Here is a 288,358-nt window from a genome sequence, read left to right on the forward strand (position 1 = left end):
TTGTTTAAAGAGTGGGGAAAACTTTTTTCCCCCTAGATTTGGCGAATAGCGGGATAAATTCGAAGAACTCCATCCCACCCCCGCACGCGCGCCCCCCATTCTTTCCAGACGGAGCGGTTGCAAATCCCAGGCTGAGTCCGCCCTGGGAGCCTTAGGGCACCTTCCTCTTTGCTCTGCGTGTGTGTGTGTGTGTGTGTGTGTGTGTGTGTGTGTGTGTGTGTCTAGCTCTCGCTCTTTCCCTCAGTCTGTGCCTCTGTGTATGTGTGAGTGTGTGTGTGACAGAGAGAGAGAGAGAGAGCGCGAGAGGAGAGAGAGAGCGAGAAAGAGAGAGAGAGAGAGCAAGAGAGCGAGCTGTGAGCTGTGCTGCCGCCGCCGCTGCCCTTTGATCCCGACATTAGTGTTAGGGGCTCGGAGACACAGAGCGCGGCCATAGACACCGCCGCACCGGCACTCATTTATTTATACCTCCCATCACACACGCGAGCATAGGACACACACACACTCACACCTATTAGATCCGTTTCCATTGAAGAATATTACGCTCGGGGACAAGCCAGGTGCACGACCAAAAAATTAAAAAAAAAAAAAAAAGGAAAAAAAAGAAAGGAAAGAAAAGAAGAGAACCCCTCATCTGGCTCCAGGAAACCAGCTTCAGCCCATTGCACACACCGGAGAGAAGGGGTTTCCCCCTGCCCGCCCGCCCGCCCCCCAACTACCTCCCCGCTCCTGCCAGTGTCTGCCTCTCTGCCCCCACGGGGGTTTATTTGATCTCACATTAACCAAGGAGGAGAATGTGAGAAAAGGGGGAAAATGCCCAGGAGGAAGCAGGAGCAGCCCAAGCGCCTTCCCTCACGTAAGTCATCCCTTCTCCACCTCCTCTCGTGCCATTTTCTCGCCCTCCCTCTCCTCTTTCCCCTCCGCAGCCTCCTCCGTTGTTTTCTGCATTAGTTTAGGGTTACAGAGGTGAAACTGACAAAGACACAGCCCGGGTTACTCCTCGTTTAGGTCTATGCTGAGGCAGCCATGTTGGTGATGATCAGCCCCGTGCCCTTTCTATTCTCTCTCTCTTTTTCTTTCTTTCTCTCACCCCCCCCCCCTCTTTTTTTCCTTGAGATCGGGCTTTTTTTCCTTTCCCCTCCCCCTCCCCCTCCTCACTCCGGGTTGCTGGGGGGAGGGGGCAAGAGAGGGGAGGAGGGGAGTAGTGTGGATGCCGGGTTTTTTTCTTTTTTTTAATCGGGGGGGGGGTTGGTGGGAGAGGTTGGAATCTTTAAAAAAAAAAAAATCCTTGTGGATCCCAGTGCCTGAGGGTGCGGGGGTCGGGGCGTGCGGAGGGCTGGGGGCCGTGACATGGCGTTTGGGGGTGTCGGGGCGAGGGCGCGCGGCCGCCCGCCGGCTACAGGATCCAGGGAGAGGTCCGTCTCCGGCTAAAGGTTGCGCCGGGGTTGGTCGGCCCCGGAGCCGCCGGCGGCAGCGGCGGCGGCGGCGGCAGGAGCAGGAGGAGGCGGAGGTGGAGGAGGCGGCGGCGGAGGAGGGGAGTCGGGGGCGGGCGAGGCGGGAGCGGCTGGGGAGGGTGTGGGGGCACCGCACACAAACACACCGGTACACACGCGCCGCCGGGCGGCTGCTCCCGCCGCGCCGGGGCGAGGGGGCGCGCCGGGGCGCGGGGGGCGCGGGGCGGCCGGGCGGGGGGCGAGGCCGGGCAGCGGCGGGCGGATGTGGGGTGCGGGAGCTGCGCCGAGGCGGAGGCAGGAGGCAGGGCGGCTCGCGGCGCGCGAGGTCCCTGCAGAGCCGAGGGGAGGGAGGAGCAGGGCTCCTGGCCGCAATAAAATGCGGGGTCAGTCGGAGCAGACGGAGCCAGGCGAGACTCGGGCTCTCAGACCCCCCTCCCCGGCGAGCCTGAGCAGAGTCCAGGACTAAAGTGCATCACAACCCTCCCCGGCTGCAGCCACACACACCAACTGGAGACACACACCCGCCGGCACGGCCCGGTCCCCTTCCCCTCCTCCACCCGCGCCCCCGGTCCCTCTCCGCCCTCCCTCCGGCTTTTCTTTGCTAGACTCTTAACTTTTCCCCCACTCCCTCTCCAGCTCCCGCCCCCCCCCACCCCAATCTTTCTCCGCTTTGAGTGTTCCGAGATGCTGCTAAAGCTAAAAGTGAAGGAGAAAGAAGCAACTAAAAATATCCCCCGGGGCCGCCCGGCTCCTTGAATGCAGGGAGGAGGGGGCAGGGGAGAAGGCGTGGGGCGGGGTGACGGGGAGGAGGGGACGCCGGAGGCGCCGGAGGGAGGGGTCGGGGGAGACCGAGGGTCAATTTCTTCTCTCTCCCCCCGCACTGCTCCCCTCTCCCGGCGGTTTGGCGCTGCTTGGAGCCCGATCCTGCAAAACCCGGGCTGGGGGCGGGAGCGGAGCCGGAGCGCCCGCCCGCCTGGGTGTCAGGCCGACGTGGTCGGTCACCTGAAGTTCACGGAGGGTGGGGGAAGGGTTAAGGTTATGGTGTCTCGGGCTCGGGTTGTGTGTGAGCTTGTGCGTTTCCGCTGCAGACAGGCAGCTCGATCGATCTCCCCCTCGCGAAATATCTGCGGCGGTGCCTGCCCGGGGGGACGGGCAGGGGGCGCGGGCTGCTCGGGCCGAGCGCCCCCGCCGCTCCGTGTCACCCGGGCCGCGGCCGGAGTGGCGAGCAAGGGCACTTGCAGGCAGCCCGCTCCGCAAACATTCCTCTTTCTTTCCCCTTCCCGGTACGCCGGAGTCGACGCACAGGGCTTGGGTTGTGCTTTTTTCCCCTTCCTTTAAAAAAAAAAAAAAAAATGCCCCTGTGCAGTCCTTTCTTCGCCTGCCCGCTAGAGGTTCTGAGGATAATATCACATATGTAATATATATGCACATAAAATCACTCGCAGGCGGCTGCGTGTGTAGGGAAATTTTGCGCGAGGGAAGAGAAGGCGGCGGAGTCGGGGAGGGCGAGTTGGGAGGCTCCGCGCTGCGATTCACAGAAAACTCGCAGCAGTTGGTGGAAGAGTGTGTGCGTGCACATGGCCGGTCGGCCAGTTCCCAGCTCTTTTCGGGGGCGTGTGGCGGGGGAGGGAGAAGAGGCAGGAATCCTGGGGGGGGGGGGTCGGGGGAGGCTTGCCCTGCTCGGACAAAATGGGCTTCAGTGTTCTCTGCGAACTTGCCCTTAGATGGCAACTTTGGGAGCTGATGAGCTTGTGTGCGAAAACCAGGACGGTGAGGTTATTTGGTCATTTTCCTTTCTTCTCTTCTCCCCCCCTGCTTAAAAAAAAAAAAAATGTTGGCGGGGTTAGAGGGAGGGTAGGAGAGGAGAAGGGATTTATCTGTTTTCGGCTCTGACGGAGATGGAACGCCTTCCCTCCCGTTGTGTGTAGCGCATTCGGGCAGCTGCAGCCTGCCCTGCTGGTGACCTTGACCCTGACCTCGTGCGACTACCCTCTCCGTCTGAGAGGAAATTCAGGCTCCATTTTAGCTCCTATGCCTGGTGGGCCTCTCCTGCTTGCTGGTGCCTGGTGATTAAGTTATATTTTAAGAGTGGACTCTCCCACCCTGTTCTCTAATTGAATACGGTTATCCACTCAACTTAAAAAAAAAACAAAAAAAAAAAAATCAACTCCTTCTAGTCACATAAAGCCACTTTTAGTGAAGTAAGAAGCAATTACCTTTTTGGAAACACCGTAAATGTCCCTGTAGTTTTTAAAGGGAAGCCTAATTTGCAAAGCTTTTCCACTTACCTTTTTGTGGATGTGTGCTGCCTGTTCTAAGCATGGTTTACACATGTTTTGTAAGCAATTTGCATTTGGACTAAGGAATTTCTGGGCAAATGGTGTATTTTGCAATTCAGACACTGTAACCCAAGGCTTCCTAAGTGCTGAGTGAGTCTTAAAGAAACTTGCAGTGGTGGGGAGATATAATAAATATTGACTTTGATAAAATTAGTGTTAATTCATATTTAATGTAGAATATAACTGTAGTCTTAAGACTTCATTGTAATGCTAAATTCTTTATTTGTTTATTTATATGAGGGGAGGATTTTGCCTTAACCTGGAGAACTTTTTTGTACAGAGTTAAAATATAGTAACTCTGGGACTGATAGAAGTCATCTCAGGGTTTTAAGAAGTTATACAGTGGCACATTTTAACCTTGACCCTGAAAGAAAGGAGCGATGTGTAGAATTTAGGGGGGAGGGTCGTTAGAGGGGGAATGTGATGGGGAAGTTTGCTTTTGAAGCCAAACACAGAAGTGGCTAATAGACACTATTAATATAGCTTTAAGAATCTAGAGAACCTGTAAACACACATTTAAAATTAGAAGTAGAATACAAATTAGAATACAAAAAAGAAATTGGTGAAAACTGAATCTATACAAACTTCAAAGTGCTTTCTACTTTCCCTTAGGCCCGCCCCCTCGCCTCAGCCCCCTCATCAACCACTGCTACTAATAGACTTCATGTGCAGAACCTATTTTTCTGTTATTAGATATACTACTAGCCAGGCATGGTGTGGATTGACAAGGTCTCCCACTCTACAGCACAGACACCAGGGAACCTGGAAGCTCCACCCTCAAGTAGATTAGTCCTGGAAATCCAGACTAGCACTTGGTACTATCTGATACCGAGTCTGGGGTGCGTCTCAGCCCCTGGCACGGAGTTCCAGCAATTCCCCAGGCTGGGCTTTGGCCTGCTAAGGTTTCCTAGCTCCTTCTGTTCAACTAGACACCCATGGGACTGTTCAGAACCGAATTAGCCTTGGGGATGGGTGAGCCATTAACCTGACACTACTAACCTAAGCGTTAGATTTCTGATTTAAAATGCTACATAGTCATTTTCTCCTGAGCCTCAGAAGTAAGAGTGTGTGTGTGTGTGTGTGTGTGTGTGTGTGTGTGTGTGTGTGTTTGTTTTTGTTTCTGTTATATGCGCCTCATACATATGCAGAAAAAAAAAAAAAATAGCCTGTCCTATACAGTTGAGTGGTGATTCTACTGGCCACAAATCAAAAACAAGTTCTGCACTAGCTTTTGGAGGTGACCTCCAGCAAAGGGTGTTAAACCTAAACTATTTTTGAGAAGTGGCTTTAAAAATTATTACTCAAAATAAAGCCTTTATTTCTTGGCCTAGAGCAATATTACCATTTGGGTTTAAATATGATTCTGCTGCTCTTGATGGCTCTTTTATAAAAGTTCTTTTCACCAGCAGGGTCCAATACCATGTTCAAAAAAAAAGTCCTAGAGATCCTCTGAAGCATACCATGTGCTTATCTGTAGCAGAATCCCAAACTGCATACCTTAAAAATGTTTGTCGGTCTAAGAAAGAGGAAGAGGGGGAAAGTGATACTGTGACTGTTTGCCAGGCCTGGGGCTCAGCACTTTCTAAACATCACTACATTTGGGATCACTAACTGAGGAGGGAAACGGTCAGGAAGGGCTTTCTCTTGTGTTTGTTACATCTGTAAATCCTTTTACCATTGGCGCCATCAGCACTTTTAAGATTTCCTCATTAGCTTCAACTTACCCATGAACATGTATGAGTTCAGATCCTATTATATTTATCATTGGAAATCTGCCTGATGCTTATTCCCAGGGGGGAGCACAAAGGAAAAGTTAATGGAACAGTTGTTTTGTTATTCTAGTATTTTCATTGTTTACTCAGTTGTGGGTCAAGACGTTATTGTGTTCTTCATTAACAAAACTTTAAAAATCATCTCTTGCTTTCTAGTAAATGTGGGAAGCAAAATGACAGGAAAGCAGCAGAAGCCCTTATATTTATATTTTTCCATGTCTTTTTATGTCTATTGGAAGAGAAGGGGTAGAAGGTTTAACTCTTTCCCCTACTTGGTCTTACTATATTTTTCAGTGACGAGGCACTTCCTCCTGACTGTGACAGGAACCGCAGGGAAAAATTTTGAGTCTGAAGCAATAAAATATTTCACTCCTCGTGTCAGGCAGAGCTAATGATTCTGAAGTACCACACAGCAGGCTAGGTTGATGCTGGGCAGTAATGTTCATCTGTTCTCCTAAAGGAAATCCGTGTATTCCCGATATAGCAAGTAGGGTACACTGAACTTTCTTGTTAAAATAAGGAAGACAGTTCAAAATCACATTCCTTCGAATGCTTCAAAATAGTTTCAAGTAAAAAAAAATTGATTTTTAATTTATCTGTGTGCTGCCATCTTGGTCTGGAGATGCCACAGCTGGTGTGAGTTGACAAGTCCTCAAGCACAAAGTGTTAATAAATCACGCTAGAGCAGTATAAATTGGACAGCCGTCGGCCAGGGTCAGAGCTGGCTGCGCAGTTGAGTTTTTAGAGCCTTTGAATGGCCTCTATTAGGAGAGGTCCAAAGGAGGTGTGGAAAATCTCTGTCTTGCGAGGCTTATAAAATTAGGTGGACAAAGGCTGCGGAAACACCCAAGGGACAGTGTTGTGTTGGTGGAGCAACCCGGCAGGCTTCTCTTGGGGTCAAAAGGTGGCTTAAAATACAAGGAGTCCTATTAATGTCAAGAGGTTCTCGTAGGGAAGACTGGGTTTGTTGAATCGTGTGCTGCTCGGCTGGGTTGGTAAACCAGTTTATTTAGTAATCCCGGTAGTTTGAGTTCAGACGGGGTCAGCGTGAATCAGTTTGACAAAAGAGAAAAACTCACCCAGTGTCACTCACCCCGGTCACTTGCGTGCAGAGTGGTGTCCTTGGACGCAAAGAGGACAAGGTGTGAAGGAGTGGTGGTGAAGCCCACCCGGCCACTGTGTGTAACAAGGCTCCCTCGGTTTCTGTGACTGGTCGGCAGTGCCATCTGTGAAAGCACAGTCCTGAGAGTAGGTTAATGTATCCTTTCCCCTTCCTGGTGGGGAGTTGCCTGGTCTCTCTTCCATTCTTCTTTTTTGAAGTTAAGTACCCGCTGGAGCATTAGGACAGGAGGACGGAAAAACAAACACAACAGGCTGGAGCTGATATCTGCATTCTGAGTGATGTATTAGTAATTTTCTATAATTTAATCAGACTGATCGCAGAACGAGATAATGATGGTATGACCTAAAAAATAGGACATTTGGGGGCGTTCAAGGCTTTCTAGCATAAGGTTTTACTAGACCATGGGCTTTGTGGTGAAGGAATAGATTCTAAGTTTTCTCTTATCGGAAAGAAATTCAGACCAGGCCTAGTTCTGGTAAGACGTGTGGGGTTTTTTTTTGTTTTGTTTTGTTTTGTTTTGTTTCTATCAGCTTTTTATTACTACTGTATTTTGGCTTAGTTAAGATACTCTAGAATCACGTTTTTTAGATAGAGATTATAAATGAACATGCTGTGTCCTGTTTTTGATGCATTCTCTTCTGTTCCCTACTTTGCTAGGTGCAGCTCAGTAATTCACACCATTGAGGGCCAAGTGTACAAAATACTTTATGCTTCATGGTAGCTGAAGTGTCTTCTGTCATATTTTACAAGAAACTAATGTGCAAAGTACAGACCCTAGAAATAGCCAGGAATACTCGCTAGGCTGAAGTTGCCAGCTGCTTTCTCTCTTCTGCTCCGGGGCAAGTTCTGTGTTTCTGTCCTCTGTCTGTAAATTACATTTTTTATGATATCAGAGAATAGTGTATGACTAGGTGCTGAAGCAGGGGCCTCTCAGATGACTCTCATCATTCCCCAAGGACCCACCTTTGGGATAGAATTGCTGTAGTTACAAGGTAGTTTCATAAATTAAAATCAGACTTGGGCTTGATACTAATCTTTAGCTGCATGGGTGCATATTCCTGTTTATTTTATAAAAGTCAGCTTCACTGCCATGTATACACACACATAGAGGCTGCACTGTAGCTAATTTTATAAAATGTACAGTGATACACGCCCACGGTCTGAGATCAGCATGTGGCCTTTAGCAACTCTGCTTTTCACAGACTGACCCAGGGTTATATTAAATACAGCAGATTCTGTGTGCCTAAAAAGGATATTGTTTCCAGCCGTCCATTCCCTTCTTATTAAAAAACAACCTCCACCACTGAAGTTCTGTCTCTAGAGTTCTTAAGTGACTAAGGCTTGGGTATTCATTGCTTCTGTTTTTGAGAAAGTCCAAATTCAGCCAGGTTGTGTCTATCAGCAACGAAGAAATGCGTGGACCTTCTCTGAAGCTTGAGCCTGAAAAAGGAAACCCTAAAATAATCTTTCTCTCTCTTTCTCTCCCTCTCTCTCTCTTTCTCTGTCTTTCTTGTAATTCCAGCACAGGTCACACAAGTGGTTAGACCCCATTAGAAATGTGGGCTGGAGAAAAAAAGGCAAGGAGTGAGAGACCAGAGGATCTCAGGGTGGGTTGTTTTGAGTACTCTGAAGAAGTTGGCCTTCAAAGGGGACCAGAGAAGACCAGGGGAAAATGAACTTTTATGGGATTGACCAGCAGCACTCTGCTTATCTGAGCTTTCAAGACAAGCTACTGTACTTGTGGAAGGGTGCTGGATTTTTCTAACGTTCTATAGTGCTCGTTTCTTAAGTTGTCTGGCAGGATATTGGAAAAAGCTTTTGTTGCTTTTTGTAATGACAGGGAGAACATATCATGTGACTTTGTCCTCTTTTCACTATGTCTACCGTATATGGTACAACTTAAGTGAAAACAGAACACACGTGCTTCAAGTTCATGGTGGTTAAATGTACAGGCTCTGGCACCAGGCTGTTCAGAACCCAGCTCTGGCACTGACTTGCTGTGTGACCTCAGGGACATTACTTAACTTCCCCGTCTTTGGTTTCTTCATCTCTCAATAGTGATGAGAGTTCCTCTATCATAGAGTTCTTGTAAGGTTTGACTGATAAATATCAGTATCGATATTGATAAATATCAGTAATATATGCACGCACGAATCCATGCCTAGTTAGTGCCTGCTGCATAGAAAGAGCACAAGAAATATCAGCTCTTATTATGTATATGAAATAAGTTTCCATTTGCTTAGATTGTGATTAGACTACAGGCGTTTCTGACCCAGGACTTTTTGGTGATTTCTGTGTTTAAAAAATTTTTTTTCCGTATCTCTCATCAGAGTGATGAGTAATAATGTGATATGGTAAAATTCTTTTATCAGGCTGTTAAAATAGGCTTGACTAATATTGTTTCATAGGCGAACAATATTACACTAGACTTTTACTGTAGGAACATGTTCGGTGTGTGTGATTTGACCTGAATTACATCTAAACTGTGTAATAATCATATGAATTATGACTGGGTTTTACTGTGAAGTAAGGACAATAAATCCATGCTCACAGACTTATAGTGAGATTCAAATGGGAAAATAGGTATTTAATAAATGTTTATTTATTCACTTATTCAACAGTCAGTCCACTGATTAAAATTACCCAGGGGAAATTTATATTGGTTTTTCCATGTGTTATTTAGGTAGTTTAAATTTTGCACCAAAGAAGGAAAGTCAGGGTCTGTTGTTTTTAATTGCAGAGAACCAGGCCAACAGAACACATTAAATTAATTTTAAATGAAGAATTCAGGTGTGTGTGTGTGTGTGCGTGTGTGTGTGTGTGTGTGTGGTGTGTGGGAGATAGATCATATCAGAGGTTACAAGCTAGTGGCCTACCGATGTGTTTTGCCCCACACAGTATGTTTAAAAACTTGAGACAGCATTTGGAAATGGGTGGTTTCACATAAAAATCCAAATTTCTAGCTTCTTTTGAAAACTTGGAAGAGCCAGCAGCACGGGGCCCACCTCCCCACATGGCAGCAATCTGCTACAGTCGGTGGCGGCTGTCTCCCTTCCCCGGGCATGTGCTCGACAGTCTGCCACGGTTCCTACCACTCTGCTGCCGTGTCCCCGTCTGCATGTACACCTGCCCACCTCCCTCATGTATATTCCTGCCCGGCCCCTGCAGGCCTTTGGATTAGAAACCGTCCTACATTCTTCAACATTCAGTGATCTTTTAATTCATCGTTGAGGCTAAAGTATTGTAAGCCACATTCTATGGCAGTAGTAAGAAGCAGTATAGGGTGGGGATTAAGATCCTGGTCCCAGGGATGCATGAGATCCGTCCTGGCTGCACCACATTTTAGCCTTGACCTTGGCAAGTTACTGCAGTCTCTGCCTGTTTTCACATCTGTAAAATGGGGGAACATTGTAGGTCCTATGGGAACTGAGTTCACACAAGTTGGTATTTAGATTCGTGTCTGGCACAGAGTATATGCACGATACATGCTGGCCATGTTAATAGACAAGAGGTGTAAATTCATTTCAACTAAGGATCCCAGTAAGATGGCTCTAACTGTGCTTTGTAATCAGTCAAAGACAACTACTGCTGCCTCTAAGTTTCTGATCACCATTAGCCAACACTGAGTGGTTCTCAACACTGGCTGCGTGTTAGAATCACCTGGGAGATTAAAAAATTGCAAACACCCCCAGCAATTTAAATTTGATGGCTCAGAATGGAACCTGGGCATGGACGTTCTTAAAAAGTTCTCTGACCGATTTGAATGGATAGCCAGTGTTGAACTTACCAGAACTCCCACTCTGGGTGGATGCCATTTCAGCCAAAAATAAAGACATGTTGAGCCTAGCAGCTTATTAACAATAATTTGTTTGACTTTTAAAACCCTGGAAATAGCTCATGGACCTGAGTAATTGACTTCACTCCTCCAGGTTGAAGTCAGAGAGAGGCTCGGGGAGGAACCTGCACTAGGCAGGAGACAAGGACTCCAGTCTTCTCTGTCCACTGTCCCCCTACGGTCACCGGGGTTTCTCACTAGCTTTGTGACTTCGGGCAAGTCACTGAACCTCTCTGGGCTTACCTCGCACCATCTTGTAAAATGGATAATAGTAGATCACCCACGCTTCCTATTTATGTTATATCTTATTGTTCACAAAGCATTTTCACTGATATCATCTGCCTACAAGCAAACAGGAAAGACTCCTCCCACCAGTTGGACAGAAGTAGAAACAGAGCCATGGAGAGGGAGAAACTAGCTTGAGGTCACCTGTGTCTGCACTATCAAGGGCTGGACCATCTACTGGTCTTCTGAGGCCCACTGCGTCTCTGAGGACTTCAAAACCTTCCTGGGGCCCTACACAGGAAGGACATGCCTTTGCCACCTGCACTTCCATTCAGGGACCTTCCTCTACAGGTGCCGATGGAGCACGTCGCTCTGTGATTCGTGAGAACTTGTGCCACCGATAGTATTTCTTTCCTCAAAGATTTAGGCTAAGCTGAGGGTAAGAGAATGAGAGTCACATGCCGTGACACTTTCTGGGGTCTGAATTACGTGCTCCATATGGAGAACACTGCTTTCGTGTAATGGCCTAGAATTATAGTTGTCTTCTAATCTGTGCTTGTTTGGCCCTACTTGTTAACCCAACAGTCCTCTCTACAGCATGAAACACAGCTGTATTTGGAAGGAAACAAAGTGTGGGACACCCTCTGCTTCAGGAAATATTCCTGAAATGTGCTGCATGATTTCTCCCTTCTAGGGGGAAGCAAACCTCAAATGATAATTTACTGCATTTTAATCTGAACTAAGAAAGAGGGGAATTAAATTATAGCGAGCTGTTTTCTGACACTGATAAGGAGAGAAATTTCATGATCGAGAAGTGGGGTTGGGTTGGCTGGACCACTAGATCACATTTAGAGAGAACTGCTCTGCACCAAAGGCTACTTGAATACTTGCGGAGAGGTGAGGAAATATATACAAAAGAAAATACAGAAGTACCGTATAAGTCTTTGAAACGTGACTTAAGTGTACTTCATCAGACTGGAGCCATAGAAATCACAGATATGAATGAATTCTGCTTATTAATTTATTTTTTAAAGTCTATATTGGCTTTTAATGACAAACGCAGTGCCGGCTCAGTGTAAATAATTAAAACTATGTAGAAATATTCAAAGTAAAGCATGAAAGTCCCCTTTCCCAACTTTCACCCCCAGAGATAACCACTATTAATAGATAACAAGCAAAAAGATAATAAGGAACACTTAAAATTCAGCCTTCATTCGAAAAATGGATGCATTTCAGCAGAGTTGGCTGAGTTAATTCAAGTACTGAATTCAGAACAAGGGTGGCAACACTGGTCTTGTAAACTGATTAGATCACATCTGTAAATTGAATGCCAAATTGAGTGCCCCAATTTAAAGGGGGAAATTGATAAACTACTCACCAGAAGGGAGGCAACTAGAGTCTAGGTTCTTGAATTCATCGTATAAGGAATTAATTATTGAGACAATTGGGAGTGCTTAATTTGAAGCTAAGAGTGAAGTTAGATAACAATCATGCCTGGTGACTACACTCAAATATATAAAGTTCTGTCAAGCGATAAAGGGAGTGAACTTACTCTGAATTGTCATTCATCTTAAATTCTTAGTTTGGGTCTGCTGATACTTCTTTAATTGATTGGTTGGTTGATTGACTGATTGATTGATTCATTCATTCATTCAAGCAGCAGTAACTGAGTGCTTCTGTGCCAGGGAGTAGGGATCAGTGGAGTTGAATAGAGCATGGTCCCTGCTTGCAAGGATCTCAGAGCCAAGTGGGCACAGAAAGAGATGAAACAAATAATTAAAATTCGGCTTGAAAAGTATTTTCATAGATTTATGAAATGCTGACCAGAAAACAGAGACTAGGACCAAGAGGATAGAAGTTGTAGGGAAGATCACTGATTTTTAAAGATAAGGGCCTGTTGAATAAATACAACTGCGCAAAAATGAAAGATCTTGTGTTTACCAAGAAGCTCGTTCAACCACCTGGCAGGGGTGGTTTTCAAAGGACTTCAGGTAAAGAGGAGTGGGATGGGAGGAGACAACGCTGACTTACATTGAAATCATTTAATATTATGAAAAAGAATTCTCTAAAGCAAATGCTGCTTTGTTTGGTTTCTGTCGTGAAGTGGGAGATCTGTTCCTACCACGGAGCAAAACCTCCCTCGGTATGCTGAATTGAAAGTCTTTTGGGAATAAGGAAGGACATATGTCAACACACATGGTGTCACATTAGAGCAGTGAGGGCATGGTCCGCTGAGAGTTGTAGTCCCTACTGGGTGCTCATTCATTAAGAAAAAGTTTTGAGCATTTATGTGACTTGTAGAAATTGTACAGATTGCAGCCCTTGTGGACAGTTCTTTGAAATGTTGACACAAAACAAGCACAGAGGATAAGCACAAATCAATATGCTAACAAGTGCAAGACAATATAATATGAATTAGAAGTGTAAATGTTCGAGGAAACCCAGTGGGAGTGATGGGTAAGATTCCTGAAGAGGAGTGACACTTAAAACATCCTTAAGGAAGGGATGCATTTAGATCTTGAGAAAAGAGGAGAGAACATTCTAAGCAGAAGAAATGACATTAGCCAAAAGAGGGTGAAATAAGCCAAAAGTATGTGGGAGACACTAAGAAGTTGAATCAAAAGGGTTATATTGGTGATGTAAGGATAGGAGGCAGGAAAAATGTAGTAGGAGCTGGTCCAGATGATAAGAGATTAGGATTACTAAATTTTGTAGTTTGGATACAATACAAAATCAGCTGTGAAATGTAGTAGTTTCTTTCACTGTGATGACAAGTGACATGGGAGCTGGTGGCCTGAAGGAGCAAAAATGGCCTTTTTTATGCAGGGAGGGCTGTTGAAAAACCGAAGATCCATGGATGGCACAGATGCTGCTTTGAAGTTGTCTCTGGAAGAGCCTGCCGGTGATGGGCTTCTCTGGGGCCAGTGCTGGAGGCCCTCAACCAGGGCTCACCCCATGCCTCTTGCCCCTTCCTCACCTCTTTGGTTTTCTTTGGCAAAGAAAGCTCTAATGCAGTGCTTCCCTTTCAAAGCTGTAAAGTAGTGCTGTTTACAAAAAGTAACACATCGAACATTTATACACAGAGATAAGAAAGGATAGTGGTAAAATGAACACCTGTAAACCTACTGCCCAATCTAACACGTTTCAACCCTATCAGACTTCTAACGTGCCCTTCGCCTGCTACCTGTCCCCATTATCCTGAGTTTTCTGCTTATCGTACCCCTAGCTTTACCCTGTTTGGTTTTGCATGTATTCTGCACCTTGGTTTTCCACTCAACGGTGATCTTTGTGAGATTTATCCACACTGATGCTTGTAGTTGTAGTGAGTTCATTTTCACTGCTCTCTAATGTTATACTGCAGAACCATACTATAAGGGGTGTATGGTTTGTTTCTACTTCTTGCTATTATGGACCGTGCTGCTGTGAACATGCATGCACATATCACTTTGTCTTGAGGGACTGTCAAGTTCATAGCGTAAGATATGGATTTTCCAAAATTTTAATTCTTGCTGGCAAGCTTGAATTTTATCATTGGCTACAAATACTGTCAGTTTTTCCTTAAAGTATCAGCCTTACTTCATTTCCAAGAAATAGTGTGCCAGGTACCCCAATTTTTTTTAAGTTTATTTATTTATTTTGAGAGAGAGGAGAGAGACAGTGTGTGCCCAAGTGGGGGAGGGGCAGAGAGAGAGGGAGAGAGAGAGAATCCGAAGCAGGCTCTGTGTCGTCAGTGCAGAGCCTGACGCAGGGCTGGAATGCACGAACCATGAGATCATGACCTGAACCTAAGTTGGACGCCCAACTGACTGAGCCGCTTGGCGCCCCTGGATACCCAAATTTGAATGACCATAGTTTGTCAGTTACGCTTTCAGTCAAAAGTGATGTTCCATGAAAAAAGTGGCTGGTTCACCTCTCAACTAAATCACAGATTTACTTTTCCTTGAGATAGCCATCACACTTTAGTGATGGCAGAAGTGCTTCATGGACACATTTCATTACATATCATATTCAAAAGGTGTTTCCTCAGGGGTCAGTCTTTAAGAAAATTAATAATCTTTGCTGCTGCTTCATCAAAGACATTCTTGGGTGAAATGGACCTGGTTATTTTGGGGTGTGTGTGTGTATGTTTTACTGTGAGTGTGTGGCAGTGAAGAATACAATGATTCCTAGTGTGGCTTGGTGTTACTGCCTTGATTGGAGCTAAGGAGCCAGAATTTTACCCATCATTGCTTTTGTATCATCATTGCAAATGTCAATAGAGTGAAAAGGGCAAATAACATCTTATGAATTCTTATGAAAACAATTTTGATCTTGAGGACCCTTGAAAGGGTCTCAGAGACCACTAGGGGCCCACAGACCACACTTGAGAACCACTGTCTAAGCTGTCTGCATAGAAATGGGAATGCAGGTGTCGGCGTTCGTGTTTCTTCAGCTTTACGTGAGAATGTTATACTGCAGCACTGCGTGAATATTTGCACTGAAGAACCCAAAAGACAGAGAGCCCTGAAGACAGGGAAGTATTCTCAGCTTCTCTGAGATTTCTCTGAGGTATCTTTGAAGTCTCTTGCTCTGTCTGCAAATAGGAATGAAAATAATGTACTTTGCTCTATAATATATCTGTTTGTTTTAAAATGAAAGTAAAGCTTTCGATACACTTTGCAGTTAGTACTTTTCTTCCTCACGCAGATGTAGGTGCCACGGGCCGGCATGACTTAGGTGGACCGTGCTTTGCTGCGGACAAGAGATGGTCAAGGCTTTTGGGCTTGGGAAACTGGGAGTGTTTCTGGGCTTCTTGTGTTCTCTGCCTGGACTGCTGTCCTCACCAACCATTAACCCCCTTGCCCAAGACAGAAGCTTGAGTGTGATCCTAGATGCCATGCTCTTCCTCTCCTCCCGCATCAAACTGATCACCAAGCCTCTTGACTCTCTTGTAGATATATCTCTGGAGTTCATCATGGCCACTCCCTGCCACTGCTGTACCATACACTCTCATTTTCTCCTGTAAGGATTCACAACTTTTTTATTTATTTTTGCCTCAATGTCATATCCTCATCCCCCTACCCTGGCCTCTGTGTAGCCCAGTATCCACACTGCTACCACAGTAGGCTTTCTAAAACACTCGTGGATTTATTGAGGATCTTTTAGACATCCCAGACATCCCCTAACTGGATAAAGTTTGCTCTTCTTAGTAAAGTATGGAAGATGCTTCATCATCTGTGCCCCCTTTCTCCTGCCCTGCTGTATACCCCTTGTTTCATTCATACTGAATTATCTATATGACAGACTACCATGCTTGTATTTCCTTATTTTGGCAGATTCGTTCCCCCTATTTCTGGATGTCTTGAACCCATCAGATTAACCTTCTGCTTATCAATTAGCACTTAGCACTCAGCTCTCAGGGAGGCCTTTCCAGCCTCCCCTACTATTGTTCCTTCCACCTACTGGGAGGAATTAGGGAACCTCCACTGGTTCCCACTGGTCTCTCATAATACCTCCCATGCCACACTGTAATTGCTTATTCCTCTATGTCCTTAACGCTGTGAGCTTTTTAAGGGCATGGCCTATTCCGTATTCATTTTTGTACATTCTTGCACATCGCAGTACCTGGTGTAAGTGGTCAGATATGGTTGAATAAATGAACAAATGAATGAAATTAAGAACGGGTCACAGAATCAAATAAATAGGAGGTGTTTCATAAAGATTCTTGCATGAATGAATGAATGAGTTGAATGAATGAGGTTAAGAGTGAGTCACAGAATCAAAGGATTTTAGAGGTAGAAAGGACCATGGAGAACATCTCCTGCTGTCATCCTTTCTCAGCAATGAGACAATGATTTGGCTAACGTGTACAGCTGGGCTGGGTAGGAGGTGATGAACAGTGCCACAGACATTCACATGGATGCGGCCTAGAGAAGCCTGGGGAGAGTCATGTGCTTCCGGAGGAGACTTGCCGAGAAGAGCAGAGGCCACGGCCTACACCACAGGGGGATACCACAGACGAAGTGCAAAGAGAACTTTTGTGGTTGGAAGTCTGTGGCACATTCCAGACTGTAGAGTCTCCCCTCAGCTATTGGCTGTTGCTCTCTCTCTGTCCTCAAACTGTGCCAAGACTGTAAGATTTTCCTGATGACTGGGCATATTCTACATCTGGATTCCATGGTCATAACAACCAGAAGTTTCCTGTCCTCTTTGGTTGAGGTGATTATGATATAGAGCTGGGTAGCAATATCAACAATTTTGAGGTGAGCCCTACCATCTAAAATACAGTGTTCTCTCATCTGAGATTTCTAGGTGTCTGGGAGGGAGGGCGAGGGGACACTATTATTCACTGAGTGCTAATTCTGTGCCAGGTGCCTTACTTACGTAATTCTAACTTCCCTTCACAGTAGCCTCATGGCGATGATAGGTATCAGTATCTTATTCTATAAACAAGAGAATAGGCCTGTGCATGTCAGGTGGGTCTATTAGGAAGCAGAGTGGGAGTGTCTGGAGTCTAAGCTTGTGCCCTTTCTGTTTTGTCCTGCTGCTTCAGGTTCTAGAAATGGTTTCTTTTGCTCTGCAAAACCTATTATGGCCTTATTGTATTCATTTGGTCAATCCTTGAAGTTGCATTTATTTTATGTACTTAAAAGGAAGAGAATCTGTAGCTTTCTAGCTTAACGTTCTCTGCACCTTGCAGGCGACAAATCCTTCGCTATTACCATACTTTACAGATGAGGGATCGAGTGATGGGAGGCAGAACGTTCCATGTCTGTCTGGTTCATCTCCATATTCCTAACACCCGCACCAGGAGTTCATATTCAGTGGGCTCTCGAATTTTTGTTAACTAAACATGAGTCATATAGCTGGTAAGTTCCAAATTCAGATGGGAACCCAGGTCCCTGAGTCTGTACTCAGAGCTCTTTCCCCTGCGAAACCATTCTGCTTTTCCCAGACCCCTAATCTGTGGGACTCGGGAACCCTCTGATAGACCTGTCTGGTGGATTTCCACAGCTCTAAATACATACGTACGGGTAGTCTCTTAGAGTATGATCTCATTCTTGTTCTTGTTTCTCTTCCTTTAAATATCTCAAGACAGGGTTTTAAAGGACCTGACACTTCCCAATCAAATGACTTGAAAAGGATCAATTATCCAATGTTGGATTCATAGAGAATTAACACCAGAAGGATTCTTGAGATCATTTGGTACCGTATTTTCGAAACTTAAAAAAAAAAAAAAAATAGTGGAACCCTTGTCTTTAGGGAGAGCTCCAGTGTATAGACAAGATCAATGCCAGGTTGTGCGGCTTAAGTGTGTGCTAAGGTAGGAGGTAAGCTGGAGTCCTTGGGCTCCTTGAGGGTATGGTTTATAAATCACTGATCTGTTCTTGCCCCTCATTTTGTAGTGAGGAAACCGAGGTACAGACATGCTCAGTGACTCACAGAGGTGGCTGGATTAAGATGATGATGAAGCGTGTTGTCATATATCTGAATTTCCGATATCATTTTAAGCACCATTCTACTTTCATTATAAAGAAAAAGTAAATCACCTATACTTTAGAGCAGGAGTCAGCAAACTGTGGCCTGTTTTTGTGCAGCCCCTTGAGCTAAGAATGGTCTTGCATTTTTAAACAATTGTTAAAAAAAAAACAAAGCAACAGCAACAACAAAAGCAAAGAACATGGGATGAAGACCATAGGTGCCCCATAAAGCCTAAAGTATTTGCTGTCTGTCTGTTCACAGAAGAAGATTGCGGAACCTGCTTTACTGGAGTCACTGCTGCTGATATTAACATGGAAATACCAGAAGAATTTGGCTTTCTCTAAATAACTTCAAAACATGTAGATTTAAAACAAAGCCTGATTAGTTGAGCTTATTTACGTCAAAAAGCGTTTCAAACTTGTATTCCTCAAATGAACTTCTTTAAATTGCTCAATACATTTTCATCCTTCTTTTCAAACACCAGATTTTGGGGGAGGATAGGCCAGTTAACTAGGTTCTTGTAATACATGGGAAACATTACCCCTAGAGGGCTGCCTACAGTTGTAAGTTCTAGAAGATGGAAAGGAAGCAGTGTGCATATTTGAACACAAAATCAGGGCGTCTTCTAGACTCCCCCCCAAAAGGTTAAGAACGAGAGGAAGCAGAGTGTGAATAATGTCAGTCACTCCTGGTCACTTTGGGGCCATACGTATGCATGCCAGAGGGATATTTCTTGTTTTGAGCCTTACCTTGGAGTTGAGCCTTCCTTTGAAGCAGTCGTCAGTAGAGCAGGTTTCCTAATGTCATCCTTACCACTTGATGCATTTCCAGAAGCATCTGAGCTTTGTTGGGAAGTGGAATGAATGTTTTCCTCCGTGGAGCATTGCTCGTAGTGAATAGACAGCTAGAAGGCAGTGACAGGTCTTTTGAGTGAAAGACCTAGGAAAGGTTTCTCAGCGAAACAAACCCCAAAGTGGGCATGCCTGTGGAAAGCTCCCACCTCCCGGATCCTTCAAAGACAATTAAGTGGATGAAACCACAGGACCCCGTTGTTGAGGCGATGTTAACCTAGCTACAGGCTCTCCTGGCCCTTGGGATTGCCCTAGTTGGTTGGGTGGTTGTGGTATTTGTTGTTTTCATGGTCTTTGGCCAGATCATTGACTTATGTGTGTTCCAGAAGGTGGCCAAGGAAAATAAAAGAATAAATAAGAATACATTTGGCCGCTTGGTAGCATCCGTGGCACAAAACCTGGTCGGAATAAAGGTTAAAATTCTTGGCCTAAATCCGTATTTAAAGTTAACTTTGAGTTAGGGGTTGTCCTTCTAATCGGTGTCATGGATTCTTGTGCATAATAAAAAAAACCATTCTCTCACAATTCATTGCACCCATATTCCTTTTTTTTTTAAGTTTATTTATTTATTTTGAGAGAGCATGCGCATATGAGCAGGGGCAGAGCGAGAGAGAGGGGGAGAGAGCATCTTGCGCTGTCAGCACAGAGCCCGACGTGAGCTCAAACCCACGAACAGTGAGATCATAACCTGAGCTGATATCCAGAGTCTGACACTTACCCGTCTGAGCCATCCAGGTGCCCATGCACCAACATTCTTTCATGAAAATGTGGGGGATTGGGATCTGTCTTCTCTGCAGCTTTTATTTTATATGTATTTAAGCACTAAATAAAAGCAATTTCATTTGCTCTCCTCTCCTTTGGTAAATCTCTTCTCCCCAAACGCCCATTTTCTTCCTGTATAGACATACATTTTTAGTAAATAAAGGACTTACTGTGTGAAATTTTCTTTGGGCAGTCAGAATGATTATGAGCATAATATGTTTCATTACAAGGTACGTGATGTCAGTGCTTGGTAAATGTGCCGGGGAAGAAATGTATCATTTTATGTATAAGCTGAGATTTCAATAAGTAGCCATTTATCTCTCTATAGAGTGCTGTTCCTAGACGACAGAGTGCATTATTATGTTATTAGGGCTTTTTTTGGTAGTTAAGTTCTTTTTTGATCTATTAAGAATTTCCCGGTGATTTCAGTAGTTTGGTAATATATCGTTCATCTCATAACAGGTATTGGTAATGTTGGGATGAAAACATTTATACAAGAGGAAATAAAAGTCAAGGAAGCAGATAATCGACCGATTTATCAGCCTTAACAGACAATTTTTCTGATAATGCCATGGTAGCCATGGTAAATTTACTTCTGATTGCTTGAGGGGACAGATTCTATATGCTTTCTGTAACATGGAGGTGCAGGAAAGGGTGAAGGAGCAAGTTATCAATCCGTGGACTAACCAGAAGTGTTTTGGTGTGTAGATTGGCTTTGTGGTCAGTGGATTCATGCTGTATTTTGGACTATCCCTTTCTTATTAATTTGCTACAACATATGCGGCCACGAGTGTATTTTTTTGTTTGGAGATTGTGAAGTAGCTCTAGTAATAGAAGACTTCTCTTGCTTAACGTCTTTCTCAGAATCTTTCATTTGAACAAAATTTGGTTAAAATTCAGAGGTAGGTAAAAATAGCTTAATAGTCGGCTCCCAGTCCTTCCAGCCTGGGAGGACATCGCACGGCACAGCAGCATGGTCCGTTCTGTGATAACCAGGTTGTGCAAAAACTACAGCACTAAGCTAGGCTCCGGTTCAGAATCCAGAGGTGAACCAATCCAGAAAAAGTCTCAGGCCTTCGTTCAGACGTACATGTATCAGTTTTCTGGGGCCTCCGTAACAGAGTATCACAAACTGGATGGCTTGAACAACAGAAATTTATTGCCGCACTGTTCTGGAGGCCAGAAGTCCCAGATCACGGTGTCGGCCGGCAGAGACACAATGAAGACACAAGGAAGGGTCTGTTCCAGATGTCTGTCCCTGCTTGTGGTAGGTAGTTCCTTGGCTGTGAGAGGGTCACTCTAGTCTTCACATGGTATTCACGCCTGTAGGCGTGTCTGTCTCTGTGTCTGGATTTCCCCTTTCTATAAGGACACCAGTCATATTGGATGAGGGTCCACAATAATGACCTCATCTTAACTGGTTCATCTGCGAAGACCCTATTTCCAAATAAGGTCACATTCACAGGTATTGGGGGTTGGACTCCAACATCTTTGGGTGGGGGACACAATTCAACCCATGACACCAGATTTTCATCCTTAGTTTGCACAGTTTTATTAAGCTGGATGGGAGACAAAAAGCCACAAATTTAGAAAGAAGGAACTCGTGTCTGAGTGTGTATGCTTTTGAAATCCCATCAAAATAAAACTTAAAATGCAGGAGTGCCTGGGTGGCTCAGTTGGCTGAGTATCTGACTCTGGATTTTGGCTCAGGTCATGACCCCAGGGTTGTCAAATGTATGAATGAGAAAGAAGAATGCGCTTAACAATCAGAAAGGCAGCACTTTTCAGTACTGGAAATGAGAACGATTTTCAGAATTACAAATGACAATCCTATCATTTGGAGGGGTCCACCCTGAGCATGGAGCCTGGTTGAAATTCTCTCTTTCTCGCCCTGCCCCCTTCCCCTACTTGTGCGCTTTCTCTAAATAAAAAATTAATAATTAATTAAAATAAATAAATAAAGGGGTGCTTGGGTGGCTCCATTGGTTAAGCGTCTGACTCTTCATTGTGGCTCAGATCATGATCTCACAGCTCATGAGTTTGAGCCCATATCAAGCTCTGTGCTGACAGTGTGGAGCCTGCTTCTGCTTGGGATTCTGTCTCTGTCTCCCACTGTCTCTGCCCCTCCTTTGTTTTGCTCTCTGTGTCTCGAAAATAAACTTAAAAATAAGTAAATAAATAGAAATACCCCTACTTTAAAAAAAATTTTTTTTAAATGAAACTTAAAATATTGATTACTTGAAGTTACTGTAGTTTTTGCTTACCTGAAAAATTACTTTTTGTCAAACAACTCGCACTCTATTAGATTTCCTGAAGGTTTGGGTTTGAACCTTGCTTTGTCACCCACTAAGTGGGTATATTGGGTAAGCCATTAACCTTTGGAGCCTTGGTTTCCTGGTCTGTAAAATGAAGAGACTATGGTCCACCACATGAAATCATGGGAAGAATTTGCTGATGAATACTGACGCATCTAATAAAGTACCCGGCATATTTTTAGTGTTTTATGCATGATTGTTCATTCATTCAACAACTGTTTGTTGGGAGGCTGCTGTGTTCCAGGTCTTGTTCTAGAGTTCATTCATTCACTTAATGATGATTATGCCGTGATTTAGTAGAGCACTGGCCTTTGGAGTGAGACATCTGAGCTCAGGTCCTGTCTATGTTAGCAAATCAAGTATGGGACCACAGACTAATCACTGGCCCTTTCTAGGCCTCTGCCTAGAGACTAGCCATATGGACTAAATCGCCAAGGCTTTACCATCTCTAAAGTCATTCAGACAACAAATTCAAAATCAGCAAATAGAGTTATAGTTCTTGGTCTCCTACAGATCCATTGTGCAGTCTGAGAAAGTTACCCTCTGTGATTTAGCTTTTCTGTCTGAAGTGCGGGTAATAGGATTAGTACTGTCTATTTTCCGACGGTAATGATCGTAACAATGATAGCCGCCCTTTACTGAGCTCTTGACACTGTGCTAGATACTTTTCATACATCCTTGCTTCTCCAGAGCAGCTGGGAACACAGAGAATCGATGTTCCTCGGTGGTTTGTGAAGCACAGCCCTGCAGTATTTAGTAAGAACAAGTACAGCTCTAGGACAGAGTAGAATGTGGAATTCCCTTGAAATGTTAAGCGAAGAGTCCAAGAAATCTGGGACTTTCTGGAGGGGGCTTCGGCTGCGGCCCCGAGTTACCTTGGGATGCCGTGCTCGTTTCTTGGCCACTAGGGAGACTGGTGCGAAAGTTTGCAAAACACTCTCTTTTCCCTATTTCATGTTTGACTCACATCAGAAAAACAGGATTATCATTTGTAATTTTGAAAATTGTTCTCATTTCCAGTACTGATAAGTGCTGCCTTTCTGATTGTTAAGCGCATCCTCTTTCTCATTCATACATTTGACAGACAATAGCTGAACACCTGCTCCGTGCCATTCTAAGTGCTGAGCACATAGCAAAGAAAACGAAGTCCTCTCTCTCATGGAGCTTCTCTTCTAATAAACAGTGATGCTTTGAGGGGAGACCCGAGGAAGTAAAGGAGTCAGCCGTGTGGCTATTTGGGGGGAATTTTGCTCTTTATTTATTATTTATTAGCAAGGCAGAGTAGTAGGGGATGAGGTCTGAAGGATACGGATTATGGAGGCCCTGAGGGCAAGGGAAGGGTTTTGGATTTTATTCCGAGAAACATGAGAAGCCATTTTGGAGGCTTCTGGGATGGGGGTAATGGAGTGTGACATATATTTTTAAAAGCTTACTCCGGCTGCTGGCTGAGCACAGCGGGGCAAGAATCGGAAGTGAGGAGACCAGCTGGAAGACTACTGCCACAGTCCAGGCCAAGGACGGCAGTGTTGTATACCAGGGTGGGAATGGTAGACGTGGTAAAAAGTGGCAAGATTTGGGATGTATATGGAAGGTGGGACCAGTGGAATCTACAAATGAGTTCGATGAGGACTTGAGAGACAGGGAAGCGTCAAGGCAAGCTGCGGGGGTTTTGGTCTAAGCAATCTTAGGGAGGAGTTGCCATTCATGTTGTGACGGGCAGTTTGATGGTCACCGGAAGGTCTGGCACCTTTATATGAAAATCCTGAAAGCAGCTCCCCTACCGTTTGCAGCTCCCTTTGCAGATAAAGAGCGGTGCGTTCCTTTGTGTTACCTTTGTTTTACTCGCGGACATCTGCAACTATAATTTAAAACCACCCCTGTGTGCACAATGTTCGTCTTGACCCAGAGGGCCTCTCCGTGCCATCTCAGTCTGCCGACTCTTGTCCTCTCCAGACTTCCTCCCATTTCCCAGTGCCCTGGCAGCACCTCTTCCCCAGCTGGACTGGTGACAGGAGTCTGTCTGGTCGTCTTCGCCACCCTGGCCGTTTTAAATAACTCGCAGTTCTTAAATTTTCTCCCTGGCCATGCTGACAGCGGTTGGGTACCCTGGGCATCGGTGTTTTGATAACCGTGATCTCTGAGGCTTTGTCCCCCGGGGCCGATTGCCGGCCCCTGCGTTTCACTCGCACTGTGGCCTCGGAACCCTGAACCCCAGAGTGCTCCCTCAGTGCCGGGCACACCTGGTGTGGGGCATGTGCTAAGGCGTTTAGGCTACAAAGGGACAGTGTAAAAATTGGCAGGTAAAACTGGCCTACATGAGGATATGTTTTATGCTTAAAATCATAAAATTGGTTCATAACAGCCTGATGTGCAGCATACTGAACCTTTATTAAACATTATAGGGGTCATCGTTTTTGTCTTCCTGGTGTCTCTTCCCTCTCCTTTCTTCTGTGACCCGCATTAAGTCAGTTGTAGAACCCCCGCCCTCTGGCTTCAGTGGTAAGTCTGGAGAAGGGAATAGGACCTCCAACAGGCTGATGAGAGGGGAAAGACCTTTCTCTGGTGGTAAGTCATTGAGAGGGAAAACCCAGAACCTGTGTGGCCAATTGGCAGCCTCCAGGGAAAGGTGGCCTGAGAGGACAAGGCTAGCCTCTGAGGAGAGATGAGAAGCAGTGAGAGAGTGCCCCGATAGTGCACTGCCCTCCTCTCAGATGCCCGGCTCCCCTGTGCCCCTCTGTGTGTTTGGGTAAGGGACTGGGAATCGCACCTGTCACTTCTTGCGGTCCTGGTTGTCACTACAACCACAGGTGCCCTGGTACCCCTACTAGGATCAGGGCATCCAGCAGGAATACAGAAATGACTCACCTGTGGCCCTGCCTCAGGCATTTATAATCTAATGGTTTGATTTCAAAACCAGTGGGTGTGGTAAGAAAATTGGTAAAATCTGCCCTTTCACAAATCAATAGATGGTCAGTTTTTAAAATGTGAAGAATGCAGAAAAAAAAAAAATTATTAGGTTTTAGTCACCTGAATGTTAGCAAACCCTCCTATACATGAATTTCCAGTGTCATCTGTTAAAATCATCTTCATTCCTTCAAGGTCCATTTCCAAAGCCATGTGCACCACTGGAATTAATTTATGCACAAACAACTCTTGCTCGGTTGCTCTGTGATAACACCGGGCTTTGTGCTTCGTATACTTGTGTAACCCTCACTCCCTGTCGACTGCAGCAGTTGGGCAAGACACTGTTGCGTCTTTGAAACTCTCTGTTGCAGAGAACAGCTCCCCGAACATAGTAAATGCTCAGTAAATATTTGTTAAATTAAGTCACTCATCAGCATTGGTTTTGCTAATAACTCCTGTATACAGCTCCTTAAACCTTACAAACCACTTTTGTATAAAATTGCATGGAAAAATTGGTTGTCTAATACTAGATAATTGCAAGTGATTATTACTAATAGGGTGATATTACTAATAGAGATGTGTGACCTTAGAATTAAGTATAGGGGTGCCTGGGTGGCTCAGTCAGTTAAGCATCTGATTCTTGATTGCAGTTCGGGTCATGATCCCACGGTTCCTGAGTTCCATCCCCCTGTCAAGCCCCACGTCAAGCCCCAAGTAGGGCTCTGTGCTGCTGACGGTGCGGAGCCTGCTTGAGATTCTCTTTCTTTCCCTTTCTCTGCCCTCTCGTACTCTCTCTCTCTCTCTCTCTCTCTCTCTCTCAAGAATAAATAATCTTTTAAAAAATTAAGTGTAAATATTTAGCTATAAATGTATGCTAGCTGGAAAGGAAGAACACTGGGAAGATTTTTAGATGCAAATGAGCCAGAGGGTTAGTTAGTAGGTACTAGGTGAAGACACCTGTTGTCACAAGAAGAAGGTGTTGATACGGGAGGACTCACCATGAGTCCTAAGAGATGAAACTTTGTTCTTTTCAAAACCTGCTGGTTAGATTCATGTGGAGCCACTGATGGGATGAGTTGTGGGTAGATTAAGAAATGGGGCTTTTAGATCTCCATCTCCGCTTACTTTTTTAAAAAAAAAATTTTTTTTTTCAACGTTTATTTATTTTTGGGACAGAGAGAGACAGAGCATGAACGGGGGAGGGGCAGAGAGAGAGGGAGACACAGAATCGGAAACAGGCTCCAGGCTCTGAGCCATCAGCCCAGAGCCCGACGCGGGGCTCGAACTCACGGACCGCGAGATGGTGACCTGGCTGAAGTCGGACGCTTAACCGACTGCGCCACCCAGGCGCCCCTCCGCTTACTTTAACCACAGCCAAAAGGCATAAAAATTAATAGGCATCTCTTTCTCGCATTCTTTTTTCTCTTTTCGCTCCCTATCTTTCTGATCGAGGATCTTCTGAGTTGAGTATTTGTCCAATTAAATGCATCTGATTAAAACTGTCAAACTGAAAAGGAAGTGAGTTGGAAAAAAACGCAGCCAGAGTCGCAGATATCGAGTTACCGGTTTTCTGCTTGAGAACTGAATTATAAATAAATGTGTTAGGTAGTGGAATTTTGTTTTGTTTTCCCCAAAGGAGAAATATTCACCACATGGAAACAAAATTTATTCAGCATATTTTCGTTCCGTAATTGTACCACTTCTATTCTTAATTCTTTGAGTTGATGATTTAAAGTGAAAAACACAAAAACAGACTGTTGTGTAAAATTGACAGGAATGAGTGTGAACCTGGCTGTCAGAGACATAGGTTGTTGTAAAATTAGCAATGGAAATAGCTTCCTATTCTGGAGGTTAAAAATAATGTATTTACAAGGAAGTTATTTACATTGGCCGTTTAGAGGCTTCCCCTGGGAGCCTTAGTTAGGAAAGCTGTGAAATCCACAGTCCATGTGCTCAGGAAGCGTTTCCGGGACCGCAGCATGTGGGGTGCTCAGAGATTACGTGCCATGATTCTGTGCTCCTGACGGACAGGAAAATGAAGCTGTCTCGCTGCCCAGGGGCTTCTCGAATTGTGAAAGAGAGTCAAAAGTCAAGCCTGGCTTGTTGTAAAGTTTGTGGTGTCCAACAAGTTAATCCCCTAGATTGCCAGAATGCTTTGTTTTGAGCTTCTCCAATGAGAATCTTTTCTCATAATGTGGTGTGAAAGGTGCTACGGGCTCCTGCACACCCCGCCGAAGGGGAGCTCCCCGTAACTGGACCGATGCAGCCTTCAAGGACATCTCCTGGATGAATTCAGATGTGAAATACAGAGCAGCCCAGCAGGGGGAGGAGAATTAATATTTGTGGGAGAAAATCCTTGTTGCTGCTGTTTTGAGCTGAAAGCATATTTGTTTGAGCGGCTTATGATTTTTCTCCAACCTCTGCAGGTCTCCACTTCTCTTGCATTCATGTCTCTGAAAGCTTCCCCCACTTTCTGCTTGACCTCAGGTGATGCCAGAATAATTTCAAAAATGTTTCTTTTCGGGTTTCTGGTCTGGCTCCTCCTAGGCTATGTGCGTTGAAATTATTTGGTGATTTATTACTTGAATAGTCTCAATTTTAGTAGCAGCATCTTCAGAAAAGTGATGAATAGAGTATTGCGAGTTAAAAAATACTCTACATATCCGAGTTTTCTTGCAGTCGGGAAGAGAGTGTATCTAGGTGGTCACGTCCGCAAAGAACCGGGAATGGGTTGGTTGAGAAACAACCAGCTATTTTAGAGGCTGCAAAATGGTCCGTTTAAGAGATGCTTGGTTTGCTTGTTGGGCGCTTATGTTTTGGCAAGGTTGGGAAAGTTTCTCTAAACGTAGATATCAACTGTTTGTATCATTCAAGAATGTTCGGATATCCTGATCACTGCTTGGTAGGATTAGAGCCTGAATGGACAGCTTTAGTTTTGTTTTTGTTTTTTTTAATCTTTTTAAAATGTTTTTATTTATTTTTGGAGAGAGAGACCGAGCGTGAGCAGGGGAGGAGCAGAGAGAGAGGGAGACATAGAATTTGAAGCAGGCTCCAGGCTCTAAGCTGTCAGCACAGAGCCCGATGTGGGGCTCAAACTCAAAAACTGTGAGATCACGACCTAAGCCGAAGTCGGACGCTTAGTCTGCTGAGCCACCCAGGCGCCCCAGGACAGCTTTCGTTTTTGATGCACTCACCAGCCTCAGCACATTTGGAGGGGGACTAGTCTTGCTCACTGAGGGTGTGGAGGGGATAGGAAATAAAGCTATGCCTTTGGGGCTTTGCCAGTATAAGTGCTGAATTCTAGAGGCGGTTGAATCAGCTTTTCATCACCAACAAAGAAGTTGCCTGGAAGGAATGGAGAGATTAGAATATGGGAATAATGGATACTTACCTCTGAATGGTTTATCCTAAGATAAGGAGTGACTACTGTCCTTATCTATGAGAATTCTCTTGCTGATTTCTGTTTCTAGAGCATGGAGGCATGGATGACCAGGAGTAGGAGGGCAGCAGTTTCTGACAACTAGAAGTTGCCATTCAGAGGGCATCTGGCAGGCGGTGCATTGGGGCTTTGCGGAGAAGCACTGGGCCAGTTGTTGTGTGATTTGGGTTCTTGGTTCTGGCATTAACAGTAGGTAGTTAGGTGCTTTTGATCCCACCAGGATATTCCCTCAGAATATTTAATAGTCTCAGTAAAATGACGAGCTGGGACATGTGGTTATGGATTTTTGTGGTTCTCAAAACCCTGCTTTCAGGCACCTTGTTAACTGACACCACATTGGTTCTGGACCAGTCTTGACTATCTGGAGCTACTCTAGTGTGACAAAAATATCATCTGAAAGTACTCACTTTTGAATCATTTGTTTTCCTACGTTCTTTCAGTGAGCATCAATAAAGATCAGAGAAGAAATTCTTTGAGATACTCAACTGTTCTTATTGTAGTGATTCTTTTACTTCTCTTACTATTTACAGGATCGTTCCCATGTGATTTTTCTGAAGGATACGATATTTAAACTGAAATCAAGCAAGGTGGCTTACCAAAGGAACACAAAATTAGCCCTCTCGTTGAAATGGATGTTGACTACTTGATGTTTGGTAAAAAAAAAAAAAAAAAAAAAAGCATCTCTTGGAGAAGCCAGTGGGGAGATGAGTAGTTTAGGGTTGTGCTGGTTTCAGCAAAGATGAAAAATGTTGAAATGGAGTGGGAAGAAGGAAATGTGGCAAATCACAAGGAACCAGACTGTTTTTAACAGAGAAAATTCAATTTTATCTGCCTTTTTTTCAGCAAATTCCATTTGATATTTTACATTTTCTTGATAATTTAATAAAGAATCTCAGGAAGGAGTCATGGAACTTTAGCTTAGTGAAAGAGAATTTGTCATTTGTGACATTTCTTCTCTAAATAGCATGGGAAGATCAATGTATCAGCTTGTAGCTCATGCATTACTAGTTCAGCTACTTCTATTCAGAAAAGAGACACCATATCATATAGCAAAACTTGGCACAATGGGAAATTTTAGCTCAATTCCTAAACATTCATTGAACTCCGCTGGGGTCCGGGCATCGTGTTAGGCACAGTGGGGGATGTGTGGATGATAGAACATGATCCCTGCCTTCAAGAAACACCACCGCTTACTTTTTAGAAGATAAGTCTATAGTAGATAATTTAGAGTGATGTAAAATCAGTGTAAACAGAACATGGGAACGTTGGCTCTGCATTCAAAAGATGCACGGAACGTTGCTGCTTCTCACCGCAGGCAGTCACCTTGAGCTGAGCTACTGTCATCCCTCACCTGGGTTCCAGCCTCCTGGCTGGTCTCCCTGCTTCCACCCTGTGTCTGTAGCCTCTTTTCCACACAGCAGCCAGAACAGCCCTTTGGAAATGTAAGTCACATCAGGGGTGCCTGGGTGGCTCAGTTAGTTAAGTGTCTGACTCGAACCTACTTCATGATCTCGCCATTCCCAAGTTCGAGCCCCACGTCGGGCCCTGTGCTGACAGCTCAGAGCCTGGAGCCTGCTTCAGATTCTGTGTCTCCCTCTCTCTGCCCCTTCCCGCCCCCCTCAAAAATAAATAAACATTTAAAAAATTTAAAAAAGAAAATGTAAGCCATATCATATCAAAGCCCTCTGGTAGTTCCCAATGTCACCAGATGCAAAAGACCTTTCCACAGTTTACAGTGTTCTGCAGGTCTGCATAGCCTCACTGGTTCACAGCACACACCCATCCTCGCTCTCTCCCCTCCCTCTCTTTCTCTGATGTTACTCTCTGACTTCCTCTCCTTCTGCTCTGACCCCTACTCACCGCACTCTACCCACACTAGCCTCCTCGCTGGGCCACGGACACGTGCTTCCACGTCAGGGCCTTTACAGTGACTCCCTCTGCATGGAACGCTCTCCCAGAGGGAGCTAAATGAACAACTGCTCATTTCTTACAAGTCTTTGCTCAAATGTCACCACCTCAGTGAGGCCCCATATGCCCATCCTATTTAAGATTGCAACTTCCCTCCTACCTGTTATCCCCCCCATCCTCCTTGTCCTGCTTTGTATCTTCTCCCGTAGCACTTCCCAACCTCCGGCTTACTGTATGACTTACTAGTTTTTAAATTTTGTGTGCCATCTATCTTCCTCTCCTGGGATATGAAGCTCCACGAAGGCAGGATTTTCGTTCAGTGTGGTTCAGTCTGGCTCAGTCTAGAATGATCTAGAACAACGCCTGGCATGCCACAGATACTCCACAATTGTTTGTTGGATAAGTGAATGAATGAGAAAGGAGAGAGTAATTCTGAGAGTTCCGGGGAGAATCACAAGGAAGAAACTTTTGAGCCGGCAGGCGAAGGATAGATAGTCAGGTTTTCTGAGGAAAGACATTCCTGATGGAAGGAATATCTTGAGCAAAGGTAGAACAATGACAGAGCTCATGGGTGCTCTTGGAATGGCTGGGTGTCCCAACGGAGCGGTGCTTTGTGGGCAGTCAGTGTGGTAGTGGTGGAAAGAAAAATTAATGGACGGAAAATAATTAAAGGAGACTCTTAGTGGAGTGAGGAGAGAAATTCTTAATCATTGCCTGTGATAAGATGGCAGGCATGTTGGTAATCGGAATCCAGGGCTCTCAAAGAAGTAACACGCATAACATGGGAAATGCTGTCACTTTAAGAAATCAGTAATGTGAGCAGTGTTTGCGAATGAGATCTGATTTTTATATAGTTCTTGCCTGTTTGCAAATCACAGTCACATGCTTATGGTGATTTAAGCTTCATAACAATTGGATGCAGTTGTAATATCTAACAGGCAGGTAGTATTTACATCGTTGGATGAACTTTTCAAAAAAAGTCAGTTGCCTCTTCTATCAAACCAGCTAAGCGACTTGCCTGAGGTCATGGAATCAGAAAGTGGGGAAGCGGCTTCCCACTGTCCTGTGCCTCACAGACAACATTTTCCCACCCTGCCAGGCTGCCTCTCTAATTCTGATGCGACACTAAAGATATCATGCCCGTTTCTTTTTTCTTTTCTTTTCTTTTTTTTTTTTTTTTAACAAGGGAACGTGTTTCTTTCCATTTCCCCCACCACTGAGAATAGCAGTCTCTTCATGCAGTTCCTTCTCTCCCAGATCCATTTTTCTCTCTCCCTCTTTTCCATTTCAATTTGTCTGGAATAATTATAGAAAGATGAATATGTTTCGTAGGTGGGTGTGTTTTTACCTTTGCCTGTTTAGTATTTTACCTTCTCTCAGAAGGCTTCTGCCAAGACTGTCTGACTCAGCACCTGACATTCTGGTAAGGTTGCTGCTGTCTCTCTTGTGGTTCTTGGGGCGAGGGGAAGAGGAAGCATGTCAACAACTCCGTTTGAATGTCTTCAGACTTGCTTGTTGCCCACTGGGGAGTAAACTTGATCTTCTTAATTCCCCCAGATGTTAGTAGGCTGGAAGAGGCGGAGGGAGAACTCAGTGAAGGAGAGCACTGGTATGGAAACTCTTCAGAGACTCCGTCAGAAGCATCCTATGGAGAAGTCCAGGAGAACTATAAGCTGTCTCTGGAGGACCGGATCCAAGAGCAGTCCACTTCCCCTGACACCTCCTTGGGAAGTGCCACTCCCAGCAGTCACACGTTGGAGCTGGTGGGACTTGACGGTGAGGTCCTGAGAGACTCACTGCAATGTCAAGATCACCTCTCCCCTGGCGTGTCTTCTTTGTGTGAGGATGACCCCCCAGGCTCCACTAAGCCCTTGAGCAGCAACCTGAGGCGGCTGCTGGAGGCTGGCTCCCTCAAACTCGATGCCACCGCCACGGCCAATGGCAGGGTGGAGTCCCCAGTGAACGTGGGCTCGAATCTCTCCTTTTCCCCACCGTCCCACCATGCCCAGCAGCTCAGTGTTCTTGCCAGGAAGTTGGCTGAGAAGCAGGAACAGAATGACCAATACGCTCCAAGTAACCGTTTTATATGGAATCAAGGTAAGTGGTTGTCAAACTCAACCACCACCTGCGGCTTGTCTCCGGATTCAGCCATCCTCAAACTGAAAGCCGCAGCCAATGCCGTTCTGCAGGACAAATCTCTCACCAGGACTGAGGAGACCATGCGATTTGAGTCCTTTTCCTCCCCTTTTAGCTCCCAGTCTGCCAGTTCCACGCTGGCAGCGTTATCCAAGAAAGTCAGTGAGAGAAGCCTGACTCCCGGTCAGGAACACCCACCCCCGGCCAGCTCTTTCCTTTCCCTGGCTTCCATGACCTCCTCGGCGGCCCTTCTGAAAGAGGTAGCAGCAAGGGCTGCTGGGAGTCTTCTGGCTGAGAAATCATCACTGGTGCCTGAGGACCCTCTACCGCCACCGCCTTCAGAGAAGAAGCAAGAGAAAGTAACCCCACCACCCCCGCCACCGCCTCCACCGCCTCCGCCACCACCACCACAGTCCTTGGAATTATTGTTACTCCCAGTTCCTAAGGGAAGAGTTTCTAAACCCTCCAGCTCAGGTATGGGGTCTTTTATTTCAATCATCGTGTACGTTTCTTTCTTTCTTTCCTTTTCCTTCTTTCTTTCTTTCTTTCTTTCTTTCTTTCTTTCTTTCGACCGTAAATTGCAATGTCTTCTTCATTGCTTTATTCGGAAGGGGTCCCCATCTGATCCGAGGCAGGAATAAGAAAGCAGGAGCACAAGAAAATACTTTAAGCAAGCAGCGTAGTATTCTTTCATGTATGTGTTACACAAAGACTTCACAAATAGCTTCATTTTTGAAAGGTAATGAATAATCTTGGAGACGTACAGTACTCCTCCCTTTCATATAAATGATCTTTTTTTTTTTCTTCTTACCAAGTGCAGGCTAGGTCCATACAAGACATATTTAATGGGAGAAGATCAAAGCAGCTTTGTCATGGAGTGCATGGCATCACTGAACATAGGGGGATAAAAAAAAACCCCACAAAAACCCGCTGCTTTTGATACAGTGGACAAGGGAGAGCCCACCTTCCTGCTACTTCCCATCACAAATGGACTTCTGTATACAGTAACTACTCTGCCCTAATTTATCACACTGTATACTTTTATGTTAGCATTTTTATTATTTGTGTGTGTGTGTGTGTGTGTGTGTGTGTGTGTGTGTAATTTAAACCTTTCCCACTTACCCTGTTCTTCTGTAATTTCTTGCCATAGAAGAACCCTAAAGAATATTGTCATTCAGACATAATCAAAGCATTTCCTGCAGATGCTTTTTTTTTTTAAATTCAAATCCAATCAGATTCTGAAGGCATGTGCATGTGGAAAATTTGAATCATAAGTTTTTCTTGGGAGAACAGTGTTTCCAAAGGAGAAGTCGTTGTCTTGTGGAGCCCTGACATTCACAAGTGACTCGTCTGAGGGAGAAAGTTAGTCACTTGAGTTCTCACGGTGGAAGCATCCCATCTTGTGCTGGGTTGTTTTTAAATTGTGCGTATGGTAAATTCACGGTCCCGGGATGGAGTTTCAGATGTCTCCCGAGGATATCCTGTCAGATTGGAACAGGAAGTAGACTATGTGTGCCCTCGTCAGTGTAAACACTGCTGTTGTGTATGTCTAGCCAGCTTTGATTATTTGCAGCCACATTGATGAATGGCAAATAATTGAATGGTCGCTGCTAACATTGGTTTGATGCACTTCAGACAAATTTCCATTTAAATTGCTGAGTGAGCTCTATGCACTAATTCTAATTGTTTTAAAACTTGTGTAAACAGCAGAATAGAACTAAGGAAATGGATACCTGGAACTTTTATGACTCTAAGTGATCCAAACCAGTCACTCCAGAGTTTCTGAAGGGTCCATAAAATCCTGAAATGTTTATCCATTCCGAGTTTCATTTCTCCTCACTTTTTACCTGCCATCTGGTGAAATGGCTAAAATTAGGAAACCAGGAGAAGAGCAAAGGGAGCTGGGTAATCTTGCAATGGAGAAAATCACCCCTCATTTATAGAAATTTCATTTAGGGGAGCAGCAGGAAGAAAGGCATGGCTGTATATAAAATGTAGTTTTATAGGGGCGCCTGGGTGGCTCAATCGGTTAAGTGTCCGACTTCAGCTCAGGTCACGATCTCATGGCTTGTAAGGCCCCGTGTAGGGCTCTGTGCTGACGGCTCGGAGGCTGGAGCCTGCTTCGGAATCCGTGTCTCCCTCTCTCTCCACCCCTCCCTTCGATTCTGTGTCTCCCTCTCTCTCACCCCCTCCCCCACTTGCACTCTGTCTCTCTCTCAAAATAAATAAACGTTAACAAAATTTTTTTAAATGTAGTTTTATAAATATTCTCTGTATCTGGTTACTGAATGAATGCACTTATGGTATTTACACTACAAATTCATATGGACTTCAGTTACTTAGAAAAGCTTATATAAAATTAATAATAAATGTTAGTTGACTGGAGACTCAGAAAGAGGTAACTGATAAAATTGTGTCTCCTGAAGGCACGTTGTGGCCGTTTTGTCATTGTAAAACGTCTTGAGTTAGCTAGCAACAGTGGTGAAGTATCATTTTTTTTCACTCCAGGGCTTAGATGCATGTAAAGATGTGAAAGAGGTCATGAACTTCCAGTGCACGGTAGACTTTCTGCCTGTTTGGTTGTAGGATACATACCCAAAGGAAAAGATAGGTTCCCTTCATGGTTTAAATGCGTTTAATTCATGAAACCATCGCAACGAGCTTCTCAGCAGAATTTAACACGGAGATCTAGAAACAATCATTTTCTTTTCTTTTCTTATTACTGGATTTCTTCTATTGCTAAAACACTTACTCTTTTAATCAATTCATGTTCAAAATGACCAAACTGAGAGAGGAGAGAGAGGAAATTCTTGGATTGTGTCTCTGCAACCCCCTCCTGGTTGACTGGTACCCAAGTCACCTGTTCTCCACGTGCGTCTGTGCACAAGCCGTGAGTTGGTGAAACAGTTCCATTGACCAATAACTGTAGGAAAAAATCACCCATTTTGTAAAACTCACACAAGAGGAAAGATTGCTGTGAAGACAAACACGAGGGCTCTTGAAATGGCCCCTTGAAAAATGTTTGGTGTGCCCATCCTAAATTTGAGTTCTTTTTCTTGCTCCCTGGGTTGCAAACAGGAGGAAGGGTGCCTGTGTGCCCCTCTCAGTTAAAGCGATGTCATCACTTCGTGGCATGCTAACTAGATTATGGGTTAAGGAGGAGCGGATAGACTATTTAATTCTGTTATTTACCTTCATATCACAGAGAGATGATTTGGTTGCTGTTACAGATTTTTTAATCTTAGAAGTGGAAAGAAAGATGGGTCTTTTCCATCCAGTCCCCCACCCCTTCTACACTCTATAGTGTGGGCTTCAGGGCGACCCGGGGCTAGATTCAGATGTAACTTGGACATACCAAGAAAGCATTTAGGAGAATGTGGTGAGGGCTGTCACCCATGTTCCTAAGCATCTCTCATTATTATTTTTTTCCTTTAGCTTAGAAAGAAATCTTCATTTAATTCAAAATGAATAGTATGGCTGGTTTCTTGCACCAAAGAAAGAAAATTATCTGTTGCCCAATAATTTAAATACACAAACAATAACCCACAAAAAAAAAATCCATAAAAATAACTACAGCACCATCCTGATTTCAATCAGGGCTCACGTTTTAAAGCTGTTTCCCAAAAATGTTGCAAAAAGGGCACATAAAGTTGATTCTAGAGTTACAAAGAGATATGTGCTAGAAAAGCCAATCCTGTATTGAGTAATTTAGACCCCAGCATTTCTTCGACCTTCTTTAGGTCAAGGGAAGTCCAAACCATGGGGGGAAAAAAAAGTGTCTTTTAGGTCTGACCTTATTCCTCTTTTTTGAACAGGATTCAGTTGTTGCCAGGTCATGGTGTATTTCATTCCTTAAAGAGTCCACCGCTCAGTAGCCTTTCCCCCCTGCTAGAGAGACGTGACACTTGAGGAGGGAGGTTTCTTTCATGTGACCCTGTGCCCCAGCACATGCTGCACTGTTCCTCTGAAAAGAGACACGGGAGAGAGAAGATTATGTCCGTTTGCTCTCAAGATAAATGTCACACATTGACTCAATTCTCTTTGAAGCTACTGTTTGTTGCCTCTCAGAATAAAATAGATGCTTTTTATTTTAAAGACAAAGTTTCTTGTAAATGGCCAGCAAGAGTCCCAGGATGCCAGGCTCCCAGTTAAAAGAAATAACAAGGAGAGTTTCAGAGAGAGGGTCTCCAGAACATCTTATTTCATGGAGTAAAATTTAAATGTGCTGAGAAGCAAGCTGGTCTTCTACAACTGAAGGCTCAGAATATTTCCTGGGTCCATAGATAGAGGTTTTCTGGATCCTGTTTTCTTTCATATTTACGTGATGCTATTAAAATTATTGCAAAGGCATAGAAAGGCCAGAGTGTAAGGTAACCTCTTCCTCTACACCCATTAGGACCATGGCTATTCTAACCGTAATCCGGCAATGATCACAAGGCAGGAACTTGTTTAGAAAATTCACTTTTTAATCAAGATTCAGAACTATCTGTCACTGACCTCAATTATATTTCCTCAGTGATTTAAATATAGACTGCCTCTAGTCTATCCAGATATCTAAAACTTCTTAGTTTTATTGAATACTTCGCAATCATTAAAATATGCATTAATAATTATCAGTGTCAAAGACAACAGATAAACCTGGTGATATCCATTGCCAACATAGTTTTTTATACCCTGAAATAGCATTTGAGAGACATGTCCATGAAATCCTATGAAAATATATTAATTCCATGTATATTGTTAGGAAGGAGGATGGGTCATCCTACTCAGATGTGCAGTAAGTTAGGAGGCCTCAGTGGGGACAGCCATAAAGGTCATGCATACCCAGGGTCACCTGGCATCCTGAACCCCTTTGATGTATATGGTAAGGTGCATATGGGAAGTATGCAGACACTACCTGCAAACTACTTGCACATTAGCTCCATTTTCTGCAAGTTGCCACATAAGATGTACCAAAAGAAAGTTTGATTTCAGCGCCTACGAAACAGTTACATTTGTTTTAAAATTCATTCCTTGAGGGGCACCTGGGTGGCTCAGTTGGTTAAGCTTCCTGATTTTTGATTTCCGCTCAGGTCACGATCTCACAGTTCAGGAGATCAAGCCCTCCATCAGGCTCTGTGCTGGTAGCATGGAGCCTGCTTGGGATTCTCTCTCTCCTTCTCTCTCCGCCCCTCCCCTGCTCCTGCTCACTCTCTCTCTCTCTCTCTCAAAATAAATAAATAAACACTAAAAAAAATTCCTACCTTAAGTTAAAGCACGTAAGTTAATAAAAACCTCCATGAATCCCCCCCCCCCCCCAATGAAGTGTTGTTGCTTTGTGGATTTATGTGTAGACAACTTGGTAGGTCACCAAACTGGAAGTGAAGATATCGGCTCTGATCTCAACACTGCCACTAACTAGCACAGGGATTATAAGCACACACCTCTGTTCAGCTTCCTCGTCTATATAAACTGAGCTAGTTGGGAATTATCTCCAAGATTCCTTCCTGTGTTAAAATGCCTTGCTTTTCCTTTTTTATTCTTTAACCCTATCAACTCAAAACAAATATAATTTTTTTGAAGTAAATATGTTGCTTCTTAAAATTCACCATCAAACCTCCCACAAGATTGCCTCTGTAGATCTTGTCCATTGTAAATAGTTTAAACGCTTACCATTGTATCTTATCAATGTGTAGTCATACTGTATGCGTTTTGAATATCAGCGCCTCCAAATTCATTTTGGAAATAGGTAAGATGTAAGTACTTGCACATCTCTCCACACCCATTCATCTGGCACATGTATTAGTGTGCTATGTGAAAAGCATGTACTCTTGGGCTGACACTGCTGCCTTTGGGACTTGCTGGCAGCTTCCTGTACCTTTTTCTTCCATTCCCAGCACTCATTTCACTTTTTGATACTCTCTTGACCCAGCCCTTTCCAATTACTCTCATTACAATCCAACACACATTTATTGAATTGCACATAGTACCTAGCACTGTTGGGTGCTGGAGACACACAGGGAAAGACCTCTAGCCTCACCCCAGCCAATTCCCCCTCCTCCCCTTCCTCCCCTTCTGTATTTTCCACCTCTCTCTTTTCCCTGCCAAGCTGAATTTGGCCATCAGAGTTCTGCCTGGGCTGAGCTGGACCCTACCTGTGTAGCACAGTGGACTCCTGTTCCTTTGTTTTCTCCTGGCTCCTGTGACAAAGTGCCATTCTGGGCCAGGCCCCGGGCTATGTATTTATGTGATGTCAGTTGTTTAAATTTACATCTGCTCTCCTGGTGAGTGTCCTGCTTTAGAGGGTACGACTAGAACTTATGGTCACTGCTATTGCAACAGCTACTACCAGTAGCTTCCGTTTACTGTGTGACGGGAGAACTGCACACATTTATTATCTCTCTTCTTCCAATAATACTAATGCCTGTAAAGAGAATGTGTTTTCTCCAAAGAAGCAAATCAGCAGCTATCCATGCCACTGGGTTATTAGCATTTGGTGGGATCTAGTTTTGCTTGTTGGTGATACTAACTAGCTAGTGATATGTTTGGGGGGAATTGTTTCCCAGACGGTTGTAAACTATGTAAAATAATGAATGTTTCAAGCCTATTGCCTTAAGAATATGTGGTTCAGTCTAAGGAAGTGGTCATATTTCCTTAGGCTCTAAATTCGAGTGAAATTTATAGCCTTGAAAATAGTTTGTCATACAAACTGGAATATATCCTTGTTTCCTCCCTTCTCCAAAGTAGTTAACAACATTGTTTACACATGGAGGGCATCCTATTAAAATATCAAAAAATTTCTAATAAACAAAAATGCAGATGTTACCAGGGGAGATTAATGGCCAATTTGGAAAATAGATCATTGTGTTATGGTTACTTTTATCATTTGGCTTCTGTCTTCTTCCTTTCCTGCCATGATCAGTTAAAAATTTCAAAGTTATAATAATGTAGCTATTTGACCACATATCTTGCCATTAGTTTCTCTTCATTATGAGTATTCTAATTTTTTTCCCAGTCAATCCAAGGACACCCTAATTTGTACACAATTCGTGTGTCTTTTGGTATTAATTAAAACTAAGGAAGCATAGCTCCAAAATAAAATAGATTTATAGGAAATGCTAATATCAAGGTTTCATGTAGTGTGCTCTATAATACACACTAGGGGACCCGGGGTGGGCGGGGGGGGCATAAGAAAAAATAAGAAAGATATTGGTCACATTAAGCAAAACAAGATGCCCAGGGGACGCTGGTGATGTTCCTTTGGTCAGTTAATGCCTTTTTATTGCCTTCGTGTGATGTGCCAAGAAACCTCAGGTCAGTAGAGGACATCTCCGTTTTTCTCTCCTCTCCCAGGCAATTCTGTAACATTAGGCAGTTTAGGGTTGAGACACTGGGAAATGCTTCTGGAAAATAGGGATTAGTGGCAGCCTATTTGTGTGTTTCTTTCTTGTTACTTCGATATTCTTACAACCCCAAATAGACATCATTATCATTTTTCCCCCTCTGGTTGATGACAGTAATCTCACCTAGAGGCCTGATTCAGTCCTTCCTCTCAAATCTATTGTTCAATGTGCAGTCTTCATGATCAAGATACCCGAATGGAAGAAATGACAATGGAGAATAGAAAATGAGAGGCCAGATTAGGGATGGGACTCCAGGTCAGCAGAGGCAATCAACAAAAAACAGCAGGAAAGCTACAGTCAGATTAATAAGAAAGTGTGTTTATAGGCCTCTACAAAGTGTGCTTGTCCTAGGACGAAAGGGAACGCTCAATCCCACTCCATCCTCCAATCAGAAAAGAGAGTAGTCGTGACAGAAACATCACCAGTAGGATTTCTAGACCGGAAGGTATATTTTTCAATAGGAGTTTCTTTTTTCAGGTTGTTTGGTTAGGGTAACCAGTATTACTTATTATACCGGCAATAGTAAAACAGTGTGTTTGGAATATCCTCACTGTATTCCAGAACCTTTCTGGTTCCATCCATTATAAGCGGTCCTTTGCATATAGTCAATTGACTCAATGAATAAATAATAAGATGATTTTAAAGTTTACACATGAGAATATAGCCTCTTAAAATTATAAAAGTAACGTGTGCATTAGAAAATTCAACGTGTATGGAAGAATATAAAATAAAAACAAAAGTTTCCCTCCCCGACCCCTTCCTTTTAATCCACAGTTCTTCACAGGTGACTGCTTAATGGTTTCTTGGGTATGCTTCCGGACAATTTTCATACTAATAAAAGGATATCGTTTTCTGTCATTTGTGCGTCCCGTTCTTCCTACCCCCTCTCTTTATTTTGCTCAGGCATTTAAAAGCAAATCCCAGACCTCATATCCATTTGCCTGTAAATATTACCATATACATTATCTCCAACAGAGAGGAACTTTGGAAAAATAATAGCCACCGTAACTATTATCACGTCTAACGGGATCAATGATTGTTTCATGATTTTATGGAATGCCTGGGCTATAATCAGTATTCCCTCAGTTATCTCAAAAGTGTCTTTTTATAATTGTTTTGTTCAAGTCAGGATTGAAATCACCCTCACACTTCATATTTGTTTAATATGCCTCCATAACCGTGTCCCTTTTCCAAGCGCTGTTCGCTTGAAGAGACGCATTCGTCCTATAGAATTTCTCACATTCTGGCTTTGGCTCATTCTGTCCCCTGGGTGTGTGTGTGTGTTTAACGTGTTTTTGTTATTTTAATCACCTATATTTCTGATAAACTTGTAGTTATATAGAGGCTCGATTAAACTTTTTATAGGTATAATTGATAGATGGCTTATCAGAAGGCACATAGTGTCCCCTTTTTAGCGGTGAAGCTTAATGAATGGCTTTAAGTGCTGTCAGCTAGACTCATTCTCTATAACGTTTCCTTTCAACCTTTTACCTTGCTGTATTAGCAATTGATTCCCAGGTATCGTAAAACAAAAGTGGAATCAGCCTCGACATACAGTTTCATATCTTGCTTGCATATCTTGCTTGCATATCTACCAACTCTAATATCTTGGACATATTTCTGTATCAGCATCTATAGATCTGGTTCATTTTTTAAAATGGCTCCATATATGAGCGTATTGCTTTATGAGTGTATTAGTCTTATTTAATCCATTTGGAAAAACATTTTTTTAATTTTTAATGTTTACTTATTTTTGCGAGAGAGAGTGTGAGAGTGCAGGGGAGGGGCAAACTGAGAGAGAGAGAGGGGATTGGGAGACACAGAATCCGAAGCAGGCTCCAGGCTCTGAGCTGTCAGCAGAGAGCTCGACGTGGGGCTGGAACTCACAGACTGAGAGATCATGACCTGAACCAAAGTCGGACGCTTAACTGACTGAGCCATCCAGGCGCCCTGGAAATATTTCTGATCCCTCATGATTAAGAAAGGAAAGTCTGAGTCTTCAGCTCTACTTGTTTGTGTTTATTCTGTCTCCAAATTGCAGACGTGAGCGTGACACTGAGCAGTGTAGCTGCATAGTGTCACAAAGAGACCCTTTCCTGAGGGGATGGAGGAGAGAGTTAGCTTAGCTTTCCTTGGAGGGAAGTAGTTGGTTTGTTTGCGTTCCTGAAAAATGGAAGCATTCGCGACTGCCTCGTTGTAGCTCTTCCCAAAGTGGGTTGTGGGGCCCAGTTCAGAGAAGGCAGTGCATCTTGTTAGTGGCAACCAGAGGGACAGAAACGGGTGGGGGAAAAGCCCTGACCTTAAGACCCCCTGATGGCTAAATTGGCAGTAGCATTTGCTCCAGACATGACTAACTAGCCACGTCCGCGGTAGGATCCTAAAATTTGTCGCCATAGGAGTTTGGTGTGTGAGGCTTATGATGGCTCTTTGGTTTTCAGTGTGGTGCAGTGCGTCTTTCCCTGTCTTTATTTCTTGCTGTTTTCTAAGTTTAGGAATTCAGATACGGCCTCAAATCCGGAGGTTTCCTTCGGGAAACAAAGCCCCCGAAGTCAAGCTTCTCTGGGCTGAACGAGGACAGGCCAGGCAGAGCCCCTTTGCAGATGCCTTCCTAAGTGTGAGATGGCCTTTGAAAGTAAGACTTTCCCACGGCAGCATGATCAAATTTTGAAAAATGGAAGCCACATGGAATTAATGAGATGGATGTGGGTTTCTACTGGGAGAAAAGCAGTAATAAAACTTCTTCATGGAGAAAGCCTTGGAATTGCCCAGGAAAAATACCGGATCATTATTAGTGTTCTTTATATAGCAGTGCATGTGAGTTAGTGCTGGATGCAATGTACCTTTGAATTTTCCTCAATTTTTTCTTTCTTTCTCCCTCTTCCAAGCCTCAGAAGAGGAAAGCGGGAAACCTTTCCAGTGTCCGATATGTGGTTTGGTTATAAAAAGGAAGAGTTACTGGAAGCGGCACATGGTGATCCACACAGGTTTAAAAAGTCACCAGTGTCCGCTCTGTCCATTCCGGTGTGCTCGCAAGGACAATCTCAAATCCCACATGAAGGTAAGGCAGCTGCGGATGAGCCTCACGGACAGGGAGGCACAGCCAGAGCTCTTGCACACGGTCCAGTGCAGGAGGCTCCTGGGAGAGGGGCCGCTGGTGGAGCCTGTGGCGTTCAGTGCTCCTCGTCTTGAGGTAGCTGGTGGCGCAAATGAAGCACGCTCGAAAGGGTCTCCTTGTGACAGTCTGCCCGTTCGTTTTACAACCAAGAACGTAAAACCAAACAGAAGCTCCAGTATCCAAATAATAGACATGATGTAGAGCCGTCCTTTCCTATTGGGGAGAAGCAGCCTACCTTGGCCTTGCGTGGCAATACATGTCTGGGGCGCCGGGAGGAAGACTTAGGGAAGAGCAAAGGGCAGGGAAGACCAGTATGGGACGACGGGCTGCTGGACCTGCGCCCCAGAGGCAACTGCCCCTCTTCTGCTTTTGCTTTGCTCTCCAGCGTACAAACTCACAGGAACACCCAGAGACGCCTTATAGGAAGTGTGAGAACCTTCAGAGAAGCCTGGGCTTTAACTTTTGCCCTCTGTGAGGCTTGGGGTGGGGGCGGGAGTGGGGGCGCGTATCTGACAGGACTGAGTCCTCCTGAAGCTCTCAGTGTTTGTGCTGTCCTAATTCCCAGGATCACACTTACCAAACATATAAGGACATTGTTTTCAATGTCTTTTTAAAAACGGCTGGGGAGTTTGCACTGGTAATAAGCATATAAGAGATTTGTCTAGACTCTGTATTTCACTCGTACATGAGATGGAGAAAACTTAGTCATCTAGATAGCTTTCTGGCAGACCCCATTACTAATAAAGGTTTCCCCTGAAATTCAAGGAAGAAAATCACAAGATCAAAAGAGCATGGGCTTTTGAATTTGATAGACCTGAATTTACATCTTATTGTGAAACTTACTAGCTAAAGGCCTTGAGCAAATGAATGTCAGGCTCTCAATTTTCTCATCTGTTCAATGAGAATGATATTGTTTATCTGGAAGAGTTCTTGTTAGTATTTAAGGAGATAATATTAGCAAAGTATCTGACACAGAAATGTTCAATAGTGGTTATTTAATTTCAGTAAACACCTTCATTTTTCCACTGATATTTTCAATATGGTTTGGCCGTTGACATTGTGAAGTTTTTACTTTCCTGCCATAAGAAGTATTGTGCATGTACGTAATTAAGATATTTGCTTTTTTTCAAAGCCATGTAGTCTAATCCTTCTGAATAGATCAGTGATCACCGTTTATAATTGTAGCTCTAAAAAAAATGTGATCGGACAGAACGTCTCCTAATTTTAGGAAATAGCTCAGAAGATTAAAAAAAAAATTAAATCCATGATGTAATTTGTTTTCTATCATTTGCCTTTTTCTCCTGAGAGTAGCATGCCCTTCATCTTCAGAATCCATTTAACCAGGAGTTCTGGTTGGTTGGATTTAACTGAGCCTACTTAGTTTTTCCTTTCACCCTCCTCATCCTCTATCACCTCTTCCCAAAATAAAATCTCGTATTTTACACCTGCAAAGTGGGTTTCATTAGCAGGCCGAGACTTCCAAAGAAATGCCTTTAAAACTAAAATTTGTTTTCCTTACTATGTCCTACGCTGTGTTTAGAAATCAGGTCTGACAAATTTAAAGCTTCAGTGAGCAGAAAACTTGCATCTAGCCTGACACCTTGTAAGCTTGGTTTCAGCTCAGGGTCACATAAAACAACCTATTTATAAACCCATGGGGGAAAAAAAAAAAAAAAGCTGGGTTTTCAATAGCAGGAACTACTGACCCTGAAGCTACAGGGAGATGAGTTGGGTGCCTTGATGATACAGACGGTCGGCCATGACAGTGTTACAGATGAGAGCCGCGAGGGCTTTGCGGGTCGCGGGGTCTCAGAATGCTTTCAGAACAAATCAATAACCAGTACAATAAAGCAGTTGTGTGAAATTACTACTTTATTCAAACTCATGGTGTCCTAACCTGTTGAGCTACGACTCCAGCTTTTGATAAGGGATGTGTGAGAAGGGCTCATGCAAGTTTAATTTTATCAAATGGTGTACTGTTTCTTTTCTCTGTTCTCCACCTCGCATATGGGCCATTTTCTTTCTTTAATTAAAGAATTCATGGTTTTGTTTGGATTCAACATACTTTAGAGAGATTTTGTAAGTATAGTCCACACAGGAATATGATGGCGGTGGTCTTGTGAATGGATAGCTTCTGCTTCTGCTGCATTCACCAGAGACTACAAATATGAATAGATTTTCTAAAACGAGTTCGGCCTGTGAAGTGGGGCAGTGTCACCTGTAGATTAAGATCTCAAGCTGTGTGCGGTCAGAAAGACCTTAGTTAGAATCTCAGTTCCACGACTTTAGTAGCTGTGAGACTTTGGGTGAATCATTTAACCTCTCCCAGCCTTTGTTTCCATTCATGGAGATAATCATCCAGTCTATCTCCTGGAGTCGTTATAAGGGTTAAATGAGATAATGGGCATAAAGCAACTTAATACAATGCCCGGCATGGAGAACACTCAGTAAATGTAGCCAACCTGGTCATTATTATCCAAAAGTTGTCTGATTTAGTGTTTACATTTGGAAATAGGTTAATGATGTGGTATAAAGAATTTACTCTAAATTTTATTGCCTTTTTTTTTGTGATATATCTTTAATGCTGAGAATTTAGAAAAAAAAACTGGTAAACAACAAGAATATAAAATTGACCCTCACTCCCATCACACAGAAATCACCACTATTGTTATTCTAACATACATCCTTCTATAATGATGACATAGATTTATTTAAGACAAATTGGGATTCTCCTTTATTTGTTCAATAAGGACTGTATTTACCGTGTTCCTACCGGGTGCTGGGCACTGTACATTTTTTTGAAAACCTGCCTTTCCTCCTTCGTAGATCTCGCAAATGTTTTTATGGGCAGCTGAGGAAGGAGCTTGTAAATGCCTCCAGCTTCCTCAGGGTTATCTTAGATTTCCATTAAGTCTTTTACAACTTTCCTGGATGAGTGAGCATAGGGGAATTAAATGTGAAATTCGTAAGCTAAGATTGAACAGAAAAGGTGAGGACTGCTAAAATAAAGAACACTGATGAAGTAATGGTAAGAGACTGGACAAGGGTCAGAGCGCTGAGCTCTGCCGGTCTCAGGCCTGCCATTTAAGGAGCTGTGATTCCCAAGGATGCCCCTTCCCTGTCTGGCCTGGTCCCCTAAGGGGGTGGAGCAGATGTTTGCCAAAGTTTTCCTTATGTCCATCCGACCGCCACCAGGAGATGGACCTAATGATGTAACAGTGCCTTCTATTCCCAGCCCTTAGGTGCCCCGTGCAAAATGACCAGTCAGTAAGGACGTCTCTTACGTGGCCTGGAAGGAATGATATGCTTTAGACAAGCATTTCTTCACGTTAGCAGACTTGGAGGGATTTTAAAGCCAGTGTTAGGCTAAAGAGATTACAGTTATAACAGAAAGTGCTTTTCTGTCAGGACAGAAGGGAAGAAACCACAGCTGGAAGGTAGAGAGAATACTTCTCTCGAAGGCCAAATGCGACATACAGCCCCTTTGGGAAGGTGTAGCTCAAATAAAACGATAAGTGCGAAAGTCAACACCTCGGCCACTGTTTTTCCTTTAAACCGACACTGATTTTTCCACAACTAAATATAGCAAGGCCAGGATCTGGTGGAAGAGAAGCCACGTAAAATACTTGAGCACAGACTCTTTTCAGTCCAGGGCTCCCTTTCGCCTTGAGGACTTGGGCTCTCTCTCTCTGTCCTTTTCCTTCTTCCAGAAGCTGCTTCCAGAGCTCCTGTTCTTGGATTAGCTCCTCTACTCTCCCGGGTCAATAGATGTAAGGACACTTCTGAAACGGAATCTGCCCCACCGCTCTGCTCCCAGGAAAGCATTCAGCCCCGTGACCTTTACCACCTGGTTCCTGGGCACGCCTTTGGCAGCATCTGCCAGGGTCCTGTGGGGCTGTGCCCGAACCCCCCCCAGGGTGCCTGGTCCTGTGTGAATTAGGTGGACGATTCTGTGAGAAAGCAAATGAAATGATCAGCTCCAGAGTGAGATCTCTTTGTTGTGACAGAACAGAGAGAGGTGATGTTAACGACCAGGGACAAACGGGTACCTACCCCCAGCCCCTCCCAACCTGGCAGAGCGGAGGCATTTTAACAAGCAAGGCCTTGCTGCAACTGAATTTAAGTTTATATGGTTATTTCTGAGAAATTTATGCTTTGGGGGACCCAGAACCTCTTCGACTGTTTTTTTCAAAAAGCCACAGTGGGGTGCTGTAGCGACAGGATCTCACCATTAACTTTTAATTTCTTTGCTTTTGTTGGTCACTTAACATTATTTAAAAGTATGTTTTGGCTGGTGAATAATGCTCTTGGATTGCATTCAGAATGCATAAACAGCTGTAGTAAAACTTGCTCTTTTGGAAAGGAAGCCTATGCAGAGGGTCCAGGTAGTGCAGTGAATTAACAAACTAGCCTTTAACCTTTGTTAGACCTGGGTTCAAATCCCGTTTAGGTCACCACTGGAAGATGAGGAGTCAGTTCTGTTTTGGTTTTGAAATCCCGATCACTTGTTTGTCCAGATCCCACAACTCCCCCAAATCATTTGGCCCAAATCTACACAATTGGCAGTTTCTACACAAGGGAGGGGCAGTCCTGAAATAGCAGGGTGTAGCAGGTCAGCCCTGAAGTACATTGGCAGAGCTGAATGGGGAAGTTACACGCTTATGAGCACCTGCCAGCTCGAAGCCTGGCTCAGGCCAGTGCAATGATTTCCTCACTTTCTCAAGCACTACATTTTGGTAGGGACAGGAAGAGAAAAGTTTCGTACAATTTCTACAGGTATTGTGCGTGCGAGACTGGAACTGGATTTAAAAGTCTGCATTCTTCATTGCCCACATCAGAATCTGGAGCCTGATAGAACCACGTTTGGAGACCCTGGTTTCACCTTGCTGAGAATACCTGGGGGAGATCAGACCTTGGTTTTTCTCCCACTCTGCTGTGCTTTCTTCATATGTAATTTTGCTTAAGCCACTTACACAGGGGTCTCAGTCTCCCTGTCTATGAAACGGGAATACTCCGGAGACGTCATTTTCCACATTCTTAATTACCCAGAGAAGCATTTTGAAAATTGAAATTGTGTTTGCAAAACATAACTAATTCTCTGAGTGACAATGATTGGGTACACGCAACTTATTATTGTGAGAGGAATTGCTTGACAGGTTGCCTCTTTTGACCCCCAGCTGGTAATTATGTAAGTTCGAATTCTGCTGGGTTTATATTTTCTCCAAAGACCAACCGAGATGAGATGACTAAATTATTTGGAGGATTCTACTAAACACAGCCTCCATTGGCAGACAGCATCCTCAGTTGTGAGTGTGGCTCTAATAATGGACTTTTAACCTACGTGGATCTGCTTTATGTTTAGGGACGGACCTCATTACTTGGGGCACAGTAACAAACCTCTCCTCTGATGATTTTATTTCCTGGGCCAGCCCTGGTACTGTGAGGAAATTGCGGACGAATAGTCCGGATGTACGACGAGGCATTTTCCGTAAGCACATGGTGGACAGCTCATTCTTCTTGCTTCTCCGTCAGGTTCATCAGCACCAGGACCGGGGAGAGACCTTTCAGTGCCAGCTATGCCCTTTTACCTCCTCACGCCACTTCAGCCTGAAACTCCACATGCGTTGCCATCAGCATTTCCTGAGGACAGAAGCCAAGGTGAAGGAGGAGATCCCAGACCCAGATGTCAAGGGATCTCCCCACCTCAGTGACAGTGCCTGCCTGGGGCAGCAAAGGGAAGGAGGAGGGACAGAGCTAGTGGGGACCATGATGACGTCCAACACTCCAGAGAGGACTAGCCAGGGTGGGGCTGGCGTCTCGCCTTTGCTGGTGAAGGAGGAACCCAAGGAAGATAACGGCCTGCCAACCTCCTTTACTCTGAATGCTGCCGACAGGCCGGCCAACCACACAAAGCTGAAAGACCCCTCCGAGTATGTGGCCAACAGTGCGTCAGCATTGTTCAGCCAGGACATCTCTGTTAAGATGGCGTCTGATTTTCTCATGAAGCTGTCAGGTACTTGAATAGGGTTGTATTCTCTCTCTCTCTCTCTTTCTCTCTCTCTCTCTCTCTCTCTCTCTCTCTCTCTCTCTCTCTCCCAGGATTCTCATCTGTAAAAATAAGCTGGTAGTACTAGGTGATTTCAAGAGCCCTTTGAATTCTGCTAGTTTGCACCTTCATGAATTTTCTCCTTGACTTTTTTTTTTTTTTTCCCAGTCCTTTGGAAGTAGGCATCTCTGTGGTTTGGGTCTAGAAACAACAGGTCTTGTTGATTTCCTTCTGGTTTTTTCCCCTTTATGGGTTCTTGTTATGGGGGGCAGGACACATGGTGAGCCAAATTGGTGACAGTTCTTTGTGTGACCTTGGGCCATATTTAACTTGTTTCTGCGTTTGGTTCTTTTAAAGTGCTTGTATGGAACATCTCTCAGTTTGCACTATTCAGTTTCTTTATTGCCTTAATTTGAAAGAGTTTTAAAGGACATATAAAGTCTCTGGATATACACACAGACTACTGTCGGGACTTACAGTTTTAAAATTTGAGCAAATGATAAAAATTACCTTTACGTAATTTTCTCCGCTGGAAAAATGTTTGTTGTAATAAAATACGCCTTACGTGAAATTTACCATTTTAACCATTGTTAAGTGTATAGTTTTTTGGCACCAAGTACATTCCTGTTGTGTAACCATCACCACCGTCCATCTCCAGAACATTTCATCATCCCACATGGAAACCTTGTACCCATTAAACAATAGTTCCCCGTTGCACCCTCCCCACAGCCCCTGGAAACGGCTATTCCACTTTCTGCCTCTATGAATTTAACTACTTTAGGTGCCTCATGTAAAGTGAAATTAAAAAAAAAAACTTAAAAAAAAATATTCTTTCTCACCTGCCCCATTGCCTTTTGGAAAGAAGATGAAGTAGGTTATCAATATTTATTATTAATTGACATCACATTCATTGTCAGCTTATACATGACTTTTTTGTTTTTGTTTTTGTCCTTTTTTCCCCCCAATTTCTTTGGTTAAGTTGTGGAGTTGAATAGGGGGTGTGGCAATATTGAGGGAGCACTATTTTTCCTGACTGTTTGGAAATGATAAAACACGATGTGGGATTGTGCTTCTACTGGTTACATTTTTAAAAGTATGATTTTAAATTGTAAAAGAGATGTGCAGGGTGGGGAAAGGTCGGCTGAGAGTTGGTTCTGTCTTTCAGTGAAGATGGCAGTCCCCACGATGATTTCCAAATGCCATTTCAGCTCTTTGGAGATTGACAATACCCTTTTAAATGGAGAATAATTGGTCACCGCCTTCCTTTAAATGGACTGTGAGTCGCATTTCACTAAATGTCATTGCCAGGTGAAATAGAGGTTTAGTTTTGCCCGCTCAGAAGTCCCTTTGCTCAGTGACACTTCAGTCAGGGCTCTCGGAACGTCCCCAGCACCCCAGATCTTTGCCCCTCAGGAGCGTGCAATACTAGTTGGTAGTCATGGGGAAAAGCAGGGGACGGAAATGAGGCATCAGAAATGACCAGGAATGACCAACAGTGAGGCACGCCAGCCCGCCTACGGGCAGCCAGGGGTGGGGAGTCCTCGGCTGGAAATGGTCAGGCCACCCGGAGCCAAGTGCATCTGTCCATGGCCTTGAAGAACAGGGGACTCTCTCTTCCTCTCTACCCCTCTGCTGCCTTCTCCCTCTTCTGCCCCAATCTAGGGGAAAATGTGCTTGCAGAGTCTTTGAGTTTTATATTTAAACATTTTGAAAATGTGGGGGAATGCATGCTTATAGTTTTCCTTTTGCTGTTGATCCTTCAGGCTTTGCCTCTGGTGGTGGTGGGGAGGTCACCGGTTCTTCTTTGATGGTCTCTGCCACCAATATTATAGCAAAAGGGGCTCCTTTTCTGGGCTCCTCCAGTGCACTCCTAAGGGAAAGAATGCAAATGGCATTTTCACTTAGCAGGGTTTCAACATGGGACATTTCCTTCCTCAACAGCCAGGGGGATACTAGGTAGGGGTGAGTAGCTCTTAGTACCGGGGTTACTGCCTTTACTCCAGGACTGCAGGAAGTTTTTAAATCTGGAGGAGGGGGAGAGGTGGTGAAGGAAGGACTGGTCTTTGGATAAAACGCTGGTGTATAATCCACTACTCCCGCTGGGCTCAGGCTGTAATTAGCTCCAGACCCAGTCTCAGGGAGCATAAGATACAGCCTGCTGAGAGCCAGCACTGCAAACAAGAAAGACTCCAGAGAAGCCAGTCAGTGGGTTGGGGGTGAAAGACCCTCCCTGCACTAAAGCCTTACACTGTGATCTGTTTTCTCAGTTATTGATGGTACTTGTTTACAGTTTGGCAGTCAGAGTATTTACTGACTGATCAATTGGCATAAGGAAACAGATAACAAATGCACACTATTTATGCAAAAGGCCCATGCAGTTATTTTATGGTGGCTTACTAGAGGTCCTGAAACCTGACTTGTATGCACTGTTACCTAGCAACCTGTTACAAAGTCACCGGGGAGTGAGATGCATCGGTAATTTTTTTTGTGTGTGCATATTTGGATGTAAATGTAAACTTGGTGACTGTGGCAGTGCAGCCCGCAGGAGGAGAAGATACGTTAAAAGCAAAGGAATACATTTTCTGGAGGGATTTGTTTTTTCTTTAATTCCACTAACTCTCTGGTTGGTTGGGCCGTATAATTGATAGCTGCTGTCACTGTGGTGCTCTACCTGGCTGCGTCTGTGAATATGATCCTGGGACCAAAAGGCCAGATCCCAGGGAGCTGTGGCTGAGTTTCTAGCTCTCGCCATCGTCAGATGTCGTGCAGTGGTGGTCAGTATGAGGCCTTGTCCCTTGGTGTCATAACGGCGCCATTGTTCTTGCGACGAATTTTGAGCTGGGCTCTGTGCGTGCACCTGCTGGGACTGTAGGGTGCAGCTGTTTGTGGGCACCGAGTCCGCGAGTCTCTGTGCCAGCCACATCACAGCAGAACTGGAGCACAGTGACAAATTCAAGCGTGTACATACCTACTTGTTTCCCAAAGAGAGATGGAAAACACTTGATTCTTTCTTGCTTGGTTATTAAGGGAAGTCTTTCTTGCTCCTTCAACTAAAACTAAGCATAAAGATGACTTCATGGAACCCAGAGGGATTAAAAATCGCTGGTAGAATGCTGTTTTAAACAGACTCTAAATCCTTCTCCCACCCCACCTCTGTTTTGAGGTTTCCCAGTATATGTGATTGTGAAATCAAACCCCTTCTCCGATCTATCAACAATTCCTCTGCCTGAGCCCACATTTAACATTCCATAGTCCTACAAGATTAATGTGGCTCCCTAGAACCGAGCCTTCCAGGCTCAGCACTGGAATTGATTCAGAGAAGAGGATAGGGAAGCCCCCGCTGCTTTCTGGGCTGATGGAAAAAATCATTTTGTAAACTTCGCTCAGGGTTTCAGCCTCAGAGGTAGGCTGAGGGCTACAGCCCTACATATTTGCATAGATCTTTCTTGGGAGCCAGAGGCATCGGCAGGTCGCGGACCATCAGAGCAAGTGGGCTAGTGGTCGCGTGACTGGGATGTGCTGGGAGAGGTGCTCACCCAACCACGGAGTGCCTCAGTTCCTGCTGCTCCTGGGACCTCTTTTCCCTAACTAGCAGCAGTTCTAAACTAGCTGCACATTGTATGTACCTGGGGGAGTTTCTCAAAAATGCCAGGGCCCAGCCCCACTCCCAGAAGTTATGGTTTAATTGGTCTAGCAAAGGGCCTAGTCATTGGTGTTGTCTTTAGGATCTTCAGATGAGACAGTGGCTCAGCCGGTTAAGCGTCTGACTTTGGCTCAGGTCAGAATCTCACGGGTCGTGACTTTGATCCCCGAGTTGGGCTCTGCGCTGACAGTGCGGAGCCTGCTTAGGATTCTCTCTCTCCTTCTCTCTCTGCCCCTCCCCTACTTGTGCTCTCTTTCTCTCTCAAAATAAGTAAATAAACTTTTAAAAAATAAAAAATAAAATCCTCAAATGACTCTAATGTGCAGCCAGGACTGAGGCCCTGTTGACCTGGAATGTGAACTTGGTACCTGAGAAAGTTTTTTCAGTACACCTTCATTTTGTGGGGTTTTTAGTGTTTTTTGTTGCTGTTGGTGGTGGTGGTGGTGTTTGTTTCAAGTAAAGCTCTCTCCCCTTACTTTCTATCGCAGACCACTCAAAGGGGCCTGGTGGTGCAAGAAGGGTCTGGGGCACTCACCACAGGTCAATGTTGACATGAATGAGAGGCCTGGGTAAGTCATGTCTGTTGAGCCCCTTGTTTTTCCTTGTGGGGCCTCATGACAGGGGAGTGAAAAGAAGCATTTTAGTGTTCTCCAGTTGGAAACAGAAAGTCTCGAGACTCCTCTAGAACATCAAAGAGCTGGGAGTGTCATCCTTAGAGGCCTGATTAACAGTTGCTTGCAATAGTCTTTGCATCATTTCTCTTCCTCAGAGCTATACTCTTCAAGATACAAAATTTAATTCTAACTCTCCATTTGTAACCAAGCAGTTGACAGAAACTTGGCATCTCCGGTCGCGGGCTGGGAATATCTTTTTGTCGCTGGTTTTCCAAAATAAAAGATACAAGTCATTTCAACTATTTTTAATTTGGAAAACTGGCAAAAAGAATTTTTTTTTATACTGTCTCCCACATTATATTAATTTTATAAAATTGAGTCTGAAATAATTCTAACTCGGCAGAGATGGCATTTTTAAAGCAGGGACTTACAAATGGGTACAGGCCGAATTGTTTCTGGTTTATTAGGAGCTCAGCGGTTACAACAGCAAAGGCTTTCTTGTATAAATACAGGTGATTTGGTGAATGTGTTTGTGTCCTATCTTGCCGTTTCCTGCAGGCCTTTGTTCTTTCTGCTTCTGTCTCTTTCACACAACTGGATGCATCTGCCCTCACAATACAGTTAGTCTGTAAATGGCAGCTGCCCTATCCTGCGATGCCTTTGTTTGTGCTGCTGGAGAAGGAGGGGTGGGAGATACCCAGTAAACCAGGTGGTCCTTATCTCCTGGTGGCTCTGATTGGCTTTCTATAAAACATCTTTACCAATGAGCCTTCTTGCAAGTAACTGCTGTCCTTGTGCCTGTCATGCCCTAAGACTTCAGCGCCAGTAGCCAGGGGCTCCCGCTCCCCATCCCTGAACGTGCTTTCTCCAGTGGGTTTATTTTTAACAACCTTCCTTTATGCCCTCAGTTTGGCCCTTTTTATTTTATTTCATTTTATTGTTTTAAGATTTTTTTTTTTTAAGTAATCTCTACGTAGACCCAACGTGGGGCTCGAACTTACAACCCGGAGATCAAGAATCACATACCCCACCGACTGAGCCAACCAGGCGCCCTGACCTTACTTTTTTTTTTTTTTTATATTTTTATTTTTTTTTTATTATTAAAAAAAAATTTTTTTTTAACGTTTATTTATTTTTGAGACAGAGAGAGACAGAGCATGAACGGGGGAGGGGCAGAGAGAGAGGGAGACACAGAATCGGAAGCAGGCTCCAGGCTCTGAGCCATCAGCCCAGAGCCCGACGGGGGGCTCGAACTCACGGACCGCGAGATCGTGACTTGAGCTGAAGTCGGACGCTTAACCGACTGAGCCACCCAGGCGCCCCTGACCTTACTTTTTAACCCTGCCCTGCTTTTCTCATGATGAGCACTCACTGATCATGTGACTGAAATTCTTGGTGTCGGAAGCTGCATTTAGGACCTTATCGGTGCAGGCAGCCTGAATGCCCTTTTGAAATCCTGGATTTTTTTTTTTTTGACCCCAGTGGTGATTCATATATATGAGAGAGAGTGTGTCTCCTGTTTTTCAATGACTTGCCACTCCATGAGACAAGGACTGATCTGAGTCACAAAAAGAGCAGGTAGCCTTATAAGAAAGGGGGCCTGGAGTTATACACACATGTACAGAAATGTCTGCGGAGATTTTGTGACGTCTACTCATTGTTTCTTATTTTTCCTCAGCGATCACTCAGGTAGTGCTTACTCTGTGCCATTTAACTTATTTGATCTTCATAACAACTCTGTAGGTAGATAGTATTTGTATTCCCATTTTACAGATGAAAACTGAGAAACAGATTAAGAGACTTGCCCAAGTTGACACTCCCAATAAGTGACGGAACTGGTTCCAGCATTCGCTCCCCAAGGCTGCCTATACCCCAAATCACAAAGTAAGGAGGCAGCACAATCAAACTTGGCTGTGTTCTTTGACCTTGTTTGCTGTCTCAGAGTTAAGAGTCCCCAGCAGGGAGCCATTCTCTGAATGCTGTATGTTAGACCCCATTGGAAGTTGCATTAATTCTTTTAGGCTTTTCAGGAATTACTTAGTGCAAATAGTAAAAACAGTAAGGCCAACTAATATTTCCGTAGGACTTTACAGTGCATGGCGTGTTTCCAAATACATTGTCTCGTGACAAGCATGTAGACAAAGAGCAAGACTCAACGAGATTAACTGTAAAAGGGTCATGACTGGAATCCAGATCTTTCTTTCCTCACTGTGTTGGATGGAGTATACCTAATTCTAGAATTGCCCTGAGAATAATTTTTTATCTTGATAGATCCTTGGGAAAATGTATCAAAGTCTGTGTTTCTGCAAACCTGAATCCAAGTCATTTTCTTCCTTTCTTCAGAAGTACGTTTTCTTCTACTTGTTATTGTTCATTACTATTGTTTCTATTTCTACTACTATTTTCATATTACTAATCAAATGCGTCTACAGTGAGTGGGGCACTGTGCCAATGGCTTCATGCAATTTCTCATTTAACCCTCTTGAAAGCATAGAGGGTCAATATCACTAAACCTATTTTATAGATGAGGAAGTTGAGGCTTAAAAGGTTTTAGCTACAAGGGAGAGAGCAAAGATTCAGCTCTGCCTAACTGCAAAGCCTTGGCTCATGACCACTTAATTAGCTATTACCTAATTTTTTTTCTCAGTTGAGCGAACTGTCTTTTGACCTCCGTCTGCTTCGCTGTTTATTTTCCTTGGCTTCAAACCATGGCATCATTTCTAATGCATGCTAATTCAGTCACTAATCTGGTTAAATTTTTTGTGTCTTCAAAATATATCTATAATCCATCCCTCTGCGTGCAGCGTCTCCTGGCCATCAGCTCACACCTAGCCAGCTTGCCCCTTTAGCTGCCCTCCCTGGTGCCTTCTCCACCCCAGCTGCCCCCCTCTAGGCCCTCCAGTGACATTCTAACAGACTCTTCTTCTAATACCTCTTGCATCAGGTTATGCCCCTGGCTGACATCTTTCTACAGAGTAACAGTATCTTCACTCCTGTCTGGAAAAATGTTGACAGTCCTCACCAGCTCATACATAACACGCCTCTCACTACCGTCTCTCTGCTTTCACTCATGTTGTTCCAGGGGTCTGGTAATTTGAACTGTGGCGTTCCATAGATCTTCCCCCTCGTTAAGTAAAATGGGGGAGGGGCAGAATAAGAATTTTCAAAAAAGAATAATTTTGTTCTTAAAACTAAGTTAACTATTTTAATGCACCTCTGACACGCAGTGGTTCTGCATCTTTGTAGAGAATTTCTAGCAATGTTGGGGCCCAGTCCTGTGATGCTCGCCCCTACTGTGTGGCCTATGCAAATGCTGGCCATCCTTCAAAGAATATTTTGGTTCCCCCTTCTTCAGTAGAGCCTTTTCCTGTTATTCTGGTCTTTACTGCCAACCGTCCCACCCCCTGTGAATTCCAGTGATATTTAGAGTCTTTATCGCTCAGGTTGGTGGTGGTATTATTTGCGTAGTTCATTCTATTGCTTGTGTATCATTAGTCTTGCCTCTTGAACTGTTTCAAGTTGCTGTGGTTTGTGTTGGGGTGGGAGGAAGGGAACAGATAATGTTTCTTTTGTAACATCTTTATCTTTGTACCATCCACGATGCATTTCATGATGGATTATAGGAAAGATATTCCATTAGTCACATCCTAGAAGTCAGGTTTTCTGAGGCTGTGATATTACTTCACTTAAAAAAGGTTTGCAAATTCACAATCAGCCCCATAGTGCTAGAAGAAAGAAGATGGAGCAGAGGGGGGTCTGCGGAGAGGAGGCAGCTGTTCAAAGGGAGCCTTGAAGACTGTGAGTCCCTTGGTGTGGTCTCGAGTCCCGTGTTCCAGGCCCTCAGCTTGTAAGGCCAAGTCTGAGAACTGGAGTGTCTCACACAGTTAGTTCAGTACCAAACTACTCCACAGTTTGGCAGCTCAAACTAATAGCCATTTACTTAGCTTAGGGTTTTGTGAATTGGCAATTTGGACATGGTTTGAGCAGGGTGCTTCTTTGGGTCTCTCGAGGCTGACCCATCCATCTAAAGTCCGTGGCCACATGGGCTGGGGGAGGGCTGGTCTAGCATAGCCTCAGCTAGGATGAATTCTCCCTGTTCCTCAGAGTCTCTCACCCTTCAGTGGGCTAGCCCAGGCTCGTTCACACGGCAGCCGGGCGTGGTTCCAAAGGAGAGAGTGGAAGTGCACAAGGCCTTTGGAGGCTAGGCTAGGAACTGGCCCAACCTCACTTCCACCACCTTCTGTTGACCAAGGCATGTCACAGCTCCAGCCCAGATTCAGGGAGTGGGAGAATGGACTCCACCTCTTGATGGGAGGAGCTGCAAAGTCCCATTCCAAGGGGGTGGGGCTTCAGGGAGGGAATCCTTATGGCCTCTTTTTTTTTTTTTTAAAGTAAGCTCTGCATCACGACCCCAAGATCAGGAGTCGCATGGACCCCAAGATCAAGAGTCACATGCTCTACCGACTGAGCCAGCCGGGCGCCCCTCCATTATGGCCATTTTATAGTCTACCACAGCCTAGAGTTCTTCAAACTCTCTGGGTGTTCCACAATGACAAAAATCATTTAACAACTGTTGTGTAAACCAGAATGTCAGCATGGTAATTTAAAATGACAAGTATAACAATCAAGAGGAGATGTCATTTGGGGCAGATGGTCACCAACTTCCCTGAAAAGTGTTGGAAACATATTATCCAATCTTTAGGTTTTCTTTTTCAAGTCTCAAGTCACTTCATGCTGTTCATACATACAAATCACTTCACTGCTGTTCATACATTTCATTCTTTGTACGTGTTAATAGAATAAATTTAAAATGCAGCTTTCTTTCACATCGACTCGTGCCTTGATTGGTTCTTCAGGACTTGTCCTTCCTGCTCTCGACATGGGAGATACCCTGTCTGTTAAGCAGATTACTACAGATAGCTACTTTTGCTCATGATGTGTTGATTTTGCTAGTTTAGTTCATGGAGGAAAACCTTATTTATTTATTTTACAGTTCTTGAGGCACCGCTCGTTGTTCTTACCCTTGACCCTGCCCCGGAGGCTGCTTTGTTTCCCTTTTGTCACTGTGTGTGTACTGTGGTCGTAGCTGTCATAGGGGACCTGTGTGGTCTTGCTTTGAGGACACTGATACAGAAATAAAGATGAGCCCAGGTGGGGATTAATGAGAAATAGGAGACGGTTAAAACTTCGCTAAACACTAATTATAAAACTACTTAAGGCAAATTAAGTAGTTTTTCTTATTAGAGAGCAACATTTAAAAATATTTAGCTAATGTCTCAAACATTCTATTTGAATATAATATGCTTAGCATCTAAAAGCCATGCTCCACTATAATTAATTATTATTGAACTAAATCTTGGCCTTCCTTATAATTTTAGAAGGCAGTTTATTTTTTTCCTCACCTAAAGTGCATCAGGTTGTCAAATAATCCCAGGTCCTGCCAGATCATATGTACTCACATATACTGCCAAGGGGACTTGGGTAGTTATTTGTAATATGGGGGGTTGAGCTCTGATTCTGGTTCTGTCATTAATGATCTGTGTGCTTTTCAACAGGTCATATCATTCTCTGAGCCTGTGTTTACTTATCATGAAACAAAGGAAGCGGAAACAGTAATGGTTTTCACTTCATTTTTTAAAGAATAAACTCATTTTTTTCAAACAGAATCTGAAGTGCAGACTCAATATGTAAAACACACAGAATGTGTGTGTTTTTAATATAACTTTATTTTTTAAGTTCACATTTCTTGTATGTATTTATTCAAACAGTCCAGCAACCAGAGCCAAGTTGCTGCGTGATAAGCACACAACATGCAATTAATGTTACGGTCGAGAGAGGCCGTGTACCAGCGTGAGCCCCTAGGACATTTCTGAATTTATTTTGCCGATTGCACTTTCAAGAAACACCACTTACACAGGGATGCTGTGGCCAATGAGAGTAGATGTGTAACAATTCGCCTTGTAATCTCAAGATGCCTTTAATTAAATTTATTCAGCTGCTTGAAAAAAGAGTATAATAGTGAAAAGTTTTTGCTTGCAAGTTGACAACATTTAAGCAACCACCCTCGTTCCTTATCATAAGACCAGAAGCATTTAACACTTTCTCTATGCAGTAAAGCCACTTGTGATTCAATAGTAACCACTTCAGCTTTGCTCCATGGACTGTTATTTGGAAATTTATTTAATCTCTCTAGTCTCAGATTCCTCAGCTGCAAAATGGGACAGTAGTACGGTTGCTGTGAAGAGCCAATAAATTATTTCAAATAAACTAACACTTAGCATACTTCCTGGTCCACTTTAAGTGCTTTGTAAATGATAGACTAGATATATCTGTGTATCTGCACTTGTCTGTCTGTCGGCCACGATCGGAAGCTTCACCAAAGTAGATACACTTGAACCCACCCTGGCATTTAATTTAAGGTAGTGGTTCTCAACCAGAGGTGTGCATGGGGGACAGCTGGCAGTGAGTTTTTGTTTGCATGACGGGGTAGTGCTGTTGGCATCTAGTGGGTAGAGGCCTTAGATGCGGCTAAACATCTTACAGCGTACAGGACAGCCCTCTGCGGCAAATTTACCCTACCCAGAATGTCAGTGGTGCTGAGGGTGAGAAAGCCTGATGATGTAAGGCAGGCACATAGACTCCAGGAGGATCACAACTGTACAGTTTTACATGGACATACATGCGCAGGCCTGGATTTTTTGAAAGATCAGTGCAGAGCCAGTCTCCTCCTTATTAATGATGTATTCCTAGAGCTCTGCCACTCCTGTAATAATGGGAGGCAATGCGTTACAAGTGATACGAAACTCAATTAACTTGTCAACACAAGTAAAAATTAGGGGTCTCCATTACAACACAGATGACTGTGCACATTTCTAAATTAAGTTTTAAATTAGTTTAAAGAATCTTAAAAACTTAAATTTGAAACAAACATTTGTTGGGACCCTTGAAGCTTATCCTAGGATTCCTTGGAACACTGTTTGAAAACCACCAAACTGTGGCCCCTTCCAAGTCCAAGAGCCTGGCTGTGCTGAAGGGTGAGGTAGTAAATAAAATCCTTCATGGCCTACCTTTTTCATGTAGCATTTCAGCATTCACAAAATTGCTAGATTCTTTAAAAAGAATTTTTTTTCTATGTTTATTATTTATCTTTGGGAGAGAGGGAAAGAGAGAGAGAGACAGACAGAGCACAAGAGGGGGAGAAGCAGAGAGAGACAGAGGAACACACAGGATCCGAAGCAGGCTCCAGGCTCTGAGCTGTCAGCACAGAGCCCAACACAGGGCTGGAACCCAAGAACTGTGAGATCGTGACTTGAGCCCAAGTCAGACGCTTAACCCACCGAGTCACCCAGGGGCCCCCCACAATTGCCAGATTCTGAGCTGAAAGAGAGTCCTGTCTTATTAAATGCAGGGAAAGTGTCATCTTCTTCCTTCCCCGGAGGGAATGGACAAAACAGAAGAGCAGCGGCCATGGTGCAGTCCATTCTTCCTCTTCCACCTTCTTAGATCTTGACAAAATTTCTTCCTGCAGAAAGGGACGTTTCCTTCCCTTACCTCTAGATCATGTCCCACCTTTCCCTTATAATTAACAAAGCCTAGTTCACTCCACATCTCTTATTTCCAAAGCTCATAGTCCAACCCCTGGTAGTATCCCTCTCAGAAGCGCTTGGAGGGAAAGGAGAGAGCTTGGGTGCATTTTCGGCCAGAAACCTTGAAGCCTAGTGTCTCTGTGATTTGGAAAGTTTGGTTTATTAACCTCTTGGGCTCTTAGTTCCCTCACTTATAAAATAAGGGTAGTAATAATATCTACCTCCTGTGATTGATGGAAGCACCAATTTTTGTTAACTTTTCAAATGCTAGGTGTGTGCATTATTATTACGGACATTTATAGAATTGTCCTGGGGGAGTTGGGGCACTTAGAAGGGATCTCAGCGTGAACTGATCACCCTTTGCTATAAAGAGGGATATATATATGTGTGTGTGTGTGTATTTTTTTTTAATCTTTGCCTATTATAATTGGAAGTTTGGGATAATTTTATCCCAGTGGCTTTCCTATTCATTTCCCATATGAATCTTTATCTTACATCCTTTTTAAATCCTCAAAAAGCTGATTTATTTCCTTTAAATGGCAGCCCAGCTCTATTTGAGTGTGTGAACTTACAGATACACATAATTTATAATCAAAGTAGCTCAGGTCCTAAAATGTTGGGAACAGAGTCCTCTTGATTATGGGGCTTCCTCACTGCATTAAAAGTGGAGTATCTGGAAACTTTAAGATACATAAACAGAAGTCAGGGTAAAGGCTGTGAAAGTCTTTTACGAATTTAGTTCCATATGCACACAGATTTTTGTGTTGGGAAGAATGAAGTAAAGACGAGGCAGTGAATTGTAAATTGTTCCTTTTTTCATAGCAGTTTCCCCAAACAACAAAAAAAAGAAAACATCTTTAATTCTACCTTTTTCTGTAGAAAGAGAATGGGTCTTTTTTAAAGTAAGATAAAAAAACAAAAGCAAGATAATAAAAAACTATGGCAATTATTCAGTCAGATTAATTTTAAAATGTAAGCTTTATGTACTATTTTTAGTATAAATATTTCTGGTAATTAAAAGATAAGAGGGTAGGGGCACCTAGGTGGCTCAGTTGGTCAAGCGTCAGACTTCAGCTCAGGTCATGATCTTGCAGTTTGTGAGTTCGAGCCCTGCGTCAGGTTCTGTGATGACAGCTCAGAGCCTGGAGCCTGCTTCAGATTCTGTCTCTCTCTCTCTCTCTCTCTCTCTCTCTGCCCTTCCCCTGCTCGTGCTCTGTTTCTCTCTCTGTCTCTAAAAAATAAATAAACAAAAAAAAGTTTTTTTTAATAAGAGGGTAGCCTTCATATTTCTATTTTACATCTGTTTGGGAAATTAAGTTGGGAAATTACAAGTGTTTGGGAAATTAAAACTTGGGCAAATGAGTGTTTCCCACATTGTTTTTGTGTGTGTGATCTGTTAACTATATTTACATTTCCCCAGAAAGTTACTAGTTTTATGTCATTCTTGACATTGTCAGAATGAAAACCATGTATGAAATGTCTGCACATTTATAATCCAGCAACATATCAGCTTGCCTATTGTCTTTTTAAGTGTCTTACTGAAGTTCTGTTAAATCTGAGTTGTACTAACAATGCTAATTTTTTTCTGAATTCTTATGTATGTATGCATGTATCGTAACTAATAACTTCTAGAAGCTGGTTATATCTTCAGAGAGTGTCAGCTTAAGGTTGCTCTCTCTAGAAATTGGGATTTTGCTTCTAGGGCTTCGATAGTTTCTCTTTCCTAACCTCACCTTAGAACTTTAAAAAGTTTTAAAATAAAAGATACAGAACATTTTTAAAAGTACATAACTTTGTATATTATTCCTTCCTTCCCAAAGAATCACAATTTTAGACTTAATAGACAAAACACCACTTAATTATTCTGTTGTGACTAACTAGGATACTTTTGGAAAAGGATTTTATGAAGGGTTCTGGAAGAAAGGAATAGGGCCAGAGAGGGTTTAGGAGATGGCTAGCAAACCCTTCCCACCCCCTTCACCAAAAGTGGTTGAAAGGAGAGAAGTATGCTAAATAAACAAAGTCCTCTTAGGAGGCACCCTCCTGGTTGAGGTCAGAAATACATGAGGATTGCTTTAGAGACCATCATTGTTCTCTTTGGTTTAGATTCTGATGGCATTGTCCCCAAAGGGTCAAATTTTGTTTTATCTTATTTTATTTTATTTTATTTTATTTTATTTTATTTTATTTTATTTATTTTATTTTATTTATTTTTTTAAAGTAATCTCTATGCCCAACGTGGGGCTCAAACTCACAACCCTGAGATCAAGAGTCACATGCTCTACTGTCTGAGCCAGCCAGGTGCCCCAAAGGGCCAGATTTGGACCTCTTTTCTTGAAATTTTTCTGGACTCCTCCTTTAGTAATGCCAGAGTCCAAGTGAATGATTACTCACAGATACCTCAGTAAGTGCTATGGTGTAGATAGCAAAGCTTTTATCTCTAGGTCTTTTTCCCAGTCTAATGATCAGATCCAAGGAAAGCACTTCCGATATTTTGGGATTCTTAGTTTTTGTTTTCCACAGGTAATAGTGAAGCACCATCAGATGTCACTAATTTGTAGCTACCATATTTTATTAATTCCACAAATACATATTGAGCGCCTCATATGTGCCAGGCACTCTTCTAGGCACTCAAGATACATCAATGTTAAGGTCATTGCTTTCTTGAAGCCTACCCTTGAGTTAGGGAAACAGACCATAATGGTTAATATAATAAATAAAAACAAAATTATACGGTATGTGATTAGTCTGCTTGGGCTGCCATACCAAAATATCAAAGACTGGTGACTTGAACAAAAGAAACTTATCTCTCACAGTTCTGGAGGCTGGAGGTCTGATGAAGGTGCTGGCAGGTGTGGTTTCTTCTGAGGCTACCCTTTTTGGCTTGAAGATGTCCACCTTCTTGCTGTGTCCTCCCATGATCTTCCTTCTGTGTGCGTGCCTCCCTGGTGTCTCTTCTTATGGGACATCAATCATATTGGGTTAGGGCCCCACCCTGATGCCCTCTTATAACTTTGATTATTTCCCTGTCTCCAAGTACAGCCACATGTGGGTTAGAGCTTCAACATAAGAACTGGTGGGGGTGGGTACAATTAAATCCTTAACAATAAGTTATCAAGTGGTAAGTATTTTGGGGAAAAAAAGAAGAAGATTAGAGTAAGGTAAGAGAGACTGGGTGTACTATGGGGTGGGAATTGCAATTCTGAATAGGATACTCAGGGTAGACTTCATTGAGAAGGTGGTACTTGAAGGTCAAATTACATTCACGTGTTGTTTATAGTACAGGGACCCGAAGTGGAGGAGTGGTGAGGTGGAGGTAGGTAAGGGTGGAGGTCGATAAGGAACCTAGGGTGGGCAGCTCGTAGAACTAGGTTCCAGTGCCAGCTGTGCATCTTTCTGGTGGTAACACTTCCAAATGTCACGTTAGCCTTCCAAGGTCCAGTTTCTAAATACGCTGATCTGTGTAAACTTGTGATTCCAGAATGTATATCCTTAGAGGGAACAAGGGAGAAAGGACTTTATGGTTGTGTATAGGCTAGGGTAGGTGGTGGGCAACAAGTCAAAAGCTTTGTGGATTTATCTTCATCTTCTTTTGTGTTAAGCGGGAATGGGCTTTTGGCTCATCTAATAAGTGTTACTAAGAAGTGTATATTAGGAAGAGATCTTCTTTCTCAAAAGACCGACACATCTAAAATAACCAACCTAAAGGTCCTACTGCATGGCCCATTAAAGGGGAGCAAGATGCCCGGGAAAGTGGCCAGTGGTGGAAGAGGATGCTTGTCTTCCTTCTTGGTCTTTCCCAGGGAGTGAGCAGCTCAGTTGGGGAAGGCTTGTTATGGTGTAGCCAAGCCACAGAATCCATCCCATAATAGACCAGTTAGCTCTGCCCTGACCGCACACTCCACACCAACCACCCATGCTAAAAATGGAAAAAAGGACATTAGTGGAAAAACTGGTGAAATCTGAATAAAATCTGGAGTTTAGATCATAGTAATGTGAATTTCTTAGTTCTGACGAATGCACCATGGTTATGTAAGATATGAGCATCGGGGAATGCTGGGCGAAGAATATATGGGAACTCCGTGAACCATCTTGCAACTTCTCTGTGAATCCAAAATTATTTCAAGATAAAAGCATTTCTTTTAAAAAATGCCCATTGTGAGGGGCGCCTGGCTGGCTCAGTCAGTGAAGCGTGTGACTCTTGATCTCGGGGTTGTGAGTTTGAGCCCCACGTTAGATGTGGAGGTTACTTAAAAATAAAATCCTTTAAAAAACAAATGCCCATCGTGGGCTTAGAAATGACTTGAACCACAGATGCGGATTTATTCACCATGACTGGAAAACAGTTCCAAGTGCGTGCCCCAGTGTTCGAGGGTCAGGAACGTCAGTTTATAATAAGGCAAGAGTGGGATATCTCTACTTTGAGCTTTTCTCTGGCAAATTCGTCACCTTCCCACCCCACCCCAGGTTTCGGCTTTGGGGACTGCCTCTGACTCATGTTTCTATTGAATATTTTCTGGCAGGATAATTGCCTGAAAGCATTATTTTATAATAGGATTAAGTGGGAAGAATGCTTATAGGTCAGGGAGGCAGCAGCATATACAGGAAAGAAGACATTTGGGGAAACCAGAGAGAAAATGACCACTTTGTAGAGGCAGCACTTCTTCAACCATGATGGGTTCCAAAGATGCAGAAGCCCACACTCTTCAGAGTCCTGTGCTCGTGGAGCGTGTTGTATTTTTTTCTGCCCAGGTCCCATCCTATTTTGATCGGGTTGTGGTCCCTCTTGCTGTTGGCACACTGATTGTGCATTCCATATCTCATTAAGTCCGGGGGCAGCTAAGAGGGGGAGTGGCCTTTTGTATATGTATATATACAATACCTTTCTTCTTCTGACAGCTGCAAATCAGAAGGAGCCCATGAATCTTAATTTTAAAGTGAAAGAGGAGCCGAAGGAAGAAGAGGCCTTAAATGCCGCTTTGCCTCGGTCCAGCTATGTGTTCAGCCCGGAATCTGAAGTGTCAGCCCCAAGCATCGCTGAGGACACCCTTAAGCCCCAGGAGGGGAAGGGGAACGTGCTAAGGCCGGATATGTCAGTCAAAGCAGCGTCCGAACTTCTCATGAAACTATCAGGTACTTGGTTTATTCTAAAATATTCACATTCTGCTCATTTCGTTTGAAGTCAGCTGGGCTCCTTCCTGCATGGGTTGTAATTAGCCTAATGGTGGCAACATCACATTATTGAGGTGAATTCAGGAGTGACTGGATGACTTGGCTCACGTTCCTGTGTCGTGTGTACGAGTCTGTTTGCGGACGTTAACTGTGTACCTGTCTTGTGAAATACAGCCTTCTTTTCCTGGAAGTTGTTGGAAGACACTGTTGCTTTCTAAGATGATGCAGGTCATAATCTTAAGTGGGTTCTAATGACGTTCAAAGCACTTCTGCTAATTGGTCAAAATATCTATTCTTTCTTAATAGAGGACCTTTCTTTCTGTGTGTATTTATACTGTATTCGTTAAGAACCATTAAAAATATTTTTCTTAATAAGCAGTTGAGATGGCACTTGAAGTAATTACCAATAGAGTGGCAATAAGAGATTTTATGAAGAGAAAATTTCATAATGGAATATTATAATAATTAATCTAAGTTCTTGGGATGAATGAATAATATTTTAATCATATCTAAGTGTAATCCCAGCCTGTCAGCGGTAGGAGAAATGGGTTATAATTTGAAATTCATGTATTTTGGGTTCTTTTCCATGCAGTCTCCCATATGTGCCTTCAAAACAGGTAAAAATTTAGGGCCTTCTGAACTCAAAAGTATGACTTTCAGAGCATGGAAAGAAAAGTTACATCAATAATAATACTTACCAAGTCATATCCCAGCCTCAGTTCACTAAAGGTGATTTTTAGAAACTACATTCAAAATGTTAATATGAATCAAAAGCCCTTTCAGTTTGTAACTTGCTGTGCTTGGAGGATGAAAGCAGGAAATACATTAGGGATATTCGTTCCTGGTAATTTCATCAGCAATTCTGACTGTGTTTCTGGTTGACCAGTAGGTTGGGAAGTAAGAAATTAATAGTGATTTACTTAGAGCCATTATATCAGAACAGTTGAAATTCCTGTATTTGCCAGTTGGTGGGGTTAAGAATTCTTTCCTTTGATGTTAATTTAGAACACACTGGAACTTCAGGGGAATATGATTTATTATAGATAAAGCATAAGACATTTATTACATCCTTATTATAGCCCCGTTTTTCTAAACTTCACAGTGATGGTTCAGCTTCTTTTTAGCAGATGGGAGGTCTAGCAAGATTGTGCTGATTGCCGAAAGCTGAAAGTTTAAAAAAATGGTGTTCAGGCCAACATATTTTCATATATTTGAGCCCTCCTTCCTGTGTCGAAAAGTCTCAGTGACAGAGTATAATGTCTGTTGTTTTTCCAGTCAATTCAAAGGGATCACACAGCTCTCTGATTCTTCTTGTGTAGCATAGGCTTTCATATGGCAGTGACCCTCTATCAGCAGTAACTCCTGTTGGTAGGATCCTAGTGTATACTATTTCTGTTTCAGAGTTTGTTATGCAACCAGTATTGTGAGCAGGGAGAGCTGGGGTGGCACCAAAAGATAATATGCAATGAGATTTTAGGAAACTTTTTTTTTTTTAAAGTAGGCTCCATGCCCAGTGTGGAGGTCAGGGCTCAAATTCATGACCCTGAGATCAAGACCTGAGCTGAGATCAAGAGTCAGATGCTTAACTGACTGAGCCACCCAGGTGTCCTGTGAAAAGATGTTCTTTAAGGAAGACATTTTATCCTGACCCTTTGAACAGATGTGATTTGAGACACTCAAGTATGAAATCATTTCCTAGATAATAATGATATCTCTCAAATAGAATATGGTCATACAGCCTTGCACATTTACTGATATTTGTAGACAACAGTGACCCTTCTAAATGTTTATGTTGACTTACATTGAGTACATGTGCTATTCAACAACAGTTGAATGTTATGACACAGTCGTACTTCCAAAGGGCATCTGCCCTGCTTCCTAGCGTGGAAGTGAAAACTTGTTCGAACGACTAACATAACTCTTTTTTTGTCCTGAAAAAATTCCCCAACATTTTTTTTGCAGGAGACTTAGGTCAAAAGGATATGCATCACAGCCCCTATCTTCTAGATGGTTATGATCTAGTAGAGGCAGACCAGGGCAGTGGCTTCCATTCCACAAGCATTTTGCACTTAGAACTCCACACATCTACCCTCTAGCAGATTATGATCAGGTAAACTGTGAAGAAGTTTCCAAGTTAGTCCTAAAACAAGACATGTAACTTAAAAACAAGCTTCTTCCATTCCTAAGCCACAGGGTAAAGAGGACTCACTCTTTATTGGGTTTAAAGTGGATATTAGAGTTTCTAATCATGGATGAAGCAGTGCTTTTGGAAGGATGTTAGGGAAAAACTTCCTATGCTCTCTCTCCTCAAGATGTAATTTTAGCAATTTCAGGATTCATACACTGAAAGACATCCAAGTAAAGGACTTGTTGGTGTCTTCAAATCCCCTTTCTCATGATAGTTCCCGTCCCTCTATGGACAAGAGGTCTTGCTCTTGTCCATACATGGGTGTCCTTGCACACATGCAGGTTAGTCAAGGCTGCATTAGGTTCACCTGGGTTGATACCCACAAAGCCCTTCTGCAGGCGTTCTCATGAACAGGAGTCCCTATTGCTTCCTGCCTTGCTGATTTTCATTTACAGTCTTCTGTGGCATGGAGAAAAATCCTTTCGGCCAGGAAGAGTTGGGTGAGAAAATATGCCCCATGCATTAGTATACATTTTTTTTTTCCTTCTTCCAGATTTGAGAAGATGTGGAATACAAGGATTTTTCTTCTGTGTTGCTTATTTCCTTGAGATTAGAAGCTGTGGTCTGTAGTGCAGGCACTCTTAGTCTTTTCACTGAATTAATACGAGGAAAACTGGTCAACAATTTTGGCTGCCTCATTTCCAGTTTTAAATTAATTTATGTTGACTCCTCAGTGATGGATGTTGGGCACAGGGCCTAGTGAAATATCATGTGAAACTTTCCTGTGTGGAGAAATTTCTGTAGGTATATTGTTTTCCAAATTGACATTTACGTTTTATGGGAAAAACACAGATGAGGTAGAGGCTAGGCTAAATTTTTCATTAACTGTGTGTTTGGGAAAATCTGAGTTTTCTTCCTTCCTGCGGCTCAAGTTCTGCTTCCAGTTGTTAATTGGGAAGTCAAGTGCCTGACAGCTGGGCCAAGTAAATTGATTACCATAAAGAAAGCAACCCACTCTAAGGAAACTGCTGGATGTCTGTGACTACCTGTTGTTATGTGACACAAGGCAGCCAAAACAATCAGACTTTTTTGCTAAGGCGCATAGTTGCCAAAGATAATTCCCAGAAGTCTTGATTTAAGGAGGCCAAAATCCTAAGTTCAATACAGAGGATGTGTAACATTAGACAAAGAGAATCCTGTCACTATTGAACCCTGGTTTTGCAACGTCTAGTGACCTCACAAACTTACGGAACAGATGTGTTGCTGCAGATGAGATGCAGTGTTGAAGGCAACACAAAACTTTATCTGTTTTGTCTCTGTTGTGCGGTGAGAGAAGTAGCTGGACACACAGAGATAAAGAAATGCCCCTTCTCCTTTCGGGGAGCCGCATGCTTTGCATGGGAATAAATACATCAAATGTAACATATTTGTAGATGAACCTAGAAGTAGCGGGTTAAGAATGCAATCTCAAAAATAGGAATTCCACCAAAATAAAAGTTGAAGTTATTTCAGAAACATTAATGAAAAACTAAACACTTAAATTTATCTACCATGGTAAATACAACCTAATATTAGACCTTAATTTGAAACACATCTATAGGTTTTCTTATTTCTTTGCTCAAGGAAAGAAACTGAATTGATTTATATTCATTTGTGATTTATATTTATTTATCCCGGTCTAGTCTTAGAGAGAACAATAAATTACAATTGCCTTTCTAGAGAAATCCAAGCAGGCCCTAGATTTGAAATACATAATGGTGTAGGATTCAGGGAATCTCCTGAGTAAGATAGGGCTTCAGCTATGAAATATTAATTTATTTTCTTATTTATTTATTTATTTATTTATTATATTTTTTTAAAGTAGTCTCTATCCCCAGCATGGGGCTCGAACTCACGACCCCAAGATCAAGAGTTGCATGCTACCGACTGAGGAAGCCAGGTGTCCCGTAGCTATGAAATATTTAGAAGCAGGTGAACTTGGGGGCGATGAAGTTTCAGAAGAGTTTAATCTCTGGGGTGAACTGAAACAGAGAGGAAAGAGACCCCCAAATTGACTTTATTAACAGTTTTAATTAAGGCCTTTTTGGTTGTACATAATACTCTTCAGCCGGTTTAGGCAAGCCAGGGGAGTTTAACAGAAGATGCAGGTTTGGGGTAAACTTATGGAACCCCAGGGGAGGGATGCAGAAAGGCGTGTCCCTCACTGAAGCCAGAGTCTGGAGGACCATGTGGAAACCAGAAAGCTCTCGTTCTCTACCTCATCCCTGCTTTTCTGTGCAATGCAGATGGGCTTTTTCGATTACCCAGTTCACATGGTGGAAAATGGCAATTTCTTGCAGCTTTCTGAGTTTGCCTTTTATTCAAAAGAGGAGCCAGACAGAAATTTCTTAGTCCCAATTCCAAATTCCAGCTGATTGCCCCAGCTCCAAGTGGGATCCACCAGTGGAAACTTCTGTCACTAGGGATAAGGTCACATTGGGCAGACATGGCTGCGGTCTTATAGGATGGCTGTGAGGGAGAAGAATCCCCAGAAATGCGTCTTGGGTGGGCAAGAATGGGGGTGGCATGAAACCAGGAAGATAAACAATATGTGTGAACCACAAAAGTTTGAGGAGCAGATTATGGTAATTGCTGTTATTTAAATATTGAATGTAAATGCGTTTTGGCCTTTGGATGACTTTTACCTTTCTTTTCTGGTAGAGTCTTGGGGAAGACCCGCCCAGCCAGGACTCTGCCTAGCCAGCCTCAACTCTGTATGTGCTGTGGCATTGCTTCTCAAAGAGTGGTCCCCAGACTGGCAGAATCAGCATGGGTGGGGGAGGATAGGGAAATGTTCGAAATACAAATTCTTGAACTCTACTCTGGACCTTGTTCAGACTCTGAAGTTGGAGGCCCAGCTCTCTGTGTTTTTGCAAGCCCTCCAAGTGAACCTGACAGCTAAGTTTTGAGAAACCCTGTGCCGAGGAAATGGTCAATGAGAGAAATAAATTTTGTCCATCTGAGTAACATGCCTACGTTAAGGCTGACAGGGAGCAAAGCTCTATTAAATGTACATTTTATTTTTTAAAAAGAGCATCTTCAGTAGAGGTTCTTTTTAACTTATTATGAAATAATGGCATCTGGGAACCTTTCTGTAGAAGGACACATGTACTTAATAAATCAAGATAGTGTTGGTTGTGAGCCTCAGATTAATCCTGCTTTTTTCAGTGTTCTTTGTTGTTAATTTTCATGATTATTCTTGGGCAATGTTGGCTTTTGTGCAGTTGAATGGTTTTTAGTATAGTCACAGAGTTTTGCATCTGTCACCACAGTTAGTTATAGAACATTTTCATCACCTTGAAAAGAACTATCCATTAGCAGTCAGTCCTCAACCATCCCCATACCACTGCCAACCCTAGACAATCACTAATCTGCTCTTTGTCTTTATAGATTTGCCTATTCTGTACATTTCACATGAATGAAAACATACAATATACGGTCTTTTGTAACTGACTTCTTTCACTTAGCGTAACGTTTTTAAGGTTCATCTTTGTTGCTCATCTATAGTACTTTATTCCTTTTTATGGCTGAATAATATTCCATTGAATATTATTGGAATAAATACATCAATAATTAATATTAATTTTCTATGTGGTATAAAATAGATATAATACCACATTTTGTTTATCGAGTCATCTATTGATGAAAGTTTGGGTTGTTGCCCAACTTTTGGCTGCTGTAATCGCTTATGTCCAAGTTTTTTTTTGAACTCATATTTAGTTTCTCTTGGGCGTATACCTAGGAGTGGACTGCTGAATCCAATGGTAACTCCATATACAACACTTTGAGGAACTGTCAAACTATTTGCCAAAGCAGCTGCACCTTTTGACATTCAGCAATGTATGAGAGTTCTAATTTTTCTACATCTTTGCCAAAACCTATTATTACCTGTCTTTTTTATTATAGCTGTCATACTGGGTATGCACTAGTATTCCACTGTGGTTTTGATTTGTGTTTCCTGATGACTTAAGATGCTGGGGATATTTTCACATGCTTATTGGCCATTTTGTGTATCTTCTTTGGAGAAACGTCTGTTCGAGTCCTTTTCCTGCTTTTTGAGTTATTTGTCTTTTTAGTCTTGAGTTGTAAAAGTTCCTTAGCAATTCTGGATATAAGCCCCTGATCAGGTACCTGATTGGCAAATATGTTCTCCCATTCTGCTGACTGTCTTTCCATTTTCTTAATGGCATTATTTGTAGCTCAAAAGGTTTTAATTTTGATATAGTCCAGGTTCACTGTTTTTTCTTTTGTTGCTTGTGAGCACCGTCATGTTTTCTGTAATTCCAAAAGTTAAGTGAAAATGCAGAATAGTTTAGTATTAAAATGAAAGCCTGTCCTTGCTTATATGAGCACAGCATTTAATTTTCAGATATAAAGCCTATGAAAGCTAATTTATTTAACACAGACCTCCCTAGTGCAGTTGACCTGTCTGATTTCTGCATTTGCCATAGCATTCTATGATTCAGCTGATGGCAAAGGGTATTTGTATGTCAGCTTCTGAAATGACTTACAATGAATGTGACTAGTAATGGGGCTTACAACTAATGGCTAGATCACTGTCCTCATGCCATATATATCCTAAGCAACTCTTGGTATATGCATGTATATGTATATGCATACATATATGTGTACATATATGTATCTGTATACGTATATATGTATGTACACACACGTACACAGAAAACCCATAACTGGGGAGTTCTATCTTTTTTTTCTAAGTTTATTTATTTTGAGAGAGACAGTGCAAGCAGGGAGGGGCAGAGAAAGGGAGAGACAGAATCCCAAGAAGGCTCCATGTTATCTGCACAGAGCCTGATGTGGGGCTTGAACTCACAAACTGTGAGATCATGACCTGAACCAAAATCAAGAGTTGGAGACTTAACCAACTAAGCCACCCAGGCACCCCAGGAGTTAAATCTTAAATAAGGAATTAGACTCTTTTTTTAGTACTTGAAAACTCAGTGAGAATTGAAGGTATTTGGAGTGTGAAAACTATGTCTTATACAAACAGGGAATAGATCACTTTAATAAGATAAAAATGTGGCATGTTTATATACCAAAGAGAATCATTTTCTTGAAGGTCTAGGTCTTGTTAAACTCAATGGAGGTACAGTGGTGTTATTTACCTGACTGTTCAGGCAGACAGAGTAGCAACTTGCCATGTGCAGTTCTGGAAGCACCATCCTTTTCTCAGCAAGAAGAAAGAACTTGCTTCGAACAGATTCTCCCACCGTAACTGGCTTACCCTCATTCTTTGACTAGTATGCACCCTTCTATTCATTTTGTAATTTCACACACAGCTTACAGGTCTTGGAGGGACACACCTGAATGGCTGTTGCTGCTCTGCTCCCCGCCTTAATGCAGGAGCTTTTCCGGTTCACACCCCCAGGGCCAGAGCCTCTGGGAACTCCTTTTCCCCTTAGAGCCCTCACCCCTCTGCTCACCCTTTTGCTTTCTTGACCCAGCTTCCTCCGCCTCCCACACTGAGGCCTGGGACTCAGAAGGACTGGACTCAAAAGGGCTCTTGTTTTATTGTCATTTCCCTGTTGCATAGCTGCATATATTAACATAGCCACGAAAATTTGTATTGGCGTGCGTTTCCAGAAGCCAGGCAAGAACTCTGAAAGGAATTTTATAGGCTCCACCTTCATTATAGATTCCTTTTCTGTTTGGCTGAACTGGGGGAGGCAAGGGTTTGATCACAGCTGTAAGGGGTGAGGGTAGGGCTGTAGGATGGCGGGTGGGGGGGGGTGGAGTACAGGCAGGGTAGGATGAAGTGTGGAGGGGTTCCAGGTCTTCCTTTAATAATACAGAGCAAAAGAATGAAGAATGCCACCTAGAAAATGTGTTTGCAGCTGGAATAGTGTGCCCTCCTCGTTCCTGTGTTGTTTTCTGTGTTCTGGTATAAGTGACTGCAGGTATAACGCGAACCGTGGCAAAGAGAGGCCACTAATAAGTACTATTCAGTGGTGACAGCTCTAAGAAGCTTCATTTTCGGAGGGATCCCACTGCAGTGTGGACGCAAATATTTGAGTAACGAGTCAAACATTCTATTCCATTTTTCACACAGAGGACAAATTTCCCTGCCCGGTAGAAGGCGTGCCCTATCAGTGCATTAGGATCTCCTCTACCGCCCTAGTTTTCGTGGTCCTCAAAAAGGTCTCGGCCTTTTTGGCTACATGTTACCACAGTTACAGTCTTGTGAGGAAGAGCATGGCCACCATTTCCCTCAACGAGAGATCTAAAACATTCTCATTCCACAGGGGTTTTTCTCCTCATCGCCTTATTAACCTTTCACCTTTAACTTATTCACGTGTATAATTAAACCCCAATGGGTTCTGTGCTCATCTGGGTACAAACAGGTATCACAGATCTACCGCTGAAGAAGGAAATCCTTTCTCCACTGTCAAGTAGCCTGTCCGCAGCTCAGTGGCCCATCACCCACTGAGCAGGGGCTCAAGCGGGTGATAGTGCCTGGGTCACTCAGTGCATAAGCTCCAGAAGGTAGCCACAACCTGAGAGCAATGGGACATGTTTCCGTTGGGTAGGGGAGTGTCCATATTGGACCAAGAATGGGAAAGTAATGAAGCAAACTGTTCTCCCTTATGGCTTCTATTCTTCTTCTTTTTTTAAGTTTTATTTATTTATTTTTGAGAGAGAAAGAGAACATGATCAGAAAGAGGGAGAGAGAGAACCCCAAGTGGGCTCCATGCTGTCAGCTTGGGGCCCGATGCAGGGTTCGAACTCAGGAACCATGAGATCATGACCTGAGCCTAAATCAAGGGTCACGCGCTTAACTGACTGAGCCACCCAGGTGCCTCTGTTCCTCTTAAATAAATAAATAAATAAATAAATAAAGTTCTAAATTAAAAAATTTTTAACACACAGTGTTATGTTAATTTTAGGTATACAAAATAATGATTCAGTAATAATATAGATGACTCAGTGCTCATCAAGATAAGTGTACTCTTAATCTTTTTAATCTATTTCACCCATACCCCCATCCACCACACCTCTGGCTAGCATCAATTTGTTCTCTGTATTAAAGAGTCTGGTTTTTTGTTTGTCTCTTTTTTTCTTTGTTTATTCGTTTGTTTCTTAAATTCCACATATGAGTAAAATCATATGGTATTTGTCTTTTTCTTACTGACTTATTTCACTTAGCATAATACCCCTGGGTCTATTCATGCTGTTAGAAATGACAAGATCTCCGTCCTTTTTATGGCTGAGTAATATTCTGTTGCATAAATATAGACCACATCTTTTTTATCCCTTCATCTATAGATAGACACTTGGGTTGCTTCCATATCTGAGCTATTGTAAATAACATAGAGGTGCATATATATTTTTGAATTAGTGTTTTTATTTTCTTTGAGTAAATATCCAGTGGTAGAATTACTGGATCATATGGTAATTCTGTTTTTAATTTTTTCAGGAAACTCCGTGCTCTTTTGCACAGTGTCTGCACCAGTGTCTGCATTCCTACCAACTGTGTAAGAGGGTTCTTTTTTCTCCAAATCCTCTACAAAATCTGTTGTTTCTTGTTCATATTAGCCATTTTGACTGAAGGTGCTATCTCATGGTGGTTTTGACTTGCATTTCACTGATGATGGGTGATGTTGAGCATCTTTTCATGTGTCTATTGGCTGTCTGTATGTCTTCTTTGGAAAAATATTCATGTCTTCTGCCCAGTTTTAACTGGATTATTAATTTTGACGGTGTTGAGTTATATAAGTTCTTTACATATTTCAGTTATTAACTCCTTATTGGATATATTATTTGCAAATATCTTCTCCCATTCAGTAGATTGCCTTTTCGTTTTGTTGAGGTTTTCTTTGCTTGTGCAAAAGCGTTTTATTTTGGTATAGTCCAAATAGTTTACTTTTGCTTTTGTTTCCCTTACTTGAGCAGACATATCTAGAAAAATGTTTCTATGGCCAATGTTAGAGAAATTACTCCTATGTCTTCTTCTAGGATTTTTATGGTTTCACGTCTCATATTTAGGTCTTTAATCCATTTCAAGTTTAATTTTGTGTATGCTATAAGAAAGTGATTCAGTGTCATTCTTTTGCGTGTAGCTGTCCAGTTTTCTCAACACCATTTATTGAAGAGACTGTCTTTTTCCCATTACATATTCTTGCCTCCTTTGTTGTAGAGTAATTGACCATACAAGCATGGGTTGATTTGGGGGCTTTCTATTCTGTTCTATTGATCTATGTGTGTATTTTTTGTGCCACTATCATACTGTTTTGATTACTACAGCTTTGTAGTATAACTTAAAATCTGGGATTGTGATACTTTCAGCTTTGTTCCTCTGTCTCAGTATTGCTTGGTCTATTCAGGGTCTTTTATGGTCCCATACACATCTTAGTATTATTTGTTCTAGTCTGCGAAAAGTAGTGTTGGTATTTTGATAAGGATTACCTTAAATCTGTAGATTGCTTTGGGTAGTATGGGCATTTTAACAATATTGCTTCTTCTAATCCATGAGCATGGACCATGTTTCCATTTGTTTCTGTCATCTTTAATTTCATGAATGTTTTATAGTTTTTGGAGTACAGGTCTTTCACCTTCTTGATTATGTTTATTCCTAGGTATTTTATTATTTTCAGTGCAGTTGTAAATATGATTGTTTTCTTAATTTCTCTTTCTGCTACTTCATTATTAGTGTATAAAAATACAATGGATTTCTGTATGTTAATTTTGTATCTTGTGACCTTACTGAATTCATTTATCAGTTCTAGTAGTTTTTAGGTGGAGTCTTTAGAGTTTGCTATTTAGAGTGTCATATCATCTGCAAATAGTGAAAGTTCTACCTCTTCCTTACTGATTTCTATGTCTTCTTTTCTTTTTCTTGTCTGATTGCTGTGACTAGGACTTCTAATACTATGTTGAATAAAAGTGGTGAGAGTGGATATCTCACTCTTATTGCTGATCTTAGAGGAAAAATTCTCAGTTTTTCACCATTGAGTAGTATAATGTTAGCTGTGTTTTTTTTTTTATATATGACCTTTATTATGTTGAGATATGCTCCCTCTAAACCTGCTTTATATTTAGAGCTTTTATCACAAGTAGGTGTTGTACTTTGTCAAATGCTTTTTCTGTATCTATTGAGATGATCATATGGTGTTTATCCTTTCTCTTGTTAATGTGATATATCATGTTGATTACTTTGCAAATATTGAACCACGCTTGCATCCTTGAAATAAATTCCACTTGATCATGGTAAAGGGTTTTTTGAATGTATTGTTGGATTTGGTTTGCTAATACTTTTTGAAGATTTTTGCATCTATGTTCATCAAAGGTATTAGCTTATAGTTATATTTTTGTAGTGTCCTTAGGTAAATGATGGTCTTGTAGAAAGAATTTGGTAGCTTTCCTTCCTCTTCTATATTTTGGAATAGTTTGAGATCAGTAGGTATTAACTCTTATTTAAATGTTTGATAGAATTCACCTGTGAAGCCATCTTATCCTGGACTTCTGTTTGTTGGAAGTTTTTTGATTACTGATTTAGTTTCATTGGTAGTAATTGGTCTTTTCAAATTTTCTATTTCTTCCTGAACCCGTTTTAGAAGGTTTTATGTTTCTAGGAATTTATCCATTTCTTCTAGGTTATCTAATTTGTTGACATATGATTTTTCCTAATATTCTCTTATATCCTTTGTATTTCTGTGGTGTCATTTACTATTTCTCCTTCATTTCTGATTTCATGTGAGTCTTCTTTCTTTCTTGGTGAGTCTGGCTAAAAGTTTGTCAATTTTGTTTATCTTTTCAAAGAACCAGCTCCTGGTTTCATTAATCTATTCTATTCTATTCTTTTGTTTTGTTTTTAGTTTCTATTTCATTTATTTCTCCTCTAATCTTTATTATTTCCTTCCTTCTACTCACTTTAGGCTTGCTTTGTTTCTACTTCTCCCTAATGGCCTCTATTATTCTTATGTGAAGACAAAGGATTAAAAAGTGGCATTTTTGCTTTATCCAAATATGAGGACCAGTGACATTCTTTCTGAAGGGATCTTGGTCTCCCCTCCTCATAATTCTATTTACTGAACCCATGTATCTATTTTCCCCAAATCTAAACCATCCTGAGTTGGTGCTGTGAGTTGATTTACTTCCTATTTTCTAAATATGGGATAGCAGCTGGATTCAAGCACATTTCCTGGTTTCCTGTGACTTGCCATATGCTTGGATCACTTATCTCCACAGCTGGAGAAATGGGGGAGAAGTGATAGAATATACTTGTGACCCACCACATTTCATCTTAGGTCCAAAATCAGGCAGTGAGGGTCATTGTTTAAAGAATGATTTATGAACTCATTTCCTTACTTCCTACTACTATCATCCTTATCCCCCTAAACCCACCTAAACATATACACACACCTCCCTATTGTTGCTAGTAAAAATTCTTCTTAGTGTTTGGGGGTGGGGGTATTATTCATGGAGATATCATACTGGAGGAGTCCTGTGGTCCACATACATGTAGCCAAAGGTACACTTAATGGCCCCTCTGGTCGAGAGGGAGAGAGGCTCTCAGCAGAGGCAAAGGATTAATGAGAATGAAAGGTGAAGTTGCAGTGATTTGTGGGACTTATTTTGAGAGTGGAATCAGCATGCCTCACTGTGCAGTTGAATATTGGTGGTAGTCGTCACTTAGAATTCATCAGTGCTTACGTATTAGCTCACATACTGGATAATATGTAGAAAATATCTTTTTCTCTTCACTTCGTTTGAAAGAGCTGTGGAAAAATAAAGAAGAAAACTGGGGAGTGGGAGGATAATTTAACGGAGACAGATGGTGGTCTCCTTCGGTTCCTTGTGCTAAAGCCTTTGTGCCCTGTTTATCCCATTTTAATGCTGTTGAAAATATTTTCTCCTAACACATTGTTTATGTTAGAAAGCTCTTCCTATCCGACCCTTTTTCGGCTTTCTGGGAGACACCCAGAGCTACAGTGTTCATCCTGTGTGTAACAGTGAGTGGTCAAGAAAAAAACAAACAAACAAACAGTGAATGGTTAAGTATTGGGGCCTCATTCACAGTTTAGGTGTTCCCTCCCCTTCCTCCTCCTGCCACCAGTTGGCTGTTTTGGTGCTCTTCAGCACCTGCACTGGAGAGGACACAGGAGCAGAGAGAGGAAAGGAAATTAAAATGAGTCATTTATTGCTACATATAAGTAACTTTGATTTAAAAAAAAAACATTTGGAAAAGAAGGTTGAAACACAGCCAGAATACGTTGTGAGGATACCCAGGCACTTACGTCTCCAAGAATTATGGGGAGTTAAGAGCCCAGAGGAACCATTTTCCAACATCACATGGTCCCACCCATGGCTCAAGGATCTCCACAAGCATAGTACTAGGGACAGTGCCCTATCAAAAGCAAAGCCTCATTTATCATTGGCTATGAAGGATTTGGTTCCTGGCACAAGTATGTAAAGATGTCTTAGGGGTTTAAATGAACCCTATTCTTGAGTTCTTAGCCTTTCCATTTTTTCTTTATGGTCTTTTGTCTTTCTTATTTTTTTGTTTTTGTATTATATGTATTATGTATTATTCTTTCTTTTTTTTTTAAACTTTTTTTTTTCAACGTTTTTATTTATTTTTTTGGGGACAGAGAGAGACAGCATGAACGGGGGAGGGGCAGAGAGAGAGGGAGACACAGAATCGGAAACAGGCTCCAGGCTCCGAGCCATCAGCCCAGAGCCTGACGCGGGGCTCGAGCTCACGGACCGCGAGATCGTGACCTGGCTGAAGTCGGACACTTAACCGACTGCGCCACCCAGGCGCCCCTGTATTATTCTTTCTTATTATTTTGTTTTCTTTCACTTATTCATTCAACATTGAGCTCCTATTATTTTCTAAGCCCTGCTTTAGGTACTAGGGACACAAAGGGAAATAAGACCGTGCCCTCTCCTGCATGGGTCCTACATTCTTTTTCCACCCCGTCTATAGCTGCCCATATCTCACTCTAGTTAGTTATTGCCTGGGTTCTACCTCTGTTGTTATGTGATGTTCTGCTCTGCATCATGTTTACCAGCCCTTCCCTGGCTGCTGGAAGCATCAACCAATGGAAGAGAAATAGTCAGGACTTCTCAACAGAGATAACTTGGGACGTGATTCAGTAATATTTAGCACCACCCAAGGAAAACATTTTAAACTTGTCTGCATATACTCATACCCTGTTATCATCTTTTAATGGAAAATACTTAAAGTTTAGTAAAACTCAGTTACTGAAATAAAACTCTTCATGTGCTCCTTCCTCTCTCTGAGTATTAGGGACTCTCTCTGTCCTTCTCCCTCCTCTTTGTGCATAAAGCAGTGGTCAACCGATCACCTAACAGAGATGGACCTCACTTTTTGGTTATTTTTTTTTAAGTTTATTTATTTTTTTTGAGAGAGAGAAAGTGAATGGACAGGCGGGGGAGGGCAGAGAGGGAGGGAGAGAGAGAATCCCAAGCAGGCTTCCCACTGTCAGCACAGAGCCTGATGTGGGGTTCCAACTCACAAACCTTGAGATCATGACCTGAGCTGGAATCAAGAGTCAGGCCGTTGACCGACTGGGCCACCCAGGAGCCCTGCTTTTTGGTTATTTTTATGTCAGCAAGAATTTAACTGAATCTTTCAGGGATTCTGCTTAAAACCTATGCATTCATCCCCTCCCACCCCCAACTAGCATTCATGTTCATTGAGGATATATAAAGGCCAATTAATCACAGCAGATGAGGTGGACAGGGCTTAGATTTATTAAATGGCAAAGGATAATAATGTTAAATAGATTTAACGTTAGATCAGATACTTTAATTGACCCTTTTTCTCTCCTTTCTTTCTTTTTTCTTTCTTTCTTTCTTTTTTAATGGGAGACAGGCGAAGTATATGCTGGACATTAGATGAAAAATAGGTTAATTTTTAAAAAATGAGATCATTTGGAATGTTACCAAATGGCAGACATACAGTTTAAATGCGCCTCTTTAGCTAATTTCTAGTGAAATCATCAAATGAAAAGAAAACACGATGATTGGGAGAGGTTTTACATTAACACCAGGACACTCGGGGGTCAAAAGATAATGACTGAGCCACCCTACATCATCTGCTGGTTGGAGAAGAGCCCCCGGTGACCAAAGCGTTTTAATGCTTGATTGTCATTGGACACAAGTGAAATTGAATGCAGAATTTGTTTAGCGTGATGGACGTGTTCTGACTTGTGATCGTCTTCTGCACGTCCAAAGGACCTCCTTTTCATCACGTGAGCCTCCTGTGTCAGCTAACACTAGGTAACATCATACTCAGAATAGAGTTTAAATTTGTGCTACGATGGTGGTCCCAGTTTTGTGGCCAGTCTGAAAACACCAGTAAATGCCCAGCTGAGATATCCCAGGCAAGGACCTGTTGCATTGCTTGCTGGCACAGAGGATGTGAAGACAAGTTTAAAAGTCGACTGAAGGATAAAGCATCAAGTACTTTGCTTTAATAGAAAATAAGGTTTCTTGGACCCCTGAAAGAGAACTTCCAGGTCTCACTAACTCTTCAGCCTTTAAAGTTCAAGTTCCATTTTTTAGGACATATTTGTTCTTGCAGACTCAGATGGAACACCTGGTGTTCCTCATTGTATGTTTTTATTTTTGTTTAATTTTCATTTCTTCTAATGTTTGTTTACTTTTGAGAGAGAGACAGAGCATGAGCAGTGGAGGGGCAGAGAGAGGGAGACACAGAATCCAGAGTAGGCTCAGGCTCTGAGCTCTCAGCACAGAGCCTGATGCCGGGCTCGAACTCACAAACCATGAGATCATGACCTGAGCCGAAGTCGGACACTTAACCAACTAAGCCATCCAGTTGCCTCCCTCATTTTATGTTTTTAAAAATTTGGTTCTAAGTTGACCCCCTGCTTACCTCTGTCTAGTGAACTGTGAATTCTAGTGTACATAGCCAAATCATCAGATGTCTGTGTACCCTCCTTCCTGGATGGCCATGTACAGCATGTACAGCACTGCTAGAGGAGAAACACTAGGTGATTTATAGTTTTGGTGAGCCAATTCCAAAGGCCAATTCTGATAAAATATCTTTGATAAAATATCTTTGAAATTGTTTTGGGAATCAAAAACTGTGTGTATGTGTGTGTGTGTGTATGTGTGTGTGTGTGTACTAGAAGTCATGTGGGGCTCCTCTGTTGGGAAATACTGTTTTTGAATTTTTTTTTTCAACGTTTATTTATTTTTGGGACAGAGAGAGACAGAGCATGAACGGGGGAGGGGCAGAGAGAGAGGGAGACACAGAATCGGAAACAGGCTCCAGGCTCTGAGCCATCAGCCCAGAGCCTGACGCGGGGCTCGAACTCACGGAGCGCGAGATCGTGACCTGGCTGAAGTCGGATGCTTAACCGACTGCGCCACCCAGGCGCCCCGGGAAATACTGTTTTTGAAGGTCCTCGTATATTACTAGAAGAACTAGAGAGAAATCTGCTGCATCACGGTATTCTTTCATGGAGAGCATTTCCTCTCATTTTCCCCAGGAGCAGATGAGCTGTGTGCCCACAGGGAGAGTAGGAAGCTGATGTGAGAGAGAGCCTGTGTTCCCTCTCTCTGGGGTGTGGCAGCATCCATGGAAAATCCTCAGCCTTAGATTTCGTTACTCAGAGCAGGAATGGGGAGCTTTTCTGCTGAGGCCCACCGTACTCTACGCGTGGTGGAAATGAGCCAAGGGCCACACCGTAGAGAAAAACGAAACTTAATATAAAACTTCCCAGGGAGAAGCATATACCAATCCAGTCCCCTAAAGAGCAGCAAATTGTGTCAGGATGCGTGTGCTTGTGTTCCGAGTGATGGCTACTTCAGAAGGACAGGGTGGGCTAAGAAAGAGGAAAGGAAGAATAGCATTCAGCATCTAAGACTCGGGTTCTTAATATCCATACGGAGAATGGAGCTAAGTTTATCTCCATTTCGCTGGAGACCCAGCCCCAGTCTTAGGGTGAGGGAATGGCCGCCGGGCTGAGGCTGGCCTCACTCCCACATTGCTTCTCTCCGAGGAGAAAGAGTCTGACAGATAGTGTCAGACTTCTGTGGAATAGCATTTCCATTTCTGCCTCCACCCTCACCGCTGCTCGAGCAGGCCTGGGGCTCGGTCCTTCCCCGAGCAACCCAGGAAACCCAGCCCAGCTCTCCATCCCTTTTTGATTTGGGCAAGGGCAAAGTCAAGCAAGAGAAAGCAAAGGCAGAAAGCGGCCGCCTTTATCAGATGCCGGTGGTGCCAGGCCCCGCGATGGGACGTTACCATGTGATCTCACTTCTTGTTCCCAGTTGTTCATGTCACTTCACCTGGTCCTTTTGACCTGCAATGTTGTTCACAGGGTGTTAATAATAAAACCACCGTCTATGGGGATCAGGTTTCATACCCGGACGGTGTGTTTGTGACCAACAAGAACCCCGTATCTTTGCGGACGGCAAGATGGAGATGAAAGATTTTTAACTTATCTAATTGACAGGGATAGCCCTCTCAAAAGTGTACTGTTTCCGCCTGGCATACATAGTTGGTGTTGCTCCTTAAGCTTCTTGTTATTCTAAAATGCTAGCTGGGGATCGTGATGGTGAACCGCCTGGAGAGTGAAACGCCTGTGTCCATTTTTGTTGTCTGTTTCAGCGCCGTGGCCAGTGTTCCATCCTTTCACACTTTTTTGAGGTCATTGCATGTGTGAGTGTCTGTGTAGGACTGAGGAGTCAAGAGACAGAGGATAGCATCGCATACCTCCTGTGTGCTGTGCTTCAGGTGACACGTGTGACGGATAATACATGAAGCACATCGAATGTGCCAGGGCCGGGGCAATGTCTTGGGGATGGAAGACAAGTGGGAATCTAGCTCTCCCCTGCCAGGTTGGCCCAGAGGGGACACGCGTGTGTGAGTAATCATTGCAGCGCACTACAGGATTTGCAGGGGCCGTACAATCTAGAGATAGGATAGAGCGGAGAGAGAGCGTAGCTCGACCAAGATAAAGGAATGCTGCTCACAGAGGGGACACCTGAATACAGGTCACCCTTGAACTACACAAGCTCGATTGTGCAGGCTCACTTCCATGTGGGTCCACATCTACAGGGATTTTTGCGATAAATACAGTACAATGCTGTAAATGTCTTTTCCTTATGATTTTCTAACATTTTCTTTTCTCTAGCTTACTTTATTGCAAGAATACTGTTTAAGATGGATATGGCATACAAAACTGTGTTAATCAACTATTTATGTTATCATTAAGGCTTCCGGTTAACAGCAGGCTGCTAGTAGTTAAGTTTTGGGGGAGTCAAAAGTTTCACGTGGGGGCTCCTGGGTGGCTCAGTCGGTTAAGCGTCCGACTTTGGCTCAGGTCATGATCTCACGACTGGTGGGTTCAAGCCCTGTGTCCAGCTCTGTGCTGACAGCTCAGATCCTGGAGCCTGCTTCGGATTCTGTATCTCCCTCTCTCTCTCTCTCTGCCCCTTCCCTACTTGTACTCTGTCTCTCTCTTAAAAATAAAGAAAGAAAGAAAAAGAAAAAAAAAGTTACATGTGAATTTTCTTTTTTTTTTCTTTTTATTAAATGTTTATTTTTGAGAGAGAGAGAGAGAGTATGAGCAGGGGAAAGGCAGAGAAGGAGACACAGAATCCGAGGCAGGCTCCAGGCTCTGAGACGTCAGCACAGAGCTGGACGCAGGGCTCGAACTCACAAACCACGAGATCGTGACCTCAGCCAAAGTTGGACCTTTAACCGCCTGAGCCACCCGGGCGCCCCTACATGTGAACTTACACCTGCAGGAGGAGGAGTTGTTCAGAGGCCAAGTGTACTTTTGAAATCTGAATAGGATGTGATCGGGGCATTTTAGAAGGGAATAGGGTGAGGAACAGCATGGCACGTTCAGGCAACTGGAATATTTCAGCATCACAGGAGCACGAAGGCACGTGGAGGTGTGCTGAGGGATGCTGCAGGGAGTGTGGGGCTGGGGCTTTAGAGGGGATGGAACTAAGGGGAGGAATGATCTAAGGGTGCAGGAACCCCAGGGCAAGAATGCGGCGGCTGGCCGGAAGCTCAAGGCTCTCATGAAGGTGCCCGGGTGCCTCACTCCTTCTCTCTGGGTTTCCATGAACACACCATGCTGGGCCACTCCCTTTCCCCCTCCTCTTTTTTTTTTTTTTTTAATTATTTATTTTTGAGAGAGAGAGATTGTATGCGCATGAACACACAGGAGAAGGGGAGGGCCAGAGAGAGAGAATCCCAAGGAGGCTCTGCTCTGTCAGTGCCTGTTGTGGAGCTCGAACTCACAAACCATGAGATCATGACCTGACCTGAAGTCAGATGCTTAACCAACTGAGCCACCCAGGTGCCCCCTCCTCCTCTTTTCCTCATTCTTTCTTCCTCCTCCTAAAAGTAGAGGTAACAGTTCTTCCCCATCCGCTTCTCTCCACTCACCTTCCTTTGGATCTCCCCAAGTCCTCTGGAGTCAGATGACTGCTGGTCTGTGTGTCACTTGTCACTTTTCTGCCCACAGCCATCCCGACCTCCACTTCCTGGTTAAGTACTTAGGCAAAACAGAACTGAAAGTTCCCTTCCGTATTTCTCCCCAACTCAACTTTTCTATGTTCCTACTCCTGTTGGTAGCGTCTTCCAAATCTCAAGGCTTAGAAATCATAGAATTATTTTTTTAATCACGCTCCCCCTCATCCGGGCCACGTTTAAACTTTCCTTGTAATTTCTCTCACATTGGTCTCTTCATTCTTTATTCAGACTCCTAGCCAGTCGCCTCCAGCTCCTCCCCATTCAACCTCTAGAGTATCCTGTGAATCTCTTCTGTCCCTGTGACCTTTAGTTGAGGCCCTCATCCTCTCCTTGCTTGGATTACCACCATAAGCTCCTAACAACTGCCTTCATTGCCACTTCCTCCCAGGCCTTCCAAGTGCCACTGCCAGGTTGGCCTTCTGCAGTGCAATCCGATCGTGCTCCTCCTCTGTGCAAACCTCCCAAAGGCTGGCTCCTCCCTGCCCCCTCTCCCTAAGGCTTCCGGGCCCCCACCTAAGATTCTGCATGCTGTCCCTACCTACCTCTCCGGTTTTATTTCTCTGGAATATAATGTGACCCTTTTTGTTAAACGGTTGTTCAGGGAAGGATTTGGCTTCAGCACCAAAGTTTCAGCATGAAGGACTTTAAAGGAAGGGAGGGAGGAAGGGAGGGAAAGAGGGGGAAGGGAAGAGAGAGAGGGAGGGAGGGGGAGGGAAGGAGGAAAGAAGGGGGAAAGGGAGGGGAGAAGGAAGGAGGGAGGGGTAGGCAGGGGGAGAGAGAGAGAGGAAGGGAGGGAGGGAAGAGAGGGGAGGGAAAGAAGGGAGGAAGGAAGGAAACTCTTACCCTGGAGCCAGACAATAGAACAGTGGTTACAAGAGGTTGGGGGGGAAGAAGGGATGGGGAGTTAGTGTTTAATGGGTAGAACTTCATTACGGAAGGTGAAAAATTCTAGAGATGGGTGGTTGGTGATGGCTGCACAACAGTGTGAATGTACTTAAACTGTACACTTAAAAATGACTAAAATGGTAAATTTTATGTTAGGTGTATTTTAACACACACACACGCCTCTTGGACCTCTTGGCCAAACTGAAGGTGTAAAAGTGAGAGGCAATTGAAGACGGGGGTGAGGGAATCTTGGAGACAACTGTGCTATGATCCCCTCACTGCAGGGTGGTGGGGATGAGGGAAGAGGGACTGGCCTCACCCCAACTCTAGAGAGCACAGCTTAAGGGGCGCCCACTGGGGCATTTGTCCTGTTTTCCTCAGGAGGGGAGCCTAGCACACTGGGGTCTGACGTCTGCCTGGGAAATCTAGAAGGTGGGAAATGGAGAGCTGCCTTGGGGGCTGCGTGCATGAGCGCCGAGAGCCACTGCAGTACTGTGTGGGGTCTGAGCTTGCTCAGTTTGTAGGATCAAGTAAAGAGGGAGGTGTTAAATGTGGCTCCAGGGTAGACCATTTTCCTGTGGGACGGATGGCATGGGTGTTGTCTTATATGGCTTCCAGTGGGGCTGCCTAGATGATTGGTGGTTGGCAGATTCCTGGGTCGGTGGAGGGAATAAGGGACCCCAGACAAGAGGGAGTTCAGCCAGGTAAAGGGAACTACAGGGGAAAGATCACCTCGAAGTTAAAGGTCTCTGAAGAGGGGCGCCTGGGTGGCTCGGTCCGTTAAGTGTCCGACTCTTGATTTTGGCTCAGGTCACGATCTCTCCGTTGTGAGATAAAGCCCCAAGTGGGGCTCTGTGCTGACAGCTTGGGTTGGATTCTGTCTCTCCCTCTCCCCCACTTACTCTCTCTCTCTCAAAATAAATAAATAAACATTAAAAAAAAAAAAAAAGATCTCTGAAGATCCCATGCTTGAATCCCATGAGAGAAATGCCTGCTGGCCTTAACAGGGTGAAACCATTCTAGAACAGGCTAGCAAAGACCTTTCCCTCCTCTGTCCCCCGCTTCTTCCCCCGCCTTCTCCAGCTCTTTTCTAGGGTCTGAAAGGGCCACTAGTGTGCTGGGGAGAAGGCAACAAGAAAGGGAGAAGAAGCAGATCCTTTCCTCCCAAAAGGCTACCTGTCGACACTTCCAGGGAAGGGCAGGGACTCACCTTCCCAGAAGGTGGAACTGTGGACTAACACGTGGGATTGGGCCTTCTGGATTCTGAATCAGGACCATTTTGCTGCTCAAAGGACCATAAGGCTTTGAATTGTCTAAGAATTACCAGGTTATGGGCCGGCCTGAGTTTTCTCACCCAGGGACAGGAGAGGAGCTCTTTCTACAGGGCAGTTTTAAAGAGACAGTGGAAGACAGGAACAGAGTTGCTTTTATGTTTCTATTCTATGCTATGAGTCTGGCTTCTTCAAGGTGCCAGTTCCACCTCTCCATGCTGGCCCCCCAGCCAAACCAGAAAACATGACATTCCTTGAACACTCCAGGTAGAGTACAATTCTGCCTTTGTGCTGCGGTTCCCCGTGGTCCTTAACTCCTCTTCCCACTGTATTTTATTTTTACCTCTTTTATTAGAGGGCTGTTTATACTTGTCTGATCATTCATTTAGACTAAAAGTGCTTGAGGGCCAGAACTGTGTCTTCTTTGCCTCTGTATCCCACATAGCCTCTATCATAGTACTCAGTATGCAGTGGACATTTAAAAAATGGCGGAAACAGCCACACGATGGATGAATGACATAATCCCGTTCGATAATTACTAACATGTACTGTTTGTGAAAGCAAAAAAGACAATATTATTGCGTTGTCATTGCTTTTTCCCCTCTGCCAAGCAGAGTTTAAATAGGACTTACCTAATTTGAAACCTACTTCTCCTATGCTACCAGGCATACACAGTGTTCTAAATACTCTTTTTTTTTTAATGTTTATTTATTTTTGAGAGAGAAAGAGACAGAGCACGGGGGGGGGGGGGGGGGAGGGTCAGAGAGAGAGAGGGAGACACAGAATCCGAGCAGGCTCCAGGCTCTGAGCTGTCAGCACAGAGCCCCACATGGGGCTCGAACTCACAAACTGTGACATGGGGACCTGAGCCCAAGTCGGGTGCTTAACCAACTGAGCCACCCAGGCGCCTCTCTAAATACTCTTGAAGAGGAAATAATCACCTTTATATGGGCATATGTTGTCATTTTTTTGTTTTTAAAATTTTAAGTAAAGGACAAAATATCTATATTTATCATAGAAAAATTACAAGATACAAATGAGCATTGCAATAAACAGTCACCTTCAACCCACGTCCCACATATAACCTACTGTTAATACTCTTGTCTTTCCTCTTTTTCCATGTGCCAATTTCTTTCTTGGAATAGCAGAATAAGTCACTTGGGGTAAAATTAGTATTTGTCCTATTATTTTAGGAAGACATTCTAGAAGGATTTATAATGCACATGGAGAAGGAAGATGATGGGAATGAGTAAACCCTGGATGGGTAGGCATGTTTCTGGGTGTGGGAGTCCAAGCAAAGAGTGAAATGATTAATTCAACAATTGTTTTGTCAGGATGCCCTAGGCAAAGGGAAGAGAGAGGACCGGTGGGGATCTCTAGCTGACTTGGGATCTGTCCCCAAGTCAGCCTGCCTTCTGCCTCCTACGCTAGCCTGTCCAGGCACCAGCTTGAGATGGGATTAGTATGTGAGGGAGCCTAAGCTATAACTTAAGAGCAGTTTTTCTTTCTTACTTGCCTCGGGTGCAGATTAAATTTGGGGGAAGGGGCTAAACGTCAAAGTGTCGCAAAAACTTTATAGCAGCGGTTTTCGGTTCGGGTGATTTTGCCCCCTCCCCGCAGAGGATATTGGCAACGTCTGGAGTTATTCGTGGTTCTCACACCTGGAGGATGGGTAGTACTGGTATCCAGTGGGTAGAAACCAGGGATGTTGCTAATCATCTTAGAATGCACAGCACAGCCTCCCCAAATGAGAAGTATCTGGCCCCAAATGTCATCAGTGCTGAGGTTGAGAAACCCTGCTTTAACAACAACAACAACAAAACCATTTGGCAATAATGCTATTTCATGGAAGAGCAAGAAGCACCAAGATATTTCTTATATTATGCCTCACTTGCCCCCTGAGATGTCAGTTTGAAAACTCTTCTCTGTGAGTCTCGAGTCTATCAGGTAGATTAAAAATGTAAAGGTTTTTTTTTTTTTTTATCAGTAATCAGCATTTTGTGCAGTTTTGAAAGGTCAAGAGTTATCATAAGAAAGGGCAGACAACACTTCACGTAAATCATACTTGAAATTATCCCAAGTAGCTTTCAAAACCTGATACCATTCAAGTCCGTGGTTCACCTAGCCACGGGATTTTTAACCCAGGGACAACGCTGGGGAAAGGGGATGGGAGAAGATAAAGAGCTACTTTCTAGCTTTGCTCTTTATATCATTGAGGTTCCTTTTAAAAATTAAGTGAATCCTTTGCTGGCATGTTTTGTGTTTGTCCTCAAGCCTTGGAATGACTTGCAGGGTTCGGAGACATCACTACCTACCTGTGACACTGACCCCACTGTTTGTTTCCCAAATATTTAGTACTCTGAGGGAACACAAAGAGGGAAACGTGTGTTGTGACGGCACCTATGAGTGAGGTAGCTAGGTAGCTAGAGGTCACGGTGGCCGTCAGGTCACCAAATCCCTAAGGGGTGGCCAGGGGGTAGAGTCAGCACTCCAGAAAGAGGCAGATGGACTACAAGTCAAGGCAGAGAAGCTAGGTGTGTAACTTTGAAAGCTTAATCTTTTCTTTTCTTTTCTTTTCTTTTCTTTTCTTTTCTTTTCTTTTCTTTTCTTTTCTTTTCTTTTCTTTTCTTTTCTTTTCTTTTCCTTGCCATGACTGAATCGATGAACTTGGTTTTTATGAGTTTCACAGATGTACCGAGAAACAGCAGCTTGGCAAGAATAGGGAAAGGGGGGAGGGATCTAAATTAAATATAACAGTTGCTCGCAATTTAGTTGCTGACAAAAACACAAGTCATTTTCCCTGAAAAGCATGTGTAGTATGTCAAGGGGAAAAAAGAACAATTAGCACACTTCTTATGTAAGCTTTTATTGACAACACTACATTAACTGTAATCATTTAATTAGAAATGCTCTTCTGTCTTCTTTCCTACAACTCAATAAACTGTGCATGTACTTGGCTCTCACTTTTCTCCTGCTTTGTAAGGAAAGCATAGTTTTCTCTAACCACCCCAGCTCACAGCAATGACCTTGGCTTGTGTCTACATGACTCCACTTTCTCGTCTTGCTAAGGTCAGGGCGCCACAGCAGAATTCCATAGACTGGGTGGCTTATAAATGACAAAAATTTCTTTCTCACAGATCTGGAGGCTGGGAAGTCCAAAATCAAGGAGTTCAAGTATTTGCTGTCTGGGAGCTCTCTGGGGTCTTTTTTATAAGAGCACTTATCCATTCGTGAGGGCTCCACTCTCATGACTAATCACCTCGCAAAGGCCTCGCTTCCAGATTCATATTGGGGATGAGGTTTCAATATATTAATTCGGGGGTGGAGTGGGGCACATTTTCAGTCCAAAGCACTGTCTCTGTTTTCACATGCCCTTTTCCACTGTGTCTTGTCCTCCTCTATAAGGACACTTATCACTGGATTTAGGGCCTCCCTGGATGATCTAGAACAATCTCATCTTGAGATCTTTAACTTAATCATATCTGCAAATACATTTTTTCCAAATAAGGTGGCATTCACAACTTCCCAAGATTAGGATGTAGACATATTTTGAGGGGCCACTATTTGCTATCTATCTGTCTCCTCTTTTTTTTTCTCCCAGAATGCTGAGTACGCTGTAGTTACTAGTAAATGCTTATTGATTTGAAAGTGTGCTCATTTTAAAGTGACCCAAATTAATGGTCTGATTGCCTGCACACTTTGTTTCAAAGATGCTGTCATTAGCTCTAAGGACTGCATGGACATAAAGACACTCTGACTTTACAAGGCGAATATATGTTTCGGACTAAAGATCAAACATCTAATAGTCACACCTAAAGCAACAACAGTCAGTAAATTGAACCATTATTATAACCTGTAAGATTGCTATTTTTCTCAGCGTCGATCCTTGGGCTACAATTAACTTCCTAGGTGGTCTTGAGGATTACTAGCTCCCAGCAAGGTATAAATGTCTCAGTTGAATCGACCCTATTTACCCTTTATTAATTTAGATGCCCTAGAAGAGAGAGAAGAAAAATTGGGCAGAGCTTTAAAGATAGAGGGAGACAATCGTAGTATTAATATGCTTGCTTTTATTTGATTTGCTGAAATTGCGTAAGTTCTAAAACAAGGGCAGGCATTCACCATGTTCTCCTTAGTTCTGCAAGCGGCGTGGCAGAGAGGATGGAGTGCATGGGGGGAGTGGTCAGGAGACCCTGGGCACGGAACCCGAGTGCTGGATCTGGAGACCCAGGCCTGGTTCTGCTGCCGCTGCTGTGGCCTTGGGCAAGTCACTTCATTTCTCTGGGTTTCCGCTCAGAAAACCTTTTCAGGGAACCAGGTGGGCTGGACGGAGTCGTTTTTGAAACTGTGTTTCTTCTGAGCTGTGGTGCTCTTCTAACCTGCTCCCAGACGCAATCCTCATGGTTCTCTCTGTGATGAGAAACTGGATTTGGTTCAGAATTTTAAAACCGTGGTGTTCTTGTTTCTCCTCGTCCACCTGCTTGCAGCGGAAAGCTACAAGGAAACTCAGATGGTGAAGATTAAAGAGGAGCCCATGGAGGTTGACATCCAGGACTCGCATGTCTCGGTATCACCCAGCCGGAATGTTGGCTATAGCACTTTAATCGGGCGAGAGAAAACCGAACCCTTACAGAAGATGCCAGAGGGCAGAGTGCCCCCAGAGAGAAACCTCTTCAGTCAGGATATCTCTGTGAAGATGGCTTCCGAGCTTCTCTTTCAACTGTCAGGTATATTTCTGTGCAGAAAAATGTCAATAATTGGGAATAATTGGAAGGAAAGCCACTCTAACAAAGCAAAAAAACACCTGCATTATAGATTTGTCAGACAAAAATCAATTTTGTTACTTTAACACCCATGCTGCCACTCAAACTAACGGTTAATAAAACGTTGCCAAGTAGAACTCCTGCCAAACTTTCAGTTAATAAATAGTTAAGAATCATTTGAAATTAGAACTCTATTCAATTCTGTGCAAATGATCCCTGTTGTCTAGGCGAAACATCTCACCTCTAATTTTGCTTAGGCAGTTGATCTGATTAGCAGCCTTTTTTTTTTCTCCCCTAACGTTCAAAAGATAAACTTCGATTTACTCCAACAGTGACTGAATTACCATGAATTCCAAATTAGTGTGGTTTGAATTAAGGAGATTGTACTGTTTCTAGCCAAAAGAAAAAAAAAATCAAGGAAAAGGAAAAGATGAAAATATGAGGACTCTTTCCAGCTATCGCCTTATAGAGCATTTTCTGTAAACCAATGTTTCTACTTTGAATACTTGGAGTTTACAGGTGTAGGAATTACCAGCTCTGATAGAACAGACAAGGGTCCTATTTGTTTCCTTTGTTAACTCTTTCAGGCTGCATACTGTTTGTCCTTAACAAATTTAATATGCTGTTATTATTTGGACATGATTGAGATTGAAGATACCTACACATACAGGATTCAGATTTGTAAGAAATACACATACCTTGTCGATAGTCAAGCATTGGCTTACATATGGAAGTTCATGCATCAGTAAAGTTTGTTACTAATGTTTGATAAACTCTGTTTGTTATGGATAACATATTCAAAACACCATGAGATGCCTCATTATTTAAGCATTCACTTGTTTTCCCTGCTAAGAAAAGTATCGGGGAAGAGAAAAGAAGCTGCTAGAATCTGCATGCCATCATGATAGTTCACCTTCTTGTTAGCCTGGTAACACACCCCAGTGCTTGAAACTATCAGTTGGTCCTGAAAATGGTGACCTCCCAGTTCTCGAACAAGGATTGTATCCGTGCAAAGTTCTGCAGTAACAGAAATAGTTAATTCTGTAAACTTAACGGGACACACAGATCTCTGCAAGCTCCCAAAAGCTCCAAATCATGCAAGATGCATTTTTTTTTAAAGCAGGCTGAAAGTGTATCTAAAAACAATGTAACTTTGGGGGCGCATGGGTGGCTCAGTCCATTAAGCACCCGACTTTGGGCTCAGGTCACGATCTCACAGTTCATGAGTGCGAGCCCCACATCGGGCTCTGTGCTGACAGCTCAGGGCCTGGAGCCTGCTTCGGATTCTGTGTCTCCCCCTCTCTGTGCCCCTCCTGTGCTCGTGCTCTGCCTCTCAAAACTAAATAAACGTTTAGTTTATTTATTTATTTAGTTTTGAAAATTACTTAGCAGTTAAAATTTGCACAAGTGAGGCCAGTGTGGTTCTTTTCAGAAAGTCTCTGTCTCTAACAGTACATTATCACTGTCTACTATCAGCGAAAAACTTTCTGTGGAAGAGTTCTCACCCTAGCACTGTCACTTACTGCCTGGGTGACCTCAGGCAAATCTCAGAGCCTCGATTTCCTGCTCTCTGAAAGCATACTGCCTCTGAATCCAAATTCACCCCCCCCCCCCCCCCCCCCCCGTCGTTGTTCAGCGGACAGAAAGCAACTGTCCGCACCCAGGTATGCATGCCGTAGCTTCAGACCAGTGTTACAAAGTATTGGACAGATGTTGTAAACCTTTCGTTTTCCCAAATATCTGGGAACTCCCTACGATCTGGAGTTTTTTGCTTGCCCTGCCATGGAAATCTGAAACCCTTGCAGAGTTGGCCAGGTTTTCTCCGCATACTTGAGCCATTGAGAGCTGTGACAGGGCAGAATCCTCACATTTGAACTGGATCGGGAAGGCCGGAGTTCAACTTTTGTGTTCTTGAAAGCTAATTAAATAATTTCTGACAGCTGGTAGATACAGACCTCAAGACAGAGTAAGGGAGGGTGTACCTCTGCTTGGCTAATGATATTTTTTGTCCCTCGTGACATTTATCAGAATAAGCGCTTGATGACTGCAGAGCCCAGAGGTCTTGTGGCTGTTTTTATATCCCCTCTCACAAAGGGGCCCGACAATATGGAATGCTTAAAGGTTGTCATCAAAGTCAGAAGCGGAACACTTGCAACCACTGCAGTTTTCGTGCTGAATCAGAGGAAAGCAGAAATTTTCAGCTGGGGAAAGATACAGTAGAAATAGCTGTTTTTGTGCACATCTCTGTCTGTGTATATGTACTTATTAAGGCCTCATTAAAATCTGACAACACACTTAAAATTTGTTAGTAACTGTTTCCCTTTGATTGGTTTTTACTAAAATATTTTTGCGGAGGCTCTCTATATGCTTTTCATGATTGTCTTTGTGAGTAAGACAGGGAGGGTTTGCATACTTACAAAAGAAAACTGCAAGAGGGAAAAAGAAACGCTAAGGGAGTTTCTGCTTAAGCCTTAGAAGATACAAATTGAGTAAGAACGACCTGAAAGGTGTATGTTTCATTCTTTCTCCTTACAGAAAAAGTGAGCAAAGAGAACAATCACACAAAAGAAAACACCATTCGGACGACCACCAGGTAGGTCATTTTATGTGGGGGGTCCCCTCAGAGCGCCCTCTGTGTGGGGCCATCAGGCTCCAATCACGTGTTGCACATTGGTCCCCAAGCTGTTTTCTCCCACGGGGTTCAAAGGAGTCATGCCCTTTGCCACCAGTTTGTGTTAAAAATTTGACGGAAACAACACAGAAAGGAAGGACACCAAGGGGGAGGACCACTAATATTTATCAAACATCTAAGAGCTGGTACTTGGCTGGAGAATTTTTCATATGTTCCCCTTTCTTATTCCTCACAGTAGTTTTGTGAAGTAGAGAATATTCTCCTCTTTGCAGAAGTTTCTTGACTTGGGAGTTTAAACGGGCCGTGCAGCTGTAATTGGGAGTCGGGTCTGTATCTCAGGCCTCCCCCGCTCAGTCGGTAGACCAAGGTTTTACTGCAGCTGTGCTCCTGAGTAGCTCGGCAGCTGGGGACTGATAATTTGTCACCAAGGATATCACAGCATTGTGAGGAGGGCAAAACAATTTAAAGCAGAAGAAAATGCTTGAAAAGGCGGCAGGAAAGCCATTATTGCTAACAGCTGAACATGAGGAAGCTTTCCATTTGCCAAAGGCAGTTTGAGGAGGTCAGCCAGTGGCGCTGCTCCTCCCCATCCATTTGCCATAGGAAAGGTAGGGGGCCAGCCAGTGGCGCTGCCCCTCCCTGGCCTGGAAGGCCGTCCAGACCTGAACGGTTCTGCGCAAGCTCCAACAAGTGCACACCCCACCCCTGCGGAAAAAGGAAACCTTGGGGGGGGGGGGGGTGGAATGCGACCTCTAGCTTTGAAGGACCATTCCCCACCCCCACCCCAGGCCACCCCCCAGCTTCTGAGTTAGCCCAACATGCAGGCTTTACCGAATGGAATAGGAACAGAGACTACGACGACGTGTCAGCTACCAAGAAGGCTTTAAATGAAGGAACCTTGCTTTCCTGAGCAAACTTAGCAAATTCTTCCTAATGGGAACAGTTGACCGGTTTTGTCTTTTTAATTCTTGCAATGAAAGATAAATATGCTTTTCTTTTTGAGGCGGTATGAACTGACCGTGGAGTTTCATCAGGCACCTGGACGGTGCTCATTTGAACCTTAACCCGAGTTGTTGTTGTTTTTTTTTTCTTTTTAATTCTATGAATTGGAATTTAGAAATATCAAATATCAAACAGTAATTAAAACAGAGCAAGCTGGCCTCGCGCAAAGTTCACGGCGCATTAGGGAAGGGAAACCTGCCGTAACAGACCAGAACAGTGGTGCTGGCCTTGTCTCTCTGCATAAGTACGCGGGTGGAAAACGGGGCTCGCGATCTTGTCTGCGCATTGTTTTGGGAAATGGGTCTGGGGGCTGGGAGGGCTATTTGTCAATAAGTTAGTTGCTCAAACAGGAAATGTAAGCCGCTGCAGATTCCAGTCGACCTTCTGCATGTATTCTGAAGACCATTTAGAAAGTGTTGCGTCCATGGGTGTAAACACGTGAAATCGTCCCGCTTGGGAGATACAGAAAGACAGCAGACGAAAAATAATAAATGTTAATTTTAATTTGCAGTCCTAGGTGTCTTGAAGTGTCATGAATCTAGGTTTCCTAGAAGCAGAGCCTGAGATAGGGATCTGGGAACGGGTTTTATTGAGGGAGTGCGCTCAGAGGACCATGCTGGGCCGTGAAGGGGCAGGAGAGGGAAGGGGAGGTTGTGGAACGAGGACGCGGTTTTCACCGGATTCCAGCTTCAGCTCGATCCCACAGAGAATTCTGGAGCATGAATTGCACCACAGGGTAAAGCCTGCCTGGAGGCAAGGGGGCCGACTCTTTGGACCACCGCCCCTCGCCATACTATTCACTAGCTTCAGCAAGTCAACCCTTGCTGCCTCCAGCCAGGGTTGAGTAGCCTCCTAGTTGCAGGGGCTCCAATGGCGAAGGCAGTTCTCTCACTCGCTGTTAGCAACCAGCACCGCCAGCCGCTTGCGGATGAGTGCGGTAATGCAGGAAAGGAGCTGTGGGCAGGACCCAACAGCACCCCCTGTGGTGGTTTTCTGGTGCATCTTTAGGATAACCTAGTATTTATACAACAGAAAGGCGTGCTGCGAAGCCATGTTATTTTATGCTTTTCAGGTGTTCTCTGGGAAGAGTAAAAGGAGGTTTGAACCAGTCCCAAATGAGTGAAATGCGTCTCATAGTCTACATTTCCTTGGCTGGAGCTAGAGCATAATTATAGGATAGAAGAAAAAATCTTTTTTAGCCATTTGGCAAAAATGAAGCAATCCTTAAATTCTTCTCTTGCTGGGAGCTTATGAGTAAGAAGAAATCCAAATGAGATCTTTTGCCCAAAGCAAAGTAGGGGGCTTGCTGTGAGCCCCTGACATGGTATAGTGTTCAGAAACCAGTGTCACAGAATTCTTGGTTTATTCTTCTATAGAATCCTTGGTGTGTTTTTATTTTTCCATTTGAGTAGGAACTTGTTCAATTAGCCTCTCCTCAAATAGATCTCTTTCTTACCTTCTCACCTCATTACTTCAGGCGGAACAGAATCAAGTGGCTTTGTGCCAAGAAATCCTCTTTAACTTCAGTTAACTGATAACAGGGATGGGGGGAAAATGCCAACTACCTCTCTTCTTTTTTGATTCCTGTTTTAGAAGGAGCTCTTATTTTGCATGCACAAGGTCAGCTCATGGGGGTTTTGTTTTAAGGTATGATTTGCGATACTTTTCAAAAAAGATTGATATCAAGCCTCAAAATGTCCTTATCCCCAGATATTTAGGTAGTAGTTAGTGGGATCTTCTATATTTTCCAGAAGAAGCTCACTGTCCAGAACATGGCTCCTGATTGCAGTCAAGATCAGAATCTGCCATGTTTGAGGGTTGCTAGGTACATTGAAGATAGTTTAACTGAGATCAATTCTTCCAAATGCCAGGGGTGCTTGAGTCCCCTCCACTCAGTGAGATCTCCTCCTGCCCCTAACGTCTGGATATCCAGGGGGCCGAGGGCAGATGTGCAGTACTGAAGACAGAAGCTGATTCTCTCCCTGTCCTGTACAAATCCCTAACTCTGTGCACAGTTGTTTGTCATTTTTGGTCTTGACTCTCATTCCAACTGCAGGAACTAAGAAAAAGTGCAGCAGCCTAGAAAGACACATTGTAACTCAGCATTCCAACATGTGCTTACCAAGGTGCCGATATCCGTGCCTGGGCATGAAGCTTGTGGATGCATGTGCAGCCCACTGTCCTCCATGGCGCTGACAGTTACACCTCCCTCCTCATCAGATCCTTTCCATTGGCAGTTCTGCTGATTGTTAATACTCTATTATAAGATGGGCAGATACGGAGAGAGAAAACGATGTTAGCATTCCTTGTTAGCAATTTTTTGAAACCAGGTTTAGGTGAAGCTAAAGGTTGAAACTAATAACTAGCAAGTTTCTGAATCATTGGCTTTCTACCTCATTTTTAAAAAAAACTCTTTCAATGGAAAATGTCAAACATATACAAAAGTGGGGAATGTGACCATCACTCAGTTTGAACAGTTATCATCTCATGACCTATGTTGACAGGGCCCCTCCTTTTGTTCTCCATCCCCCTAAATTATTTTCAAGCAAATCCCAGACATCATTTTAAGGACTTGTTTGAAAATGCCTTTTTTTTTCATCCCAAGAACTGAGACTCAGCTACTTAAATAATATCATCTTCCCCAAAGTAAAAAACAATCTACCAAAGTGCCATGTGGCCAGGCAAAGAAATCAATCTACTTAACAGCTGGAATGATTGGATCGTGTGGTCCCACTCACCAACGCCTTGGCCTTAACCTTTCCACCCTTGTCTGTGCCCTCCTAGGGGCCCCTTCACCGAATCAGTCCTTTAGTTGGAACTTCGCTGTAAATGCTAAAACAGCAGTTCTTTTTGCCTGTTTAACCTCAGAGTCCAGCAAATTCAATCTAAGGGTAAAGAAGGCTGTGTGTCTCCTTTGAGATAGTGTGTGGACTGAGTGTTCTTAATGCCATTCTACCTGATGAATGAGATGAGGAGACAGTCCGGCCAGACCCAGGAGAACAGAAGGACTGAACACTTAAGAGACTAATAAAATCCTGATTTTTCTATTTCCTTTCCTAGCACAAGCCTAGATTCTGCAGGGAATAGATAACCAGCTAATATGTATCATTTGTTGATGAAAATATATGAGGCATGGTATCATAACCAGATCCCAAAGTTTAATGGAATAAAAAGAAGATCTACATCTTCTGACATGGACCATCACCCAGCCAGATGCTGGATAAGATCGAAAGAGGAAAATGGAACCCTAGAGTAAGAATCAGATAGCTCCTGGCAGGTGAATTGGATATGCTCAATGTTGTGTAACATCAGGAACGTCAAACAATGGCTGCCAAGAACCCTCTCTTGGTTATTTGTTCTCCCTTTTACCCATTAATAATTCAGTGTCCTCGGGGATATAAGATTGCAGGCCTTAAGAAAAACTTCTCACACCTGGTTTGCTTTATTCCAAAAGCAAGGAAGCATTTGCCCGAATTGTCCTTTTCTCCACTATAAGACAAAAAGCAGAAGTGGGAAAATCAGAGAAAGGTAGGCTCCTATCCTGCTGTGCCAACCAACATTTAATTTGCCCAATTTTCAGAACTTGAAATGTGGGCTATTTGTTATGATTTAGATAATGGCTCTTACAGTGCTTACTAAAAGACATATGCACTTGGAGGTATCCAATATAGAATTTTCCTGTGTGATGGTTTGAATACATGTCCTTAAATATTTATGATTCAGTAATAGAAATTGCACACATTTAGAAAAGCATGACGTGCTGCCTCAATTTATATAGTTTCCTCTTTTCATTTTTTGGAAGGCAAAAGAGAATAATGCTCTATTACCTTAAAAAGTAAAAGATTACTCACAAAGAATACCAGATTAGACAAAAACGATTAAGAAAAAAAAAACAAGAAAGAGAGCAAATGAAATTGGTGATTGTTGAGTAGCTCTCCACATAGTCTCATTACCCATTAAATTTTAGGACTTTAAAATTAAATGCATTGAGATTCCATTTCTAAAAAAAACGGAAATTGCTACTAATTTCATGGAGTCCCTTCAGTTAAGATATTCACTGCTTTTTTTTGGTGAAGTCAAGGCTCTTGGTGGGCCATATGGTGCCACTGCGAATTTTAAGACACCCTTCCTGAAGATACTGCCATCTGCTGGAATATTGTCACAATAAATACATAAATCTCTGGTATCTGTGGAGGTGTGTGGTGCCTTTGTGCAGTGCACAACCTGCACCACTGTCTGCAGCTGCTCTGACACAACTGTTGACCTAAGTGTCTTTTCACTGGTAATACATCCTTTTCAACTTATGTTTGAGTTTTTATTTTTCAAAGAAATTAAAACTCATTCCTGAGAATAGTAGGATATATATATAATCGCAACGGCCTGAAATTGTTGCTGCCACTTGGACTTTTTCCTTATTTGACCAAACCTTTCTTAGTACTTTTATCTATTCCTACACTCCATTGTCCTGTAAGCATCGCCTCTGCCATTTTTCTTTCCATCTGTGATGTCTATATTGAACTGTTATAGTTGAAACAATACACTTCCAGAACCGTTTGGTATTGTGTTACTCTGAAGAGACAGGTTTAAATCTCCTTTTGAGGATCTGAAGAGGGCTGTGCCTTTTCCTCATTTCCCACGAGCTCTGCCATCTTTATTTCTCCTGCCTTGCAACAGTGTTCGTTGTTGTTTGTATAACTCAGAATGGCCAGGGATGAAGCATACATTTGTAACTCTCTGTAAGTAGACATCTAGCTTTCTCTCTTAGCCACCTTTGACAAATTAAGCAGGGGTGACATGACCAAAAGGTATATGCGACTCAGGTGCTAGTTCAATCCCATTGTTCTCTTCTGGGATTTTCTCTTGAGTGTGTCTCCACAGTTTTTACTAGAAATATATCAGCTTTGCAAGGGTTGACCTCTAGTTTGGGGGTGAGAAGCCCTCTTAGATGATGCAACAGGCCAGGAAGCATCCATATCGCACTGGCGTTACCTACAGCATCCACAGGACAGAGTCTTGCATCACTGCAGGGAAGACTGCGTTCATCTAGTCTCCGCTCACCTCAGCAGAAAGCCCCTTGTCCTTGTTGATGCTCAGAGTCAGGTTCCTGTGGGAGATCCAGGTCCCTCACAAGCTGACATTTTGCAGATCCGGATATGCAGGTTCATTTCCTTGGCCTGCGGTTGGCTCTGGCTCCCGGGGTCTGGCCTCCCCGCCACAGCGGCCCTCCACAAGGCCTGGCATTGTGCTTCTCATCCTGAGAAGTTTCCTGGCTCCAGAGTGGATGAATGCTCACAGCACCAGCAGGAATTGTTCCTGAAAACGTGGTGTTAGGTTGTACAGATTGGCCTGCCTCTGAGACAACCCTAAATAGAAGGCATTTGTGCTTTTGCAAGAAGAAAATAAAAACATCGCCAATATCTACTTCTTTGTAAGATGCTCTGTTTTTCTTCTGTATTTTCAACAGCCTCTCTATTCCATAGCATTTGGCCCTTCTCCAGCTGGAGTTGACTGATACTGGTGGAATCATAATTTACATACAGTTGTCCCCGCCTATGTCTTAAAACTGCCTTCAATCAGGGGTGCCTGGGTGGCTTAGTCGGTTGAGCGTCCAACTTCGGCTCAGGTCATGATCTCACGGTTTGTGAGTTCGAGCTCCGCGTCAGGCTCTGTGCTGACAGCTCAGAGCCTGGAGCCTGCTTCGGATTCTGGGTCTCCCTCTCTCTCTGCCCCTCCCCCGCTTGCTCGCTCTCTCTCTCTCTCTCTCTCTCTCTCAAAAATGTTTATTTTTTTAAATAAACATTAAAAAATATTTTAAAAATAACTTATTTCTAGAGAATATTGGAGAGCATAAAGAAGAAAAAACCAATCATTTATAATCAATCCTGCTGCTTAGAGACAGGCACTGCTAAGTTGGTCGTTCTTCTTCTGGCTGAAGTTTTCGTCCATTTATATACACATACTTTCCTATAAAAATTGGATCTTACTATATGTACAGTTTTGCAGGTTTCTCTTTCCACCCAGCAGTATATTAAGAACTTCTTTCTGTGTCAGTAAACATAACTCAATATTATTCTTTTAATGTTTACGTAGTATTCAGTGTTTGCATGTGTCATAATTTATTTCATCAGCCCCCTGTTATTAGATATCAAGGGTTTGGTTTTGTTTTGTTTTCCCAAGTTGTTGCTAATATAAACAATCTGGGGATAAATTGACTCAAAAAGGCACTCAGTTTTCAGCCTTTTGCATGAATTGTCTAATTGACTTTCCAAAAAGTTGAATCTACAATTCTACCAGATGCTAACGAGAGAGAGAGAGAGAGAGAGAATATTTTAAAGGTCTTCTGCTTTATCATTAATTTTTTTTAACAGTTGGGAGGTTAAAATTATATTTTATAGTTAAAATCTTTGTATTGATTGATTCTTAATGATGTCAAGCATTTTCTTCATGGAGAGGCATTTGTATTCATTCTTTTGTATATTTTCTCTTATTGTCATTTATTATTCTGTTTGGTGGTTTGGGTTGGAATTTTTGTTTGGTTGTTATTGATTTTTTTATTATGAAAAATTTCAAAACAGAACAGAAGGATAATGAAATAAACCACCATATTCCTATCACCCACTGAAAAAACATTTGTCACACTTTAGTTCGCAACCCTTTTCTATACTTTAAGATCACATATACTTTTAAAAAACCCTATACTTTAAAATCACATCCCAGACATCATAGCATTCAGTTGCAGACTCTTTAATATAGATCTCTGAAAAGATAAGGATATTTTCGACAATATCATTGTACACCATACAGAATTAACAACACATTTGATTGTGTTTTAATTGCTGAGAAAGTTCTATTTGATCGGTGCCAGCTGAGTATGCAGTCATGTCAGTGGGGCAGGAGGAGAAAGAGGACATTTTAGCTTTCTCGACAACTCTGAAAATTAAAGATGAAAATCTGGGGCTTATACGAGCAGTATAATGACCTTGGTTCTCATCTGCCCACAAGCCCCCTTTAGAAACCCACTGAGTCTGCAGTGCAAGCCTCAGTTTGTAGACAAATGTCCTGGCTGATGCCTGCCGATGGGTAGCAATTAATTCACGCTTTATTCACCACAATCCTGTCTCAGAAAATGTGTGCACCCAAGGTGATCGATGACTGGGTTTCCAGGCCTGCCCGCTGGGGTCATCAGTGGTCTTCTCTGTTGTGTCCACTCCCAAGCTTGAATAGGGAACTTGCTGTTTCAGATGGTCAGAGTTGTCTTCAGGTCCAAGGCTTGCAATCATTTTTACTCTTGGGCACTCTTCTCCATCCCTATGTTCAAATTCTTTTATTAAAATAAATAGATACATACATAAAATCATTCAAGAATAGGGCATCCTTATTTCTCTGGTGTTGCAAAGAGAAGGACAGTGTTCATGAACACCATTGAAGCTGTTTTCATTCATTATAGATGATTATCTTTTTAACTGACTGCTAGAATGTTCATAGGAAAATTGGCACCGACTGGTATACCTAAAATATCTGGGCCCGTTTCAGAAGAAACAGCTAATCTCTCATCCAAAGAGAAACTGAGGGCCGAAGCTGGAAGTTTGGGCCCACATACAGTCCAACACGACATATAGTGATTGCTATACCTTAGCAAAATGACCTTACCAGCATTTTTACAAAGTGCTAAAAATTCTTTGACAAGGATCTGTGGAACTGAGTATTTAACATATTTCCAATGCAATCATTTATAAATGTTACAAAACACATAGATATGTAAGTATATAAAAATATTTTAAGTATCTATTATTCTATTATAAACTATTGACAAAGAAAGTAATCAAGGCCAGTAATATTTGAGATAAAAAGAAACACTTCCTACAAATTCACACGTTCATCATGAAAATTAAGTTGGAAATGAAATAATGTTACTTGACCTTTTATAAAAAATGAGATATCTCATTTTTTAAAAATGAGATTATCTCACCCAGCCACCGCCTGGGTGGCTCAGTCGGTTAAGCGGCCGACTTCGGCTCAGGTCGCGATCTCGCGGTCCTTGAGTTCGAGCCCCGCGTCGGGCTCTGTGCTGATGGCTCAGAGCCTGGAGCCCGTTTCCGATTCTGTGTCTCCCTCTCTCTCTGCCCCTCCCCCGTTCATGCTCTGTCTCTCTCTGTCTCAAAAATAAATAAACGTTAAAAAAATTTTTTTTTAAAAATGAGGTATCAAAAATAAAGCGTGGTGATGTTTTGTTGTTCGGTCGTGAGCATATTTTCATGCAAGCAAGCGGCTCCAGCTTCTCAGAAAGTTTCTCGTGACCTTAAGGTACTTGGGGAAATGTTGAGAAGATTTAGTTATAACCAACCCAAATAGTTCCCCTATTCCTTATCTTCGAATAAGCCCATCTTTTGTGTTTGATGTGTTGGAAAAGCTTAACAAAAACAGCCCTCTTTGCTCTTTGGCAACGACTGTATTCTGTCAGTCCTTTGGCAAGTCCTGGACTTGGTCAGCCCCGTCCAGGTTTTGTTGCAAGAAAACATTTCCGACTTGTCGTCCTTTCCCTTAGTGTCATTATGTCTGCGTGGAGACTCCATGCGGACGTTACCTGTATCCATTTCAATCTGTCACGTGTCTCATATGCCACATGGTCAGAGAGTCCTTGAACTACAGCAAGGTTTATTCTCGGAATCACTGTTCTGTTGCCTACTTTTTCTTAAGGCATGGAAGATTTTCTCAACCACTGCTTCCTGTGCACTTCAAGATGTTAATACAGCGTGTCACCCTGAGGGTGTGTCCCAAGGTCTAAGTGATTCAGAGGTCAGAGTTTTAAAAGTATCAGTACAATGGTTTTAGGTAAATATATGGAATTTCAGCCCTTTAAAAAAAAACATGCTATATTAGAACAGAAAACTAGGATTTTACGGACTTGAATTAATAACGGGGGCTGAGGGGCGCCTGGGTGGTGCAGTCGGTTAAGCGTCCGACTTCAGCCAGGTCACGATCTCGCGGTCCGTGAGTTCGAGGCCCGCGTCGGGCTCTGGGCTGATGGCTCAGAGCCTGGAGCCTGTTTCCGATTCTGTGTCTCCCTCTCTCTCTGCCCCTCCCCCGTTCATGCTCTGTCTCTCTCTGTCCCAAAAATAAATAAACGTTGAAAAAAAATGTTTAAAAAAAAAATAAAAAATAAAAAAAAAAATAACGGGGGCTGAGCAGAGATTGAGGCAAGCCCCGTACACAGGGCCTTCTGATGAGGTGGCCGAGGGGCTGGGGTCCGCTAGGGATCAGGTAGCAGCCACAGAGAGCAAACGTTGACCACCACAGAACTTTTCCACTCCTTTTGCAATATATTATAACTTCTCAGAAATATCTGAGTCAGATCATCTATTCTTAAGATTTCCTTAAAATAAAACAAAACAAAACAAAAATTAACCCGGAATCTTTAGGACATATTTTATGCAGCTCTTGGAAAAATTCCTGAAGCCCTGTTATGCAGTATGATACATAGCTGAATAGATAATCAAGTGCTTTTACTTGAAAATGCACCATCTTTTTTTTTTTAATTTTTTATTCATTAAAGAAAAGTTTGCAAATGTGCAAAGGAAGTCAGAATGTCACTTCAGGATGATTTGTCTGAAACTCTTACCTTCATAGAATTTCCTTCTACCCTGAAGTATACAGATCTTTACTGGTTCTGAGTAAAAACTCATTACAGATCAAAGTCTCTCTTCCTTGTTTAATCTTTCTTTTCTGTTTGCCATTCCCAAGTTCAGTCCTAAGAGTTATTATTGTCCTTGAGAAGGAAAAAAAAATTTCTTCTGTGTTGGTCCTTTAAAATAATTGTGTCATTATTTATTTTTTTAATTTTTATTTTTTTAATATAATTTATTGTCAAGTTAGCTAACATATAGTGTATATACAGTGTGCTCTTGGCTTCAGAGTAGATTCCCATGATTAATCACTTACATACAACACTCAGTGCTCATCCCAACAGGTGCCCTCCTCAATGACCATCACCCATTTTCCCCTCTCCCCCACATCCCTCCCATCAATCCTCAGTTTGTTCCCTGTTTTTAAGAGGCTTTTATGGTTTGCCTCCCTCTCTGAAACTGTTTTTTCCCCTTCCCTTCCCCCATGGTCTTCTGTTAAGTTCCTCAAGTTCCACATATGAATGAAAACATATGTATCTGTCTTTCTCTGACTGACTTATTTCACTCAGCATAATACCCTCCAGTTCCATCCATGTTGTTGCAAATGGCAGGATTTCATTCTTTCTCATTGCCAAGTAGTATTCCATTGTATATATAAATTACATCTTCTTTATCCATTCATTCATCCATTGATAAACATTTGGGCTCTTTCCATAATTTGGCTATTATTGAAAGTGTTGCTGTAAACATTGGGGTCCACGTGCCCCTATGCATCAGCACTCCTGTATCCCTTGGGCAAATTCCTAGCAGTGCTATTGCTGGGTCGTAGGATAGGTCTATTTTTAATTTTTTGAGGAACCTCCACACTGTTTTCCAGAGCAGTGGCACCAGTTTGCATTCCCACCAATTGTGTCATTATTTAAAAGTACTTCTTCCAACATCCTCTTCTATGCTGTGTCCACCTTCTTTTTCTCTTCCTCTTTGCTTTATTCTGCTGTTGTCATCAACACGAGAATTCCCGTAACGTTTTGGTTTCAATGCTGGTGCCCAGGGAGGGGTGGTTTGTAAGTAGACCGGCCTTCTGTTCTGCATGAGGCACAGCTCCCTGCTGGCACACTCAGATGTTAAAGGTGGAAATGTTTGTGCCACAATCCGCACTTAGCAAAATGTATCACTATTTACGGCCATAATCTTTTATGAACTCTTTTATTATTTATTGTAAATCTTGCCTTCCTCAGCCCCGCGCTGTTGACCCTACAAGGCCATGCCGTCTGATGCCTGGATTGGTCCAGTCACGGTGACAGCAGTGCCCCTTCGTAATTTAGACCTTAGATTTTCTACCAGAGAAAAGTAAAAAGACACATTAGATGTTCATTTCACTTTTACCCACAAGAGAAACTTGAATAGGTAAACGTTTTGTTTTTTCTAAGTAGCAAAAGGCAAGAAAAGTAACGGGGAGTTTACACCAACAGCTTCCAGATGCTGCTTCTGAACATTTATCCGCAATAAGGAAGGCTTCCAGGTAGACTTTGTCCAGGGCCAGAGGAGATGTGCTGTGGCAGGTGGGGATTTCATTATATGAGGACAGGTGATGATCTCCTCTCCTATTAGCTGTTAGTTTCAGCCTCCTCCATTACCAGCTTTTCACCAAAAATATCAACCAGAAATAAATCACTTTGTTGACAGTGTTTCCCTTTTTCCACCTCTTTAGCTCACTTTCTGATGGAGAGGCTTTTTCATAGTGAAATGACTAAAATTCGGGCAGCTGGGGAGTCAGGAAGTGAGAGCCATGCAGCAGTCACAAGCCGGCTGCTTTTCTGGAAGAACTGGGAACCGACTAAGTGACTAGTTGAAGGATGGTACAAATGTGCTCAAGTTGTTGAGCACATCGGCAAGTCCGTATTTCGTTTGCTGCTCTCCTCCCTGGGGAGACGCAGACCCAGCTCATCCTGTGTCAGGCACGTCCTGGCACTCCCCTGTCCACCACCTTCTCCCACCAGTGGCCATCACTGTGGTGTGAACGCAGGGCCGGCCCTGTCCACCGCAAAGCTGGGCCTCTGCCGAGAGTGGATGTGCTTCTGCACTTTACAAATGCATGAGGCATGGGAGAAGAAAAGGAGCTTCAGGAATACCATCTCGACATTCTGAAAAGGACATTGCTTGGTGCGAAGGTGCAGGTGCAGTGTCTTCTGTCCTCAGATCATGGGCAGAGTTGAAGATGGCTAATGTCATTGGAGATGTAACCCCGTTAATCAAGCACATGCTATGTAAGGCATCCTGCAAGTTTGGTTTTTCCTGCTCCTCTTCCTGAAACATAGCTGCCAATCTAGGTGGCTGGAAGATTAATATACAAATGTCTGTGTAACCATGGTGCCACCGTGAGCTTCAGATCTGTGCTGAAATAGAGGCTTGTGAACACCTGATGGCCTCGTTACTCTTCCCTCTTCACTTAGGCTTAATCACAGAGATGAGCTTGCCCTCAAAACCAGTAGGTGCAGATGGAGGGGGAATAATTAGGATTGCAAGTTGACAGGCCTCTGGGTTGCAGAAGTTTTAGGAAATTGGGGCATATCTTAACTTCTAGGGGGAGGTAAAGACTAAATCATTTTCACGTGCTGTGTTTCTCAGGTGAAAAAGTCTTCCTTCAGTTACCTGGGATCCTGCATACTGAAATCCTGCTCCCAACCCCCCTTCGGCCCTCCTTCCTGTATCCCATCCTTTTGCTCTGTTCGTTCCAAGGAGGATCTGCGGTTCTGTACCGCCCCTGAGCTGCCTGGATGTTAAGGGATCACAGGAGGGAGGCAGTGTAGCTTAGTGGGTAAGAGTGCAGACTGGGATGCCAGCCTGCCTGTATTCAAATCTGAGCTCAGCTCACGGCACGGACAATCACTTCCTTTCTCTGTGCCCCAGTCTCTGCATTCCTTATGGATAATAATACGGTAGCCAACCAGTACGGCCCTTGTGAGGACTAACCTGAAGTTAATATACACAAAGTACTTTAGAACAGTGAGTAGCGATGTATGTATGGGTTGCTACTTTTTTTGAGCATGTACTGTGTACTAAGAACATTAACATGAAATACCTTACTTAACCCTTGCAGCACCCTTACAAAGAAGGTATTTTGAAACCTTTTTCCAGTGATGAAACTGAGGCTAGAGAGTCTGTTGACCGGCAGTCACTTAACTATTAAATGGCCAGTACGGACTGGAGACTCAGATTGTTGCAGACGGTGTGCTAAACCACCGCGCTCCCCGCCTCCAGGGGACGCCTCCCAATGCAGAGCACTGCAGCTGCACGTTTGGCCTGAGACTGATGCCCTGTTAACCTAATATCGTCTCTTTCTAGAGAAGACCTCACATTAGGCTCATGCTGCCTTGGCTTGTGAAGGGTTCTTCATTGAGTCCTTGCCCCGTAACATTGCTTGTCCTTTGTTGCCTTTTTAGTATGCAGCATGACTCCTTCTCCCTGAGAAGAAACCTCTTCTGTGTTGTGCAGGATAAAGCTGCATCCAGGGTAGAAAATTATTTGGAATGTTGTTTCCCTCGGTGATTATCTCCCTTTCAACTCAATTTCTTCTGAGTGGCTTGGTGATAACTGGGCTTCACTCCTCACATCGGTGGAGATCTGCGATGCAGAGGTAGCCCATTTCCAGTATTTAGCAAAATCTAGGAGCCTGTTCCTGGCACATACAGTGGCAGCCTCGTCCTGGTTCACCTGGAAACCTGAGGGTTGGTTTTAAACGTACCTTGGGGTGCCTGGGTGGCTCAGTAGGTTAAGCATCCGACGCTTAGTTTTTTAGTGCGGGTCATGATCTCGTGGTTCATGAGTTTGAGCCCCACATCGAACTTGGGATTCTCTCTCTCTCCCTGTCTCTCTGCCCATCCCGTGCTCGTGTGCACACCTCTCTCTCTAAATAAATAAATAAATAAATAAACTTAAAAAAATAAATGTACCTATAGTCTTTACCTGCCCTATCTCTTAAACCATTATTCGGTCTCACGTGTCACTGCTGGTTTGCCGCATTGGCCACCGGTGTCACGATGTCTCCTGTGGACCGCTACTCTGGCCACCTGTCTTGTCTTCTGCAAGCCCAACTGCTTTGTTAAAACACAGCAGGACTTCCCACTGCTGTTGGGACAAAGTCAGGATCCCTACATGCAGTGTGCCTTCCTTCCCCAGGCTTTAGCCTCATGTGCCTCCTCGATGCGCCTTCCAGCAGCTCTGTAGATGGGCTGTGTTCTCTGTGCAGGGGACACTTTCCCCATTTTCCCACAGCCCTACCCTCCCTTCAGGTCTCTACTCAGTTAGCCAGGCTAGCCCCCACAACCTCCCCCCCTCCCCCGTAACACTGTACCCTCCCTTCCACAGCATTAGACTCCATTACAGTTCCCTTTCATGTACCCACACAGGTCTTTGCACTCCCTGAGATTTGGAGTCATGGCTGGTTTTGCTGACCATTGTGTTCCCAAGGCCTGGCACGTTGTAGGCACTCACTAGACAGCTGCTGGCAGATCGAGGGAATGGGGGAAGTACCCACCATGTCTCTGTGGCAAGAAGGGTGACATTTTGAGATACCCATTAGGGAGCCCTTTTTGAGATTCTTGATGTCCTCAGAGGAAGTCTCCACATTTCAGACCAAACAGTTTGTGGGTTTCTCCGAACTCTCAGATTTTAAGGGAATTGCTACCTCCAGAGTCACAGTAATATGCAGACCCATTGCCTGACCTTTAACCCTGTGCCTGGGGACCAGCTCCTGGTGTCTCCCTTGTGAACTGTCCGCTCAGACACAAGAATAGCACTGCCACCTTTGTATGGAAGCTCCAGCACTACCCAGGTGGGAGTGGAGAAATCTTAATACTCTGGGTTTGACCAACAATCCTCCAAGGTGTCTCTGTCCTTAAAAGCCCTTTGATTGTTAACCGCGTCCTTCACCGAAGAGTTGGAAATTAACCTAGTCACCCAGAAGTCAAAAAGACTCTTCAAAATCAGAGTGACTTTTTCTTCGTTCATTTTATACAAGAAAACTCTACACTTTCTGTCAACTTGTAGGTTGGCTCATTTATGCTCCTATTTGAGTTAGGCAAAGATGCAAATAAAGAATAACTCACATTTATTGAGCACTTAGTGTTTACCAGGCACTACAGAAGCATATTCTCCAGACCATCTTATTCAGTCCTGACAGCTTCTCTGTGAGGTGTGGATGCTGTGATCACCCCACTTTATACGCAAGAAACGGAGGCTCGGAGAAGCTCAATAATACGTGTAAGGTCACACAGCCGAAGTGGTGAGGCTGGGATTTGAACTCAGAGCTGCCTACCTTTGAGCACGTGCTGTTGGCCACCTTACTGCATCGCCTTATCCTTTCAAGTATTCTGTATCACTTGCAGGTTATGAGCTGTTTGGCATAAAACAACGTTTCCCCATTTCCCATCACCTACTAGCCTATAGCGGGTTCACTCTTTAAGCCCCTTTAAATTGTTTTATGTTTAAGATATAACTAAAAAGCATGCCATACAAAGTTGCGTTAAATCTGGCCTGACAGTCATATCAAATAATTGTGAACTAATATATGTTTTACTTCATGTACTTACAAGAAGTATGTCTTCCGTCTTTATCTTAATATTTCCTTTTACTATTTAATGACAGTAACCATAGCCTTGAGGCATGTTTAGAAAAGCAACACTAGTCATGGCAGTCCTAGTCTCGCCTGCCCTCACATCTTTTCCTTCCCCTGATTTGCAGGGGTGTTTTTAATTTTTTTTTTTAATGTTTATTATTTTCTTTTTTTTTTTTTTTTAATTTTTTTTTTCAACGTTTATTTATTTTTGGGACAGAGAGAGACAGAGCATGAACGGGGGAGGGGCAGAGAGAGAGGGAGACACAGAATCGGAAACAGGCTCCAGGCTCTGAGCCGTCAGCCCAGAGCCCGACGCGGGGCTTGAACTCACCGGTCACGAGATCGTGACCTGGCTGAAGTCGGACGCTTAACCGACTGCGCCACCCAGGCGCCCCTGTTTATTATTTTCGAGAGGGAGGTGGAGACAGAGCACGAGGCAGAAGGAAGGAGACAGAATCCGAAGTGTACTCCAGGCTTTGAGCTGTCAGCACAGAGCCCAATGTGGGGCTTGAACCCGTAAACTGTGACATCATGGCCTGAGCCGAAGTCGGAGGCCGAGCTGATTGAGCCTCCCAGGCTTCCCCCTGGTTTGCAGTTTCGAAGGGGACCTGATCCCTGCAGGCTGACTCTCCTTGGCTTGTGGGAAGGTTCCACCAATCCGACGCCCTGTTGGGAGAAGGGGGAGGGGCTTAGGGAAGGCCACTCCCTTTCCGTCTCCTGCGGGAGCTGCATGTCCTCCAAGGTGCGGACCCTACCAGATGGCCCCCGACTTTGGGCTCCGTCTACTTCCTTCTTTTGTTCCTCCAGCCTCAGGGAGGCACCAGCCTGTGTCGGGCTGCATTACTGCCCCTATGGACCTTCACCACCTGTGTACCCACTTCCTCCATTAAATTTCCTTTGTTGTAGAGAAAGACAGATACCGTATGTTTTCACTCTTCTGTGGATCCTGAGAAACTTAACAGAAACCCATGGGGGAGGGGAAGGAAAAAAAAAGGTTAGAGTGGGAGAAGCCAAAGCATAAGAGACTCTTAAAAACTGAGAACAAACTGAGGGTTGATGGGGGGTGGGAGGGAGGGGAGGGTGAGGGATGGGTATTGAGGAGGGCACCTTTTGGGATGAGCACTGGATGTTGTATGGAAACCAATTTGACAATAAATTTCATATAGTGAAAAAAAAATAAAAAGAAAAATAAATAAGTTTCCTCTGTTGTAAATAAATTGGGCTGTCGTTCTCCAGGTTGGACTGTACTGATAACTGCAGTATTCACACATGTGATCACATTACTTATTTACAGTTTACTTTAGAGGAATGGACGGTGGATGCTACAATTGGGTTAGAAAACTCTGGTTAAAAGCAACCAAATTCTTTGTGTTCGCTGCAGAGCAAAACCCTGGCTGGATGTCTGACATCCCTGCTTCTAGTTCTAGCTGAGCCACTCGGGGAACTGAGAATCAGTCAAGTCAGGGCCTCAGTTTCATGGGAAATAATGGGTCCCCAGGGTCCTTTCAGGAGTCCCGTTAGCTGGTTTAACTCCTTCCAAAACAAGATGGTTCTAGGATGCATTCTCGGTTTCCGTGGGGACCGGTGAGTTATCTCTTAAAGTGCACTGGCCCCTGACTCTGGCCTGCCTGCTGTCCTTCTGATGCGTGCTATTGGTCCTAAGCGCCCAGGTGACAGAATGTGCGTGAACTAGGGCGAATCTCTCACTCTTCTGGGAAGAACCTCAAATAGGCCTTTGTGATTCTGATCCTGATCCAGGCAGTTGGTCTTCATCTGGGCACAACACACTTAGTGAACATATAGTACAAGAGTAAAATTTACTGCTCAGCTGTCCTGACTGTGCTTAACAATGTTTCAAAGATGGTGATGTTTCATATATTCACCTTAAATATAAAACCAACAGACAGAATATACAGACAGCACTTGTCTGATGTAATATATTTTCTTCTCCATTTTAAGCACAATCTTAGATTCTCTAAACACCATTTTTTTTTATCCTGCATTTGTGTGTGTGTGTGTGTGTGTGTGTCTGTGTCTGTGTCTGTGTCTGTGTGTCTTTGGGGCCGGATGCTCTGGGTAATGTAAGTAACTTTGATTTACTAAACTTTGCTCTGCTTTCCCCCACCCCAGCCCTTTCTTTTCAGAAGATACATTTAGACAATCACCATTCACCTCTAATTCGAAAGACCTGCTGCCCAGTGACTCTGTGCTTCACGGAAGAATATCAGCGCCAGGTATGGAAACATTATTGACTTCGCTTCTACTGTCGGTTGCTTAAAATTACTTTCTGAAATGTGTAAATTCTCAGATACTCTCAGCTTATGTGCTGAAGTTATTTGTCTGAAGCTAGTTTTTCTTTTTTAAAGGAGAAACTCAATTTAAACAGCCACAAAGGTTTATTAAAATCAAGGGTCGGCAGTAATCGAGTGCTTCATTTTTGCTTTAGGAGCTCGTTGTTCTTTACCTGCTGATGTTTCGTTCATACGGCAAATTTCTTTTTCTTTGAAAGAGCTAAGTATAACCTGAAAGTAATTTGCTTTACACACTGTTAGTATTTCGGGCAGACTGCCAGGAAGATATAGGAGGGCAGTGGCAAGAACTAATCGCCAGCAGGGAAGGTCGTGACCCTAGTGGGGTGTGGGTGGCCACAAAGACCACTCTGGTTTCCATGGAGGCAGCACAGCTCATTAAGACAATCTCGCCACCCGGACTCCGCCTCTCTTCTTAATCAGAGTATCTGCATATATCCATCTAATGTTCCTTTTTGCAATCTCAGCATCAATACATAATTTATTATCTACTCTCCTTTCCAGAGTAGAAGGCAAGATGTGTTTTCTGTCCCCTTCCCAATTGCATGGCCATCCCTCAGGGCTTGTCTGTGTGTTCTCAGAGCTATTATGAGATGAGAACACTTGAGAACCACTGCACGGTAGCCCATAGTCCTCACCCTCCCACCTCCCACCCCAACCCCAGTGCAGCAGCCTGAAAGCTTCCTGCTGTTGTTACTTTAGTTCCAGCAACTGAGAAAATTTCAGAAGCTCTCCACAGCCTCTGCACCCATTCATTTGTCCAGGAGAGCATGGGAGACCAAGGCCACGAGTGTTCAGGAAGGGCTTACAGCAGGGTCATTGGCCAGGAACCCCTGCAACGATAAAGCCCAAGTGTCTCCCACTCGCCCAAGGAGCCAGGTGTCACAGATGGCTGGAAGTCTGAGTGTTTTGCAATTCAGAAAGAGCCAAGAAGCATCTCAGGAAAATACTGGCTTGGGGTAGCACACACAGGTCACTGGAAGTGGTTTGTGACAAAACTGGGGGGGAAACGCAACTCTTTGTCACTCTTTAGTCTTGTCATGGCAGATCCGTTTCTTCTCATCTCCAAAGAGTCCAGGTACTTACATATTTTTTAGGTTTGCAGGGCTTTTCAAACGCCATAGATAACACGCTACCCCCAAAGCACATTACATTATACCTGGTTCTACAGGTGGAGAGAAATTTTGCTTAGTTGATGTCTTCATTCTCAAACAGGAGCTATTTGAACTACTGTTTGCTTCCCACAGTGTCATTTTGTATAGCCATCTCCCTGGTCCCCAAATTATCACCCTGCTGTTAAGTTGATGGATTGTGACTTTCTAATGTCAAAATAACTGCCTAGGAACTGCCTGTCAGAGTGCTGTGACCCATACAGCCAGCATCCCGTGATGTATATCCAAACCCTGCATTGCTGCCCTAATAATGTTTGGCTTGGCTATATTTTAAGAAGGTTTTATTGGTCAAGTTACAACTCGACCTCAAAGAGTGATATCAGTGTATGTTTCACTGTGTATAGAAGAGGTTTGTGTGGTTTGCTGGATAGACCTATTACAAATTAGATAAACTCACTTAAAAAGTTAACTTTTATTTTGGGTGGGAAGTCAGCATAACTGGGATTTTTAAAATGTAAATCTAGCATTCTGAGGGAGAATCAGTCTATATTTCCAAGAGCCTTTTTTAGGCAGGGGACAAGCAAAATGAGTATACATTTTGCTAAAACAGACAACTAACAAGGAACTTTAAAAAAAAAAATAAGCTAGTTGAAAATGCTTTAGAAATGGAGTCAAATTAGAAAAATTAAAAATGACAAGGACAACCTTATAATCACAAAGTTCCCATAACCTGAAGACATGTTTTGTGAGGACAGCCTCAATAATTTGGGCTAACTGTGGAGAAGACCAATCTGAATTAACAAAAGATTGCAGGACAGAGACTTTTCAAGAAAACGTTTCTTTCAAGTCTGGATAGTGATAAATGGCCATCGTATTCTGACTACAGCTCCTCAGTCCCTTTCCCACAATTCTGAAATCCAAAAAGCTCCACCAACTGCAATTTTTTTAATAAGTTACTTGGTGTCAAAACCTAATGGGAGGCAATTTATAGCCCTCTTGTACTACCAAGGGTGAAATTCATACATTTTGCTACAGAAATATCAACGTGCTTGACTATGAAGGCCCACTGGAATGTTATGTAAAATATGTCTCAGGCATCATATTATCATTCTAAAATAAGAGAAAGTATGAGTCCCAAACACGTCAGAGCCCAGGGGTCTCAGCTAGATAGTGTGGACCTACAATTATTCTAGTACTCTGCTAAATGCAGTACTGGAAGCAAAGACATTAAAGCGACAGTTGAGGATCTTGAGGTTCACAGGTATAAGAGTCATGGATTCCTACAGAAAATTTCAGAAGACCAAGTGGGCAGCAGATTGCTGAATCATTGGAGATGTGGCAAGAAAGAGGAGTCCAATGGGGGATGTTCTAATGCTAAGGCAACATTATTGATGAGGACCTGGGTTTAAAGAGAAAAGGAAGTGGTTGGTGAGAGAGGCAGACAAAGGGTCAGTTCATGGGTTTGGGAGACTGGTTAGCTTTGCTATGAGCAAGTTGAATTGGGAGGAATAGTGTCTGTGCAGAAATGGGGAAGCCAGGAAGGAGACAGGTGGCTTTAGTGACTAGGCAAAAAATAATTTGTTCTTACTGTATAAATAAAGGCTTCAGAGTTCTTAGAAATCGTCTCTTCAGTAGTTTAAACATTACCATTACAATGTTATTTCTATTCTTTAGTTACTTAGCAAACTTCTTCTTTCCAGAGATAATGCAAAGATAAATATCAGCCCAAAGAATTGTCTCCGATTCCCAATTAGTAGAGACCATAATTAATGAGGTTTAACATGTCTGGTTTCAATCTTCAGCAAATGCTGAAGACCCATAGCTTTCTTCTCATCCCCAAAGAGTCCAGGTACCTACATGCTTTTTAGGTTTGTGGGGCTTTTCAAACACCATAGATAAAGTGCTTATATATTTATATACCTTCTATCAACGAGATGAGATTATCTTCTAAACACTTCTGGAGTAAGCCCGTGGGGCAGGGGAGGCGTGCCACTCGAGAGCACCCTTTAGGACGCCACAGCTCCACACCAAGGGGACCCACCCAGCGTGTTGTGATTGTGTTGCAGGCCTGTGGAGAGTGAAGCAAGCAGCATGGGGGATAGCAAAGTGGGGAGAGGTGGGTAGGGCTGTGGACTGCGAAGACATCGAGAATAGCACACTTAACTAGGCATTTGCCTTCGGCAGATGGTGTCTGAGACACACAGCTGCCGCCATCCCAGAGAAACAGAATAAACACAGAGCTTCAGGGTGTCCTGGCCTTCGTCGTTGCCACTATTTCTAGACTGACTTTCCTGAGAACCAAAGAATGTTCGTGAGCCAAGACCTAACATTTTCACTTGCTGTGAATGTCTGAGACAGAGGGAACACCAGGAATCCTTAATAAAATGACGAGTTAAAAACTCCTGTCACCTTCATCTGGAGGGGCATGGGGACAAAATATCCTTACAGCCATGAATAGATGCCTGAGTGCACCCTGGGTGGTGGTGTTGCTGATGGTGATTTTACAAAAGGAATAAAAGAACTTTCCTATAATGGGGGAGATAGAAATTACAGACCACGTATGATTTAATGTACTTTGTCTAATTTGTCGTTGTCTCACTTTGTAGAAGATTTACACTAATAGAAAAAAGAGTGTGAGATCGGGTGTTTTTCAGAGCACCAAGGGCTGATCTGTATAAGGGGTGGATGCATTAGTACCATTGTACCTGCAGCTGTTTACAATTCCCCATCGTCTTTCCATAAGCAAAGACCATCAAGAGAAGAATTTATATCTCAGCACTGCTTTTAAACAATATGGAGCTTCAATTCTTGTGTTATTATGATTTTGAAGGCGCAGTATGTTTGCTCTGTATTAAGCCAAAAAAACAAAAACACAACCAGAGCGGGTGTGAAGGGAAATGTGGGTCTCTGTGGAATTCTTTCAAAGTGTTTGGAGTCACTGATGCTTCTGTTTGATATTTCAGACCGAGCTTAGAGTGAGACAATGCAAAACGTATCAACAATTACATTTGTAAACCCCTGCCCCGATCATTTGCCAGAACCCCTTAAAAAGAAAACAACACTTTTTGTCGTTGTTGTTTACAGCACATAAACAGGATGTACAGAACATGGGGAGAGTTTGGGTCCTTCCAGGACTTGATATGCGAATCAGGATCTGCTGTGAAGCTAACAAGACCAGTTTGGAGTGGTCTGCCTTGTCACTGGGCCAATTCTCAATCTATTTTCCTCTCTCTGTTCTGCCCATCAATCTAATATAAGTGGTACCATCTCATATACTTCACTGAAATCGAAACAAATGATGCCTCACGTCGAGGGGCACCCACAGTGGACTGTCAGCCTGCCATGCTACTGGCCAGATAGGAATGACCTCTTTCAGACTGTTGGCTTTGAAGATGTGCACATCACCTTCCTTTACATTAAGACTTAACCACCTCAGAGAGAGAGACAGAGACAGACAGACAGACAGATAGACAGACAACTCTGTCCTAGATTACAGCAAAGTGTTTTCTTTAATCCTTTTTCAAAGACAGCGGATTCTTTTTAAATTCAGACTAAGTCACGGATAAACAGTAGAACATTTGAGTGCTGTTGGTGTGTATCATTTTGTAGCTTAAGCTCCTTTTGATTACACACATTCGTTGCGTACAGAGAAGGAAGCTAATAAAACATGGGTTTGAACTGCACGGGTCCACTTAAATGCAGCTTTTTTTTTTTTTTTTTTTTTGGTAAACACTGTATAGTACTGTAAACGTATTTTCTCTTCCTTATGATTTTCTTAATTTTCTTTTCTCTAGCCGTCTTTATTGTAAGAATACTGTATACAGTACATATAACCTAGAACATTCAAGATAATGTGCTCATCAACCATATTATTGGGAAGGTTACCAGTCAACAGTATGGTCTTAGTAGTTATGTTTTTGGGGAGCCAGAAGTTATATGCAATTTTCGGCTGCATGGGGTCAGCACCCCAATACCCCTGTGTTGTTCAAGGGTCAAATGTAATTATCAGCGCACAGGACCGATGTCATTTCATTTAATTCTGAAAACAACTCACCGAGACATGGGAATTATGCTTACTTTACAAATGACTAAATGGAGGTTCAGAGAGATTTAATAACTTTTCCAATTTTATTGAGATATGATTGACATATCAGATGTTGTTAGTTTAAGGTATACAACATAATGATTTGATATATATATATATATATATATATATATATATAGTACATTGGTTACCACAATAAGTTTAGGTACCATCCATCACCATACACACTGACACACTTTTTTTCTCACAATGAGAACTTTTAAGCTCTACGCTGGCAGTAATTTAAAGATTAACGATACGATATCGTTACCTATGCTGTACGTTACGTCCTCATGACTTAGTTGTCTTATAACTGGGAGTCTGCACTTTATGCAGAGAGATTGAATAGCCAGTACGAAGCACTCTGTACTTGCACCTGTACTAGGACCTTTTGCGGAGAGGCTTAATAGCTTGTACAAGTCCTGCCGTTGGTGAGCGGCAGCACCGGAATTCAAACCCGGAACTGCACACGGTACATTTTCTTCCTTTCTGCCCTGTCACGCCACCTGCTAAGTCAGGTGAGCTGTCACTGGCCGTGAGCATAAGGAACACACCTCTACGGTATTTGTTCACATATACCCACATTTGGCATCTGACGTATCACTGATGGATTACCCTTTTTTAGTTAGGAATAAAAAGGAGCCCTTTAAGTAAGATACTTCAAAGAAGTTACAAGATAAGAATATTCTGTTTATCCATGTAATTCTAATTTTGTCCTCTTCTCTTCCATTTCTTTCTTTTCTTTCTTCCTTTAAAATATCTGGTAATCGTAGTCCCTTAAAATGTTTCTTTCAATTAAGAAAATTAAAGAAAGGGTTAATGTTTATTTTCAGTCATTTTTAGTAGATCCTCTGAACCATAGAAATAGTTTCAGGAAACTGTAAAAACCTCTTGGTTAAATAAAGCGCATAATGCTGAAGGTAGTGGTGATCCGGTCAGCAGTACAGAAGAAAAAGTTCTAGACTGGGAATCAGGAGAGCCCAGGTGTTAAGTGTAGCCCACTCTCCAGTAGAAAGAGGATAGAAGGTCTCCAAGCTTCTTCCATATCCCTTCTTTTTCAAAAAGTCTACCATCTGGAGCAGTCCTGTCAACTTCAGCCCAGGTGCCTTTATTTTCTTGGTAGGGCCCAAACTATAATGCTGGAACTGGGCAAAATCAGTCTCTACCCCTGAAATTCTACCGCCCACACTAAGAGTTGGCGACGGGACAAGTCACCATAAGTATTCGGTATCGGGGGTGGTAGCAGCTGGGAAGGGGCGCAAGAAGGGTTTCTAGGAAGCCAGGATGTTACATTTCTTTCTTTTTTTTTTAATGTTTATTTTTGAGAGAGAGAGAGCACGTGCAAGGGAAGGAGGGGGAGAGAGGTGGGTGGGGAGGGAGAGGGAGAGGGAGACGGAGGATCTGAAGCAGGATCTGCTCTATCAGTGCAAAACTCGATATAAGGTTTGAACCCATGAACTGTGAGATCATGACCTGAGCTGAAGTCGGATGCTCAACGGACTGAGTCACCCAGGCGCCCCAAGGATGTTCCATTTCTTTACCTGGCTGCTGATTACATGCTTATGTAATTTTGTGAAAATTTACCAAGCTGTGCACTATGAGTCTTTCTGCATTTGTTAGGGCTAATTGGCTTATTCACAAATAGATGGGTCTAGATGCCAAGTGGTCACCTCCAAACCATCAATCTGAGTGCATGTTCATTTCAGAGACTAGGACAGTGATGATGAGGACAGCAGTCTTTCAATTATCCACCTTTTAGTCTGCAGGAGCATTTCCATTTGTAGCACGAACTTATTGCCCTGAACTAAATGACACGTAGACTGATATATCTGATTCCTGTTGTGTTTCAAATTGGAAAGCTATTCTGTATTGCTTATAGCATTTCTTTGATGTACTCGCAGTAGATGAACTGTAGTCTGTCCAGCTGTTTACCAGAGGGAAAGTTTTCATTGTTTCGGATTTTCCTGATCTAGATGATGTTACTTGAAGCTAAAAAAGATGTTCTGGGAACTAGCCCCATCCATCCCTCACCAGCCTAATGAATTCATGGGTGAATTCTAAAAAAAAGAGCTATTGACTCTGTTCAGAACTCCTTGCAGAAAAGGGGCTTGCATTAATCACTGTCAACTTTGTATCCAGGTTAGCCCTTTTCAAAACTATAACCAATGGGATCTCTGCAGACCAACAGTTGTGGGGTTCACACACTGAAGTGAAGGTGCACTTTTTTAATGGGTGGTCAGCTTTGCGAAGGAGAAATTTATTGGATGCCTCACATGAGCTATCTCTAAAGACAGGACAAAGACAAGACCAGAAAACAACTGTGGTTGTTTGGCCAAGACTCTTTATCTCCGCCCAGATGGCACAGGGGTTGAATCACTTGGTATCGAAGATAATCATCAACACTTTCATGTTTGTGCTTTGTGGGAAATGTAACATCCAAAAGCCCCGGGGGCTGTGACCACTTTGGCCCCGGCCCTGCGTCTTCCTGTGAACACAACAAATGTGTATGTGCTCACATAAAATTTTCTGCACCCCATTTACAAGGCCTCAGCAGTGCCTGTGGTCGTGATTTTACTTTTGCAAAGACTATTGAAGCACCTTGAGAATGAATAAAAGGCCAAATTCTCAAGTATGTGTAATGGATGATGAAGAGTATTTGTTTGAAAATGGGAATGTAGTAACCTCTGGCTTCAGTTTGGGACTGGCTAATTCAATCTACAAGGCCTATTCTGTGTATACAATATGTCTTTCCATTCCTTTGCTATCAAAAATACATATTCTCATTTCATGCAATTTCTTCTTTGTGTTTATTCCTTTTCAGGGCAGCAACTGCCCTCCGGTAACCAGGATAGAAAAAAAGAGAAAAATCGTTGCAAACTAGACCATATATTTTCATTTAAACAAACCCATTCTGTATTCCCATATGTAGGGCCAAATGAGTGCTTCTCGGTGGTAAGAGAGACACCCCCACATCACACCACAGCCCGTTTCTTGATGTCATTATAGGAATGACAGTCAGGGGCTTCATTTTTTGGCTTATGCAGCATCTTTCCTTTAGCAGAGTACTTATCATTTCTGTTCTCAATTTATCTTCCAGAAAAGAAAACTTAACTAGAAGCACAAAAGTATGGGCAGTCTTTGAATTTGCTTCATGATATTTGGTCCACTGTACCATCTGCTGGAGTTCTATTGAGACATCCCATGCAGAGGTCCCTCAACCACTTGCCATTCAACAGGTCCCAAACAAAGCATACCATTTTCCCCTACCTTCCCCTGTCCCTTCCAAAAGTCAATTGATTGATTGATTAAAACCCTCCTCTCTATTCTGTTGTTTTCTGTTTTAGTGGATAGCATCATCATCATCACCCACCATGACACAAACCTTAAAGTTGGACACCATTTGTTTGGGTTTGCTTAGGAGCAGATCCTGAGACAAAAAGTTGAGTGCAAGTAGTTCTGTAGGAAGTGACACAGGAAACACTGGGAGAAGAATGAGGAAGCGAGCCAAGGGAAAGAAGGCATCCAATAAGGGGACTGTCATCCAACAGGTCACCTGCTGTGGACAACTGGAGGGTAATTTCACGCAATGGAAGGCCTCAGACTTTCCTCCCCAATAGGTTAAGAGAGCTGGGATGTTTATGTGGTCTACCATCGATCACTTAAACCCACTCTCAGGAGTCAATTCCCTCACGCTGTGGTCTCCAGCACAGGTGAGCAAAGCAGGCTTCAGTGGCTAGAGAAAGCCCTTGGCGGATATATGCAGGTGCTGGCAGTGGGAAGGCAGCATTGAAGCAGTAAAGGCCATGTGATCACTGAGGAAGGGAGGGCAGGAATGGCAGCATTTGCTGCATCAGCTCTCATTATTACCTCTTCTGCACCCTCCACTTCCATTCAGTTACCTTTCCTCCTGCATAGATGCTACCTCCTACCTCTCCTAAACGCATTCTTCTCTTTCAGTCCCAACTGCCAAGAGCTTCATTCAAGTCTCCATCATTGGTCCTCTGGATTACAACAACAGCCTCTGGCTGGTCTCCCTATGTCCAGGGTCACTCTCACCATTCCCTTCTCTCCATCATCAAGTCCTAGTCTTTCTAGAAGGCGGATCTCATCGTGTCCCTCTCAGCCCTGCTGACTTCCCATTGCCCTCTAGATAAAGTCTACACTTTGTGCGTGCACTCTCCTGTATGCTGCCTGTTTGGTTGTTTTTTTAATAGCCTGTGTTTTCTTTGGAAATCGTTCCCTGCCACTCCAAAACTGGATTAGATACCACTTCCTTTCATGTCCTTGGATATTTAGAATTCCCTGTTTACTCATCACCTTCTTGATTAACTGCAAGCTCTTTTGTGGGCATAAACTGTCTTGTTGACCATTATGTCTCCCAGAAGCTAGCACCTAATATAGTTGCTAATCAGATCTTGGGAGGAAAACATATTGTTGAAAAACCGTTAGTTTGTAAGAACTAGTGTTAAATGCTCTAAAGAGAGATCTGATAAGGCTTTGATTATCACACAGATCTGTTTTTGACTACAGATAAAAATGGATCCCTTTATAAATATAAGATGTGCAGTAAAGCCCTTTCCAAATATAGTTGGTCTCTCTGTCTAATATGAGTAGCACACTACCATGATGTAACTCTCTTTTTTAGCATTAAACAGTTTAGTTTGACAAGAGAAAGATTGCCGGGCTGTTGTGTTCATTTTTTTTCACCTTGGATATAGATCTCACTGCCAACCACCAAAGAAACTTTCAAAGGCAGAGAGTGGATAATGGAGGTACAAGAAGAGTTTAGTTGGTTTGATGTGAAAAGTCAATACTTGAATTACGGTTACTGTTACACTGATTTTCTTTTTTTTTTATTTTTTTTAATATGAAATGTATTGCAAATTGGTTTCCATACAACACCCAGTGCTCATCCCAACAGGTGCCCTCCTCAATGCCCATCACCCCCTTTCCCCTCCCTCCCACCCCCCCCCATCAACCCTTATTGTCAGTTTTTAAGAGTCTCTTATGGTTTGGCTCCCTCCCTAACTTTTTTTATTTTCCTTCCCCTCCCCCATGGTCTTCTGTTAAGTTTCTCGGGATCCACATAAGAGTGAAAACATATGGTATCTGTCTTTCTCTGTATGACTTATTTCACTTAGCATAACACTCTCCAGTTCCATCCACGTTGCTACAAAAGGCCATATTTCATTCTTTCTCATTGCCAAGTAGTATTCCATTGACTATTACACTGATTTTCATGTTTAATAATAAACTTCCCAGGCCTAAAACTCCCTGTGTCATTAACCTCATTTTAAAAGTTTAGAATTATTTCATATAGAATTTTTCCGCATCCGTGAGCCAATCAAATAAGCTTCTTTTTTAATGTAAATTATTTTATTGAAGGACAGTGTTATATTTTGATCCAAATAGGGCAAAAGTTCACATAGTAGTGTCTCATAAAGACTAGAGGCAAGCTTTGTGTGAGACAGATTTGAATTCAGGCCTGAATCCTGGAATTTGGACAGCCCATGAAATGAAAACATCTTTTTTTTTCTTTCAAATCATTAAAAAGTTGTACATGGCTTTTTTCTCTTGCTTGGAAACATGTTCCACAAATCTTTTGACACTTCCTCAAGTGTTTCTTCCACATGAAGAGAGGAGCCGTTTTCTACAGCTCTCAGACTACACAGCTCCCTAGCCTTATACCTTTCTCCTCACCTCTGCAAGAAACAACAGAGTTAGCGCTACTACAGATGGAAATTAACTCCCATGCACGCCATTTTGCCCTCAGCTACATGCTATCTCAAATGTTTCTGCATTCTATCTCATCTCAGTCTTTTCCTTCCTTTTTTTCTATTGTGAGCCATTGTGGGGGTTACCTGAGGCAGTAGTTCCATTAAATACTCTATTAAACATGTAAATAAGAAAGGAGTCCTCTAAGTTACAGAGAATTATGATGCTCCGGTCTTATTTTGTGAGCTTGGAATCTGATGTCCCATTCTAGGAATTTAATCTACAAATAGACTTGAACAAGTAACACTAAAGTATGTGGACAAGGATGTAAGGTATATGGACAGAGATGTGCTGTATAAGATGTGCAGCATAAAGATTTGAAACAAATTCAATGTCCATAGGTAGGAAGTTGATGAAATGAACCATGGGACATTCTGTGGGAAACAATAGCCATTAAAAAAAAGATGAAGGGAATCTATAGAAATGTATTTGAACAGATGTCCAAGAGATAATGTTAGATTTAGAAAAACAAACACAAAAAACTGGCTGCAGACAACAGGTGTAACATGATCCCATTTACGGTAAAAAAAAAAAAAAAGAGGTGGTACATTTATGTGCACATAATATGCATGGATGTACATGGATAATTTCTCAACAGATAAACTGTTCACAGTGGTTACCCCTGAAGAGTGAAAAGGACTGGGTTTAGGAAGAGAGAGATAGTAAGGGAAAGGTATTCTTTTATTTTTCAGTTTGTATCCTTTATTCTATTTTTTTTTTTACCATGAATTTACATTACCTTTATAACTTCTAAAAACTTAAAAAAGTAAAGTATGTGTTCAAATCACGTTTTGTTTGGTTTGGTTTTTTTTTTTTTTTTTTTAGAATCTGTCATTTACACATGATGACTTTAGGCCTTAATGAATAATCTGTAAAGTAAGTGAACTACTGAAAATAGAGATAAAACAGTGACTCTTAGCCATCTTACCTCAGTGAGCAGTCCCAGCCGGAAGCCAGTTAAGTGACTATTTATAAAGCAGGTTACAAATCCCCTTGAATGGAATGATCCTATCGTTTATAAAATGTGTGCATACAGGAAAAAAATCAGGAAGAGTAGATGCAGAAATATTAACTGTTGTCTCCATTTACTTAGGGTTTCAAGTGATTTTTACTTTTATTTTATGGACTGACATTTTTACAATAAGCATATATTATTTTTGTAATCAGAAAACCTCAATAAGCTCCCTTCATTTTGAACAAAGGAGAAATTATCTTCTATATTCTGGTCCTCAATGCTTGACACCGGATCTTTCTGGAAGTTTCTACGAGAAAACTCCTGGAGCTTTGGGCAAGGAGATCAACCTTTTTGTTACCTAAAAGCAACAAAAGTGAATGGAAATATTTTCAGCTAGAAGAGATGTTGGGAGGGGGGGGGCGGGGGGGGGCTTGTAAATGGTCTTTGGAAAGTAGAACCCATCTTAAGATATCAAAGTACCTCAAACTAGGGAATACTGTTTTAACATCTTGTATTTATTGGCACCTACTACCTTCACGATTTCCCCATCCTCTGTTACACGCACCCTCAGATACTCTTTCCCATCCAGGCTTTCCAGTCAAAATGACTCATCCATCTGCGGAATCTAGTTCTTGCCTTAAGTATCCAGGAATGAGTCACTCAATCAGTTGGTTCTCTTTTAACTTGAATGGAATTAGGCTCAGGGATGTTCAATTGAAAGATTCATGAATGGGTGGGGGTGGGGGGGGGCGGGGAGAAGGCATTGGTGAGGTTATCTGGGAAATCAGCAGTTTTATAGAAATGAGAATGGGGCTGGGGGAAGCAGGATAATTAGGGAGTCAGATAGCCCAGAGGGAGAATGATTTACAAAAAAAGATTAGGTCCAAACTCTGGCTGTCAGTCTTTGCTAGAGTATGGTGGCAGGAATTAATTGGTTGTATGGATTTTAGGTAACTATTTTGTCTTTCAGGCAAAATGACTCCTACCAATTATTTTCTTGCTCACTAATTTTGTATGTACTCTGTAGGTACTTGCCAAAAAAAAGCAGGGGAAAATTTTACTCAGAAAAAAAAAAAAAAAATGTGTACTCTTGCAAATGCTTTTAACATGTAGGCATGCTTTCGGTATGTGAAAGTTATTTTTGACACTATTTTTGGCCAAATTGGTTTTCATTTTTATGAAAAATGTTAATTTTTAAAGCACTCCGGTCTATCTCCCAACTGTTACTTTTATCACTCGAAAATGTGGTATTTTAAAAATATCATCACTGGTGTCATACTAAGACTTGCCTTGAATTACATGCCTTTCATAGTAATTAATGTTTTTTTTTTTTTTTTAAGAGGCATTTGGACATGAAAAAGGAATAAAATGAAAGTTCACCAAGATGTTCATAGCAGTTGTCTTTAAGGGGTGGTGATGGATCTGTGGTTGTGTTTCTTTTTTTTCCCCCACTTGTCTCTGTTCTTCTTGTTCTCTGTAATGAGCATGGAACACTTTTATAAAGGAAAAAAAAAAAACAAAACCTAATTTATTAGAGGGAGTAAGGTGTTAAGGAACAAAGATAAGGTTCCCGGTGTTTTGAGTTACACTATAATAATTATTATGGTCACATGCAAGGGGGGGGTCTTTTGTCCAAGGCTCCTAAACATCTTGTGTTACCGCGAACAAATATTGGCAGAGTCATTTCCAAAATTTTATGTTAAATATCCTGCAAGTTACTACCAAAGAGCTGTGAAACCCTCATATGAAATACAAATATGACCACAGTCATTTAAATCCATGTTTCATGTCGGGTACTTACTCAGCTCACTTGAGGAGTGGTTGAAGTCTCAGGATGCTTACTTATTTTTAACCTCACGAGGGAGATTAATGAATTAAATTTATCTTCGGGCGCCAGCTGTCAAAGAAGTACTGCGCACCATCTTATTTAACTTGGTCGTGGAAATAGTGTTCGAGGGAACACTCCGCTGTACTATTGTGTTGCACGGCTGGTCTCCTAAATGTCATTCATCAAGGTATAATTAATAAACTAATAGCTGCTCTGGAGGGTATTTTCAGTAGTTCTATCAAAATAATAAGCGTTCACATTTCTGTCGCATCTTTTTTGTTTCCTAATCAATTAGAAAAATGACCTCAGTGGCTACAGACCAGTTCATTGACTTTCCCCTTCGATTGTTTTCATTCTGCTCCATCAGTGTCAGGGGAACACTGAGATGTTATGAAACGAGAATTAAATATAAAAGGATCTGAGTATCATTACATATCAGATAAACAGTGTAGGAAGCTATGCTAAGGTGTGTGTACCACTGAGATGAAAAGAAAGTTCACTGACTCATTCAACAAATACTTATTGAGCAGCTATTATATACCAAGTACTTTTGTGGTCCTGGGGAACAGCAATGAACAAAGGGTCTCTGTCCTTATGGGGTTTACGCTCAAGGGAGAGAGGCAGACAACAAACCAATAATTACACTGGGTGAGTATAATATGTACACACACATATATAATAACATCATAAAAACATGTTATTCGTGTTAAATGTAATATATAATAACATCATGGGAAAACTAAGCAAGGTAGGGAGAAGGTGGTTGGGAAGGGGTCACCCAAGGTAGGGTGGTAGAGAAAGCTCTCCCTAAGAGAGATAAAAAGTATCAAGCAGACCCTGGAGCCAGTTCAGGAGCGAGTCTTGTCAAGCCATGTGGGATAGAGTGTTCTGGGTAAAGGAAGCAGTCATAACAAGGCCCTGGGGTGAGGGTGCATTTGGCACAGGAAGTGACAGCCAGAAGAGAGGGGAGGCTGGAAGGAAATAAAGGAGAATAGTTTATAGGGCCTCCTGGTGAATAGCAGGGCCTTGGGCTTTCATTGTAAGCATGCCAGGAACCAGAGGAATGTTTTGAGCAGAGAAATGGCATAATCTCACTTCCATTTTAAAAAATTAATCCGACTCTTTCTTGTTTAATCTTTAAAGCCCGAATAAAGTCCCCTGAAAGGCTTAATGGAAACAGAGAGGCCTGCAGAAAGATAAGAGAGGCAAAGAAAGTTAATTGAATTTGCTGAGTATTATTTTTATAGTGGATGGGATCTGTGCATATCCCTTTAATAATTAATTATTGATGGTAAGTTTTGCCCAAGATTTCTCTCATTTAATTTTTCTAACTATTAAGTTATTCTAAAAGAGAGTATATTTTTATTATGTTTAGCTGAAATTTTGATTTTCTTTCCCAATTAGTTAAAAACGGCTATCTAGATATTTTAACTGAATATTTATGGGAAAAAGTATACAAAACTCAATGTAATATTAAAAGACTCAGAAAGTTACAGAGTTTGAGATTAGAAATTTTTTTTCAATATATGAAATTTATTGTCAGATTGGTTTCCATACAACACCCAGTGCTCAGATTAGAAATTTTTAAAAGCAACCATAAGACAAATTCATTATTTAGAATTCATTGTAGAAAAGAGAATGCTTTCATGAGAAAGGTGACTTTAGCTTCACACAAGACTTGCTCCAGTATTATTTCTAAAGAGCTATGTCAGGGAACTATGAATTCACCAATAAAACTGCAAATTACTCTAACAGATGCTTACAAAGTGTGCCTAGAGGCTATTGTATATGCGTGTTTTGCCAGTTCTGGCTTTGAAGAGGTGATTTACAATCCTAAAACCACTAATGACAGCATTTTACAAGTGTTATGCCCAATTATATTGTGTACAACAATAAAATTCATTATTTACAATGCAATTCCTAAATATTTGTTACATACATGCATTACTGACAATCAGAAGGGCCTATATTTGCTAGTACATACTGTGAGTTTTTTGGAGTAGGGGATTCACCTTTGCCCCATTCATGGAAACGGTACTGAATAAGGAATTTCTTCACCTTCCATACTTAGAAAGACCACCAAGTACTAAAGTATCAAAAACCTAATAACTAAGTAAGAAAGACCACCATCACTGATGGATTCAGGTACAAGACAACCTTTCGGCATATGCACCACACCACACCTATCTCCAATAATCCTAAGATGTTGAACTCCCTTTTAAAAAATATTTTGTTATCCACAATATCTGAGGAAATGTAGATTCTTCATAGACTTTTCAAGACTTGTATTATATAAGTATATATTTCAGCCGCTACATTTTAAAGTGGTGTGTGTGTATGTGTTTTGTTTTGTTGTTTTGGTTTTGGCCACCAGAATAGTGGAGGTGACTCTCTAAGTCTAGACCTGTTACCATACCATTTTTCAGCCAAGCCATTCAAAGGCAGTTTTTTGAGATAGGAGTGAGATAATATGTTTCAATGATAAAATAAGCACTCCACTCCTTGCTGGCAAGCTGTGAGGTTGACTACTTAATATTGAGCTGAATATTGAGTGAGCTGTGAATTGCAGTTTCCTCCAAGATGATGCAAGCTTCAGGATTCACTGGGGTAAAGGGTGACGGTGGAGAGACAAACCTTTACAAGTGGTCCGTTGATGTTGATGTCCGTTTTCACTGGGAGTGTGTGTGTGTGTTCATTTAATTGTTGTGTGGGAGAGCAAACTGGTCAAAAATCTCTAAAAGGGATTCGCAATTTTAAACAGAAATTTCCACTTAAGAGATTTTATAGTTAAAAAAAGGAAGTTCTTAGTCAACTAATTGTTCCCTAGTAATGGTGGCCCCTCTTCTGGGAAGCACACCATATATTAGAACATGTTATAACAAAAAGAAATGAATGTAAGGAAAATTGAATCCCTGTTGAGAAACTGGATTTTTTTTTTTTTTGTATGCAGAAATAACCTACCAGAATGTTCTTGTGTCCTTAGCACACTGAATGCATTGAAGTCATTTTTGTTTTATTGGGGAACTGGGATAAACCTGCAGTTAGACCTTTGGGAAATCATTACTGGCTCAAGCTAAATGATATTGCTGACTCTATTACGTTCTTAGAGTCTTGGGGAGTCATATACACTGATTCATAAGGAATCCTTTGATCAATTGGAAAAACCTCCCTGCTCAGAAGGAAGGCAGAGAAGACGTCTCACAGGTCAGATTGTGTGGTTGACATTCTAGAGATGATGATATTAACTCCTCTCAGATTACATCCATAACACTTTCTAAATCCTTTTGCAAACAGCCGGATTCCAACATGACTGTTGGTTTGTGCAATTGAAGAACTATGAAGTGATTTTGATACACTGTTTGCTAGCAAAGAAGTGATTTTTTTTTTTACCCTCTTGCAGGTGGTAATAAGGTTAGGCTCTTTTTTTTTTTTTTTTTTTTTTTTTTTTTTTTTAATTGCTGATGTGGGTGGGATTGAAGAGATTTCTGGGAGAATGAGTTGTAAATCTGCACTAGGAAAAGGGTATCTGTTGTTTTATGTACTGAGTTTCATAGAGCTGGACTCTTAAGAGACTTTATCATAACAAAGTAGGTCAAATGATGTACTGAGTTGTTACCTTTCAAGCTTTTTTGACAAAAAACCCAGAGTAAATTTCATGTTTATAGATGAGTATGTGTTTGTGTGTGCTAAATGACAGTGTAAAAAAGGGGCCCCTGGTGGCTCAGTCAGTTAAACATCTGACTCTTGGTTTCCACCCAGGCCATGATCTTGCAGTTTCGTGGGTTCCAGCCTTGCATCAGGTTCTGTGCTGACAGTGTGGAGCCTGCTTGAGATTCTCTCTCTCTCTCTCTCTCTCTCTCTCTCTCTCCCCCCTTTCTTTGCCCCTCCCCCACTTGTGCTATCTCTCTCTCTCAAAATAAATAAACTTTAAAATAAATAAATGGCAACATAAAATATGCAGAGAGAGGTTGGTTGATTAATAGACAAAGACAGATGAATGAAACAATCTTCACACATGTACCATATATAATATTTTCTTTTTTTTTTAATTTTTTTTTAACGTTTATTTATTTTGGGGACAGAGAGAGACAGAGCATGAATGGGGGAGGGGCAGAGAGAGAGGGAGACACAGAATCGGAAGCAGGCTCCAGGCTCTGAGCCGTCAGCCCAGAGCCCGACGTGGGGCTCGAACTCACGGTCTGTGAGATCGTGACCTGAGCTGAAGTCGGACGCTCAACCCACTGAGCCACCCAGGCGCCCCCCCATATATAATATTTTCTAATCTGTCCGATTGTATTTTACCTTTTTTATGGTGGTTGAGACCCCCTAAGTTCATTTCATGATCTGCCAGTGAGTCACAACCAGAAATTTGGACGTCACTAGACTAACAGATAAGGATACCTGGAGTCATCTCCCACCTTTGAGTTCCTTTCTGGCAAATCCAAGAACTACCATCTTCGGTTTTGATTCAGCAGGCTGGTTTGTGCCAAACACGTTATGGATCCAAAGTCCCATTTGTGTTGAAATAACCGGACCACTACAGAACTAGACCTTTGGAGCTGCACCTTACTCTAGTAAAAACAAACAAAACACAAGGAACGAAACCCTTTCCCAGCGTGGTCTGGTAATACATGGCTTGTATCTAGGTAAGAAAGACAAAGGAATGATGTTTTACATTTGAGTGAATTTCATTGAAGAACAAATGTCTGTGAATGGCTTTTCAAAGTCTTACAGTGATGGCAAAGTGAACTTAAGTGGGAGGAAAAGGAAATTTTTAAAAATCTGTCATTACTTGAGCTGTTAAAGCCCTTGTATCTGAAACTAGTCCTTGGTTTTGCACCTTCTTAGATATTAGGTTAGCCATGACAATGCCCAGCCTTCATTCTTATTCAGTGTGTTAGATAAAGGATAAATAACCCCCTCTTCCCAGTATGTTGCCTTTAATTTCCTTTTTTTTTTAAATAGTCTCTTCCTATGAATAGCAGATCACCCTTCCTGCTATCCCCCTCCCAGCGCCATCCCCGTCCCCCCCCCCCCCCACCTCCCTGAATGGTAAAATGCTTGGATTGAAATAATGGAGTTTTTTGGTTGCCGGAAATGATGGATTGCAGCAATGAGCTAAGCTTTTAAAAGCATATGTAGTACTGAAGGGGAAAAGAAAAAATATCTTGGATTCCACCCACTCCAGAAATCGCAAAGAGAGAATTCTCTCAATTAAAACATAATGTCATTTTCATCCCACCCTGGGGGCATTACTTCTGCTTTGTTGATGAAAATGAACATCAAATTGATTGGCTTCCCACACCCTGACAATCAGTAATTATGCCAAAGGTGCTGGGGACCTTCCTGATGAGTGTAGTGATCTGAAAGAAATGCAAGGTGACAGCTTTTTCCTCACCTCACCCCCAGAGTTCCATCTCAGGACCAGGTGACGGGCCTGACGTATCTTTTCAGAATACACTTCCTCCCCTCTCTTCCTAATAAGAGAGAGATCTTGAAGGTATTATTTGCCTCGAATAGGCTGATCCCATGGAACATAGAAAAGTTCCATTCATCAGAATAGATTCAGTGCTAAGGACTGCCAGAGGTACCATGGTAGAACGTGACTGGTGGGGCTAAAAAAGCTTCCATGGTTGAACATACCTGCAAATCATTCTCACTGGTAACATACACATAATATCCAAATGTCTGAAAATATGGAGCTAGCAACATATAAAGGCTAAAAGGAACTGGAAGTTTAGTAAGGCAGTGCTCTCAGTTCTGCAGGGTCAAATTTTCTACTATCATTAGAGTTTCTATAAAAGAATTCTATTCATACACAGAGGGTTTTTTTTTTTTTTTTCACTTCACATGGGCAATTATTTCCATCTTAACCTTGGATAGCGGAAGTTGGACTAAGAGTTAAATGTGCTTGGAATTATGCCTATGACTTTTTTACTGCCCTGTGAATTTTCTTATTGAAAGCTCAGTGAACTTCTTAATGTAAAAAATAAGACTCAGCTCATGCTCCTTGCCCCTGTAATCACCAGGGCACCACTATCACAAAAAGTGTATTAAGGACCTACCTGTCTATATCTCTGCTGGAATTCAAATAGTCACAATCTCTGCTCTCCCCAAAGCTTCTCTCCCCCCCCCCCCGCCCGCCCCAGGATACACGAATTGTAGGGTTCTCAACTGGGGGTGTTTCATTGTCATGATTCAGAGGGCAGATGCCCCTGGCGTCTAGTTGGTAGAAGCCAGCAGTGCTATTAAACGTCCTACAGTGCACCGGACAGACCCCACAACAAAGAATTATCTGGCCCAAATGTCAATAGGGCCGAAGTAGAAACCCTGCCTCGGGTGTTGGCAGATGTGTACAAAGGGCATGTGGAAAGCTGAAACTCACAGACCACATATACAAATTAAATGATACCACTTCAGCTGTGTGTAAACATGTGCTTCTGGAAAACTTGTCAAGTTTGTAAGCTACAGTTTGGTTACTTAATAGCTGTTAACACTTGCACCTGTTTCATAATAAACAACTGGTCAATTTTGACACTATTTCAGTGTAACAGTACTCTGAAAAACAAGCCTTAAACATGACAGAATCTTGCTCGTGAATTATCATTAAAATCTCAGGAAACAGAATATGCATTATAGAATGAGAGTCCCATGCCCCCTAAACTCACTGAACACACGTTAAATGATATAAGAAAGTATGTGTATTTGTTAGGATAAGGTTTCAGCTGTGAAAAGACTAAAATAACAGTGGCTTAAAATAAGTAGAAGTTTTGGGGCACCTGGATGGCTCAGTTGGTTAAGCATCCAACTTCAGCTCAGGTCATGACCTCGTGGTTCGTGAGTTCGAGCCCCATGTCAGGCTCCGTGCTCTCAGCAGTGGAGCCTGCTTGGGATTGCCCCCCTTTCTCTCTCTCTCTCTCTCTCTCTCTCTCTCTCTCAAAAATAAATAAATAAACATTAAAAAACAAAAGCAAAAAAAAAAAAAGCAAAAAAAAAAACCCAGTAGAAGTTTCTTTTCCTCTTCTATAGCAGTCAGAGTATGAACAGTCCAGGGTTGATATCGTGGATTCATGGCACTCGAACCATCCCCTCCTATCTTGTTCTGCCATCCTCGGCACACGGCTTCCGTTTCACGGTCCAATACAGCTGCTCTAGCACTCCTATCCCATCCACATCCTAAACAGCAGAAAAGCAAGAAAGAAGTCAAGGGCATAACCCTCCTTCTCAGGGCAAGATCCAGAGGCTGTGCACATCACTTCTGTTCACCCTCTTGTCTAGAACCTGGTCACGTGGCTAAACCTACCAGGTAGGGAGACCATCAAACAGTGTTGTATTATGGGTGTCCAGCTAAAACTCAGGGTTGCCTTTATTAAGGGAAGAAGAAACCCGCTGATATTGGAGGACAGCTAGCGGTCTCTGCCTCAGATATCTTGTCCTAGGTTAATTCAAGGTCAAGGAACTCAAAGACTACTTAATTCCAAATGGCCTTTGGTCAAGATAGAGGTCATAGACTATGATGGTGTCTACGATGGCCTGTGTTTTCGCATTATTCCTAAATTACATGAGAGGCAGTACTAGGTCGGGAGCTAAACCACCAGAGTTCAGATCTTAGCTCTGCCACTTGCTAGGTGGGTTGATTTTAGCAAGTTTTCTTCCACTCTCTATGCCTGGACTTCCTCCTCTTGTAAATTGCTAATGATAGGGTTATGATAAGATCAGTGAAGTAATAACAGGTAAAACACTCAGAACAGTCCTTCACATAGCACCAGTGATAGATCTAAACATTGTTATCATTGTGCGGCTTCCTGCACCTGACTAACTGTTTTCGTACCAGCTGATTGGAGCCTTATGTTTTTTTGAACCTTAACTTATTAAGGTCATAAATATCTGTTAATTTCGTTTGGTTTTAAAATCTTAATAAATATTTGTTGTTTTGATCTAATTTTGAGCTGTGGCCCCCACAGCCCCAATGAAGTTGTCAAAATGTGGGATTTGACAAAACAAATGAATCAACAACCTTAAAGCAGAGTCAGACCTATAGATACAGAGAATTAATGGGTGGTTGCCAGAGGGGAGGGAGGGAGGGGAAAGGGCAAAGTGGGGGAAGGGCACTGGGAGGTAGAGGCTTCTAGTTATGGAATGCAAAAGTAACGAGGATAAAAGGTACAGCATAGGGAATAGGGTCAGTGGTATAGTAATAGCACTGCATGGACTGTAGTTCACTTGTAAGGCACTTACAGAGTTGTTGGACCTCTGTTGTACACCTGAAATTCAAGTATCATTGTATGTCAACTATACTTCAATTTTTTTAAAAAGTAGGATTTGGGGGTGCCTAGGTGGCTCAGTCGTTAAGCATCTGACCGGCTCAGGTCATGATCTTGCCCGAGTTCGAGTCCCACATCGGGTGAGCTCGAGCCCTGCTTCAGGTAAGCCCCACTTCTGGTGAGCCTTGCTTCTCTCTCTCTCTCTCTCTCTCTCTCTCTCTCTCTCTGCCTCTCCCTCACTTGCACCCGCTCTCTCTCCACAAAAATAAAAACTTTTTAAAGTAGGATTTTTACTTTACTTTTTTCCGTCAGCACAGAGCCCGATGTGGGGCTCGAACTCACCAACCGCAAGATCGTGACCTGAGCCAAAGTCAGGCACTTGACTAACTGAGCCAACCAGATGCCCCTAAAAGTAGGATTTGATTTGACATGAAGATGAGGCTAGACTGGGATTGTTGTAGACTTGCACTAACTCGTGAACCGGTGGATTGCCAGTTTCTTACAACGGAGTCACATCAGTGGACAAGCTAGAGATTCGGGGGACATCTGGTGCTCCAGCTGCTTTGTCAGTAGATAACCTTGCTTCGCATTTGTTGATTTCTCAGCAGATTTCAGAGATATCTGGTTTAAGCCAACAAAGTGCAGTAAACTTGATAATTTTCTTCACTCTTCAGTAAAAGAGCTTAAGAACTCACCGTGAAAACATTCAAACTCAGAAGATCTACAAATGGCTGTGTTTGTCTTACTTTTTACGGTATTTTATATTTCAGCATCTTGTAGCAGATCTCTTTCCCTGACATTCTGTCTCTTCAGTGCTAGTAAGCAAATGACTAAAAATAAAGTTAGAGTATCTTTAAAGCTGCAAACATGTGTGTGTGTGTGTGTGTGTGTGTGTGTGTGTGTGTCTCAAAGAAAATCCTGTGTTGAAATTAGTATTCTTTGGCCCCTAAAACACCATGTTCATTATTAGGTCATTGCATGATTTTTACTAGTATAAATTTTGAAAGCAAGTCAGTATTTTACCTCTATTTGAAATGGTAGAAATGCAAATCATGTAATGCTGTATGGAGAAAAGGATGTATTTTTCTATAGGCCATAACATACTCTGGTGTGAATGTGAAGTTAGTAGGGGAAGCCATACTCCAGTACACAAACCTTTGTCTTGATTTTCTTCTCAAAGTCCCTTTGGTCCTCATAACATAAAATTTAACAGGTTGTGTCTCTATCCATTTAATGTTCAATTCAGTGAAGAAGAATGATGATGACATCATAGCAATTATTATTATTTTATCAGCAGAAAATGATAATGAAAACAATTTCATACAGTCGTATGGAAATGAAAATTATTTAGACTGACCCGTGCCAAAATATTTAGTACGCCAGATAAGAAACACTCAGGAGTTGTGTGGGTTTGACAAAAACAACACAATGAGAATTTTAGAATAAACCATTTCCATTTCTACTACAGAAGCTTTAAAACTCAACATACCATAGAATAAGCTGAAAAATTACTCACGACTTGAAGAAACAGGCCTTAGAATGGTAATTCCTCCAAACAGGAAAAGAAGGGTTCCATTCCTTTACTCTTTCTTTTTAAAATAAATGAATACAGGGGCGCCTGGGTGGCGCAGTCGGTTAAGCATCAGACTTCAGCCAGGTCACGATCTCGCGGTCTGTGAGTCCGAGCCCCGCGTCGGGCACTGGGCTGATGGCTCAGAGCCTGGAGCCTGTTTCCGATTCTGTGTCTCCCTCTCTCTCTGCCCCTCGCCTGTTCATGCTCTGTCTCTCTCTGTCCCAAAAATAAATAAACGTTGAAAAAAATTTAAAAAAAATAAAATAAATGAATACAGAAAACAGAAAGGCAGAGAAGGAGCAGATAAGAGTGAAGACTGGTCACCTTACGTTGGTGAACAAGCTCCAATGAAAAGGGGGAAAAGTCCATTTCTTGTAAGACAGCATTTGTGAGTAGGGGGCTATGAATAATTTCATTAAGTTTAGGGACTTGACAGATCTTTTCTTGGCCAATTTAAAGCATGAGACTCTTGTCCATGACCAAGTAAACAGTTGTCACTTGATAGAAAGATAATCATCTGGCTATTATTATATAAGAGCAGTAGAGGGAGTGTCTATAAAGGTCAACATGAAACTTTTGAAAGTGATTTTACGTAAAGGCAAAGAGTTTGCCTTTAAGAGCAAGATCTATACTTACTCTGTTGTATAGAGTCTCTTTTATCCAACACAGAGAGACTCATACTGTGACTTGAACCAGGTATGATATGTTTGTGGGAGACTCTTCAACACCTCAATGTTTGTTTTGGGATACGAGATCAAACTAGGATTCCATTGATTAATAATTACTGCAGATGTAGTCCCAGAATTGTGTAATTCGGGGCCATCCTTGGAAGGACAGCCCCAGCATGTCCATTTCTGATCACTGTGGGTGGTTTGGTTCAGGATCTGTGAAAAGGGAACAGCACCTACCCTATAGGCTGTTGGGAAGAACAGAGCGCCTGGAACATCGTTAACACAGTGAATGTGAATTTGTTGTTGTTTTTTTTAAGTGTATTTATTTATTTTGAGAGAGAGTGTGTGAGCAGGGATGGGGCAGGGAGAGAAAACGAGAGAATCCCAAACAGGCTCCTCACTGTCAGGATAGAGCCCAACGTGGGACTTGAACTTACGAACCATGACACTGCGACCTGAGCCGAAACCAGATACCTAACCAGAGTCAGATGCCTAACCAACCGAGACACCTAGGCCACCCCAATAAACATGATCATTGGTGCTGCTGCCATATTTCCTGCGCTAGTGTTAAGAGGGTAAATGGAGAGATGATACCCAATTTTTAAGGTTGATTAGAAATTCAATTTGGAAGTGATGAAATGAAGTGCCCCTCCCACCCTTTTTCTCACCACCAGTTCACAACTCCTGGCTCCTACCACCACCCTCCACATCTCTTCCCTCCCCCTCTCTGCCACCCAAGCAGTGTTACCAGTTTCATGGCATCCTTCCAGAGATACTGAATATACAGACAAGTGAAAACATATCTGTGCATATTGATATTTATTTTTGAAACATTTATTCTTAAGCAGCCCTCCACTTGAAAGAGTAAAGAGCCTCCTTTCAAGCTGATAAGTGACAAGGGAAATGAAGTAATTGTCTCTTCCCTCCAGGGTTGCAAATGCCAACTTCTTCTAGCCTGTGGAATCAAATGGGTATGTCCGTCCCGATTTCACAGGATGTGGAGGACCTTAGCATCCTTTGATAGGATACACATTGAGGCCCAAAGTGGTTCAGTGGAGTCCCATTGGAGTGTATTACTGCATTCAGTAGACCATTTTATGTCCATTGAGAGACATGATTATTTAACTACTGGGCCAATTATATGGGCCCAAAATCAACAACCAATTTTCTTTTACATAATTTCATATGAAGTTTGGTTGACTGGCTCCCAATTGAAAGGAAACTGGAAGGCTTAGTTGAGGAGTCACTGATGTCAAACATACTACTCTAGTCGAGTAGATACGGCAAAGAATCGGAGAAAAGCAACCCCTGCTTCTACTTCTCTTCTTTTAAACATGCCCATCGCCCCACACACATGAACCTAATCAAATCATGATTTGGCACGTCCACATTCTGTCACTTAGGACAAAAATGGCTTAAAAGGGCATACTTAGATTATCATGGCGCCTTAGTCATGTGGTAACATGACCTGTAAGTAATGCAGTGAGGGAAGAAGCAAACATTCACTCCCTAGAAGCAGCTGACGGTGACTGACGTCATATGGCAGGCCCACGTGCATGGTGAACAGACCTAGTCTAGGTATTGTGGTTTGCCATTTTGGTTAAACCTTCCCTTTGGAACAATAGATGTGCCCATCTGTTTGAAAACCTTCCCTTTGGATACTCACTTTTGACCCAGGATTACCTGCCAAACCACTATTTGGGAATTGGTGTTATTTGGTCCTCTGTCTTGCTCAGGATGTTACTGGTCTCCTTAACAATAGAAATAGTTCTGTGAATTTGGTCTTGATAAGTAAAGAGCTTTTCCATTGGCCTTTAAGATGTTGGGTATGTGTGCGCTTTTTAAATGAGAAATGTGGATATCTTTAGGAGTTCCACCTGACATTATCTCCTGTAAGATTGGAATGTGACCATGTTTTCAGCTCCGAAGGCACCAACAGGACCTTGAGGCAAATTCATACGCTGAAAAAGCAGCCATACGCTGTTGAAATCAGAATGTGGCAGCATTCCAATTCAAGGAGCATTTGTGAGTCCCCATATTAATATTAAATGCAAGAATCTTTGTTCATGCAATTGTTAAGGTTACAAATGTGCACATGCCAAAATTGAGAAATAGCAGAAAATAAGATTCTCACGGTGACATCTGTTCTCCACTATAGTACATGTTCTATACTACAGTGTACAGTTTGAAGACTGATTAGTTATGCAAAGCCTTTGGCATATAGTATAATTAAGAACCTGAACTTCAGCGTGTGGGGAAGCAGGAGGGATGAGGTGAAGAGGGCACTAAGCTAAGACTGGTTCACTGCCAACCAGGATTTTACTGTATAACTTTAGGCAAACAATTGGCTGACCTGCACCTCGGGTTCTCTAGAAACTAGAGGTAATAATGTGCCTTCTTTTTAGTTCTCCCTAGTTCACAGAAGGTGAGGCAAAGAGTCTGCTAAAGTGAAGTCTCCAAAGAATGAGCTTTGAACTTGTATTATCAAAGTTAGAGGTAATGGCTTTCTGTTATGGGGTTGGAAGTGGCATGTCAGGGACAGGCTGGGATTCCTCAGTTTTGTCTGTTTGCAAGTGATCTACATTAATTTACATATATCATGCATCAATGCATGTGTTCTCTCCTTCACCTGTAATTAGTGAACTTTTAATCAAATCAACAAATATTTATTGTCCACTCTATTTAAGGTCTGTATACAGACAGAGGATGAGCAGAGATGCTTTCAAAGATGACCAAGTCAGAATACATGAATAAAGTACATACATAGCACCCACAGTGATACAGGACAAGTAACTAAAATAATTGCATTTTCACTATAGAGCAAGGTAGTGCCTCCATTTTTCCAAATCTATTATTTGATCTTTAATAGTTTGATTTGTAATGAAAATATTCCATTGATTTTTTTTATTTAATTTATTTGATTTCCTCTTCAGTTTTCAAACTGAAATGGAAGGAAGATACTTTTTTTTTTAGATTTCTCCTTTTGCTCAACTACTTTGGAATTGTGTCATTGAGTATTCCCTGTTTCCAAATCTATTATTTGATCTTTAATAGTTTGATTTGTAATGAAAATATTGCATTGATTTCTTTTATTTAATTTATTTGATTTCCTCTTCAGTTTTCAAACTGAAAAGGAAGGAAGATACTTTTTTTTTTTTAGATTTCTCCTTTTGCTCAACTACTTTGGAATTGTGTCATTGAGTATTCCCTGTTTCTTAATGTATTTTTAAGCTATTAGATATTCATATTTCTGGTTTGTGAGCCAAAAATCCATTTTTTATTCTCTCAATCCTGAAATGATTAAATAGAAGTGACTTAGATTTTCCATGTATTTGTATTGATAATGGTTATGCCCTAACTTTCATATACAAATTCAGTTCTTCAGACTCCTTGTCTGAAGGATACCTGTTTGGAGTAGGATTAAATTTATGTTAAACCTTCCACACCGTATTCAACAGGGACGTTTATGTTCAAGGCGGCTGATAAGATTGTATTTTCATTTGAGACCACAGAATGAGGTGACACTTGCCACCTAGGAAAGAGAAAAATTAACACATGACCGTGGCCTCCTTAGGACCCAGTCCGAATCAAGGTCATCAGCCTATGAAAATCTCAAAGCCAGCAGCCAGCACAGCCTTTTTCTACTTTGACACAGAGATGAAAGATCCTTCACAAAAAGGAGTGACACTCCGTGGACACACCTAGAGGGTTACATGCGGTGTAAGGAAAGCCATTGAGTGAGTACACATTCTCCCAGCTTGAGCATCCTGGGTTCAAATCCTGGCTCTGCCTCTAAGGAGCTGCGTGAGAACAGGCCGATTCATTAATCATTCTGAGCTTTGACTTCTCTCATCTATAAAATGAGGATACTAATGAGACCAATCTTAATGTATTGTTGTGAAGATTAAATGAAATAATACAAGTAGAGGACTCGGCCTTAGCACAGTTCCAGGAAGAAAATAAGGGCTCAGTAAACCTTAGCCATAGATATTTGAACTAATGACAATGATATTATTATGGAGATGGCCTGATATTTTTATTTTAAAAATGAAATATTTGCCAACTGTGTTACTTACCATTCTTGGTAACAGATTATTAGTACTGCCAGTCTTTGTGGCAGACTTTATTTTTTTTTATTTTTTTATTTTTTTTTTCCAATATATGAAATTTGTTGTCAAATGGGTTTCCATACAACACCCAGTGCTCATCCCAAAAGGTGTGGCAGACTTTAGTAGGAAAATACCAGCAATCCTTTCTCATATCTCCTAGCTAACGAGGTACTTCCCAATCCTGTCTGTGATCCCTGCCTGGGGAAAAACATCATTAAATAAACCAACAAACAGAAATCTCCACCATATAAACACACATGAGTCTGTTTAATCAAATAGATAGTATTTCTGGGTCCAGGAGAAAAATATTTGTGATCAGTGTTGCTTTAAAATGTTAAAGCTGAAAAAAAATAAAAATAAAATGTTAAAGCTGACATCAACTAACATAAATTTTATAATGTGCTAAAACTCAAGGTCAAGAGAAAGGCAAAATAGAAGAGTTATATTTTCTGTTAATACAGAACTCAATAGATTAGGAGCAGAGAGAGAAGAAGTCTGAAAATTTGAAACTGGATACAGTCACACAAGAATATTGCAGTGTCTGGGAGCTGATAAGGGCTTTAAGGAAATTTAGAAATCTTTAAAGGAATGCATGATATGATCAAGGCTTGTCCATAAGAAAAGAGGACTAAAATAATTGAGAATACCAGTGGATTCCAATCTTAGTGAAGAGAAGTGCACAATCCCTCGAGGCTTACTTGAATTACATTTGGAAATGACTGTGACTTGAATTTTAAAAGAAACATACTAAATATTTTTAAAATACTCTATAGGTGTGCTGCACATCATATAATTTTAGGAGTAAATGGACGTTAAAACCTTCATACCTTAGAAGGTGTTTTCAGAAGTCTGAATTTTCCTATTTTATAGTATTCTGCTATTTTCCTTATTCAATAAGTATATATTTACCACCCAGTACAACACTGAAGATGAGAAAAAAGAGGGAACTCTGTTTGCCCAAATGACGGTAAAGGTTTTTCCCAAGATATTCTCATATGTGCCCATACTTTATAATAGTTCGTAGAAGGAGACTCTTGGATTTAAAGATTTTCCATCACCTAATGTGCAGTTGGGGTAGCTCCACACTTGAATGACTGTTCTTTTCCTCCCTTGGGAAAAGTTGGAAGAACAGTCATTACAGGGTCTTATTCTGGGGCAGGTGAAAGCTGGCCTGAAAAGAATTTTGTAATTAAAGTTTACATAATCGGTGCTCAGAGTTTTGACGCACAGAAGCCCACCAGCAGCGAAGAGCCAGGAAGAAGCCTACAGGAAGTAGGCAAGAGCAATGAGGCGTTTGGGTTGCCCCAGTAAAGCCCCCGTTACATCAATGGGACCATAGACGCTTATTCTTTGTGGTTGGTGAATACAGGAGAATTTAAAGTAGAACCAATCAAGACTGTAGCAGATTTGTCTCTGATAAAATAAACCAGAATGTTTCGATTTTTCTTCTTTGATCTTACAGTAAAGAATGGTATAATGTAATGAATTGTTAAGGATATGGGCTTTGGAGTCAGAGAGACCTGGGTTTGGGATGGGCTGTCACTTTCTAGCTGGGTGACCTTGAATTCACTATTCAACCTCCCTGAGCCTGCTACTCCTTTTTTTGTAAACTGGGAGCGGTAATATCAGTAACTAATGCATAGTGCTGTTATAAGGTTCAGTATAATATGTGTAAACTGCATAGTACAGTGGCTCACATAATGGTAAATACTCCATAAACATAAGCTATTGTTTTAATTATGCATTATCTCCTTGATATACTTTTAACAAACTCTGATATTGTTTTGCCTAATGGAGATAAATTGCCAAAATGGGGTGAAACTAGTTATACAGTTTAAACCTTTGTCTGTTACAGTTATGTTCAGCTTAGCCACAGCGACTCAACCAAATGGGAGTCTCTTTTTTCCACGTAATTAGGAATTCAGAAATAGACAGGATAGGACTGGTGTACCTGTTTGAGAATCCAGCCTCCTTCTAATTCTCTGTTCCACCTCCCTTATCAGATGGCTTTTATCTTCTTGGTTGAGAGGGGTCTGCTCTATCTTCAGACATCCAAGAGAGAAGAGCCCAGGGTGAATGGCCTTTTTACCAGACTGCCATTTTTTCAGGAGTGGGGGAATGTCAGAGACTCTGTCTTCAGGAACCCCCACCTACATCTCATTTGCCTGAACAGCGTTTCATGACTAGCCCCTAACTGCAATGGAGGCTGGGAAGGGAAGGGCATATTTCTAACTGGGCACATAATGGCCCTAAAAAAAATACTTGCAGCTCGGTTAGATATTACATAAGCAGTTAGCAAGGCCTGTTACAAAGCCGCAAGAAGGGCATAGCTCCTAGGCCTGATGGTTTTCCTACAAAGATTTATAAATGTCCTCAACGTTGGGACATTCTGTTAGGTCCTACTATCATCATTAAGAAGGGAGATGGTCACTGATCTATGTAATTGACAGGATAACAGCCAAAGTCCTTTAGATGTGACTCCTGAATCAATATTGTCAGTTTGCTTTCATGTTGCAATGTAGAGTGAGGTTGCCACTTAGTTCAACAACTACGATCTTGGTGATATGACTGTCTCATTTATTCAATAAGCATTTATTGCGGACCCACTGGTCTTGGAAATACAAGTAGGGTGGAAATGTAGAAGCAACATCCAAACCTTTTTTTAAGGCTAAATTAGAGGTGACAGACATCAGTAGGCCTAGATGCTGACAGTGATACTCTATGTTTGGATGCTTGGAGAAGTTCCCTGAAGTGCTCAAGATCTGTGTGATTGGCCTCACTGGAATTAGGAGTACCAAGTCCTAACCATTTTCTACTACCAGAGGGATCAAGGTCCAGTTTTCTTCTATTGACTTAAAATGACCTGCGTTAAAACACGTGCGCATACACACACACCCACACACACACACACACACACACACACACACACACACCTAGAAAATATTTATGATTCTTTACCAGTTTAACAGATTACAAGTCAACCAGTAAGGCTTTGTTGGGGCGAACTGTTGCCCAGCACTAAGCAAAAAATGTTACCCAAATTTTTCTGGGTTAATACCAGGATGTTTACTAAGAACCAATTTCACAGACCATTCTTGTTTATAGACTTTGCATTGACTTCTTAAGGCTGAAAGGAGCCTGAATGAGACTGTGGGCAATTGCTTAAGTACCTTGAGCCTCAGTTTCCTTATATGTAATAAGAGAACATTGAAGGAGAGGTTCCTGAAAGTTCCTCCCTGAACTAAGGTTTGGGGCAGAATGGAGCCTTTGTTACTAGGGAAACCTGGATTCTGGTACTCAACCCTGTACAAGTTGTGGGGTGCCCTGGAATAGGAGAAGCCTGGAACCTATACCTTGGTTCCTTCCTCATGGAAATGAAAGAGTTGGATTCAAAGGAGTCTGAGTCCTCTACTTGACCGAATGTTCTGTTGAATAGAGTTTGGTAGAGCTCCCTCGAAATTGTACCAACTAGGTTTATTTCATGGAAAGTTTTGGAGAAATACTTGATGGGTTTCATCTTCCCAGGGCCTGTGCATGGACCCTCCTAAGTTTGTTAAGCATTAAAATTTGAAATGAGTCTACAGAAGATAGAGCCTGTGAACTCTTATGCCTAAGTATCTCAACTTGGTGTTTTTAATTGGACACAGAGTGACTAAAACTATCACTACATTCTGCTTCTTAGCTGTTCATGCATTGACGTCTTGACCAGCAGAAAATCCTGTGTTTTGGGAGAGTGTTTGAAGTGGTCCTTAAAGGGGATTTGGTCACACCAAGACTTGCAGAGAGGAGTTCCTAGGGAGCCTAATAGATCTGGGAGGACCTGCTGAGTTACCCTAAGTTGAAGTGATCCTTAAAAAGAAAAAAGAAAAAAAATAAGACTATAGAAGAACTACACACTAGAGCATAAATGTCAAGCCCCCAAAAGTCTTTAACCACAGCTGACCCCTTAAATCACAGGCTGCCCTCAGAAGGCAGCAGTTTGTTCTAAGCAGTGGCCTGCAGAGCCCGTGACACCAAAGAATGGAGCCAGTAGGGGTGGGATCTAACCAGAAAATCACACGGCCTGCCTGGAAATGACCTGGTGAGTTTTAACCTATCCAGTACCTACGGTACTGACCGTAAAGGCACAGGATTTCAGAATTTCAGTTGACAAAGGCCTTGAAGCTCCAGGCTTGACGATGAAAGAAAGAAATGATCAAAATACCATCTGTCATAATGGAAAACCCAGGCGGCCCCGAGCCTCTTCCTCATGCAGCAGCCACGCAGCGTTAGTCAATCTGGACAGTTATTTATGCGTTGAGGTCACATTCTGGCCAATCTTTTGCTTACAACTTCAACCAAATAAAGCCTTCCCTCTCCGCATGTCTCTTGCCAAAATCAGGTTGAGAGATGGTTCTTTGAGACCATTGTTTTGACAGGAGATGCAGGGATTTCTCACACAGCAAATGCACCAATGCCAGTCGGGGGTTAAATGGTGTTAAAATGGAAAAGAATTAAACTCAACTCCTTTCCTTTGCTCTGCTTATTCTATTTTTGATTTTGGGTTTCGGGGCAGGGTTTTTTTGTGTTTTGCCAAGAACTCCCCAAATGTCAATGAAATGTCCAAGGGAATTTTCTTTGGTAACGACCAGTTTACCTCAGAGAGGATTGACTTTCAGGATTTTCCTATTTAATCTTCCTCTTGTTCCTTCTTTATTCTGACTCTTGACGTACTACAGTTTCTAACTTCTCTGCGGCTGGAAATACTCTAGGCTGCTACTTTCAAGAAGAAAAATGGATGGAAATCCTAGTGTCTGTGAATTGTTGCTAAATCTGCACATGTCCACTTGTAACCAAGAATATTAAACTCAGAGCCAAAGAACAGGAGAAGAAAAACCCCTTCCTTGTTTGCTGTAGACTTTGGCATTAATCCCACAAAGCTTGGAGGAGCTTCAGTGGGACCGTGGGTCTGAAGTCTCTGCTCTCCCAGAGTCATGAGCCAGGTTACCTAGGGCGATTACTCCATTTCTCTGGGCCTCAGTTTCCTTGTAAGTAAGAAGAGAACATTGAAGGAGAGGATCCTTAAGGTTCCTCCCGAACTGCGATTTGGGGCAAGATGGAGCCTTCATTACCAGGGAACCCTTGATTCTGGTATTCAACCCTGTACAAGTTGTGGGGGTGCTGGGGTGAGAGAGGGCCTGGAATCCAGCCTTGGTTTCTTCCTCATGGAAATGAAAGATGGATTCAAAGGAATCTGAGTTTTCTACTGGATTTAGTGTTCTGCAGGTCTGTCAAGCTCCCTCCCAGATTCTACCAGCTGGTTTATTTCATGGAAATGTTTGGAGAAACACTTGCTGGGGTTCATCTTCTCAGGGCCCGTGTATGAAATGAAATCTGTCTCCTTGGATCATTAGGTTATAAGAGGCACAGTTTGGCATACTGTCTCTTGGCCATTAGGCCTCCTCATTATGAATGAGGGAACCACAGTTCACTGCATAAGGGAAGAGCTGAGAGTATGGGGACCGCTAAGGTAGTGACTCTCCTTTCACTCAGTTCCTGTTTTTCCAGCTGCACCATGGGGATAAAGGTGCTTGTTCCTGTGTACATTTACTTCACATGAAACAAAAACCTGGGGTGCCTGTGTGGCTCAATTGGTTTAGCGTCCAACTTCAGCTCAGGTCATGATCTCCCAGTCCGTGAGTTCGAGCCCCGCATCGGACTCTGTGCTGACAGCTCAGAGCCTGGAGCCTGCTTCGGATTGTGTGTCTCCCTCTCTCTCTGTGCCCCTCCCCTGCTCATGCTCTGTCTCTCTCTGTCTCAAAAATAAATAAAAGCATTTAAAAATAAATAAATAAATAAATAAATAAAACAAAAACCTGTTTAAGGAACAGGGAAAGTCCCAAATGACATTCAGGACCAAAACCACAGGTGGGAAAATAGAGAGAAAAGCATCAGATCAGATAATACTGAGTAGTCAGGAATTTGTGGAAACAATTAATGGCTTTCCTAGGAATCTGAGCTTAAGACTATGAAGAGACAGAAACTGCTTTGTAGGAAATGAAATCCTCTGAGGCTGTGGCTAAAAAAGATGTGATTAGATGAGTATTTTGTTATAAAAGAAATAAGAAAATCATTATTCATAGCTACTTAAAATAATGAAACAAATGCTAAGGGACATGGGAATAAAGATGAAGAGCAAAACATTTGTTCAATAAACCTACATTCCAAACTGTTTCATGACTATGGGACAGTTTAAAAGCAGTTGCTGTTATCTGTTAAATGTTACGCTTCAATAAAAAAAAAGTTTTTAAAAAGGAAATTCCTTACTAATCTAAAAGAAACTTTAAGTTTTGTTTTTTATCAGAACAAAAGAAGATAATTAAGGTGGATGTGTGATCAGCTGCCTGTACACTTGTTGCTGTTGATAATGAACATGAAATTCTCCATAGGGTGCTGGGGCTTTAGAACAAAGTTCGTCAAAGGCCAGAACCTAACATTCAAAGTACTAAGACCAAGAGGAATTATGGGAGGGGACTTCAGTTAAGAATGTCATAAGTAGGGGCACCTGGGTGGCTTAGTCGGTTAAACATCTGACTTTGGCTCAGGTCATGATCTCACAGTCTGTGAGATTGAGCCCCACATCGGGCTCTATGCAGACAGCTCAGAGCCTGGAGCCTGCTTCAGATTCTGTGTCTCCCTCTCTCTCTGTCCTTCCCCCACTTGCTCTCCGTTTCTCTCTCTCTCTAAAAAATAAATAAACATTAAAAATTAAAAAAAAAAAGAATGCCATAAGTAATAGAAAACCCAACTAATAGTGGCTGAAACAAACAGGCTCAGTTTCTTCACAAAACAAGAAGTCCATAGGTGGGCGGTTGCTGCCAGTCATTCAAGTACTAGAAGATGCCATCAAAGACCCAGACTTTTCCCACGTTTCCGTTCCTCTATCCTTAGCAAGTTGGCTTTTAGCCTCATGCTTCTTATTCACAAAATGGCTGCCATATCCAGGCATTTCCTCTGTGATCAAGCCAAGAAAAAAGAGAAGAGGACCAACACCAAGGATATCTTCTCTTTGATGGGGAAAGCAAAAGCATTCTCACTGCCTAGAACTTTTGTGCGTGGCTGCCCCAGCTGCCTCTGTAGTGAAATAGGCAGGGGAGAAAGAAAGTTGAGAATGAGTTTTGAGCTAACTGATAAACAATGTCTGCCAAAAACTTTATCTCGAAGAGAATAATCTTCTGGCTTATTGTTACTGGGAGGAAGTAAGGATACAGAACCTTTGGGGTATGGCTCAGAAACGTAGATGTTTCCACTGATAGAATCCTTAAATCACAGTTCTTGGATTGAGCTGAAACACATTCAAAAGGCAAGTAGCCTTATTTTTACCCTGAATTGGCCATAAACCTTATTAACTAAGGCTCTCTCTAAACCTCAGTCTTTCCCAGTATGAAATAAGAATAGTGTTTATTCCCGACCTCACTTAGATTCTTCAGGGGCGCCTGAATGGCTCTCTCGGTTAAGCTTCTGACTTGTTTTCAGCTCAGGTCATGATGTCACAATTTGTGAGATCAAGCCCCATGTCTGGCTCCATGTTGGGCGTAGAGCCTGCTTAAGATTCTCTCTCCCTCTCCTCTCTCTCTCTCTCTCCGTCCCTTACCAACTTACGTGTGTGCATGCACTCCCACACTCTCGCACGTGCTCTCTCTAGAAAAACACTCATTCAGGGGCGCCTGGGTGGCTCAGTCGGTTGAGCCTCCGACTTCGGCTCAGGTCATGATCTCACGGTCTGTGAGTTTAAGCCCCGCGTCGGGCTCTGTGCTGACAGCTCGGAGCCTGGAGCCTGCCTCAAATTCTGTGTCTCCCTCTCTCTCTGACCCTCCCCCGTTCGTGCTCTGTCTCAAAAATAAATAAACATTAAAAAAAAAAGATTCATTCAGTCATTCATATATTCAACACGTGTATACCATATACACCGGTTATGTGTCAGGCAGTGCTAATGCTGCAGATACAGAAGTAAATCATGTAGAAACCCTTCCCCTCAGTGACTCACATTCTCATAGAGAAGGGAGACCAGGGAACACATTTATCGAGTGCTGCTGCATATTGGACTCACTGGCTGCTTTATATGAAAAAGATATATGTAATATAGAAGATATGCAAACAAATAATATAATAGGTAAGGTGGTGCAATGGAAGTATTCATAAAGGTGCTTTGGGACAGAGAAGAGGAAATGACTAATTCTGCCTGGGGAATTGAGGAAGGCTTTACCAAGGAGATGAAATCTGGATAGGGCTTGAAAATGAGCCCGACTGCTGGGCAGAAGAAGGGCTGGGATGGGGAATAGCTTCTGATGCAGGTGCACTTGATTCAAAAGCACTGACGACTTAAAAGGGACTGGTTAGTTTTCCAAAAGGGCACGTAGCTCGCTCTGCCGAATGTTTGGGTGGTTGGGGGTGACATGGGGAGCTGAAGGTGAAAGGTGGTTGGAGAAGGATTGCAAGGGTTGTGAAGCTCTTCAGAAGGCACACGAAGGAGTCTGGCCTGGAGGGGCCATTGCAGTCCAGGACAAGACGGATCAGATCTGTGCCTCCAAAAGACCATTTTGGAACCAGTGACGGGGGACGAGTGGAATAGAGAGGCTGTTCGGGAGGCTTTGCAACAATCCCGGTGAGAGATGATAACTCCGTTCAGGCAGTGCGGTCCCAGAAAGATCTTTGAGATCTTTGTTGGTTTGTTTCCAAAGTTTTTTTTTTTTTTAAACAAATCAAATAATAGAAACATTTTTCATAAAATATATATCAAACTTAGCTTCCACGGTGTTGTCCACGCACACACACAAATTGGAACATGAAATCTTTTTGTTAAACCTGTAGCCTGTGGGGGCGCCTGGGTGGCTCAGTCCGTTAAGCATCCGACTTCAGCTCAGGTCATGATCTCAGGCTTGGTGGGTTCGAGCCCTGCATCGGGCTCTGTGCTGACAGCTTGGAGCCTGGAGCCTGCTTCACATTCGGTGTCTCCCACTCTCTGACGCTCCCCTGTTCGTGCTCTGTCTTTCTCTGTCTCAAAAATAAATAAACATTTAAAAAAATTAAAATAAAAAATAAACCTGTGGCCTGTGACCACAAGGACAGCCCAATTCATTCGGGCCCCACGACAGCGAGAAAGCACGGTGTCTGAGTCTATGAATCGCAACGCTTGCCCACCGCCTTCACAGTGTTTTCCCTAATGTAGGGTTACAGTCACTGTTGCTAATTCATAGAGGCTAGGACAGGCCTGTATATCAGGTTTTATAAATATTTCTTTATGTATATTTCTTTTATAAAATATTTATTAAATAAATTGAATGATTTTAAAATATTTTTGGTAATGGTCGATCATCGAGAACAGACAGAAGGTGCTGCTCTGATAAGGCATTCCCCTCAAGAGCCTGCGGCTGCAGTTGATAACTGTCAGTGGCAATGGGGGCCAGTCGTGCTTCAGAGAGGCTAGGTGCCCATCACATTCAGATCTCAGTCTAGAAGTAGATGGACAGTTTTTGGTGACCGACTGGATGCGCCGAAAGAGAGGGAAGGAGGGAGGAATCAAAAAAGATTCTGCATTTTCTCGGGTGGCATTTGAATGGCGCCATGCACAGGACACGTGGAAGAACGCAGCGTCCGCTGAGCTCCCTTTCGGCTCCATGGCAGTTCTGTGAAGAGAGGAGCAGGCCCATTAGCTTAGTGCTTCTTGTGTCAAAACAATGCTCCCCTTCGCACTGCCCTCCACTCCCCAGCTTCACCCAGCTGTGATTTGCAAGTTGTGTTCACGGCCAGCTGCAAAGGGCCTGTGGTTGCCTTGTTCCTGCCTGTGAAATGAAAATGGGTGGCCGCTGTAAATGCAGACAGCAGTGGGGCGCCTGGGTGGCTCGGTCCGTTATGCGTCCGACTTCGGCTGAAGTTGTGATCGCGCAGTTCTTGAGTTCAGACCCCGCATCGGGCTCTGCGCTGACAGCTCGGAGCCTGGAGCCCGCTTCGGATTCTGTGTCTCCCTGTCTCTCTGCCCCTCTTCCACTCGTGCTCTGTCTCCCTCTCTCTCTCAAAAATAAAATAAATATTAAAAAACAACAACAACACTGTGGGGAAGTTGTCTTTCAACTAACATCTTAAAATGAACTAAATGCAGGGGCGCCTGGGTGGCGCAGTCAGTTAAGCCTCCGACTTCAGCCAGGTCACGATCTCGCAGTCCGTGAGTTCGAGCCCCGCGTCGGGCTCTGGGCTGATGGCTCAGAGCCTGGAGCCTGTTTCCGATTCTGTGTCTCCCTCTCTCTCTGCCCCTCCCCCGTTCATGCTCTGTCTCTCTCTGTCCCAAAAATAAATAAACGTTGGAAAAAAAAAATAAAAATAAAAATAAAATAAAATAAATGCAGACAGCAAGCGAGCAGGGAAAGCAGGTGATCCCTAGTCAAGGCCTAGGGTACCAGAGATGGACGGCTTCTGATGGCTCTGGCTGCTTCACCGCGACTGTGGGGCTTTTTTTTCCTGCTTGGCTGAAGCAAGTATTCATAGTTTTAATAGTTTTCTAAGGCCAGTGGAGGAAATTGGACTTCATATGATGCTCAGCTTCTCGAGTGTGTGACTAATACTTAAAAGACTCATTAAGAGACTTCTTTAGTTTTAATTGTATCTCCTTGTTTGGTATGTGACCCAATTAATTCATTCTTGTTGTGAAGGTATTCGAAGACCCTGTACCCTCTTGACCTCTTCTTATAATTATTACCATTGCCCTCCTTCGAAGCACCATTTTGATTACATACTTAAAAGGAGCTACTGAAATACCCTCTCATCGCCGTGTGGCTGAAATGCCCACTGCTTGGGCTCAAGGACAGTCATCTGAGAGTGGTTTTGGTGTCCTCAACAGCTCAGTGGCCAGCACCTCCCTTTTCACCTTCCCTCCCCCCCACAATACCACCCCCTCCCCCCAGAGGGTTTTAGTCGCACCTCCCTGCTTTAATAAGACTAGCTGTTCTCCCTGAGGCCCCAAAAGTTGTGTTTTAGCAAACACAGATAAATCAATAAATGTGCCTTATCAGTGTTGGGATTGCTGGCAGGTGCCTCAGAGCAAACGTGACTGTGATTCCACCTCATCCCCTCCCCCTCCCCCGGACACACACGTGTTTGTTTCTTCTTTTCCTTAGATTCCACTATCTGACAGATCTGCACTCAAACAAAAACCCATCCTGCTGACTCACCCAAATACAGGTGGAAGCCCATACTCGGGAAGCAGTTTTAACCAAATTGCGTGAAATAAAGTCCTTTCTTCTGATGTCTCTCTGTCCGGTGTTCTGAGCAGTTTCATCTGCACTGATCTTACAAAAAAGTTCTCTCCGCCATTTAATTCTCACCACTTGGTATCCAGTTCTATAAAGTAGTACTTTAAAAAGCAATGCTTTAAAAAGGTTCACGATAATTTACTGAGGTAGTGGACAAGACACCAACTACGTAAATTGTCTTGTTCTTCAGAGTGAGGCCTAAGAAAAGCATTCTTGTTGACTCGTCCCCTTCGCTCTTTAGTATTCTGTCACCTGGCTCCTTTTATTACTGTAGAAATAATGCTTGTACAAACCATTTACAGTTCAGGGAGAAGAAACGTGGATGAAAAAAATCAGACGTACTCCTATGGATGATGATGGGAAAGTGAAACCTTTTTTTTTTTTTTAAGAGGACCAGAGGATGTATTAGTGTCCACACATCTCAGTCATGACTGTGAAGTATGTGCAGATAACCGGCGATCTCACCATTTTTCCTAATAGGATGAGACCTTTGGGGAAACGCTAGTGGTACATTACTGCCTTAGGGAATTTTATGTGGAGTAGTGTCTGAGTCCATTTGGGCTGCTGTAACAAAATCCCTCAGGCAGGCTAGCTTATAATAACGACAGAAATGTACTGTTCACGCTTCCGCAGTCCAGACGTCTGAAACCAGGGGCCAGCATGGTCGAGTAAGGGCCCGGACTGCCCACTTCTCGCTGTGTCTTCACAAGGCGAAACAGGCAAGAGAGTTCTCTGGGGTCTCTTTTATAAGAGCACTAATCCCATTCCTGAGGCTCCACCCTCATGACCCAGTCAGCTCCTGGGGGTGGTACCTCCCAATACCATCACCTTGGGCTCTAGGATCCCAACATATGAATGGGGGGAGGGCGTGACACAAACATCAGACCACAGCAAATAGTGTGCAGTTGTCGTCACTGAGCCTGTGAAACATGAAGTTCCTCGTGAAGGACTTTACACAACCCAGAACACAGGGCAAAACTTTTCTTCATAAAGAACAGTGAACGTGTATGTCCTTTCAAGGGATCCAACCATTCGTTTTCACATCAGAATCTGAGATTCTTTACTTACCGTCAGATTCCTACCAATTCAGTAAGAATCGGAGATTGTTTACTTACCGTCTTGTGGCAAGAGCGTACATGTGTGGAGTTCTAAGGTGCAACTCAACTAGTCACTCAGCAAATATTGAGTACCAACTGTATACTGGGCATAGCGCTAAACCATGCTGTCAACCCACTCAGGGTCTGGTTGGCTGACCTTTAATGATAGGGAGGGAAAACACCAGAGAGTTGACTAGAAGTGGCATCATTTGCTACCACAACTTTCAGGAATAGCTTCTTAGAAACAAGAAGTGAGCATGAAGGCCAGAGGTTAACTGGGACTTCTCTGCAGTTATCAGCCACGTTGTTCAGAAGGAATCCCCTGCTAACGTCCTGCTGGATATTGACTAAAATGCAGCTTGTTCACGATGCCTTGTCTATCCCTCATGATGCTTTGCTCTTTTGGCCCAGAAACAGAAAAGATAGTACTAGAGGCAGGAAACGGATTGCCATCCTGGAAATTCAATGACCAGCTTTTTCCCTGTGATGTGTGTGGGAAAGTGTTTGGCCGACAGCAGACGTTGTCCCGACATCTCTCGCTGCACACAGGTGAGTCAAGGCCTCGCTCCTAGGCCGTCTGCACTCTGGATCACCAGCCTCTCTACTGTCAAGAAGCTGACTTTGTCTAAGACAGTTCTCACTGGAAGTGGTGGAAATGTTTTTATCCTGGCCCTTCAAACCATTTTAGCTGGCATGTTCAAAGAGGCCCCGGAAAGGGCTTTTATTTGTATTGAAAGTAGGCTTGATGAGAAAAGATACACGTGTAAGTGTATCCAGGTAAGGTTCCTGAATTCTGAGAAATGCATTGCTCTCACCTGGAGGGTGCAGGCGATGGGGGCTGCACCCACGTTACTGGTTCCATCTTTTTGTGGGAAATGGGAGCAGCAGAGGGACAGAGCAGCTTGTGGAGAAACAGTTGCTATCTTTATCTTCATATAATAGTAGACAAATGTGGTTGGTTCTGCGCATTGCAAAAGGGACGGCAACCAAATTAAGAAAGGATAAAGGAGGAATAAATAGCAACTTAATCAATTTGGCAAGAATAAGTTCCTTCGCCCCCAAAAGCAAGGGCTGTATTTTATCTGTATGGCCGGGTTCCTCCCCTGGCCCCGCCAAGCCCCAGGCCACCGGCAGGCCAGATGTGGGGACCATCTACAGTAACAATGATGATGGCTTGCATTTGGTTGGGGGAGAACTTTTTTCCTTATTCTCTGCTGCGAAGTGGTAAGACAGGTATTTTTTAAGGGCAAGCCCAGTGAGACAAAGTAAGAAGTAAGGATGGAAAATGAGTTTGCTCTTTGCTTTTTTCCACTATCGTCCATTCCCTTTATCTGCACAGTGAAAGCCAGCCTGCTCCTTCTACTATAATTTGCTTGATTAATCGAATGAATTCAGAATGCCACTCTGGAAAGAGTCCTGAAACATTGTCAGTTTCAGGAGAGGGTTTTCATTAAGAAATTAATTGCAGCTTTTAGTTCTATTTATGTAAAATGAACATCTCCCATCATATTACTTCACATGAGTCATTTTTCTCCCCCTTTAATTTCACGAGTTTTTATTTCTTGGCTGACCCAGGCCTGGAGCTTAGGGAACATGATGGGGCTTCTCTTACACCAGACCCAGGAATGCTGTGCTCCACTCCCCTTTCCCCAGCTAAGCACCCACCCTTGGCTGACGCATGGCAGGTGTGCACGCACACACACACACACACACACACACATTCATTTAGCCCCTGCGGGGCTCCCCTTATCAGGAAGAGGGACCTGTGGATGTCTAGGAAAAAGCAGATGGTCTGGCTGCCCTGGGACTTTCTTCTATCTAAGTACTGATACAGCAGTGACCTCCCGGATGAAGACTTTTAGATATTTGTAATTCTAAGGTGTTCCCTTTGTCCCCATTTGAAATGAGATCTGAACCTTCCTTGCCATGACCGCTCTAAGTGGTCTCCTGCAGGTGTTGGGTTTTCATTTTTGAGAGAAGTTTGGGGTTTTTTTCCTGTTCCTTCTCCCCAGAGGAAAGAAAATACAAATGCCACTTGTGCCCCTATGCTGCTAAGTGCCGTGCGAACCTGAACCAGCACCTGACTGTCCATTCGGTGAAGCTGGTGAGTACGGACACTGAGGACATTGTCAGCGCCGTCACCTCTGAAGGCAGTGATGGGAAGAAGCACCCTTATTATTACAGGTGAGCTGTGAGTGGAACTGGCCCAGCCTTCCCCAACTTTCTAGAACACTCCCCACGCGGGTGCTAGGGCATATGTGATGAGGTACCTCTTAGTCATAGTGCTGACCTTCATTTTAGTACTTGCTTTGTTTACACTGGACCCACCAGCCACGCTGACTCCTCTCTTGGCTTGGATGGCCCTGGTAGAAGTAATTGAAAGGGAAATGGTCTTGGAGGTAGCTCTCTGGGGTGGAGCTCCAGGGAGTGACAGGGCTCCGGGGATTATTAGCTTCTCGATTTGTGCAGCTGGAAAGCTCCCAACCTTTGTAACTGAGCACCTTGCTACTTCCTGAGAACCGTCCTAAGGAGAAAAAGACCAGGGAAAATAAATCTGAGAACTCTGAGGAAATAGCCTTGAAAGCATTGCATATTTGCCCCTGGTTGTATTGTCTTCAGTGCCTGGAATTTTATGTTTCCCTTTCATTTTTGACCATGAATCAATATTTGGTTTGGTTGCAGTGAAATCCCAAGTCTCAGAATTGTGCCCAAGAGGTAGACCATACAGATTGGTAGACACTTGCTTTTGCACAAAATATCTCCATGGACGGCGACTTCTATCAGCAGTTGTCACAGACAGGAATTGCTCCTGCTGGCAGTGTGATCTGATGACCTGCATGTGCCTTCCTTCCTACACGGAAGGTTTCCAGAGCCAGAGAGAGGCTCACTGGGCATGCGGGGTGCTCTGAATTGATCAGTGTATCCACACCGCTAATATCTTGGCAAGGCTGCACCACATCTCTTTGCCCACAGGAATCAGTAAGGTGATGTGCGGCATCTGGAACCTGTAATTTTTAATTAACTGTATGATTAGTCAGCATCATTATAGCATGTATGGGATTGTTACATTATGCTGACACTTAATCCATTTGGCACGGTGACCACTTCAGAGGCATCCCAGAAAGCAGAAGAATTTTCTTTTTTTTTTTTTTTAATTTTTTTTTTTTTGGTAATGTTTATTTTTGAGAGATAGAGAGAGACAGAGCGTGAGCAGGGGAAGGGCAGAGAGAGGGAGGGAGACACAGAATCCGAAGCAGGCTCCAGGCTCCGAGCTGTCAGCACAGCCCACGTGGGGCTCAAACCCCTGAACTGTGAGATCGTGACCTGAGCCAAAGACAGATGTTTAACCGACCGAGCCACCCAGGCGCCCCAAGTAGAATAATTTTCTAATGCAAAAAACCTTTTGGTGGGAAGAAAAGCATGTGTCAAAGTCCAGTGTTCTGAGTGTGCCACAAAGTATCACTCTTCTCTCTCCCCTTCTTTTCTTTCGTCCCCTCATACAGCTGTCACGTGTGTGGATTTGAGACTGAGCTCAATGTCCAGTTTGTCAGCCACATGTCACTCCACGTGGACAAGGAGCAATGGATGTTTTCCATCTGCTGCACCGCCTGTGACTTTGTCACCATGGAGGAAGCAGAGATAAAGGCTCACATTGGCACCAAGCACACAGGTGACCAATACTGTCGGTCCTTCTCTCCGCCATCCCCCAACCTGCCAGCATGCATGCCCACCTGGCAGAAGCGTCCTCATCACCCCGCGACACTGACATTCCCTTCCTCAGAAGGGAGGACTTTCCCAGGGTCTCGGAGCCACAGTGCCCCGTGGCCATCCTGACATTGCCTGGCACAGCTTGGGCCTCGCTGATCTGAAAGACCCACACGTTCAGATGCAGTTGAGGTGCTGAGCCATTGGCTTGTCCTCACCCTGGGTGTCGTCATCCTAGGTAGCAGCCATCGGGCTCTCGTGATGCCCTTCCCCTTGTGTCTTCACGTGCTGGATCTCATTTAAGCCTCGTAGGCCTCTGAGGCCGATGCTACTGTTCCCGTGCTATAGGGGTGGGGAAACGGAGGCTTCACAGAGGTGAGGCATTCTGTCCAAAGTCAGCAATTAGGATGTGCCTCCAGAAGCTTGGGCCCGAGCATTTTCCATTCTAGTCTATTCTCACTGCTGTTCTGACAGGTCCGAGCAACCCTTGGCAGAGGTTTGAACCTTTGTGGTTCTCTGTGCCAGGACACTGTGTGCACGTACTTTAACAGGCTCTGCTCCTGTCCCGAGAAATTCCGGCCCTGACACATATCAGGTCTGCTCAGGGAGGGGGGCGGGGCGGAAAACCGGATTCTCCCCAAACAGCCTGATCGCTCTCCAGGCTGTGTGTGGCCAAGACTTTCCCAGTGTTCTCCTTCCATTTAAGGCTCTTGCCATTCTTAACGATGTTAACATTTTGAATCCACCATGCAATTATCCTCTCACAAGTGATGGTTACAAATGACACCAGCGTGGAGTCATTAAATGAGAATGAGGAAGAGCCTCCCCCACCCTGCGTTGTGTGGTGCTTACAGATTACGAGCTGATGTTGCCAACTGCCAGCGCTGGGTGTTGGGTCAGCCCCTCACATCGTTGGCCCTTGAAGGATTTGAGAAGGGGAAGTTCCTGACAGTTGTGCTGACGATGTGCTCAGCCGAGACGGATCTCTCTTTGCTTTACCGGCCGCTTTGGTTCCAGGGTGCCAACAGCAATAAAAGCTTGCTTTTATCATAAGTTGAGAAGCTATGACTTGGAGGTCTGCAGAGAGCCATTATGCCGGGTGAGAAGGTGCCATTTCTACCGTTGGTTGTCTCGCTATAACCACATTAGCACCATGGGCAGCAGGTGAGCTGGGAAGCCCATGTCAAAGACAAATTAAATTCAGCATCTCGGGAGTGCTAGTGGAGGGAAAGGCCAAACTCTCTTCCATTTCCGCTGGCTTTTCAGATATTTCCCCCCCGTTTCTGTTACTCTCCCATTCTTCTAACCCTCTGCACCCCAAGGATGCCTAAACCCAGTCGAGAACCTTCCTCCTCCCTCCCCAGGCCACAGCCCCTCTGCCACCACCCCACCTCAAGCAAGCCGTAGAAACCATAGAAACCAAAATGGCTGGAAAGCCGTTGGATTTAGAGTCACTTAATTGTCATTGGTGGAAACTTCACATTGACAAGTAACCAATGCAAACACACTCATTGCCACAGGGAACACAGAGATCTTGTTCCCTCTGAGGTGGTAGGGCTCCTTGTCTACCTGCAAAGAATATTCTTGTCTGTTGGCACTGAGAGCCAGAAAGAAATGCATTAAAGAAGTTGCTTTTTTAATACAGTAGAAGCCTGTAACACTGCTGCTATTAGGGAATAAGGTTATAACCTATTTTATAGTTTTGGGGTTTTTTTGTTTTTTTTTTTAGCCAGGGAGACAGTTTTTTTGTTTGTTTGTTTGTTTGTTTTTAAGGGCCAAATAGTGAATATTTTAGGCTTTCAGGCCATACGGTTTCTGTTGCTACATTCAGCTCTACCATTGGAATCTGAAAGTAGCCGAGACAATACACAATTGAGCAGGCCTGGCAGTGTCCCAATAAAACTTTATTTACAAAGGCGGGAGGCTAGATTTGGCCAAAGGACTATAATTTGCTGACCCTTTTTATAAGCTAATGGTTCCACAGTGAGGGTTTCTTGCATCTAGTTGCTGTTTTGAAGTGTTTGAATTTGACCCAAGATATGTCCATCTAAATCTGCAAATTAATAAACTGTGTAATTACAAAGTTATGATATAGAGCAGTATATATACTATGTAATACATATTATACTATATATTCCTGAGAATAGGAAGCTTATCTAGGTTGCTGCTGTCTCCCAAGCACCTAGACCAGTGCCTGCACAGTGCAAGTGAGGAGTAAACATTCGTCCGGTGAATGAATATGTGTGCCCGAGCACGTCTACACACATTTGTGTGTTCTAAGCAAGAAAATTATTCAAACGTGCCCCTTACCGAACCCTGAGAGTCTACTGACTTATGCATATAATCCATGTGGAAGAAGGTACTTGGGATGGAAGAAAACACATTTTGAATTCTAGATTCTGGTTCTACACCCGATGTTACCATAAATAACGCTGCAAATGTAGGAACTCATTCAACTTCTCTGGGCCGTCCATTCCTTGACCTTTTGAATGTGCAGGAGATGTCCAGCAGGCATAAGACTCTCATTTTGTGGGCCTTGTCCTCTGATTTGATTTACCTGACATAGAAATGGACACCTTTTATTTCAGTACATTAAGAAATCCTCGGTGCTTTCTTGTTACAGAAGTGAAGTGATCTCTGCAAGGGAAAAATATTCCCTCTGGTTGCTTCTGATTTCATCAATGCAAATTTTGCTGCAGTTTTTAAATGTTGCAGTAACAGCACTGAGGAATCTGAATAGCTCTTTGGAAAATACCACCATCAATACTTTACCCTCACACCGACACCAAAATAAATACCAGAAGACTTACACAATCCCCTTAACAAATCAGCCCTAGAAAAGCTCGAAGGAAATAGAATGTTTATCAAACTTCCAGAGTGAGAAGGATTTGTGAAAGCTTAAGTGATACAAAAAATGGCAAAGCAAAAGAATCAAGAGATTTGATGGATAAAAATATCTTCTTCTATTTGCCAAAGAAAAGGAAAAGATGGGAAACAAAACCCAAAAACCAGCCTGAAATGACAGAGGCTATATATTTACTATACAGAGAATTGATATAAACTGGTAAGAAACACTTTAGGTCTCTAAGTGCAGAATTTACAAAGGGCATAAACAGTCCATACATAATAAAAGAAATAAAGGCTAACCACTCCATCTAAGGAACCTCACTAGCCACCAGTTAAAACTCAAGAGTGGCTGATGTTTCATGTATCACGTGAGGAGCGTGTTTTACAGCGTCACCCACGATCGCCAGATGCTGCTGATACTGATGGCCATGACCCTACAGGGTGCGAGAACTTTTCAAAACTACTTAGGTAGTGTAGACCAAGAGGTTTGAAAATGCCTGCAAGTCAGTCATCTTTCTGCCGGGAGTCTGTCCCTAGGAGAAAAAAATCAACCAGTGGAATATTAATTTTCACTTAAAATTTAATTTTAAGGAAATACTTAAGTAATGTAGGATAAGTCTACTCCAAGGATATATAATACTGTCATTTAAAACCATTAACTCATAATTATTTTCATAAATTTTTTGAGAGCCAACTATGTGCCAGGTATATAAAACAGCATGGGAAAATACAAAGTGTTAATTGTTGTTAGTATTACTTATAAATATTATATGCTATATTTTATAATAATAATAATACATTTTTCTGTAATGCTTGCAATGAGCTAGGCATTGTTCTTAGTGCTTTATATATAAAAACCCATTTAACCCTCACAACACACATACGAGGCTGCCGATATGATCCCCATTTTTAAGATGAGATCATTGAGGCACTAAGTTAAATACCTTGTCTTAAGTCATTCAGCTTATTAATTGGAACAGGTGGCATTCAAACTCAGGTGTTCTGGATCTAAAGTCTTTATTCTTAACTACTTTGCAATTAACAGCAACGATTTTAAAATAGATATGCTTCTAAAAAAAAAAAGAAGTTTGCCAAAAATGGTGTTATATTGAGGTGGCAAGACAATTGGCCATTTTTTATGGTCGCAGTTTATCATTTTGTGTCATTTTAGATTATGAAATTGAGGTTTTTAAAAAAATTTATTTAAAAATTTTTTTAACATTTATTAATTTTTGAGAGACAGAGACAGAGGGTGAGCAGGGGAGGGACAGAGAGAGAGGGAAACACAGAATCCGAAGCAGGCTCCAGGCTCTGAGCTGTCGGCACAGAGCCCACCACGGGGCTAGAACCCACAAACCATGAAATCATGACCTAAGCTGAAATCAGACGATTAACCAACTGAGCCACCCAGGCGCCCCTAAAATATCGAGGTTTTTTTAAAGTTCACTTCAGCTGGCTGTCCTCACGTATGAGGTTGCATTGCCTGTGCAGAGAATCATTCACCAAGAATCCTTGTGCTGGGGCACCCAAGTGGCTCAGTTGGTTAAGCATCCAACTCTTGATTTCAGCTCAGGTCATGATCTCATGGTTCATGAGACTTAGCCCCACATCGGGCTCTGCACTAACAGCACAGAGCCTGCTTGGGATTCTTTCTCTCTTCCTCTCTCTGTGCTCTCTCTCTCTCAAAATAAATAAACTTAAAAAAAAAAAAAAAAGAATTTTTGTGCTGCTGAAAGTAAGTGACCCCTTGGATGACAGCAAGCTGTGGACTGAGTTGACAAGGGCACCCCAGCTCACTCCCTACAGACAGAGCAAAGGGAGAGGAGGACTGAGAGCAGAGGAAGCGGTGTGGGGTAGGGATTACAAGTTGAGCGGGCTGGGCTGTTTCCCTATGCCAAATCGCAGAGTTGCTGTCATGACACCTGTGTATTTACACAGTGATTAATTTAGGCAGCTCTGCCCACTGCCTTAAGCCTGAAGGTACTTAAAGCTGTTGTTAAAGATGGTAATTAAAATCATATGTTTTCGTTCTAAAAACTAATTTAAAATGATCACTTGCAATATTCTGTGAATGAGACCCATCTTAGAGGATGGATTTGGTGAAGCAATAGACTTAGGGCCCCCACTGAAAATATTCTGTCTACAAAATGTGACTAAACCTAGGTCACATATTAGAGACCGCCAATGACGGGGCTGGCTTTCACATACCTTCCTTGTACCAAAGGAGGTCTATACTTTCAAGGCATATTCCATCCCTCCTTGGGGGTCCATGAATGAGGTCACATCATCTCTGTCCAGGAACCAAGTTCAGTTCTGCCAGGAACAAGACTTGGAAACACTGTAGGAGGGTAAATATTTTTTTCCTTCCTCTTTTTAAAACCTGTTTTTAATTGAACAAGTAATTTACGGCATTCTAGACAATTTTGAAAACCAAATAAATAAAATAAACATAACACTAATAATGTCACACACTAGCTGTAACCACCATTACAGCTTTGTTTGCTTCTGGACTTCTTGTGCCTGTATACGATATATGACTTATTTTTTAATCTTCTAACAAAGAAAGTTCGTTTCTAGAGCTTACAATCACTAGATTACTGAAGCACAGTCTCCCTATATCACCTACCTTAACCTAAAATGATGGGGTTGTTTTGATTATGTTTGGGGAGAACTGACAGCTTAACAATATCAAATCTCCTAAACCGTGAACAGTGTAGAGCCCCCCAATTATTTTGGGGTTTATAATGTACATTGTTAATTTATTACAGTACACGTTTAAGTCATAAACCATTTCATGGGTAGTGCAAGAGTCTTACAATAACGTAGTTCTCTGTCCCCTCTCCTAGCCTTTATGCTTTTGCTGTCAGACATCTACTTATATATATGTTATAAACTCTCTATTATATTATTTTTAACAAAATTACTTTTAGGATCTCTCAAAGAGTTTTAAGTAAGAAAAACTCACGTGGGTTCCAGCCTCGTGTCGGGCTCTGTGCTGACAGCTCAGAGCCTGGAGCCTGCTTCGGATTCTGTGTCTCCCTCTCTCTCTGCCCCTCCCCTGCTCACCCTCTGTGTCTGTCTCTCAAAAATGAATAAACGTTAAAAAAATTTTAATAGAAACTTTTTTACCCCGATTTCATAATCTAAAATGACACAAAATGGTAAACTGAGACCATTAAAACTACCAATTGTCTTGCTGCCTCAGTACCAATTTAGCCTCGTGGGTAAATGCATGCTCTTCATTCTTTTGTGTAGATCCGTTTTTACATTTGGTGTCATTTTCCTTCTGCCTGAAGAATTTCTTTTAACATTTTCTGTAATTCTAGTCTGCTGGTGATGAATTCTTTCTGCTTTTGGGGTGGGGAGGAAAGTTTCATTTTTGAAATATTTTTCACAGAGTACAAGATCTCAGATTGACAGGTGTTCCTTTCAGCACTTTAAAGGTGGTGCCCCACTACTTCTCACTTGCATTGTTTCCAGTGAAAAATCTGTTGTCATCCTTATTTTTGTTCCTCTGCACATAACGTATCCTTCTTCCTCAGGCTGCCGGTAGGATTTTTTTCTTTATCACTAGTTGAGCAATGGGATTATGATAGCCCTTGATATAGATTTCATCTTTTTTTTTTTTTTTGAGAGAGAGAGAGGTGCACACGTGAGTGGAAGAGGGGCAGAGAGAATGGGAGAGAGGGAATCCTAAGCAGGCCCCACACCCAGTGTGGAGCCCAACATGAGACAAACCCAAAACCCTGGGATCATGACCTGAGCTGAAATCAAGAGTCAAGAGTTGGACACTTAACCGACTGAACCATCCCAGTTCCCCAGTTTCTTCAGCTTTCTTATGCATAGGGTTCATTTTGCCTCTTGGATCTGTGGGTTTATGGTTTTTCTCAAGTTTGGAAAAGTTTTGGCCTTTTCAAATTTTACTGCCCTTTCCACCCAATCAGGGACTTCAGTTAAACTTATATGAAGCTATCTGAAGGCATCCCACAATTCACTGATGTTCTTTTCATTTTTATGATTCTTTTCTCTCTCTCTTTCATTGCAGATAATTTCTATTGCTATTATCTTCAGGGTCCACTAATCTTTTCTTCTGCCATGTCTAAATTGCTGGTAACCCCATCCAGCGTATTTCTCATCTCAGACATTGTAATTTTTGTAAATTTCTCTCTAGAAATTTGATTTGGATCTTTTTTTTATATCTTTCACATCTCTATTTAACTTTTTTAATATTTGGAATGTAGTTATAATAACTGTTCTTATGTCCTTGTCTGCGCATTTTAACAACTGTGTCAGTTCTAGGTCAGCTTTGACTGATTGATTACCCCATTTTAGGCTGCGTTTTCTTGTTTCTTGGCATGCCTGCTAATCTTTATTTGGATGTCAGATATTGTGATTTGCCTTGTTGGGTACTGGTTATTTTATATTCCTATAAACATTCTTGACCTTTGTTTTAGAGTGCAGTTAATTACTTGGAAACTATGATTCCTTTGTGTCTGGCTTTTGTGACTTGTCAGGCGGGTCTGGAGCAGTGGTCAACCTAGGGCTGATTACTACCCATTGCTAAGAGATCTTCCTCAGTTTCCCACCGAGTGTCCTGGGAATTATGAGTTTCTCAAATTTAGCTAGTGGGAACAGCACTCACTGTTTTCTAAGCCTTTTTTTCTCTCCAGCCTTGGGTAGTTTTCTCACACAGGTGCTTTGGTCCCTACTCCACTGAATACTCATGGGGGACCCTCTGTAGGTCTTTGAGTCCTTCCTCTGTGCTGCTTTCTCCCCTCTGGGAAACCTCCCCTCTCTAGACCCTGCTCTGTGAAGTCTAGCCATACTGATCTCCCCAGACCCTCAGTGCTGTTTCTTCAATTCAGTGAAACTGATGGGCACTGCAGCCTGGAGACTAAAGTCTCTTAAGGCAGGAAGTGGGCCACCTCTTTTCTTTCCTGTCTCTCAGGGATCACTCTTCAGTGCCTGATGTTCAACGCTGTAAAAACGATTGTTTGAAAACAAAAACAAAAACTCTTGTTTGATATATTTTGTCTGGTTTTGTTCTAGTTGTTTCTGTCGCGATGGTAAATCCAGTCCCTAACACTTCATCTTGAATGGAAGCATTAGTCTCTTGACACTGGGTTTTAATGGCCCACTGACCGGTTCACTCCTGGTCTTGAGGGAGAGTCCAGTGCACTGATAAAGAGCATGGATCCTGGAGTAGGGCCAGCTGAAATCTGTGCTTTGCCACTTCCTAGCATGTGACTTAGGCCAAGTTGCCCTGACTGTGCCTCCCTTCCCTCATCTGTAAAATGGGGATGGTAACCATTGTGCCCCATTGGATTTTTGAGAAGATACAATGAAATCATGCATTCAGAGCATGAGAGAGTTCCCAAGTACCACAGGTGTCATCACCATCGACGACGGAGACCTGAGATCCCAGTCGGTGCACTAGGAGAGCTCTAGAAGCCTCACTTTGTGTTCCCTGAATGATGATGCAGCCGTGAAGCCCAATTCCCCCACCCCTAATTGCTGTTATTTCAGGGTTACCGTCTCCTAAATAACAGACCTGGCTTTGGGGGTTTTGTTTGTGTTTTCAGGAGAAGACAGGAAGACCCCCAGTGAGTCAAATAGCCCCTCTTCATCCTCCCTCTCAGCTCTGAGTGATTCAGCCAACAGCAAAGATGATTCAGACAGCTCCCAGAAAAACAAGAGTGGAAACAACGTGCTGGTCATCTCTGTTGTGCCTGGGAGCCAGCCCTCACTGAATAGTGAGGAAAAGCCAGAGAAAGGTAAGGGAGGAGGTTGTGGGCCTGCTCAGTCCTCCCCACTCTGGGAGGATGACCCAGCCTTACCAATCAGCCCTTGAGGGGAGTGATGTTGGAAAATAGATGTTCGACCTGTGAACAGTGTAATGCTGTCGCCTAAAATTTGTATTTCTTTCGGCTTTAGTGGCATCCAAATACAGGGTGGGTAGATGGGCAGTGTGGCATTGATTCTGGAGCTGTATGTTCAACTCCTTTTACCACCAAGATGCTGGGCGCGGTGCCTGAAAGGGGAGGAGGAGAAACAGTGGGATGTCTGTCCCACTCCTGTCCCTCTGCCACGTGCACCCGCACACCCAGCTCCCGTCCTTTCAGGGTTCGAATGCGTTTTTTGCAACTTTGTCTGCAAGACGAAGAACATGTTTGAGCGCCACCTGCAGATACACCTTATCACCCGGATGTTTGAGTGTGACGTGTGCCACAAGTTCATGAAGACACCTGAACAGCTGCTGGAGCATAAGAAATGCCACACTGTCCCCACCGGTGGGCTCAAGTAAGGAAAGCAAGTACAGAACCTTTTACTGTGTTGTTATTTAATACCCTTCCCCATCCCTACCCCAGCCCCTCCCCGAAGGTTTGGGGGGTCATCGAGAGGGAGAGCCTGGCATGGGGCCAGTTAGTCAGCTACCTTTCGCTGGATGTGAATTAGACTTGTTGCCCAGGGGTCCAGCAGACACAGCAGGAGAATCCATTTCACCAATATCCTAGGATTCCTGGCAAGCAAGAGGACCTGGCGGAGGAGCCCAGCATGCAGGGGGAGACTCATCCTACACTGCTTGAGTTTTGTTCAGACTTGATTTTATGGACTTGGGGGTTCGTGTCCCCAGGTGTAAGTCATTACGCTGTCACAGCACTTCACCATTTCTATTTTTTAGATGATTCGCCATATACATCTTTTAAACAAGCATTACGACCACCCCATCTGCACAACACCCCCAGCTATTGGATCCTTGCCTTTTCGAACAGGCAGGAGGCAGTGTTTTTCATGCAGAGATCATGTGCCTCGGGTCTTCCTGCAGACGTGCCTTATGCCTTCCCAGGAACTGGGATTGGGATCTCCCTGGCTAGCCTTCATGAGACCTGACGTTTCCAGTCACACATTATTCACAGGTCCCCAAAGACCTAGACCACAAGCATCATCATTAACCAATATTTGCAAGAAGCCCTCTGGTCTGAAGTGAGACCCATCAGTTATTATCAAACACACGGTGTGTCTGGCTTGATAATAGGTGCTGAAGGGCAAACAAGGAATAAAACGTGATTTCCACCCTCAGGAAATTTATGTCCTAGCACTACCAGAATTTAATCTTCCCAGTGATTCCGAAATCAGCCCCTGTTCACAAGGCACTCATGACCTAGTAGAGAAGGAAGCATACGTCGTTGAGTATAGGAAGACACACAAGTTTCTAGGCACAATTATTCATGTTTAGCTGAAATAACCGTGTAATTAAAAGAATGAAAACTTATATTTTACTTGACACAAGAAAAAAAAAAAAGAACCTCTTGTTTTAACCATTTTTATCTTCGAAACTCACAAATTGCCAGAGAGGCGGCATGACTCTCCTGAATGGGTGAGGGATGGAGAGACCCAAAAGGACCCTGGGGGCCAACCTGGGGGTCGAATGTCGGGAGCAATGCAGGGTTGACTCCTCCAAGCTCCTGCCTGGTCAGAGGCACCCTCCTCAAAAACTTTACGAAACAGAGGAGTCAGGGAGCAGCACCTACTGTCCCAATTCCGTTTTGTTTCACTCTTGGGGCACTTAAGTGGGAGGGGGAGGGGACGTTTGCAGGGATGGGGGAGGGGAGATTATAATCCGCGACAGCCAATAAATGGGAAATGCCCAGCAAGCGCTCATTTGGGAATTTGATTTGGTTTGTTCCCACTGTCCCTTTCTAAATACTTGTTTACTCTTATTTAAAGAAAAGAAAAAAAGCCATGTACTTCCGTGGTTGGACTAGCACTCATTGCCCTTCCCAGTAGCCCCGTCACACCCATTAACTCTGCGGCCCCTGCCAGTTGTGGCTTTGTCAGTTAGCCTTTCCTTGGGGACCTACAGAGTCCCGAGCCTCCGACCCATTGGGGAGAATGCACAGTGAATGCTGATGCTTTTGCCAGTACAGACACTTCCGGTGTGGTGCTAACGGTCCCCTGTGTAATAGTTTATGTTCTAGGATGACCAAGTAGAAGAATACTTTGAAAAAATTGATAATGCCTTCTGGCTATACAGTGAGTCTTTGTTTTGTTTTGTTTTGTTTTCCCTTTGCCATATCAGAGAATTAATTTGCCTGAGAGGGTGTCTTTACGATAAATAACGGGAGCACAGAAAACCCTTAGCACTTTGCCTGAGCAGCGAAAGAAAGATTGAGCTGTGGGTCACAGAAATGTCCTTAAAATGAAACAGACTGCCGATGTCTAAGTTGCTTTTCTGTGATGGAACTGCTTGTACTCTATATCCTGTTCATAATGCAGATCAAATAAGATTATACTATTATTTTTCTTTTGCCGTAGCTCAGGACAGTGGTGAGTTTCAGACTCCTCTAGGTAAGGCCCAGCTTGGCGTAGGGGTTGTGTGTGCACCTGACCTGGGAATGGGCTTTATATTTCTCTCGTGTGCACTCTTCTGTGAGCTGAGGTTCAAAGGCTAACGGCGAGCTTGGCGCTGAGGAGCAGTGCACGGTGCACTTGGTTGTGTTGGGCTCTGCTGAACACCTCTCCAAACCCTCAGAGGACAGACCACTCCTGGGCCCTGCCCCGCAGGTGCCAAGCAAGGGCTGAGGCAGCCACTTTTGCATTTGCATTCTTTGTGCAAAGAGAGCAAACACGCTACAGCTATCCTGTCAGCCACCAACTTGAGCCTTGCGGCTTCCAAAAGAGCAGCTCAGCAGAATTTGTAAACATGCCCTCACTGCTCCTCCTAGCCCCTCTGGACAGCCAGGAGGCTTGGGGGTGGCATAGCCTCACTGCCTAGGATGGAGGAACCGAGCCACGGAGAGGCCCAGGCTTGGTCCCAGGGCACATCCAGATATAGCCCAATGAGGTGACGGAGCTGGGACCAGAATCTGCCAGAATTATGTTGTAGAGACCAGTCCAGTAATGAATCAGTGCCTACCGTGTGCGGAGTACTTTACCGGGCACTGCAGAGAACGCAGAAGAAATGTAAGATATGGTCCTGCCCACTGAGAATTCATGATCCAGTTGGATTGCTATTATCTCCATGATGTAATAATCTTCTAATAATGTCTTCAAAGTCCAGAGAGCAGTCGCCTCCCTCCCTCCTTATCCCTCATTAGTGATGGGCTGGTGGGTGGGCCTCCCTCTCCCACGCCCCATCCTGGTCCGCATCTGCCTTCCCCGATGGAGAACCAGGACTGCAGGAGACAGGATTTAGGAGCTCAGACCTATGTATAGACACACACACTCACACAGACAGACACACACAGGCCTTCTCATCCTAACAACCCTTTCAATAAGCACGATTCTGACCCCTATGACTTTCTGTTTGCCGGAGGTAGCTCTCCCCCTATAAGCTGTTCTTCAAAACTCTTAGCCTTTCTGCGTGTGCTTGGTGTGGTGCATGAAAAGTCGATTCTTTGTGTTGCTCCCATCTCGAGGGGAGGTCATGAGGTTTAGACCTCTGCTATGTCTGGTGGGAGGCGGGGAGGGCTCCGAGGGGACGGGCGGGGAGGACGGAGGGGAGCAACCGCTTATTTATTCCTCGCACTTCTTCTGCTCCCCTTCCTGCGGGCTGGTGCTCACCGGTCCAGCCAGGAGACCCACAGTAGGCCGAGCGTACCTTGCCAGAGCGGCTCCTTAGTGGGGACGGCTCTGTCGGCAGAGAGAGCCAAGCGGGTCGTCTTAACCCCGGAGAGGCGGCAGGGCTGGGCAGGGGCAGGGGCAGGCCAGGCCTCAGAGTTTGGAGGGGGGCGGGAGGGCGTGAGGGGAGGCTGGCGAGGAGGGTAAAGGCGGGGCCGCAGCAGAACCTGTCCGGTTGAACCTTCCCCTTTCGTTGCTTCCCCCACCCCACCCCACCCCCACCCCCCGGCAGGTGCCCATTCTGCATTTATTCCACCAACCGCCCCGCTGCCATGGAGTGCCACCTCAAGACCCACTACAAGATGGAGTACAAGTGCCGGATCTGCCAGACGGTGAAGGCCAACCAGCTGGAGCTGGAGACGCACACCCGGGAGCATCGCCTCGGCAACCACTACAAGTGCGACCAGTGCGGCTACCTGTCCAAGACCGCCAACAAGCTCATCGAGCACGTGCGCGTCCACACCGGGGAGCGGCCCTTCCACTGTGACCAGTGCAGCTACAGCTGCAAGCGCAAGGACAATCTCAACCTGCACAAGAAGCTGAAACACGCCCCACGCCAGACCTTCAGCTGCGAAGAGTGCCTGTTCAAGACCACACACCCCTTCGTCTTCAGCCGCCACGTCAAGAAGCACCAGAGTGGGGACTGCCCCGAGGAGGACAAGAAGGGCCTGTGTCCGGCCCCCAAGGAACCAGCCGGCCCCGGGGCCCCGCTCCTCGTCGTCGGGAGCTCCCGGAATCTCTTGTCTCCCCTGTCGGTCATGTCCGCCTCCCAGGCTCTGCAGACCGTGGCCCTGTCGGCTGCCCACGGCAGCAGCTCAGAGCCCAACCTGGCACTCAAGGCTTTGGCCTTCAACGGCTCCCCTTTGCGCTTTGACAAGTACCGGAACTCGGATTTTGCCCATCTCATTCCCTTGACAATGTTATACCCCAAGAACCACTTGGATCTCACATTCCACCCTCCCCGACCTCAGACTGCGCCTCCCAGCATCCCCTCACCCAAACACTCCTTCCTCGCCTATCTCGGACTAAGAGAAAGAGCAGAGACTGTCTGAGGACAGCCGTGTTCTGTACCAAAAACAAAGAGACAGAGACAAAAACAGAAAACAACACAAAACAAAACAAAAAACCCACAAAACTTAAACACAACCCCAGCAGGTGTATGTTGCTGCAAAACCTACAGACCCGCCCTGGGTCTGAACCACGTGTACTGTATATCTTTAGTAAGGAATAGAGAATTGGCTCTGTGTGTATACCTATTGCATTGACCTGAAAGCTGCTTTATCCAATCTTCAGAGAGGTGACCTACTGCATACTTCTACCTTCAGAGGCATGCCTCCCCAGCCACCCACTCCCACTCTCAGCCCCTTCTCCGTACTTTTATCTGAAAGGAATTTTGTCTTGTTAGACCCTAACGAGAGTGTCCTTAATAGCAATCAGCACTTGCAAGCTTATGTACCGGTGCATTTTGTTTTCTGTTGGGTGAATGGGGCGTGTGGGTGTTGCGGATTCTGAAAGAGAAAGCCGTGTGTCGTGTGCCATGACATTTCTATTGCACATCTCTTTGTACTGGCTTCTTTCACAGCGATGAACATTCTTTTCCCTCCTGGGTTGTTCATCCATGACAGTCTCTCCCCGAGCTCCTTCATCACCTTTCCCTCTCTATTTTATGGCTACAGAGTGGTAGGGCCTGGTGCTTAGTCGATGAAGGACTGGTAGACACCCGCAGTGCTGCTTGAGATTTCCGACAGGGTGCCAGAGACCTTGTGCTCAGATCTTCTTGGTTATGAAGATGTGAGAACCAAGAGACCACTCTGGAAGAAATATCTCGCAGAACTGCAGCCAACATCACAAAACTTGTGTGTTTTGTGTGTGTGTTCATACATATACAATGTGTATGGTGCACACACTGCATCATTTGTTAAAGGGCAGATTATATATATATATGATTATATATATATATATATGATGTATTAATTCAGTGGTTACCATTCATTTGCAGGAAAAAAAAACTGTATGAGTGAAAAATTTTATGGTTGATAAATCCAGCCAAGGAGATTAAAGGGGTTTGGATAAATTCTGGGTATCCATGCTCAGACTAAAAAAAAAAAAAAAAAAAAAAAAAAAAAAAAAAAAAAAAAAAAAGGCAGTTTTTTGCACAGTGCTTTGGTCTTGCACTACTTTTTGTTTCTCATCTGCAAAAAAAAAAAAAAAAAAAAAGTAAAAGGAAGAAAATGTACCTTTTATATGGAATGAGTAGACTGTATGTTTGAAAATTTTGTCACAACCTCTTTGACATATAACGACCCAACAAAAAGGTGCTGTTTAGTCCTACGGTTCAATTTATGCCCCTGAGAAGTTTCCCTTGTGTTTGCAGATCGTCTGGCTATAGTGGTATTCTCCATGTTATTAATAATTCTGTATTCCATTTTGTTAACGCCTGGTAGATGTAACCTGCTAGGAGGCTAACTTTATCCTTATTTAAAGCTTTTATCTTGTGGTCATTAAAATGGCAACTTATGTGCAGCACTTTATTGCAGCAAGAAGCAGATGTGGATTGGTCGCAGAGCCCTTTGCTAATCCTAAAAAAGTAAAGGCTGATTTAACAAGAAAAAAAAGAATCTTTGGCAGAATATGTTAATTGCTTGTATTTTTAAGACAACAGAATTTCCAGTATGAAACAGGCTGAAAGAGCAGGAAGAAATGTGCTTTGTATAATAATGGAAAGATTGGAATATAAAAGTTTATATATTATTTATCTATTGACGAACTGGTGTACAAGAGGAATGCCTTCTTACTGCGTTGCTGTTTTCCATCATGTGTTATCCTAGAGTTGGGGTTTTTCTTTTCATCTGTTTCACCAGGGGAAAATAAAAGCATCCCTAATTTTCTTCCTCTAGTCAGTTTGCTTCACTGAAAGCCCCCTCCAACTTGGTACAGTTCTACAGGAAGCCAGAAGACTGTACCATCTCTCCACACCATGGACTCCCCCACCCCCATATCATCCTCCTTCCCCCAGACCGAGCAGGTGTGATACACTTCTCTTCGCCAGTCATCCAGCCCTGGATAACCTGTTTACACTAAGGAGATGTCCCCAGGGGCAGGGAAGCTGAGCCAGCTAGGGCAGGAAGCTCCCGAACCCTCGGTCATTCTCCAGCAGAGACATTTGTTCTTGGCTATGTTAGAAATGTCGTTCAACCTCGCCATGTCAATGTCTCGGTAAAAGACACTATAGACAGTTATGGACAATACACTCCAAGAATACTGGGCTTATGGGTGGGTTGGTTTTTTTTTTTTTTTTTAAGTCTTGTCTTTATCCCCATATAATGGAGAATGTGCCACTTGGCTAATAATGTGCTTTCAAAATTACAAGTTCAGTGATGACAGAATAGAGGGCCACGGTGATCCCATTGAGGCTGGCAGAAAAGGTGAATCACACATAAGCACCAGCAGGTTAAAAACCTGAAAGGGTGGCCCCTACATTTAGGACTACAGGTTTTACAGCATGCCACTTGTGCAATATGAGGTCCTAGGCTGATACTTTCAAGATTGAGAGGGATGTTGGAAGGAGATGTTTACTGCTCAAATGCCATGCATTTCACTGCTTGCCACTGAACTTGTATTTGAATGACTTAGTTATGCTTAATGTAATTGGGCAACTTTTTTAGCACTTTGGAAAGAGTCATCAATCTTTCTGGTAAATTATAAAAGTTTTCTGAGTGAGAAAAGGTGTGTTTGGAGTTTGTTTGACTTTTTATATTATTATTATTGTTATTAATAAAGAAAAATCTACAGCATTTTTCAGACTCCACCGAGATAATATATACCCTCGAATTTGGTTTGCAGTTTGATACTCAGGGAAGGATTATTCCATAGATATCCTTTCCGTGTAAAACACTAACGTCTTTGAGAAATTCACCTGCCAACTAACTTCAATTCTGTTTTCACTATGCATTCTTCAATGAAAGCTAGCTTATTTTTCCATATAGTACGGCAGTTAGCATTCTCAGCACTTTCTTCTATCCTTTTTTTAATTCTTCATATTATGTTCAGATGATCATACTGTCAAGGTTTGTGTACATTACTGAAAATTTGTATTGTATAAAGCTTTTTGCATTACAAGGCTGTACAGGGTCATTTTGACAGTAACTGGTATATTTCTTTGCATCTTATGTTGCATTGCCAATTTCTAGTGTATCCAGTTTGGAAGTATAATATACTCTAATTAAACAAAAAAAAAAGGTTGGCTATACTCTTTGTTTCTTTTCTTTTTTTTTTTTTTCTCTCCTTGGTTGCCATCCTTGACTACTTATTAGTCGCAGGGTTTTATTTGTCTTGTTTTGTTCCCATTTTAACTTTTCAGCATATTTTAAATAAGTTCAGGAAATGTCCCCTTCTAGTTACAGCTATAGCAAAATGCAAGTTTTGAACAGCGATGGTGATAATGCAAACTGTCATTTTGTGAGTCATTAATAGACATTAAGGCTGAAAGCATATCCATCATTCAGTACAGTTGCAGGCCGGCTCCTTCCTGAAATTACGTAGTGACATTTAAAAGTGTTCACCAGCCTTACCCTCTCGTGCTTAACATCATTTTACTGACCCCATAGCCAAAGGGCAGGGGGGAAGCAGATGAATAATTCCATTTCTCCTAACGAAGTTTGGCAAGTATGAGATTTTAATGGGGGGGAAATAGTCTATTTTGCAAGCTAAATAATAATCTATCCAAATGCAAGTAATAGTTCACCATTCAAAGGAAGGTACCAGAGAAAGAAACTGAGACAAAAAAAAAAAAAAGATGAAACACACACTAAGTTGAAACAATAATTTTTTGAAATCCATTTTAAAGTTCTGTTCATTAGAGATCTTCCTTATGAATCGATGGTTGATAAAAAATATAAGCAGCAAAAGAAAATGTTCTATCCAGTTCACGGCTTGCATGCTTACAAATGTAATGTCCTTTGCTCCTTGTAAGAAATTATGAACTGCTTCACTCTAGCATTTAAAAAGGTCAAATTTACTTTTCATAAAAATGAGATAATGTAGGAGAAGCCACTTTGAAAATGACCGGTTACTAATCAGACACTATTTTCGCCTTCAGTTTTTCGTCCAAAAGCTATTTTTAGGGAATTGAATCAAGTTCTCTCAGTTTATTCAATATCAGTTGTGTTTGCAGGCAGCTGATATTTACTGAAAATATTAAAATAAGTCAGACTTCTTTGCCTTTTGCTAGCACTATAGGCCGGGGTGGCTTCTCATTTTGTACACATATTTTTTTTTCTTAGATCCCACACCTACCTCACATTTTCCCTGTGGTTGAGAAAAGCCAGAAATACAAAGAAAATAATCATCAGTTTCATAATCGTCTTCCACTAGTGGGCTTCCAGTGACTGAGGAATGATTGGGATCGGAGCCATCTGTGACGGAACAGACCACAGCCTCCAACATCTTCGCTTACGTAGAATGCTGCATGTGCACGTGGGCAGCTCCAAGCCAGTATTGTGGCCCCCTACTTGAATTTAATCTGAAATCATACATTTCCTACTGTCATGTTAAATAAATATACTTTAAGACTCAAGGCCATGTTTTCTATAATGTGTCTATGGCTGATTGGCTCTCTTTTTTGGCCACCAAAAAGTCCCTGACAATTTAACAGAGCCCCAGTGCTGGTCACAGACGGGCACAGGAAGAAATCTCAAGGTCTGATGAGCACATATACCTCCTTCCCCACAGATTAATCATATTAGAACCCCCACCTGCCAAAGATCATGTGGGGCTTGTGAACTATTTGAAGAAGAGGACACATCCCATTAGTTGCTGAAACAGAACTCAGGTCACCCCAGTGTTTTCGGTCCTTGGAGAGGAAGGAGACCCAAGAGGAGCTCTTCACGTACAAAAGGGGAGGGGGGAAGGAAGAGGACAGCAGCTGAGTGACTGCATCCCGCTTCCAGAAGATAGACAACGTAGAACTGGAATCCTTTGCGCCCTGTGAGCAAAATCACAGGACAAAATAATGCCCTTGGGGATTTGGACTCCATTCTAAGGAGCCACCAACCACAAATATTCAAGAGACCCCAGCCAACATTCTTACTTACACCACTGTCTCAAAACAGAGAAGTCCTACACAAAATGAGGTTTATTTTGCAAATAACTACCGGTAAATAACAAAGCAGGTATCCAAAAAGCAGTCCCTGGGGTAAGTAAAGTGCGGTGACTGTGGGGACTAAGGTGCACAATCTTCCCCTGTCCAAGCTCTGAATGGACTCAAGTCATCAACCAAGACCTCTTCTTTATGAGGTAGCAGATCTATTGATAAATTCTTTCTTGATCGCTGGATCTATAAAAGAGGAGATGCAAATGTTGCTCACACTGGTCAGAGCTGCAAAGGGGAAAAAGAAAGTCAACTGCTGTATCCCTTTGGAATTCTGTTTTGATAAGAGTTAGGATAAGTATTCGTTCGTTAGTCCTTAGTTTTCAGTAGAATTATTGACCTAGAGCGGATTCCACCTCAATTCACACTTCAAACTTATTTTCCCGTATGCCAATCCCTAACAGGTAGCTTTCTACCCTAGTTAGTGCAAATAGCTAGATTACAGATAGTGTTTTCCAACCCTGAGGGCCATTACCATGGAGTCGGATCACCTGAATTGGAGGCCTAAGCTATAGGTTAAATTGGGTGATCTGTAACACTCCTACCCCCTAACAGATATCGTATAATAAACTATGATTCTATCACTCTCTAAATAAGCAAAAATCAGCCTTTGGAAACAAAGTGGTCACAAAACAGAATCCTTGAAAGGCAGTTATAGCAAAAATGACATCTCAGCATTTTCAAACTACAACAGACTCGTGGGAGAAAAAAAAAGTGGCTAAAAATATTGTTCTGCTGTCTTCAGTTTGAGAGGTCTAAAACTTTTCTCTTCTGATTAAACACTAAATCATCATGCTTATATAGCCTGCCATCATCTTGAGGGTGGCTCAAACATGTTACCAAACTGTGGGTACTTAATCTGGCTAGATGGGTTAGGGGGTAACTAGATGGGGATGGAAAGTGTTTGCCGGGCTGTCTTCATCTCTCTAACTTCACCCCCTCCTCCCACCCCACTCCCCACTGTTTTAAACCTAGTCCAGGTAACTAGCATAACTGTGACCTCTGAGCCCTCTGCCACCACCTGCCCATTTCAAATGTTTTCTGTAGAAAGGCAAACAGTTGCTTTTAACAAGTAAAAAGACATTTTAGTCTTAATACAATGAAAGAATATACTAAATATGCTTATTTTTCTACTTGTTTAAAAAAAGATTCTCAGCCCCAAAACTCTAAACACATTAAGAAAGTTCCCGGTCACTTCCATTGGATGGAAAGTCTCCACGTGTTTACAGAAACACAGGAAAATAACTGATCTATCCCTGTCATCAGACGATTAAAGCCAAGAGTCTGGGTCTAGCCACTGGTCTAGGACGAGGGAAATTTATCTAGCCATCCTCTGGCCTGGATGTAGGGCTCCAGCCAAACCATTCCAGAATGGTGAGTGTCTTTTCGATCTTAAAGATTTCTAGACAGGAGATGCCGTCACTTGGCCTCAGCGTACTCTTATTTTTATTTTAACTGAAATTCCTAATTGGTGGTCCACACTTTTCAATGTGTCTTATAAAGAACCAACAAGCCCCCTGTCCTCTTATGCCCCACTTCAAATAGAATGCCATAACATTCTACATGCAATGGGTTTGATCAGCATTTGTAGTGACACACACCCCCACCCCCATCGCCAATCTATTTTCTAGGTCCCCCTAAAAAGCAGAACCCTGAGATTTATTTGGGGAAGCAATTCTAGAAACAAAAGTGGAGAACCATAAAGAGTGAAGCAAGTAAGAAGGGAAAGCCAACCCCCGGGGTGTATTGACAAGCTGGTCATTGCTGTGAACAAGTAGGATGCAATCCTTCCAGAAACTCTCATGAGAAGCTGTATAAATGTATCTCAGAATTGACAGCCCAAGGGACAGAAAAAAGAAGGGGCTGGCATAGCCCCAGAGAGTTAACTGCCTTGCACTTCCAGGTTTACCCATGATTTAGAATGTCTGCATAGGTTCCCACAGGCAGCCACAAAGGTGGCAAAGAAGCCAATGGTGCAGAATGTGAGAGGCGCCTGGTGAAGCCAAGGGCAAGTGCTGTCAATTGCATCTGACCACAGCTGGTTACTATTGCAAAGGTTGGCTTAAGAAGGTGGATTTGTGAGATGGGGAACCATAGGTATCCAATGAAATCATCATCTTCAGCAAGAACGTTGCCATCACTTTAGCCTCTAAACCAATGTTGGCCACATATCCAACCTACTGAGTTAGCTCAAAGCCCTTCTCCTTTCCCCGCACTGAAATTGGGCAGAGCCAAAGACAGACAGTATTGGGTCATGATGCTACGGAATGGAAGGGGTGGCACATAAGAAGAAGGTGAAGGCTCCATACAATAGAGTCTCTCTAGAGTCTGCCCTTTGGGGTTTGCTTTTTGATGTCTGTGAAGGAATTGAGCTCTTCTAGGACTCCTAGAAAGTCACTTGACAAGGACATTGGCTGCCTCCCACCTCAGAGAGCCTCCTTGACCTGGGGGAGCCACGTGAGAGCCCCAGTGAGGCCAGAAGAGAAGAGCCATCCCCCAGGCTTCTGAGGCCAGCCCCAAGCCCAAGCAAAAGGCATCCCCTGGTATCTCTCATAAGTACCAACTTACCATGAACGGGGGTCCAGCAAAGGGATTGGCAGCCAGACCTCAGAGAGAAATAAAATGGTTACATTTGGTTCACCTGGCATTGTTCGTGTACACAGGTTTCCCTCAGGAACCTGGTGCTAAGCGGGGAAGTATCTGTCCTCAAGGAAAACAGCTGATTGAAGATAGAAATAGTCAGGATATGGGTCATCTCTGTTTCTATTTCTAACCCACAACTAGCAGTCCTCCTGCTAACAGAGGTTTGGGCTAAGCATGGACTGATGATGGAGAGTTACATAGCTACATAGAAAATATATATAAAGAATGCATACAATACATACATAATATAGACATAAACATAAAAGATGTGTGTATTTGTGTGAAAGAATCCAGAAAGAAGGCCAGGAATTTTATTATTCTGGGATTCACCTTATTAAAAATTTTTTTTTTCATTTTTCCTTTGTGCTGCTGAAAATAAATGCAGGTTGATGAAAGGGTAACATATGAAAAGAATAATTAAGAGTCAAGAAAATCCCATTAATCAGCATATCTTCCTGCCCTTCTTTTTCTACAATTAACTAAATGGGCATAGCAGGCATCACCACACTATCAGTCAAGGTCCCGTCTCTCTATGGCATCAGACAATGGACAGCAGCAGCAATAGCTAAATATACAGGAGTCTTGGTTACACAAAGAGGCCATGTATCTTTTTAAATGGGCAGCGTAATAATTTCCTGCTGATGAAGGAGTTTACACTTTGGCTTGTCTGCCTCTGAGTAAGGCTAAATTGTGTACATACATGATTTTGTGTCATAAGATCCTGTCTTTAAATATGAGTCCCTCCTATTCCCCAGAATTCATTGCCTCCCTCATTATTATTCCCCACACTTATTCTTCACACACAAAGTGCCTATCCCAGTTGGCCATATTCTAAAGCAAGCCCAAGCCTATCCTACCAATCACTTCTCCCCCTGACTCCTCTTCCATTCTAACCGTTTCTCTGCTTTTCATTCATTATTTACTAAGCAACAAATATGTGGGAAGTCATGTGCAAGCAGCTGGTATGAAACAGAGACAAACAAGATACTTCCCCAGCTTTAAAGAGTTTTATCAACCAATAGAAGAAATGCATATTTGAGCAAATGCATTATAATACCAGGAAAAATACACATAGATTGCTGTGGAAAAGTTGAATAAAGAGATACTAATTCCAACCAGGGTGAGAGGTGGCTTTATGAGGGATAGAATCCCATACAAACTGCAATCTAAACGATGAGTGGAATTTTCTAGGCAGAAAAAGTGGGGAGTGCAGTCCAGATTGAAAGAACAGCTTGAGAAAAGGCAAGAAGGTGAGAAATTGCATGGTGGGTTCTGTTGTGCTAGGAGATTATAATGAAATCAAACAAAGCCAGCTTGTGCAGGGCTTCAAACCCCTTGTTAAGGAGACAGAATGTCTAAACAACTCCGCAGTTAATAAGCACTAAAAAAAAAAAAAAAAAAAAAAAATTGAGGAGGAGAATGGCATAATCTGACCTTTGTTTTAGGCAGATGATTCTAACAGCACTACAAAAGGAAGACTCGAATGACAAAAAGGCAGAGATATGTGGTATATTCAGAATGTCCTAAAGGGAAGCCATTGTCTTCTCCCTCAGACCTGCCCCTTAACCATGTATTCCTCAGCTCAGTAAAGGGCACACCAACCTCCAAGTGATCCAAGCTACAACACCTGGGCTCAACTTTGCCCCCTTCTATCTCTCTCCTTCTGTCTCTTCCTCCCTTTCTTTGGACAGTCGATCCATCAGAGTTGTGCTTATTTTATCTGCCGAGTATTTCATGAATCTATCCTGTCTTTCCACTCTTAACGTCCCGGTGCAGGTCCTTAGCATCCTTGCCAGGTGTCTTTGCAATGGTTTCCTCTCTGAATAGGACATTTTTGTGTGGGAAAGACTGTACAAATTTATTCCACAGCTCAGAATAAAGTTCATGATCAGACTTGCAGACACAAAGATGAGAGGTGGAGCCAGGGGACAGGATGATAACATCATGGTAGCAACAGCAACAACAAAACAGCGGCAGAGCGCCAAAGACAGGATGTTGGGAGATTCCAATTTTAGTGGAGAAGCAGGAGGAAGCAACAGAGGAGACTTAGAAGAAACCATCAGAGAAGTCATCGACAAGCACAACATTGTTAGAGAAATCCAAGGTTAGAGAGAATTTTTTATACGACATTGGATGAAAGGATGAGTGGCGTGAAGTCAGATTTTAGTCTTTTCCAATTTGATGGCCATTGACGGTCTTTGAGGATGTAGTTTCAGAGACAGGTTGGGAATGGAAACCAAATTCTTACAGGTTAAAGAATGAATTGATGGTGAGGATCCAGTCACGAGGAGAAAAGTCTGCTCTTGTAGTGAGTTTGGTAGTGGAAAAAAAAAAAAATCATGCATGCCTACTCCTTGCCAAAAGATGCCCAATCTTCCCTTTTCTCTCAAGGAAATCTACTCTTTTCCCTCTCCTAACTTCACTTGTCTTCAAAGAGAGAAGCGTAAGCTACTGACATTACAATCCCTAGCCACACTCCAAACCAATTTTCCATACCACTTTTGATGTAACTCATCCTTTGAAGTGCATGAAGTCTGTGTTCACACCGTGCCTCCTGTTGCTGTGTCTGCCTGGACCAGTTTCTGTTAGCCACAGACATCCGCAGGAAACGGACTGCATGAATAAAATTTAGTAGCAGTTCTTCTAACTACGAGAGTCTAGAGAAATGCAAAAAAAGATGACCAAGAGATGGAAAGTCACCCTCCAAATCCCCTCTACTGTTGCCAGAACTATCAAATAAGGATTTCTGTGTGGAAAGATGAAGGCTTAGAAAGGAATATGATAGGTCTCTAAAAAAAACAAACAAACAAACAAACAAACAAAAAAAAAAAAACCATGATGGATGTGGCCAGAGAGCACAGACTTAGTCACCAAATTCCAGAATATTAGGCCCAGGGGGTAAATCTTGAAGCTTACAGAGGTTCATGCTGGAGCCCTAACTAACTGTGCCTTTCTAACGTTGTGCAAACCCAACCTTTGTAAGAGCAATGGATCTCAAACCCTTCTAGGTTGCACACCGCTTCAGCTAGGGGAGAAGAGCTACAGCTCAATTCTTCTGCCCCAGCTTGCTGTCATCCTACCAACAGGAAAAAAAAAAAAAAGTCACCCTCATCAGACATAATGGAAAGAAAGGTACCGGATTCTATGAGATCGAAATGAAATAATCTGTTATTTATTAAATATCATGGCAAAATTGTTAATTCATGCCAGAAACACAAATATAAACGTTATCATATTGAAAGCATTTATTCTGAAGGAGACCATCTGGCAGAGCCTCGCAGACCACACTTTGAGAAGCAGAGGGTGTCACCATGCCGGGCTCTGCCATTAAAGCAGCAAACCCAGAGGAAGTGAAAATTGAAGGGTTTTGAGGGGAATGCTTTGCCGTAATGACATCTGCTAGATACTTGTCATGTGTTTCTTGAGAGGTGGGCCTGCTTTTACAAATGTTGTTCTATGAAAACCTACATTTTAAAAAAAAGGGGGTGGTTATTATTTCAGGTTCTCTCCCTTTAAAAATGGATTCTTTCCTTAGGCACCTAATTCCAGAAGAGTAGTTACATACAAATGTATACAGCATTTACTGCTGAACAGAAAGTCTAGACAGAAGCTGAAGGACAACGTAGGACAGCTGAAGAGTCAGGAGACACGATCAGTTAGAGATGAACCCAAAATTTTAAATACTGTACAACATTATGCGATTATAAGGTAAATGCAAGTTTCTTTTGTAAAACATAGTTTTTAAAAACCTCACACTGTCACACTCTTCGCAGAAGGGCAGGAGTATCTATGACACGGAAAGCATATACCCTCTCTGGAGATGCACGGAGCACTGGTCACACACAAAGTAGAGGAAACCTTGCATTCCAGAAAAGAAGAAATGTTGATGGCAACTGGAAGAAACACCCGATCTCCTTCAGGGTCCAAGTGAACCGGTCTCACCTGGCTGCCCTACATTTTCAAAGGATTCCTGAACTTAATTCTGAGTGCATCTTCTGCCCTCAGAGATGCTATTGTTGGTTGAACATCAATCCTTTTTCCCTTTTCCAAAATTCTCTCCTCTGTGTCCACAGGGCACCTGGGTGGCTCACTCAGTTGAACATCTGACTCGATTTCAGCTCAGGTCATGATCTCACGATTTGTGATTTTGAGTCCCTCATCAGACTCTGTATCTCTCTCTCTCTCTCTCTCGAAATAAATAAACACCAAATTAAAAAAAAAAAAAATCTCTTTCCTCCAGGTCCTACATCAGCTCCGATGGCTGAACCTAGAGAATCCACAGAACAAATTCCTCCGTCTAGAATGGGGAGGGTCAGCAGAGTTTGACCTTGATAGAGTTTTAGCACTTGAAAGTTCATTCCCATCTTGATCCTACCCAAGACCATCAGGCATCCACTTACCAAAGTTCAATCGCTATGTAGGAAGTCATCTGAAAAGAGCCACATTACACATCAAAATGGTATTAATATGATATACTGCATTCCTACTTAGGCATGTCTCAAAGTCTAATGAGAAGAATAGCATCTATCGACCAGCTCAGTATTTGTCAGGGGTGTTGGGCCTGTAGCTACTCAAGCCCTAATTACTGTTGAGTTTGGAGAGTGAGTAATTCAAATTATATAGGCTGCATATGTTTACTATCTCTTCCTATCAAACACTTTAATGTGTATATTTAGAAGTGGAAGAAATAGCCCTCATGCAATCCAAATCTCCTAGGAGAATTTGGACCCTCAATGATTACTCCTATATTCCTCATACTTGTAAAAGTTTAATAACAAGTTTTAGTAGTTTAAAGGGTAATACATGCACATGGTAAAAATAAAAACTGATTCAATGATTAGGTTTCAAGAAGAATAATTTAATTTTTTGAAGTTTTTTTGTAAGTTTATTTTGAGAGACAGAGAGAGCAGAGGAGGGGCAGAGAGAGAGAGAGGGAGAGAGAGAAAATCCCAGGCAAGCTCCGTGCTGTCAGTGTGGAGCCCGATTCGAACCGTGAGATCATGACCTGAGCCAGAACCAAGAGTCGGACGCTTAACCAATGGATCCACCCAGGTGCCCCAAAGAATAATTTAATTTTGTTGCCATCTTTGGCCTTTGTCTGCTCAGAGATGCTGTTGTAAGTGGAGCCTTTCCCATATCTCTCCCCTTTGCCACATATCAACTCCAGTGGGTGGACTGAGACAATCTATGGAAGAAATTCCTCAGGATAGAGTAGTTGCTTCTGGGGAGGTTGGCAAAACTTCACACGCCAGATCTTAAGCCAGGAGTCCTGACCTGCTATAAGCTTGGTCACATCCCATCTTCTCTGTCCAAATCTATAGTCTACTCATGACAGCTCATTTAGTGACTAATTAGATTACAGAAATGAATGAACAAACTATTTGTCTACGCTTCTTATGAGCTATTAGCCATTAAAAAAGAATGTTTGGGTAGGTAAACGAAAGATGAGTAAGAGAGAGGGAATGAGAGTCATAGAGAAGTGGCTGGACCTCAGAGCATGTAATTCCATTTCTTCATTACGTAAAAGAAGAACCTGCAGCCTGGACCAGGAGGGGAAGTTGAGAGGAGAGGGAGAATGAGAGAAAGAGTGAAAGAAAATACTTGCTTAATAAGAATAATAATAATTGTTTCTATAACTAATTAATCCAAGGCAGTCCGTGGTTCAGTCTCAGCCACAGATCACAGAAAAAACATTCCCACAGAAAAAATATAACAGCAATTCAAGTGTTAGCCTCTCCCTGAAACACCAAAGAGGGGAATATAGTCTTGATGTACATCCACAGATCTTAAAAACTCTTCTGAGGACATTTTCCTTACCCTACTGATGATGAATCCCTTCAAATATTACTCTTCTCCCTCTCTTTAGAACCCCTTAAAATTCCTCCCAATACTCAGGCCACCTAGTTCCTTTTCTCCACTCCCTGGCACTTTCGTACAGATCACTATAACTTTTCTGGCTTTTTTCCTCACCGCTCCACATCTTAGAACTAAAGAAAGACTGGAGCCCTCAGATTGACCCTTAAGCCTATCAGTCTTAAGGAGGACCAATTTTAAAAATAAACTGACACATACAGATATTATACTAAAACTCCAGAACATCAAGGTGAAAAAAGTCCTAAAAGGTAAAATAGGATTCAGATAAACGACCTACAATGGAGTGAAATTCAGATCAACCCATGGAAGTTTCAAGAAAACAATGGAACAAGAGCTTAGACATGTTCAGGAAAAGTAAATTCAAACTTAGAGTTGTATAACAACTCTAACACTCAAGAGAGAGATGAAAATATATTCTCAGACACACAAGCCCTCAGAAAAATGTATTATCCACAGACACTTTCTGGCGGAGAAAAGAGAGAGAGAGCAAAAGGAATCTACCAGAGGATGTACTCCAGCAAAAAGAAAAATGAACGGTAATCAAGTGGCAAAGAAGAATATATTCATGTTTGTTTGTTTTTTCAAAGTAAACTCTGCACCGACCATGGGGCTTGAACTCACAACCCCGAGATCAAGAGTTGCTTGCTCTACCAACTGAGCCAGTCAAATGCCCCAAATGTACGTGTGTTTTATTTTTGTAATTAAAAGGGTGTGTGTGTGTGTGTGTGTGTGTGTGTGTGTGTGTGTGTGTGTGTGTGTGGTGGTTGCCACAGAGGGAGGAGGAAGGTGGACAAAACGTGTGAAGGGGTGAGGAGGCACAGGCTTCCAGTTATGGAATGAATAAATCACAGGGATGAAAGGGAATATAGTCAAGGATGTTGCAATAGGGTTGAATGGTGACAGATGGTAGCTACACTTGTGATGATCATTGCATAACATCCAGATTTGTCAAATCACTATGCTGCACACCTGAGACTAACATTGTGTGTCAACCATACTTCAATGAAAAAGAAAGTAATTTTTGGAAAGGTTGGGGAGAAAGGAAGGTAGAGAACGCAATTCAACTTCTTTTTTAAAAAATTTTATTATGGAAGCATAATTGATATGCAATGTTATATCAGTGTCAGGTGTAAACAACATCGTGACTCAGCAATTCTATACGTTACTCAGTGCTCACTACGGTAAGTGTAATCACCGTCTGTCACCACATAATGTTATTATAGTATTACTGACTATATTCCCTATGCTGTACTTTGCACCTCTGTGACTTATTTTCTATCGGGAAGTTCGTACCTCTGAATCCTCTTCACCTATTTCGCCCCTCCTCTCACCCCCCCCCCTTCCTTCTGACAACCACCAGTTTGTTCCCTGTATTTATGGGTCTGCTACTGGTTTTTTGTTTTCATTCCATTTTACCATTGCCCGATGTCTTACAGTTTACATAGTGCTTTCAGATAAATTGTCAGTAATTAGAATCCCAGGACCTAGAAAATATGTTTTAAGAGGGACAATGTTGGGACAAATAATAATTTTCAATGAAAGTTGGAAATGCACTCTCCAAGTGTAGTAATGCCCTTCTTGCCATGGAAGCTGGATACTTTGCCCCAAGCATCATGATGACAATGACAGTGGGTCTGAGGAGGGGCGATAAACATCAGATTTAGCGGGCTGATTGTTTTTCTTCCTCTGTCTACCAAGTTGGACTGCATTATGAATTGGTAGAGAAGGAAATGAATGGAGGTACGAACTACAAAATCTCAGACCAGCTGACACATCGCAAAAGGACTCATCAAATGTCCAGTTTGGGGGGGTCTATGGACTAGAGACCTCTTGCTGCCGGTGGGTGTGGGGGGAGGGAACAGGCAGGACCCACTCCGCACAAGAGGCCTGCTAATGGAAAGCCTTAGGCTCCACAAAGGCTTCTGTTGAGAGGTTCATGGTACTATTGCCTACGTCACATGCCATGAATTTAAGGCTTGGAATCTCTCACTTGAACTTTTTTTGTGCCGTCCCGGTGTGTGCCAAAAAAAAAAGAAAAAAAAAAAGAAAAGAAAAAAAAAAAAGAAGAAAAGAAAAAAAAAAAGAAAAGAAAAGAAAAAAAAGAAAAGAAAAAAAAAAGAAGCTGCCAAAAAGCAAACATTTTCCTGTCTCTAAAAATAAATGCTGGCAACAGTTCAGGCCTCTGTGCCAAGACCTGGCCCTTCCCAGGATAAACAATAGGTGGCCAAGCCGATCCCAGGCAAGCACTGAGCCCAGGAGCAGGCCTGGGTCCAGCCTGGAATGCCTAGGTCAGGGCATGTGTAGCTGTAAAACTAGAAGCCAAAGGTGGCCCTCCCTCCTCCCCAGCTGAAGAAGGGCAGCTGCTACCCCACAGCCAGGGGCCAGGTGTGGCTGAGAGGGGACAGCCTCGGGTTTCACCAGAAACCTTGACCCAGGGGAGGCCACAGAGTTCACACTGTCCCCTGCCCCCAGATCCCCAGGGTGCACAGTGACAGATTTGAGGGCTATGAGAGCCTGTCCAGAGAAAGCTCCCCAGGAAAGAAAGTTTCATAAGTACCCATCTGCGTTCATCACCCAGGCTTGTGCCCGTCACCTGTCAAATGCCCAGCTGAGAGCTCTCACCTGCTAGATACAGGCCCAACAAAAACACCGCAGTGCATGAATGCTATAATAACCACCATTGCTCCCACTCAAATTGCCTCGCAGCTCGTCAAATGCTTCTATAGCATTTGTCCCAGCCCCTGTGCCTTGTCATTAGGGTTCAAATCTTCCCTAGACCATAAGCTTGGCTTTTTGCTGGTTTGGGGAGTTTAAAAGGCTAAGAGGGGGTTAGGGGAGGAGAAGGACTAAATATAGCAAATATTTGCAGGCATAATCACTCCATAAACATGCTTCAGTGGAACAGAGTGTAGGACCGACCCAGATGACGGGTGTCACTCACCCGAGTGTCACATCATAAATAAAACTGAATGAGCCCATTCTCCTACAGGACCAGAGTGACGCCTGTTCACACTATAAATATTTATGAAGTCATGGTCCTTAAAAGACTTTATTTTTCCAGGTAAGTAGACTTTAATGAAAAAGTTGAGCAGAGCTTTTCCTGCAATTATGGAATAGTCACTGTAGCTTTTCAACGGGTATTCCATGGAAAGGGAAAGAAGAAAAGGAAAAACAAGGCCCCATTCCAAGAGGCTGCTGCACGAAGATCTCATTTATGCCAGTCAAGATGCATTCTCATCCAAAAAGGGACAGCCTCCTCTGAGGTGGGCAGAAACCAGAACACTATCAGTCCTGTTCTACCCAGGCCTGTGCGATGAAGGAGGCACAGACAGACCCTTGTCACCCAAGTTCAGAACCCTCCCACCACCTCTGCTGGGAGAGACATTCTCCTTCGCGTTCTCAGCTCTCTCAGCCTGTCTCTTAGTAACAGAAAAAATGTACACCTCACCCCGTTCCTATGCTCATGTGCAAAGAATTCTCAGAATGTGAGCATGTGTGCCTGGGTGTCTCTGGAGTGTTTATGTAGAGACCCCCACTCCTGCCCTTACTCTCGATTGCATTAGCAATAGCCCCCCCCCAGAAATGGCGCCAGAATCGGACCAGCTTTTCCCGCGCTCTTCACCACCCACCACGGCAAAGAGCAAGCACCCTTTGGGCTCCCAGCACCTCTGCCACACTCTCCTCTTCCAAGGCACTGGGGCAGTCCTGTCACCTGGAGCTCATAAGCCATTGTCTCCAGTAAAACACAAGCCAATTTTTCATGTCTCTTTGCAGCATACGTGTTACTCATCACTTCAGTGCACCAAAACCCTTGCCCAAGTCCAGCCAGCCTGTTTCTTTCCCAGGGATGGCCTTCTGCCCAGGCTCCTTTCCCCTGCAAACATCAAGGTGGCCCCTGCTATGTCAGGCTGAACTGGGCCCGCAGGGAAAAGTTGAAGATCATTTGGCTCTAGCCTCCAGGAAGTCTTGCTCCACAAGGAACAAGAGTCTCTGGTTTTATGAAAATGAGTCACAGGCTGCCTTGACCGTGCCTATCTGGGGAGGCCAGGGCTGCCATGTATGGTCCGTGCTCTGTGCCACCCACCTCTCCATGTAAGTCGGAGTTCTTTGCCAGGACAGCCTGAGTCATAAAACTCAGCACATTCCTTAGGCATTGGATAGTCTTTCCTTGTTATTACTTTGCTTTTGTTTTATGCAGCACCTGGTTTCATTTTAAAAACCCAAATAAAATCTCATGGTCAGGGGTTGGGGGTGGTGGTGGAGATAGCAAGGGAAGAAAAAGAGAAAGAAGGGAGTGAAGCGTAGGCTAGGGGAAGGAAGGGCTGTAACACCTCCCTCCCCAGGCAAGATCCAGAGTGGGACAGAGAAAGGACTACGGAGTGAAGGGCAAGAGAGAGGATGTACTATAACTGAATTGAGTTTGATCAAAGTCCTTTGTGCAGTATATGAGAAGGCACTTGATGTCTCTGTCTCTTCCCCAAATTAGGCCACAGTACTGAAAGCCAAGTGACCTTCTCTACACTTTCAGAGTCTCCTCAATAAACTGACAGGCTTATTTGTGATGAATTCTAAGGAACTTTGCAGTTGTAACACTATGTATGAATCTGTTTCCTTTTTTCTTGGACCATAAACCCCAATCCATGTGTAAGGGAGTATGTTCCCACAAGCCAGTATTTGTTTTTTGTCTGTGGGGGATAGAGAAATGGGAGACAACAGAAGAAAAGGTGTAGACCCAACCGCACAAATGCTGCTGTTCGAACTGAATTTCTGTGGCCAGGTTATTTTGTAACCTCATCTGTAAAGCCGTTAACATAGAGTTTTAGAATTAAAACAGAACTCTAATAAGCAATGCCTTGCATCTGGTAAACAAATACTGAATGAATGAAGGAAGGAAGGAATGATGCCAATTGACATGGAGAGTTGTATTTTCTTGGAGTAGTCAAGCATATTAATTACAACATAGGCCAGAACATTGGGTACCTGACTCAGAACTTAAACAGAGGCCTTTGCCTCCCTCTGCCTGAGATTCTCTAAACGAGGTTGGCAAAAGCAAAAATCCTGGAGGTTCCTGAGTGGCTCCAAGGCTACATTTTCAATGCACGGTTTGGCGAGCTTAATGGAAACCATACGAAGGGATCCCGGGAACCAGACCAGATGGCTTCCCGGGAATGTATTTAGCCTAACCCGGGTTAAAGAACAAAAATAACCACTAGGAGTTGAGGCGGGCGGGGGGGGGGGGGGAGGTGGGGGGGTGGTAGGGGTGGTGGTGCGACTTTTAATGAATTACCTTTTCTATTCAACAGCAATCATGTGAAGGACGGTCTGGGTAAATGGAAGTAAATGGAGGAAGGGGCAGAGGGCGGGGCGGGAGGTGGGCAGCAAGGGGTAGGAAGTAGCTACTTTCGTAACCACACTGTTCCGCTTGCCCTCAAAGAACACGAGCCGTTGGGACGCTTTGCGGCCCTGGACCGCGTCTGGCTCCTTCCCGCGCGCAGGGACTTCGCGCCGCCGCCACGGCAGCCGCGCCTGGGCCCCGCCTCCACCGCGCGGCGCCGGGGAGAGCGGGAGGCGGACGGGACGTGCGGAGCTGCGGGAGGGAGGAGCGTGGGGGGAGGAGCGTGGGGGGAGGGGGAGCAGGGGGAGGGGGAGAGGAAGTCCGCGGCGGACAGAGGGGCGGGGCGTGGGCGGGGCGTGGAGGCCGCGAGGCTCCTACCGGGAGAGCAGGGGCTGGAAAAGCCGCGGCATTCCCCGCCCCCAGCTCCCAGCCGGCGTCCCCGGAATCACCGCCGCGTGTCCCACGGCCCGGGCGCGTTTGCTTCCCCGCGGCGCCCGCTGCGGAGGAAAGCCTGGCCGTGGAAGGCTGCGGCTCTTCTGGGCTATTGCTCTGAATACAAAAAAGCCTTTCTTACGCCCTTGCGGCCCTCCCCGCCCGGGGCTCCAGATAGAGGGGACCGGCCCGTTGATGCTGGAGCCTGCAGCTGTGGGGGCCACAGCACCATTTCTGTGGTTCTTGCAGAGAAGGGTGGCTCCAGGTATTTACTCTTAAAAAAATGATTTTATGTAATGATTATACCGATAACTTTTGTTCCCGCTTCCAATTTAAGAGGGGAAAAAAAATCGAGGGATGGAGGGTGTTTGAAGCCCAGGGAAGTGTCTGAAAAAGCCAGTCGGTTAAGGTCTAGATCTTACCGGGCCCACTCTTACCTCAAAGTCTTTAACTAAACGAAGCTGCAGGCCTCCAGCTCTGGGACTGGGTTTTCCGACTCAGCTCAGTGACGAGAACGATCCTCCCAGGCTATAAACGGAGTACTGATCACTTTCTGAGTCTTCAGACGAGCCAACCTTGCTGGCCGAATTACACGGTTCCTGAAGCTGGAGAAAAATGGCCTGGTTGTTAGCCCTTGCCCTTCCACTGAGGTTACTTTCTGCACGGAACTGGGAGTGAAGTTGCCAAGACCTCATTCTTGAGCAGGAGTCGGGATTGTTCCTGCATTTTCTTCCATCTCCGTTAACCTATTACATGTATCGTGTCTCTGTTAGGAAGGCCAGTCCAAACGCAGGAGAGAGAAAACGTGTAAGAACCCTGGCATCACAAACCATCGCTGCTTCTCTCCCGCCCCTTACTTAATCATCCGTGAGTGGTAAGATTGTTTCTCCTGCCTCCCCTAGGGTTCCTTTAGTATGGACATTCCTGGGTGTGAGTTTCTCTACTTGACAATTTTACAACGTGAGTTCCTTGAAGATAGGGCCCAGGAAAAGCAGTATTAAGAAGATGGTTACCAAGGCATTCAACGCCAAGCAGATTCTTTAAAAACTGAGAATATTGTTAATGATGGTTGAAAATTTCATCCAGTCCTTACGTGTTGCTGAGGATTTCGTTCAATCCCTACTTTTTGCTGATGCAGGAATTTGTACATTTTACCCCTCATTGCTTGTTCTCCCCCAAAATATAGCACCTCTAAAAAATTTTAAGATTTTGCCTTGTCTAATAAATAAAAGGTCATGGTTTATTTGTGGGTTTTTTTGGTCAGAACTTCAAGCCCCAAGTTTCCCAAACAAGTACCCCGTATTCTTTGTGGGAGCAGCGAGGTTCGGGACGGGGAGTACTTTTAGCCTGTTGTACCGCAAAATCAAGAGTAGGATGTAATGCCACTAATTTGTCAGGAATTGTTGACTTAAAAGAGGCCACTGTGAGTATAGTAAAGTCACTTTAGGGGTGGGGGCCGGGGAAGTATCTCAAAGAGAAAGGCAGCTGTTCCCAAGAGCAGCTGCAGCTACTGGCAGTGGAATCGCTTGGAACCAGTACAACTCCACGCAGCAAGAGGGACTGATTTATTTAGCAATGGTTAATGATTCTCCCAAGCAAACCCCAGGAGGCCCGGCTAGCAGTAAATACACTTTCAGGAAATCATCTACCCTTCCTAGAAGGATGCAGCAACCCTACAGTGAAGGGAGGTCCCCGGCCACCCGTACAATACATCCTTTAGTCCACTGCCCAGCTTCAAATGCCCCCAAAGAACTCCCTCCACAGCCTACCACAGCCCTGCCCTGTCGTGCTTACAATGTTCCCTAGGGAAGGTATCAAAGCCTAAAGCAGAAAAATCAAGAAAAGTGCACAATTTTTGGAAGGCCATCATTGAATGGTACCGGGGAACCCAGGTGGGTTGTCTAGCCAGGCCCCATTAGCTAATTTTGTGAGATTACCTAGTTGGTGCTCATAGACTAGCATGTTCCAAAATGATATGTACATGTAACTGGTGGTTCTTGTGATAATGTTAGGTGGTACCTGAATAACATTTCTTATTTTCATAGTCAGGGTTTTTGTCTAATACATACAACTAGGAATACCAAATCTGTGGTGTCACAAATACAATTACTTAGGGTGAGGCTGGGATTTTTTTCAAGTCAATTTATTTTATTTTATTTTTTAACATTTATTTATTTTTGAGAGACAGAGAGAGACAGAGCTTGAGTGGGGGAGGTGCAGAGAGAGAGGGAGACACAGAATCCAAAGCAAGCTTCAGACTCTGAGCTGTCATCACAGAGCCTGATGCAGGGCTCAAACCCACGAACCATGAGATCATGACCTGAGCTGAAGTCAGATGCTTAACCCCTTTTTCAAGTTAATTTAAAGATAAATCTTAATAAACAAAAGTAATGGGATAGCAAAACTAATTAGTTGTAACTTTTATATTGAGGTGAAGTCAGTGGAGTACTTGTAGAAACTAGTTTTTATTCTTTTTTTCAACTCATTCTTTAGGAATCTCTGCCAGAACTTTTAAGACAAAAAAAGAATTCCATTTTAACATCCTGTTAAAAATTACTGGATTTTGAGGGGAATCTGGGTGGCTCAGTCAGTTAAGTGTCTGACTCTTGACTTCAGCTCAGGCCGTGATCTCACAGTTTGTGAGTTCAAGCCCCGTATTGGGCTCTGCACTGATGGTGAGGAGTCTACTTGGGATTCTGTCTCTCTGCCCTCTCTCTCCTTCTCCCTCTCTCTCAAAATAAAGAAATAAACTTTAAGAAAATTACTTGATTTGGAGAAAGTCTGATCGGCAAAGACAGAGGCCCTGCTCTGGAGAGCCACGTCAGGGGGAGCAGAGATAGTAGATATTGGGTGGTGGAACAAGCTTATGAGGAGAGTGGGCCAGGACTCTGGGCACCCAGGGTAGGTCTCCAGAAAGGAAGGACAATCTGAGAACCTACTGCCTTTTTTTTTTTTTTTTTTTTTTTTGCAAGAGGCAGAATCCAGCAAATCACTGATATCACTGATGAAAATTTAGGCAGTACCAGAGAAATTTCCAATCCACCTAAGCCTCTTTGGAGGCTTGTTTCCACAACAACCAGAGAGATCTATACAAAATATCCAGGATGCTTTAAGAAAGAATGCTCAACTGGGGCACCTGGGTGGCTCAGTCAGTTAAGCGTCCAACTTGGGCTCGGTGCTGACAGCTCAGAGCCTGGAGCCTGCTTCAGATTCTGGTGTCTCCCTCTCTCTCTCTGCCCCTCCCCCACTCATGCTCTGTCTCTCAAGAATGAATAAATGTTAAAAAAATTTTAAAAAAAGAAAGAAAGAATGTTCATCAGGATAGTGTACTTTTCTATTTGTCACTTGATTGTAAATTTGGGATCCCCTTCATACCAACTCTGAACGCACACACACCACCACCCTCACTGCCACACTGCACACTCACTGATACTACTCCAGGGGTCCACTGTTGGGTGACAAGTAAAAAGATTCTTACATGCTTCAGAAAGTCTTTCTTTAGTCGATTGTAGCTCATCAGATTCTTAGATGCTGGCTTTTTAATTCTCATACCTAGTGTAAAAGAGACAGGCAGTGTGTAAGTGCTTGTGGTAGAGTCTATCGTAATATGAGTAAATGAAATTTACTAGTATTCCAAAATCGCTTTTAATCAATAACTTCAAACACTCGCATACATACTAGTTTCCCAGTCCCACCCAACATCTGTTACCACCACAACCTTCTCACATGTATAGTCTTTTTCAGAGGTGCTGCTGGGAAATGTTTCTCTGGGATTTCCCCCTCCTTTTATTTCTGCATCCTGCCATCCTCTCCTGTTAGGAGAGGTACAACAAAATAACAGGGTGCATGACAGGAGGAAAGAAGCAGAAATGCAAAAGGCCTTGATGCTGGAAGGGGTGAAAATATCAGATGAAGACCACCATTCAAATCAAGGCAGAACATGATGTAAAGTGGTAGGTTAGGACAGGACTTACCAGATTTTTCATAATTTGGAGGTGCTGGAGAAAAATCACCACACAGAATTTGGTGTGCCTGTGAAAAATATAAAAATAAATGCCGACCGCTTTCACAACAATAGAAATTTAATAAAATTCTTTTTCCAGTGTTGTGCTTCCTCATTCAGGAGGCAGTTTGATACTGCTATCCAAACCCACTGTCGTAACAGACACCAACGGTGAAATCGAAAGACAAAATTGGGGGAGAAATGTATAAAGTAGGATAGGCAAAAGAGGACTATCTCAATATGGAGATAGCTTATACAAATCAATGAGAAGAAGCTAAACACCCTAATAGAAAAGTGGGCAAAGGAAATGAATACAGTCAGTCATCATTATTCATGGATTCCGTAGTTTCCAATTTTCCTACTCGTTAAAATTTATTTGTAACCCCAAAGCCAATACGTGCAGCACTTTTGAAGCGTTCAAGGACATGCACAGAGCAGTTAACAAGTTGAGTCACCTGATGTGCACGTTTCCAGTCGAGGTCAAACCGGAGGTCACTTTGCCTTCTTGTTTCAGCTCTCGTACTTTACACAAGTGTCCTTCTTGTGGCCTGTTTAGTGCCACGTTTTCTGCATTTTTCTGCATTTTGTGAGTGGTATCACTTTTTGAAATGGCCCCCAGTGTCATGCTGACGTGCTGTGTAACGTTCCTACGTGCAAGAGGACTTTGATGTGCCTTATGGAAAAGATACATTTGTTAGGGAAACTTCATCCAGGCGTGATTTATAGAGCTGTTGGCTATTAGTTCAATGTCAGTGAATCAACAATACGTATGAAATAAGGTAGCTTTAAACAGAAACATACATAAATACAAATTTACAGTTGATGAAATGTTGTGACCAGAGGCTCACAGGAACCTGGCCCTACATTTCTCCTAGGAGCAACAGTTCCATAATGACCACTTCACTGTTAGTAGGGACTTTAGAAAACATAACTGCCTTGAATTATGAAAATTGACTATCAGCACAAAAAAGCTATGAATAAGTAATAAGCAGAGGATGCTCAAACTCACTAATAATCAAGGAAATTAAAATTAAAAGGAAAGTAAAATATCTTCATCTATCCAATTGGGAAATACTAAAATTATTTTTTAAAGCCAGTGTTAGAGAAAATATAGGAAAACAGGCACTCTTGAGGACCGCTGGTGCATGAGGCCAATTTTCTGGAAGGCAATTTGGCCATATATCAAGATTTAAAATAAGCATAACAACTCCTGATCCAAGAATTCTACTTATGAGAAAGTACCCTGAGGAGATAATTGTACAATTGCAAAATTTTACATTTAAATTTACTCATCACTGCATTATTTACAATAGTTGCCAATTTGAAACGCCTAAATGCCTAGCAATACAGGATATTTTTACATTGGGATATATCCAGTCAATGGAACATTATGTATCCATTGAAATGATAAATATTGCTAATACTGAAAGAATATGTCCATGAAAATATTCAGTGATTAAAGCAGATTGCAGAGGACAGTGGATCCCATCAAGGCATTCTGTGTGTGTGTGTGTGTGTGTGTGTGTTTGTGTGTGTGTGTCTTTACATATGCATAAATATAGAGAGACATTCCTGAGGTAGTTCACTAAAATGTTAATGGCAATTATCGCTGGGGGGAGGGAAAGGATTTCAGATAATTTTTACTTCTGTCTCTATTTCTCTGTATTATTTGAAAGGTTACAATCAGAGAAAAGCTGTTTTTGTTTTTAAACTGTCAATATAATCTATATAGTTATTGCCTTACATGGGAAAGAGGAACGTTGGTAACTGTAAAGAAGAGACACAACATCATCAGTTCACAATTTATAACCTTGGCTGTTTATCACTGTATCCCCATCAGCTAAAAGAAAGCTACACACATAATAAGCGTTCATAAATACATGTTTGATGAGTAAGTAATTTTAAACAATAAATAGTTTTTTATGAAATATGCAGGGTACGAGTGTTTAAGCGCTCTCCATGTCAAGGTCATTGAGAAATATTGGACTTACCACACTGTGCTTGACATCATGTGAATTTTTGAAAGAACTGGTCATATGAGGTAATAGTCCTGCATCCAAATGAAGAAGGAAAACCAGGATTAAACCCAGGGTTAGAGTAAAATCTCTTACATTCCCATTTGTACCATGCAAATGAATGGTACACACATTACTTACTTCCCTTTAGAATTTAACCAGTGGAAAAATTAAGAGTCAGGTAAAATGACACTGTGACTAAAAGTTAATGTTTAGTAAATATTCTGGAGCTTTTGAGGGTGGAGGTAATTTTTTTTATGGTACACATTTCAATTTTATTTTAAAAAGAAAACCAGACTGATAATAGCTAAGGGGACATCGAAATTATACATCTATGATTTTTAAAATGTTATCAAAATTATTCAGTTTTACGGGGCGCCTGGGTGGCGCAGTCGGTTAAGCGTCCGACTTCAGCCAGGTCACGATCTCGCGGTCTGTGAGTTTGAGCCCCGCGTCAGGCTCTGGGCTGATGGCTCAGAGCCTGGAGCCTGTTTCCGATTCTGTGTCTCCCTCTCTCTCTGCGCCTCCCCCGTTCATGCTCTGTCTCTCTCTGTCCCAAAAATAAATAAACGTTGAAAAAAAATTAAAAAAAAATTATTCAGTTTTACATGTACTTTGGCTTTCTATGAGGTTGTCCTGACGTAAGCCTAGAGACTGTGTTCAGTCTTTATTAATTTTCTTAAATTTTAATCCAGTAAAAAATAATTATCTATGTCCCCTTTCCCATCTAAACATAGTTAACCTTTCAAATGCTGCTCTTTTTAAAAAAGATTTTATTTTTTAGAGCAGTTTTAGGTTCACAGCAAAATTGAGAGAACATACAGTCCCCATATACTCCTGCCTCCCCCACCCCCAAACCCCATGCATAGCTCTCATTATCAACATCCCCCTGCCAGAGTGGTGCATTTATTACAGTCAGTGAACCTACATTGTAACATCCTAATCACAGTTCACATTACAGTTCACTCTTGGTGTTGTAGATTCTATAGGTTTGGACAAATGTATAATGACATGTGTCTATCATAGTTTCATACAGAGTATATTCACTGCCCTAAAATTCCTTTGTGTCCTACTTATTCATTCCTCTTCCTTCCCAGCCCCTGGCAGCCTCTGATCTTTTTACTGTATCCATGGTTTTGCCTTTTCCATAATGTCAGGTAGTTGGAATCCTATAGTATGTAGCCTTTTCAGATTGACTTCTTTCACTTTGTAATATGCACTTAAGCTTCCTCTATGTCTTTCCATGACAGCTCATTTCTTTTTAGTGCTGAATAGTATCACATTGTCTAGATGCGCCACAGTTCATTTATCCATTGACTTACTAAAGAACGTCTTCCTTGCTTCCCAATTTTGACAATTATAAAGCTGCTATAAATATCTATGTGTAAGTAAGTATTTGTGTGGACATAAGTCTTCAACTTTTTTGGATAAATCCCAAGGACCACAATTGCTAGATCATATCGTAAGAGCATGTTTAGTTTCCTAAGAAACCATCAAAGTGGTTTTCAAAGTGACTGCACCATTTTGCATTCCCACCAGCAATGCATGAGAGTGCCTGTTTGCTCCTCATCTTTACCAGCTGGCATTCGATAGTGTCAGTGTTCCAGATTTTGGCCATTTTCATATGTGTGTAATGATATTTCATTGTTGTTTTCTAATTTGCATTTCCCATATGATGTGGGGCATCTTTTCATATGATTATTTGCCATATTTATATCTTCCAAGTGAGGTGTTTGTTAAAGTCTTTGGCTCATTTTTTAGTCAGTTTTTTTGTTTGTTTGTTTCTTGTTGTTGAGTTTTAAGAGTTCTTTGTATATTTAGAATAACAACTCCTTATAAAAAGTATCTTTGCAAATATTTTCTCCCAATCTGTGGCTTCTCATTCTCTTGTCTTTTGCAGAGCAGAAAAATTTAATTTTAATAAAGCTCATCTAATCTATTATTTCTTTTATGGAACATGTTTTTGATGTCATATCTAAAAAGTCAGTGCCGTACCAAGGTCATCTAGGTTTTTTCCTATGCTATATTCTCGGAGTTTTACACTTCTGCATTTTACATTTAGGTCTATGATCCATCTTGACAAAATTTTGTAAGGGTGTAAAGTGTATGTCTAGATTTTTTTTTTTTTTTTGCATGCAGATGCTCAGTTGTTCCGACAAAATTTGTTGAAAAGACTGTCTTTTCTCCATTGCACTGCCTTTGTTCCTCTGTCAAAGATAGGTTGCCTGTATTTATGTGGGTCTATTTCTGGGTTCTGTATTCTGTTCCACTGATCTATATGTCTCTTCTTTCACCAATACCGCATTGTGTTAATTACTCTGACTTTCTTGTAAGTATTGAAGTTGGGTAGTGTCAAGGCACCTGGGGGATTATTGATATAGCTGGATTAACATCTACCGTATTTGTTACTGTTTTCTATTTGTTGCCCTTGTTCCTTGTTCCTAAATTTGTCTTCTACTCTTTCTCTGCCTTTTGTGGTTTCAGTTGAGCATTTTATATGATTTCATTTTCTCTCCTTTCTTAACATTTTAATTATATTTCTCTCTCTCTCTGTCTCTCCCTCCCTCCCTCCCTCCCTCCACCCCTCCCTCCCTCCCTCTCTTTTTACTTTTTAAATAGTTGCCCTAGGGTTTGGAGTAGTTACAACTACTCCAAGTACATTTCAAGTCACATTATACCACATGTTATACAAGTAGTGCAAGTGCCGTATAATAACAAAATATTCCTGATTCCTCTCTCCCCTCCCTTATGGCGTTGTTGTCATTCATTTCTCTTGTATTTAAGCATAAGTAAGTACATATACAGTTGACCCTTTAACAGCTTGTGTTAGGACTGCAAAGGCCCACCTACAATGGATTTTTTACAATGTAGTGTTATAAAATGTTTTTTCTCTCCCTTATGATTTTCTTCATAACATTTTCTTTTCTCTAGCTTCCTTTATTGGAAGACATACATAAGCCTACATAATTGAATACTTTGTTACTATTGTTATTTTGAATAAACTGTTGTTAGGTTAAAAATTAGAAAAATAAAAGTTTTGATTTTATGTTTACCTATACCTTCTTCAATGCTTTTCTTGTCTATGTAGATCTGAGTTTCTGACCTATTCTTTTCCTTCTCTGTATAGAACTTTTAACATTTCTTGCAGGGCAGATCTATTGGCAACAAATTCCCTCACTTTTTCTTTGTCTGACAAAGTGTTCATTTCTCCTTCACTTTTGAAGGATAATTTCACAGGGTACAGAATTCTAGGTTGGTGGGTTTTTTTTTTCCTCAACACTAAATATTTCATGCTACTCTCTTCTCGTTTCCACAGTTTCTAAGGAGAAGCTGGATACAATTCTTGTTTCTCTATAGGTAAGGTGTTTTTCCCTCTGGCTTTGTTCAGGATTTTTTTCTTTATCTTTTATTTTCTGTTGTTTGAAAATGATATGCCTAGGTTTAAGTATTTTGTTTGTTTTACATTTATCCTGCTTGATGTTCCCTGAGATTCCTGGATCTATGGTTTGGTGTCTGACATTAACCTGTGGAAATTCTCAGTTGTTATTGTTCATACATTTCTTCTATTCCTTTCTCTCCTTCTTCTCCTTCCAGTATTCCCAAAACATATGTTATACTTTTTGTAGTTGTTCTAGTCCTTGGCTATTCTGTCCTATTTTTTAGTCTTTGTTCTCATTGCTTTTCAAGTTTAGGTGTTTTTACTGAGATAACCTTAAGCTCAGAGATTCTTTCCTCAGCTGTGACCAGTCTACTTATAAATCCATTAAAGACATTCTTCATTTTTCATTTGTTCCTCAGTGTTTTTGATCTCTGGCATTTCTTTTTTTGGTTCTTTCTTAGGATTTGCATCTCTCTGCTTACATTGCCCGTCTGTTCTTATATGCTGTCTACTTTATCCATTAGAGCCCTTAGAATATTAATCATAGTTGCCTTAAATCCCTGGTCTGATAATACCAAATCCTGCCATGTCTGGTTCTGATGCTTACTCTATCTCTTCAAATTATGTTTGCGCCTTTTAGTATGCCTTGTAACTATTTCTTTCTTTCTTTTTTATGAATATAAGTTATTGTCAAATTGGCTTACATACATTTCTTGATAGCTGGACATGATGTTCCAAGGAAAAGAATTGCTGTAAATAGGCCCTTAATAATGAGGTGATGGGGTATGGGGGAGAGGAAGCATTCTACAGTCCTATGATTAGGTCTCAGTCTTTCAGTGAGACTATCCCTCTGGACAGTGAACTTCACAGTGTTTCTAGGGTTTTCCTCCTTCCGTGTTAGGTAGAATAGGATGGCTAGAGTGGGCTGGAGTTGAGTGTTTCTCTTTTCCCTCATGGAAGGCTAAGGTAAGTTAGAGTTTGGTTTTTCTTTTCCCCCAGTTCAGTTAGGCTACCATAATGATACCCGAGCAGATCAGGCTTTGGCAAAGTAGTTTCTCCTAAGGGCAGACCTTGTTAAGAACATAGACTCTGGAGTACTTCGAAATGGTACTTCCCCTCTGCCTGCTGGAAGCACAAGGGAATTGTTCTCTGATATTTACTGTGGTAGCCTGGCCAAATTCCTGAAGGTAAGTCTCACAATACGGTAGGTGCTTTCCTATGCCTGGGTCCTCCTGGAGTTTTTTAACTCCCAGCTCCAGCGATTCATCAAGTATAGTTCGGATATTCAGACCCCGTTACTGGTTCCTATGGTGGTTTCTGCTTGTGAGTCTCTGCTTTGGTAAGCTGTCACTACCTATATTCCCTTTTCTGTCTCTCTAATCTTGGGGTCAGCAGTTTTCCCTGTGTCCTCACCTTTCTTTTTTTTTTTTTTTTCAACGTTTATTTATTTTTGGGACAGAGAGAGACAGAGCATGAACGGGGGAGGGGCAGAGAGAGAGGGAGACACAGAATCGGAAACAGGCTCCAGGCTCTGAGCCATCAGCCCAGAGCCCGACGCGGGGCTCGAACTCACGGACCGCGAGATCGTGACCTGGCTGAAGTCGGACGCTTAACCGACTGCGCCACCCAGGCGCCCCTCACCTTTCTTATGAATCTAAGAGGAGTTGTTAATTTTAAATTTTGTCCAGCCTTTTACCTGTTGCTAGAATGGAGAGGCATCTTCCAAGCTCCTTACAAGCAGAACCAGAAACCAGAAGTTGGGATAAACATCTTCATACCTGGAACATTCTATAATATACAGCTTATACTTTTAGAATCAGAGGGAACCGAGGCTATGCAGAAATTGTAAGGGTATACATTTTTCTCAAGGTCTGAAACAGCCCTGGTATATTTCTTAACAATTTTATTGAGATATATAACTTATATATCATAAAATTGACCCACTTTAAGTATATAGTTCAGTGATTCCAAGTAAATGTACTGAGTTATACAACCATCAAAATACCATAATATAGTATTAGAGCATTCTCATTATCCCAGTAAGATCTCTCATGCCCATTTTTGGCTAATCTTCTTTCCTGCCCTCAGCCCCAGAAAACCGCTAACCTACTTTCCCTATAGATTTGCCTTTATTGGACATCGCGCAGAAATCAGAATCATCTGCCAGGTGGTTTTGTCTCTCTGCCTCCTTTGACTTAACGTAATATTTTTGAGGTTCATCCGCATTGCAGCTGTTTGGTACTTTGTTCCTTCTTATTGATGAGCAGTATTCCATTGTATGAATATACCAAATTTTGTTGTCCATTCACCATGATAGACATAAGGCTTATTTCCAATTCTGGCTTTTATGGATAACGCTGCAGTGAACATTCATGTCCAAGTCTTTGTGTAGATATATGTATTCATTTCTCTTGGATACATGCCTATAGGTGGAATTGTTAGCTCCTACGATAAGTTTATGTTTAACTTTAAAAAACCTGTCAAAGTGTTTTCCACAGTGGCAGTACTAGTCTACATCCCCATTAGCAATGAATGAAGATTCTGGTGTTTCCACATCCTCTCCAACATTTGTTATTGTCCGTCTTTGTGATGATAACCATTCTCATGGGTGTGAGGTGCTGTCTCCCTGGTTTTAATTTACATTTCCCTAATGGCTAGTCATGTTGCATTCTCTGGTGTATTTTGATTTAAAAAATAAGAGAACATTTTAATTTGATTAAAAATAAATAAAAATTGATTTAAAAGGGAAAGGGGGACTTGCTTGGCATAATATGATGGGGTCTCTTCATTAGGAATGAGTCAAGGGAGAGGAATAGTTTTTGTCAAATGCTCATTGCTATTTGTGCAATTTTATGCTGATAAACTTCTAAAAACAAGATATCTTAAGCTAAAGTCCAATACGGAGTCCAACAATTTATTCAGGTGAATTCAAGAAAAACCTGCTTTTTCACAGCTACAGTAAAAGCAGGTGGATAAAAAGTTTATGCTGCACAGTTAGTTCTGATTATTCCATTAGCTATGAATCCTTAGCCTTTCAAAGCTCTGTGAGACTTTTATAAATCCCACTGGGCTGCCAGAGGCCTTGAATGGTTTTATGTCACCTTTTCTTTCAAGAATTACATGATAATCAGTAATTAGTAAATGATATGCTTCTATAATATTAAAGTTTTATAGAAAGTATTTTTGAGGTATTTGATGGATTATGGGAAAAAACAGGCACTAGAATTTCTGCTAGACAGTCTATGAGGGATTTCTACTTATATGTCCATCTTTTACCCAAACGTGGTCATCTTTCTGAGCATTTTTCTGACATTTTCAGAAATGTCTCTCATTTTCTTTAGTCTGTTTGTGGAGAGGAACATCAGCAAACCCACATATGTTGGAGCATGGTTAGCTAGTAATTTTTTTCTTTGTGAGTTCAAAGTTGACAAAGTGAGTCCACAGTGCAACTTGACATTGGTAGTTTCAGCTGGCCTTTTAATTAAGGACATTTAATGTTACCCTAATCTGCTAGTGTGTATCCACCTCCCTGTTTCCCTTCCTAATGTTAGAACTGTACCAAACTGAGCAATTTTGTTGATGAAACTAACAATATTAGTAACAGCCAACAAATTCTACCTTTACATTTAGGTCCTTAAATGTTGTGCCAATACTGATGTGATGCTACAGGTATTTGGTTTTTTAAAGCATGTTATCAAGAAAGCAAGTGTAAGAGGGCACCTGGGTGGCTCAGCTCCTTAAGCGTCCGACTTTGGCTCAGGTCATGATCTCATGGTTTGTGGGTTAAAGCCTCCCATCGGGCTCTGTGCTGATAGCTCAGAGCCTGAAGCCTGCTTCAGATTCTGTGTCTCCCTCTTTCTCTGGCCCTCCCCTGCTTGCTCCCCTGTCTCTCTCTCTTAAAAGTAAACAAACATTTTTAAAAAATTAAAAAAAAAATAAGGCATGTAATGGTCTGTATATTTGGTGAAAAATATTCTATCAGTATTAAGTTTCTTGAATATGATAATAGTATTATGGTTATGTAAGAGAACATTCTTACTCAGGTAAGCGCTGCGGTATTTAAGGATATGCTGTTACGATAGCTGTAATTTATTCTCAAAAGCTTAGCAAAGAAGTGTATACCAAGTATCAATATAAAGAGACAGAGGGTGCACTGGGTGGCTTAGTTGGTTAAGCATTCGGCTCTTGATATTGGTTCTGGTCACGATCTCGCGGTCCTGAGATCAAGCCCCAACTTGGGCTCTGCTCTTAGCACCGAGCCTGCTTGAGATTCTCTCTCTCTCCCTCTCTCTCTGTCCTGCCCCCCCTCTCGACTCGTGCTCTCTCCCTCAAAATAAATAAGTAAAAATTTAAAACAAGAGAAAAAGTTCCAGTTAACAAACGTGGCAAAATGTTAACAATTGATGAATGTAGGCAAGAGTAAGTAAACACTGATTGTGCAATTCGTTAAATTTCTCTAGGGATTAAAAAAAATTTTTTTTAAGTTGTGACTAAAGAATAAGGCACTTTCATAGTTACAGATAAAGAAAGAGTGCCACTATCATATTTTGTAATGGCTAAAACGAGGCAAGAAAAAGATTAGGAAAACCAGCCAGTATCATCCCAAATTCCACTGGAGCCATAACCAAGAACAGACCCCAAAACAGTACTTTGTTTTCTTCTCATCTCCTCCCCATACAACCCTGTGCATCCCCATAGGCAGACAGCACGGTTTGTTCACGCAAGCCCACTAAAATCGCCCAATAGAGTGCTGTCTTTTAAGTTCACAGGCACAATCTATCGCAGCTACCTCCTAGTTGATGTTATGCTTGAACAGTAAAGTGCACACGGTAACAGATGGCATCTTGTGACCTTCTTAATAACAGGCTTGGCTGCCAGTGTTCCTTTGTGTCCAGTCTCTGCAGGGAACTTGGATACGGTTGCCTTACACTTGAATATTTTCTGGCAAACTCATTTAACCATTTATGACACTGGTTCCTAATTCAAAATAGTCAGAGAGAGCAAAATAAAATCCCCAACTTCTGAAAGGGACATTGGTAATTCCTGAGTCTGGGGGTTCTATCCTGGGATTCTTTGGGGTGTGCTGGCTGGCAGTCACTCAGCATATCTGTCACTTGTTGTGTGGTGAGGACATCAATCCCAGGCAAACTGCTCATCAGGCTATCTAGATTTATCTGTCATCGATGTAAGATTGTTGTCTTTCTATAGTTTAAAAGAAATGCACTTCCCACAGCAAAGCATACAAATGAGCCAGAAAGCAAACTAAATCCCATCGTTACAAGGTCCCTCTGCTGTGACCGCCCACACTAGGAGCGAATGTGGGGAGCCTGCAGCGAGTGAGGCTTGTTCTAAGTCACCCTGTTCCCCCCGTTGCGTGCCTGGGCAGCCAGTGGCCTGGCAGGCTGCGCACTGAGAGGAGGAGGGGGCGGGAATGAGGGCACTAGGTGGTGAGGTGAGGGAGCAGCCTGCCAAGTCCTCAGCTCTCCCACAGGGCCAGCTTTCGTCTGGCAACAGTGGAAGGCAAACAAGGGTGCCCTAAGAAAAGACAATGAAGACAGCCTCACCAAAGCCTGAGGAGTCTCCTCCTCCCGACAGGATGAACCTGGAAGGGCTGTACCAGGAGCAAAATGGTAACATCAGTCCCTGTCAGGCAACAGGGGTGGGGGATGGGTGGGTGCCTATGGTAGGAGTGAAAAGCTTGGGGTCTTAGGGTAGAAACAACTCAGCTGACAGGCATAGGACTGTGTGGAAGAGAAAGACAAGAACCAGGTTTCTGTTTGTGCAGGGAGGTGTCATTCCAGGGTTTCTCCTGGTAGCTGAGGGGGAGGTGACACTCTTTTCTGTTGGCCCCATTTCTGCACTAAGGAGAATGCCTCGGAGAGGGAAGGTCCCCCTGATGCCTCTGATGAGGGAAACAAAGGCAAGAGAAATGTAGCTTAAATTAAATCTGCTTTCGGCTTGCAGCTCACTGACACCTGAAACATGCGGAGCGTGACCTTCCTCCAGGAACCCATGGCTGCCTCCATGTCTTAATGTTTATATTTTATTAAAGAATAAAAGTGACCTTATGTTAACAGCAGCTAGCCCCCCCCTCCCCAAGGTCCTGAAAGCCTTGCTTCAAAATTCCTTAGAAACTTACTTAATCTTTATCCTCACTCCTTCCACAAACTTAAAAGTATGTAATCAGTCACTCCTCACAACCGCAGTGCAGCTCTTTCTGCCCACAGGTCCTGTCCCTGTGTTTTAATAAAACCACCTTTTTGGGGGTGCCCGGGTGGCTCAGTCGGTTAAGCATCTGACTCTTGACTTCGGCTCAGGGCATGATCTCATGGTTTGTGAGTTAAAGCCCCACACTGGGCTCTGCACTGACGGCATGGAGCCTGCTTGGGATTCTCTCTCTCTCTCTTCCTCTGCCCCTCTCCTGCTCACATACTCTCTCTCTCTCTCTTAAATTAAATGAATAAACTTTAACAAACATCATCTTTTTGCACCAAAACATCTCAAGAGTTCATTCTTAGCCTTAGCTAAGCCCCATTTCATATTTTCATCACCCCTATCTGGGAAAAGCTGGCCTGGGTGTGAAGGAGCCTTGACTGGGGAGCTGTGAGTCTCTTCCGGAAAGGCAGGGAGCAGGTTGTCAGGGTTGGCTGCCATTTACTCCTTTCTTATTCCATCCCAGGGCCAACCTATTGCCCCTTTCTCAGATAGACTAGAAAACCTGTGGGCAAAGAGTCCTCTGTTCAGGCATGCCCTAACCCATCTGCCTCCACCTTCATTCTGGGGCCCCAGCCTCTAGGACCAATAAGCTTTGGAAATGGCCCAGAAACAGTACCAGAGGCATGTATCCCTGAGACATTATGGAAACAAGATTGACAAAACTCGAAAGCCAATAGACATCAACATTCCTAAGAAGTGGAAGGCGGTTCCCCTGCCTTAGGCCCTACAGGTACCAGCTATTCTGCTCTCTTTCCTCTCTCCCTCTCATCCCAAATCATGTTTGCCATTTCTCGTTTATACTACTGTATGTCTATGTTTCAGATTTGGGGTTTGCTTAGCTGTATCTCCTTCAGCCCATTGCGGACCTGGGGCCGGGATGGAGGAGTATATGTAACTAAAATCATGTACACATGCAATAGGGCCATACACTACTTATTTATGCAATTTTTAGAGTCTTACAATTTTATGTGCTACGACACAGAATTCTACAGACTGGCCACTGGGAACACAAGTCTTTGAAAGGTTGTTTCCGTGAAGACTACATTCTAATATTTAAAAGTACTTCATAAATTCCCTTTTGGAAGACAAATTACAAATAAGAAACTATCGTTGTGAGGGAAAGTCCACAATGGAAGGTCCATAAAAACCATTGTTCAACACACAATTATAGGGCATCTGGTTTATGCTGAGCCCTGTCTCAGGTGCTAGAGATACAGAGACAAACAAGGTGGACAAGTCCCTGCTCTCATGGAACTTATGTTCCAGAAATGGAAAGAGATAACAAGTAAACAAATACAATAATACATAGAAAGCAAACTAGGCACCAAGATAGAATTTAAGAGGGAAAGATTGTGAAGAACTTATTTTAATTTTTTTTAACGTTTTATTTATTTTTGAGACAGGGAGAGACAGAGCATGAACAGGAGAGGGTCAGAGAGAGGGAGACACAGAATCTGAAACAGGCTCCAGGCTCTGAGCTGTCAGCACAGAGCCCGACGCGGGGCTCAAACTCACGGACCGCGAGATCATGACCTGAGCCGAAGTCGGCCCGCTTAACCAACTAAGCCATCCAGGCGCCCCTGAAGAACTTATTTTAAATATGGTGGCCTGGGAAGACCTCTCTGAAGAGGTAACATTTAAATTCATACCTGAAGGATGCAGCTCAGCAGAGCTGGGATAATCACATTCCAACAAAGAGACTGTGTATATGCAAAAGTCCTGAGGTAGGAAATGGCTTAGCATTTTCAAGTTACTAAAAGAACAAAAGGGCAGAGGCATGCAATGAGACTGGAAAGATAGGGTCATGTTTGTGCAAGACCTTATAGGTTTTGGTAAGGAATTGGGATTTTATTGCAAGTGAGACAGGAAAAAGAAGTGAAAACATCTTGTTTATGTTTTAAGATCTCCCCGTGTGAAAACATGACTTGTGAAATAGTCTGGTGAATTCTCACTGCTTTTAGAAGTCTTTTGAGGTTTGGAGAAGTCTTCACAGAAGAATAAAAGTGGGAGTAAAAGAATAAGTGAAAAAGAAGGATGTTAAAAATGGACACAAGTACTTGAACTAACGTGACAAACTATCTCCATGTTGTCCTCTTCAAATATTATTTGATTCTTGTAAATATTCTCCTAAACATCGTCATCCTTATAAGAAGCTATATACCATACAACAGTTCCAGGGAGCTCCTTCTGGGACTTGGAATTTGTTATCTGCGGTTAGGGAATATCCCAGGGAGATCTCACACATGTTGGCACATCTGGGCTTTGATGTGGTCATAGTATATAAAACCTCCTCCCTAGTCTATATTACATCTCCTGAAACAGCAGGAATCAAAGAGGCCAGTGTACTGTTTTGCAAGGGTAACTTGGGCACATCTTAGAGGGGACACAGGCATGGTGCAAAGAAGAAAAGAAGGGAAAGAGCTTGCTGGGGAGTGCTGCCTTCTAGTGTGCTGCATTCCACAATGTTCTTCAGAAATTGCTTCTGCTGGAGAGAAGGTTTTTAATTAAAAAAATTTTTTTAGCAGAGTATAAATGGAGAGACAGTTAAATTGTTTAACAATTTCCATTTGTTGTAATGCAGTTTTATAATGCTTGATTTTTATTTGTTGAGCCCAGAAATAAACTTGCACATATATAATCAATTAGTTTACAACAAAGGAGCCAAGAAGATACAGTGGGGTAAGGACAGACTCTTCACTAAATGGTGTTGGGAAAACTGGCCAGCCTTACAGAACAAAACAAAACTAGACTACTTTCTTATGCCAGACACAAAAGTTAACTCAAAATGGATTAGAGACTTGAATGCAAAACCTAAGGCCATAAAACTCCTAGGTGAAAACATGGATGGTAAGCTCCTTGACACTGGTCCTAGTGATGTTTTCCGGATCTGATTCCAAAGGCAAGAGAAACAAAAGCAAAAATAAACCAATGGGACTATATCAAACTTAAAAGCTTCCGCACAGTGAAGAAAACCATCAACAAAACAAAAAGGCGGCCTACTGAATGGGAGAAGATATTTGCAAATGATATATCTGATAAGAGATTAATATCCAAAATATATAAAGGAGTCACACAACTCAACAATAACAACAAATGTCCCAAACAAACCAATTAAAAAATGGGGAAGACCTGAGTAGACATTTTTAAAAGAAAACATACAGATGGTGAACATGTACATGAAAAGATGTTCAACATCACTAATCATCGGGGAAGTGCAGATCAAAACCACAATGAGACATCACCTCACCCTGTTAGAATGGCTGTCATCAAAAAGACAAGAAATATTAAGTGTTGGCAAGGATGTTGAGAAAAGGGAACATTTGCGCACTGTTAATAGAAATGTGAACTGGTGCAGCCACTATGGAAACCAGTATGGATATTCTTCAAAAAATTAAAAATAGAACTACCAAATGATCCTAGCTATTCCACTTTTAGGTATTTATGTGAAGAACATGAATTTGAAAAGATATATGCACACCTATGTCCACTGCAGCATTATTTATAATAGCCAAGATATGGAAACAACCTAAGTATCCATGGATTGATTATCCATTGAAGGATAAAGAAGATGTGGTATTCATATAATGGAATACTACCCAGCCATGAAAGAGAATGATATCTTGCCATTGATGACAACATGGATGGTAAGTGAAATAAGTCAGATGGAGAAAGACAAATACCATATAATTTCACTTCTGTGTGGAATCCAAAAAACAAAACAGACAAAGCAAAACAAAAACAAACTCTTAGACACTTGGGGGTTACCAGAGGGGAAGGGGTATTGGGGTGGGCAAAATGAGTGAAGGGGCTCAATTGTATGGTGATGCATGATAACTAGACATATAGCATTGATCACTTTGTAGTGTATACAGATATCGAATTATAATCTTGTGCACCTGAAACTTCTATACCAATTATATACCATTTTTTTTTACTTCAGTAAGAAAAAAAGAGATTCTGGGGCGCCTGGGTGGCGCAGTCGGTTAAGCGTCCGACTTCAGCCAGGTCACGATCTCGCGGTTCGGGAGTTCGAGCCCCACATCGGGCTCTGGGCTGATGGCTCAGAGCCTGGAGCCTGTTTCCGATTCTGTGTCTCCCTCTCTCTCTGCCCCTTCCCCGTTCATGCTCTGTCTCTCTCTGTCCCAAAAATAGATAAACGTTGAAAAAAAAATTAAAAAAAGAAAAAAAGAGATTCTAATTTTTATTAGCTATTTTTTTGTTCTTTGAATGTGAGAGATGAGCATGTAATGGACCATAGGAAGGAAAGCCACAACCAAATCAAACACTTGGAAAAAAAATGGATAATAATGCAAAAGGAAAAACCACCTTAGTGTAGGTAGAACAAAAGACTGAATGAATCTTTGAAAAGCAATTGTAAAAAAGAATTTGAGAGTATTTTTCCTATGATGATCATAAATCACACTTAAGGACAGCCCATCTGATGGGGGCGCCTGCGTGGCTCAGTCGGTACAGTGTCCAACTTTGGCTCAGGTCATGATCTCGCGATCTGTGAGTTCGAGCCCCGCGTTAGGCTCTGTGCTGACAGCTTGGAGGATTCTATGTCTCCCTCTCTCTCTGCCCCTCCCCTGCTCATGCTCTGTCTCTCTCTCTCTCTCTGTCAAAAATAAATAAAAATTAAAAAAAAGAACAGCCCATCTTATTTGCATATTGATGAATGTATATGTGTCTACAAAGAGACAATCAATAATAGATCAATGGTCACTTGATTCCATGCTTTACCTCCCATCATTAGGGGCTTCTAGCAAAATTACGGTTGATAATCCAAAAACTGGGCATAGAAATTGAAAAGAAACACAAGAAGTTATTATTTGAGTAAGTTAAATAATTCTACCTAGGTGTACTGTCACCTCTCAAGGAAGAGAGTAGTCATCAAGTTAAGTTAAAATGACCGTTGGAGGAGAGTGAAGAAGGCAACATGGGCCAAATCACTTAATAAGTCATCGTCATGAATGTATACACTTCTGTTGTTTCTTCCTTTCTTCCTACCAGTACTGTGCTATGACAGCAGAAGAGGAGGTAGGAAAACATCATGTAGTAGGAAATTGTTGCTTTTGCTTTCAAGGGGCGCCTGGGTGGCTCAGTCAGTTAAGCATCCAACTTCAGCTCAGGTCATGATCTCGCGGTTTGTAGGTTCAAGCCCTGAGTCAGGCTCTGCACTAACAGCTCGAGACCTGGAGCCTGCTTTAGATTCTGTGTCTCCCCCTCTCTCTCTCTGCCCTTCCCCTGCTTTCTCTCTCTCTCTCTCTCTCCAAAATAAATAAATCAATAAACATTAAAAAAAAAAAAGAGGGGTGCCTGGGTGGCTCAGTCAGTTGAGCACCCACCTTTGGCTGAGGTCATGATCTTATGGTTCAGGGGTTCGATACCCACATCGAGCTCTGTGCTGACAGCTCAGCGCCTGGAGTCTGCTTCGAATTCTGTCTCCCTCTCTCGCTGCCTCTCCCCTGTTCACGTTCTGCCTCTCTCTCTCTCTCTCTCTCTCTCTCTCAAAAATAAAAAAAATAAAATAAAATAAACATTAAAAAAAAAAAAAAAGAACTTCCATCCATCCAGCTCCAGGACCACTCAGCTACCAGCGCTCACAGGCCATGGGTAATTAGCATGGTTAATCAGAATTCTGAAGGGCAGAGATAGCAGTGTAAATGCAATAGGACTGGACTCTGCACTACCCAGATCAGATGCACTGTCACCTTAACTTACTGCGAATGACGTGATCAGGCTGTTTAATTCCCCATACCCTCGCTCAGACTTGTCTTGGAGCTACACAGTGTGTTTTCCTTTTGTGTTCATTACTGCAAAGGGGAGAAAGAAAGTCTGTCCCGATTTTAACCATAGCACAAATGGTTAGCTGTCCTGTCCTCCTGCCTCAACAAACCATAGAAGAACACATAAAATCCACTTCAAATGTACTATTCCAATAAAGCCACATTTTAATAGGAAAGCCCGCAGGATAGTGATTGTCCGAGGCAGCCATTAAAGACGTTTGTCTCCATTATTTGGGAAATAATGTCCACCCTGCACCCACCACACATGCACGCATATTAAAATGCGTGAAGAAAATGACCAGAAGATTTTATAAAGAGCTAAAAAGTCCTAATTTGAGATTTCAAGTCGTATTAAACCTTTGAAGATGGCACCCTGAGAGATGGAAATTATATGGGAAAACCTATTGTTTTTTCCTCAAAATCAGCGTGCGTGTGGCAGGAAGGCTAGTTGTTCCCCTCTGTACTGTGAAGTTGTTACCAGGAAGTGGCCACCCAGCCGAGGAACCCATTTGTAAACAGTCTGGAATCTAGGTGGAGCCTTGTGGCTACTCCCATTGCAATGTGACCCTGAGAGAGGCACGTACGTCATTTCCAGGCTGAAGTGAGAAAAAAGCAGGTGTGCCTTCCCTACCCTTTAAATGGAAACAAAGAACTCTGGCACCCCAGGGGATGGTGGAACCCCCAAATAAAGGGAATCTGTGTCCCTGGAGCATGTGGAACGTCTGTGCCTGCAAAACACCCATCTTGGGCTATATATAAAGAAAAAAATGGTTTATTATGCTAAGCAACTGGAATTTGAGGTTTCCATGTTTTAGTGGCTAGCGTTATTCTAATATAACTAAAACAGGGTGGTGGTGGTTATAGATGAGTAAATATAGCTTACTCGTTGGTGGTTTATAGCTTTGGTTTCTCTTCTAAGTTTTTTGATGCACCCAGTCAAGTTCAGAATACCTTACCTGGATCTCCAAACTCTGGTAGAAGTGACATTCTGGGACTAATATGGATGAGGACATTTTGGCCCCAGAATAGCTCATTTTTAAGAATCACAGATCCAGGGTGCAACATATTCGTTTTCTCCCTAAAGACACCTTGTCTTTCAGAGGCAAATGGAAACCATGTGGACCATAGTCAAGAGCCTAAAAGTTACAAAGACAGCAGCCCTGGCAAACGGGCTCGCAGCTGACTGACGCACTTACCCTTAGCATCTGTAGACTCTGGGGAACCAGCCGTGCAGAGTGTGGGACTGAAGGCAGAGCCATTAGGTGATGACACCCTGAAGCAAGTAGAAGAAACAAGTTATGAGTCTGTGGGTGATGAGCCACAGCCTATGGTTTTAGAGGGATTTTCACTCATCTTTTCATTTGACTCCATAAACTTTTGCTTCTGCTCCTCCTTCCACACTCCCAGCCATAACCCTGCACTCCCATTAAAATCAACCCAAGTTGGACTTTCTTATTATCTTTAGTGATTTGTTTGTTCTGTTTCATCATAAAAGGGTAAAACATTCAATTTTTCTACGTGAAAAGCTCAAACATTAAGTTCATAATTGTTTTAACAGGATTTGTGAGTCTTTCTCTCGGGAGTGTTTTTTTTGTTTTTAATGTTTATTTGGTTTTGAGAGACAGAAAAAGAGAGAGCATGAGCGGGGGAGGGGCAGAGAGAGAGAGGGAGAGGGAGGCACAGAATCCGTAGCAGGCTCCAGGCTCCAGGCTCTGAGCTGTCAGTACAGACCCCGATGCAGGGCTCAAACTCACAAACTGTGAGATCATGACCTGAGCCGAAGTCAGATGCTTAACTGACTGAGCCACCCAGGTGCCCCAGGGGAGTTGTTTTCAAAATAAGATAAGTGCTATGAGTGGAACAGGAAATATTACAGTAATTGTGTTGATTTCCCAGGAAAGTGTAGAATTTAATAGCAGAGGAGTAATTCAGGAACTTTCAGATACCGTGTCTATCATTCAAAACACGTATGATACTTTAGGCAAGCAGGGTTTTGGTGGGAAGCAGTTATTTTGTATAGAATGGGCAGTCATCAATTTCTAGAGTGCAGCACATTGTTTATGGCATCTAATTAGAGGGAGAAGAGAGTCTCCAAGCTCCAGGGACCTGGAACTATGTGTGTGAGGTAGGTGTAGAGTGGAATTGATGTTAGCCTAGAGAGTCGTAAAATGCTCCTGGACATTCATTCAGCCAACAAACTAGCCCTAATCATCCCTGAGACAGGGCCTGGTATCCCACCCTACATCTTCTCCTAACCTAAAGCAGCAGATGAGTCACCTGAGGGTGTTAATTTTAAAATGCAGATTTCTGGGGCACGTGGGTGGCTCATTTGGTTGAACGTTGGACTTTTGATTTCGGCTTAGATCATGATCTCATGGTTCATGGGTTTGAGCCCTGTGTTGGGCTATGTGCTGTCAGCGTGGAGTCTGCTTGGGATTCTCTCTCTCTCTCTCTCTCTCTCTCTCTCTCTCTCTCTCTCTCTGCTTTCCCCTCAAATTAAGTAAATAAATATTTAAAAAAATAAAAATAGGGGCGCCTGGGTGGCTCAGTCGGTTGAGCGTCCGACTTCAGCTCAGGTCACTATCTCGCGGTCCGTGAGTTCGAGCCCCACGTCGGGCTCTGGGCTGATGGCTCAGAGCCTGGAGCCTGTTTCCGATTCTGTGTCTCCCTCTCTCTCTGCCCCTCCCCCGTTCATGCTTTGTCTCTTGCTGTCTCAAAAATAAATAAACGTTAAAAAAAAATTTTTTTTTAAATAAAAATAAAATGCAGATTTCTGAGCCCAATCCAACTAATTAATTCTCAGTAGGTTTGGGGTAGGTCCAATACAGGTAGTCAGCGGACCAGTTTACTAATGTCTATGGGAATCTTCTTTGCTTCTCTTTATATTTTTTATTGCCTAAGCAGACATACCCAAACACTATGGTTTGGGCTGTTTTTTTAACTGATATATAGAAATACATATAAATGAAATTATATAATACATGCTGCATCTGGCTTATAGTGCTCATTACATTGTAACATTATGGTTATACTCAATATGGTATGGTATATGGTTTGTGAATTTCATTTTTAAAAGTCTCTTTCCCATTTTGCTAGGGGATTGTCTTTTTCCTCCTGGATTATAGTATGTTTACACTATATTATAGTTACGAGCCCTCTGTCGGTCACTGAGTTGAAAATATCTTCATCCTCTCTGTGGCTCACATTTTCCTGCCTTTAGTGGTGTATTTTGTTACCAGAACTTCTTAATTTTAAAGTGGTTCAACTTATACAACTTCTTCTTTGTGTTTAGGGCTCTTTGTGTTCTGTTTAAGAAGTCTTTGCCAACTGCAAGATCAAGGTATTCTCTGTCATCTAATGGCTTTATTGTTTTGCCTTTCATACTTAGATCTTTGATTCATCTGGAATTCATCTACCTAGAATGGCCTTTCTCCACTGCTCTGCTACCTTTTTCATAAATAATTGTCCATATATACAGAGGTCTGTTTGTAGGCTCTTTATTCTGTTCCATCGGTCTATTTGTCTATCCTTATGCCATAATACCGTCTTAATTATTGAGGCTTTATAGTACATTTTGTTATCTATAGAGCAATCCCTCTAACCTTGTTCTCTTTTGAGGGTGTCCTGGCTATTTCCTTGTCTTGAATCATCTTGTCAAATTCCATAAAAACACCTACTGGAATTGCATAGAATCTATAAATCAATTTGCGGAGAATTGATATTTTTACAACTTTTAATCTTCCAATCTAAGAACATGGTTTATCTCTCCATTTGCTTAGGTCATCTTTGTTTTCTCTCACTAATGTTTTACAGTTTTCTGTGTGGAGATCTTGCCCATCTTTGATTACATTTATTCCTAGAAATTTGACATATTTTGGCCTACTGGTAAGCACTAAATTTCTTTCATATTTCCTTTTTTTAATTTATACATTCATGAAAATTTTGTATCATGCTATCCTTTCCTTTCTTATAAAAATTCATTTATACATTCCTTCATTATAAAAACGTTTCTGCTCTCTGTTCCCCTTGTATTATTTTTGTAACAAACTAATGCTCCATATTCGTCCAGTGGCTTTCGATAAGGCCTGGCCCAGTTCCTCTTCACTTCAGAAGCATGGTCCAATGTACTGCTGCTTTTTCATAAAGGGATTTGTCTGTATAAGTACCAAGTCAGAAAGGAAAATCATTTCAAATACTTCGGGACTGTTCTGCAAGGCCTGGTCAGAGTTATCATAGCTTTCATCTTTTCTGGGTTTGTACTCCTCCTGAGCAACAGTGAGGCCATCCGGGAGTCCGAGGTTGAGATAGGCAAGCAAGCATTGCCCTAGAACGTAAAGGAGAGTACTTAAACCCCTACAACATCCGGTTTTGTAGATTACTCAACTGAAAAGAGCAACTGAAAGAGTGACTACTCAAAAGCCCCTGGAGCGACACTGAGATTGGCATCAGGTGGCCATGTTGCTAGAATGGGTCTTTCACCCTCTTACAAAGTGGCATTTCCCATTGTTTTCTAATCATAAGAATCATGTGGAACATATGGTAAACATTCAGATTCACTGGTGCTCCAATCAGAATTTCTAAGGTGAGTGGCTTGAGAATCATTCTTTTTAACAAAACGGATCATTCTCATGATCAAACAAGTGTAGGAACCATTGCTTTCAAGAGCTATCAACAGGACAGTTCCAGTGCCACAAACCCTGATATTCTTGCCAAAGTTCTGCAGTTTTTCTTGAAAACACACTCGTCAGATTGTTGCACACCTATGGTTAACTTCGAGAGTTTTTGCAAAGTTGATTTTGACAGTTCTTCCAGGATTTTTCTGTTTTTATAGAGGAGTGGATATACATATATCCTCCCTCTGCATTCTGGAAATCCTGACCTTCATCAGTTATTATTACTGCTGCTGTTGCGATTGCTATTATTATAAAATGTACGTAACCTAAAATTCACCATTGTAGCCATTTTTTAAGTGCACAGATCAGTGGCATTAAGTTCACAATGGCATTCACAATGGTGTACAACCATTGTGCATCTATCCATTTCCAGAACTTTGTTGTCATCTTAGAAACTCTATGTCCATTAAACAATAATTCCTCATTTCCCCCTCCCCCTATTCTTTAGTAACCTCTATTCTACTCTCTGTTGCTATGAATTTTCCTATTCTAAGTTCCTCGAATAAGTAGAATCTTGCAATATTTTCCCCTTTGTGTCTGGCTTCTTTCACTTAGCATAATGTTTTCAAGGTTCATCCAAGTTACAGCATGTATCAGAATTTCATTCCCTTTTTAAGGCTGAATAATATTCCATTGTATGTATATACCACCTTTTGTCCATCCATTGTTTGTTGATGGATGTTTGGGTTGTTTTCATCTTTTGAGTATTGCCTTCATGTTCTTTGTATATTATATTTTATTTATCACTCAATTCAAAATATATTCTAATTTTCATTGTGATTTTATTTTAACCCCTGGGTTATAAGAAATGTACTGTTGGGGCCCTTGGGTGGCTCAGTCAGTTGGGAGTACAACTTTGGCTCAGGTCATGATCTCGCAGCATGTGAGTTCAAGCCCCGCATCAGGCTCTGTGCTTACATCTCAGAGCCTGGAGCCTGCTTCGGATTCTATGTCTCCCTCTCTCTATGCCCCTCTCCTGCTCACACTCTGTCTCTCTGTCTCAACAATAAATAAACAGTAAAAATAAAAATAAAAAAGAAATGTATTGTTTAATTTCTAAATATTTAGACATTTTCTAGTCTTCTCTTTGTCATCAATTTCTAGTTTGATAACATTTGTGAGAGAACATACTCTATATGATTAGAATCCTTTGAAATTTGGCACTTTTTAAGAAAAATTTTTAACATTTATTCATTATTGAGAGACAGAGAGAGATAGAGCATGAATCAGGGAGGAGCAGAGAGAGAGGGAGACACAGAATCCGAAGCAGGCTCCAGGCTCTGAGCTGTCAGCACAGAGCCCAATGTGGGGCTTGAACCCACGAGCAGTGAGATCATAACCTGAGCTGAAGTCGGACGTCTAACTGACTGAGCCCTGCAGGTGCCCTTGAAATTTGGTACTTTTTAACGGCCCAACATATGGTCAGTTTTTGAAAATAGCCCACATACTCTTGAAAATAATGTGTATTCTTTAGTTGGTGGGTTCACTTCTCTAGATATGTCACTCAGGACAAGTGTCTTAATCATGTTGTTCAAATTTGGTGTGTTCTTGCTGATATTTGTTTGTTCTACCAGTTACTGAGAGAAGAGTGTTAAAATGTTCAGTTATGATTGTGGATTTGCTCATTTCTCTTTTAGCATCTCCGGTGTTACCTTTTTTAAAATTTAACTTTTAAACAATTTTAGATCAACAGAATTATTGTGAAGATAGTACAGAGAGTTCTCATGTACTCCACACCCAGTTACATCTATTATTAGTCATCGTGTCTTCTTAGGTTCCTCCTAGTAGTGACAGTTTCTCAGACTTTCCTGTTTTGATGACCTTGACAACGTTGAGGATTAGTCGTCAGGTATTTTGTAGAATGTCCCTCACTGGGAGTTACCTGATGTTTTTCTCACGATTAGATGAGGGTAATACATTTTGAGGAAGAAAACCACAGAGTTAAAGTACCATTCTCATACCAAGGCTAAAGACTATCAGTATGGCTTATCATTATTGACATTTACCTCTCTCAGCTAGCTTGAAGTAGTATTTGTCAGGTTTCCCCACTATAAAGTTACTGTCTTTTCTCTTTCTATGGTCAATGGAAGAAAGTCGCTGTGCACAGCTCACACTTAACTACTCTGAGTTATGCTCTACCTCCTTGAGTACAAGATAACTACATAAATTATGAAAATGTTCTGCATGAGGGATGTGTCCTTTCCCCCCTCACTAATGAATTAATTTAGTCATTCATTTATCAGAGTATGGACTGGTGCCTATTTTATACTTTGGACTATGATCCAACGCTGCTTTATTTTGTTGCTTAAATTTTTCCAGCTTTGGTCATTGGGAGCTCTTTCAGTTGGCTCCATCATTTCTGTTTTGTTTTGTTTGACACTTTCTTACTATCTGGCACTACCAGATACTCCAAACTCATCTTGTATATCTTCTGCTCCAGTCTGAGAATCACCATTTGTCCAAGAAACTCTGGTTCCTTTACTAGACGATAGTATTAAAAACTAAAATCTGGGTATTTGGTGTGCTCACTGTTCCAAGGTCTTATTTCTAGGCCCTCTCAGCCGATGTCCCATACTGATATGGGCTGCACACAGGGACCAAGGAAGCACATGTGTGCATACTAATCTGTGTATATACATAAGGCGATAAATGTTTCTTTACATAATCATCTATATCTATATTAAGCTAAACACGTGTTCATACTGATGTACTCAATTCTAATCCATTACTACATGGATCAATCTATCCTCTTTCCTTTGTTTATCATTAAGTTCCCACTCCAACATCCACTGTCCATCTACTTGATTGTTCAGTTCCAATATATGTATAGTGGTTTCAGAATTGTTGCCTGTCCCCCTATAGGAAACAACTTTATCAACTAGAGTACAGAGGTTATGTATTGTTCCTTTAGCTTTTTAGTCTCACAATCTCCATTCATTTCTAAAGTCACTTAGATCCGGGGCCCGTGGGTGGCTCAGTCAGTTAAGCATCTGACTCTTGATTTCAGTTCAGGTCATGATCCTAGGTCATGGGCTTGAGCCCCATGTCAAGCTCTCTGCTGACAGCACAGAGCCTGCTTGGAACTCTCTCCCTCTCTCTCTGCCCCTCCCCCCCAAATAAATAAATAAACAAAAAAAAATAGTTACTTAGATCAACACTTTATTCCCACACCTCCTTCCGTGAGCTTGTTTCATACATTTGTAATATACATTTATATCGCTTTGTCACATTTTGTATGCCATCCTGGGAACCCTCCTACTTCCTAAATAATTTCTTTAAATCTATTCATATTAAATGTTACTCTTTGCTCTGTAAAGTACTATGGGTTTTCACAAAAACTTAATGTCTTATAGTCACCATCACTGTTTCATATAGAATAGGTTCACTGACCTAAGAAATCCTTGTTCTTTACCTACTCAGCCCTCTCCAGTCTCCTGTCAATCACTGATCTATTTACTGTCTTAGTTTTTCTTTTCCAAAATATCATATAGTTGAATATGCAATGTGTGCCTGTCAGACTAGCTTTGTACAGTTAGGGCTATGGAGCTAAGATTCATCCATGTCTTCTGTGGCTTAATACCTCATTTCTTTTTATTGCTGAATTATAGTCCACTGTGTGGATGTGACAGTTTTTTATTGATTCACCTATTGAAGGACATTTTGTTTCCTTCCACTTTGGGGCGATTATGAATAAAACTGCTATAAACATTCACATGCAGGTTTTTGTGTAGATGTAAGTTTGCAGATCAGTTAGGTAAATATCTAGGAACGTGACTGCTAGATTATATAGAAAGACCATGTTTAGTTTTGTAAGAAACTGCCACCCCTCTTTGTTTTTAACCGAGTTCCCTATTTGTTTCCTTCAAACACAAATAGCTTGTTTCCCTGGTGATTGTTTCCCTCACCAGACTATAAGCTCCATGAAGACAAGAGCCATATGTATGTTTTGAGCACTGATGTGGCCCCAGCATCTATCCTAAAAGACCTCACATATAGTAGCAGCTTAATAAATATATGATTAATGAATGAATAAAAGAAATAATTTAATAAAAAAAGCATCAAGACTTAACATTATTTATACCGAGCCATATCCCTGTCTAGGCATTCCAAAGGGCAACTCTTTTTTTTTTCAATTGAAGTGCAGTTGACATACAATGTTACATTAGTTTCAGATGTCAAAATGCAACTCCTATTTTAACTTTGGCAGACAAGTGGAATTGATAACCCACAGTCTACGTTTTATACCACACTAATCTCCCTTCTTCCAATGTTTCTTGCATGGATCTTTCTTTTTGCATGTTTATGAATTTTATATATTTACTGTTAAAACTGATTCAGAACCAAATGATTGAGACGTCTACCAATTTTCTTCCATCTTGTTTTATATGGCTAGTCAATGTACGTGGTGAATAAATAAGTGAAAAAAAGGCCTTGTGTTTTGTATACTTAATATTTCCCTGCCTTAACACATTTTAAATAACCAGTCATTTTATATTTTATTCAAAAATCCCCCTTGGACCATTTTCATTGTATAGCAGTGTAAAAATGTCTGCTTAGAGCCTTACAAAATTTTAATCAAACAGCTTTTGCTCAGAACTTAAGACATTTGCCTTGGGGCTAAAATTAACCAAGAAAAAGATTAAAAACAAAAGCAAATTTAGAATTTAATCAGTGCTTTCAAAATGAGCTGAATCTGCCCTTCATCTTCATTTATAACACTTACTGCTTTTTAACCTGTAACAGAATAAGTTGTAGTTATGCCAACGATATATTTACATTTCTGAGGTCCCCCCAAAAAGATAAGCCTCACAAGGTTGGGGTCTTTCATGTCTGCAATGTCACAAGAGGGCATTGGTTGGAATGATGCATGAGATGATCACACTCTGAATAGGACACAGATTTGAAGTTCTGGACATTTTCACCAGATGTTGTATTTCTGTACTTTTTGAGTTACTAATTTTTTTTTTTTTTTTTTTTTTCCTGCTCTGATGATTGGATCTGTTTGGATACCAGATTTCAAACACTGTTTTCAGAGAAGATGACCCTGGCCATGCATAAAGATTTCTCTATCTGGCCAAAAGGTATTTCAGAATTCACAAAATTAGCAAAAGGATTTCCAAAAATAATTCAAGTGTCAACATACTGGAGAGCAACTAAAAATACAGAGACTAGAGGGGCGCCTGAGTGCCTCAGTCGGTTAAGTGTCTGACTTTGGCTCAGGTCATGATCTCACGGTTCGTGGGTTTGAGCTCCACATAGGGCTCTGTGCTGACAGCTCAGAGCCTGGAGCCTGCTTTGGATTCTGTGTCTCCCTCTCTCTCTGCCCCTCCCTCACTTGCACTCTGTTTCTCTCTGTCTCTCAAAACTGAATAAACATTAAAAAATTTTTCTAATAAAAATACAGAGATTAGAGTGTGTTGGAATAAACTAGACAAGGCATCTAATAGAAGAGGAATTCTGAGACATTTTAGTTTTCAGCACTGTTTTGATGATTTGGAAAGACCCGGAAGGCAGTACAGTTAATAATTATTAGGGCATTATTTGAGAAATTACTCACATCTCAAGTTGGAGTCAAAAATCCAGCCGATTTTCAAATACATTTCCAGAAGTTGGATGAGATAGTAGACAATATACAGAGGGACATATTTCATAACAAGTCCTCATAGTTTTCCACTTTTGCTTTCTGTCTCAAACTCACTGAGCTATTTGTGGTTGTCTGATCGTACTTGGATTAAACACTTCTTTGCCTTTGTGCATATTCTCTTCTCTATGCAATATGCTTTTCCTTTCCCCACCTCCTAAACCAGCTCAGAGGAAACCTGCTTCACTGAGATCTTTCCAGAAACACAGGACCCCTTCCCCCACCACAGACACCGATAAAATGTCCTTCCTTTGTGATTACTTATTTCTATAGTTTCAGTCACCATATGAAACAAATTCTTTTTTGCTATGGGCCTTTGGTAAGACTGAGCTTAAATACTCAGACAATGTCTTTCAGGACCTCAACGCTTGCATTTATGGATAGATGATACAAAGTGGGGAAAAGAGGAGGATTTTGTCAACTTTCCTTCTGCTCTGAGGGAATTTTTCAACTTCTAAAAGTGGAAAAACTAGACAAGAAACAAACCGAAATTCTCAGGAGCACCTTTTTGCTGAACAGAGAATACAAAATACCTACAATTTAATCAAATACTCACATTTTTATCTCTTCAAGAGTAGATAGTTATACATGATGTTGGGACTAAAAGAGAATATAATCATAATTTCAGCTGGTAACTGACATTTAGCTCTTCTTCCAGCTGACATTTACACAGGAAAATACACAGAGTTAAAAGTCTATGAAGGCTCTCAGGGTCTACAATACCTTCTTCCTCCTACTAGCATTCTTGTCTATTTATAGTGACATATCCAGGTGCAAATTACAAAGAAGTCTTACTGGTTACACTCAGGCCAATGCTGTCCTGCTTTAAGAGAAAATCGGCTGCGCGTGGACTCATCCAGTTGTTTTCTCCGGTAACTGCCTGCATATGTCGTCACAGAGGAATGTGACCACCTGGCTTCATTCTGCCAAGATATGCCAGCCTTGCGTCTGATCAGATCGAACTCTTGAGAGGTGAGAGGGCTGAAGGGCAGAATAATTTGTGGAGTCAAGTAGAAGAAGTGTGACATCGCTACGGATGCCCTGCTCTGAATGACAACTTTTCACGCCCTCTACATAATGGAGAACTAATTTCTTTTTAGTATCAAGAAATAATTGACTGGGCTCACCAAACTTTGTAACTCTGATGCTCACAGAACGTATAGGCTTAACTCTCTCAAAGTTGCCAAGCAACAGAACGCAAAATTCCACAAATTCTACCCCCAAGCCCCAGATTTTAACTAGCAAATGCATAAGGTATAGAACGTTCTGGCCTTCGCTCTGAGCAATATACTGCAGCAAATTATGTCAAGAAAGCAGGGGGAAACTGCTTTCCTACATAAAATAGTGAATCCTAAGGAGGGTGGTTTAAGAGGTGGAAATGAGATAAAAGAACAGTGCCAAGCATTCATTTTTTTCTAAAGACTGGGCTCCAAGGATCTGGAAGCAAAATGAACTGCTTGTGATGTCAACAATAACAGGTGACTCAGACAGCTTCTCCCACGTCATAGAGCAATGGTGCTTCAGCTGGCTACACAACTAAAGTCACCCCAGGAGCTGTTAAAATAAGCAGCAACTCAGACCTCACCCCCCCCCCCATCCCACCCCCATAGAGCCTGATTTAACTGGTCTGGAGTAGGGCCCAGGCACTGGTATATTTTAAAGGCTGACTCCTGAAGAATTCTAAAGACAGCCGGGGTTAAGAATTAAGGTCACTGAAATACCACTGTGAGCCTTTTTTAGGTTGAGAGGTGATAGTATTCAATCTTCCATTCACGTGATTTCCTCCATCCATCACTACTAAATATGTTTGCCTATCCTTCTCCACATTAACAATTCATTGGCAAATCAAAATAGGTTTTTCAGCTTTCATCCTTTTATCAGCTCTTGGAGGGGCACCTGGACGGCTCAGTCGGTTAAGCTTCCAACTCTTAATTTTGGCTCAGGTCATGATCTCACAGTTGGTGGGATCAAGCCCAGAGGCAGGCTCTGCACAGACAGCTGGGTGCCTGCTTGGGATTCTCAGTCTACCTTTCTCTCTGCCCTTCCCCCACTCTCCCTCTGCCCCCCCCTCAACCCCCCCCCCAAAAAAAAACAAAGCAAAAAAAAAAAAACTATCAGCTCTTGGAGCAGTTCTCCACCTTCAGTGTTCATTCCCATAACCTGTGGAATTCTTTATAAATGCTGATGTCATACCTCATCTGGATGCAATCAGAGGCAACTCTGCCAGCAGATCCATCACCAGCATTGAACAACCAGCATCTCCATAGGTGTTTGGATGAGCACCTACGGGGCCTGCTAAACATGCAGAGGCCTGAGCCCTGCCATCAGGGACTGCACAGGTCTGAGGAGAAGCCTAGGAATCAGCATACTTACATTGTTATGTGATGCTGCTGCAACTGGTCTTTGAATACTGGGAATGGTGCTCCAGGAATAGAATTCAAACAGCCCTTTATAGTGAGGCTGGGGTGCCTGGGTAGCTCAGTCCGTTAAGCATTCGACTTCGCTCAGGTCATGATCTCACAGTTCGTGGGTTCCAGCCCTGCACCCCGCGTCGGGCTCTGTGCTAACAGCTTAGAGCCTGGAGCCTGCTTCAGATTCTGTGTCTCCCTCTCTCTCTGCCCTTTCCCTGCTTGTACTCTCTCTCTCAAAAATAAAATAAAACATTAAAAACGTTGTTTTATAGTGAGGCTAACATACTACGGGCCATGTTTCTTTGAGAATAAAATTACTGGCAAATAATTTGTAGTATTTAAAGTTAGGAGTTTCTTTCCTTAAAACTGTAGCTGGGAATATAAGTACCCTCACCCTAGAAGAATTAGGCAAAGATTTCAGACCCAGCTGCTGTTTTTCCCATGGAACTGGGGCTCCTTCCAGAAATCCAGATCAGATAAAATGGAGATGCAGAGGGAGGGAGGGGGCCGAAAACCTGGCTACCCAGCACCTTTGAACCCACCCGGTGTCAGGTAATAACCGTGCATATGCTTCAACCATTCTAGCGAAAACGGTGGTTTTAAAGAAATCTCTCCTGGGGCGCCTGGGTGGCGCAGTCGGTTAAGCGTCCGACTTCAGCCAGGTCACGATCTCGCGGTCCGTGAGTTCGAGCCCCGCGTCAGGCTCTGGGCTGATGGCTCGGAGCCTGGAGCCTGTTTCTGATTCTGTGTCTCCCTCTCTCTCTGCCCCTCCCCCGTTCATGCTCTGTCTCTCTCTGTCCCAAAAATAAGTAAATAAAAAAAAAAAAAAAAAAGAAATCTCTCCTGGCAGTATATATTATTTGGGGACAGGAAAATATATAGAACAGATTGTGAAAGATTATTTGTAGAAAACATTTAAAAGTTTTCTTCTTAGGTTGTGTGGCAGTCTATAAACAAATCTGTGACAAAATAAGCTCTTTAAAAAAATAAATTGTGGCATAAGTGTCCTTTATTATCACATTCCCATCCTTTATATTATTTTTGTTTCTTCTTCCCAAATAAATGATGATATCACTTTAGCAACTATAACCTCCAGAACCAAGAGTGGTGAAACTGCAATTTAAGTGAAAGTGACTCACATTGGGTTTAGGGGGAATTAGAGTTATTTCATCAGTCTATTAGATGTTGAACAAGTCTGTTAAAAATAAGTCAAACTTCAAATTAGAGAATAGATAGAACAGACTGACTGAATGTATTATCATAAATATTTAAGCTCTAAAATTAGAATTCTAAAGGACTTCGAGCTCATTCTTTGTTCTCATTTTATCAGATGCTTCATTTCTCTTGGACACATCCAGTGCTGGTTTGTGTGGTCTGACTTGCTAGCTGAGAGTCTGAACTCTCTAAAAACCTCCGTTTGCAACTGAATGATAGCAAACTATGCCGTTCAGTCCCTGGTTTGTTAAATGTGAAGAAAATGCTGATCAAGAGCACTAGAACAATGAACTCTGGATTGTGAGATTTAGTGAAAACAGAAGCTTCCTGAGTGAGTGGCCTCATACCCAATAAAACCAGCAGGTGGCGTACTGGCAGGTGGGTAGGCCTTGACCAGGCTTCTAAACATAAGCTGATTATTCTAATGAGGTGTTAATAGGCATTGATGAAAAGAGTTTCGTGGTTAAATAAGTTTGGGACAAGTTGGTATAAGTGTTTTTTTGCTGTAGGACTTAGAGCCTTTGATATTTCAGTATGCCTAATGAATCATTCAAAGGGGCCTGGATAGTGAAGCATTTTCTAAACTTCCTTGACCACAAAACTCCATTAGTGGGGTGGAGAGCGTCTCTGGGTATTGCTATTCTATGGAACAGTCCAAGAGCTGAAAAGGCTAGTGGTCTCTATAGCTAAGATAATGGCTGGTCTGCAGTCTCTGGAATTTACTTACTCTTGACTAGATCTCCAGTTTAAACCTTGGACAGTACTTTTTAAAAATTGGCGGTAATTTTTAAAAACTGAGATATAACATCAAGTAATAAAGGACACGATTATACTTTACATATATGTACATTCACGTAACTTCTACCCAGATGTATAAATCTTGTCCCTTTCCAGACAAAAGTTTGTGTGTGTGTGTGTGTGTGCGCACACACACACACACACATACCCACTATTTCCATCACTGCAGACTAGATATATCAAGGCTGTATTCTGTGGAGGCAGAAACTTACTGATGCCATTCCAAGACGATACCAGGAGGAAAGCAAGTAATATAAAGGCCAGAAAAAGCGGGAATTCCCTTGAGAAAAAAGATCCCATATGAAGCCGAAGCTTCGATCTCAGCGAAAATCTGTTTCCCCCCAAGGTGCCAAATTCTGATATTTGGATAAGTGTAGCCAACAGCCGAATGAGCATGCATGTGTTTATAGTGAATAACTGTTTGAGTCTGTCAGTTATACTAATATCAATTCTCAGTCCTTGATCTTAAAATACTTCTTCATACTTACCAATTCTGTGATTTGGAAATTTTTATTTACTTACGGATCAAAAAACGTGGTCTAGGAGACACAGGAAACCAGTTGCAACAGGACTAGATGGAAATAAAAGAAGGGTAAAGTGCAAAGGAACAGGAAAATAAAACTGATAAAATTAGTGAGGAGAAGCTTCAAAGAAAGCCTCTTGTCTTTCCTGAGATTTATTTTTGGTTATGTTTACTATTTGAAAATTGAAACCGATTACAATGTATACACTCTGATCCCAATTTTGTTTAATAAAAAGTACATGTGTGTGTAAGAAAAGACTTAGGGGGCTATAAATAAAAACGTTAATACTTATAGCTGAGTGGGAGGATTACATGTGATTTTATATTTTACATTGCTTTCTTTATTGTCTAAACGTTTTACAATGAATGAGTTCAGTGCCAAGGTATGATAGAAATTATGGAATACCAACAAGAGCAAGGAATTTTTACAAGAGAAACATGAGGCATCTCTCGTGTTCATTTGGTTTTATGGGCTGTCAAGGGATCGAGGGAGGGTGGAATTGGAAGGTCAAAGAATGTATTCTTATATTTGGGGTGGAGAGGAGTGTAATAAAATTTTTGTAGGAGTTTCCTTTTTCAAGTTACACTCAGACAATTATATTAGTTTCTTTGGGCTTCCCTAACAAAGTGCCACAGACTGGGTGGCTTAAAACAATAGAAATTGACTGTCTCATAGTTCTGGAGGCCAAGGGTCAAGGCGTCAGCAGGGCCCATGCTCCATCTAAAACATGTGGTAGAACCCTCCCTCACCTCTTCCTCACGGCTGGTGGTTTCCCGGCGATCTTTGGCACCCGTTGGCTTGCAGCTGCGTCACTCTGGTCTCTGCCTTCATCATCACAGTGTTCTCCCTGCGTGGCTTTGTCTTCACATGACTGTCTTGTTATAAGGACATCAGTCATACTGCATTGGGGCCCATCCAACTCTAACATGACTTCATTCTAGCTGATCACATCTGCAGAATCCTTATTTCCAAATAAGATCACAGTCTGCGATCTTGGGGATTAGCACATCAACATATGTTTTAAGTGGCAAATTCAAACCATAACAGTGATGGTAAATGATGGATACTATATGGTCAACAAGCAATATACTTTTCAAAACAGCTTGTTTCTAATCCATGTAATAGATCACTGAGTAAAGGGAAGTAGATTTGAGTCTGAGTCATACTGACTGCTTAAGCAAATCACTTCACCCCTCTGAAACTCATTTTCTACCCAATTTATCTACATAATTTGTTCTGTAGTAGAAGTATACATCACTGCCTGGCCCACCTCCCAAACCCCAAGAAACAGTGCCTTACAAACTGTTTTTGATCAACAAAAAGGAACCATATTCATACTTTATCCCACCCCCTGAAACACAGGTGGAGGTGGGCAACTGATTCCAAGAAACCCACCCAGAGATTTCCTTCCATGAGCTCTACTGCCTCCAAAAGATGAACAGGGCAATCACATTTCCATCAGGAATTTGAAATTGGGAACCAAGAAACTATGAAGTGTTAATGCGGGAACTAGAACTATACAATAATGAGATAAAATTGGAAATCAAAGGGCCTTGATGGTCTAAGAAAACAGCTATAAAAGAGTAAAGTCTAGAATGGTACAGAAAAAAGAGAGAAGCAGAGGTGTCATGACTGAGACTTGCTAGTTCATGTGTGAGAGTTGCCTCCATGGTGTCTTTGGTTTTCTGCTCTTTGGATGTGATGCAGCTACATGTGTGTTTTTCTTCCTGTTTTGAGTATCCTGTCCAGTGTTCTCTGAACTTCCTGAATCTGTGGCTTGGTGTCTGCCATTGATTTTGATTTTTTTTAAATGTTTATTTTTGAGAGAGAGAGAGAGAGAGACCACAGGCAGGGGAGCGGCACAGAGAGAAGGGTGTACAGGATCCGAAAATAGGCTCGTTGCTGACAGCAGCATACCACAAGATCATGACTGAGCCACCCAGATGCTTGGCCATTAATTTTGGATAGTTCTTAGGTATTATTACTTGAAATATTTTTTCTGTTTCTTCTCCTTTTAGTATTCCAATGGCTTGTATGTTTTATCGTTTGAAATGGTTCTTGAATGTTCTGGTTTTTTCATCCTTTTAATCTTGCATTTCAATTTGGAAAGTTGTTAATGGCCTATTTTCAAGCTTAATGATCTTTTTTCTTGGCCATGTTGAGTATACTGATGAACCCACTGAAGGCATTCTAAATTTCTATTTTTTCTAGCATATGCTTTCAATACTTTCATAGTGTTTCCATTTCTTTGCTTAAATTTACCATCTGTTCTTATATGTTGTCTATTTGTCCCTTAGAGCTTTGAATATATTAATCATAGTTTTTTTTTTTTTTAAGTTTATTTTGAGAGACAGAGAGAGCGTGTGCATGGAAGAGGGAGAGAGCGAATCCCAAGCAGGCTCTGCACTGGCAGTGCAGAGCTGGATGTGGGGCTCAAACTCACGAACTGTGAGATCAAAACCTGAGCCGAAATCAAGATTTGGATGCTTAACTGACTAAGCCACACAGACGTCCCAATCAGTTATTTTAAACTCTCTAATAATTCCAATATCTGTGCATATCTGAGTCTGATTCTGATGACTGATTTGTCTCTTCAAACTATGTTTTTTTCTTGCCTTTGGCATGTCTTGTAATTGTTGAAATCCAGACATAATGTATTGAATAACAGGAACTGAGGTGAATAGCCCTTTAGTGTGAGGATGTATGTTAATCTGGCTAAGTGTTGGGATATATTTCATGTTTGTTGTAGCTGTAGGTGACAGAAGCTACAAAATCCTCTAGTGTCCTTGTTTTTGCCTCCCCTCTTGACTTTGGGCTTCCTTACATAATCCTCCTCAGAGAGAGTCTGTATCTTGCAACTCTTTCAATGGTAATTCACTGGCATTATCCTGAAGCCCTGTTCGGATGATGATAATGTGGGGAAAGGAGGAGTGTTCTATAAACTTATGATTAAATATCAGTCTTCTAAATTGTCCTGTGTCCTTGGGCTGTGATCTTTGCAAGTATTTCTCCCCTAGTATAGCTTCCCTGAGTCCTACTCCCTACCCCATTCACTGGCCACAGAGTTCCCAATCTATTCCCTTGGAGCCATGACCCCTGTTGACCTCATTCCCTTTCCCATATTAGGTGAGGGAAAAAGAACAACAACAACAACAACAACAACAACAAAAACCACTAGGGGTTGGGAGGAATGACCTTACCCTAGCTTGGATAAGGCCCCAGCAAAGTCTTTTCTCCTGAAGAGTAGTCCTTATGGAGAAGATCCTGGGTTTACTACACGATTACTCTTACTTTCCTCCTGTCAGCGCCACGAGGGGATTTTTCTTGGGTCTTCACTGTGACAACACGCTTCCTACAGGTAAAGTCCATGAAAGTGTGTGGGCCCCGCAAGACTGCAGCCCCAGGAGTTTCTTACTCTCCCACCAGTTCCCACTCAGACTTAAGCAGTTCTTCGGAGTAACCACTAAAGCATTCCTACTAATTTATGGCTCCAACAGTCTCTTCCAGATAAGCAGACCCTGGCTGTGACTCTCTGGCTATACCTCTATCCCCAGATTTCACGGTGGTGGTTTCTCCAGAGGTCCAAGAAAGAGAATTTTCAGTTTGACCAGCTGTCTCTAAGTTGTAAGGATGAGAGTGAAGACTTCCAAATTCTTTACGTGTCAGAGTTTAAAATGTAGGTCCTCATCATCGCCTCCTTTCCTGAAGGCTGAACTTTGATTCCTATCTTTGGATTTTCACGAGATCCCCATGTTTAAAGTAACTCTACCTTCTCCTGAGTGTGGGTCAACCATGCATTCAAAAGACCTTTGTCCAAAATTCATTGCCTGTCATGAGTTGCAGCTTCTCCAACTGCATAAAGGAGGTAGTTAGGCTGAAGAACTCTAAAATCTTCTATTAATCAGTTAGACATAAAAGGGAAATATTACCTAAGCTATACCACACTTTTTAAACCATTCCTCTTTAACATACTGATCCTTTCTTGTTTTCAGATGCATCTTCACTGTAAGGAAGGGTAAATATCCTAGTGGTGGTTGGGGGGTGGGGGGAATACTCTACTTGTAAAACTGGATTAGGGAAAGATATTTTCAATAAATAAGCGCGGTATATGGGCATCTGGTGGCTCAATCATTGGGGTGTCTGACTCTTAAGCTCAGGTTTTGATCTGAGAATCATGAGTTCAAGCCCTGTGTTGGGTTCCGTGCTGGGCGTAAAGCCTACTTAAAAAAAAACAAAATAGAGGTATAGCCACATGAGTTTAAAGATGAGTGGCAGCTGACTACATGAATGTCACTTGTGTGTTCTGGTGATATATTACCAACAATTGGGCTAATGCTCATTTTCACAAAAATCATATCTTTTAATATAACATATCAATAACATTTATTTATATCTCACCTTAGTGCAAAACACAAAGCATACTCAGTCATCTGTAGTAGACATATGTTCTGTCTGCCTGGCATCCTACCTTATTCTGTAACTAGCACCCTGCTTATTTTGAAGTCCAAGTGTTTCCAGCCAATCCCAGTCCTCATACTTCTGGCCACAGAGATGAACTTGTGATCTTTCAGGCAGGCCAGTCTGAGTGCTTCCCTGAGATTTTTAGACTTGGAGCTATGGAGAGAAGTTCTTCCCCTGGACCCGAGTGCTGCTGCTTGCCACATCTTCAGCTATGTGGAGGAAGCTGGGAGAATGGAGTCAATACACAGAGGGGAAGAAATGAGACACGGAGAACCCTCGTGTTATTTATGTCCCTGAAAAGCTTGCCGAACCCCTACTTTTCCCCACATTATGACTGGATAAGCCAATAAGTAGGATTTTTGCCCAAACTAGTAGGTTTCTATTATTTCTGGCCAAGAATCCTGGCTAATATAAAAACTGATATTAAGTTTCATTGTGGTTTGGTTTTTAATGTCTAAAATATTATCTTCAAACAGAAGCAGGAAAGTCTACTGGAAAAAAAAAAATACATTGAGGCACCAGTTTCCAAAAGAACAAAATCTAAGATAGTAAGTTACAGAAGATAGGCCATTAAGATCAAATACCAAGCAAGATCTTACCATCTGGATTTATGCACAAATCTACCCTATACCACAGAAGCATCTATAAGTTATGAATATAATATCTGTCATGAAACTATGTTATAGGAATTATGAAAAGAAGTTCATAAAGTGCTTTGAGCAACTTAGAAAACAGTATTTTCAAAATCGAATGTATATCACACTTAGGAACAATAAATTTAGATAAATTTCTTAATATTCTGGTTGTTCAATTTCTTTTCCTGTAAAATGGGGTCATAACGCCTCTCTTGACAGGTTGTTGACAGAATTAGCAATCATCGATATGTGAAGCTGGGAGATCATGACTCAACATAAAGTTGATCTGCCAGAAGGGAAGAGCCTGCCAACTCTCCAACCCAGGCATCTTTTGCCGGAGTCGATCCACATTTTGAAGAGGAGACGTGTGAGGGGAAAATCTGCTTCAGAGACTGTATGCTCAGGAGGAGACAGGAGAGCTCAAGTACAATGAAAATAGGACTACTATGAGAAAATGAGAAATCGTCTGGTAACTGGTTCCTACCCCAGCCTGTGGGAGCAGCCCCTGTGAGGAGAGAGGCAAGGATCCTGTTCTCAGGGAACAGCACTATTTGGGGAACTTAAGAGTTTCACAGTTTGGAACACCTAAGCAAGGCAGGATTCTCCTACAGGAAAGGCAGCAGCTAAAATAGCAGAGGCCCAAGAAAAGCCTGGGAGGAGCAAGCTGCACGTGAGAGTGTGAGCTCGTTTGTACATCAGTGGGGAACCCCAGGGATTTCCAAAAATATGTGACAAGAGGACTTTCGGGGACTGAGATCCTGTCTCATGATAGGACGGAATCCCAAGTCAGCAAAATTTGAGCGTAAAACCTCATATGATTTTATTCAAAGAAGAGTGTTGATCTTTGAAATAGTTGGCTTCTATACACGACAAGATTTGGTATTTAGGTATGAGCCTGATAAATGGCTTTACTGTCATCCTAAGATATCTCTATATGGAATTCTAACCACACCTTAACACTGGCCAGGCAGATGTTACAGAGCATTGAGGATGAGCTCACATGATTTCCTCCGTGTTAGTTGAAAGCAAACATTAATTGAGATTAAGCATTTGGTCTTGCTGTGAGTAGAAAAGTTCACTGACTTTCATGTGCACTCACCTTCCTCCCATCAGGAAGCTGAGGTGGCTAAGCAAAGTAAATTTCTCCAAGGTTACCTTTATGCATCGAATTTACAGGTAAATATTAATGTACTTCGACTCACATTAGCACCATCTACATTTCATGATACAGTTAAGTTTTTTCTGAAAAAAAATTCAGTATTTTATAACTGCTTTTGTGCCACTCTAATATTTTATAATCAAACATAGCACTAATGACCAAAATGTTGAACTTATATGAACCTCATGGAGCAGGAATTGTCATCAAGCATTTATGTCAAGGGGGTTAAGAAAGTTCATAATTAGTAACCAACTAACCCAAATATGATAGTGGAAGAAAAATAAACAGGCTGCTGTCGCTTTTTGATTGTTCTTTTTCAAGGCAAATTTTGACTTGTTCATCATTTTCTTCATCTCACCTGAATAACCATGCTAACATTTAGCAAGTACTGGTCCCAGCCATCACTCCGACACCCTACATGAGTTACAGTTGTTCGTTAGATACACCCCTTACATGATGAGAACTCGACCTTCTGAGGTGTTTGAGAAGTGGCTTAGGAAGCATTTGTGTTTATGAAGCCCCATATGGCTTTCTCAGGCTTTAGGAGCAGCTGAGTGCCACCATCTATACAAACATATAGATCATAAAAGCTACTGCTTCTCTTTTCAAAATCCTTGTACTTTACTAGTTTTTAGCAAGGGTGTCATGACTTCTATGATGGCAATCTACTGGGTGGGTGTAATGCTACAATTGTTTTCACTGATTTTTCCTTTTTTTTTTTTCTTCTGTATTAAAGGTTGAACTGCGTAAACAGTATCATATGCATGTTTATTAACTCTTGTCTTCAGCGTGTACCAGAGCTACAAAAGCTACATGCACTCTTGGCAAGAAGTAAATAACCATATGAGAAAGTGATAATAAAGAAAGAATTCCTTGAGGCACCTGGGTGGCTTGGTTGCTTAATCGTCCGACTTCGACTTCAGCTAAGGTCATGATCTTACGGTTTGTGAGTTCGAGCCCCACATCAGGCTCTGTGCTGACAGCTTGGAGCCTGGAGCCTGCTTTGGGTTCTGTGTGCCCCCCTCTCTCTGCCCCTCCCCCACTCACACTCTGTCTCTCTCTCAAAAATAAATAAAACATTAAAAAAATAAAAATAGGGGCACCTAGGTGGCTCAGTTGGTTGAGCGTCCAACTTCAGCTCAGGTCATGATCTCACGGTTTGTGAGTTCGAGCCCCGCATCAGACTCTGGGCTGACAGCTCAGAGCCCGGAGCCAGCTTCGGATTCTGTGTCTCCTTCTCTTTCTGCCCCTCCCCCACTTGTGCTCTGTCTCTATCAAAAATAAATAAATGTAATAAAAAATTTTAAAAATAAATAAATAAATAAAGATAAAGAATTCCTTGCTAGGTTGTATTGTGATGGGTAATATTTTCAGTGTTTTTTTTTTTTTTTTAACATTTTTGAGAGACAGAGAGAGAGAGAGCATGAATCAGGGAGGCACAGAGAGAGAAAGAGAGACACAGAATCTGAAGCAGGCTCCAGGCTCTGAGCTGTCAGCACAGAGCCTGACGCAGGGCTCAAACTCACAAACCGCAAGATCATGACCTGAGCCAAAGTCAGATGCGTAACCGACTAAGCTACCCAGGCACCCCGTATGATGAGTAATGTTAACTGCAGCTATAACTGCACAAGTAATTGTAGTCCCCTTAATGAAGTTTGGTACTGTTTTAGCAAAACGTCTGTCAATTTTGAAGCTCAGTTTAGAACAGAGGACCTTTTTACCGACCTACAGAAATTAATGGTAATTATACTTTTGACAGAGGCAAAGTCAACCTATGAGGTTTTTTCAGAAAAGAATTATTCTTTTAAGATAGGGGGAGAGTAACTCATTTAATCCTTAAAACAACCCTAAGATGTTAAATATTTTGCTCTTTAAATATTTATTTAGCACTTACTGTGTCCAGGAACTATATATTAACTAAAATAGTTAATATATAGTCAACCCCATTTAATAATGAGGAAACTGGGACACAGGGGGATTAAGTAGTTTGGCCAAACTCAAATTAAATGATGCCAGTCTGTTTTACAGAACGAGCTGTCAGTGTATAATATTCCCCCAAACACCTACCACTTACTGTGTTGACATTTTCCACACTCTCATTTAATTATCCCACCAACCCTACAAAATAGCTATTCTTACCCTAATTTTAAATATAAGGAAACTGGTGCATACAAAAGAGGAGAAAAAACCTGCCTCAAATCATACGGCTAGTTAGTGACCGCTGAAATCTGACAACGTGCATCTAAGTCAAAATCCATTGTTTTTGACCAGGTCAAGGGTTTAGCAATGGTAGAATCACAGATGGCCTGGAAGGATGGCATTTTCGAGCTTAACAAAAGAGAGCATGGAATTTTTTTTTTAAAGGCTACAAACATTTTACTATGTTATACAGCTTCCAGTATAACAAATAGCAAATAAATGTAAACGGTATCTTAGAAATTGGTCTCCACATTATAGCCCGTGGTACAATAACAAGTGAAAGAGGACAAGGGTAGGGAGGGGTTCTAACGCATTCTATGACTATATTTATAACATTTAAAAGGAATTCAAACTGAGAAGAAATGCATAGCTCCGTTTAGGGCTAATAAAAGCCACTCTTTGGCCACCTTCTTTATAATGCAGCACGCATCTGCTCCCACTGCTACTCACACTGAACCACAAATGACATGTTTGTCAGACCCTGTAATAGTTTACTAAGGGAAATTATGAACTTCTTTCTCTGGAAGATTCTAAAAACAGTTTTCATCTGGTTTAATGGTTGTCCTTTCTGAAATAAGGTGAACTGACTGGATAATCTTTCCATTTCTCCTAAACCTCATATGAGATGTGGGTATGCCAGTGACACAAATCATAAAAAAAAAAAAAAAAAAAAATCATTAAAAAAAAGCTACACGTTTGCTAAAATAATACTTAGGCAATTTAATTCCAGAAAGCTGACATACTGTGTAAAATATTCTAAAGGATTCAGAATAGTTTAAGGTTTAAATTTCTGGGAAGATATTTTGTGCAATGGAGAAATTTTTTGGTTAGAAACAATTTTATTCAGATGTATATACTTACAACTACCATCAAACAGTATAAAATATATTCAAAGAATTAACTACAGCAGGTACTTTAGAGACAATCATAAAATATCACAAGAACATGATGGTAGTAGTAAGACCGTGAGAGAAAATTCAATTTATATATAAGATTTGTACAGTTTCAGGTATTTGTAACTAACATAATAATGATAGGAAGCAGCCTCTGGGTATTTCCTAGGTACCATCATGGTAGGAAAATGATTCTCCTGAGTTATCTCCTTTACCCTCACCGACCCTGTAACGTTAATGTGTCAATTCCCTTTTAGCAGGAAAGAAACCGAAGCTTAGAGAGGTAGGCTATTTGTCCAAACTTAAACAACTAACAAGTGACTGATCTAGGTTGAAAGTTTAAACCCACACAGTCTGACTCCAGAACCCAATCTCTAAATCACTGTGCCACACTTCCTCTGTTGGAAAACTTGCTCCTCCCCATCAGGAATAAGATAGATTTTTAAGACGCTAATATGAAATCAAATGACCAAGGAAGAAGAGAAGCAAAAGCTTTTGGTAATATTCAAACTGAATAACCCTTGACTCACTGTGACCTCACTTGGGTCTCTTGAGGGTTTACTCCAACTCTTGGGGATTAATGGGCCACATTATTTGCAGCTGATTTCCCCCAGTTCCCTTTGGGCTCTCCTGCCTATCATGGGGGATCCACAGGTCTAGACAAATAGACTTTACAACTGTGCTCACTGGGGACCTGGGTGGCTCAGTTGGTTGAGTGTCTGACTTCGGCTCAGGTCATGATCTCGCAGTTTGTGAGTTCGAGCCCCGTGTCGGGCTCTGTGCTGACAGCTCAGAGCCTGGAGCCTGCTTCACATTCTGTGTCTCCCTCTCTCTCTCTCTCTCTGTCCTCCCCGACTCACACTCTGTCTCTTTCTCTCAGAAATAAACATTAATAAAAAATAAATTAATTAAAAAAAAAAACAACTGTGTTCACATCACTACACAGTCCAACTGTTTTGTTACTGGTGTACACAGCCATTTCAGAAATTGCTAGAATACTCTGGTACACTAAACACCAGTCATTATTTTCAGCTCTTGGAAATCCACCGTGTATGATTCTAGCCTGAAGTAAGAATTCAGAAATGTGGTCACTCTTGCTTACATTTTCTCTGGAAATTCAGCGAATATGGAATCAAAGAAATCAAAGAAGGTACATGACCTTCTTTTGTTCTCCTCAGCTTTCTCTGCTTATGACTGATGAGAAGAAACTATCCTACCAGCTGCCATGGCAGCGTAGGAGAATAGAAAGAAATGGAAATCAGTAACATACAACAGGTACCTTACAAATACTGCCGACTGCCTGACCTTTGCCAGCCATATCTAACATTCTTTGACTTTTCAAGCATAGTTCACAAATGGGGCCAAGGGCACCACAAAAGAATTGCTGAAAATACAGGCATATAAGTGACCTTTAATATTAAAATACCTTATGCAGTGTCATATAAAATCATTATATAGGATACATTTCACAAGTCTCTGCTTTTAAAAGTTTTCAACAACACATCTGCGGCTAGTCCTGGGGACAGGGCTCCACTGAGAACCTTTTTTTCCAGAAGAGGAATCTGCTCCCGGACTGCGGGATGGGTCCTGAAATGGTCTAACACACTCTCCTGAATGAGATTCCACATCCAAACTTTCTGCTGCTTCTGTCGTTTGGCAGTCAGCTCCCCACTGGCGAGCATGAGGTCCTGGAATTCTTTCATTTTATCCCACATTTCAGTGATCCCCTCTCCACTTCTGGCAGAAATACGAATTACCTATTAAAAAGGGAAGAACCCAAAACCGTTTTACTTAAAATGATAGAAAACATTTTCACGGGGAGTCTGGTTTCCTGCCAATTAAGTCTTGAAGTGTATGAAAATAGGCAAGTGAAACGGAGACATTTTATCACTGTGTTGAAGTGAATATACTGAGAAACAGACTGAGGTCACTTACTAGGATTACTAAATACATGCAGAAACAAGACACTGATTCAAGCTCAAAATCTTTAGCCCAGGGTCTATTCTGGTCAATTGTTAGGATCGCTCAGATGGTCTTCAGGGGCAACACAGACAAACTGCGAGAGGGTCACGAGGATGAGAAGGGCAGGGCTGGGTGGGTTTCCCTGAGGCCTGAGCGCCAGACCATGAAACTCAGTTGAGAAAGTAGCCCCATACCCTCCCTTTGTCAGAGTTCCCTGATTCAGCAGGTGCCAAGAGCTGAGCATCCAGCACCTGCAAGTACAACGCAGACAACGTGACGAGGGAGACCGGGAGCTGATGGGAAGACAGGTTGTGGCTGTTCTCACTGTAGTGACTGTAGCTTATTCTTTAATAACATAGTGTCCTCCTGCAGATAAAGCTGCCCACATCAATATTACCGTACCATTTATTACAGAATTTGTCTTTTTTTTTTCTTATTGAAAATAGCACCCAACAAGCATAATGGGAAGGGAAGCTATCACATCAAAAGCCTCTTCTCTCCTACTCAAACTCTAATAAAGATAATCAAATCACTAATTGCTCCATAATCTTAAGAATGGTTCCTTTCAGAATGGATTCGCTATCACTTCCAAATGGCTCAAGTCAAGCATTAAGCAATCTAATCTATCCCCTCACATCTAGTTTTTGACATCTAGTGGTTGAAGGATTAGATTTAAAATCATGACTGCACACTCTGGCTTTGTCATAATTTTAAAATTGTAATCTCACATACAAGCAAAGATTGATTATCTGTCTAGCTTGGGACTTGCATCCTCTCTTCTAATGTGCACGATCCACTCGGTGAAAATGCAGAAAGGAAGGCAAGCTAACCTTTGGTCTCCAGACTTCTGAACGCCTGTGGAGTAATTTCAGTGCACTCACGTACTCTGCTTGCATCCTTCGAGCTGGCACGATCAAGTCTCCATCAGATTTAGTTATAGCTACCAGATCTGCCATCTCAATTATGCCTCTTTTGATACCCTAAAGTGAAAAAGACAGTGATGTATCAGAAATACTTCATTTAATTATAGCCAAAAATGGGACAATAGTCAATTGAGAGTCACGCACTTTATTAACTAACTCTTCCTCTACATCTTCCTAAACCCTGGGTTCCAGGAATTACAGTTACTCAACAGAAATTACTCAGAACCACCAGCTGTTGGGATTATGGAAGTCATCTACAATGTCTCTTCCAAGTTTAGAGACTAACATGCTAAGATACATTCACGATTAGAGTAAATATGTCATTAAGACACAACATGAATGAGTGGCAGGAGACAATTCACACTGACTCATGATGGGTTCCCTTTCTCATGAGCTAACACTGCAGGATGCAAAATCATCCGTCATTAAGTGCTTAAAAAGAGAAGACACCTATCGCTAACATCTGCATTTCCATAAACAAGTCTTTGAGGTTTTCCTTAATGCTTGTAATTTTTTCTCCAATTTACATTTGAAGAAAAATAACCTGATAGCAAACAATGCCTCAGTCTCTGTACTACAAACACCCACAAAACAGTAGTCTCTTTTGGCTAGAGCTGTCCACGTATTCCATTCACTCCCGTGTTGCGGGTGGAAAAATCTAAGTTGTATGGTTAGCTCGAGGTCATAAACTCTATTACTGTAAGTTGAGAAAAAAACATAGAGAATCTGTCTTTGACTCAGGTACTTTAGCCAGTATGAATGCTGTTTCTTTCCCTACATTAACAGCAACTTAATTTACAGAAGTACAACACTGGAAATTTGTACTTTCAGAGATGTATACTTTGTGTTTGGGGAGAAAAAAAAGTCAATATAATTACCTGCAATTCATCTCCTCCTGCTGGTGGCAGTAGTAAAACAAACATGTCAACCATATCAGCAACAGCAAACTCCGACTGACCCACACCTGCAATTGTAAATCACAACTATATGCTAAAATATTCATAGTAATTTGCTTTCTCAACTACCTTGACCACCATTCCCGTTCCACTTCATTCACTTGTACCCACGATCACACACTCAGCCTGATCCCACTTTAAACACCCCACCTCTTGAGAATTTATTAAACGCACTGCTTTCCTATGAGCAAACTGTGACCTTCCCAGCTCTCCCCTTCGCTTATTCCCATTAGCTTTAGTCTTGGCTGAATGGAGAACATCGAGATGTCCATTCTCTCCTCCCCCCTTGCAACTCTTTCCTGGCTTCCCTCTCAGCGGTAAGCAGCTTGAGCAATGTGGCTCTAACCCTAGATCATGTCTGTCAAGATGTTCAGCTTTCTTGCCTTCTCAACTTCCTGTGAGCCCCGCAAACCCCCACCCATGGATCAGTCCAACTACCCGTGTTCTCTCCTCCGTAAGCGTGCCGGACAAATGGCTCGAGAACAGGCACCACAGCAGGATCATGGTGTCTAACATCTGCTACCTCCTCCTCACCGCCTCGTAAAAGCAATGCCCCCAAACGCCCTCAGTCAGCTGCCTTCCCATTTCTCACAGTGGCTATTACAAACATTTACTGTGCCATAATCTCCCCGCATGATGATGACCATGACTCCTACGTGGCGGTGAAATAAAGGCAAGAACCCCCTCAGCTTTCCCCTCTCCACCCTCTGCAGATCAGCGGGCCCGAACACCAGCTCTGCTCACTGCCTCCTCTCCAGTCGCAGTATAAGAAGTACTGGCTGAAGGTTACCCTCTCCTTCCCACTTCCTCTGTGCCCTTGCCCTTGCTTTATCTTTAACTTCCTTAGTCTACGGGCTCTTGTCCCCCAACACCTGACAGGAATTGTGCTCATGTCTTTGTCATCTGAAAACCAAACAGGAAAAAAATAAGACAAAAACTCACAACCTACTCCAATTATCACCATATTTCTCATTTCTCTTTATACCTAAGTGTCTAGAAAAAAAAAAATCAACGTGTGCTCACTGGTCACTTCATTACTTCACATTAACTTCAATCCACTTAAATCTGACTTCCACATCACCTGCTCCACTGAAACTCCTCTCGAAATTCTGTCCGTTGGGGTGGCAGAGACTTCTGGTTGTCCATTCCATATTTATTCTCCCCTATTTCCTTATCCCAATGTTGTCAGAAGCATCGATGTACCAGGCGAAAGCCCACAGTCACCTGAACCCATTTCAGCTAGAGATGATTAATTAGTGAAAGCCGAAGTCACTAGATGGGGCTTTCAGGAAAGTTCTTGAAAGGGAGCTGACCCAGCTAGGAGGGGCCCACCCCTTCCCCCCACCTTCCCTCCCCCTACCTAGAAGGTGGATGTGACAGTTCAAGCTTCATCAGCTGTCTTTTAACCATGAGCAACCCTGAGGATGGGAACTAAGTTCTAAGAATGGAGAGCAGAGACAGAAACCCCGGGACACCGAGGGCACTGTACAATGACCAGACCTGCTTGGGACTGCCTGCCTCCAGGTTTCTTCTGTTTACAAAAAATAAACCACTCTCTGTTTGAGTCACAGTTACTTTGAGTCTCTGGGACAAGAAGTCAAATGCAACTTCCAGGTCATGCACTTGGTTCTTATGGTCCTCTACCTTGATTCTCCTACTACCACATGGGCAACTCTTCCCCCATCCACCCTTAGATGGTGGAGTTTCTAGTCTCCAGCCCCATCTTTCTTCATGCCCGGCCTCCACACTCTATGCGCTAAATCTCCTGAGCAAACTGCAGTTCTCTAAATGGGCCATGTCCTCTCATTCTCTTTATTTCATTTTATTTAACTCCAATTCCTCCTTCAGGATGGAGTTTAACTGTCACCTCCTCCTGGAAGTCTTCCATGATCCCTCAAACCCAAGTCAGACTGTGTCACAAACATTTATCACTCAGTAATAGTGGATTGTCTCTCCAGAGGAAGGTGAATTTCTTGGGGTTTCCATTTCAGTATTTTTCACTGGGTATAACTATGTGCTAGGGATATAAAGATGAAGTAAAACATGGCCCTGTATTAAAAAGGTACCCAGCTACATGAATTTTCTGAGTGAATATTGAAGACATGTGAAATGTGCTTTAAACAAAATAGGTGTTATGTTAAAATATCGTTTCCAATGCTTACAGTTCTCGTCTGGTACTTACAACACACCACCCCTGTGTAACAGTTCTCCAGACACATGGCTTTTCTTTAAAGGTAAGGATGATAGCCCATATTCTCATATCTCCTATAGAATCCAAGATACAGTACCTCGTATTTAATGACACCGTTAGTAAATATATGCTCAAGGAACAAAATAGTATTAGCTGTCACTCATCTTTTCAACGTTTTTTTTTTTTTTTAATTTTTTTTTTATTTTTGGGACAGAGAGAGACAGAGCATGAACGGGGGAAGGGGCAGAGAGAGAGGGAGACACAGAATCGGAAACAGGCTCCAGGCTCCGAGCCATCAGCCCAGAGCCTGACGCGGGGCTCGAACTCACGGACTGCAAGATCGTGACCTGGCTGAAGTCAGACGCTTAACCGACTGCGCCATCCAGGAGCCCCATTGTCACTCATCTTTATATAGCATTTGTTATAGTACTTCATTGTTATGAAACAGAAAATCATACTCACCTACGGTTTCAATAAGAATGATGTCATATCCCCCTCCTTCGCACAACAGAATGGCTTCATTTGTGGTCCTTGTCACACCTCCTAAAGTCCCTCTAGTAGGAGATGGCCTGATGTATGCATTCATATCTCTTGATAACTCAGTCATTCGGGTTTTATCACCTAAGAGTGATCCTAAAACACACATTTACATTTTATAATCATGGAACACCTATAGGGGCCAATTATCAATCAGCCAATTCCCAGGGGGAAGTGCCTTATGACATTTCTCCCAAGATCTCAAAATCATTTCATATAATTGAGCTTTAGCACCACACAGCGTATATGATGTCAAATTAACACCTCAAGCCCCTCAAAATTTATAACGGCTTTCCATTGGCTAGAGGTTCAAATCTAGATTCTTCAGTCTAACACTAAAGGCCCTCACAATGCAGCCCTACCTTACCCGTCCAATTTCAGCTTCCACTGCCCGCAAATCAATCTTCCAATTCCAGCCAAGACAGCTTCTTTACTGTCCTTTTAACATTGTTGTCTTTATGATTTGCAACTGGAGATGATTATGACCCCAGAGGAAATCTGGCAATGTCTGAAGATATTTTTACTTGTCACAACGGGGGGCAGGATGCTACCGGCATCTGGTGGGTAGAGGCCAAGGATACTGCTAAGCGTCGTTCAGTGTCCCACACCAAGACTGTCATTAGTGCCAGTGCTTTAATATAAGTTCCTTGCCCATGGAACCACGTCTTACATTTTCTGTAATGACTGCCGGTTCCCAGTAGGCAATTAATTTAATACCTATGGTACAGAATGAATGATGTTCCAAGATTTACGACAGTATTTTGGTAAATGTCACTACTTGCAAATTCTAAAAGACTAAAATAAAAGCCTTGGAACTGTTGAAATTCCCTTTAACTTTTACTTTCCTCTGGCCATATAACAACATTGGAGGTGTAGTGCTGTTCTAACCCGAATTTCAATTTTCACTCTGCCCAAGAGCTAACTTTTCCACATAAAGTTGATGCTAAACATTGAGAAGTTCCTTAAAGATATCATCTCTCCACTCATGACTCCAGTTTAGAGTTCCCATAGGTTCTAATTCTCAAGCACACGCCTACCATGCATCTCAACTACCTTATTTACTTTTTTCTAAAAATATTTAGATATTTTTCTAAAACTTTTTCCTAAAATAATTTTCTACATGAAATCATCTCTGGATAAGTCGACAATCTGCCAAAGCTATACTTTAAATTATTATCCTATAGATCTTAACACACTGAACTAAACATTATGAAATTATTCTCCCATATAATTGTCTTAGCCAGTGAGTCCAAAACTGTCACTTGCAGACCCTAAGCGAAGTCTCAAAGCTACTGCTGGAATCTGTGAATCCAAAACACAACAAGGGTTGACTACAGGCCAAAAAAGGAATGCTTCTCAACCTTGGCATCATGCTACTTTCAAATGCACAGTCCTATAGCAATATTAAAGTAGAAATGTAAACTTATAGTGTCCTGTTTATCCCCATGTATTTTTTTCTTTCAAAGTCTATATATGTATTTTTTTTCTTACCTGAGAAAGGGGCGTTCATTTTTAGTTTAAGAATTAAGAACCACATAGCTATGCAACTTTAATCAGACTATCTTGTCACCATACCTGCTATCACTATCTCAAGCTATGGTTTTCTTTTGCTACTGCAAGTATTCTAGAATACTACAAAGGAAAAGAGAAAAAAAGATCTCTCACCTATATGAAAATGAGAGCCACCATAAAAAAAATTATTTGTTCTGGGGCACTTGGGTGACTCAGTCGGTTAAGTGCTGACTTTGGCTCAGGTTCTGATCTCGCAGTTCTTGAATTCAAGCCCCACATCAGGCTCACCGCTGTCAGCACAGAGCCTGCTTTGGATCCTCTGTCCCCCCTCTCTGCCCCTGCCCTGCTTGAACTCCCGCTCTCAAAAATAAACAAACACTAAAGAAAAAAAATTCTTTGTTCAAATACTTACCTTTACCAAAGTTCTTAGACTGAAAATAAGATAATATACTGATATGGATTTAATCTTGAACGTTGTAAATACAATTTTATTTTATGGTTAACATTTTTATTTTAGTGAATCAAAAACCGTGCATACTCTCAGCTAAAGTTCTCAATGGGTGGTGACAGGAATCGTTGTCCACCTTTCTACTGACCTAAAGCCCCTAAAATATGATGATATCATCTCTATTTTTTAGCGTTAAACCCACTGTATGCAAACCAAACATTTCCACAAAGTGCCCTGTATTCCCTCCCCCCGCCACAACACACATTACATTGTAATGGCCTGTGTGTACATGTCTGTTTCCCTCGTAAGATACAGAGCTCCGTAGGCCAGGGGACTGTGTCTCATTCACCATTACACAACATGGTACCTTCCTTGTACAATGCCTGGCCTATAGCAGACATTCAAACACCTGTGAAATGAATAACTGCAATGTGAGAAGCCTAGATCATAAAGAGGGATAAGGGAAGAAAAACCTTCCTATTTATATGACATGCTTTATGTTTTCCTTAAATGATCCTTTGGGGAAACTAAGTTTATTCATCGTATCTCTGATGAGCTGTGAGTAAACTCGGATGACTGTGTGACCCTGAATCAGTAATTGCTGAGCACTGTACGTGACATACCATGCTAAGTGCTGTAGGGACAACAGCGGTATATTACATGGACCCCCTAAGAGCTTTCTGTTGAACCGAACATGTAATATTAACGGGTGACAAATTGTAAAGAGCAATAAGATTTTCTTTTAAGCTTAAGAGATGTTACAACAATATAAGAAAAAAGGCAATGAACAGACGGACCCATTTTCTGAACTGCATAGGGGCTGATCCTGCCAGGAGGAAACAACAGGAGGGAAGTGGGGGCCTGGCCTCAGGTGTGATAGAGGGCTCAAATTTGCTTTTGATGATCTTCAACTTCTGGCACCTGTTTTCCTAGTTCTCTAAGTAGCCAGGCTACTCCTGGACTACCCACAAGCCAAGGAGCCTAATACCCCAAACTACCTCCCTCAATCTCCACCTTGCCCCTAGGACTCCCTTCTTTCAGTGAGACCAAACTCCGCTAGAGGTTAGAAGTCACCTGACTGTGCAAATTCCCACGAAATTATAACAGAGAGCCCCACGAGCCCCTGCTTTGCAGTTTAAAAAGAATCAGCAATACTCACCACCACTGGTACAAGAAGAAGGGTCCACAGCTAGCACGGATAATTTGTGCCCTCTCTCAGTAAGCATTTTTCCAAAATATTCTATGAAGGTTGATTTTCCAGCACCAGGCGGCCCAGACAATCCTACAGTAGAGAGAATCCTTCTAATTTAAGAAATGAAATCAGCCCTATGATAAGTTCTATTCAAATAGATTACCTTCTATTTCTCCTAATTTATTAAAACTCCTATTAATGTATTTCACATTTCCTAAATGAAACAAAACACTATTTATCTAGTTCCTGAGTAATATAGAGGAAGAAAACAATCCTGAGCTCCATATGTTCACCAAATTCACTTTATAAGATTATAAAATAGGATATGCCTTTTTACCATAACTCAGATCTTTCTGGACAGACTTTATTGCCTCTGTCGTTAATGTGCTACATTCCCTCAACATCTGCCCACCTCTCATCATGACCAGTCATTATTCCACCTACCCCAGGGCTGTACTTTTATCTTCCCAGTGGAAAAACAACTCACTACTCTAGAAATTCCCAGTGACTGAGAAAATAATTTTCTACTTATGAAGGATAATTTATTTCATCCCACCCATAACTCAAAATACATCCTATAAACTGGATCCAGGAAAAATTAATTTGTGTGAAGAGAGACAGAAAACTCCCCTGCTTGGAGAGTTCACAGAGCATGCAGATAAGACCGCACACTCTGCAGCCAGGTGGCCAGTTCCAGTTCTAGCTCCACCTCTTCTGAGCTGTGTAATCTTGGTGAAGTTATTTAACCATTCTGCGCCTTTTTCCTCTGCAATAAAATGCATATGACAGCACCTATCTCTTCAGGTTGTCGTCAAGAATTAGATGTTAATGTTTGCAATGTTTCGAACAGCATATGGCATAAAGGAAGAGATATATGTGTTATGTTCACAAAGTATATAAAACTTAAGCATTTAATTGTATTTATATTCAAAAGTATGTGTACGTCATATGGTATGCTTGGCTCCTTACTGAAGTTTTCAGGGCAGGTCTCTGTCTTAAACATCGGTACGGGTGCTGAATCTGTTACTCGTATTTATGATGGTAATAAAATAACTACCACAGAGACACAGGTTTATCTGGCCTCATAAGACCAAGATAAAAGAACCAGAATAGCAATGAAAATTTATGAGTTATTACTTATGTGTGAGTTGCTGGTTAACTCTAGATATTTCTGGGACCTTCTCTCTTCAAATATCTTTTAGGTGTATCAAGTAAACACTTTGTTATAGCTGGAATTTCTTTTTCGGAGTCTGCTATTTTGTCTGTCTGCAATACGTAAAGATTAACACCCAACGTAGTACTGTCAAAATGAGGGTTCCTTCAGTGATGGCAGAATAGGATGTGTGAACGCAGACCAATACAAATGTTGGTTGGTGAACTCTTTTTGAAATTATCTTTAAAATTCATACCGTTATCATAAAAATGAGGAGGCTTTAATCCCATATCAATAAACTGAGATGTAAGTCTAATGCAATGCCAGTCAACTTTTAAGTGTATTTTAAGTGTATTTATTCAATTTCTGCACGTTGTTCACCATTTCTAGTTCTTTTTGGTAGGAAAGTTGGTTGGAATCACCTATTTTGCCATCATGAAAAGCTCTCACTCCACCCAAACACATCTACGTTGTTTTATAATGCGCGATTAAAAAATACATATAACAAGCTTATTTACAACTATGGAATCTAGTCAACTGTTCAAGAAATCGAGTGAACATCTAATAGTTTAGATAGCAAATGAATACGGTCCCTCCTTTAAAATACATTTTGGTATTGAGTTGGCTGTGCTTAGAGCCAAGCAACTGCCAGAAACTTTAACAAAAAGTACCTGAAAGAGGCTTGCCCATAGAAACTAATGAAACACCTGAGAAGTAGAATTTTGAAATGTGATAAGAATCATTACAGTTGATAGAAACACAAAACCAAGGCATTTACTTTAGACTATCAAGCAGAAGGGCTACCAAGAGAGAGAAGTAAACCTGTAAAAGTTCCTCATATGCATATTCTATCCTGGGAGCCACAGCATGATTCTTGCCAAAATAGAAATCTTACATTATTCTCTTAAAATACAGAGCCTTGGTTCAAATGACCATGACAGTCTTCCACCCCCCAACATAACAAGACTAATATTTGCAAAGAAAAGGCATTTAAAATCTAGCCCAAAATTCTGAAAAGGAAAAAAGAATTCCCATTAGATTGAAAACTATTTAGACCTATTTCAAAACAGACAAAATGTAGAAAAATATTTACTGAACAGACATAAAGGGAAAAAAAAAGACTGACCCACTCGAAATGCTAGTGGTTTTCCTTTATTTATTTGTTCTTGTTCTTTGTGGTAGACTAATACTTTCTGAAGAAGCACCTGGGCTAACTCTTTTTTCCTCTTGTGGGTTGATTCTATAAGAGTTATGGCCTCTGCTAAGCAGGCCCTGTGCCCTTGGATTAAACCGGTATAAAGTTTATCCACAAATCTTTGTTCTTTATCAGAAAGTTCTTCTGTGTGTTCCTTTAAAGTTGTTTGTACACATAATTTTCTCTTTAAACCATTTGACAGCAGCATCCATTTTGTACAATGGAGTCCAGGAGAATTAAATGGCTGAGCACAAGGGACTCCTGATCCGCGATGACTACTTGAGTGAAAGATGAAGTGGTAACGTCGAAAAGGTGTTCTTAAAAGGCCTTTTAGGAAATGCCGGTGAGGGTGTTGTAGTAGCATGGGAATATTCATTTTGTTTGTAACTGCAGAAAACACTGGATGTTTTTTTTGGCTCAATGTGATTTGTGATTCCCTAGAAGAAGAAAACATATTTTTGCCAGTTCAATGTACAATTAAGATTCTGAAGTTAGTAAAACTGCAAGCTTAGTGGTTTCTCTATATTCTAAAACACACATAATCAGGCTTCTTGGCAGTACAAATAGGTGAAAGTTTCTTACCAAACACGAGAGAAGATCCCCCCACCCTTGCCTACAGTTAACAACCAGAGTGGCCCTAAATTATGGAGTTACTGTGAAATACAATGCACATTAAAATTTTCTTCGAAACAAAAAATATACAAAAAAACCCTGTAGGGTAGAAATTCTATGCCATGTTTATTTTCTTCTGTTTACAGACCTTACAACTTCCTCAGATCAAATATACCCTATTTTGAAACTCATTCAAAAGGTTTAAAAAAATCCCTCTGATGCTGGCCTTTTACTCTTTTTTTCCAAAAAAAAAAAAAAAGTGCTTAGTAGTGCAGGCACTTGAGGTCTAAGTTTAGATAAATGTATGTATTCAATAGGCTCACCCTATTATATATTCAAAGAATGGCCTAACATAAGCCTACCATCATCACCACCACCACCGCCACCGGGGCCTTCATGTGAAATGAACTGTGAGGTTTGTATGGTAGCTAGATCAGCCTATCTCAAACCATGGCCAGGGGTGCCTGGGTGGCTCAGTTGGTTGAGCATCCGACTTTGGCTCAGGTCATGATCTCATAGCTCATGAGTTCGAGCCCCGTATCGGGCTCTGTGCTGACAGCTTGGAGCCTGGAGCCTGCTTCAGATTCTGTGTCTTCTTCTCTCTGCCCCTGACCCACTCGCATTCTGTCTCTGTCTCTCTGGAAAATAAACATTTAAAAAAGAGGATTTTTTTAAAAACCATGGCCAGACCGCCTGGCACTTACTAAAACTGCATACTCCCAGCCCCAGTGAATCAGAATCTCTGTAGAGAAATAAGCACACTGAAGTTTGAACCACTATGGAATTAGATGAGGATGCTTTATTTAGATTTACTGATACTCTCCACTCCAAACTGTATTCGACAACAAAAGCTGACATAGTACATGGAGGGTCAAGATAATACAGAGGTATTAGCTTTTATTATTATTTATTAAATCAACAGCATTAGCTTTTATTATTATTATACCAATTTATAAAACTTTGGTTAAGAGTTAGGTCACAGATCTAGCTTCCAGTGGCAAACTACAATTTACATACAAATGATACATATGGCCTACCAAATTCGGGTTTATGATTATTTGAAAATTTTGGTTTTCAGTTCCTCGTAGCAGAATGAAATAAATTACTTGATTGCTCCAAAGTACCTCTCTAAATTGTATTTCAAGACCAATCAGCATGAAATCAATTTTACTAAATAACATTCTAATAGGAAAAAGAAGACATTTTAAGTATTTTTTATTGTTAGAACTGTAACTGCTCATCATTTTTTCTATTTTGGGGGAAATATGACTTCTATTTGTACAAAATTAGTCTTCTTCTAAAAGGACAGTTTATGGAAAACTGTGTAAAAAATGGTTCTAAAAAAACAATTTAAAACATCCACTACCACCCTTCACACAAACATACAAAAAAGATATTTAAAACAAAAAAGTTCAGAGGGGGATCTATTTTGGAAGCTCACTGTAAGCACACTTCTCAACAATACCTCCACCATTACCACAGACTGGAAGCTCACAGGGAAGAAATGTATTTTTATTCGACCACTATTTTCTAAGTGTATGCTACTTTTCAGGTCCCAGGCTAGGTTTAAGAATGATAGTGATGATGATGTTATTGTTGGGTGATGACAATGACATTTTACCATGTTCCAGTCATTTTATTCTGACCTGCTGTATTCGTTTCCTAGGGCTGCTGTAACAAATAACCACAACCTGGGTGGCTTAAAACAACAGAAATGTATTCTCTGACTGTTCCAGAGGCTGGAAGTCAGAGATCAAAGTGTTAGCAGGCCTGCACTCCCTCTGAAGGCTCTAGGGGAAGACGGTTCCCTGCCCCTCCCAGTGGCCCCTGGTGTCCCTTCGCTCATGGACGCACAATTGAGGTCTCTGCCTCGGGCTTCATTTGGCCTTCTCTTCATGTCTGTCCTCGGTGTGATTTGTCTCTGAATTGGGCCCACTCAGATAATCAAAGATGATCTCATCACAAGATCATTAACTTAATGTCATCTGCAAAACCCTTTTTTTCCAAATAAAAGTCACATTCACAAGTTCCAGGGATTAGGACATGGATTTCTTTTTGAAGGCCACCATTCAATCCATTACACCTTCTTAGGTGGACTGTCAGTCTCATTATCTTACCCTAACTGACATAATCTCAGCACTTCAAAAGTCCACAGAATAAATAACACCATGTCCAAAAAATCAGCCCTCAACAAGTATAAAAAGATGGAGATCATACTGTGCATATTTTCAGACCACAACGCTATGAAACTTGAAATCAACCACAAGAAAAAATTTGGAAAGGTAACAAATACTTGGAGACTAAAGAACATCCTTATAAAGAATGAATGGGCCAACCAAGAAGTTAAAGAGAAAATTAAAAAGTACATGGAAGTCAATGAAAATAATAACACCACAACCCAAAACCTCTGGGACGCAGCAAAGGCGGTCATGAGAGGAAAGTATATACCAATCCAGGCCTTCCTAAAGAAGGAAGAAAGGTCTCAGATACACAACCTAACCTTACACCTTAAAGAGCTGGGAAAAGAACAGCAAATAAAACCCAAAACCAGCAGAAGACAGGAAATAATAAAGATTAGAGCAGAAATCAATGCTATTGAAACCAAACCAAAATAAAACAAAAACAGTAGAAAAGATAATGAAACCAGGAGCTGGTTCTTTGAAGGAATTAACAAAATTGATAAACCACTAGCCAGCTTGGTCAAAAAGAAAAAGGAGAGGACCCAAATAAATAAAATCAAGAATGAAAGAGGAGAGATCACAACCAACACAGCAGAAATAAAAAGAATAATAAGAGAGTATTATGAGCAATTACATGCCAACAAAATGGGCAATCTGGAAGAAATGGACAAATTCCTAGAAACATATACACTACCAAAACTGAAACAGGAAGAAATAGAAAATTTGAACAGACCCATAACCAGTAAGGAAATCGAATTAGTAATAAAAAATCTGCCAAAAAACAAGAATCCAGGACCAGATGGCTTTCCAGGGGAATTCTACCAAACATTTAAGGAAGAGTTAACACCTATTCTCTTGAAGCTATTCCAAAAAATAGAAAGGGAAGGAAAACTTCCAAACTCTTTCTATGAAGCCAGCATTACCTTGATCCCAAAGCCAGACAAAGGATCCACCAAAAAGGAGAATTAAAGACCAATTTCCCTGATGAACATGGATGCAAAAATCCTCAACAAAATATTAATTAGCCAGCCGGATCCAGCAATACATTAAAAAAATTTATTTACCACAACCAAGTGGGATTTATACCTGGGATGCAGGGCTGGTTCAATATCTGCAAAACAGTCAATGTGATTCATCATATCAATAAAAGAAAGGACAAGAACCATATGATCCTCTCAACAGATGCAGAGAAAGCATTTGACAAAATACAACATCCTTTCTTGATAAAACCCTCCAGAAAGTAGGGATAGAAGTATCATAGCTTGATATCATAAAAGCCATATACAAAAGACCCAATACTGATATCATCCTCAATGGGGAAAAACTGAGAGCTTTCCCCCTAAGGTCAGGCGCAAGACAGGGATGTCCACTCTCACCACTGTTATTCAACATAGTATTGGAAGTCTTAGCCTGAGCAATCAGACAACACAAAGAAATAAAAGGCATCCAAATCAGCCAGGAGGAGGTCAAACTTTAACTCTTTGCAGATGACATGATACTTTATATGGAAAACCCAAAAGATTCTGCCCCAAAACTGCTAGAACTGATTCATGAATTCAGCAAAATTGCAGGATATAAAATCAATGCACAAAAATTGGTTGCATTCCTATACACCAACAATGAAGCAACAGAAAGAGAAATCAAAGAATCAATCCCATTTACAATTGCACCCAAAACCATAAAATACCTAGGAATAAATCTAACCAAAGAGGTGAAAAATCTATACACTGAAAACTATAGAAAGCTTATGAAAGAAACTGAAGAAGACACAAAAAAATGGAAAAAAGATTCCATGCTGCTAGATAGGAAGAACAAATATTGTGAAAATGTCAATACTACTCAAAGCAATCTACATATTCAATGCAACCCCTATCAAAATAACACCAGCATTCTTCACAGAGCTAGAACAAATAATCCTAAAATTTGTATGGAACCAGAAAAGACCCCGAATAGCCAAAGCAATCTTAAAGAAGAAAGCCAAGCAGGAGGCCTCACAATCCTGGACTTCAAGCTGTATTACAAAGCTGTAATCATCAAGATAGTATGGTACTGGCACAAGAACAGACGCTCAGATCAATGGAACAGAATAAAGAACCCAGAAATGGACCCATAAACGTATGGCCACCTAATCTTTGACAAAGCAGTAAAGAATATTCAGTGGAATAAAGACAGTCTCTTCAGCAAGTGGTGCTGGGAACACTGGACAGCAACATGCAGAAAAATGAACCTGGACCACTTTCTTACACCATACACAAAAATAAACCCAAAATGGATGAAAGACCTCAATGTAAGACAGGAAGCCATCAAAATCCTCGAGAAGAAAGCAGGCAAAAACCTCTTTGATCTTGGTTGCAGCAACTTCTTACTCAACACGTCTCCAGAGGCAAGGGAAACGAAAGCAAAAATGAACTATTGGGACCTCATCAAAATAAAAAGCTTCTGCACAGTGAAGGAAACAATCAGCAAAACTAAAAGGCAACCGACAGAATGGGAGAAGATATTTGCAAATGGCATATCAGATAAAGGGTTAGTATCCAAAATCTATAAAGAACTTTTTAAACTCAACACCCAAAAACAAATAATCCAGTGAAGAAACAGGCAAAAGGCATGAATAGACATTTCTCCAAAGAAGACATCCAGATGGCCAACTGACCCATGAAAAAATGCTCAACATCACTCATCATCAGGGAAATACAAATCAAAACCACAATGAGATACTACCTCACACCTGTCAGAATGGCTAACATTAACAACTCAGGCAACAACAGATGTTGGCGAGGATGCGGAGAAAGAGGATCTCTTTGCACTGCTGATGGGAATGCAAACTGGTGCAGCCACTCTGGAAAACAGTATGGAGGTTCCTCAAAAAAACTAATAATAGAACTACCCTACGACCCAGCAATTGCACTACTAGGCATTTATCCAAGGGATACAGGTATGCTGTTTTGAAGGGACACATACACTCCAATGTTTATAGCAGTGCTATCAACAATAGCCAAAGTATGGAGCTCAAATGTCCATGAATGGATGAATGGATAAAGAAGTGGTGTGTACACACACACACACACACACACACACACACACACACACACACTGGAGTATTACTCAGCAATCAAAAAGAATGAATCTTGCCATTCGCAACTACATGGATGAAACTAGAGGGTACTTTGCTAAGCGAAATTAGTCAGAGAAAGACAAATATCATATGACTTCACTCACATGAAGACTTTAAGACAGAGGACAGATGAACGTAGGGGAAGGGAAACAAAAATAATATAAAAACAGGAAGGGGGACAAAACAGAAGAGACTCTTAAATATGGAGAACAAACAGAGGGGTTACTGGAGGGATTATGGGAGGGGGGATGGGCTAAATGGGTAAGGGGCATTAAGGAATCTACCCCTGAAATCACTGTTGCACTATAAGCTAACTAACTTAGATGTAAATTAAATAAATAAAAAGTAAAAAAAATAATAATAACACCATGTCCAAAAAAAAAAAAAAAGAACCCATGAAAGGCTGTGAGAACAGAGAAAATTATAGAAACTAACTCTCCTTGGGGAGTAGAAGGTTCGAGTCATGGAGGGGTCAATGTCAGGGCTAAGTCTGAAAGGATTACAAAAAAAAAAAAACAAAAAAAAAAAACAAAAACTGAAGGACGAGACAGGCTTTCCAGGCTGATGACTTAATGTACAGAGTCACGAATGGAAATTGGTCTCTTCCTGCCATCAGAGAAGATTGAACAAGTCAGTGAGGCAGAAGCCTAGTCTATATATGGAACTAGTGTAGGAGATGAAGCTGGACCAGGATGTAAACCGAGGCCAAGGAGCTATATTTTGCCTTGTTGGCAGTGGAGACACAACAGTGATCTATACAAAGGTTAGTGACACCATCAGCTCTGGTTTTTAGGAGATAACACTGGGAATGGTGGTAAGAAGAGTAATTAGACCCTGGTAACATAAAGCCCAGGTTAGGAAACCCTAGCAAAGACCCAAAAGGGATGATGAGGACCTGGACTTAGGCAAGGCATTAAGGGAAAGACAAGTCAGATTCAAGACCTTAATGTCCACACTAGAATCCTCAAAGCTCACTACAGAGGCTGGCAAGTTGCAGTTGCTGAAAAACAAACAAACAAAAAAAGGCTGCCGATCTGAACTCATTTCATTTCCCACCTGCCTGTCACTCAAGAGCTTATAATCCATTTTCAAATACTCCATTTCACTTTATTTCCCCAGACAATTCTATGACATTTATTATTATTATTATTTATTCTCACTTAACAAGCGAAGGAAAACAAGAGCGAGTTAGGCAACTAAATTAGTCATAACCAATGGGTGGGCCAGGATTCAAACTCAGGTCTTTTGACTCTCTGTGGCATTTTTTCTTAATAAATTTTTTGGGATAAAGGAGAAGTCTTTTGACTAAAAGGTATTAGTAACCCTGCCCCTCCCAAAGCAAGTAAAAAGCATTTTTTAAAAGTATGCAGTGACAGTGGCAGCATTCGGAAGAGCCAAAGCGCAGAGAAGAGGAAATGCTGACCAGGATACAGAACATTCTTACTACCAATCCTAGTCCTACCTATCCTCCCATAGGAGAGATGCTGTCTATAGAGTCTAAGAAAAAATTATAACTATTTAAAATATTCCCTTTAATTAACAAATCTTACCATGACTGATTCATTATCCAACAAAGCTATGCTCAAAAAAGAGAAAGTAATATATTGAGAGACAGAGAAAGAAGGTTATAAAGCACTCATTCAAGAAACACTTGAGCATTTACCATGTGTCATGCAATAGTCTAGGGGATATAATGATCAAAACAGAACAAAGTTCTTGCCCTCATAAAGCTAAAATCCTAGTAAGAGAAAACAGATAATAGACATATAAATAAGGAGGCCAATGTGGCTAGACATTAATAAGAGGGGAAATATAGGAGAGAAGGCCAAAGAGGGACATACAACTATAGATAGGACTGGAGGAACTCTGAGAAGGGAAGCGATAGGACAAAGGAGAACCTGATGTGACTTCTGTTTTAAAAGGATCTGATGGGGATGCAAGAACAGAAATGGGAAGGCCAGCTGAGAGATCAATGCAATAACCAGATGAGAAATGATGAGGACAGGAACCAGGTGGGGATGGTGTTAAATCAGGATTCTGGATGAATTCTAAAGGACCTGTTAATGAATGAGATATAGGACGGGACAGAAAGATAGCAGTCAAGGATGAGGCACAGGTCTTACCCTGAGCCACAGCAAAGATGGAGTTGCCCTTTAATGAACTGAGGAAGACTGCAGGAAGTCAGGTTTTGGGTAAGATTAGGCGTGTTTAGTTTCTGATACGTTAAGTTTAAGATGCCTACTAAATATCCAAGTGGCATCCTGAGTAGGCAGTTGTGTTACTAGTCTCAGGAAGGGGTCAGAGCTGAAGTGTAAATTTGAGAATCATTAAGTGTTTAGGTGTGATTTAAATCCACGAGCCCAAAGGGGATTACCAAAAGTGTGACTGGAAACAAGGTGTTACACCATTTTTCATAGAATTTTACATACAAACACACATACAGAGAAATACATATGTCAAAACATTAACTTCATCTATAAATGAGTGGTATTATAGTGCTTATATGTTGTTTTTTGGTTAATCATATTTTTCTGATTTTTTAAAAGAAGCATGTTACTGTTGTAGGCAGAAGCTCCCCGCCCCCCCGCAAGAGATGTCCTTGTCTTAATCCCTGGAACCTGTGAATATGTTACCTTACATGGCAAAGCGGAATTAAAGTTGCAGATGAAATTAAGGTTGCTAATCAGCTGACTTTAAGATAAAATGATTATTCTGGATAATCCAGGTGGACCCAATATAATCACCAAAGTCCTTTAAAATGAAAGAGGGAGGTGGAACAGCAAAATGATGTCACGTGAGGAGGACTCAGCCCACCCCTGCTGAACGTCTAGGATGGAACAAAGATGCCTTGATTCTAGCCCCGTAAAACCTACGTCAGACTTCTAACCTACAGGACTCTAAGATGAATAATTCGTGTTGTTTTAAGCTATGAAGTTTGTAGTTATTTGTTATAGCAGCAAAAGAAAACTAATACAGTTGCTATAGTAAAAAAAAATCGTTTTAAAGATAAAACACAGAATTTGTATACTTTTAATAAGAAATGTCTAGTAACTATTCATGATTTAATTTTTACCTTTGTCTGTATCTGTAATCTGTAACTTGCTTCCTTCTGCACTGAGATTTCATAATGTGAGAATCAAACCTGATGAGTCCTTAATTTAAACAGTTACTATGACCAACAGCATTACATTCAATGTATATTTATATGTCAATTTCTCAATTAAACATAAAATTAACATATATACTCAAAAACCTAGTAAAAAAAATTATTTACGAGGTGAAAAAAGTGATAATCATATTTTAGCTATGCTTCTGTGCACAGGTTCTATCAGAATTCTCATATTAAGATATGAGGTTCAACATAATATTAAGATATGAAGTTCAACTCTGAAATAATGTGATATACGTGGGCTACTAACCATTTTTGAGGACGGCAGCTTTAAAAAACAAACACAAAAATTCTATATGCTATAATAAAAATTTGGTGGAATGCTAATTAAATTAGCAGAATGCTTATCTTCCACATTTTTGCTTGACAAACTCCTACTCAGTTCAAACATACCTCTTCTAGGACACATCTTCCCCCACCTTTCCCAGGCAGTCACCTGTTCTATCTGCAAAGCTCCACAACGTTTTATTCATCTTTTCTGATTTATCTATTTACAGATCTCTCCCCACCAATTCTGATCCCTCAGCCCAGCCAGTGACTGTCCCAGAGAAGAGTGTCTTATTCTGTTTCCTCGGAATCCAGCACAATGCCAGGCATATAGTAATCGGTTAATTTTTTTAAGGTTCATGAGTGGAGTCTCTACTTATGTTAATCTAATATACTTGAAAGGAAAGTGTGAGTACCTCCTTAACCTGTGTGATCTAAAAACATTCTACCTTCTAAGTTCCCTGTTTTGAATCAAGGCACCTTTGACATCTAACTAATCTTCCAAAACAGAAAAACAGAAAGATAAATTTGTAAGCAATCAAAACCCAGTAATAAGAGTTCACGAGATGAAAATATGTCCACTTCTAATGATGCAAACAAACAGTACTCCCTAAATAAATGAGATGAAACTAAAAACTGTCTAATAAATAGTAATATAAGTTGCTCTAACATTTAGAATAGTTATTTCTTACAATAATTTAATCAAAGTCTTTTTCAGAAAATCCAGACCAACTATCTGACAAGCTTATGGTTTACACTGCAGAGTTTATCACAATTTGGGATTATGAAGTTCTCTGTCCTTTGATGTCAATACAGATCTTAAATGGCTTTTAAGTGACAAGAATCAGGAAAAAGATGATATCATTTTCCCCCATTCTTTTGCGAAAACCAAAGAGCTACCCAGATGTATATAATTCAAGGTTTTTACACCTTCAAATCTCTGGGGGCTGATTTTCTTGCTGCCCCCAAACCTTCTGGACCATGTGAATAGCAGAGCAGCAGCTGTTACCTTTCACTGAGCGTTTATCATGTGTGAGACATTCCTGTATACATTTCCTCAGCTAAGCCTCACAATAGCAGACAAGATTCTATTTCATAGGTGAAGCTCAGTAAAGTTACACTGATTAACTTAAGGCCTCACAACTAATGGCAGAACTTGGGAAAAACTATGGATTTGAAAAATCAGATCTATGGGGCACCTGGGTGGCTTGGTCGGTTAAGTGTCCTCATCCTGATCTTGAATCAAAGGTCATGATCTCTCGGTTCGTGGGTTCGAGACCTGTGTCAGGCTCTGCGCTGATGGTGATGGTGTGGAGCCTGCTTGGGATTCTGTTTCTCCTTCTCTCTGCCCCTCCCCTGCTTGTGCTTTCTCTCTCTCTCTCTCTCTCTCTCTCTCAACCTAAAAAAATAAAAATAACAATAAAAAAATCCAGATCCATATGAAGACCAGGTGGTGTCATGTCACATCAAGAGAACACCAAATAACCCTTTACATTTAAATACAGAATGATTATGGCAGGCTGTTTACCTTCATTTTGTTTTTTTTTTCTTTTTGCTTAAGCCATAATGAAAAATTAGTTTACATCTTCTTTACAAACCTTACCAGTAGGAGATCCCAATAGTATATTAGGTGATAGAATAAGCCAAATTTATACAAGGTTTAAATGTTTTTCACTCCACAAATAACTCAGACCTGATAACTCAGTGTATAACATACTTAAACCCATTAATTTAATGAATCAACCAGATTTTGAAGAAGTCCATAATTTCTTTTTTTTTTTTTAATTTTTTTTTTCAATGTTTATTTATTTTTGGGACAGAGAGAGACAGAGCATGAATGGGGGAGGGGCAGAGAGAGAGGGAGACACAGACTCAGAAACAGGCTCCAGGCTCTGAGCCATCAGCCCAGAGCCCGACGCGGGGCTCGAACTCACGGACTGCGAGATCGTGACCTGGCTGAAGTCGGACGTTTAACCGACTGCGCCACCCAGGCGCCCCCCATAATTTCTTTTAAAGCCAGTGTAATTCAGCCTTGTCTGAACAACACTCCACCATTATAATATGTCACCTACAGAACAGACTAAGCCTCTAGAGTAGCAAAATTATGGAGGTAGGGAAAAAGACTTCCCATCTGCACATGTAACTAAGCATCTTCTGCTTTCTTAAGGAAAGAAATTTTAAAACTTGGCCAATAATCAAATTAAACTGTTTCAATGAATTTTCATGATTCCTGAGAATCGTGGAGGTCTCATCCTACAATTTTAAGCTGTGTACTACCAAAATACAAGAGAAATTTTGCATCATTTACAACATTCAGTGAGATCTCTCAAAGCACTGCCATTTGTAATAAACCAGAATGTCAATTTGTTAATATACAGTGAAAAAACACCAAGTGGGCAAAAATACTAAAATGAGTTGGTAAGTGAACCCCCTCTCAAGCAAAAGGTTCACATGGACAGCAACATTTTAAGAATCACATTTGTTTTCCTCCAATACTTCTTTTATATCCATTCCCTCTACACCACCCTCATTCCCACCTTACTATAATGGCTTTCAAGCTTTGATCACAGTCCATGGGAAGAAACACACTTACATCAGGCCAACAAATAGGAATATAGCTGAAACAAAAGTTTCACAAAACATTTCTTACTGCTAATTCACGTGATACACTCTAATGTTACCTTTTCTATTCTGTTTTTTTTTTTTAATGCAGATTACAACCTACCACAGGTACAACCTTACGCCTGAAAAACGCTCATCTACTATGATCATATTACCACTTATCATCATAATATGTAAGTCTATTTTACTCCTCTGTTTAAAATACTTAAAAAGTCCCCTCTGCCTTATCTGTAAAAAAAATAAATAAAAAGTTTTCCTGGGATTCAGCCATTCACTTATTCAGCAACTATTTATTGAGAACCTACTATATGCCAGGCACTGTGCTATACATTGGTATATGGGCCCAACATAGCTTCTGACATCATAAAGTTTACAATCCAGCTAAGACAGTTATTACATAAATAATAACTCTCCAACTCCAACTTAATTCATTCCCCTCCTCCACTTTTACCACATGGCTATAACTATTCTGATCTGCACGCAGGTCCCAGAAAAACCACTCTTAAACATCTTGGCCATTGTCCATGATGTTCCTTCTGATTGGAATCCCTTCTCTCCTTTAATCATCTCACAAATTCCTCTTCAGCCTTCAAAAATCAACCCAAGTGTCTCCTCTATAAACAGTTCTCTGCCCCTTTCCATGCCCTTTCAGTTGTCACTCATATCTCTTGTCATCCTACACAGGCTACATCCCTCAATTATAATGCCGGTCACATTGTTAAGTTGTTAGTCTTGCCTAGACTATGAGTTATCTTTGTACCCACAGCATATTTTATTGCTCACAGAATAAAAGAATGTGTACTAGAATTTTGTATGGGTCAATAACTCCATTATGCTGATTACTCAATTAATCAATGTTTGAAAACATACATTTTGCTAGATTTTACAGTAAATATATATTTATTTAAGGATTCTCTTTTTAAGGTCTTATTTCAATATATGGATGTTTTCCTTCATTAAAAATTTGCTCAGCAGCAGCCAGTCTGACTTGGGATATTTGTCTTGAAATTGATCCAATGAATATTCTCAATTTCAATAACTACCCTGGCAAGAAAAAGCATACAGGATTTCCAAAATCAATACCTTAGGTCAGTGTCTGCAGCAAAGCACAGTTCATACAGGCAATGCAGTGTTACACCATGTGTTTCCATTTCTCAATGGTAATCATTTTTGATTAGAAGATAAACTGTCAGGTGCCGTTAATCTGTTTACCATCTCCCACCATCCCCCACAGAAGGTTTTACATTCTCCTTTTCAAATAATCTCAGGAAATTTTGGTAGAGCAGAATGACTTTTTAAACAAGCAACTTTTAAATAGGTCATTGTTATATAAGAGTAATACCGAACACATACGGGACGCATGCAGGAAATACTCTAAGGTTCCCTGTCCACTATACCTTTTATCACATTTCCAGTTACGACTCACATTTCCCAATTTCCACTTTTAGGTTTCAATCTGTTTGGGAAATCTCTATTTTTTAAAATTTCATCACCATTAAACGTTTTCATTCACCCCGATTGCTATCACCCAAGTTCAAATCCAAAATGGTCTTGGGGAGCCCTATGTACATCTATGTATGAGGCACCCACATATCCTCATACATGACTATATGAGGAACAGTCAGCTAACAGGCAAATGTTTCAAGCAGTCGCCAGTCCTTCCCATGCCAAATATAGGTTTTCTTTAGTCTTCAAATATCTCAAGATGATATTTACATTTCTTATGGTTACATAACTTTTAGCATTTGTTTTGCCTCTAACAGAACACAGCCCTAAAAATAACTGAATTGTTCCCTTTTTAAAATTCTCATTACCTTGAGCACAAAACAATATTGTTTACTAATAAAAGAATATTTGGGGGGGAGCCTGGGTGGCTCAGTCAGTTAAGCATCCGACTCTTGATTTTGGATCAAGTCATGATCTCATGGTTCCTGAGGTCAAGCCCCTGTCAGGCTCTGCACGGACAATGAAGAGCCTGCTTGGGATTCTCTCTCTCCCTCACTAATAAACTGAAAATAAAATAAAATAAAATAATACTTTGTGGACATTGCAGATGACCCAAAATGATTTAGTATCTTCACAGGCCTTCAGGAAAGTTGATTTCCTACCAACTTGGAGGAGCTATAATGATGTTTTCCTATGTATATGTACTAGGGCACAACTCTTAAGAAAGATAATAAAAACATTTATCATGGCATTTTTGCTTAGGTGGTCTTTCATTTGCTAATAAGAAATATAAATTATTTGAATACAGTATGTCTGCTAGAAGAGACTTAGCCCATGCCTTTCCAGAGTACTTGACAAAGTCTAGGTACTCTGTGACTTTCAGTATGAACCCACTTTACATCCTAGATTATATTCCATACAAGTTTTAATTTCACTCTTTGATTGTAGCTACACTGGACTATCGTGCCTTTTCCCTCTCCATCCTTTGGTTAACCATTCACCAAGTTTGGCATCGGCAAGGGACCAGCCAGCAACCTCACCAAAATTTCCTTACTGTGGCACAACAGTAAGCTCACAAACCTGACTAAAATGATGTAAATTTTAAAATATTGTTTTACAGCGCGACCCTTCCCTTTGAACCAAACTTGCCGACGCCTGCCTGTCAGCACATACCCCGCATTCCCAATATCGCCCAATCCAACAATATTCTCCTTTTCCCTCCCCCACCCCAAATCCTCCAGGAGGCGTCCCCGACGCTGGGGTTGGCCCCCACCGGCGGCCGGAGGCCAGAACCAGCTCGGGCTCCAGACGCCTCGCGCAACCCCCACCCCGCACTCACCCTCCCGAAGCCACGGAAGTGCGGCCCTGCCCCACCCCTTCCGCCAGGCAGGGTTCGCCCCGCCCCGCGCTGGCCGCGACGCGCAGACGCAGGACCCGGTGCCGGACGCGCGGAGCCCGGAGGGCGGCCGGGGGCTGGAGGGCGGCGCAGGGCGGGACTAGGGTCCTGGCGGACGTGGCCGCGGAATGCCGTCGTGTGCTGGGAATGCGTGTGCTTTAAGGCCTGTGGGCCTGCGTCGGGGTGGGGAAGTTGGTCGGGCGCTGGGAATCTGCCGAGAAATGAAGCAGGTCCGTACTGGATCGTTCGCCTCCAAAGCAGCAGAGTAACATTCATACCCTTCCGGCCTTGGCACTTTAGTAGTCCGGGGAACGGAGCCAGGGTCCAGCCCCGGGCGCCCGCGGCGTGCAACGGCCCGCGAGCGCAGACCGCTTTTTTATCTCCCAGAAGCTTCAAATGTGGGGTACACACAAACTGGGCCTTTTAACAGACTGGTGACATCAGGAAGACTCCAAACTCCGCCAAGCAATTTCCAGCCTATTGGAATAAATGTTCAACTGAAATATAATTCAAGTGTTTAAGCCATGGAGTAGCTTTTTCTCTTAAAAGTTACCATTCGTATTAATTAACATTTTAATTTGTACTAAAAGTAGGGACCCGCGCTCGCTGCCCTCGAAAAGCCACCGACGGGGAAAGGCTCCCGGCTGAAATGGAAATGGAAATGGAAATGAACGTGCTTAATATTTGCTACCTCACAGCGGGGCCGGAATGGTAACTAGTTTCTTGAAAACCTGTTGGATTCTGTAATAAGTTGTAAATCCTGAGTTTTACCTGCGTGTAGGATTTTTAGGGAAAACAAGTCTCCCAAATGTATGCTGTAATGTAATAAAGACAGCATCAATAGGCAATAAATATCAAGGTTCAAATTATGGCAAATAGAAATGGTCATAACGGAGGGCTATGTTATAATTAGTATCTGGAGCCTTGACCCCAGTCTCCCCATATGATAAGCATAATTGCATGCATTTGTGAGAGGTTAGGCCTTTTTCAACTACTTGTGGGTTCATTCTTGTTGAACATAGAACAATAAAAAAAACGAATTGGTCTTCCTTAGTGTCTTCATTATTATTCAGACTAAAAGACCACCACTTTTACCCCAGAGTAATTGTAATTGACCCAAGTACAGTGAATTACAGAAAAAGAAAACTAAGTCTGAGTGAAGTAGAGGGCCTTGTGGAAAACATGGAAGCAGTCAGATCTGGTTTCATATCTCAGCTCCTGAACACACTAAATACAATAAGGATAAAACTTGGTAGAGGTTACTTCATTTCTTTAAGTTTGGGGTTATTCATCTGTCCAAATTTTTTTTTTTTTTTGGATTAGTGTTAAATTTAATGAAAGCTCTGTTTGCTTTACCTAAGGAAATGAGGACTTTGTTAATTTAAAAATGATTTTTAATCCTTACCTGGTTGTTATTCTACAAACGTAAACACTTTAGTTCATTTCTTTCTTCCTTCTTTCTTCTTTCTTCCTTCTCCCTTCCTCCCTCCATCCCTCCTTCTCTTTTCTTTTTTCTCTTTTCTTTTTTCTTTTTTTTCTTTTCTTTCCTTATCCAGGTGTTTCCTAAACTGTTCTTTGAACATTCGTCCTTTGCAAAACGTTAATAGATGCTTTGTGGAAAAAACACTTAGAATCAGCACTGGGGAAAACACAAACCTATTGCTGTGAGGTTATTTAAATTTCTAGCATTCTTGCGAAAAATGTTAGCCTGAATCTGTGAGGAACACTCAGATAAATTCAGTGCGATTTATTTGGACTTTTCAGTAAGGTCAAAGGACGGAAGAAATTTTTAAAAAAGGACTGATCTGCATTTAGGGCAACTGAACTGTATAGGATTATAAATTTTTTTTTTTTTTAAGTTTTAGAGGCATTTTGTGGACAATTGAAAAAATTTGAACATGGAAGCAAAGTAGATCTATTGTTGACTTAAATTTCTCAGGTATGATAAATTGTGTTATTACAATAATGCTTTTATTCTTAGGAGACACGTGCTCAAGTATTTAGGAAGGACATCATGAAATCTGTCTGGGAACTTCTTTCAGATAATCCAGGCCAAAAAAAAAAAAAAAGTGTATATGTAAAGAGAAAACCTGGCACTGTGTTAATTGTGGTTCTAGCTGAATAGTATACAAGTGCTCTTTAAACTTTTCTATAGGTTTAAATTTTTTTTTAATTAATAGTTGTGTGGATGGGGCGCCTGAGTAGCTCAGTCGGTTGAGCATCCAACTTCGACTTTGGTTCAGGTCATGATCTCACAGTTTGGTTCATGAGTTCAAGCTCCGTGCGGGGCTAACTGCTGTCAATGACCCCACTTAGGATCCTCTCTTTCTCTCTGCCTTCCCCTGCTTGTACATGCTCTCTCTGTCTCTCAAAAAAAAAAAAAACAAAACAAAACACAACATTAAAAAATATTAAAATTAAAAATTAGGGAAGAAATTGTAGCTAGCAATTACTAGCTTTTACTCTTTTTACGAACTTTTTTTTAAAAAATATGCTGGTAATGCTTATTTATAGGAAAATACAGAACTCATTTATATACTAATTTTCTTACAATCTGACCTTAAGATATGGTGTGCCATGTCTAAGAACTATAGGAAATCACTTGGGAAATGACCTCATTCTCAAGGGTGTGATATTGAATCCATTGAGGCATATTTACCAAAGTAATGTTCATGTATATCATCCAAAGATCCCTGCTCTATGTTGTGCATATTGCATTAGAATTTTAACAATATTGGTGAATTCTTATAATCTGTTGATAGTTTTTAAAATGTTCGCTTATTCCTACAAATATTTCTTTACTGCTGTGTGCCCATGTACTCTATTAGGTTCTAGAGAGAAAGCTGCCATCAATAATGTATAGATAAAGCTCCTGCCACATACAGCGTACATTTGGGGAGCGAGAAAGAACATTGAGTTTGAGGTTAGTGTTGAGGAGAAGAGCTGCCATGACTTCCAGTGCTTTGACAAAACCTCAGGTGCAAGGCCTTGTGTCCAAGTGTCTGCAGTTTCATATTGTTGAAGCATTTGTTGTATCCCTGGGGGTTGCAGCTTTCTGTAAGTTTGCTGTGGCCAAACCAAGAAAGAAGGCATATGCAGATTTCTACAGAAATTAGGATTACATGAAAGATTTTGAGGAGATGAGGAGGCCTGGTATCTTTCTGAGTGCAAAGTAATTTGGGAATGTAAAGAATTTCTTTGGGTTGAGTTCCATGGAAGTTTGTCACTGACCTGTGTTCCTGAATATTGGGTTGTGGAATAGTTTCTCTTGATAAACAACTAACAAATACTGTGGACAGAAAAACAAAAACAAACAGTAAACAAGCAAATATGTATCAAATGATAAGGGCTATGTAGAATAATAAACTAGGGTCAGAGATTTGGGGATACCAGGTAAGGGTGGGGCACATACTACTTATATAGGGTCAACAATGAAGACCTCACTGAGAAGATGACGTTGGAGCAGAGACCTGAAGGAAGTGAAGGAGTGGGTTACGCGGAGCTAAGGAAAGTGGGGTTTGAGAAAGGGCAGCAGGCTTAGCATGTTTCAAGAATAGTAAGGAGAACAGAGTGAATGAATGATAAAAAAAACAGGAGGAGTTGTAGGAGATGAGGTCAGAGAGGTAGCCAAGGCCAGATTATGTAATACGCTTTCAGAGGTGTTTTAGCTTCCTTTTTAGAGAGAGTTACCCAGGAGCAGAACATAGTAACCCCTAGCTGTTCATATTCATTTTCTCTTGCTGTGATAAGAAATTACCATGAACTTAGTGGTTTAAAAAAAGGCAGATTTATTTTCTTACAGTTCTGTAAATCTGAAGTCCAACACAATTCTTACTGGGGTAAAATCAAGATATCAGCTTAACTGCATTCCTTTCTGGAGAGAATCCTCTCTAAGGAAAGATCTGTTGCTTTGCCTTTTCCTGATTCTAGAGGCCGCTTACATTCCTTGGCTTGTGGTCCCTTTCTGTCTTCAAAGTCATTAACATTGGTCAAAAAATCTCTACTTTTAAGGATCTTGTGATTAAACTGGACCCATCCAGGTAATCGAGGTTAATCTCTCCATCTCAGGGTTCTTAACCTTAATCACATCTGCAAAAATCCTTTTATCCTTGTAATATTCACAGACTCTGGTAATCAGGGTGTGAACATCTATGGGAGAGGCATTCTTCCTCCCACACGCCATCCTCTGATCCCCAAAGATTCATTCAGGTCTGTTCACATGCAAAATCTATTCACCCCCTCCCTAAGTCTCCCCAAATTCTCAACACATTGCAGCATTTCATCTGAATTTCAAAAATCCCAAACCACATCTAAATTATGTATAGGTGAGGCTCTAAGTATAATCCCATCCCTGGCAAAATCCCTTTCCATCTATAGACCTGTGAAACTAGAAAACCAGATGTCTGCTCTCAAAATGCAATGGAAGAGGAGGCTCAGGAGAGCAGTTGCAGCCATTCCCAATCAAAAAGGGAGAAAATGGAAGAAAAAAAGGAGTCACCAGTCCCAAATAATTTCAAAGACCAATCAGGCAGTCCCCATTTAAGTTTCAAGCCAAGCACTGATCTGTGGTTCTTGTTTGGTTCTGCTCTCTGGGCTCACAGCTCCACTCTCTGGGCACTGGGAATCAGAGTATGGACATCTTTGATAGGCTATATTTCTGCCCATCACAAGCATTGTTATCATTAGATTTAGTATTGTTTTTTTACTAATCTTCATTTAGTAGTGGTTCTTCAGCTCTGAAGTTTCTCCATTAGCACCAGTCAAGAGGTTAATTGCTGTTACATAAATATACAATCAGCACTTGAGGAACTCACCATTTTAAGGAACTTTATTGTACATCATTTCATGGTAAATGCAAATGTACCATCTAATTTCTCTTAGATGGAAAAGAGTGCACTCCCATTTTTATATACAGATCGTATTTTCTTTATACACAGTTAATGTATTCAAAATTACTGATTTCTAAAATAGACTAAAATAAAAATAAAATTACTGATTTCTTTCAGGCCCAAAAGTTCCTATATTATGCTTCATTTTATGAGATAGGCAAAGTTTTACAGCTTCTAAGGTCATCATTCTTGCCCTTTAAGGACACTGGAAACTCCTGCCTCCCAGCAGGTGGCAGCAAATCAATATTCGATAAGGTGTGGTAGAATTATTATATTCTTCTTGTCCTAATAGATGTTCTGGGTGGTGCAGACTGCGGCTTCTCCTAGCTGCAAGAGCAAGAAGGCTATTGTCACCAGATGGTAGGAATTTATATCAATTTATCAACTACTTGGGAGAGTGTATTTAATTTATGTGACTAAATTTTATTATATCGTTATATTAATTGTTCTTCATTGCTTGTCTCTCACAGAACCAAAAGTCCATTTGTAAGCAATTTTGTTCGAATAACAATAATGCTCATATGTTCTCTCCATAGATAAATAACTCTCCATAGCCATTATTTGGCTAATATCCATCAACACAACACAGCATTTCAAAAGGTATGGGATACAGATAAAGTATTCTTAGAGGAAAAATGTATACCTTTTTTATTACTTTATGAAAAAAGAGTAGTTCATCAATGCTCTAAGTCAAGGTCAGTGAAATGGTCCACAGGCCAAATTTGGGGCAAAGCCTGCTTTTGTACACCCTACACAGCTCTTAACAAAACTAATTTAAAAATGGAGACAAATTACCAGTATCTAAAATGGAAGATCACTAAAGATCCTACAGACATTAAAATCCTGGTTCTCAACTGGAGATGTTTTGTCCCCTAGAGACATTTTTGGTTCTCACAGTGGGGGAGGCTGCTACCAGCATATAATATATAGAAGCCAGGGCTGCCGCTATGCACAGAAGAATTCCCCACGGCAATTTTCTGGCCCCAAATAACAATAGTAATGAGGCTGGAAAATTCTAATTAAAACCATCAAAGGAGAATATTACAAATTTAGCTTAATAGAATTCGATAACTTAGAAGAAATTGATAAATTCTTGGAAAAACAAAACTTAACCAAAACTGACTAAAGAAGAAGTAGAAAAATCTTAGTAGTTGTACATCTATTACAGAACTTGAATCCATAATTAAAGAACACTTTGCAAAGAAAACTCCAGGCCCAGATGATTTCACTGGTGAATTCTTCAATATTTAAAGAATATAAACTGTCAATCTTATATAAAGTCTTTGAGAAGACAGAGGAGGAGAGAATAATACCCCACTAATTTTACAATGACAGCATAACCATGATAGAAATGTCTGACAAAGACATTAGAAGAAAAAGATCACAGACCAATATCCCTCATAAATAAAACTGCAAAAATCCTATATAAAATACTAACATATTGAACACAGCAAAAAGGATAAAATACAGTGGCCAATTGGGGTTTTTCCTAGACTGCGAGACTTGCTCAACATTTAATGAATCAAACAAGGTAGCTTGCCATATTAATAAAAAGGAAAAAATCATATGATCATTTCAATAAACACAGAAAAAGCATTTGACACAATTTATTGCCAATTTATGCTGAAAACATTCACAAAACTAGAAAGAGAACTGACTTAACTTTATAAAGAGCATCTAAGAAAGACCTGTAGCTACTATCATGCTTAATGGTGAAATATTCAATCCTAGGATTGGGTAAAAGGTGAGAATGTCTGCTCTCACTACTTCTATTCAACTTTATGTCCTCTTAGATACTGCAATAGGCAAAAATAAATTAAAATTATAAAACATGGAAAGATTAGAAAGGAAGAATAAAACTGTCTATTCACAGAGGTCTGCATAGAAAATTATTCTTTTAATGTTTATATTAGAGAGAGAGAGACAGAGCATGAGCATGAGCAGGGGAGGGTCAGAGAGGGAGGAAAACACAGAATCTGAAACAGGCTTCAGGCTCTGAGCTGTCAGCACAGAGCCTAATGTGGGGCTCGAACTTACAAACCAGGAGATCATGACCTGAGCTGAAGTCAGACGCTTAACTGACTGAGCCACCCAGGTGCCCCAAAAGTTATTTTTAAAAACTATTAATTACTTGTCTTTAGATTAATTACTGTCCATGTAGAAAATCTTGGAGATCTACTGGAACGAATAATTAAAGTTAGCGAGCACAGGATAACAGATCAGTATATAAGAATAGGTATTTCTACATATTAGCAAGCACCAATTAGAAAATGAATTTTTAAATATAATATTTAAGGGCGCCTGAGTGGCTCAGTAGGTTAAGCGTCTGACTCTTGATTTCGGCTCAGGTCATGACCTCATGGTTTGTGAGTCTGAGCCCCGTATCGGGCTCTGTGTGGGCAGTGCTTGAGATTCTCTCTCCTTCTCTCTCATTCTCTCCCTGCTCTCTCGCTCTCTCAAAATTAATAAATAAACTTCAAAAAATTATTTAAAAAATTTAAAAATAAATATAACATTTAAAATAGCATTATAAATATCTAGAAATAAATTTAATGAAAGATACATGAAAACTGTACTACTGTGAAACATTGCCTAAATGGATATGTATGTGTATATATAGACAGACAGATAGATACATAGATAGATAGATCTCCTATATATATCTTCTATTTGTGCACCCAGAGCATACACCAAGAAAGGTCATATTCTTGGCTTTAGAACAGCCTCAATTAATTTGTAAGGATTGAAATTGTGCAAAGTATGTTCTCTGACCACAATAAAATTAAAATAGAAGTCAATACTAAATTTCTGGAAAATCCCCAAATCTCAGTAATCAAAGGCATAGACTTTCTAAACTGCTAGCCACAGAAGTTCATGTTGACACTGAAGACGTTTTTCTTCTCTCCACAGCCAACTGAATCATGTAGGACTTGATTATGGATGTATTAGTGCCACATTCTAACCAACTGTGCTAACCTGGCAGTGCCCTGAGATTGGGGTATGCTGTGAGCAACTACAGACGGCTGTTATATACTTGAGTATTGCACTGAAACAAGAGTTACAGCATATTTAAAATTCATGAAATCATTCCCATTTCTTGCTTTCTTTCCCTCACAGTCTGAAAATACTGATGAAAAATCTGGGAACAAGACTGTGGGTGTAGTTGACAAAACAGAAAATCTGTTCCTGGACAGCTTTTGATGAATTTAATAAGTAGAAAGATAATGAACATAGACTGCATTTGCATAATGGCATAACGAAAATTCTTTGAACCATGCTAACTATCTGGGGAAACTACACTTTGGAAACTGAATGTAAGATTCTGGTCCTGGCAAGATTACCCATTCTATCTAATGGTGTGCATGGTTTTAAAAGGGTAGGGGGGAGGGCATGGCAAATATCCCACATGCTTTATTCTCATTGATCTTAAATAACTTTTCATCCAGTTTTTCTAATGAAATAATTAAAATTCATTTTCAAATAGAAAAATTTCCAGCATCCAGATTTCATCCTAAGTGTATCTCTTTTAAGGACTTATAAGAGCATACATTCTGGGGGCACCTGGGTAGCTCAATTAGTTAGGCATCTGACTCTTGATTTCAGCTCAGATCATGATCTTGCGGTTTGTGGGATCAAGCCCTACATCAGGCTCCACAGGGAACCCACTTGGGATTCTCTCTCTCTCTCTCTCTCTCTCTGTCCCTACCCAGCTCATGCTCTTTCTTAAAATAAATAGACATTAAAAAAAATAACCTTTAAAAGGATATAGGACTATAAATTATGTTTACTATTAAAAGGTTTTTTTTTCTACCCTTGAAAAGAATTTTAAGTTACCTCCCCCCACCAATAATTACTTATTTTGACGGTCAGTTATGGTTAATTCAACCAGATAACTTTCAAATTTCACTTTGTAAGAAGAATTTAGAAGACCTTACCAGAAGTTTCCTTCCTTTTTTCTGAAAAGACATTTTTTGTTTAAATGTTCTTTCAATATCTACCTTTTGCAGTTTTTAACTTCATGCTACTTCCGATCATTCTGAAAATAATTCTACCATTTTAGCATAATTCTCTAAAATCTCAGAGGAAGTCTTCTTCTTTGGTGCTCTTTCTATTCTGGATTTGAACATAAAGAAAAAATTGAATGTGATGCTTTGTTGACAGCTAATCACAACTGATATTATTGAACTATTTGATGGCCATTGTGCTATTGTCATATTAGTAATTGTTCCTCATGACATTCCTGTGAGACAGATGCTACTCGTAGCCCGATACTTATGAGGAAATGGAGACTCAAGGAGATTAACCATTGCCATATCATAATAAATGGGAAAGCCAGGGTTTGAGCTCTTCGACTGCAGTGTCCTCATAATTAATCATTGGTGTTTATTAGCTCTCATTTTGCTGCGCATTAACTAAAGTAATAGGATTGTTTCAGATCCCCCACCTTATTATGGGCTCTCCAGTTCCAGTGTTATCTCTATATAATGTGGCAGGTTTTCCACTGTGATACACAGTTTCGCCACATGATGGTGCCAATGAAGTAAGAAGCCCTTGTGCTGCTAGTATTTGACATTAGGCTCAGACCTAAATATAAAAGTCAACAGAAGATAATTAAAGGTGTTAAAAAATAAGATTGTTTTTGAAAAAAGCAACCACAAGAATTACAGTGTAGAATGTCTTTTTAAAACATAAAGAATGAAAAGGTCGTAACTATAAAAAGGGTAAGAGTAACTGACTCATAAAAGTTAAAAATAAGATAAAAGATGAGCCTTTGTATTCATAAAGAAGTATGTGGGACAGATGTCAGAGACTTCCCACAGGAAGGAAAACACCAAAGGAAATGAATTAAATGAGAGCAGGTGACTTAAAAAAAGAAAGAAAGAAAGAAAGAAAGAAAGAAAGAAAAGAAAAAAAGAGACCAGCTGTATAGTGATGTAGCTCCAGGGTCAAATGGATAAGTGTTCCAGTAAGATTCCACAGTAAGCACAAATACGTTAGCAAAAGCCTGTGAGTAAAGATTTTAGAGGCCTTTTAATACACATCAGTATTTCTTTTTCTAATCAAGTTAAGTGTTACTATTTTTTCCTCTGCAGTATCAAAGATATAACTTACTGTGGAAGGAAGAAGCACTGTTTTTAGAAATTTATTGAAATCAATCTGTATACATTCTGTTAATTACAGCTATTCCAGTGACTCAAAATGTCACTGGACAATCAGCATCACCTAAAGTTGTTACAAAAGCAAGTTCTTTGGCCCCACCCCAGACTTACTGAATCAGAAACTCTGGGCATGGGGCTCTTCAGGTGCTTCGAATGCATCTGAAAGATAGAGGTCCAACAGTATTAGTTAAGAAAAACAAAGAAAAAAAGAAAAGAAATCCATCTAAACATTGTTAATACAAAGATATTGAAAATTATAACATTAAAGGAATATTAAGTAAATAATGGAATGTTATCAAGGCATTTAAACAATTCTGATGGATAGATTTTAATAATGGAAAATATACATGATATAATGGAAAAGTCAATACAAAATTTATCTGAATCATGTAAAAACAGTTCTGGAAAAAACAGAAGGAAACAAGCAAGACTAGTTAACAGTGGTTGCCTTGGAGTGATGGAATTTATGCACCTTCTTTTTTCTGCTTCTTTATATTGCAGACGCTGTTTTTAAAATTTCTGTGAGGAGCCATTTTGCAAAAAAAAAAATCTTATAATGATTAAAAAAATAAAAAGAGAAAGAGAGACTTTCTAAAGTCAAAATACTACATACAAATTATATTCTTGCCCATTTGTCCCTATATATATGGTTAATTAGGGAAAAAAATGACACAGTAACAGTCCAAAGCATTAAGAAGCACAGTTGTGATGTTGCTTACTGGAGAGACAAAAAGACACAGAAAGACCACAGAGTTGATGTATTCAGTGTTGAAAGTGGTACAGGAAATTACATTAGAGAGTGTGAGAAAGTAATCGGTTTACATACAATAACCACACGCTTTACTCTTTCAAGTACATTAGTCAAAATATTAAGCATTCTAAAGTAATGTAAAGGAAAATGCCTTCAAATTTAAAAGAGAGTAGGTTTAAACATGTTACCCCTAAGAAAGATTCCTATTTTATATCTATGTCATTTGAATGAATGGCCGAATAACTCAAGTAGGAAGAAAATGTCTCTGGTATCACTATAATTTTAAAGATTAATATCTATGTTTATGTATATCTTGAATGTTAGACCCTACATATTCTTTTTTTTTTTTTTTTTGACTAGCATCTGCAAAATATATAAAATTGAGGGTTGCCTGGGTGGCTCGGTCAGTTGAGGGTCCGACTTTAGCTCAGGTCATGATCTTACAGTTTGTGAGTTTGAGCCCCACATAAGGCTCTGTGCTGACAGCTCAAAGCCTGGAGCCTGCTTCAGATTCCGTGTCTCCCTCTTTCTCTGCCTCTTCCCTTTTTGCGCTCTGTCTCTGTCTCTCTCTCAAAAATTAATAAACATTAAATAAATTAAAAAATATATATATGATTGATAAATATATTAGGCCATTAAATCTTATTAATTTTTTAAATCTCGGTAAATTTTTTGAAAATCTGAAATTAAACAGACCACATTCTCTAAAAATAATAAAATACAATCAAAATCAATAATAAATGATCAAATAAAAGGAAAAAAGGAAACAAAAACTATAGGCCTTCAGAAAAAGAGCATGTGAAATAATAGAATGGGATACATCCAAAATTGAACTCAAAAACAAATTTATAATTTAAATCTTTTCATTATTTGAAAAAGAAAACCTAAAAATAAATGAAATATTCAACTCAATAAGTTAGAATTTTTTTTAATGATAAGAAAGCAAATAAAGATAAAAACAGAAATCAAAGAACTATGAAATAAAAACTAATAGAGGTATACATGGACCAAGAGTTGTGTCATTGGAAGAAAAGTACTACAAAAATGTCCTGGCAATTTCGAATTAAAACACACACACACACACACACACGCACACACACATTAAATATGAGGAAGGAGACAGAAACACAGGTTGAAAATAATTTTTTTAATTGTAAAATAAAACCTACCTTTTCAATCATGACAGATTACATTATTCAGGCCAACCCTCTCAGCTGGAGGGAAGAACAACTTAAAATAGCACAAAAAGCAAGTTTTTAAAAGCAACAAGGATCTGATGAGACAGTAAGGAATTTCCAGGCCAAAATCTAAATAGAGAAGGAATCCTAGAGATGTTAGCAGAGCACTTCAGTTGCTTTTGCACTAGAGCGTTTGCGAAACTAGGCAAACTTTCACTTTAAGTGGACTTGCGGAGGGTGGACAACAGAAATCAAAGCCCAGGGTTTACCCAAGGTGAAGATCTAAAAGGAAACTCTTCCAGAATAAAGCTAAGATACTCAAACCATATTCCCTCAGCCTAAGGATGAGCCAAAGGTTAACCTACCCCCATTTCTGCAGGAAGGCTTCCTTAGCTCTGAGCAGAGCAGGGAAGGGAAATAAAACCCATCCCTGAGAAAGTTTTAACTAGATGGATGCTTCAGGAGCTTGCATACCATATTCACGTCACTGAGATGGTTCCGAACCCCTTAAGCCATGAATTTAAGCTGTTTCTGAACTGATAGTGTACTTATGTATCAGACAGAGGCAACGATATCTTTACTTTAGGCCAATGGGAATCCTCAAAAATAATTTTCCGAAGGAGAACAAAAAGCAGCTTACAGTCAAAAGTAACAGAGTACCCTGGGGAAATCCTCAAGAATGAAAATCAGCAGAAACAACAAACTACAGAAACAAAAAAGTACGTTGAATTTGACTTTTTCAGGGACAGATCATATAATTACTATGCTCACTACGTTTTAAAAAATGAAAAACAAGTTTAAAATATCTTCAAAGGATAGGAAACTATAAAATATAGGCTAGCATATTTGCAAGAAAACTAAACAGAACTTCTAGAGATAAAAAAATAATTAAGATAAAAAATTGGAGATTTAGCAACATATTAAGAAATATTTGAATAAAGAATTAGTGCGCTTGAAGATAGGGAAGAGGAGATTATCTGAATGCAGAGATACAAAGAGGTGCTAGTTATGAACAGGAGTTTATGTAACATGGGGCTTAGAGTAAAAAAGTCTACCACATGTCTAAAAACGGTTCCATTTAAAGAGGAGAGAAAAAGAGATGTGGCACAGAAAGTGGATGACAATTTTCCAGAAGTACCCAAAACATTCAAAATAAACCTCCACCTGGAACCATAGTGTAAAAGCAGAAAGCAAAATCTTAAGATTATTTTAAAAGAAGCCAGAAGAAAAAAAAAAGACATACTCAAAAGATACTCAGTTAGATTGACAGAAAATAATGAAAGTCAGTAGATAGTGAAATATCTTTAGTATGCTGAAAGGAAATTACTGCTAATCTAAAATTCTATATCCAGTAAAACCGTCTTTCCAAAATTGAGGGTAAAATAGAGACATTTTAAAACAAAAATAAAATGCAGAGAGTGTATTACCACTGCAAAATCCCAAAAAAGAAATTATGAAAGATAAAATTTGGATTGAAGGGAAAAGTGATTTGAAAGGAAGAGTCTGATAGGCAAAAGGAAACAAAGGGCAGAGGAAGGGCTAAATGGTATGAGTGAATGTGAACAAATGTTGCATGTTTCAAACAAAATGATACTGTCTAGTGGCATGAAAAACAACTTAGACTTAAAATCTATGAAAATAATTAAATGTTATTTGGGGACAAGAAGTAAATGGACTTAAAAGTGTGGTAGGTCCTTGTAGATAAATATGTTAACTTTAGGCTTCAATAAGTATTCGTATTGTAATTTCTATGTCAAACACTAAAAGAAATGGGGGAAACTGGAGTGATCAAAATAACTAAATCGACCCAAAAGACGACACAAACATAGAGAAAAAAATAGAAGAAACAAATGCAAAGCACAAAATAAAATAAAATGGTAGGTTAAAATGATTTACACAGAGAAGCCCTTATCTATTGGCAATTACATTTAATATAAATGGATTAAATACTTCAACTTAAAAAATTGTGAGACTGGGTTTTTAAAAATCAAACTATATGCTGACCAGAGACACATCTAAAACATAAGGGTACAGAAATGTTGGAAGTAAGAAAACAGGAAAAATTCAAATAAGGTGTGTGGTTAGTTTTATTGCATAAATTTTATTGCATAAATAATATCCTCTTTTTGATAATTGTACTATGATTATGTAAAATGTTATAATTAGGGGACTCAGTGAATGGCATATGGGAACTCTGTACCATTTTTGCAACATTTCTAACAGTTCCAAATTATGTCAAAATAAAGATGTACATATGCAAATGATGCAGTAATGCCACTCCCAGGTATATACCACAGAGGAATGTTGACCCTCATGTGCCTGGAGAAATGTGTGAGAATGTTCATAGAGGCATTATTCCCTAAAACAGAGAGACACAAATGTCCATTAGCAGAAGAATAAATAAATTGTGGTATTTTCAATTTTTTTTAACGTTTATTTATTATTGAGAGACAGAGAGAGACATAGCATGAGCATGGGAGGGGCAGAGAGAGGGGGAGACACAGAATCTGAAGCAGGCTCCAGGCTCTGAGCTGTCAGCACAGAGCCCGACCCTGGGTCTCGAACTCACAAACTGCAAGATAATGACCTGAGCCAAAGTCGGATGCTTGACTGACGGCTGAGCCACCCAGGCTCCCCAAACTGTGATATTTTCAAATAATGGAATATATAGAACAATGAAAATAAATAAACTACTGCTACATGGATCAACACTAATGAGTCACAACAACAAAAAATTCAGTAAAAGAATTTAGACATAAAACCTTTATGCTACATGATTCCATTTAAAGTTCAAACATAAACAAATTATAATGTTTATGGATACATATTTGGGTGGGGAAACTAAGGGGAAAAATAGAAAAGTGATTATTTTATTTATTTTTAAAAATTTATTTTAGTTTTTAGAGATAGAGCACATGCGTGTGAGCGGGGGTGGGGGGAGAGGGGAAGAGAGAGAATCCCAAACAGGTTCTGCACTGTCATCACAGAGCCCAACGCAGGGCTTGAACCCACAACCTGTGAAATCATGACCTGAGCTGAAACCAAGAATCAGACGTTCAACTAAGCCACCCAGGCACTCCAAAAAGTGACTATTTTATTTATTTATTTATTTATTTATTTATTTATTTATTTTTTCAACGTTTATTTATTTTGGGGACAGAGAGAGACAGAGCATGAATGGGGGAGGGGCAGAGAGAGAGGGAGACACAGAATCGGAAGCAGGCTCCAGGCTCTGAGCCATCAGCCCAGAGCCTGACACGGGGCTCGAACTCACGGACCGCGAGATCGTGACCTGGCTGAAGTCGGACTGCGCCACCCAGGCACCCCAAAAAGCGACTATTTTAAAAGTCACCATTCTGGTTACCTTTAGGAGTTGGAGGGGGTTGTGTTTGGGAAGAGGAATAAGGGAGCTAAGAGAAGGCATAGAAGCTCATGTCCCTCACCCATACTCTGCTCTATGCATCTCCTCATCTGGCTGCTGATTCATATCCTTTATCGAACCTTTTAATACACAGGCAAACTGTTTCCCCTAGTTCTGTGAGCCACTCTAGCAAATTAAAAGGACCTAAGGAGGAGGTTGTCAGAACCTCCAATCTGTAGCCTATAGGCCACAAGCACAGACAACAGCCTGGGACCTACTTGTCCCTGGCATCTGGAGTGGGGAGTGGGGAGTGGGGCACGGTCTTGTAGAGCAGAACCCTTAATCAGTGGAATCGGATGGTGTTTCCAGGTACATAGTGTCACAATTGAGTGTTTTGTTTGGTGTTACCCCTAACCCATGTTGGACTAGGGTCTGGGGAACCCAAAAATAATTGGTGTCGTTAGAGGCAAGAGACAATGGAAGGAAAACTGAAAGTATAGAGAGGAGATGAACTGATTTAAGAGCCCAGAACAGGAGAGCATCTAACATGTTTACCCAGTTTTGTTGTTATTGTAGTTTGTCCCAGAGAAATCTGTTTCTAAAGAACTCCATTGGTAGATAAACGACTTCGTTCCAGATAAGTTTTAAGCAAAGAAAAATTAGGGTTACTGGATTTAGCAAATAAAAATGCAGGGTCTTATGTAATATTCAGGACATATTTATATTCCAATACTAAAATATATATTTATTGTTTATCTGAAATTCAAATATAACTAAGCATCCTCTATTTTATCTGGCAACCTAACCTAAACTGAAATGCATTTTGGACTTCAAGTTTGATGGTTACTTGCCACAATTATTATCTTAGGACAGTGGTTCTTAACTTTGATGGCAGATTATAATCAGCTAGGGAGCTAGTCTCAGGGGTGGGAACCGGGCATCGATATTTTTTACAGTCAACCCCCTCTACCCTCCACCTCTCTCCCAACCAGGTGATCCTAATGTGCAAGATGTAGAAAAATTGGATCAATGGTTTCAAATGTTTAAATATTCTCCAGTTTACACAAAATTTCATAATGTGAAAAATCAAATTTCCAAATAGTTACCATAATCTAATTTAATGTCTTTAAATGCATCATCTTAACTTGACAGCAATATATGCAATATATCTGACATGACCACATCACTTTACAGGGATCCTGGTTTTTTTTTACTACATTTATCCGTAAACGTTCAAGCTTCTCTTCCTCTCATTCAGGAGAAAAATTGCTAAAAATTGCTATGGTATAAAAGTGAGCTAAAGGCTCTTCCCTAAACTGAGATGAAAAGCAATTCAATGTATATTTTTAAATTGTATTTGGTGGTGGACTTTTATTTCAAAGGAGAAAGAAAGAAATTTTTAAAAAACAGATTATATTAAAGTATGAGAATTGCCTTAAAGCGCAATTCAATATTTATCAAATTGTGTATTTCTGCTGAACTCAGAAGAGTAGCTCTGGTCTCAGAAGACTAATATTAAACTGTTCATGATAAATATCCTTAGTCCCCTTTATACCAAATTCAGATGTTTCTTTGGTTCTTTTTCAATCTCACAAAAAAGGGAGACAAGACTGAACTGCTGAATGATTTTTTTTTTTTTGAAATCTCATACACTATTTCAGCTTGTTAGAATAAATAAGAAATGTCTGTTTATTTAATTAAAAGAACTCCATTGGCTGTGTTAGCCTGTCTTCCTACTGATAGAAAAAGAAACTATACTTACAAAAGGAAAGGATCTGAAGTTGTGGGTTCAATTTCTCTTACGTTTTTTAGTCTATTTTGACAGTTGTTAAGAGTATCAGCCAATGTTTTGAAAATGGTTTATTCTGAGCCTTGAAATAACCATTGCCAACCTCACATTTTAAATCATTATTTCCGGGGTGCCTGGGTGGCTCAGTAAGTTAAGCATCCCACTTCAGCTCAGGTCACAATGTTATGGTCAGTGAGTTTGAGCCCTGCGTCAGGCTCTGTGCTGACAGCTCAGAGCCTGGAGCCTGCTTTGAATCCTGTGTCTCCCTTTCTGTCTCGGTGCCCCTCCTCCCACTTGTGCTCTGTCTCTGTCTCTCAAAAATGAATAAACGTTAAAAAAAATTAAAAAAAGAATAAATCATTTCCTCCCTAAAGATAGTTGATGGAGTGCCTCCAAAATATCTCATGATTATTTATTAATGCAAATTGCTTATTGCTTACCCTAAATCCCGTAGTCTCATGGAGAAAGCCTGCTGGTCACCCTGACAGGAGTACTGGGTACCTGTGGTCAACTGCTGCACTCTATCTTCAGCCTGGCAGGCTCACACTTGACTTAGGATCTCTCAGGTAGAGACCCATTTTAAACACACTCATGGACACTAATGTGTGTGACCAGAATGCCAATTTATTGATTGGTTATGAAAATCCATCAGATACTTGTCAATAATTCTCTCTACAGGCCAATTTCCCTTTGAGGCCAAATTTCAGTCAGAAGAGGAGTAAGATGATTTTAATGGTTAGTGTCATTGATCTATAACACCTGATACACCAGCTTCATTTTAAGGTTTTATCCCCTATATTGTTGATCACCAGTTTTTATCGATATATACTTTTTTTTTTACATATATCTAAGCATTCAGTCAGATTACAGTTGAGTGTTGTTGGGCAAGAGTACATTTCTTTATCTTGTGTTATTAATAAAATGATGCTTCGTAAGCTTTTTTAATGGCTTACTCCAGAGTTTAGCCATCTTTTTCTCTTTTCATGTCTTGAGAGGCATCTCAGCACTGAACAAATGCTGTACAAGAACCAAAGTCTTGTCTGTCTCATTTACAACTGTACCTTCAGAGCTTAGAACAGTGCCCGTAATGTAGGTAAGCACTAATAATAATAGTAATAGAATGAAAGAACAAATGCTGTCTTTCGTTATTTCTACACTTCACAGATGTTCTTAGAAAAAAGAGCATGTCCTAAGTACTCATGGCTGATTTCTCTTTGAGGATCTCAAAGGAAATAGCTCACGCAGCACTTGCCTTTGACCCATCAACTTAAATGAGACCTTTCAGCCTCCACTTTCTTATTCTCTCTCATCTTTTTTTGTCCTTCAGCACTTACCACAGTTGGTAGCTTGCAATTTATTTGTGTTTATTTCTATAATCCCCAGAAGGTAAAGACTGTTTTATATATAGTCTATATCTACAGCCTAACTGTATGCTGTAGGCTTAATGATATTTTATAACAATCAGCCAGATCTATCTTGAAGTCATGGGAGGAACAACACACCGCTTGGGGATTTGGGATATCAGGCTAGTTGGATGCTGAGCTATTTTGGCAGGTAGCCATCCCAACACCCCAAAGTAGTACCTCCTGGGGAAGTGCTGCTCACAGACAAACCAGGGGTCATTGGTAGGCTCCCGGCCATCTATAGAAGGAAAGAGCAAGGGAACAATTTAATGTTCACTTGGTAAATTTGAAAGTTAAGATTAATATTATATTTTCTATAAATCTAGTTGCATACCTAATAATCACTGTGTGCCTGAAAGTTGTTCATCCCGGCTATGGTGCATAGCATAAGCATCCATTCATGGTGCACTTTGCCTCAACTATTGAATTTTATACATTTAAATGCTATTTACATCTGTAACTTATTTACATCTTTCACTGCATGCTACGATAGCCAATTCACAGAAATAAATCAAATGCTTACAGGTACTGAAGTGTAAAAGTAATGATGCAATGATAGTGTAAATATAACAGAACTCTGAAAATGTAAACAGTGAACAAGAGCCCGGATGCAAAGCTCGAATGTGAAACTATATGCGAGAACAATTGAATCTTGATGAATACGTGAAAATTGGATTTTATCAGACCAGCAATCAATTTGCCTCTAGTCTCTATTGCATTGTCTGTTACAAAACTTTGTTAAAGAATGGCAAGAAGCCACAGAAGCTTTTGCATTGCTTTCAAAGTACCGTGACCTTTCTGATAAACCAATTGAGTTTTTCCTGAACAAGCACAAAATAATGCTTTCTAATATGAAATGGATAAATTCTGTCATTTAAAGGTGAAGGGACCCAAACTAAAGAAACATTCGAAATTGCACACCCAAAACCAAAACCAACAACAGACAGATAAGGAAGTCACACAAGTGCAAAAAACTTACGATCCCAACTATGAGGGTAATGATAATTACCAGGCTCAGGAAGAAGCGTAAATTAGCCATTGGGAATTTCCTAATCAAAGAGGGCCATGGTGCATCATGTAATATTAATGGCATATAGTGCAGAAGGGCAATGTCTATCACGAGTGCATGCTAGCAGACATTTGGCTTACATTCGGAAACAATCACAGATGTGCAGAGTATCAGTCAACACTTGGCAGAAATGTGCAGAAATGTAGAAAAGGGAGGCGCTCCGGGACTTATTTGTGAGTTTGTTGCTTCACCCTTGTGCTCGAGGAGATTTTTCACGTGCATTTGGCAATTGTTTTGTGAGCCATGATGCAGGCTGGGAAGACACCGACAGCACCAGTAATGTTTTCAATAAGGAAGTGTTTGCCTATTTGGATAAACTGTCCCTTTACCTATTGCTGCATCTTAGAACACAGTCAGTGAACGTGGTTAATGTGTTCAAACTGTGGTCACTGAGTGTTTACCTCTTAAGCGTGCTTTGTGAAGAAACTGGCAGTAAGCACAAGCTGCCTTTTCCACGCAGAAATAAACTATTTATTGAGGTGAAAGTGTTTAGACAAGCTTTTGAAATCAAGGATGAGATAAAAGCATTTCTTCATGACACTAGTAATGCCATTTTTTTTTTAAAGTAGGTTTTTCAAGTGGTATATTTCAGTGATATATTCCACTTTTAATAGCCTCAGGCTATCATGTCGGAATGTAAATTTTATCATTTTAAATATTATCACTATCAGGATTTCTTAAGAAGACCAAGCTATGGTATAAATATTTTAATCCACAAGTTTGATTTCAACACTTGATTTTTTTCATTCATTGGAGAAATCCAAGATAGTATGGTACTTACCTGTCATGTTCCCCCCAAATGAGATATATAAGAGAAAGTAATCCAAATGCTTTTCCCAAACCTAGAAACACACTTTTTAGAGCCAAATGAAATCAAAGTGGGGTAAGATTTCATTTACCATCATCTCTGAGGTTGAAAGAAAGCATTCCAAGTATTAAGTATGGTGTGTTTTTTTTTTTTATCCCAGTGCCTGACTTATCATCGAGAGAGAAATCAGATCATACTTTCTGGGTATATGTTTGAGCTATATATTTAGAATTATTAGATGGAGGTCCTGAACAATTCTGCCAATCTTGATAACCAATAATTATGGTTAGTTCTATTTCAGTAGAAATAGAGTAAGAAAAGACACTGACTGGATGTGAGCTCTAACCTATGCCTCAAGCCTTCCATCTTTTAGACAGTCACAAAAACCTTGATGAAAGATGACGAACAGTATCATCTTCTTCACTGATATAAGGTGATTATTATTAATTGAACACTATCTTGTTCTGGATGAACCTTGGAAACATTATACGAGGTGAGATAAAGCCAGATGCAACCATGCAAATATTTCATGGTTTCACTAACCTGAAGTACCTAGAACAATCAAATTCATAGAGACAGAGAGTAAAATAGGAGTTACCAGGGACTCGGGGGGCAAGGAAGAAGGGCAATGGGGAGCTGGTGTTTCATGAGTTTCTGTTTGGGGTGATCAAAAAGTTCTAGAAATTGATGGTGGTGATGGTTGCATAACAATGCAAATGTACTTAGTGCCATTGAATTATACACTTTAAAATGATCAAAATGGTAAATATTATGTATATTTTACCAAAGTAAAAAACTGCTTTTTTGCTATTTTAAAATGATAATGAAAACATATTTAAATATTCTCCAAATTGTTAGTCTTATGTGTGCCAACATCCAGCAGTGGTCTGTGCCAGCTCTGGAAATGTGTCTCGTTAAGGACATTCGAAGCATCGTTTCTACAGAATGGAGGAAGTGAGAACCCACTGAAAAGGCCAAGAGGAGGCCTTGAAGAAGTAAAGCCAGGAGGTGAAAGTTGGAGCTCCTTGTACTTTGCTGTGGGAGAATCCACTCTTCTTATCTGAGGAGATAGAGTCCAAAGAGAAATTTAACGTTTGGGTTTCTTCTCATGGAGTACAACTCGGTCCACTGTCAGGCAATGGAAGCATATCAGTGGCTGTTTATTTGATAGTTCTGTATTCATTTTGAGTTTTAACTCATTAGGCATATTAAACCGAAAGCCTTTGGTTGTGGAGTTTCTTCTCTAGGCACAGTAATCAAAATAAGAGGCCTTTGGGACTCAAAGCAAAGGTCTTCTTGGACTTTACTGGAAGTATGGTATTTCCTAAAGTGGGCCTTGGAATGTTCATCAGTGTTCCATGAAAATAGGTATCTGGTAAGTAAGCAATTGCTGCCACAGGTTTCTCCACCGCAGAACTTTCCAGAGTGCATTTTGAATCAACAAAAGAGTCCTTTTTTAAATGTTGCTAATATTGCCATAGGTATTCAAATTAACCTCTTTTTTATTTTTCACACAGCATTTTGTGGGACCTGTGTTCTGGGAAGCACACTTTGGGAAAGGCTGGTCCTGCAGAACTGTGATATTGTGAATTACAATACGAAAAACATACTTGGTCTGCATCCCTATTTCTGGCACGGAGATCCTAAAACCCTTGGAATTACTAAGTGATAAGAGCAATAAAAGTGTGTTGACATGCATAACAAACCCCTTTCAACCTCACCTGAGTTTATGTTACTGGGGTGACTTTTGGAAAGTACCTAAGGCTGGGTGCTGGTTGCCAAGGGGATCAACCAGTTGCTTAGAGTGTTGAAACTTTCTGTTCCATCACACTGACCTCCGGAGATGGGAGAGGAGCTGGAGATTGAATTCATCACCAATGGCCCAAGATTTAAATCACTCATGTCTGTATAATGAAACCCCCGTAAAACCCCCAAAAAGATGGGGTTTGGAGTTTCTGGGTTGCTGGTTGCAGGTGGTAAGAGAGAGGTGTGTTCACAGAGCATGGAATTTCCACCCTTTCCCCCACACCTTCCCCTATGCATCTTTCCATCTGGCTGTTCCTGAGTTATATCCTTTTATAATAAACCAGTGATAGAGTAAGTAAAGTGTTTCTCTGAGTGCTGTGAGCTGCTCTAACAAATTAACTGAACCCAAGGAGGGGATCGTGAGAAGCTTTGATCTATAGCTGGTGGATGGGGAGGAAGCACAGGTGACAACCTGGAACTGGATTTGGCATCTGAGGTGTATGGGTGGGGGAGGGAGGAAGGAGCTTTATAGGACTGAACCCTGAGCGGGTGGGATCTGATGTGACCTCCACACAGATAGTGTCAGAATGGAATGGAATGGAATGGAATGGAATTGTAGAACCCAACTGGTGTTGGAGAATTGCTTGGTGGTAGGGAGAAAACCCATACATTGGAATTGTTGTCAGAATTAAAGGAATCATTCTTACTGCCATTTCTTTGCTTCTTGCCCATGTTTTACATGATCGCTACAGGTTATCAGCAGCTCAGTTGCTGTCAAATGCCCTTAACACTTTTTGTAATACAGTAGGTTTAAATAACATTTATTGTTTTTTTTTCTTATTAGGAAAGCAATATGATCTTGTTGAAGAAAAATTGGAAAACACAGACCAGCAAAAAGAGTAAAATAAAACACCCATGATCCCACCATCCGGGAGTAATCGCTGTTGACAATTTCTAGGTATCAATTCAGCCCTCTTATTATAAATATACACATTTATTTACTACAAGAAGACTATTCAGTATACGCTTTTTAAAACCTGATTTATAAATTTAACAGTCTACTACAGACTTCTTCCCATGCCAATAAGTATTTGTCCACAGTATAATTTTTAAAGGCTAAACAAATTCCATCTTTGTAATTGCATAAATGTAATATTAAAATGCAGATCTGAACTATTGGCACAGACTTTGTAAGTTCAGGGAATACATAAACGCCTTCATTTTATCTCTCCTGTTTTGCATTTTAGTGCAATTTTTAAGGAAGGATTTGGTCAGCTTTTCCTAATCCCTTCACAGCTGCATTTTGACTATTTAGATATAGTCACAGCTGACCAAGGTTATGTGTGTCACTAACATATTTGCCTATAATGTAATTCTTAGATGAATCCTGAAAAATGACTATAATTTCTAGAGACACCTGTTAGCAATTTAGGGATATTTATTTATGCATTGACTGTCATCTCATTGCATACTCTGGACTACCAATGGTAGTTAGCAACAGAAAAGCAAAGTTTAAGTTAGGGAATGGGAAAAATGCAAACTTTCTTCTAGGAGAGGAATTTGTCTTTTGAATTGAAATCTATAGAGAAATCACCATCTTTTCCAAAGATGATGCTACCTAAGTATTTCCATGTGCCACCCAAAACCTTACGTGTAATTATGTTCATATTTCAAAGGCCCTCGGAGATCAAAAGGGATTGAGGACTGCATTCTGCTGGCGGAGCCACTGTTTTCAGGAAGGAAAGGATATGTCGGTGAAAGGGATAGCCAACAACTCCAGTAAGGCCCCTCCCTACCATGTCCTCATGTCTCCTTTCTGACTGCCTCAACACCACCCAAAGAAGTCATAGTACAGCAAAGTTTTCTGTGAGCTTAACTATCCCACACCTGAGTTCCCCGTCTATGATGAGAAGGACTGCTTCTCTGGTGAAATAAGAAACTCTCTTAAATCTGAGGACCAAGTGGGTCACTGATTTGAAGATCCTGAATGCTAGAGGTTCACTCCAAAGTAAGAATCAAAATTATGAACACAATCAGGGACACTTTGAAATTAAATTCAAAGATGGAAGTGTAGATCTTTATTTTAAAAATACATGGCAATAGGGAAAT

The 288,358-nt window shown here is 41.7% G+C and overlaps 4 protein-coding genes and 2 long non-coding RNA genes across 24 annotated transcripts; 2 read left to right on the plus strand and 4 right to left on the minus strand.

The window, feature by feature from the left end:
* Positions 1-240: 240 nt before the first annotated feature.
* On the plus strand, positions 241-175,029 carry ZNF827 (zinc finger protein 827). Of its 12 annotated transcripts, XR_006596710.1 has the most exons (16): positions 241-853; positions 31,943-32,995; positions 42,789-42,961; positions 48,551-49,031; positions 65,807-66,040; positions 92,396-92,635; positions 95,207-95,264; positions 113,676-113,779; positions 155,019-155,156; positions 156,620-156,791; positions 158,111-158,277; positions 166,742-166,933; positions 167,282-167,459; positions 169,127-169,193; positions 169,476-169,508; positions 171,013-171,116. XR_006596710.1 is itself a non-coding variant. In XM_045055801.1 (15 exons), exons 1-14 carry the CDS (start codon positions 811-813, stop codon positions 169,149-169,151), a joined length of 3,258 nt encoding a protein of 1,085 aa, XP_044911736.1. In that variant the 5' UTR covers positions 241-810; the 3' UTR covers positions 169,152-169,193; positions 171,013-171,146. The 12 variants fall into 12 exon arrangements, 9 of the variants coding, with proteins under 9 accessions (XP_044911736.1, XP_044911737.1, XP_044911738.1 ...); XM_045055801.1 differs by lacking the exon at positions 169,476-169,508 and having other exon boundaries at positions 171,013-171,146; XM_045055802.1 differs by lacking the exon at positions 169,127-169,193 and having other exon boundaries at positions 242-853; positions 171,013-171,149.
* On the minus strand, positions 151,483-152,204 carry LOC109498952. Its single transcript, XR_002155998.2, has 2 exons — positions 151,981-152,204; positions 151,483-151,890 (listed from the first exon to the last, which is right to left on the minus strand). It is a non-coding gene; the product is annotated as an uncharacterized LOC109498952 (long non-coding RNA).
* Positions 175,030-175,040: 11 nt separating the features above from the next.
* CB1H4orf51 (chromosome B1 C4orf51 homolog) lies at positions 175,041-224,510 on the minus strand. 4 transcript variants are annotated; one of them, XM_045055808.1, is made up of 9 exons: positions 223,721-224,510; positions 213,808-213,884; positions 197,207-197,265; positions 195,671-195,888; positions 195,187-195,244; positions 194,939-195,024; positions 194,691-194,764; positions 191,650-191,817; positions 175,041-177,156 (listed from the first exon to the last, which is right to left on the minus strand). In XM_045055808.1, exons 1-6 carry the CDS (start codon positions 223,951-223,953, stop codon positions 194,953-194,955), a joined length of 717 nt encoding a protein of 238 aa, XP_044911743.1. In that variant the 5' UTR covers positions 223,954-224,510; the 3' UTR covers positions 175,041-177,156; positions 191,650-191,817; positions 194,691-194,764; positions 194,939-194,952. The 4 variants fall into 4 exon arrangements, with proteins under 4 accessions (XP_044911743.1, XP_044911745.1, XP_044911744.1 ...); XM_045055810.1 differs by lacking the exon at positions 194,939-195,024; XM_045055809.1 differs by having other exon boundaries at positions 175,041-177,114; positions 194,691-195,024.
* On the plus strand, positions 181,480-192,455 carry LOC123385144. Its single transcript, XM_045056730.1, has 4 exons — positions 181,480-181,675; positions 190,880-191,477; positions 191,986-192,019; positions 192,115-192,455. Exons 1-4 carry the CDS (start codon positions 181,480-181,482, stop codon positions 192,211-192,213), a joined length of 927 nt encoding a protein of 308 aa, XP_044912665.1. The 3' UTR covers positions 192,214-192,455.
* Positions 224,511-238,611: 14,101 nt separating the features above from the next.
* On the minus strand, positions 238,612-264,183 carry MMAA (metabolism of cobalamin associated A). Of its 5 annotated transcripts, none has more exons than XM_019828906.3 (7): positions 264,040-264,183; positions 249,221-249,726; positions 246,909-247,031; positions 243,715-243,885; positions 240,984-241,069; positions 240,013-240,162; positions 238,612-238,977 (listed from the first exon to the last, which is right to left on the minus strand). In XM_019828906.3, the coding sequence occupies exons 2-7, from the start codon at positions 249,663-249,665 to the stop codon at positions 238,687-238,689; spliced, it is 1,266 nt and encodes a 421-aa protein (XP_019684465.1). In that variant the 5' UTR covers positions 249,666-249,726; positions 264,040-264,183; the 3' UTR covers positions 238,612-238,686. The 5 variants fall into 5 exon arrangements, with proteins under 5 accessions (XP_019684465.1, XP_006930904.1, XP_019684464.1 ...); XM_006930842.4 differs by lacking the exon at positions 264,040-264,183 and adding an exon at positions 263,974-264,021; XM_019828905.3 differs by lacking the exon at positions 264,040-264,183 and adding an exon at positions 259,832-259,892.
* Positions 264,184-268,906: 4,723 nt separating this feature from the next.
* Positions 268,907-276,485, minus strand: LOC102901782. The gene is made up of 3 exons (XR_002156000.2): positions 276,065-276,485; positions 274,256-274,303; positions 268,907-269,312 (listed from the first exon to the last, which is right to left on the minus strand). It is a non-coding gene; the product is annotated as an uncharacterized LOC102901782 (long non-coding RNA).
* Between the last annotated feature and the right edge of the window lie 11,873 nt (positions 276,486-288,358).

This window comes from Felis catus, chromosome B1 (genome assembly GCF_018350175.1).
Source record: "Felis catus isolate Fca126 chromosome B1, F.catus_Fca126_mat1.0, whole genome shotgun sequence".
NCBI lineage: Eukaryota > Metazoa > Chordata > Mammalia > Carnivora > Felidae > Felis > Felis catus.

What these genes read in the sequence shown, in the direction of transcription:
- ZNF827 (XM_019828897.3), top strand. Translation starts at nt 811, where the DNA reads ATGCCCAGGAGGAAGCAGGAGCAGCCCAAGCGCCTTCCCTCAC. An exon ending in TTTTCTCATGAAGCTGTCAG is followed by an intron (nt 49,032 to 65,806) that starts GTACTTGAATAG and finishes TTCTTCTGACAG; the next exon opens with CTGCAAATCAGAAGGAGCCC. An exon ending in CGGAAGAATATCAGCGCCAG is followed by an intron (nt 113,780 to 155,018) that starts GTATGGAAACAT and finishes CTTTTGGCCCAG; the next exon opens with AAACAGAAAAGATAGTACTA.
- LOC123385144 (XM_045056730.1), top strand. Translation starts at nt 181,480, where the DNA reads ATGAGAGGTGGAGCCAGGGGACAGGATGATAACATCATGGTAGCAACA. An exon ending in CATTGTTAGAGAAATCCAAG is followed by an intron (nt 181,676 to 190,879) that starts GTTAGAGAGAAT and finishes TTGCCCTCAAAG; the next exon opens with AACACGAGCCGTTGGGACGC. An exon ending in ACGCAGGAGAGAGAAAACGT is followed by an intron (nt 192,020 to 192,114) that starts GTAAGAACCCTG and finishes TGCCTCCCCTAG; the next exon opens with GGTTCCTTTAGTATGGACAT.
- CB1H4orf51 (XM_045055808.1), bottom strand. Translation starts at nt 223,953, where the DNA reads ATGTCACACTTCTTCTACTTGACTCCACAAATTATTCTGCCCTTCAGC. An exon ending in AGAGTCTACAGATGCTAAGG is followed by an intron (nt 197,266 to 213,807) that starts GTAAGTGCGTCA and finishes ATTTGGATGCAG; the next exon opens with GACTATTACCTCATATGACC. An exon ending in ACTGGAAACGTGCACATCAG is followed by an intron (nt 195,245 to 195,670) that starts GTGACTCAACTT and finishes TATTTTTCACAG; the next exon opens with GCACACCAAATTCTGTGTGG.
- MMAA (XM_023252778.2), bottom strand. Translation starts at nt 258,322, where the DNA reads ATGAAATCTCAGTGCAGAAGGAAGCAAGTTACAGATTACAGATACAGA. An exon ending in ACCACTAGCATTTCGAGTGG is followed by an intron (nt 247,032 to 249,220) that starts GTCAGTCTTTTT and finishes TCTCTACTGTAG; the next exon opens with GATTGTCTGGGCCGCCTGGT. An exon ending in CAGAAGTCTGGAGACCAAAG is followed by an intron (nt 238,978 to 240,012) that starts GTTAGCTTGCCT and finishes CCTTTTTAATAG; the next exon opens with GTAATTCGTATTTCTGCCAG.